Genomic DNA, 288358 nt, shown 5'->3' on the forward strand with positions numbered 1-288358 from the left:
CCACTAACCCTGGAAGTGAATTCCACAGCCTGACAACTCTCTATGTAAAGAAGTTTCTCCTGCCCTCTATTCGAAATCTCTTGCAATTAATCTCGTATCTATGGTTCCTCATTCTAGTCCCTAGAGTAGTGTTATCACTGACTTTATTTGTTGCCCCTTTTCCCCATACGTTACTATAACCACCTCCCCTTGACATCCACCCACCATCAACATCCTGGGGGTCACCATGGACCAGAAACTTAATTGGACAAGCCACATAAATACTGTGGCTATGAGAGCAGGTCAGAGGCTGGGTATTCTGTGGCGAGTGCCTCACCTCCTGACCAATGTTCCCTCTAAGCTGCGCAGCCGCCTGGCTCTCTGCGTGGGATCGGCTTTAGAGTCATAGAGTTTTACAGCACAGAAAGAGGCCCCTCGGCCCATCGTGTCTGCGCCGCCCATCCATCCCTGTCCAGTCTAATCCCATTTTCCAGCATTTGGTCCATAGCCTTGTATGCAATGGCATTTCAAGTGCTCATCCAAATGCTTCTTGAATGTTGTGAGGGTTCCTGCCTCTACCACCCTTTCAGGCAGAGAGTTCCAGATTCCAACCACCCTCTGGGTGAAAAAGTTCCTCCTCAAATCCCCTCTAAATCTCCTGCCCCTTACCCTGAATCTATGCCCCCTTGTTATTGACCCCCCTACTAAGGGGAAAAGTTCCTCTTTGTCTACCCTATCTATGCCCCTCATCATTTTGTACACCTCAATCAGGTCCCCCCTCAGCCTTCTTTGCTCCAAGGAAAACAACCCCAGCCTGTTTAGTCTTTCTTCATAGCTGAGGCGCTCCATCCCAGGTAACATCCTGGTGAATCTTCTCTGCACCCTCTCCAAAGCAATCACATCCTTCCTATAGTGAGGTGACCAGAACTGCACACAGTACTCCAGCTGTGGCCTCACCAGCGTTTTGTACAGCTCCATCATAACCTCCCTGCTCTTATATTCTATGCCTCGGCTAATGAAGGCAAGTATCCCATATGCCTTTTTAACCACCTTATCGACCTGTTCCGCTGCCTTCAGGGATCTATGTACATGTACACCAAGGTCCCTCTGACCCTCTGTACTTCCTAGGGTCCTACCACTCATTGTGTATTCCCTTGCCTTATTTGTCCGTCCAAAATGCATCACCTCGCACTTTTCAGGGTTAAATTCCATTTGCCACTTTTCCGCCCATCTGACCAACCCGTTTATATCGTCCTGTAGCCTGAGGCTTTCCTCCTCGCAATTTACCACCCCACCAATTTTCGTGTCATCTGCGAACTTACTGATCATACCTTTTACATTCTCATCCAAATCATTTATGTAGATCACAAACAACAAGGGACCCAGCACCGATCCCTAAGGTACCCCACTGGACACAGGCTTCCAGTCACAAAAGCAACCTTCGACCATCACCCTCTGCCTCCTGCCACTCAGCCAGTTTAGGGTCCAACACGCCAAGGCACCCTGGATCCCATGGGCTCTTACCTTCTTGACCAGTCTCCTATGCGGGACTTTGTCAAAAGCTTTACTGAAGTCCATGTAAACCACATCCACAGCATTTCCCTCATCCACCCCCCTAGTCACCCCCTCGAAAAATTCAATCAGATTTGTCAGACATGATTTACCCTTGACAAAGCCATGCTGACTATCCCCGATTAATCCTTGCCTCTGCAAGTGGAGACTAATTTTGTCCCTCAGAATTTTTTCCAATAATTTCCCTACCACAGATGTTAGGCTCACTGGCCTGTAATTCCCTGGTTTATCCCTGCTACCCTTCTTGTATAATGGTACTACATTAGCTGTTCTCCAGTCCTCTGGTACATCCCCTGTGGCCAGAGAGGTTCTGAAAATTTGTGTCAGAGCCCCTGCAATCTCCTCCTTTGCCTCCCACAGCAGCCTGGGATACATCTCGTCCGGGCCTGGGGATTTATCCACTTTTTGGCCTGCTAAAACCGCTAGCACCTCCTCCCTCTCGATGCTAATATGTTCAAGTATGTCACAGTCCCCTTGCCCGATTTCTATGTCCGCATCGTCTTTCTCCATAGTGAACACAGATGCAAAAAATTCATTTAAAACCCCGCCTACATCATCTGGCTCTACACACAGATTGCCACTTTGGTCCCTAATGGGCCCTACCCTTTCCCTGGTTATCCTCTTGCCCTTAATATACTTATAAAACATCTTAGGATTTTCCTTTATTTTGCTCGCCAGTGTTATTTCATGGCCCCTCCTCGCCCTCCTAATTTCTTTTTTAAGTATGCCCCTGCACTTTTTATACGCCTCTAGGGCTTCTTCCGTCTTTAGTCTTTTGTAACTGCCAAAAGCCCCCCTTTTATTTCTAATGCATTTTTGTATATCCCTTGTCATCCAAGGTTCCCTTTGCTTGTTGGTCCCACCCTTGACCTTTATAGGAACATGTTGGCGTTGTACTCTCTCTATTTCCCTTCTGAAAGTCTCCCACTGTTTTGATGTGGATTTTCCTATAAGTAGCTGCTCCCAGTCCACTTTGGCCAGATCCTGCCTTATCATATTAAAATCGGCCTTCCCCCAATTTAGAACCCTTATTTCCGGGCCGTCTTTGTCTTTTTCCATGACCACCTTAAATCTCACCGAATTATGGTCACTGTCGCCAAAATGCTCTCCTACTGATACTTCCACCACTTGCCCGGTTACATTCCCCAGAATTAGGTCCAGTACCGCCCCCTCTCTTGTAGGACTTTCTACATGTTGGCTCAAAAAGCTCTCCTGGATGCACTTTAAGAATTCTGCACCCTCTAAGCCTTTCACACTCTGACTATCCCAATTTATATTGGGGAAGTTGAAATCCCCCACTATTATTACCCTATTATTTTTGCACTTCTCTGAGATTTGCCTACATATCTGTTCCTCTATCTCCCCCTGACTGTTTGGGGGCCTATAGTACACTCCCAGCAAAGTGCTTGCCCCCTTTTTGTTTTTAAGTTCTACCCATAAGGCCTCATTAGAGGAACCCGCTAATATATCATCCCTCCTTACAGCAGTAATTGACTCCTTAATCAATATTGCAACACCCCCTCCCCTTTTACACCCCCCTCTGTCTCGCCTGAAGATTCTATACCCCGGAATATTGAGCTGCCAGTCCTGACCCTCCCTCAACCATGTCTCCGTGATAGCAACAATATCATACTCCCATGTGCTCAACAACAACTTCAGTTCATCCACCTTATTTGCAAGACTCCTTGCATTAAAATAAATGCCTTCCAGCCCTGCCATATTCCCTTTTGCCTTCACATATTTGCTCTGCCTTCCCAGCTGACTTGTTTTTTCCTCTGTATTTGGCTGTAAATCACCCCCTACTATAGCTCCACTCTGTACCCCATCCCCCTGCCAAGTTAGTTTAAACCCCCCCCCAGCAGTGCTAGCAAACCTCCCCGCAAGGATATTAGTTCCCCTCTGGTTCAGGTATAAACCGTCCGACTTGTACAAGTCCCACCTTTCCCAGAAGCAGACCCAGTGATCCAGGAAACTAAAGCCCTCCCCCCTGCACCATCCCTTTAGCCACGCATTCATCTGTTCTATCTTCCTATTCCTATACCCACTAGCACGTGGCACCGGGAGTAATCCAGAGATTACAACCTTTGAGGTCCTGCTCTTTAATGCTTCCCAATGCTAAACTGTGAATGGGCTGCGCAGTCTCTTAAATGGGCTGCACACCCAAAAATAAATTCGGTGGAACATTACTCCTAACTCCCCAAAGCCTTTCCAACATCTACAAGGCACAAGTCAAGAGCGTGATTGAATACTCTCCACTTGCCTTGATGAGTGCAGCTCCAACAACACTCACGAGGCTTGACCCCATCCAAGAGAAAGCAGCCCACTTGATTAGCACCCCATCCACCACCTTAAACATTCACTCCCTCCAGCATACTGTGTCTGCAATGTGTACCAGCTACAAGATGCACTGCAGCAACTCACCAAGGCCTCTTTGACAGCACCACCCAAACCCGCAACCTCTACCACCTAGAAGGACAAGGGCAGCAGGCCTATATTAACGATTTGGAGGAAGGGATCGAGTGCAACATATCCAAGTTTGCCGACGATACAAAGATGGGAGGGAAAGCAGTGAGTGAGGAGGACATTAAAAACCTGCAAAAGGACATAGACAGGCTAAGTGAGTGGGCAGAGATTTGGCAGATGCAATATAATGTTGGAAAGTGTGAGGTTATGCACTTTGGCAGAAAAAATCAAAGAGCAAGTTATTATCTAAATGGAGAGAAACTGCAAAGTGCTACCGTACAAAGGGATCTGGGGGTCCTGGTGCATGAAACACAAAAAGTTAGTATGCAGGTGCAGCAGGTGATCAGGAAGGCCAATGGAATCTTGGCTTTTATTGCGAGGGGGATGGAGTATAAAAACAGGGAAGTCTTGCTGCAGTTATACAGGGTATTGGTGAGGCCACACCTGGAATACTGCGTGCAGTTTTGGTTTCCATATTTAAGAAAAGATATACTTGCTCTTGAGGTGGTTCAGAGAAGGTTCACTCGGTTGATTCCGGAGATGAGGGGGTTGACGTATGAGGAAAGGTTGAGTAGGTTGGGACTCTACTCATTGGAGTTCAGAAGAATGAGAGGCGATCTTATCGAAACAAATAAGATTGTGAGGGGGCTTGATCGGGTGGATGCGGGGAGGATGTTTCCACTGATGGGTGAGACTAGAACTAGGGGGCATAATCTAAGAATAAGGGGCTGCCCTTTCAAAACTGAGATGAGGAGAAACTTCTTCACTCAGAAGGTAGTAAATCTATGGAATTTGCTACCCCAGAGAGCTGCAGAAGCTGCAACATTAAATAAATTTAAAATGGAGATTGACAGTTTCCTAGCAGATAAGGGAATTAGGGGTTATGGGGAGAGGGCAGGGAAGTGGACGTGAGTCTAGATTCGGATCAGCCATGATCCTATTGAATGGCGGAGCAGGCCTGAGGGGCCGTATGGCCTACTCCTGCTCCTACTTCTTATGTTCTTATACCACCATTTCCAAGTACCCCTCCAAGTCACACACCATCCTAATTTGGAAATATATCGCCGTTCCTTCATCATCGCTGGCTCAAAATCCTGGAACTCCCTAGCTAACAGCACTGTGGGATTACCTTCACCATACTGACTGCAGCGGTTCAAGAAGATGGCTCACCACCACCTTCTCAAGGGTAACTAGGGATGGGGAATTAGTGCTAGCATTGCCAATGATGCCCACATCCCGTGACTGAATAATAAAAAAAATATGAAATACTTGGTACTTTTTTCCAGATTCCTTGAATTGAGTTTCTAGGCACCACAGAGTTCCATCTAACCACTGTTGCATACAACTAAGTAGCTGAATCATGAAGCATGTTGAACTAGCCAATACATCCAATATTTATATGTGAGGCCTCAATCAAAAACAGCATCAAAAATATATTCAGGTCTTTCATACCTAGTTAATTCTTTGATGAGACACAATTGGATTACATCTGGAGGCTGCCAATCAACCTGAAGAACAAAACACCTGGCCTAAACACTACAGGACCCAAAGTTTCAGCATCATGTTGTAAACAATAAGTTGAGAAAAAATTCATCTGCTATAGATGAAAGGTATCTACAGATCCTCAGATAATAGTCAGCAGAGAAAAAACAATGTCCTTTCAAAAAGAATGCACCATTATGGTTCAAAGGCTGATGAGCACTTCAAACCAACTGACCTGGCTGCATTCCAAGCTACTGTATAAAGATCAGACCTTCCCCATGGGAATTGCTGATTGAAGTCCATTTTAGAACCCTAGAATATTGGATTAGCTCTAAATTTTAGAGGTCTCAAAATTCTTCCCCAGTGTTCCTCGGGAATGCTCAGTTCCCAGGCACGTAGGAAAGGGTAAAAGTGGTGGATATCCATGATGGCTGGTTTCTTCCCGCCCCCCCCGCTTTACATTGGCACCTACAATAGGCGCAAGCTATGGGCAGATGTGTAAATGATGTGCGACGGGGTGTTCCCGACCCACCGCTCTCCCCCCCCCCCCCGATTATCCTGAAGGTTCTCTGGAAGGGTGCCCAGATACAGGGGTTCCAGAAAAAGCTTCAACAAAACCCTTGCCTGGCCCCTCTCATAACGTGGGGTCTCAGAGGGACAGGCAACAAGATGAATGTGACCCAAACAGGTAAGTAACCCTTTTAAAAAAAGAAAAAAAAAAGGGATCTGTCAGATCCTTGGAGCTGGAGGACTTCAGGTTGCTGTTGTTGGGCAACGGCCAAAAAGCCCCACAGCCGACCCCAATCCCTACTGCTCCAGATCTATCGGGTCTGCTGCAATGGCAGGCTATTCACCCCTGATTCTGGATACAGGCCTCTGCTGGGGTTGGGAGGATGGCAGGGCTGTGCCAGGAGCACATAGAGGCGAGGTAAATGAACTGAACCCACCAATCGAGGTAGAGTCAGGTCAGATGCAGGACACTGTGCCTGATTACTGCCCAGGTGATTGGGGAAGGAAGAGGAATACTAGGGCCAGAATTTCTTATGAATTGAGATTGAATGGTCTGTCACATTCAAAGTGGCTCCCTGTTTTTGTTTCTTCTGCCTCTCTCACGCACACTCTCTTTTTATAAAAAATCTCCGTATAACCTTTACCCGAATAAAGCTTTTGAAATTTGCCTTGTAGCTTTCCTTCAAAAAATGTTGCAAAAGCAAAGTGTGCACTGCATACTACCAAGTCAAGAAGGTATAGCAGTCAGGATAGAAAATGTATTAATTCTGAAGTTCAACGTCTCTTATTGGAAGGAATCATTGAACCTAGTTGTTCGCCTTGGCGGGCACAGGTAGTTGTCACGACTAACGAGAGACATAAGAAACGAATGGTGATAGACTATTCCCAAACTATTAATAAGTATACTCAATTAGATGCGTACCCTTTGCCTAAGATTGATGAGCTTATCAATAAAGTATCTCAGTATAAGGTTTTTAGCACTATTGACCTAAAGAGTGCTTATCATCAGATTCCTATTGTTAAGAAGGATCAACCATATACGGCCTTTGAGGCTGGTGGAAAGCTGTATCAGTTTTGCCGAATACCATTTGGTGTTACTAATGGTGTTGCTTGTTTTCAACGGGCAATGGATGCTTTTATAAGTGATAACTCTCTCTCTGACACCTTTTCATACTTAGATGACATCACGGTGTGTGGCAAATCAAGGGTGGAGCATGATTCTAATTTAGAAAGATTCCTTCAAGCTGCGGAAAAAGTTGGTTTAACTTTCAATAAAGAGAAGTGTACCTTTTCGACTACTGAGGTAAATCTACTGGGGTACATTATCTCGGGAAACAAGATTAAACCAGACCCAGAACGTCTGCGACCATTGATTGATTTACCTTGTCCTACTAATTCTAAGGCTTTGCAACGAGTTGTTGGACTGTTTTCTTACTATTTTAATTGGATTGCAAATTTTTCACAGAAGATCCGGCCTCTTATTCGGGTTACGACATATCCTCTATCATGGGAGGCCAGGACGTGTTTTGATAATTTTAAAAAGGATATCCTTGGAGCAGTTGTGCATTCTATTGATGAGCAGGTTCCTTTTGTGATTGAGACGGACGCTTCTGATTTTGCAATTGGGGCTACTCTGAACCAAAATGGAAGACCTGTGGCCTTTTTCTCACGTACCTTGAACAATAGTGAAAAAAGGCATTCTTCAATAGAGAAAGAGGCGTATGCAATAGTAGAAGCGCTGCGTAAATGGAGACATTATTTATCGGGGCGACATTTTACGTTGGTAACTGATCAAAAGTCTGTGTCCTTTATGTTTGATGTCAAACATTTTGGAAAGATCAAGAATGATAAAATAATGAGGTGGAGGATTGAGTTGGCATGTTACCATTTTGATATAGTTTATCGTCCGGGGAAGGATAATGTTGCTGCTGATGCGCTGTCGAGGGCTTATTGTTCTGTGATTCACGGAGATACGCTTATTAATCTTCACAATGCCTTATGCCATCCTGGGGTTACGAGGATGATACACTTCGTACGCAGTAAGAATTTGCCCTTTTCAGTTGAAGACGTCAAGCGGATGACTTCATCATATTCTATCTGTGCTCGGTGTAAACCGAATTTCTTTAAGCCTCAACGAGCTCATCTTATAAAGGCTACTTCTCCTTTTGAACGTTTGAGCGTCGATTTTAAGGGGCCTCTTCCTTCAACTACTCAAAACCGATATATATTTACTGTTGTGGATGAGTTTTCAAGGTTCCCTTTTGCTTTTCCTTGCGCAGATGTATCAGCTGCTACAGTTATCAAATGTCTGACTCAACTTTTTGTCATCTTTGGGATGCCTGCGTATATCCATTCGGATCAGGGAAGTTCTTTTATGTCTTCCCAGTTGAAGGAATACCTTCAGAGTCGGGGAATTTCTACTAGCAGAACTACCCCATATAATCCCCAGGGTAATGGACAGTGCGAACGATACAATGGGGTGATCTGGAAGGCAGTTATGTTGGCTTTGACATCCCGGAACCTTAAGAATACACAGTGGGAAATGGTACTGCCTGATGCCCTGCATTCCATTAGATCATTGCTTTCAACGGCTACTAATGTGACCCCCCATGAAAGGCTCTTTAACTATCCGCGGAGATCTACTACGGGATATTCGGTACCTTCATGGCTTACTATGCAGGGACCTGTGCTGCTTCGACGCCATGTTAGATTGTCAAAATATGATCCTTTAGTGGAGGAGGTGGAGCTGTTGGAGGCAAATTCCCAATATGCTCATATTCGATTCCAAGATGGGAAAGAAAGTACCGTTTCAATTAAAGACTTGGCTCCTTGTGGTGGCCAGCCCTCTTCTGAGGATATTAACAATAGTCATGATTCAGATAATGTGGATGCTGTTACAGATACTACGAATATTTCCAATCCGACTGCAGATAATTATACTTCTATTAGTCAGCCCTCGATGGATGTTCATGACCGTCCCAGTTTACCTCCTGATGGGATTTCTAATCCGGAAACCGTTGAAAATCGGGATATGGATAGCCTTCCTGCAGAAGATACTTCTGTGTCTCCTGGTGTGGGAGGGCAAGGAATTTCACCAAGGTTAAGAAGGTCGACACGAACAAGATATCCGGTCGACCGATTGAAAATGGACTTTTAAATTGATAGTAATGTTTTAAAATTGTTGAAATATTATATTATATTGTTTTAGTTGAGAGATACTTAATACTTATGTGCAATGTTACTATTTGTTGTTGCTCACTTAGTATTGTGTCATGTTGAATAGTTTTATTTTGTCTGTGCATAGTTTTAGTTGTAAATAATTAATTATAAATTGTAAAGGTTATTTAGGTTGGAGTATATTTTAAAAGGAGGGGTGAATGTGGTGATTATTCTTTATGTTTAGTAAGAAGTATTGTGATTGGTTGTTTGTTTCCTGCCTTGGGATATATGCTGTAATCTCATTGGTAGTTGATGTCATGTGATTTGTGGTGGCCATCTTAAATTCAGTTCTTTCCTGCCTTTAGTTGGGACTGGGTGTTGAAAGATGTGCTACAGGATTTTTAAATTAATAAAGCCTAGATTAGAAAGGCAAATCTATTCTTTATTTCAGGGGCATAGTCTGAAAATTAGAGCCAGACCTTTCAGTGTAATTAGGAAACACTTCTACACACAAAGGGTGGTAGAATTTTGGAACTCTCTTCTGCAAATAGCAATTGATGCTAGATCAATTGTTAATTTAAAATCTGATAGATTTTTGTTAACCAAAGGAATTAAGGGATTATGGACCAAAGGCAGATATATGGAGTTAGGTTGTAGATCAGCCATGATCTCATTGAATGACAGAATAGGCTCAAGGGGCTGAAGGGCCTACTCCTGTTCATATGTTCTTATAAGTTCTGAGGATGGGTTAACCTTAGCTTGTATTCCCTTGAGTTTCTCATTGACAATGTTCTAGCTAATTTCTTCACTGCTAATTGGTACATCCCTGAGTGATCTGCACAGAGCGGGATTAAATGGAGTGGACTTGAACAGAGTGCTTTATTTGGGAATTTGGATAGAGTGGGAATTTGGAGAAGAAAGGGAAGGAGTTGTTGCTTTTCGCTTACACTACTTGTAGTGCTTTGTATTACAGATAGATATTTAATTTCAGTACCCTTAATTTAATCTAGATCAAGTAAGTAGTCAAGAAACTACACTGTAAACTAAGTGACCTACTTACAAATTGAATTAAATTTAATTAAATAAATCAAGGTCATATAGGGATGGCAGTGCAGGCGGTGTGCCACAGTGCAGCATATGGGAGTTTATGGAGAGCATTGTGATCCCGGACAACCACATTTTCAGTAAGTGCCTGCATCTTGAAGAAATTCAGCTCAGGAGTTTTTGAACTGGGGTCTGAGGTGAAGACATTGCGGGACATCAGGGACGGGGAGAGTTACCTGGACACCTTGACCCAGGAGGCAGTCACACCCCTTAGGTTAGGTAGTGCTACAGGTCTGGTTAGTGGTCAGGGACAGGAGGGTGTGACTGCAACTCGGGCAAGTAAGGAAACCCCAGGTGCAGTGCTGGAGGAGCCTCAGCCTTTGCCCTTGTCCAACAGGTACATAGAAACATAGAAGATAGGAGCAGGAGTAAGCTATTCGGCCCCTCGAGCCTGCTCCGCCATTCAATGCGATCATGGCTGATCATCCAAATTCAGTACCCTGTCCCTGCTTTCTCCCCATATCCCTTGATCCCTTTAGCCTTAAGAAATATATCCAACTCCTTCTTGAATATATTTAATGAATTGGCCTCTACTGCCTTCTGTGGTAGAGAATTCCATAGGTTCACCACTCTCTGGGTGAAGAAATTCCTCCTCATCTCTGTCCTAAATGGCTTACCCCTTATCCTTAGACTGTGACCCCTGGTTCTGGACTACCCGACCATCGGAAACATCCTTCCTGCATCTAGTCTGTCCAGTCCTGTCAGAATTTTATAAGTTTCAATGAGATCCCCTCTCATTCTTCTAAACTCCAGCGAGTATAAGCCCAATCGACCCAATCTCTCCTCATACATCATTCCTGCCATCCCAGGTATCAGCCTGGTGAATCTTCGTTGAACTCCCTCCATGGCAAGAACATCCTTCCTCAGATAAGGCGACCAAAACTGCACACAATACTCAAGATGTGGTCTCACCAAGGCCCTGTACAACTGCAGCAAGACATCCTTGTTCCTGTACTCAAACCCTCTTGCTACGAAGGCCAACATACCATTTGCCTTCTTAACCGCCTGCTGCACCTGCATACTTACCTTCAGCAACTGGTGCACAAGGACACCCAGGTCTCGTTGCACTTCCCCTTCTCCCAATCTATTGCCATTCAGATAATAATCTGCCTTCCTGTTTTTGACACCAAAGTGGATAACCTCACATTTATCCACGTTATATTGCATCTGCCATGCTTCTGCCCAATCACCCAACTTGTCCAAATCATCCTGGAGTTTCTCGGCATCCTCCTCACAGCACACACGCCCACCCAGCTTTGTGTTGTCTGCAAACTTGGAGATATTACATCTAGTTCCCTTGTCTAGATCATTAATATATATTGTGAATAGCTTGGGTCCAAGGACCGATCCCTGCGGTACCCCACTAGTCACTGTCTGCCACTCGGAAAAAGACCCATTTATTCCAACTCTTTGCTTTCTATCTGCCAACCAGTTCTCTATCCAAGTCAATACCTTGCCCCCAATCCCATGTGCCTTAACTTTACACGCTAATCTCTTATGCGGGACCTTATCGAAAGCCTTTTGAAAGTCCAAATACACCACATCCACTGGTACTCCCTTATATATTTTACCAGTTACATCCTCAAAAAGTTCCAGTAGATTAGTCAAGCACGATTTACCTTTTGTAAATCCATGTTGACTTTGTCCGATCCTGTCACTGTTTTCCAAGTGCTCTGCTATTACATCTTTTATAATGGACTCTAGCATTTTCCCCACTACCGATGTCAGGCTTACCGGTCTGTAATTCCCCGTTTTCTCTCTACCACCTTTTTTGAATAGTGGGGTAACATTAGCTACCCTCCAATCCATGGGTACTGTTCCAGATTCCATCGAATGTTGGCAGATGATCAGCAATGCATCTACTATTTCTAGGGCCACTTCCTTAAGTACCCTAGGATGTAGATTATCAGGCCCTGGGGATTTATCGGCCTTCAATCCCATCAATTTCCCTAACACCATTTCCCTACAAATACTGATTTCTTTCAGTTCCTCCCTTTCATCAGACCCTATGTTCCCCAACATCTCTGGGAGGTTATTTGTGTCCTCCTTTGTGAAGACAGAACCAAAATATGTATTTAATTGGCCTACCATTTCTTTGTTCCCCATTATAAATTCCCCTGATCCTGACTGCAATGAGGTTCTTGCTGCCTGTGTGGATGAGGGAAAAGGCTGTAGGGTGGATAAGCAAGCTGACCATGGCACCATTGTGCAGGGGGCCATTCAAGTGGGGGGAGTGAAAGGGAATGTAGTTGTGGTAGGGAACAGTATAGTCAGGGCGATAGATACTGTTCGCTACAGCCACAACTGAGAGTTCCGAAGGTTGTGTTGCCTGCCTGGTGCCAGGGTTAAAGACATCTCCTCGCAGCTGGAGAAAAACTTGGAGTGGGAGGGGGAGGCAGTTTTCATGGTCCACATAGGAACCAATGACATAGGTAGAACTAGGAATGAGGTTCTGCTGAGGGAGTTTGAGGAGCTAGGATCCAAATTAAAAAGCAGAACCTCAAAGGTAATAATCTCTGGATTGTTACCTGAGCCACACGCAAATTGGCATAGGGACAAACAGATTAGAGGTTTAAATGTGTGGCTTAAAGAGTGGTGTGGGAGGCAGGGGTTTCAATTAATGGGGCACTGGCACTAGTACTGGGGAAAGAGAGAGCTGTTCCGTTGGGACGGGCTCCACTTAAACCGGGCTGGGACCAGGGTCCTGGCAAACCAAATAACTAGGGCAGTAGACGGGGCTTTAAACTAATGAAGGGGGGGCAGGAGGATTCAGGAAAGAGTCAATTTAAAAGCAGTGAGAGAAATGTCAAGGCTCTAGGGCAGAGTAGAGTTTTGGGTAAAAATAAGCAGAGTGGGTCAGGAAGGGACAGAGAGAGTAACAAAGGTAATAAGGCATCAGTGACTAAAGTGACATCAGGGAAAAAGAGAAATAAGTCAAAGCTAAAGGCACTATATCTATGCGCGAAGTATTCGCAACAAAATAGATGAATTAATAGCACAGATAGAAACTAACAGGTTTGATCTAATAGCCATAACTTAGACGTGGTTGCAAAGTGGCCACAGTTGGGAATTAAATATTCCAGGATACATAACTTTTAGAAGGGATAGGCAAAATGGAAAAGGAGGAGGGGTAGCCCTGATAATAAAGGATGGGATAAAGACAGTCGAGAGAAATGATCTTAGCTCTGAAAATCAAGAAGTAGAATCAGTTTGGGTGGAGCTAAGAAACAGCAAGGGGCTGAAATCATTGGTGGGAGTTGTTTATAGGCCCCCAAAAAGTAGTTGTAATGTAGGGCAGGGTATAAATCAGGAAATTAGAGGCGCATGTAACAAGGGTAATACAGTAATCATGGGGGACTTTAATCTACATATAGACTGGACAAACCAAATTTGCAGTAATAGTGTGGAGGACGAATTCATGGAAAGTATGCAAGATAGTTTTCTAGATCAGTATGTTGAGGAGCCAACTAGGGAACAGGCTATTTTAGGTCGAGTATTGTGCAATGAGAAAGGGTTAATTAATAACTTAGTAGTAAAGGGGCCTTTAGGGAAGAGTGACCATAATATATTCGAATTTTATATTGAGTTTGAAAGTGACTTAGTTAAATCCGAAACTAGGGTCTTAAATCTAAACAAAGCAAACTACATAGGTATGAGGGGCGAGTTGGCTAAGGTAGATTGGGAAACTACATTAAAAGGTATGACAATGGACAAGCAATTGTTAGCATTTAAAGAATTAATACATAATTTACAACAAATATACATTACTTTAAGGCGCAAAAACCCCACAGGAAAAGTGGGCCAACCGTGGCTAACAAGAGAAGTTAAAGATAGTATTGGATCAAAGGAAGAGGCTTATAATGCTGCCAAAAAGATTAATAAACCTGAGGATTGGGAGGATTTTAGAATTCAGCAAAGGAAGACCAAGAAATTGATAAAGAAAGAGAAAATAGAAATTGAGAGTTGACATGAATCTTGCCATTCATGTAGAAATGACTTATGAAATAATAATGGGCGACCTGCTGGTGGCGATGTCCAGGGAGAGTATAAATACTCGGGCATGGGCCCAGCTTGCTCAGGACATTTTGTAAACAGGAACTAGTGAAGGACAACTAGACCTCCATGTTGTGAAACAGTTGATTAAAGCCTTGTTTAATACTCAGACCAAGTGCCTAGTAGTTTTCTTATGTCAATTTAATCAACTGGACCTGCTCCACGCTCTGAGTGGTTTTGGGAACAGACAGCTACGACTCAAATGGTAGAAGGGAACCAGAAGTAGTAATCAATCCATCATGGAGAAATGACTCCGACTCGCCCGTCTTGACCTGGACCCAAATTCACCTACAACTGCTAAGGTATGGAAACACTAGTATCGTACGTTCAGCAACTTCCTCAGGGTGTGTGGTGAGAATGTTCCTGATAAGTTAGAGATACTTGCCAATTATGTATCCCCTCATGTGTTTGACTATATCGAAGACTGTGTAGACTATGACTCCGCTATCCAAATACTACAGCAACTATATGTTAAGGCCCCAAACAAAATTTTTGCTCGGCATCTACTGGCCACAACTCGACAACAACCCAGGGTATCACTTGACGAATTCCTTCAAAAGCTTTGCAGGTTCAGCAAGGATTGTAATCTCAAAGCTGTCTCAGCTGAGCAGTACCAGGAGGAGTTAATTTGTGATTCTTTTATTAATGGAATTGCGTCTCCCTTCATACGCCAGTGTCTATTGGAGAATAAAACCCTCAAGTTACAAGCTGCCTATGACTAGGCATGTTCTCTGGTCCAATGGGCCACGGGCGGAAGCCCTCACTGATGATGACTCTATCCTAGCTGATGACGACCCTACCCTAGAAGCCCTCACTGATGACGACCCTGCCCTAGCGGCATCTTGGCAATCTGGAAGGAAGTGTTTCTTCTGTGGAGGCGCATTCCACTATAGGAAATTTTGTCCTGCTCGTAATGCAATCTGCAATCATTGCAGTAAGAAAGGTCACTTTTCTAAGGTATGCCAGTCAAGAGCCTCTGTTAGTAAGAAAGGTCACTTTTCTAAAGTATACCGGTCAAGAGCCCCCGTTAGTTTTGCAGCTGCTATCTATAAAATTGCTCCTCCCCCAAGAGCCACTACTAAGGTTAGAGCTATCAAGGGTAAAACTGCTCCTCCTCCCATCATAGCTGTTTTTCCCCAAAACCTGTCCCATGCAGCCACAAAGGTTTCGGTAAATGGACACATTTTGAGTGCACTAATCGACTCATGCAGCTCTGACAGCTTCATCAGTGAGCAGGCTGTCAGTAAGTTAAAACTGCGTATTTACCCCTCGGACAGGGAAATTGCAATGGCTCTGACGACACTGACCACCAACTCTTCCGGCTTTTGTCTTGTCGGCCTTATTCTCAATGGCCGCACTTATTTCTCCACCCGGCTCGGGGTACTCAAAAACCTATGCAGTGATGTGCTCCTGGGACAGGATTTCCAGAAACAACACAAAATACTCACTTTCGAGTTTGGAGGGCCAAAGCCGGAGCTTACTATTTCCAAAGTACCGTTTTGTGCGCTTTCGGCGGCTTCGCTCAACGAGCCCGCCTTGTTTGCCAATCTTTCCCCCCGATGCAAGCCCATAGTCACTAAATCATGACGTTTCAGCCAAGATGATCTATCCTTTATCGAGGCAGAGATCTCTCGCCTTCTAGCTGACGCTATCATTGAGCCATGTTCATCTTCCTGGTGGGCTCAAGTTGTTGTTGTTAAAAATCCTCTGAAGCAACACAAGAAACGTCTTTGTATCGATTACTCGCAAACTATTAACCAGTATACTGACCTGGATGCCTACCCACTACCACGCATCGATGACATGGTCAATTACCTTGCCAACTACAAGGTATTTTCAACTTTTGACTTAAAGAGCGCATACCATCAAGTACCATTAAAGGACTCTGACAAAAAGTATACAGCCTTTGAGGCCAATGGTCAGCTTTACCAGTTTTGTCACCTTCCATTTGGAGTCACCAATGGGGTGGCCGTCTTCCAACGGACAATGGACAGCCTAGTCAAACAGGAGAACTTAACGGGCACTTTTCCATATCTGGATAATATCACCATTGCTGGTCATGACCAGAAGGAGCATAATGCCAACCTCCAGAAATTTCTTGACGTTCTCCGTTGTCACAACTTAACCTTAAATGAGTCCAAATCTGTGAAATCAGTACCATCAGTCAACATCCTTGGCTACTGGGTGGGCAACGGTGTCATCAAACCAGATCTGGAGCGACTTTGTCCGCTTCAGGAGCTCCCTCCTCCTACAAATCTCGGCTCTCTTCGTCGGGCCCTCGGCATGTTCGCCTATTATGTGAAGTGGATACCCCACTTTTCCAACAAGATCCAGCCCCTGCTTCACGCAAAGTCATTTCCGTTGGAGGCAACGGCTATTTCGGCTTTCAACCTCCTCAAGCAACAACTGGAAAAAGCCACGCTTCGCTCCATCGATGAAAATCTCCCTTTCGTCGTCGAGTGCGGTGCATCGGAGGTGGCGATCTCGGCTACCTTGAATCAAGGTGGTCGACCCGTTGCATTTCTGTCCAGAACTTTGCAGGGTAGCGAGCTCCATTATCCTCCTGTCAAGAAGGAGGCCACGGCTATCATCGAAGCAGTACGTAAATGGAGTCATTTTCTCGCTTGTCACCATTTCACGCTTATAACCGATCAGCGCTCCGTGGCCTTTATGCTGAATAACCGGAAACACACTAAGATCATGAATAACAAAATATAGCTCTGGAGGATGGAATTGGCCACCGTTGGCTACACCATACATTACATATACATACATCGACCCGGCAAAGAGAATGTGGCCCCGGATACCCTCACGCGTGCATTCTGCTCTTCCATGTTAACTTCGACTCTTGCGGATCTTCATACTGACTTATGCCATCCTGGCATTACCCGTATGTTACACTTTGTGCGATCTAAAAATCTCCCATTTTCTATGGAAGACGTGAGAAGAACATCCTCCACTTGTAGAATTTGCGTGGAATTAAAACTGCAATTCTTCCGTCCGTCGGATGGCTCGCTCATACACGCTACACAGCCTATGCAGCGACTTTAAAAGGCCATTGCCTTCCTCAACGCGAAACACCTACTTGCTTACTATGGTGGATGAATATTTATGCTTTCCCTTTGCTTTCCCCTGTCCCAATATGCTTACTTCCACAGTGATCAAATGCCTCGATCAGGTCTTTTCCCTTTGCGGTACGGCCAATTTCATCCACTCTGATCGGGGTCCCTCCTTCGTGTCAAGCGAACTCAAAAGTTATCTTTCCCAACGGGGAATCACCACAAGTAGAACGACACCGTATCATCCTATTGGAAACGGACAGGTTGAGAGATACAATGCTATCATTTGGAACGCTGTTCGTCTTGCATTGAAGTCACACAACCTTCAGACCAGCAGTGGGAAACTATGCTCCCTGACGCATTGCATTCCATCAGGTCTCTTCTTTCTACGTCCACCAACGCTACTCCTCACGTACGATTCTTCGGGTTCCAGCATCGCTCCACTCAGGGGACGTCCCCACCATCATGGTTGGCAGCTCCTGGCCCCGTGCTGCTCCGAAGATTCGACCGATCCCCTAAGAGTGATCCCCTCGTCGACGAAGTGGAACTGACGGATGTCAATCCCACGTACGCATACGTGCGGTACCCTGATGGCCGGGAATCCGCTGTGTCACTTTGGGATCTGGCTCCCTGCCCAACCGGTCCCACAGACCCAATCGATGGTGGGATCCGTATTAATGACGCCGATACCCTGCGCTCCTCTGAGGATGATGCCCTACCCGGTTCATCAAGGGATCTGCCAGCTATTCCGCCGGATCAACCCGGGGAACAGAGCGCTCCCCGCGGGATGGCCACCTGAAGCCAGGGCGCCGGTCAATCACTGACTACTGGGCAGGGTGAAGCCAGCTCTGCGCCTGTGGGGGCCCGCACCCGGAGCCACGATCTCCCCAGTCCCCCTCAGGTCGATCAAGGCGACACAGACTCTGCCAGCCCGCCAGTACGAACTAAGCGACCCAGGGACCAAAACACGGTCCGAGGAGACGTGCCTTCTGGCCACCGACAGAGATCCAAACGCACCCGGAGCCATGATCTCCCCAGTCCCCCTCAGGTCGATCAAGGCGACACGGACTCTGCCAGCCTGCTGGTACGAACTAAGCAACCCAGGGACCAAAACACGGTCCAAGAAGACGTGCCTTCCGGCCACCGACGGAGATCCAAACCACTGCGTCTATTCTTAGTCCGATTAATTCGGTAGAAAGAAGCTGCCGGACTTCTAATCTTTCAGGCGGGAAGAATGACATGAATCTTGCCATTCATGTAGAAATGACTTATGAAATAATACTGGGCGGCCTGCTGGTGGCGCTGTCCAGGGAGAGTATAAATACTCGGGCACGGGCCCAGCTTGCTCAGGACATTTTGTAAACAGGAACTAGTGAAGGACAACTAGACCTCCATGTTGAAAAACAGTTGATTAAAGCCTTGTTTAATACCCAGACCAAGTGCCTAGTAGTTTTCTTATGTCAAGAGTAAACTAGCGAGAGACATAAAAACAGACTGTAAACGCTTCTATAGGTATGTAAAAAGGAAAAGATTATCGAAAGTAAATGTGGATCCCTTACAGGCTGAGACAGGAGAAATGATAATGGGGAATGAGGAAATGGCCGAGAAATTAAACAAATACTTTGGGCTGAATTTTATCAATGGAAAGCTTTTGGAGGTGGGACTGCTGCTTGCTGGCTTTCAATCCCGCCTCCATCAGCTTCTGGCCAACCAGCGGGATTTTCCCCTGATTGACCTTGTTAAGCTCGCCCAGCGGGCTCAGCAGGTCAATTAGGGGGAAGTCACTGACAGAACATGTCAACGTCTGACGTGCCATCTGTCAAGATTTCTTGAAAGAAGAAATGTCAGCGTTTGACAGCTCTGTGACATTCTGTGTAGATTGATGTTCAGGACTCATAAAACCTTTCAACTTTGCAGAAATCACCTGGCTGTTGGTTCGGAGGATCCAACAGCCAGTCTGTGAAATCTACAATGAAGATGTCGGGACTCCGAATCCACAGCGGCTGAAGGCTATAGGCAAAAACAAATGTAAGTGAACATTTTATAACACTTAACACTCACCTTACACTCCACACTTGCACCCATCACTCACCTCTACATCTCCCTTTCAGACCCCTCTGACCCCCGCAGACCTCCTTCCCATGGTGGGGGGCGGGGGGGGTGGGGGGTGGGTGGGGGGTGGGGGGTAGGTGGGGGGTGGGGGGGAGGGGAGGGCGGGGGGGAAGTTATGACTGAACAATCACTGGAACTCAGTAAGACACTTCTCAAGGTTCGCTCAGATCTGTCCAATAAAGGGAACTTTTTGTAAAAGAGATTTCACTGTATGACAACACATTAGCCAATGTCCATGTGAAGTTTCTAGTAAAGCTCTCAAGTACCTACCCTTGTGTGTTGTTAGTTGGTATGCTTGCAGTAGGGTGAGGGTGAGCGTGAGGGGTGTCTAGTGAGATGGGGAAGGGATAAAGTAGATAGAGAGGGTTGGGTGGAGGTGCAAGGTAAGTTGGTGTCCTGGGGAGATCTCTTCCGCCCATGGGAAGGGAAGAGAACCTCCCTGTGTTCTGTGACTCCCTCCATAAGGAGGGAGTCATTGGAGCACCTGGGTGCAAGCGTTCACCTTTGTGCAGTGATTGTCAGTGTTTGCAGCACCTCAATGCTGTCAAACACTGACAGAACAACTGTCAAACTCCATGTGGAAGTGGTCCCTTTAAGGAAACCAGCTGATGACGTGGCATCAAGTGACGTCATCAGGTCTGCTTCCTGTTAATTGACCTGGAAGCCCGCAGGGCGGGCTTAACAAGGCCAATCAAGGGAAAATTACATCTGCAGAGCTGGGGGCAGGACCGGAACCCGGAAAACAGCTGTCCCGTCCCCATCCCGCCTCCAGAATTAAATAAGCCTTTGTGTCTGTCTTCACAGAAGAAGATTAAAAAAACTTCCCGGAAATAGTGCAGTTCCAAGGGTCTAGCGAGAATGAGGAACTGAAAGAAATTAGTATTAGTAAAAAAGTAGTACTGGATAAATTAATGGGACTGAAAGCCAATAAATCCCTTAGACCTGATGGCCTACATTCTAGGGTTTTGAAAGAGTTGGCTATATAGATAGTGGATGCATTGGTTGTCATTTTTGAAAATTCCATAAATTCTAGAACGGTTCCCACGGATTGGAAGGTAGCAAATGTAACCCCACTATTTACGAAAGGAGGGAGAGAGAAAACGGGGAACTACAGACCAGTTAGCCTGACATCAGTAGTGGGGAAAATGCTAGAATCTATTACAGGAAACTTTGTGCTATCCGGCACCAACGGGACCGAGCTGCTGCCGTTCCCTCAAAACTGCCGGACACTCCAGAGCTAATGTTGAAACATAATTTTCATCTCCGTATGAATCAACAAACCCTATTGCTTAGCAACAGCCTCTAAACAGTCGGCAAGCGTCTCTGTAGCATCTCTAGCTGAAGCTGTTGCTTAGCTACAGACGTTGCAGAGCTTGACTGTTCAAAAAAAGCAAAGAAAAGAAACGAAAATAATAAAAAACGGCTCCTGATTTTTGCCGGTGGCTCGAGCTTGCCGGACGGTTCGCCTCCGGATAACACAAAGTTTCCTGTATTAAGGACGTGGTAACAGGGCACTTAGAAAATAATACAGTAATAGGATTGGGCAGAGTCAGCGCGGATTTATGAAAGGGAAATCGTGTTTGACGAATCTGTTAGAATTTTTTGAGGTTGTAACTAGGGTTGCAAAATTCCGGGAATTTTTAAAAGAGGAAACTTTCGATGGGAATTTTCAGGAATTTATGGGAATTTATGGGAATTTTGAGTTTTTTTGCACACTAATGGTTTTTGTCTCTGACCTTTATATTATCTTTGTCATCAAAATAGACATACTGTTCCATACAAATAAAAACAGGCTTTCAAAACTTTATTTAGGTTATCATTTTGAACTTTATTAAACCCCCACTCTGTTATACTCAACCTCCAGCAAATAAGTAGACAAAGCATGTCTGGTGGGAGGACAGTATGCAGGGTGAATAACATTGAAAAATCTCTTCCAGTACACATTGGCTGTGAGCATGAGGGGTGAGCCTGTCGCATATACAGCTCGAGCAAGGCACTCATCTGCATTTTTCTGGCTATGGTTATCTGCATTCTTCTGGCTATGGTTATCCATTGTATCAAAGAACCTTCCAAGTGGGCCAGGAGTTGCTGATGATAAGGAGCCTGATGCTGAATGTGAACCATCATCTTCTTGAATGGAAGCAGAGGAACTCTGGGCTGACTGCTGTGAGCTTTGAGTGAAGTTGTTGCATTTGGATAAATGCTGCTGCATCTTTGTGGCATTCTTTACATATGGCTTTGTACAGTGTTTGCACATGTACACAATCTTTCCATCTTTAATGCCTGGGGTAAAATGCTTCCACACATCTGACGGTAAACATGGCTTTGTTCTATGCAGAGAAATAAAGGGCATTCGTCTCTGTGTCGAACTGTGGTTGATCAGCACGATTGCAACAGGGTGAGTACATTTTTCCCGATGCTCCATGTGATGGAAGCATGACCTGTGCACGCACGACGCTGCATCACCAATAGAGGGAGCTAATCGCTCATCCACTCATCCAACCAATCAGGACACATTTGTTCACAGTCACACACAAAACTTGTAATTATTAAAACAAGCCAAGTAAGAAGATAAACATATATTGATTAAGAAATTCCTTAATAATTAAGATTCCATCTCTGTTAGTAATTTTAAGAGAGGACCTGTGAAAAAAAATGAAAGAAATACAAAAAAAAAACAATATTATGCTAGCATGTGCTTTTTTGGGCAAAATTCCCAAAATTCCCAAGCTAAACTTCCTGTGGAAAATTTCTGGAAATTTACCGGAAACTTTCCACCCCTTCACAACCCTAGTTGTAACTAGCAGAATAGATAAGGGGGAACCAGTGGATGTGGTGTATTTGAATTTTCAGAAGGCATTCGATAAGGTGCCATACAAGAGGTTATTAAACAAAATTAGGGTTCATGGGATTGTGGGTAATATACTAGCATGGATTGAGGATTGGTTAACGGACAGAAAACAGAGAGTAGGAATAAACAGGTCATTTTTGGGTTGGCAGGCTATAACTAGTGGGGTACCGCAAGGATCAGAGCTTGGGCCTCAGCTATTCACAATCTATATCAATGATTTGGATGAGGGGACCAAATGTAATATATCCAAGTTTGCTGATGATACAAAGCTGGGTGGGAATGTAAGTTGTGAAGAGGATGCAAGGAGGCTTCAAGGGGATATAGGCAGGCTAATTGAGTGGGCAAGAACATGGCAAATGGAATATAATGTGGAGAAATGTGAAGTAATCCACTTTGGTAGGAAAAATAGAAAAGCAGAGTATTTTTTAAAAGGTGAGAGATTGGGAAATGTTGGTGTTCAGAGGGATCTGGGTGTCCTTGTACACGAATCACTGGAAGTTAACATGCAGGTACAGCAAGCAATTAGGAAAGCAAATGGTATGTTGGCCTTTATTACAAGAGGATTTGTGTATAAGAGTAAAGATGTCTTACTGCAATTATATAGGGCCCTGGTGAGACCACACCTGGAGTATTGTGTACAGTTTTGGCCTCCTTACCTAAGGAAGGATATACTAGCCACAGAGGGAGTGCAATGAAGGTTCGCCAGAGTGATTCCTGGGATGGGGGGATTGTCCTATGAGGAGAGATTGTATTGACTAGGCCAATGTTCTCTAGAGTTTAGAAGAATGAGAGGTGATCTCATTGAAACATACAAAATTCTTACAGGGCTTGACAGGCTAGATGCAGGGAAGATGTTTCCCCTGGCTGGGGTGTCTCAAACCAGGGGTCACAGTCTCAGAATAAGGGTTCGGCCATTTAGGACTGAGATGAGGAGAAATTTCTTCACTCAGAGGGTGGTGAATCTTTGGAATTCTCTACCCCAGGGGGCTGTGGAGGCTCGGTCATTGAGTATATTCAAGACAGAGATCGATAGATTTTTGAACATTAAGAGAATCAAGGGATATGGGGATAGTTCAAGTGGAGATGAGGTAGAAGATCAGCCATGATCTTATTGAATGGCGGAGCAGGCTCGAGGGGCCAAATGACCTACTCCTGCTCCTATTTCTTATGTTCTTGTGTTCATTCAGTTCTGCTTTGCTCCTGTTTTACTTTGAGACAATGAACAACATGCTCTGATGAAATTATGACTGTGACTGAAAAAAGTCACCAAAAAACATGTTTCCAGCAAGTAAGTATTGCACAACAGGAAAATGCAAAACTTTTAATATATAACAAGTTTCAATTTTATAGCAATCTTAAGGTAGATCTGCTTCATAATGGAAATAGATGGGGATACAGATGCTGAGATAAGGAAAAAGACATTAAGAAAAGTGACTGAAAGCTAGGTTGAAAAGAAGGGTGTTGAGTTGTTTTTTGAAGATGGAGAGAGATATGGAGGGGTTTAAAAAGAGGGAGTTACAGAGAATATGGCCAAAGCGCCTGAAAGCTCTACCACCAACGGCAACAACAACAACAACTTGTATTTATATAGCGCCTTTAACGTAGTAAAACATTCCAAGGAGCGGCACAGGAGCGGAGTAAAAGGAGAAGGGATGCACAAAAAGCCAGAGGCAGAGGATATAAGGCCAAAGAGTAGGGTGAGGCCATGGAGAGATTTGAAGATAAGGGCAAGGATTTAAAATTTAATGTATTGAGGGACATGGGCCGAAATTTTCCCCTAAAAAAAATGGGTGGGTTTGGAGAGTGGGAGCTGTTAAATTGTTAAAAATGGGATTCCCAACCTGATCCCGCCTCCAACCCGTCCACTTCCAGTTTTAACAGAGGCGGGACGGCGGGCAGGCGACCAACTCGCTCTCAGGGAGCAGTACGTCAATTTAAATATTCTTCTTCTTCTTAGGCAGTCCCTCGGAACCGAGGATGACTTGCTTCCACATTAAAAATTAGTTCTCAGGTGACTGATGAGTCCAATGCGGGACCTACAGTCTCTGTCACAAGTGGGGCAGGTGGTGGTTGAAGGGACGGGTGGGTGGGGTGCTTGGGTTGACGTGCGCTCCTTGCGCTGCTTGCACTTGGCTTCCGCTTGCTCCCGGCGAAAAGACTCGAGGGGCTGGATTTTCATTCAGAAGTCGGGAAGGAGGCGGGACTACAACTTTCGGGTTTTAGTCCCGCCTCCATTGAGATGCGGCAAATCCACGCGATTTTCCCTTGATTGACGTGTTGACAGATGAAATATCAGTGTTTCACAGCTGTTTGAAGCTGTCAAACACTGACAGTCTTACTTCTAACCTGAGTCCTTCTACACAGACTCAGTTAGAAATCACGCCGGCACTGAAAGCTGCAGGCTGTCACTTTTGACAGATCACGTTCATTCTGCTTTCTGTGCCGGCTGAATGATGGACTCCCGAAGCCTAGAGGAAGGAAGGCTGTTAAGGTAAGTACAGGTAATTTAAACTTCTTTACACACTTTAGACACACCAAACACCTTACCTTTGCACTCATGCACACATCACTCACCTGAACACCGACATCGCGACCCCTCCAAGTCCTTCAACCCGACGGCCCGCCTCCTCTAACCTGGCGTGGTTTGGAGCAATCGGGAATCCCACACGACACACTTCAAAATAGGGATTAGGCTAAAAACTGCCAGTTAACTACCTGTTAACAGGCAGTTAATTGGCAGTAATCCCTTCCCGCCTCGGGTCGGCATGTCCCAGTGCGGGGCGGGTATCCACCTCCTTTGAAACTTAAGTGGAGGTGGGTTTTGGGCAGGATGGTGTCGGGACCCCCGAATTCGGGATTTTTGCCCCCTGCACGCCTAAAAGCCCGCCTCACGGCACACTGAAAATCGACCCCGAGGTGTTTGGCGCCTTCCCGGATGCTTCTCCTCCACTTTGTGCAGCCTTGGGCTAGGGATTCCCAGGTGTCGGTGGGGATGTTACACTTTTTCAAGCAGGCTTTGAGGGTGTCCTTGAAGCATTTCCTCTGCCCACCTGGGGCTCTCTTGCCATGTCGGAGCTCCGAATAGCGCGCTTGTTTTGGGAGTCTCGTATCGGGCATGCGGACGATGTGACCCGTCCATTGGAGCTGATCGAGTGTGGTCAAAGCTTCGATGCTGGGGATGTTGGCCTGAGCGAGAACACTGAGGTTGGTGCGCCTATCCTGCCAACGGATTTGCAGGATCTTGCGGAGGCAGCGTTGGTGGTACCTCTCCAGTGCTTTGAGGTGCCTGCTGTACATGCTCCACGTCTCTGAAGCATACAGGAGGGCGGGTATCACTACTACTCTGTAGACCATGAGCTTGGTGCCGGGTTTGAGGTCCTGGTCTTCAAACACTCTCTTCCTCAGGTGACCGAAGGCTGCACTGGCATACTGAAGGCGGTGTTGGACTTCGTCATCGACGTCTGCCCTTGTTGACAGTAGGCTCCCGAGGTATGGAAAGTGGTCCATGTTGTCCAAGGCCTTGTCGTGGATTTTGATAATCAGGGAGCAGTACTGTGTGGCGGGGGCAGGTTGGTAGAGGACCTTTGTCTTATGGATGTTTAGTGTAAGGCCCATATTTAGTGTAAGGCCCATATAATTTAAATATTATAATGAAGCTGGAAGACTCTTTTTTAACCTCCATTTTGAATTTAACTGCATGTGGATGGGTTTCATACAATTCGTGAAACCCGGCAGTTAAACCGAGGTGGAAACTGCTGCATCCAGGAGGTAAATGGCTTTATATCTACCTCCTGGATCCCGGGACCCCCTCACGAGGCCTCCCCTCCACCCCACCGATGATGTTGAGGCCGGCCACAATCATCCGGAGGCTGGCCCAATCCTCTCACACCCCTACTGATCCCCGGCAAATCTGCCCTGCCGATCCTCCAGTCGACTCCCCCGCACCCCCCCCCACCGATCCCTGATCCCCGGCCGACGCCCCACTGCCCATCCCCGATCCCCGGCTGACCCTGCCGATTCCCACCCTGCCATCCCCGATCCTCCCATGCCAATCCCCGACCACTTCCCCCCCCCCGCCGATCTCCAAGCCAGCCAATCCCCGACTCCCCCCGCGATCCCCGACGGAGCCAGCCAATCCCTGAACCCCCTGCCCTCCCCCGCCCTGCACGATCCATCCCCTGGACCGACCCCTCGCTCCCTCTCCACATCTGCAGGTCTACCCACCCGCAACCAGCCAGTCTCTCAATCTGGCTGGCTGCAGGCGGGAATCTGAGGCCTCACATGCAAATTAGGCCCTGCTATTAAAGCTGGCCTCCAGGGTTTCCCGCCTGCCTCGGAGGACCCCCACCCCCAACCCCCCATCTGGAGAAAGTTCTGGCCATGGAGTTAATGTAGGGGTTAGCAAAGATAGGGGTTTTGAGTGAGCAGTACTTGGTATGGTGCAGGTTAAAGGCAACTGACTTTTGGACAAATTGGAGTTGATGGATGGTGGAGGATGGATGGCTGGCAAGAGAGCATTGGAATGATCACATCTTGAGATAGCAAAAGTGTGGATAAGGATTTTCGAGGCTGCAATGAATCTGAAGTGGAGTATTGGTTGAGGCGGAAATAAAGTCCTATTGATGGATAAGATGTGGGGTTTAAGGCTCAACTGTGGGCCAAACAGGATGCCAAGGCCTTGCACAGCTTGGTTCAATCTGAACATGTGGCTCGGGAGAGAGATGGAATCGATAGCAAGGAATAAGAGTTTATGGCGGAAACCAAAGATGCAGGCTTCACTCTTCCTGATGTTGAAGGAAGTTGCGACTCATTCAAAGAAAAAAATATTACTCCCAATGCAAAGTGCAGCTGAATATTACCAATGCAGAATTAAGCAGCAGCAATACCTATGTCATTTAGCAGCAACATCAGCAAAGTCATTTGAAATGAATGAATTACCAACTGGAAAAAGTCTCCACTTTCAGGATCCAGATAAAAAGCACTTTCAGCCACACATTTCCTATTTATATACAGCAGACATCTTGGAACAACCAAACTATTGCTGAAGCATAGATTATATCCTCGATGTAAAACGGGACACATTTTACAAGTATCCTGACTCGAGCACACACGGCACACTCCATTATAAATCCCAGCTTCCTCCTGTCACACGGCTGAGCTTTTTGTAGAGTTAAATGTAATTTAATACATATTTGTCCATGGCAACTGTTCATAGAATCGTGCAATATGAAACAGTGCTATGGTGCAATATGAGATATTGGATAAAAAGATAGGTGTAAAGTTTTTAGCTTATTTCTATTTCACAGAAATGTGTCAGGAGATGTCAAATTGCAAATATTATGAATAGGCAATGTTAACTAATGGTTGTGTATAATAAATGTTACATTGTTTTTTTTAAAACCTTATATCCGTTTCTTATTTAACTAATTATATTCTCTTTTATACCTGTGTGTGCAAATGGGCTGCTGTGTTTCCCTACATTACAACAGTGACTACACTTCAAAAGTACTTCATTAGCTGTAAAGCGCTTTAGGACGCCCCAAGGTTGTGAAAGTCGCTATATAAATGCCAGTCTTTCGTTCTTCTTTCTTTTAAGTTCATCTATGCCAACTGGTGCAGGGTAAGCTGCCTCCTGATTCCACCTCCCCCTCACTCAGCCCCCCTCAGCCCCCCACCCCACCTTACCTTAGGAGAAGTGACTTTTCTCTTTTTGGTGCCTTTCCCAGATACCCAGCAGGACAGAGAGACTAAAGGGTTGGGACAATCACAAGAAGAATTAAAAGGGAGGCCTCTGCATTGCTAGACCAGTAACATAACCACTACACTACTGTACCCTGTCATTTCCTGGCTTCTCCCTGTCTACTCTTTTTCAAGAGAGGAGTCATATTTGCTCTCCTCCAATCCTCTGGCGCAATTTTCATTTCCAAAGTTATGGTCAGAGTCTCCATTAGTTCTTCGTTATCATCTTTCAGGATTTTCAGATGTAAACCATCATGTCCTTTTTAGCAGCCTGACCCTGACCTTGACCATCCTTTTTCTACTAATGTGTCTCTTATGAAGCTAAAAAACACTTTGTTGTTTGTTAAGTTCCTTCATACTCCCTCTTATACTTTTTAATATCTCTCCTTTGTAGTTTTCATATATTCTTTATATTTGTCCTATCTTTCTTTTAAATATCTGACCTGTAAGTGCTAAATGCTTTTTTTTAGTTTCAGTTTGATCTGATCTCCCTATTTGGGTAGTGTAGTGGTTATGTTACTGGGCTATTAACCTAGAGGCCTTGGCTAATAATTTAGATGAACGTGAGTTCAAACCCCACCATATGAGTTTCAGAATTTCAATTCAGTTTCCAAAATCTAGAAATAAAATGCTGCTATCAGTAAAAGTGACCATGAAGCTGTCAGTTTGTCGTAAAAACCCAAATGGTTTGCTAATGCCCTGTTGGGAAGGAAACCTGCCATCCTTACTCAGTCTGGTCTATATGTCCCACACCAATGTGATTGGCTGTTAGTTGATCTCTAGCAAGCCTCTCAGTTGTATCAAACCTCTACCAACGGTTCTAGAAGAAGACACACCATGACCTTCTCAAGGACAACTAGAGATGGCTGTTTGTTGGATTGGAGAAGGGTTGGAAATGGTATCCCCAGGGGTTGGTGCTGGGTTCAGTTTTGTTCTTTGTATAAAGATATTTTGGACTTGGGGAGCATGATATCAAAATTTGCGGAAGACACAAATGTAGGGGGTTTGGCAAACAGCAAAGAAGACTAGGAGATTTTAAGAAGATGTAGACAGGTTAGTGGAACAGGTAGAGCAATATAATGAAGAAAATTGCGAGGTGACACATTTCAGGAGGAGAAACAACGAGTGTACACTCAATGGAATTGATGAAGCATATGGATGAACAGGGAGTGCAGGAAAATAAACCCTTTAAAAAGACCAACAGCATTTTGGATTTTATAAAAAGGGGCATAGAGTACAATAGCAAAGATATTGTCATAAACATGTACAACAAAATGGTTGGGCCACAGTTAGATTACTGTCCAGTTTTGGGACACCATTATAAAAAAATACATTCAAATCATTGGCAGTTTGCAACATAGATTCAATAGGATGATATCAAGAATGCCAAAATATAGTTATGATGAGAAACTTGAGATACAAGGACTATTTCCACTGGAGCAGAGAAGGCTAGAGCAGATTTAATAGAGGTTTTTAATATTATGAAGGTTTTTGATAGGGTAAATAGAGAAAGTCTATTTCCTCTGGTTGAGGAGTCAGTTACAAGGAGTCAACAACTTAAAATTGTTAAAAGTGAGGAAAGATTAGGAAAAATGTCTTTATGCAGAAAGTTGTTAAATCATGGAATGCTTTGGTACAGGGAGTAGTTGAGACATAGAACACTGCATCTTTTAATAGAAAATAGATCAGCACTTGAAACAGAGGAAAATACTGAGCTATAGGGAGAGATTGGGATGAGTTTTGGATTGCTGTAGCAAAGTGCCGACACAGAGACGGTGGACTGAATGGCCTCTTTCTGTGCTGTAAAAATCAATTATGATAAATGATTGAATAAATTAGCTGTATTACAGAGATGGACGAACCACTGTCACAGAGGAACTATCTTCCAGATCCCACATGGGCAACTTGATGAGAGATCTACTAAGTACAGTATAATTATACATTACATTATCTATATTGTGGAGTTGTGGTTTACTGAGTGCTGCACACACAAAGTGTAAACAACCCAGCCAATGCCTGAGCTCTACATCTGACGATGCTGCCCCAAGTATTGGCCCACCTGCAGCAACAAGGGTAGGTAAGAACCCAACCAAAATGAACTCATGATCACTGCCACAGCTTAGTTGGTTACACCATGTGTGAATTGGAGCAATCTGGAGTAATGCAGTAAGATCCCATAGTTGTTACATTTGGTACTGCTTGTGCTGGTTCTCAGTTGCTCGCACTCTGGCCTCAGAGTCAGAGGTTGTGGGTTCAAGCCCCACTCCAGAGACTTGGCCACATAATCCAGGCTGACACTCCTAGTGCTGTACTGAGGGAGAGCTGCACAGTTGAAGGTGCCGTCTTTCAGATGAAACGCTAAACCGAGGCCCCATCTGTCCTCTCAGGCAGAAGTAAAAGATCCCATGGTACTATTCAAAGAAGAGCTGGGGATATCTCCCCGGTTTCCTGGTCAATATTTATCCCTCAAACAACATCTAAAAAAACTGATGATCTGGCCATTATCTTATCGCTGTTTGTGGGATCTGCTGTGTGCAAAGTTGCTGCCTACATTGCAACAGTGGCTACACTTCAAAAATACTCCACTGGCTGTGAAGGGCTTTGGGACGTCCTGAAGTCGTGAAAGGCGCTAGATACATGCAAGTTGGATCGGTTGCCTTCTGACCTGTTGACTCAGGGTCGCCACATCGGTGTGCACCTCCATTCAGGTGTGCAACCAGGTGAGCATTAGGACCCGGAGCGGTGTCTGGTGCTGTGTTGAGGAGCAGCTGACAGCTTCCATAGTGGCTGTGTTCAGTTCAACAGCTTCAAGAACCAGCGGCAGTTCAGAAGCAGAGAGAGGGAGCCGCTTGCGTCCCATCTTAAACCATCCAGGGGGCAAAGCTGCTGAGGTGGCCGAATAAACAGGATAGTGTTTGCCATTTCACTTTATTTTGTGTGTGTGTGAGAAACCCTGCTTTTTTCTCTCTCCTGCTGATAAGTTTGTGAAGACGCTGGGATCTGGTTCTATTTATTGGAAATGTACGTAACCTAGGAACAGAATGGCAGAGTGAAGCCCGAAACACCAGTACAAAAGGGACTGAGGTGAGCAACAACACACTAACCGAGAGTGTATTTGTTTGTTAAATATACTTAAAGTGCTATATTTTTAATTTGTTTAATAGTTGAATCAGTTCCTCCCAGCAGTTATTAAGTTGAAATGCCCTGTTACTTTTTTTGTTGCTTTCTCATTAAACTCTCAATCACTTTTGAAGTTATCAGCAGTAAGTATTTATTGTCGTTTTCAGGAAGCAACTATTTACAAGAGCCCACCAATACGAGGGATTTGATAGTCCAGTGCATCTTTCGAACTTCACGCACTGAATATCAGTTTATAGCCTACCTGTGATTGTTAATATTTGTGCCTAATAGTTTATATTTTGTGCTTGTTAGAGGAATTTTATGGGAACTGAGAGGGAAGTGGTCAGTTCGATCTGGGTAAAATGTGTACAGGACTCTCAGTCGCCCTGTACCCTAGCTTCCAGAGAGGAACCTTTACAGCCCATTAATGCGAGTCACCTGATCGGGTTTTGCGGTAGAAGGGACTCGGGATGAGTAACTAACTGATTTGAAGTTTGAATTGTTTGTTTCAAGAGTTGCATTGCACCGATTTACAAGCTTGCTGCTTTTAATTACAGTTAACTAAAGTCCAGGCTTAACCCTTCTCGGCCAACTGGTTATCAATATTGAACTATACTACATGATGATGTAACCCATTGGGAGGGGGTCATGTTTCCACAAGGCCTCTTCATTATACAAAAATTCTAAATGAAGTTAAAATTAAGCTGACGCAAATTTGAAACTCGCCATTAAAATTGTGAAAGGGATTACTCCTGATTTAATATGAAAGTTTTTTTCTTTCTATGATCAGAACACTGTCCTCACCTCTAGGTTGGCCTGACATCAACTTTCCTGATTAGGGCAGCACGGTGGCATAGTGGTTAGCACTGTTGCCTCACAGCGCCTCAAATCCGGCCTCGGGTGGCTGTCTGTGTGGAGTTTGCACATTCTCCCCGTGTTTGCGTGGGTTTCCTCCGGGTGCTCCGGTTTCCTTCCACAGTCCAAAGATGTGCAGGTTAGGTTGATTGGCCATGATAAAAATTGGCCTTTAGTGTTAGGGGGGATTAAATACGTGGGGTTACGGGGATAGGGCTTGGGTGGGATGGCTGTCGGTGTAGGGACTGGGTGCTAGGGTTTGGATGATCAGCCATGATCTCATTGAATGGCGGAGCAGGCTCGAAGGGCCGAATGGCCTACTCCTGCAATGTTCTAATTATAGATAAATTGTGGTGAACATATCATGTCCTTCATGAATCTCAGAGTTAAAGAAAGAACTATCATTTATATAGAGGTCCCAAAGTGCTTTACAGCCAATTAAATAAATTTGAAGTGTAGTCGCTGTTGTAATGCAGGGAAATGTGGCAGCCAATTTGTGCAAACAAGGTGCCACAGATAGCAATGAGATAAATGACCAGATAATCTGTTTTTAAGTGCTGTTGACTGAGGGATAAATAATGGCCATGGAACCAGGGAGAAATCCCCTGCTCCTCTTCGAAATAGTGCTGTGGGGTCTTGTATGCCCACCTGAGAGGGCAGACAGGGCCTCGGTTTAATATCCCATCTGAAAGACGACACCTCTGACAGTGCAGGATTCCTCTCAGTACTGTAATGATGTGTCAGTCTAGATTATATGGTCAAGTCTCCTGGAGTGGGATTTGAACCCACAACCTTCTGACTCAAGGCACTGAGCCTAGGATGACATGTTTAACTTTTAAGAGTTGCTCTTCCCACTTTTTAAAAACGGCGGTTACCATAATCATCATCAATTATATCTTATTTCAATGCATCACAATTTTTGCTTATACTGCGAATGCTGATGATCAAAGCCCATTGGTTTATTGTGACTGAATAAGTCCTTCATTATCGGGGTTTTTGCTGGCATTGGGAGGATTAAATTTCATGATTTAGTCCATTTTCAGTAACTGGACCTGCTGATTGTAACCACTCCCAGCCAGTATATTCAAAGTGCAGTGTCATGCAAATGAGTCAACCTTTTATTTTATTCATTACTGGGATGTGGGCGTCGTTGGCAAGGCCAGCATTTATTGCCCATCCCTAATTGCCCTTGAGAAGGTGGTGGTGAGCTGCCTTCTTGAACCGCTGCAGTCCGTGTGGTGAAGGTACTCCCACAGTGCTGTTAGGGAGGGAGTTCCAGGATTTTGACCCAGCAACTATGAAGGAACGGCAATATATTTCCAAGTCAGGATGGTGTGTGACTTGAAGGGAAACTTGGAGGTGATTGTGTTCCTATGCGCCTACTGGCCTTGTCCTTCTTTGTGGCAGAGGTCATGGGTTTGGGAGGTGCTGTTGAAGAAGCCTTGGTGAGTTGCTGCAGTGCATCTTGTAGAGGTACATACCGCAGCCATAGTACACCAGTGGTGGATGGGGTGCCAATCAAGCGGGCTGCTTTGTCCTGGATGGTGTCGAGCTTCTTGAGTGTTGTTGGAGCTGCACTCATCAAGGCAAGTGGAGAGTATTCCATCACACTCCTTACTTGTGCCCTGTAGATGGTGGAAAGGCTTTGGGGAGTCAGGAGTGAGACACTCACCACAGAATACCCAGCCTCTGACATGATTTTGTAGCCACATTATTTATGTGGCTGGTCCAGTTAAGTTTCTGGTCAGTGGTGACCCCCCAGGATGTTGATGGTGGGGGATTCGGCAATGGTAATTCTGTTGAATATCAAGGGGCAGTGGTTAGATGCTCTCTTGTTGGAGATAGTCCTTGTGTGGTGCAAATGTTACTTGCCACTTATCAGCCCAAGCCTGAATGTTGTCCAGGTCTTGCTGTATGCGGGCATAGTCTGCTTCATTATCTGAAAACTGTGCCATCATCAGCGAACATCCCCACTTCTGACCTTTTATGATGGAGGGAAGGTCACTGATGAAGCAGCTGAAGATGGGTGGGCCTAGGACACTGCCCTGAGGAGCTCCTGCAGCGATGTCCTGGGGCTGAAATGATTGGCCTCCAACAACCACAACCATCTTTCTTTGTACTAGGTATGAATGACTCCAGCCAGTGGGGAGTCTTTCCCCTGATTCCCATTGATTTCAGTTTTACTAGGGCTCCTTGATGTCAAGGGCAGTCACTCTCGCCTCACCTCTGGAATTCAGCTCTTGTCCATGTTTGGACCAAGGCTGTAATGAGGTCCTCAATGATGGCAGAGCCCAGCATGCGAGTGCAAAAGACAAGGCTGAAGTGTTTGCAACCATCTTCAGCCAGAAGTGCTGCGTGGATGATCCATCTCAGCCTCCTCCTGAGGTCCCCACCATCACAGAGGCCAGTCTTCAGCCAATTCGATTCACTCTACGTGATATCAAGAAACGGCTGAGTGCACTAGTTACAGCAAAAGCTATGGGCCCCAACAATATCCCAGCTGTCGTGCTGAAGACTTGTGCTCCAGAACCGGCCACACCTCTAGCCAAACTGTTCAAGGGGTTGCTCTTTAATTAGTAAAATCATTGTTATGCTGAAATGGATTTTACACAGGAATGTTGAACCTAATGAGGTGTATTTTTTTACATGTAGTTCAAGATAAAAGTATTTTGTTTCAGTAAGGTTGACCAGCATTATAATATGTCCCACTTCTCCTATTCAAAGGTACACCCTTCACGATGAAACTTAGGTTTCAGAGGTGAGCAATGAGTGACTCCAAGCGTCAGGATTTTGTTCTGAGGAAAGATTAGGAAATTGTTCTTGTTTCCTTTGGGTGAATTGAAATATTCTTGATTTTTTTTGTGAAGGGAACTGCTCAAGGCAAATAGTTCACTATGGTGAAGGGTTCAAATATCAAAGAGCACAATAGGAAGACAGGAGTACAAAGAAAAGTTGGGCAGAAATAGTTCACCCTAAAGGATAACGGAGTTGTGGAATAAGTTAGTGGGGATGGTCACTGGAACAAACAGTACTAGTGGATTCAAGAGGCCGTTAGATGTGTTTCTACAGAGAGTGGATTGAGGGTTATGGGAAGAAGGTGGGTAGATGGGTTTGATCTATTTATATTACAATATAAAAGGAACATACAACACAAATTTGCTGGATTGGAAGCAAGTGTCAAAGAAAAAGTGAATGTAAAAAAATAACAGGGATTTGGCTAAAAGTAAGAGATTGATTGAAGACTAAAATACTAAATGTACAGTCTATAGAAGGGACAAATACAAAAAACGGGGAAGAGCGGCATTGTAGGTACCAAGGGACTCTGTTTCCATAGAAATAAATGATATAAGTGCCTTGGCTGAGATGGCTGAAACATTACAGACTGAGGTAGAAAAAGAAAGGTCATTCCTGATTGTTATGGACCTTCTGTAGAGGAGGAAAGGAGATTTAGGAAAATGTTTTTACAGATCGGGGAGGCTTGAATAGAACACTGATCAAAGAAGATTTTACTTACCCAGTTATAAACTGGGAAGACAGCTGGGCAATAACTAATGAGAATAGGAGAACATGTTTCTTGAGGTGGTGTAGGATTGCTTCCTGACTCATTTAATCAGATAACTAATGTGATCAGAGGCTATTCTGGACCCAAGACTTGGGGGAATTTTCCCAGCCCTGAGGAGGCAGGTTTGGAGGCGGGACTGCCGGGAAAATTACAGAAACTGGGAGCGGGAACCGACCCCACTCCTAACCTGCCTCCATGCCATCTTCCCGGGAGGCGGGTCCCTGAGTCACGCAGGGACCCATCTCCTCAAGGCGGGAAGGGGATTAGAGCCAATTAACTACCTGTTAACAGGCAGTTTTGATGCTTTTCCCCAGTTTACGCCTGCAATCGCGGGCTTCCCGACGGTTGCGAACCTTGCCAGGGTCAGTGAGGCGAGCAATGGGTCTGCGGGGGTGAGAGGGGTCGAAATGTCAGCTGTAGAGGTGAGTGATGGGTGCAAGTGTGGACAGGTAAGTATGAGAGGTGCTTGTAAAGTGTTGGAAAAAGTTTCCTTACCTTTGCTTCTTTCTGCAGGCTTCAACCTTAAAGGATCCGGAGGTTCCTCATCTCAACGGCAGAGATGACAGAATGGCTGCTGCATTCTCAGATGCAGCAGCCATCTGCTTTCTGCTGAGGAGAGAGTTCTTGGTGAGCCTTTGTGCAAGGGCTCACCTTAGAACAGAGATTGTCAGTGTTTGACAGCTTCTCAAAGCTGTCAAACGCTGACAATTCATCAGTCAAAAATTTTTCGACAGATGAAGTGTCATACGCTGATGCCATCTGTCACCGGCTTTCCCTTAATTGGCCAGTAAGCTTAACAAGACCAATCAAGGGAAAATAGCGTGGGTTCTTCAGACATCGCTGGGAGCGGGACTGAAACCCGGAAGGCAGCAGTCCCGCCCCCAACTCGTCTCGGCTGGCGAAATCCAGCCCATAGATTCAGGTATGGAACAACAGGTAGAAGAAGGGAAGCAGGTAGAATCCAGTGGTCATAACATTTAGAACTTCAAATACACAGAAGAACAATAACACAAAAATATTGACATTAACAGAACAAAAGGATATGAAATGTACTAAGATGGTTATTTGGGCACAATACTTGGGAGAACTACAGGAGGAAAGTGGGAAGTATTTAATGATATGTTGGCGAAACTATAGTTGAAATTCATTCCAACCACATCAAAGCAGTTTAAAGGGCAATGGAGACCAAATGATTAAGTAATATGTAAAGAATAGTATTAGGAGTCATAGGAACATAGGGATTGCTAGACAAAGAAAGGCTAAGGTCCATCTAGTTCAACTTTACATAGGATTACATAGGATATACAGCACAGAAACAGGCCATTCAGCCCAACCAGTCCATGCCAGTGTTTATATTCCACTCGAGCCCCCTCCTGTCTTTCCTCATCTAACTCTATCAGCATAACCCTCTATTCCCTTCCCCCTCATATGCTTATCTAGCCTCCCCTTAAATGCATCTATACTATTTGTCTCAACTAGTCCCTGCGGTAGCGAGTTCCACATTCTCGCCACCCTCCAGGTAAAGAAGTTTCTTCTGAATTCCTTATTTGATTTCTTGGTGACTACCTTATATTGATGGCCTCTAGTTTTGCTCTTCTCTCTGTGTCTAGTCTAACAAAACCTTTCATAATTTTAAAGACCTCTTGGGTCACCCCTCAGCCTTCTCTTTTCAAGACAAAAGAGACCCAGCCTGTTCATCCTTTCCTGATGGGTATAACCTCAAATTTCAGGTAACATCCTTGTAAATCTTTTTTGTCCCCTCTCCAGTGCCTCTGTATCTTTTTTTATAATTTGGCAACCAGAATTGTACACAGTACTCCAAGTGTAGTCTAACCAAGGTTTGATACAAGTTTAGCATAACTTCCCTACTTTTCAATTCTATCCCTCTAAAAATAAACCCTATTGCTTGGTTTGCTTTTTTTTAATGGCCTTACTAACCTGCGTCGCTACTTTTAGTGATATTTGTACTCCGCGATCCCTTTGCTCTTCTACCCCATTTAGATTCTTATTGTTCAAGTAATATGTGACCTCCTTATTTTTCTTACCAAAATGTAATAGCCCCCATTTATCTGTTGAAATTCATTTGCCAATTATAAGCCCATTCTGCAAGTTTATTAATGTCGTCTTGTAATTTGTTGCAGTCCTCCTATTCCTCCCCCTCCCCCCAAACTTTGGTGTCATCTGCAAATTTAGAAATTATGTTTTTTGATTCTAAAGTCTAAATCATTAATATAAATTGTGAATAACATTGGTCCCAGCACTGTGGGACCCCACTTTCCACTTTCTGCCACTCTGAATAGCTGCCCTTTACCCCTACTCTCAGCTTTCTTTCTTAAAGCCAGCCAACTATCCATTCCGCTACTTGTCACCTGACTCCACATTCCCTGTCTCTGCATTTTCTCACCTTAATCATTAGTCTATTATCGAAGGCCTTTTGAAAATCTAGATAAATTACATCTACTGCATTACCCTTATCTACTCTCTCTGTTACCTCTTCAAAGAATTCAGTGAGGTTGGTCAAGCAAGACTTTCTTTTCTGAAATCCATGCTGACTATTCATTATTTTTTTGGTTTCTAGATATTCTTCAATTTTTTCCTTTAGAAGGGATTCCATTATCTTTCCTACCACCGATGTTAAGCTGACTGGTCTATAGTTCCCTGGACATGTTCTATCTCTTTTCTCAAATATAGGTATTACATTAGCTATCTGCCAGTCCTCTGGCACAATACCTTTTTCTAACATTATTAAATATGTGTAATAGTGCCTCTGCTATCTCTTCCCTAGATTCTTTTAAAATGCATGGATGTAATCTGTCCGGTCCAGCAGTTTTATTTGGAGTTTGATTAGTTTATTTAATATTTCTCTTTATTTAAAATGCAATTATATAATTTCTAATCTCATCTTCTGATGTCATGTCTACCTGATCTGTCCACCTGATAAATACTGAAGCAAAGTAATTATTTAATATTTCTGCCATTTCGCTATCGCTGCCTGTGATTTTTATCCTGACCATCCCCAAGTGGCCCTATTCCCATCCCAGCTTTCCTTTTTTATTTGTGTCTGCAGAATATTTTACTATTTTTGTTTTATGTTCCTTGATAATTTAATTTCATAGCCCCTCTTTGCCTTCCTAATTGTTTTATTGACGTCTCTTCTCTTCTAATCTCTTTGTATTCTCCCTTGTCATGCTCTCCCCTGCTGTCCATGTACTTGGCGTATGCCTCTTTCCTTGCCCTCAATTTTTCCCTAATGTCTTTATTCATCCATGGTGTCTCATTTAGTGTTTAGCTTGTTCATGTTTTTTTAGCGGAATATATTATCCTGGACTCTGTTGAACACTGTTTGAAATGTTTCCCATTGCTATTCTGCATCATTGTTTGTATCCTGGTAGTCACACGATACAATGATGATGGAATCAATAATGAGGATCATCAGATGGGTTTTGAATGCTGTTGGAAGGATAATTGTCCTTTTAACATTTTACTTGAAAGCCTCAAGTTCTCCCAAAAGCCAGGTGTTCCTAATTTTCACGTTTTGCAGTAGATATTATTCTTGGGTTCAGCATCACCCATCGCTCCCATAAGGGTACCTCACATCCTTGTATTGCTCAATATGATGTTGTGGTGATAACGGAGACCTGGCTCAAAAAAGGGCAGGATTGGGTATTAAATATTCCTGGATATAAGGTGTTTAGGAAAGATAGGGAAGGAAAGAAAGGAGGTGGGCTGGCAGTATTGATTAAGGCGAATATTACAGTGCTGGAAAGAGAGGGGTAAAGGACAGAATCTATTTGGTTAGAGTTGAGAAACAATAGAGGTGCCATTATACTACTAGATGTATTCTATAGGCTGCCAACTAGTGGGAAGGATATAGAAGAGCAAATTTGCAGGGAAATTACAGAGAGGTGCAAGAGCTACAGAGTAATGATAATGGGGGACTTCAACTTATCCTAATATAGACTGGGATGGCAGTAGTGCAAAGGGCAGAGAGGGCGAAGAATTTCTGGAGTGTGTTCAGGAGAACTTTCTTGATCAGTATGTTTCCAGCCCAGCGAGGAAGGAGGCATTGCTGGATCTGGTTCTGGGGAATGAGGTGGGTCAGGTGGATCAAGTGTCAGTAGGGGAGTATTTAGGGAACAGTGATCACAGTATCATAAGGTTTAGATTAGCTATGGAAAAGGACAGGGCACAATCTAGAGTAAAAATACTTAATTGGAGGAAAGCCAATCTCAGTGGATTGAGAATGGATCTGGCCCGGGTAAATTGGAATCCAAGATTGGCAGGCAACGCTGTAATTGAAAAATGGGCTACCTTTTAAAGAGGAGATGGTTCAGGTATAGTCGAGGTACATTCCCATGAGGGGGGAAAGGTAGGGCAACCAATGCTGGAGCTCCCTGGATGATGAAACAGAGAGAGAGTAAGATGAAGCAGCAAAAGGGGGCGCATGACAGATGTCAGGTTGAGAGTACAAGTGAGAACCAGGCTGAATGTAGAAAGTTCAGAGGAGAAGTGAGAAAGGAAATAAGAGGGGCAAAGAGAGAGTATGAGAATAGATTGGCAGCTAGCATAAAAGGGAATCCAAAAATCTTCTATAGGCATATAAATAGTAAACGGGTAGTAGGAGGATGGGTGGGGCCGATTAGGGACCAAAATGGAGACCTACGCATGGAGGCTGAGGTAATAAATGAATACTTTGCATCTGTCTTTACCAAGGAAGAAGATGCTGCCAAAGCCATAGTGAAAGAGGGGGTAGTTGAGATACTGGATGGGATAAAAATTGATGAGGAGGTACTAGAAAGGCTGGCTGTTCTTAAAGTAGATAAGTCACCAGGACCGGATGGCATGCATCCTAGGATGTTGAGGGAAGTAAAGGTGGAAATTGCGGAGGTACTGGCCATATTCTTCCAATTCTCCTTGGATACGGGGCTGGTGCCAGAGGACTGGAGAATTGCAAATGTTACACCCTTGTTCAAAAAAGGGGGTGTCAAGATAAACCCAGCAACTACAGGCCAGTCAGTTTAACCTCTAGTGGGGAAACTTTTAAAAACAATAATCCAGGACAAAATTAACAGTCACTTGGACAAGTATGGATTAATTAAGAAAAGCCAGCATGGAATTGTTAAAGGCAAATAGTGTTTAACTAACTTGATTGAGTTTTTTGATAAGCTAACTCAGAGGGTTGATGAGGGTAATGCGTTGATGTGGTATACATGGACTTCCAAAAGGCGTTTGATAAAGTGCCACATAATAGGCTTGCCAGCAAAGTTGAAGCCCATGGAATAAAAGGGATAGTGGCAGCATGGATATGAAATTGATTAAGTGACAGGAAACAGAGGGCTGGATTTTGTCGTTGGGGGTGGGACTGCTGGTTTTTGGGTTTTAGTCCTGCCCCCAGTGATGTCCAACCAACCCACGCTATTTTCCCTTGATTAACCTTGTTAAGCCCGCCCTGCGGGCTCAGCTGGCCAATTAAGGGAAAGCCGGTGACAGATGAATTGTTAGCATCTCTGTTCTAAGGTGAGCCTTTGTACTGAAGACTCACCAAATCTCTTTCCTCAGCAGATATCGGATGGCTGCTGCATCTGAGAATGCAGCAGCCATTCTGTCATCTCTGCCATTGAGATGAGGCACCTCCGGATCCCCAAGGGTTGAAGCCTACAGGAAGAAACAAAGGTAAGTAAACTTTTTCTAACACTTTACACTCCCCTCTCATACTTACCTCTCCACACTTGCACCCATCACTCGCCTCCACAGCACATTTTTCGATCCCTTTCGCCCCCTGCAGACCCACTGCTCACCTTGCTGACCCTAGCAAGGTTCGCAGCTGTCGGGAAGCCCGCACTTGCAGGGGTAAAATGGGATAAGCCTCTTAACTACCTGTTAACAGGCAGTTAAATGGCTGTAATCCCCTTCCCGCCTCGAGGAGACGGGTCTCTGCGCGACTCGGGGATCCGCCTCCCGGGAAGATGGCATGGAGGCGGGTTGGGAGCGGGTTCGGTACCTGCTCCCAGTTTCTGCCATTTTCCTGGCAGAGTCTCCTCCATACCCACCTCCCCAGGGCTGGCAAATTTCCCCCAGAGAGTAGTGGTGAATGGTTGTTTTTCGGACTGGAGGAAGGTATACAGTGGTGTTCCCCAGGGATCAGTACTAGGACCACTGCTTTTCTTGATATATATAATGACTTGGACTTGGATGTACAGGGCACAATTTCAAAATTTGCAGATGACACAAAACTTGGAAGGATAGTGATAGACTTCAAGAGGACATAGACAGGCTGGTGGAATGGGCGGACACGTGGCAGATGAAATTTAATGCAGAAAAGTGCAAAGTGATACATTTTGGTAGGAAGAACAAGGAGAGGCAATATAAAGTAAAGCAGGTGCATGAACAGAGAGACCTGGGGGTATATGTGCACAAATCGTTGAAGGTGGCAGGGCAGGTTGAGAAAGCAGTTAAAGTATATGGGATCCTGGGCTTCATAAATAGAGGCATAGAGTACAAAAGCAAGGAAGTTATGATGAACCTTTATAAAACACTGGTTCGGTCTCAACTGGAGTAGTGTGTCTAATTCTGGGCACTGCACTTTAGGAAGGATGTGAAGGCCTTAGTGAGGGTGCAGAAAAGATTTACGAGAATGGTTCCAGGGATGAGGGACTTCAGTTAAGTGGACAGACTGGAGAAGCTGGGGTTGTTCTCCTTAAAGCAGTGAAGATTGAGAGGAGATTTGATAGAGGTGTTCAAAATCATGAGGGGTCTGGACAGAGTAGATGGAGAGAAAGTGTTCCCATTGACGGAAGGGTCAAGAACCAGAGGACACAGATTTAAGGTGATTGGCAAACGATCCGAAGGCGACATGAGGAAATACTTTTTTATGCAACGAGTGGTTATGATCTGGATTGCACTGCCAATAACACTCTTGTGCCAACAATCCCTCTTTAGGGCAAGATTTTCATTTGAAGTTTTTCGAAGGGTAGGTGTTGGTGGGTGGTTTCTGGATCCTTTGTGTGGTGCTGGAGGGCAGAAGTGTCGGTGATACTGTTGCCACTGTGATCTTCATGTGCGAGTACTGTTCCCTTGGTAGTGTATGAAGGAAGTGCTTTGTGTGACTCATTAGGCCAAAAATTCACAACATACGCTGTTAATGTGTGAAGTGGCCAGGAAATTCAGGGGATTAAGAGATATGTTGTGAATCTCCAGAACTTTCTGGTCAATTTATACTCCTAAGGAACAGCATAATTACCCTTTTAATCTGATAATTGCTAATGCAATGCCAAACTAACCTCTCCAACCCAGAAAGGGAACAATTTAAACTGTGGAATCTCATTCCTGCATGTAGAATATTGTTCTTAGCAGTGTTCCCTGTAAGGTGTGCAGCTGTGGACTGCTACAGGGAAACCGCGCAACCGGCTTGCTGGCATGTCAATGTAATAACTGTGCATGCACGGTATTTTGAATGGCCCGTGCAGCCCCTTAAAGGGGCCATGCAGAGCCCAAAAAAATTACAGGGAACATAGGTTCATAGAGATTTTAAAACATTTTAAATTTAAAATTGTTGCATTTTTTTTTTCCCTTTTTCCCTCAATTTAATCTATCTTTCCCTCTCTCTTTATTTCTCTTTCTGTACTGGATTTGTCTCCAATTCACCCTCCTTCTCAGTTGTTCCTCTGTTTCTTTCTCGATCCTTAAATCTCATTGATTAGGGAGATAGACTGTTGGTCCTGCCATTCACTAAGGTCCCAGATGCCCCATTGCGCTCGTCGCACCGCTATCAGCTCACACTTCCAACATTTTACGGTACAAATCACATGTGAGCTAAAGGGTACAGGAAAATGTCTAACTAATGGGGCACACTGAGATGCCCCGCTTCAGCAAAGATTTGGTCCAACGTTAATGCTTCTGTCAAGAATATTCCAGGACTGAGTCTTATAATGACATCACCTGAGACTTATCCTGGCACTTGACTGATTGAATGGAAGGTCCTGAAATCACTTTGTGTGGCACCTGGCAAAACCTCCTTATTCAAATTCCCTTTATCCCCCTGCTGCTAGGCACTGGAATAGAACATAAAGCAGTTGGAGCGCAGGTGGTAAATTGGGCCTGTTATCTTTGGGCAATGGGTTCAAATCCAGCGCATGCTGATGAGATGAAAGTCTCCTCTGTCTGCTGGCTGTAAAGGGTGAAATGAGTTTGGCTAGTGAAGGAAGCTATTTGGCCTAATGTGCCTCTTTGAAAGTGCTGTCCAATTAGTCCCACTCCCCAGGTCTTTCCTCACAGCCCTGCAGATTTTTCCTTTTCAAGTATAAATCCAATTCCCTTTTCAAAGTTACTATTGAATCTGCTTCCACTACCCTTTCAGGCAGTGCATTCCAGATCATCATACTTGCTGCGTTTATATAAAAAAAGAACATTCCTCTCCTTCTTTTGGTTCTTTTGTCAATTACCTTAAATCTGTGACCTCTGGTTACCAACCCTCGTGCCAGTAGAAACAGTTTCTTATTAACTCTACCAAAACCCTTCATAATTTTGAACACCTCTATGATCTCCCCTTAACCTTCTCTGTTCTAGGGAGAACAATCCCAGCTTTTCTAGTCTCTCCACATAACTGAAGTCCAACATCCAATTACAATTTAGTTCCCAGTGGGTGAACTGGCAATTTATTCAGCATTAATTGACACTCCCAGAAGTCACAGGATGGCTAGTGTGGGAAAATATTTGCACTCACTCGATCTAGAATACTTTTCTGATGCTGGAGCCAAGTTGCATTGTTGCAACAAATCCGAGAGAGCTATACTCTACATCAAACCATGTTGTATGTATGTCTCCTGGGAGTGCTTGATGGTAACACTAGGTGCCTGAAATGTCCATTCTCCAGGACTAACATCCTAATCTTGATGAGCATTAAAATACAACAAAAGATATCATTAACCATTCACTTCATCAAACTCGCCTGAATATTTTTTTGAGGTAGATTTTTATAAATTGAATTGTCATATCCGGAGTCTTTTCTAAGTGCCTTGGGGTGTATTACTACATTAAAGGCGCTATATAAATGCAAGTTGTTACCACCCCCAGACTGAGTATTAAAGTATATTTAAAATAAATTAAAGGTAGACCGTTCATCATGTTTCCTCATTGCTTAGGAAAATATTGTGTAGAACTTAGAGAAAAAAATGAGAAGCAGATGCATTGTACTGGAACTGAGGCAGACTGCTAGAGTAGAGGATATTAGGGCATGGCTTGGAACATATTGCAAGGCATCGCTGATTTTAAAATTCACTAGCTGAGTACGTAACAGTATTTTGTTGGATCTGAGTCTTAAAATCGTTGACTCCTCTTGATCAGAACCCAGGACTGAAAAGGATCCTGGTTGGCTGCCCTAGTGGGAACTTCTCATGGTAGACCTGCCATTGACCTGTGTCTCTCTTTACTGTTGACCAGACCCGGAATGTCAGGTCTCTGTAGTTCCCTGGAGCAGGGATTAGCAGGCAAAGGAAGAACATGCATTTATATAGCGTCTTTCACATCCTCTGGACATCCCAAAGCACTTTACAGCCAAATAAGTATGTTTTGAAATGTAGTCGCTTTTGTAATGTAGGAAATGTAGCAGCCAATTTGCGCACAGCAAGCTCTTAAAACAGCAATGAGATAATGACCAGATCAGTTTTTTCAGGTGTTGATTGAGGGATAAATAGTGAACAGAACACTTGGAAGAACTCCCCTGCTATTCTTCAAATAGGATCTTTTATGCCCACCTGAGAGGTTAGGCGAAGGCCACAGTTTAACTATTCATCCGAAAGATGGCACCTCCAAGATCTCCTCCTCGGTTGGAAGGTCTTAAATTTGTGAATGGGGGTGACATACTCTACATTAAGCGTAGTCTTCACCTTAAATCTAATCAACAATAGAAGTTTATAGGGGGTCATTTCTGTCCCAAAAGGGTTCTATCTAGCAGCACGACTGAGCGCTAACAGATGAGTAGTCATCTGCTTGAGGAAGCTTCTGGTGTAGTTTTCAGGTTGCTGATAAAATATTAAAATCCATTAAAAGAAATGAATTAGTAGAAAAAAGGGAAGTTTCTTTTTGAATTATCTAACTGCTAAAATGTACCAGAAAATCTCCTCTTTACTAAATTTAATGAAATTCATTACCCCTTCTTATTTGGGCTCCATTTATATTGATAGAACCAATTAAAGACAATTTAGAAATGGAGCAATTGAAGAGTAGAAGTCTACATGTTCAGAAAAGTTGTAAGGAAGCGCACCTAGCCCTTACAGTATTTAGTTTCCTAAAGAATAACTTAAACCATCTCTTAAAATACCAAACAGTGGTTCTGTAGCCTGTAGTATAGATGTTTGGCTATGGGTCAAAGCTGATTGTTCAACTTCAGACTGACTTCCAAAGGAAAACTTGAGAATTTGGAAAAGTTAATGTTTTGGGTGTGACTATTAAGACATTTATTTAATCCTTTCTATCTCGGCATCTGTTCTTGTGTACACTATCTTATCCATTTAACAAATTCAAAAAGGCGTCAACAAATTCAAATCCCTGATCTCTCCACAAGGCAGGTTCCTGATCTCGTCCTTTTCAAAAGGAGGGTTAGGACTGCCAGCAATTGTCTCCTCCAGATGGATTTGAGAGGCTTAAAGGTTGCATCCCTGAAGAGCCATGAAACGAGCAACTGTGCACCCAATTATGGATGCATCATGGGTTATTTGCGGGGAAATACTACCCTTCAACATCTACTTTGCGTTTTTGTTGATGGTGGTTTGGGTTTCTGTTCACGGTTGGTGATTGGGGGGCAGTAAAACACTTCTTTGTTTTAGCTCTGCTATTGGTTCCTCTTGATGCTCATTGGTTGCAGGGGAATGATATTATTTGCATAGTTCCTTTAACCTTCCCATGCAGGCAAGATGCCAAAACTGTAAATACAAAGATCATAATGTCGCTTGAAAAATTGTGTGCGAGTCTGTATTTCTTTTAAATTATTTTAGTTCTTCTGCAGTTACTTTTAGATGTAGAGTCTGCACGTGTCGCACAGATTTGATACCAGTACTGTACTTGAGTGTGATGCTGGATTAAGAGACTTGAGTTATGCTGCAAGTCCTGTGCCACTTGGAGGCCAGGGAAACTAGAGATTGCTACCTCGGGGTGGTCTGACACCTCTTGTGTAAATTTGATTAGGGCGACTTCAAACCTCAATTATAGTACAGTTTGTTTGCATCAATATGAAGCTGAGATCATTCTGTATCAATCCAAGCTGTGTAGTGTAACTGTTATTGTACAAGTACTGCTTACTCACTGCTTACTCATTTACTATTCTAGCATGTTCGGAGAACGTGCGGGTTTAGAATTGTGAAACACACACACCAACCTAGAAAAGTAGCAAAATATGACCCAGCCCAAAAACAACTGATCACTAAATAAAATGGCCCTAGATACAGTCTTAAAACATGTAGTTACACTGTAAATGCAGTGGGACATGAGCTTGTCATGACATAATATGCAGGTAGATGCAACATTTCATCACTTGTATGGTGAGTGAGTGTAGCAAAAGATGGAGGTATTTTCCTCACTTTCCATCCCGCTAGTTCACTGCAACATTCTTCTTTACCCCAGCTCAGACCGACTGACTTCAATAAAGGTGGGTGCAAGAGATTTTACTTGTGTTGGCATTTGCACGTGGCGATAGTGCTTGATATTAAACATTTTAATGCAGTGGAGAAAGTAACAATTATTTAATCAGGTAATTAGTTAATTTTATTAAATATAAGACAATGAATCACTTCTCCAGATGTCTATCTCAGATTATGTAGTTTTTCACTGGCCTTTCAATGTGAATCAGTGGAATTTACTGAAAACTGCTCTAAGATGGGAGGGCCCAATGGTCAAGTGTCTCATTGCAAGTTTCTTGATTAGACATGGTTGAAGATGGTATAGCCTTTAAACCGCCTCATGTCACAGTATGAGTATCATTTGAATTCTAATTAGATATTTACCTTGTATTGAAGTACCTGCAGACCTGAATCTCTTTTTGTAAATACTGGGATGTCTCCTATGATATTCTCGAGAGTTCTGTGAAACAGGAGAGCTTTAACACCTTCCTCTGATCATCTCCAAGATTCTCCCACCATTAACTCTGTAACTCAGAGTCACTGCATTTGCTCCACTTGCTTTGGAAGGAACCTCATTGCATCCCAGCTCCATGTCCACACTCTAACCATTTGTCTGACTGCAGAACATCACTCCCATCTGTCCCTCCTGGTACATCCAGCAACAACTTATATTATATAGCATCTTTAATGTAGTAAAATGTCCCAAGGAGCTTAACAGGAGTGCTATCAGATTGAATTTGGCACCGAGCCATATGAGATATTAGGACAGGTTACCAAAAGCTTGGCCAAAGAGGTATGTTTTAAGGAGTGTTTGAAAGGAGGAAAGAGAGGTGGAGAGGCAGAGTTTTGGGGAGGGGATTTCAGAGCTTTGAGCCTAGGCAGCTGAAGGCATAGCTGCCAATGGTGGAGCGATGCAAATCTATGGCTTTATCTCCAAAGCTGTCTGAATCCATTCTTCACACTAATGAGTCCGACTGATATAGCAACATGGTTAAAACATTGGCCAATAAAGGGAGTGAGAAAGATTTAATATATATAGCTGTGTGATGCACTGAATAAGAAATGGGTTCTAGAAAAGGACATTGTAACTCCTTGTGGACTTTCTATTTTTGTTTTCTAAGTATCTGTACCATCAGTATTTTGCTTTGCTGTACTGATTCTGTGTAATGTCTTAGTTTAAAAAAAATCTGATTATTAGTTTTAACCTGAACATAATGATGGTGTTGTGGCGACACGCCACCATTGGACATAATCCGCTCACGGCAGCACGGACAGTTTACGCAGGCGCACTGCCGGCAGCAGCCGCCCCCAGCCGTGGGCCCTTTCCTCCGGCAACTTGTTTCCCGCAGGGACAGGCTGCCGGGAGCACTTCCTGTCTGGGGAGTATTTAAGTGGTTGCGCGGGCTTTTTAACTTCTCTTGTTTTGCCATGATGTAAATTAAAGCAGTTGTGTTCCATCAACTCTGGTCTCAACTCCCACGTTTGCCGCGGTATCTCAACAGTGTGATATTTATCACCTTTCAGAGTAGATAGGAGAATCTGGTGGGAATCCTGAGGATTACTGTTGTAATATATCCTAGTTAAGAGATGATTGTTAGTCCTGTAGCATGTTATCCCAAAAATTTGACACTCCGCCACATGAGTTATTAGGACAAGTTAGTCAAACAGGTAGATTTTTAAGGAGCGTCTTGGAGAAGGGGAGAGAGATAGAGAGACGGATAGGTTTAGGGAGGACATTCCAGAGCTTAGGGCCTAGGCAGCTGGAGGCATGACCGCCAATGGTGGAGCGAAGGAAATCAGGAATGCGCAAGAGACCGGAAGTGGAGGAGTATAGAGATCCCTTGAGGGTTGTAAGGTGGGGCGAGGGGCGCGATTTGAACATCAGGATGAGTATTTTACAATCGATGTGTTGCCGGATTGGGAGCCAATGTAGGCCAGCAAGCACGTGGGTGATTGGTGAGTGGGACTTGATATGAGTTAGGATACGGGCAGTAGAGTTTTGGATGAGCTCAAGTTTAGTATAGCAGACTCGATGGAAACTACCTTTCCATTGTGAATGCATATTAAACTGTTGGTGGAAAGCCTGAGCGATAATGAGGGGGATTCCTTTTCTAAGGTATTGAAGCCAAAATGAGCCAACCCTTTTGAATATAAGTTACCAAACCGAGGCAAAGGCAACTTGACTTGCCATGACTTGAAACTTCTCAATTACAATGCACAAGTATAAATTTAACGAACCTAAAGCAAGGTTCAAGATTTAATTTTGATGGAATTTAACTCCTAATAGTAAGTAGGTGGCATAAGCTCCAGCCAAAACAGCTACTGTATTACTCCGTTAGTTAACATCTTGACAACATGGAGATGAATATCTGCTTGGGAATATGACTGGACTGACGGGGCGTCTGGAAGTGTCCCGCCAAGAAGGTAGTTGGTTAGGGATATTTAATGTTGAGTTCAAGACTAGAACGATAGTCTGGAGCTTTGCTTGATTTATCTTTGGGAGACGTGTAGAAATTGTAGGATCTTTCCTCACGAGATGAAATGGGTAAAGTCCATGACTGATTTGGAATGTACATGATCCATCAAAGAGTGGACTTGGTGGCTTTAATGGCTCTTTCTCATTCTATACCTTTTGCTTTTGTTCCATGCTCCTTGGTGCACCATCAAATGTGCATGCCCTAAAACCTTGTAAAAATAGAAGTTAGGCAGTGGATATTGCAGTGAATTAAGATGGATTAATTCTCAACCCTTAAATGAAAGACACTTATAAACCCTAAAGTAGATGCTAAATTATTTTTTGAAGTGATGCAGTGTCAGTTTTTGTGTCTCTCTATTCTGGGGAGTGAATCATAGGATGGTTACAGCACAGAAGAAGGCCATTTGCCCGTCGAGCCCGTGCCAGCTCTCTGCAGAGCATCTCCGCTAGACCCACTCCCCCCGCCCTTTCCCCGTAGCCCTGCAAATGTTTTTCTTTCAGATACTTATCCAACTCCATTTTGAAAGCTGTGATTGAGTCTGCCTCCATCACCCTTTCAGGCAGTGCATTCCAGATCCTAATCATTCGCTGCATAAAAAAGCTTTTTCTTATGTCGTCTTTGGTTCTTTTGCCAATCACCTTAAATTTGTGTCCTCTGGTTCTTGACCCTTCTGTCAATGGGAAGAGTTTCTCTCTCTCTATTCTGTCCACACCCCTCATGATTTTGAACACCTCTATCAAATCTCTCCTCAATCTTCTCTGCTCCAAGTAGAACAACCCCAGCTTCTCCAGTCTATCCACGTAATTAAAGTCCTTCATCCCTGGAATCATTCTCGTAAATCTTTTCTGCACCCTCTCTCTAAGGCCTTCACATTCTTCCTAAAGCGTGGTACCCAGAATTGGACATAATACTCCAGTTGAGGCCAAACCAGTGTTTTATACAGGTTCATCATAATTTGCACGCTTTTATATTCTATACCTCTATTCATGAAGCCCAGGATCCCGTATGCTTTTTTAACTGCTTTCTCAACTTGCCCTGCCACCTTCACCGATTTGTGCGCTTATACCCCTAGGTCTCTCTGTTCATGCACCCCCTTTAGGATTGTACCCTTTAGTTTATATTTCCTCTCCTCATTCATTCTTTCTACCAAAATGTATGCCTTCACACTTTTCTGCATTAAATTTCATCTGCCACGTGTCCGCCCATTCCACCAGTCTGCCTATATCCTCTTCAAGTCTATCACTATCCTCCTTACTGTTGACTATACTTCCAAGTTTTGTGTCTTCTGCAAATTTTGAAATTGTGCCCTGTACACCCACATCCAAGTCATTAATATAGTATATCAAGAAAAGCAGTGGTCCTAGTACCGACCCCTGGGGAACACCACTGTATACCTTCCTCCAGTCCAAAAAACAACCATTCACCACTACTCTCTATTTCCTGTCACTTAGCCAATTTCATATCAATGCTGCCACTGTCCCTTTTATTCCATGGGCTTCAACTTTGCTGGCAAGCCTATTATGTGGCACTTTGCCGAAAGCCTTTTAGAAATCCACGTACACCACGTCAACTGCATTGCCCTCATTAACCCTCTGTGTTAGCTCATCAAAAAACTTGATCAGGTTGGTTAAACATGATTTACCTTTAACAAATCCGTGCTAGCTTTCTTTAACTAATTTTGTCCCTGATCATTGTTTCTAAAAGCTTCCCCACTACCGAGGTTAAACTGACTGGTCTGTAGTTGCTGGGTTTATCTTTGCACCCTTTTTTGAACAAGGGTGTAACATTTGCAATTCTCCAGTCCTCTGGCATCACCCCCATTTCTAAGGAGGATTGGAAGATTATGGCCAGTACCTCCATGATTTCTGCCTTCACATCCCTCAGCATCCTAGGATGCACCCCATCCGGTCCTGGTGACTTATCTACTTGTAAGTACAGACAGCCTTTCTAGTACCTCATTTTTTATCAATTCTTATCCCATCCAGTATCTCCTACCTCCTCCTTTACTATGTCTATGACAGCATCCTCTTCCTTGGTGAAGACAGATGCAAAGTACTCATTTAGTACCTCAGCCATGCCCTCTGCCTCCATGGGTAGGTCTCCTTTTTGGTCCGTAATCAGCCCCCCCCACTCTTGCTACCCATTTACTATTTATATGCCTATAGAAGACTTTTGGATTCCCTTTGATGTTAGCTGCCATTCTATTCTCATACCCTCTCTTTGCCCCTCTTATTTTTATTTTTCACTTCTCTGAACTTTCTATATTTAATCTGATTCTCCGATATATTCTCAACCTGACATCTGTCATTCATGCTCTTTTTTGGCTTCATCTTACTCTCTATCTCTTTTGTCATCCAGGAAGCTCTGACTTTAGTTGCCCTACCTTTCCCCCTAGTGGGAATGTACCTCGACTGTACCCGAACTATTTCCTCTTTAAAGGCAGCCCATTGTTCCACTACAGTTTGGCCTGCCAATCTTTGATTCCAATTTACCCGGGCCAGATCCGTTCTCATCCCACTGAAATTTGCCTTCCTCCAATTAAGTATTTTTACTCTAGATTGCTCCCTGTCCTTTTCCATAGCTAATCTAAACCTTATGATACTATGATCACTGTTCCCTAAATGTTCACCTACTGACACTTGCTCCACTTGACCTACTTCATTCCCCGGAACCAGATCCAGCAATGCTTCTTTCCTCGGTAGGCCGGAAAAGTACTGATCAAGCAAGTTCTCCTGAACACACTTCAGAAATTCTTTCCCCTCTCTGCCCTTTACACTATTACTACCCCAGTCTATATTAGGATAGTTGAAGTCCCCCATGATCACTACACTCTAGTTCTTGCATCTCTCTGTAATTTTCCTGCAAATTTGCTCCTCCATATTTTTCCCACTAGTTGGTGGCCTATAGAATACACCTAGTAGTGTAATGGCACCTCTATTATTTCTTAACTCTAGCCATATAGATTCTGTCCTTGACCCCTCCAGGACTTCCCCTCTCTCCAGCACTGTAACATTCTCCTTAACCAATACTGCCACACCACCTCCTATCTTTCCTGAACACCTTATATCCAGGAATATTTAATACCCAATCCTGCCCTTTTTTTGAGCCAGGCATCTGTTATTGCCATGACATCATATTCCCATGTGGCTATTTGCTCCTGCAGCTCACCAACCTTGTTTACTATGCTTCTTAGGTTTACAGTGCTGTAAACCTATCTTAGACCATCCTGTGTTCTTAGTCTGACCCCACCTAATACCTTACTATTTCTTGCTTTAGTGCTATTCGTCTCTCCCAACCCTTTGTGCCCTTTGTTTCTCCTTTCTAATGCCTCATCCTGGTGCCCACACCCCTGCCAACTTAGTTTAAACCCTCCCCAACAGCACTCGAGCGTGGCACTGTGAGTAATCCAGATATTACTACCTTTTGAGGTCCTGCTTTTTAATCTCTTTCCTAGCTCCCTAAAATCTGCCTGCAGGACCTCATCCCTCTTTCTACCTATGTCTACCTATATAAAACTGAAGACCGTTTGAGAATGGAAAAATTGTTTGAGGAATTGTTTGTCGGGATAGATATCAAATTAATTTAATGGCCTAGTAATGATACAATATAGGTCATCTTGGGTCTATTTTTAAAAACCAGAGTTGTCCAAATTTGGACTAGTTTTGAACCAGGTGTGGACTTGTTTGGATGACATGTAGAGAGGAAAATATTTCTCATCCACTTGAATGTTTTTTCTCTCAGATGGTCTCCCATCAACTTGGGACAACCATTACTGGCTGGCTGAAAGTAGGTGTTGTATACCATTGCAAAAGAATAAAATTAGTGGTCTAATTGAAGGAGCGCCACATTCTCTCCCCGTCCCCATTCTGTCTCAATCTGAGTTGTGCCTTTAATTATGCCCTGCCATTGACAGTAGATCTCCTGCAAAAGGAGAAGTTCCATTTGCTGTCCACATGAACTTTTTGTCCCAAGTTCTCTTTCTGTTTAGCATTGGCAATTCAAACCAGGATCAGAAGGTATTTGTTCCTTTCCAAGTTCTACCAACTCAAACATCCACTTCCTCAACCTCTGAAGCATCATGGTTGCCGTGTGTACTATCCACAGGATGCACTGCAATAATTCGCCAAGACTTCTTCAACAGCACCTCCCAATTCCATGGCCGCCTCCACCTAGAAGGACAAGGGCATCAGGTGCATGGGACCACCATCGCCTCCAAGTCGTACACCACCCTGACTTTTTTATGGCATGCTGTCATCAATATGTATTCGACAAGTGGTTCAAAGATTCTCTAATGCCACAGGAAGATGCTGTGGACTCTTTGGGTTGTAAGCTTGACCTGAATTGGCTGCGTAACTCGATCACTGTGGTCCTGAGATTGTTTCCCATAGCTAAACTGTGTGCAACAATTGAACATATTTAAGGTGTAACTAGACTTAGTTGGGCGATGGGCAATTATGTGCTTTGGAACTGGAAGCAGAAGTTTTCATTTTGTCAGTCCCTGCTTTGTACAGTTAGAAAATTGAAGCACTGAGTGCAGTTTTATTACTGCGGCATCACTGTTCCATTTGAGTTTTATAAGTGATCTGCAGAATCAGGATCTGTATATAGCATTGTGAATGGAGCGTCATTTTATTTTACATTGATCGCGGTGAACTCCATCAAACAGAAATACATAAAATGCTCGAGGTTTCATTTTTACCATTCTGGTCATCTCTTGATCTCGCATGCACTGCTTTGTTACTCCAGTTTAGTTAATTAGCTATTTACTACTCTGTGTAGTGTAATGTAATATAGTGACAGGTGCAGCGAGTTAATTAGATCAAGGGGGACACAAGCAAAGGAAAACTGAATCGCCATAAAATTAATTATTTAAACTTATTAACTACTGGTTTTAAAATATATTGTACTTGTGTTGCAATTTCCTTCATTTTAATATTTGGGAGTCTCTCCCGAATTGGCTTCTATTGTATATGTAGCAGTGATGTGCTGCTTTACTACAATAGAATAGGTACGCTGCAATAATTGAGCTATGTCCAGGGCAATGACTCATTCCTCTCTTGTACATACTGCATCATCAGTGTACTGTACAACAGGATCATGCCATGAGACTTGTAGTTCAGTAAAAATGTAGTTGTTGATGGGGAATACTGTAAATTTCTGTATATAGTGTGCACTTGCCTATAAGGTGCATTTAGGGGGAATGGTTATGAAAATGAACTGCATAGAATATACTCACTTACAATATGCAGTTGGTTTGGGACCTAAATCCTAAAATGTGTCCACTATAAATGAATCTTTTTTTTGTACAGTGCTAAAATCTGCCCAAAAGAATGGTACATTGATGAGTCATAAACTAGTTGAAGCTTTAATGATGCAAGTACCACTAATCATTTCCTGTTTTCACCCATACTTACTGCATCAGTATACAGTTTACATGGTATGAGAAAATGCTCTATAGAGGTCTTTGTGCAATTTATTTCTTCTTCCGTTGGCCATTATCAAGGGTCAAGATTTATCATAGATCGAATGTGGAGAAATGTGATGGTGCAACTGTGGGGTGAAACTTTATGTTGTGACAGTCTTTTTGTTGTGACATGTCTTGGAGCAAACAATGTGGGCTGGAACTTGCTGGACAAATAATAGCGTGATAACGATACACGCCATTATTAATGTGCAAACTGGCCAGCAAATTCAGGGGATTGAGAGATTCGCTGTGAGTTGCGAATCTTCAGAACTTCCTGGTTGATTTACACCGCTCCACTGTTTGCTTCGCAAAAATGACATCTCGCCCTTCGCCTCCCCGTTATTTTTAACAACTTGTTGGATTTGCACATTAATTGCCCATTAAACTCGTTCCAGAAAGTTAGGGCACATAACTAACAGCATAAGTACTGTTTCCTTTTTTTTCTCTCTGTCCAATATTTCTTTCCCTCTTTATTTCCCCCTCTTTCTGTACCTGATTTGACTGTAATCCTCCATCATTCCTCTGATTCTTTCTCAAACCTTAAATCTCATTGGTTAAGGAGATACACTGTTGGTCCCATCATTTACTGAGGTCCCAGATGCCCTGTTGCCCTCGCCACATCATTATCAGCTCGCAGTCCCAGCAAGTTACGGCGCAAAAATATTTTGAGCTGCAGGGTACAGAAAAAAAGTCTTAACTGGGCATACCCCGCTCCATCAAGATCTGGCCTAATGATTCTTTTTCTTTGTGTAGTTTATTTACACTTTTTTCATTTACCTACTTTCCTTTTGTACATTTTTTTGCTGTCTGTATAGACTATTGGGTCATGAGTTAGTAAATGTATTGATAGTTCTGGCTGTGCTACAGCAATATGTCAACAAAATGCAAAGATTTCTATTTTTTTTTCCATAATTCATTCTCTGGACGGGAGAGTCGCTGGCAAGGCCAGCATTTATTGCCCACCCTAGCCGTCCATCCCTAGTTGCCCTTGAGAAGGTGGTGATGGGCCGCCTTCTTGAACTGCTGCAGTCCATGTGGTGAAGGTGCTCCCATAATGCCCAACATTTTTTAATGTTAAAGTTCCTAATGGAGTTCTGGCTACAAAATGGAGCCCTGAGATTCTGATGTGGACTAAGGCGGAATCCCGATGAAACTCTTGGAGAGTGGGCTGGAAAATGAGGATAAACCCGCCCCCCCTGTATTTTCGAGAGATCAATTTTCTGATTGGAAGCTTGGATGAATCCTTCACCCAATCCTGAAGGGGATTGACTCTTTGAAAAAATCATAACCACTGCCTCTTATCAGAGCTGAACATTTCTTTGTAGTTTTTTTATTTGGTCTTGAAGGGCCTCTAGGGACCTAGGGGGGTGTGGGTCGCCTGGACTTACAGAAGTGGATCGGTCACATGCTGCAGACAATGGGGACTTGTCCCAACCATTGCAAAAGACCCCTCAACACGCACACGCACCAATTGATTCTTAACTTCAGTTCTTCAATTGGTGGGAGCTCACCTACAAAATGATGGCCAACTTCCAGCTGTTCTCAGTAGGATAATGCTCCTTGTGGAAGAGCTATTCTGGGGCGAGGGGAAGGGAAGGGAAAGACAGAGAGAACTTGCATTCCTATTGCATATTCCATGACCTCCATGTCCCATGGCGCTTCACAGCCAATTAAGTACTTTTGAAGTGTAGTCACTGTTGTAACATAAGGAAACTTGGCAGCTAATTTTTCCACAGCAAGGTCTCACAAACGGCAATGACCATATAATCTGTTTTTTAGGTGTTGGTTGAGGGATAAATATTGACCACGACATTGGGGAGAACTCCTCTGCTCCTCTTCACACAGTGCCAAGGGATTTTTTATGGGGCCTCAGTTTAATGTCTTTACTTTGGCTCCCGGTCATCCAACTCCTCCATTTTAAAAATTCTTATCTTGGTGTTCAAATACCTCCATGACCACGCCCCCTCCCAATCTCTGTAAGCTCCTCCAGCCCCACAACCTTCCGAGATTTCTACGTTCCTCCGACTCTAGCTTCTTGTGCACCTGCCACTTCCTTCACCCTGCCATTGTCAGCCGTGCTTTCAGCCGTCTAGGCTGTAAGCTCTGGAATACGCTTCTACACCTCTCTCCTCCTTTTAAGGCACTGTTTAAAACCTACCTCTTCGGCCAAGCATTTGGTCACCTGTCCTAATATCTCTGTGGCTCGGTGTCAAATTTTGCCCAGTTACGCAACTGTGAAGTGCCTGGAGATGTTTTGCTATGTTAAAGGTGCTATATAAATGCAAGTTGTTGTTGTATTGTGCTTACTGATCTGAATCCCGAGATGTACTGCCGCACTCACTTGGTTGCACATTACAGCACACTTTGATAAGCTGCAGTAGGAAAGTTCCAGGTTACGGTAGGAGGGGGCGCTGTTCTGAGAAATGGGGTATTGTCGAGGTAGCTTTCCTCCACAGCTTGCTGTCATCAATGTGTGCTTGATGCTAACACTGGGTTCTTGAAAGGGGGAATGTGCTACAATTCCCAGCACAAACGTCCTTCACCCAGATTTGCTTGTTCCAACCATGAATACGATTTGCAGTTTGTTTGCTACTGTACAAGTAGATGCTTATATAGCATCATGACCTTGTGCGTTATACAAGATAGTGTGTTGTTACATAGTATGGAAGTTTTAAGTTGATTCAGTTCAATTGTGAACAGTTGGTGAGGCTGGCCACTTCCTTTCGCAGTTTCCTCTTTCCCCAGCTCCAAGGGAGGAGGGTTGTCAGGTAGTTGTGACAGAGCAGAACTACACCAACTGAAGGAAGTCACTGCTCCACAAGCACGGAGACATTGGACTCGGCTGCTGAGCACAGCACATGGTTGAAATGCTGAGAGAAGATGTAGATTTGTGCAGAGGCCGACTTATTTCTGAGCGTGCTGTTAAGAACTTTCAAGGGGTTATTTTTTTTGCCTTGAGCTCAAAATGTCGGTAATCCATTCGGCGTTACACTATCCTTGCTTGTGTGGCGCTCAAAGCTGCACTTCTTTCAAGGGATACAGCACCGTAGTCAGGAACCATTATGGACAAGTGGGATTTTTTAACCATTATTTTCAATGCTGCTGTGTAATCTGGCACTGGGTATGTATGATCATTCTTCCTAATATCCCTAGCTGTAATGTCACAGATTAAGTAATTATAGTGGTGTCTTAAAATTGTTCATTTGAAATAAATTAGATTATTCATTGTGCATTTGTTTAAAAAAAAGTTACATTTTCGCTGCATGTCCTAGCTTGCCAGTACAGACTGACATTGCAGATGCCACTCACCCTTTAATTACTGCAGCATGCTTCCTGTATCATGTCAGAAAATAATGCAGGACAATTTTAGTTGCCTTATTCTGTTTTCAAGCTGTGTTATACATATAGACTGTTCAACGTATTTGGTTCACTAATATCCAACCTTTTTTTCTGAATAATAGATTTAAAATATATGCAGCAATGCTTGAGTTCCAGCAACACAATGTTCTACAAAGTTTAAAAAAAAAGTAGATCACAACTGAAAGCACTCCACCTTTAGATTTTATCTACATTTTCGATCAGTGTCTGATGTTAAATAGAAGGTCACATTTCTATGACTGGAGATTTTGAGAGATCCTAATAATTTACAGACTTTAAAAGAGACACGAGAGTAAATCAATATCTGGTTTAATTAATTTAGTTACACTTTTAACAAAATAGCAGTGAGAATCATAAACGTTCAAATTTTTATGTGTCACAGACATCTGAGCTGAAATTTGTGGCCGGGGTTGGGGATTTTTTTTAAGTCTATTTCATTGTGGTCAACAGTATCTCATGCAACATTTGCTTTTCAACCAGCAACATTATATCAGGCTGTTTTCTAAACATTAAAATGGACACAAGTGTGTTAAGATGGTAATTCTGTTTTGTGTTTATCTCCCTACTATCCAAATTGGGAAGATATGTTCAGAGAAAAGATTTTTGCAGCTGACAGACCAAGCACGTAACCTTTAAGAATGCAAGGTTTAAGAGCTGGTTTATGATTGGATTTTATCTGGGCAAGAAATAGAACCATGTTTGACAAATTTGCTCGAATTCTTTGAGGATGTAACATACAGGGTGGATAAAGGGGAACCAGTGGATGTAGTGTATTTAGACTTCCAAAAGGCATTTGACAAGGTGCCACACAAAAGATTACTGATCAAGATAAAAAATCACAGGATTGGGGGTAATATACTGGCATGGGTGGAAGATTGGCTATCTAACAGAAAACAAAGAGTTGGGATAAATGGTTCGTTCTCGGGCTGGCAATCAGTAACTAGTGGTGTTCCGCAGGGGTCAGTGCTGGGACCCCAACTCTTTACAATCTATATTAATGATTTGGAGGAAGGGACCGAGTGCAACATACCCAAGTTTGCCGACGATACAAAGATGGGAGGGAAAGCAGTGAGTGAGGAGGACATAAAAAACCTGCAAAAGGACATAGACAGGCTAAGTGAGTGGGCAGAGATTTGGCAGATGCAATATAATGTTGGAAAGTGTGAGGTTATGCACTTTGGCAGAAAAAATCAAAGAGCAAGTTATTATCTAAATGGAGAGAAACTGCAAAGTGCTACAGTACAAAGGGATCTGGGGGTCCTGGTGCATGAAACACAAAAAGTTAGTATGCAGGTGCAGCAGGTGATCAGGAAGGCCAATGGAATCTTGGCTTTTATTGCAAGGGGGATGGAGCATAAAAACAGGGAAGTCTTGCTGCAGTTATACAGGGTATTGGTGAGGCCACACCTGGAATACTGCGTGCAGTTTTGGTTTCCATATTTAAGAAAAGATATACTTGCTCTCGAGGCAGTTCAGAGAAGGTTCACTCGGTTGATTCCAGAGATGAGGGGGTTGACGTATGAGGAAAGGTTGAGTAGGTTGGGTCTCTACTCATTGGAGTTCAGAAGAATGAGTGGCGATCTTATCAAAACATATAAGATTGTGAGGGGGCTTGATCGGGTGGATGTGGTGAGGATGTTTCCACTGATGGGTGAGACTAGAACTAGGGGGCATAATCTTAGAATAAGGGGCTGCCCTTTTAAAACTGAGATGAGGAGAAACTTCTTTACTCAGGGTAGTAAATCTATGGAATTTGCTACCCCAGAGAGCTGTGGAAGCTGCAACATTAAATAGATTTAAAACGGAGATAGACAGTTTCCTAGCAGATGAGGGAATTAGGGGTTACGGGGAGAGGGCAGGGAAGTGGACGTGAGTCTAGGTTCGGATCAGCTATGATCCTATTGAATGGCGGAGCAGGCCCGAGGGGCCGTATGGCCTACTCCTGCTCCTACTTCTTATGTAACCAGATATCAGGCAGGAATACATGACTGAGGCTGGTAGGTTTAATTTGCTAAGAATGTGTAGAAAACAGTGTTTACATTCATTCAAATGCATTTTGGGGGGAGAAGAAAACACTTGAGAGTGAGCAATTTTTCTCTGCAGCTACTATATTGACTGGGTTGGTCATTGTTCCAAAGGCCTTTTTGAGATTTTTGCAGCCTTGGCCAGAGACAATAATTATTCTTTCTCATTTGGTATACATGATGCTTTACCCAATTTTTATGAGGGGGAGTTTCATCACAATGTACCCTTTTTGTAGCTGGCAGAGTGTGAAGAAAAAAGGACCTTCTCAACCTCAGTACATCCCAACGCCCTTTACAGTTCATGAAGTACTTTTGAATTGTGTTCACTGTTGTAGTGTAAGAAACGTGGCAGCCAATTTGTGCACAGCAAGCTCTCGGAAAACAGCAATGAGGTAATGACCAGATAATCTGTGATTTAAAAAAAAAAAAAGTTCCTGGGATGTGGTGTCGCTGGTAAGGCCAGCATTTACTGCCCATCCCTAATTGCCCTTGAGAAGGTGGTGGTGAACTGCTGCACTCTGTGGTAGAGGTACTCCCACAGTGCTGTTAGGGAGGGAGTTCCAGGATTTTGACCCAATGAAGGAACGGCGCTATATTTCCAAGTCTGAATGGTGTGTGACTTGGGGAACTTGGAGGTGGTGGTTGGTCCCATGCGCCTGCTGCTCTTGTCCTTCTAGGTGGTAGAGGTCGCGAGACTGTGAGGTGCTGTCGGAGAAGCCTTGGCGAGTTGCTGCAGTGCATCTTGTAGATGGTACACACTGCAGCATGGTACACCGGTGGTGGAGAGAGTGAATGTTTAAGGTGGTGGATGGGGTGCCAAACAAGTGGGCTGCTTTGTCCTGGATGGTGTCGAGCTTCTTGTGTTATTGGAGCTGCACTCATCCAGGCCAGTGGAGAGTATTCCATCTCTCTCCTGACTTGTGCTTTGTCGATGGTGGAAAGGCTTTGGGGAGTCAGGAGGTGTGACACTTGCTGCAAAATACCCAGCCTCTGACCTGCTCTTGTAGCCACAGTATTTATGTGGCTGGTCCAGCTAAGGTTCTGGTCAATGGTGACCCCCCTGGATATTGATGGTGGGGAATTTGGTGATGGTAATTCCATTGAATTTCAAGGGGTGGTGGTTAGACTCTCATTGACTGGTGCTTCTGTGGAGGGAATGTTACTTGCCACTTATCAACCCAAGGCTGAATGTCGTCCAGGTCTTGGTGCATGCGGGCACAGAATACTTCATTATCTGAGGAGCTGCGAATGGAACTGAACACTCTGCAATCATCAGTGAACATCCTCACTTCTGACCTTCTGATGGAGGGAAGATCATTAATGAAGCAGCTGAAGATGGTTGGGCCTAGGACACTGCCCTGAGAAACTCCTGCAGCAATGTCCTGGGGCTGAGATGATTGACCTCCAACAACCACAACCATCTTCTTTTGTGATAGGTATGACTCCAGCCAGTGGAGAGTTTCCCCTCCGATTCCCATTGACTTCAATTTTACTCAGGCTCCTTGATGCCACACTCTGTCAAATGCTGCCTTGATGTCAAGGGCAGTCACTCTCTCTCCTCACCCCTGGAATTCAACTCTCTTGTCCATGTTTGGACCAAGGCTGTAATGAGGTCTGGAGCTGAGTGGTCTTGGCAAAACGCAAACTGAGCATCAGTGAGCAGGTTATTGCGGAGTAAGTGCCACTTGATAGCACTGTCGATGACGACTTCCATCACTTTGCTGCTGATTGAGAGTAGACTGATGGGGCGGTAATTGGACAGATTGGATTTGTCCTGCTTTTTGTGGACAGGACATACCTGGACAGTGTTTCACATTTTCTGGTAGATGCCAGTATTGTAGCTGTACTGGAACAGCTTAGCCAGAGGCACGGCTAGTTCTGGAGCACAAGTCTTCAGCACGACAGCCGGGATATTGTCGGGGTCCATAGCCTTTGCTGTATCCAGTGCACTCAGCAGTTTCTTGATAATATGTGGATTGGATTGCATTGAATTGGCTGAAGACTGACTTCTGTGATTGGGGGGCACCTCTGGAGGAGACAGATGGATCATCCACTCGGCACTTTTGGCTGAAGATGGTTGCAAATGCTTCAGCCTTGTCTTTTGCACTCGTGTGCTGGGCTTCGCCATCACTGAGGATGGGGATATTCATGGAGCCTCTGGTGGAAAAGTGCAAATGAAGAAAAATGTCCCAAGGCCCTTCACTGAGGCCTAATCAGATGGTGAAACAAAGGAGGAGATATTAGAAAAGGTGACTAAAAGCTTGGTCAAAGAGGTGGGTTTTAAGGAGAGCATTAAAGGAGTTGAAGGAAGGTGGAGGGGTGGGAGGGAATTTCAGAACATGGATCCCAGATAGCTGAAGGCACGGCTGTCAAATGTTGGTGCTCATTAAAGGCACAATTTAAATGCAAGTTGCTGTTTTTTCTCAGACGCTGGGATAGATAAATTAGATCAGGAATTCTGCTAGTCTAATCGGTAAGTTTGTCATTCTAAAGAGCTCAGACCATCTGGATACCTTGCCACTTGAGAGAGGTTCCTTTTAAAGACAATAGTGTGACCCCGTGGTTAGAGGAATTCGTTAAATTTAAGAGAGAACCTGGAATCTTCCATATCTGCCAGATCACTTGCCTCCTTCCTCTCTTTCTTCTCCCCCGCCCCCCCCCCCCCACCAATCTGCAACGCAGTTGCACTGATGGGGGAGGGGCACCAGGGCGTTGAAGGACCATGACTTCGATCCAGTGATTGGAACCTTGAGTTGAAGGATGGCGAAGACTGTGAACAAATGGCCACATTTGGCCAGCACTGGTATATCCGTGCATAAACGTCATTTGACAGGTGCACAGTACATACTTAGTTGTCTGGGTTTGGGGTGATGGGGGGCGGGGGTGAGATTGGCAGGGGGGGGAGATTGTGTTTGACATGTACTTTAGGGAGTTGAGGGAAGGAATGTCTGACAAGAAGCAGACTTGCCACTTCAGAGGTTGTCATTATGCTTTCAATTCAGCTTCCACTTGTTTCACTTTGTGAAATAACTTTTTGAATGCTCCTGCATCTAATCTTATGCCCCCGTATTCCTCGGTGGCGAATCCGTCTACCTTTACATTTTGTCTTTCTCCCCTCTTTTGAGACTGCTGCCCTCTGGTTTTTAGCAAATTAGTTCATGAACAAAAGGAGGGACTGACTTCCCAGAGAACACTGAAGGGCTGGATTTCAGCAGGAGAAGCTCCGTGTTAATCTAACTCGTCGATGGAGATTTTTTTCATGATCATGGCCTATTTTTTTGAATGAGGCCCCTCAAACTCTGAGGACACCAACGGACTTCTTTGTCACTAAATTGGCCAATTTTAAATAGGTGTCCCTGCTCTGCTCTCTTTTTGTCTATGGAGCCAGTGGGCTCCTGTCTTACGTTTGTGGTATGCTGTACAGATCTGGACTGCATACATTCCGATGGGTGGAAGAATGTTTGCACTTTCTGCCTAACAGTTGTACAAGAGAAAATCTGAGGTATGTAAAATAAAATGTTAATTGTAATTCTGTAATCAGGGATGTGGAGAGAGGTTTACTGATTTTGTGCAGATCCTTCCTAATGTGGGTTCCCGATCGGGCCATATGGCCCGACGAAGGGTCCATATTCGAAATGTCAACTTGGTTCTCTCCAATGACACCTACTTTAGTTGACCAATTGGTTGCCCCAGTGTCATCAACAGGAAAACAAATCACGATGATCAAATAATTCAAACAAAGTCTAATTTAAACAAAAGGTAGAACTTGTACATCTAAATAGTAATATTGTTATTTGTGTCTACCAGTTGCAGTAGGCCCCAAGTGTCTGATTAACCCGCTGTGTGCTTTCAGCATTTTCTGTTTTTAGAGTCATAGTCATAGAGTTATACAGCACAGAAAGAGGCCCTTCGGCCCATCATGTCCACACCAGCCATCAAGCCCTGTCTATTCTAATCCCATTTTCCAGCACTTGGTCCATAGCCTTGTATGCTATGGCGTTTCTAGTGCTCATCTAAATGCTTCTTGAATGTTGTGAAGGTTTCTCTACCACCCTTTCAGGCAGTGAGTTCCAGAATCCAACCACCCTCTGGGTGAAAAAGTTTTTCCTCAAATCCCCTCTAAACCTCCTTCCCCTTACCTTGAAACTATGCCCCCTGGTTATTGACCCCTCTACTAAGGGGAAAAGTTCCTTTCTATCCACCCTATCTATGCCCCTCATAATTTTGTACACCTCAATCAGGTCCCCCCTCAGTCTTCTCTGCTCTTAGGAAAACAACCCCAGCCTGTCCAGTCTCTCTTCATAGCTGAAGCGCTCCAGCCCAGTAACATCCTGGTGAATCTCCTCTGCACCCTCTCCAATGCAATCACATCCTTCCTATAGTGTGGCGACCAGAACGGCACACAGTATTCCAGCTGTGGCCTAACTAGTGTTTTGTACAGCTCCATCATAACCTCCCTGCTCTTGCCTTCATTAGCCGAGGCATAGAATATAAGTATCCCATATGCCTTTTTAACCACCTTTTATCTACCTGTCCTGCTGCCTTTAGGGATCTATGTACATGCACACCAAGGTCCCTCTGATCCTATGTCCTTCCTAGGGTCCTACCATTCATTGCGTATTCCCTTGCCTTGTTAGTCCTCCCAAAAGCATCACCTCACACTTTTCAGGGTTAAATTCCATTTGCCACTGTTCTGTCCATCTAACCAATCCGTCTATCGTCCTGTAGCCTGAGGCTTCCCTCCTCGCTATTTACCACTCCACCAATTTTCGTGTCATCTGCGAACTTACTGATCATACCTCCTACATTCATATCTAAATCATTAATGTACACTACAAACAGCAAAGGACCCAGCACCGATCCCTGCAGTACACCACTGGACACAGGCTTCCAGTCACAAAACCAACTTTTGACCATCACCCTCTGCCTCCTGCCACTAAGCCAATTTTAGATCCAATGTGCCAAATTGCCCTGGATCCCATGGGCTCTTACCTTCTTGACCAGTCTCCCATGTGGGACTTTGTCAAAAGCCTTACTGAAGTCCATGTAGACTACATCAACTGCACTACCCTCATCCACACACCTAGTCACCCCCTCGAAAAATTCAATCAAATTGATTAGATATGATCTCCCCCTGACGCAGCCACGCTGACTATCCTTGATTAATCCTTGTTTTTGCCTGAGCCCATTGCTGGAGTTTAGTCTGCAGATCAGGATGCACGAGGCAGCTGTTTATTTTTCATTTGAAGCTAAGCAACCAAAGTGCCCCAGCTCCCCAACAGACAGAATCTCCAATTAGTGCCTGTAATTTAACACAACTGAGATGTAGGTAGAGAAAGGAGAGATGTCATCTTGATAGCTATCCTAAGACTGGCATCTCCATCAAAAGATAGAAATGACAGTGGAAAGCAACAAGCCTTTTTCTGTTAGTTCTTAGGATATGGGTGTCGCTGGCTCGACCAGCATTTATTGTCCCTCCCCTAGTTGCCCTTGAGAAGGTGGTGGACCACCTTCTTGAACTGCTGCAGTCCGTGTGGTGAAGGTACTCCCACGGTGCTGTTAGGTAGGGATTTTGACCCAACGATGATGAAGGAATGGCGATATATACCAAAGTTGGGATGGTGTGACTCGGAGGGGCGCTTGGAGGCGTTGGTGTTCCCCTGCAGCTGCTGCCCTTATCTTCCTAGTTGGTGGAGGTCAGAAGTTTGGGAGATGTTGTCGAAGAATCCATGGCGAGTTGCTACAGTGCATCCTGCCGACACATCGAGTTACATAGGCCTAGAAATTCAGTTGGTAGCGCCAGCGATTAGCGCCTAAAGAGCCCGAGAATTGGGGCGTTACCCAATTTTCGGGCGGGCGCAGTGAATATAGCGCCACCTCCCATATTGAGTATCCTTTTAGCGCCGACGCTAACTCTTTGCGCGCGCTCGCGGGCGCAGGCAGATCATGACGTCATTTCAGTGTGCAACGCCTTTTTGGCACCCCGGACCAGATATTCGGTGGCACCCGCAACCTTTCCGCCTGGCGCTATTAGTAACAGTTGGATGGAGCGTTCCCAGGCCCTTCTCTGACTCGGGGGGCGCTATTTAAAGGGGACAGCGCTAGTGTAAAAGCTGCAGCCATTTGGGCTGGCCATTCTGATCGTTGCTGGAGAGAGTTGCTGACCTTCTGTTGGACAGTACTTTTCTCATTGAGCCTTCGGAGGCACTGGCACTGGCAGCTTGAGGGCCTGGCTCCCGAGCTGGTGATGCAGCATCTGAAAGCAGGGAGGTGGAAGAGTGGCTTTAGCAAAAGGACAGCTTGGCAGCAAAGGATGCCAGATTGTGGCAAGGCTATGACATGGGTCCACAGTGAGAAAGCATGCTGGCGGGGGGAACAAGTGGAAGGAGACATTGTAAAAGGTGAGAACCTTACCATCGCTGTCGACAATGGGGTCGGCAGCTGCAGTGGTTACAGGACCACTTAGACGTCCTCCAAGAAGCTGGTGGACTCTCTCCTCGAGATCCGTGAGAGTGACCACTTGTGGAGGTCCACCACCGGTGCGAAGCTGGTCTTTGCCAATCCTCGCCAGCTTGGACTGAAGGGGAAAGGAGGGGAAGTTATGTTACCTGATGCCCTGAGTGATCATCTCATGCCCACCATGGTGGAAGAGCCCTTACATGATGCCCTGAGTGATCATCTCATATCCCCCCCCATGGTGGAAGAGCCCTTACATAATGCCCTGAGTGATCATCTCATGCCCCCCATGGTGCAAGAGCCCTTACATGACGCCCTTGAGTCAAATGTGCATGTGTGTGCCCAGAAAGGGCCATGGGTGCTTGCTGGCAGATGGCCAATGGGGCACAGGCCACCCTGTAGCCATAAAGTCAGGTGCAAATGAAGGGATGCAGAAGTTTGCAGAAACAACACCCACCCTCACGACCCGAGTGAGGTCGTTGAATTTCTTTCTGCATTGGTCAGGGCTCCTGGTCACCATGCTGCTGGAGTTGACCCTCTGGCATACATACCTCCAAGCTCGTCTGTAGTCCTTATGATTCGGCCTCCTGCCATTGTCTGGGTAGAGAACATCTCGCCGGCGCTCCACTGCGGCCACCAATTGCTCCAGGGCCTCATTGGTGAAGCGCTCTGCTCTCTGTCTCACCTTCTCCATCTGGTCCAAGTTTTTAGCGCCAGAGAAGGGCCTGCGCCGATTCTGAGGCCTGCAAGGCACAGAGTGTGGATGCTGAAGCTGACTGACCCACCCCTTTAAGAGCTGGCCGGCGCCTGGAAGTCTCGTGGTCATCGGTAATTGAGAGCACCTGCACTGCGCCCGTCCGCTCCGATATTGGGTTGCGCCGGAAGTTTAGCGCCTTAGGAGTCCCGTGTAATGCCTGAATTCGCGCCTCAATCACCTTTAGGGGCGATGCAACCCAATACACGCCAGGTGGCAATAAGTTGCGACTGGCTATAAACTTTGCGCTGCGCCAATTCTAACGCCCCAAGCGGGGCTATACCCAATTTCTAGGCCATAGAGTCTACAGCTCTGAAATGAGTCTACAACTCTGAAATGGGCCATTCAGCTCAACTGGTCTATGCCGGCATTTATGATCCACACGAGCCTCCTTCATCTAATGCTATCCTTATGTACATGCCCTTCTATTCCTTTCTCCATCATGGTTATCAAGCTTCTCTTTAAATGTATCTATTGTTGAGATACCGCGGCAAACATGGGAGTCGAGACCAGGGCTAGTAAAACACAACTGCTTTATTCAACCTCATGGCAAAGAGGAACCGGAAAAGCCCGCGCATCCACTTAAATACTCCCCAGACAGGAAGTGCTCCCGGCAGCCTGTCCCTGCGGGAAACAAGTTGCTGGAGGAAAGGGCCCCCGGCTGGGGGCGTCTGCTTAAACTGTCCGTGCCGCCGTGAGCGGATTAAGTCCAGTGGTGGCGTGTCGCCACAGAGCTCCCCCCAGAATCCGCTTAGGAGGAGTGGACGAGTCGCGACGGTGGTCTGATGGTTCTGCCGCAGCGGCTCTGAGTGGTCGCCGGTCTAGTTGGTGGGGCCGGGCGGTTCGCCGCCGGCTGTGCTGGCTTGCTGGCGGGACGGCCTCTAGTTGGAGGTCGGGCCACGGGGACCTGTTCCCCTGGTTCTGTGTGTGCTGGTTTGAGCCGGTCGATGGAGACTGTGTCGACCCTGTCGCTGAGTCACAGCTTGAAGACCTTGTCCCCGGTTTGTAGTACCTCGTACGGTCCGTCGTACGGGGGTCGCAGGGGCCCACGGTGCGTGTCGTGTGGCACGAAGACGAAGCACGCCTGCTGTAAATTTGGCGGGACGTGAGGTGCGAGTTCACTGTGTCGGTTGACCGGAAGTGGGGCGAACTGCTGAGGGGAAGAGAAAGAGTTGAGCCGCTGCTGTTTGGCCGACCAAGGCGTGGTAGCCTCCGGAAGGAATTCGCCTGGGACGCGCAGCGGTTGTCCGTAGACTAACTCCGCTGCCGAGGACTGGAGGTCTTCCTTGACCGCGGTGCATAGGCCTAGTAGCACCCACTGTAGGCGGTCAGTCCAGGTACTGTCCTGCAGGCCGGCGCGGAGTGAGGCCTTGAGTGACCTGTGGAAGCGTTCACACAGCCCATTGGCCTGCGGGTGGTACGCCATGGTTCGGTGGAGCATCACCCCGAGGTTGCGTGCTGTGGCCGTCCAGAGTTCGGAGGTGAACTGGGCGCCTCTGTCGGAGGTTATGTCGGCTGGTACGCCGAACCTTGCGACCCAGGTGTTAACGAACGCCCTGGCGATGTCGGCTGTAGTGGTGGAGGGCAGCGGCACTGCCTCAGGCCAGCGTGTGTAGCAGTCGACCATCGTGAGGAGATAAGTTTGGCCTTGCGATGGCAGCAGAGGACCAACGATGTCGACGTGTACGTGGTCGAAGCGGCGGCTGGGTACCTCGAAGTCTCCCAGGGGTGCTTTTGTGTGTAGCTGTACCTTAGCCCGTTGGCAGGCGAGGCAGGAGGTGGCCCAAGTCCGAACATCTTTGCTGAGGCCGCGCCAGACGAAACGCTGGGAGAGGAGTTTGACGGATGCGCAGGCACCCGGATGGGAGAGCGCGTGTAGCGCGTCGAAGATGCAGCGGCACCAGGTTGCAGGGACGACCGGCCTGGGTTGGCAGAGTGAGACGTCGCAAGTGACTGCCGTGGCTTCGGGCCCGTGCACGACCTTGGCTAGGCGTAGCCCTGGCAGGCTGGTAGCCGCCGAGAGGAGGTCTGGGTCCGTGAGCTGGGCCGCTGCTAGTTGCGCGTAGTCGACCGCGAGGTGATTCGCGCAGATGGCGGGACGGGAAAGGCAGTCGGTGACAACGTTGTCTCTACCGGAGACGTGCTGGATGTCCGTAGTAAACTCGGACACGGCCGCGAGCTGGCGTTGCTGCCTAGCGGACCAGGGTTCGGTGTGCTTGGCCATCGCGTATGTGAGCGGCTTGTGGTCCACGTACGCGGTGAAGGGGCGGCCTTCCAGGAGGAACCTGAAATGGCGGACCGACAGGTGGAGCGCGAGAAGCTCGCGGTCGAAAGTGGAGTATTTGACCTCCGGGGGGCGCAGTTGGCGGCTGTAGAAGGCAAGTGGCTGCCACGCGCCATTGACCCACTGCTTGAACACGGCTCCGACCGCGTGGTCGGAGGCGTCGGTGGTGAGCGATACCCGAGCATCGGCCCTCGGGTGCGCGAGCAGGGTGGCGTTGGCGAGCGCGTTTTTGGTGGCGTCGAAGGCGGCTGACGTGTCAGTGGTCCAGGCTACGTCCATCTTGCCGGATTTACCTCGGAGGGAGTCGTATAGGGGCTTCATGAGGGCTGCAGCTCTGGGGATGAGCCTGTTGTAGAAGTTCACCATCCCGAGGAACTCCTGGAGGCCCTTGATGGTTTTGGGGCGGGGGAATTGCTGGACGGCCTGCACCTTGTTGGGCAGGGGGACGGCCCCAGCAGGGGTGATGTGGTGACCGAGAAAATCGATCTCGGTTAGGCCGAATTGGCACTTCGCCGGGCTGAGGATGAGCCCGTGTTGGGCTAGGTGCCCGAACAGGATGCGAAGGTGTTCGAGGTGTTCCTGTTTGGAGGAGCTGGCCACGAGAATGTCGTCTAGATAGACGAATAGGAAGTTCAGGTCCCGGAGGACTGAGTCTATAAGGCGCTGGAAGGCCTGGGCTGCATTCTTGAGGCTGAAGGGCATCCTCAGGAACTCGAACAGGCCGAATGGGGTGATGACGGCCGTTTTGGGGATGTCCGCGGGGTGTACGGGGACTTGGTGGTAACCGCGCACCAGGTCGACCTTGGAAAAGACGGTTCATCTGGCCAGTCGGGCTGAGAAGTCCTGGATGTGTGGCACCGGGTATCGGTCGGGGGTGGTGGCATCGTTGAGGCGGCGGTAGTCCCCGCAAGGGCGCCAGCCTCCGCCGGGCTTGGGGGCGATGTGGAGGGGCGAGGCCCAAGGGCTGCTGGAGCGGCGGATGATGCCGAGTTGTTCCATGGTGGTGAACTCGGCCTGCGCGATTTCCAACTTGGCCGGGTTGAGTCTGTGGACGTGGGCAGAAACTGGGGGGCCGGTGGTGGGGATATAGTGCTCCACACCGTGTTTGACGGCTTTGGCCGAAAAGGTCGGGTTAGTGAGGGCGGGAAACTCGGCTATGAGTGCCGAGTAGTCGTCCGTGGCTCTGGCGAGGCAGTAGGTCGTCAGGCCGGCCGAACGGGCCGGGGTGAATATGGCCCCCATCCCCGGCGCAGTGTTGATGTCGACAAGGCGGTGCCTCGGAATGTCGACAAGGAGGCCGTGGGCGCGTAGGAAGTCGGCGCCGATGAGTGGGCGGAGGACCTTGGCTGTGAGGAACTCCCAGCGGTAGCGGCGGCCTGCGAGGTCGAGCGTGACCATGCGGGTGCCATATGTGCGGATGTCAGAGCCATTGGCTGCGGCCAGCGTGATACCCCGTGTGCCGCATTGGATTTCGAGGGCGGAGGCGGGGGTGATGTTGTGCTGGGCCCCTGTGTCGCACAGAAATCGGCGGTTGGTTCTGTCGTCGGTGATGTACAGTAGAGGCCCCTTTTGCACGGGGGCCGGTGCCGGGGGGGGTTTGAAAGTGCATGGTGGCATGCAGCGTTGGGCCCTAGTGCCAAAATGGGTGTGGTAGTAGTAGTGACCCGGAGTGGTAGGGCGGTCGAGCCTAGTGGGCCGGGAAGACCGCGTGGTCGTTGCCGTGAGGTCGGGCGCGACGTCGCGAGTGGACTGCGCAGAGAGCAGCCGGTCGGCCTTTTCGGCTATGTCATTCAGGTCCGTGGAGCCAGACTCCACAATGAGCGGGCGGATGCTGGCGGGGAGCAGCCGAATGAAAAGCGTGCGAAAGAGGGCGCCGGTGTTTTTGTCGTCCGAGAGGGACAGCATGTGGGAAAGCAGATCCGAGGGTGAAGCGTCACCAAGGCTGGGGAGGTCAAGGAGTTGGCGGTTGTGCCGGTAAGAGGACGTTTGAAATTTTTTAAGGAGCGCAGCCTTCAGATGTTCGTACTTGCCTTCCACTGGTGGATCCTGCAGCGCTGCCCAAACCTTGGGGACTGTGGCGTAGGTGAGAGAGGAGACGAGGTAGTCGTACTTTGTGGCGTCGACTGTAATGTGTTTCAGCCGGAATCTGGACTCAGCTTGAACAAACCAGGCTTCGGCCAGGTTCTCCCAAAAGTCCGGTAGTTTAACAGTGACTGCGTTTGTATCCGCCATGCTAGCTTAGGATTCGTCCTGAGCGTCTGGGTCACCAGTGTTGAGATACCGCGGCAAACGTGGGAGTCGAGACCAGAGCTAGTAAAACACAACTGCTTTATTCAACCTCATGGCAAAGAGGAACTGGGAAAGCCCGCGCATCCACTTAAATACTCCCCAGACAGGAAGTGCTCCCGGCAGCCTGTCCCTGCGGGAAACAAGTTGCTGGGGGAAAGGGCTCCCGGCTGGGGGCGTCTGCTTAAACTGTCCGTGCCGCCGTGAGCGGATTATGTCCAGTGGTGGCGTGTCGCCACACTATGCTATTTGCCTCAACTACTCCTGCAGATAGTACACACTGCAGCCACAATGCATAAGTGGACAGAGTGAATGTTAGGTGGTAGATGAGGTGCTGATCAAGTGAACTGCTTTGTCCTGGATGGTGTCCAGGTTCTTGGGTGCTTTTGGAACTGCACTCATCCAGGCAAGTGGAGAGTATTCTATCACACTCCTGACTTGTAGGTGGTGGAAAGGCTTTGGGGATTCAGGAGGTGAGTCACTCACCACAAAATAGCCAGCCTCTGACCTGCTTTAGTAGCCACGACATTTATGTGGCTGGTCCAGTTGCATTTCTGAGCTGAACTGTGAATGGATAAATGAGATTTTGCATTGTTACATTTAGGGGTTGAGGAGTTTTTTTTTAACAAAGCTTTCTTCAGCTCTTTGAGTGGATTAGAGTCCATGATATGGCAGATTGATTGGGGCCCTTTGAAGGTGGGACTGGCTGCCCCTTTCTCATTCTCGTGTCTCGTGTCTAACCGCAGCACCAGATCAACAGCGTGTGGAGGAAATGACTCTATTCATTGTGAGTAGTTTTCTCCCTTGTGCTAGACTTCTTTTTACATATTACAAGTGTGATGTGAAGGGAGACTGTCTTCACACTTCCTGGTGGATTTTAAAAATAATTTGCTCTGTTTACCCACACTGGATTTCCTCCAGTGATTTATCACATTGGAAGCAAATTTAAAGCTGTGCGACATTTGCGTGATTTTATTTTTAATTTTGCCATGCTTTTTGTAGGCAATTGCAGGCAACGGGGGGAAAAAAAAAGTTTCTTTTAAATAACTCTTTGAAGCCGAGTATTTAGATTTAGGAGCAACCATACCCTTTCAATCGCACTTCAATTGCGATCATTTTAAAGTGTCGAGGAAGTCGTGTTAAACGACGTGGGCACTCATGAAAAGTCCAGCTCTGAGGAACGATTTGTAAACGCATGGGTCTAGAAATTAAGGCATGCCATTTTTGGACACATGGGGGTGGGGGCATAGGATATGGTTCCTACGCCTGAATGGTGAGGCCTGAGGTGCCCCCAATATTAGTAGCGGTGGCCAGGGGAGGGGTGGGGGCGGGCAATGAGGCTGGGGGGAGTTGGAGGAAACTCCCCGCTTTATTTAATGAGAGGTCGGGGGTCATTGTCCTGCTCCTCCCACGTTGAGGTAAGTATGGGGCCCTTCCTGCCGGCTAGCACTACGTGGGAGTTCAGTACGTGGCGAGTGAAATGCTGGGGCATTCAAAAATCTACAACGGGTCCTGCAAAACACGCTGGACCCTAAATTTACATAAATTGTGTCCTGTAAATGTTCCTGCTGTGCACACCTGCCGCCAGTGGTTCTACCTTTATCCAATATGACGAGCGGCACTTCCGGCCGAAAATGCTCCTGGCCCGTCATACTTGGAGCGTAGTAGGCTGTGTGGTGCCTGAAAAACTGGCACTGCATGACTGAATTTCTAGGCCCCGATTGTAATTCCATGTTATGGAGGGAGTCACCCACCCAGTCACTCTCTTACATCACTAAGCAGTAGGATACCAGCTTTTGACCTGTTGGTAAAAGGGATAGGGTGAGGCATGCTTTGAGTTGCAGTACTGCTTTACTGCTGGCAAAACTTCACTGAAAACCTCAACATTAATGTCTTCATATCATATGGCAACCAAGATTATTTCAAATGCAGTCTTTGGTGTCAGGTTTTGCATTTTCTGAAATTTCCAGCGAACCCATTTAAACTCTACCTGGCTTTAGAGTAGCATTGATCGAGGTCTATAAAGAGGTAAGCCACACACTCGTAGGTATGGTCAATCCACCCGTTACTCCACCTCAAACCAAAAGCCTTGAAAGTACACTTGCCTTCACCAAAAAAATAAGAATTTAACCTTCCTGATGGATAAGGCAAGTGATTTGTCAATACATGAACTACCATCACAAACTCCACGATTTTCTGTACTGACTCTGGGTAACGTGAGTTTCTCCCCTAATAGTGTGATGATTTTTAAAAAAATAAATAATTTCGATATGATATTCAATACGAGACTCCCAAAACAAGCGCTATACTCGGAGCTCCGGCATGGCAAGAGAGCCCCAGGTGGGCAGAGGAAACACTTCAAGGACACCCTCAAAGCCTCCTTGAAAAAGTGTAACATCCCCATCGACACCTGGGAATCCCTGGCCCAAGACCGCACAAAGTGGAGGAGAAGCATCCAGGAAGGCGCCGAACACCTCGAGTCTCTTCGCCGGGAGCAAGCGGAAGCCAAGCACAAACAGTGGAAGGAGCACACGTCAACACAAGCACCCGCCCTTTCAACCAACGTCTGCCCCACCTGTGACAGAGACTGTAGGTCCCGCATTGGACTTATCAGTCACCTGCAAACTCATTTTTAAATGTGGAAGCAAGTCATCCTCGGTTCTGAGGGATTGCCGAAGAAGGGTGCGAATTTAAAAAAAAAAAAAAAAAAAAAAAATAATAATAATTTCTGGCTCCCATTGTCCCCACTGTGGCTGCTGGTTTCTGGTTATCTCCATTCTGCCATTTATCTTGATCTAGGGGTTTTTGATGCATGAACATGGGCTCAGTCCCTGAACGGGTGTGCCGAAACTGTCGCACCGATGTATATGCTCTCAGTTCTGGTATCATTCTTGTGAATCTTTTTTGCACCACCTTTAGTGCCTCTACATCCTTTTTATAATATGGAGACCAGAACTGTGCACCGTACTCCAAGTGTGATCTTAACCAAGGTTCTATACAAGTTTAACATAACTTCTCTGCTTTTCAATTCTATCCGTTTAGAAATCTTGCCTCGCAACCCCCCCCCCCCCCCACCCCCAAAAAAAAAAAGCAGTTGAAGTTGAGAGAATTGAAAATGTCGAAACAGAGATTGATAGATTTTTGTTAAGCAAGGGTATGAAATGTTATGGAACCAAAGCGGGTAGATGGAGTTAAAATACAAATCAGCCATGATCTGATTGAACAATGGAACCGGCTCGAGGGGCTGAATGACCTACTTCTATTCCTGTGTCCCAAGGTGCACTTGATACCGTTTGTCATTGTCTCATGTGCCTCATTTGTTTCCAGACATTTTTTGTGTGTGCCTTTAAAACTTCCACTGACTGAACTATAGCATTTCACAAGTTCTGTAAATATAAAGCACTGAAATTTCAGTGATGTTGGTCACAGGAAACAAGCTGGTTTTAAGTTCTAGGAAGAAGCCTTTTAGTTACTCTAAACTATTTCAAAAATAACCACAAGGCCGAGATTACTGCAGTTGCACTGTACACATTTTCACTTTTGTATCCGGGCTATGGTTTGTTGCGCCATTATTCCTCAATTCTTGTACACGATTAAAATAATTGAAGCAAGTTCATGGGAGACCCTTTCTCTGCTGTATGTTGCTTGTTACTTATTTTAAAGAGGTTTTATCATTCGAGTACAAGCTGTCGCAACATAGTATTCAACATTTATCAGCGCGATGCACTAATGACCTTGTTGAGTGTGTATCAACACTGTTGTGACACTCCAGGATGTGTGCAGCAAACATTTTGAAAGCACAAAATAATCACTGAATGTGAACTTCAACTGTGCAGATTGTCCTGCCAATTTTTATTACCCACTGCTGGATTGGGACGAAGCTGAGCTAACATTTTATTTTGCCCTTACTGGCTAGCCAGGACAATTGTAGCCCTCCTAACTGCAGCCCCCAGCTGAGACCTGTTAAGTCGGCACAAAACAGGGATGCGATCAAGTTGGTCTGAATGGGTCGGTTGCACACCAGACAGTGCCTTCACATAGCGAACTTTTACGAGATGTGATTGGAGCCTAAATTGACTACCTATTTAGAACTGTTTGGCTTAAATATCCACATTCTCCACCACTGGCGCACCGTGGCTGCAGTGTCTACTATCTACAGGATGCACTGCAACAACTCACCAAGGCCTCTTTGGCAGCACCTCCCAAATGCCTGTGTTCCACCACCCTGGAAGGTCAAGGACAGCATGTACATGGAACCGCTATCCCCTTCAAGTTCCCCCTCCAAGTCTCTCACCATCCCGACTTGGTCATATATCAGCTGTTCCTACATCATCGCTGGGCCAAATTCTTGGAACTCCCTACCTAACAGCACTGTGGGAACACTTTCACCACACGGACTGCAGCGGTTCCAGAAGGCAGCCCACCACCATCTTCTCGAGGGCAACTAGGGATGGGCAATAAATGCCAGCGATGCCCACATCCCCAGAATGAACAAAAGAAAATCACTGTAGTTGAATTATCATTTCCGGTGGACTTCAACTCTAATTACAGATGCAAGTATTACGGTGTGGTGTGCAAAGGAAAGAATTCCCATTATATGATTGAAGACCCCATCATTAAAATCACGGCTGGCAAAGACTTGATGGGATAATTGGGAAGACTTGGCCATTGGATGTCTTGGGGAGACGAGAAGGAAAGAAAGACTTGCATTTATATAACGCCTTTCACAACCTCGGTGTCCCAAAGTACTTTTGAAGTGTTGTCACTGTTGTAATGTAGGAAATGCGGCAGCCAATTTGCGCACAGCAAGATCCTACAAACCGCAATGTGATAATATAATGGCCCAGAAATTCGGGTTGGGGGCCTCCCGCGGGTGTAAGCCCCCAACCTGCACGTACCTTGCGCACCGGCCTTTGAGCTGTGGGCCCGCGTGGAATTCCGATCCTGGGCCTTCTCCAACTGCCGGCGCGCAGTGCTTGCGTATCCCAGGGGTGCAGTTAGTTCGATGTGGGCCATGGGGAGCCAATCGGAGCAGGGAATGCTCCATTCATAAGATTGACAGGAAGAGCTGTCAAAACTTATAAATACTACGGCCCCAAAACAGCACTAAATCTTCAAATAACTGTTTTAAAAAAAAAAATCACATTTTTTAAATAAACTATAAATTACATGAAATAACTTTTAAACAATAAATTAAATTTTTGAAAAATAATTATTTTCTAACGGGGCTAAAAATAAACTTACCTTGCTTTAATATATTTAAAAATAATAAACCTGTGGGAATTTTTTTTTTTTTTAATTTTTAATTAATTCACCACTTACCTTGTAAAAAGCAGGCCTTATGCCTTTTTACATGTCTAACTTCTGGAGACTTACCCTCTCGGGAACCACCTGCAAAAAAAAAAAAACCTAAGTTCGATGCGCACGCGCAGCCTCTCCTGCGCACGTGTTCGAACTCTGAACCCCTTTCAGGGGATCGGAAGTGCCGGTTTCCCGCGCATGCGCAGTGCATGCAGGAAACCGGCACTTCCATTGGGCTTACGGGTGAGTACCCCGTGCGTACTCACCCGTGGAGACCCGAATTTCTGGGCCATTATGTTTTTTATTGTGATACTGGTTGAGGGATAAACATTGGCCAGGACTCTGCTACTTTTCTTCCAATGGTGCCATTGGATCTTTATTGTCCACGTGAGAGGGCAGATGGGGCCTCAGTTTATCATCTCCTCCAAAAGAGAGCACCTCTGACAATGCAGCACTCCCTCAGTCCTAGACTTAAGTGTCAGCCTAGATTTTTGTGCTTCCATCTCTGGAGTGAGACTTGAACCCATAACCTTCTGATTCAGAGGTGAGAGTGCTACCCACTGAGCCACAGCTAACAATATGAAGGCTGATCAGCAAAGGGAGAGCCCTGTTCTTTAGGGCGAATATGCTCATACCTTGGCTCAGGTTAAACATTTTGAATTCTTCATGACAGTTGGCACACAAGACCGTAGTTTACAGTGCGTGCCCAGGTACAGACTGCATGCTACAGTGAAAAGGAACACACTCAGCACCATACTGACATTGCAAATACTATGTTCACCTCATTAAAAAAATCCCCAGTTCGGATGATCCATAAACAATTAATTTAAACAGATCTTAAACTGTGTTTTGGTTAAATCATTATAATGTATGCTTGGATGTGTTGCTACACAATTAATCAGCTGTGGATCAGCACTGAGAAACTTCCTGTAATTATGCAGCAATCTTCAATCCTTCATTGCAGATGCCCTTGTCTGTTAATTATATAGAAGGTATCGGGCAAAATAAACTGACCCAAATATAAAATAAAACTATAAAATAAAACTGCTCCACAGGCTCTCCAGGACATGCTACAGAAATAAGGAATATTATAGCAAATCGGAATGATTTCAAGCTTGTAATCTCATCTTGAAGGACAAAATAGAGTTAAATGACGCATAAAAATCGCTTACTTTATTTGTAAAATTATCCCTCCAGTTTGCTGCATTGTAATTAATCCTGCGCCCCTTATTCTTGAATACTCTTGGTATGAAAAAGCAAGTCTTGCATTTATATAGCGTCTTTTCATGACCTTGGGACGTCTCCGCGCTTCACAGCCAATGAAATACTTTCTTCAAATGTAGTCACTGTTGTAGGAAACGTGACTGCCAATTTGTGCACAAGGAGTGTAGAAGAGCATGCCAGGAGCAGCACCAGGCGTACCTAAAAATGTGGTGCCAACCTGGGGGAACTGCAACACAGGACTACATGCATGGTAAACAATGGAAGCAGCATGCTATAGACAGTGCTAAGCGATCCCACAATCATCAAATCCGATCAAAGCTCTGCAGTCCTGCCGCATCCAGTCGTGAATGGTGGTGGACCATTAAACAACTAACGGGAGGAGGAGGCTCCATGAATATCCCCATCCTCAATGATTGTGGAGCCCAGCACACGAGCGCAAAAGACAAGGCTGAAGAGTTTGCAACCATCTTCAGCCAGAAGAGCCAAGTGGATGATCCATATTGGCCTACACCTAAGGTCCCCGCCATCACAGAAGCCAGTCTTCAGCCATTTCGATTCACTCCACGTGATAGCAAGAAATGGCTGAGCACACTGGATACAGCAAAGGCTATTGGCCCTGACAACATCCCAGCTGTCGTGCTGAAGACTTGTGCTCCAGAACGAGCCACACATCTAGCCAAGCTGTTCTAGTACAGCTACAACACTGACATCTATCTGACAATGTGGAAAACTGCCCAGGTATGTCCTGTCCACAAAAAGCAGGACAAATCCAATCTGTCCAATTGGTGCCCCATCAGTCTACTCTCAATCATCAGCAAAGTGATGGAAGGTGTTATCAACAGTGCTATCAAGCGGCACTTACCAATAACCTGCTCACTGATGTCCAGTTTGGGTTCTGCCAGCACCACTCGGCCCCAGACCTCATTACAGCCTTGGTCCATACATGGACAAAGGAGCTGAATTCGTGAGGTGAGGTGAGAGTGACTGCCCTTGACATCAAGGCAGCATTTGACCGAGTCTGGCATCAAAGAGCCCTAGTTGAACTGAAGTCAATGGGAATTTGGGGAGTGGGGGTGAACTCTCCACTGGCTGGAATTATACCTAGCATGAAGGAAGATGGTTGCGGTTGTTGGAGGTCAATCATCACAGCCCCAGGACATAGTTGCAGGAGTTTCTCAGGGCAGTGTCCTAGGCCTGAACATCTTCAGCTGCTTCATCAATGACCTTCCCTCCCAACATAAGGTCAGAAATGGGAATGTTCGCTGATGACTGCACAATGTTCAGTGCCATTCACAACTCCTCAGATAATGAAGCAGTCTATGCCCGCATGCAACAAGACCTGGACGACATTCAGGCTTGGGCTGATAAGTGGCAGATAACATTCGCGCACACGTGTGCCAGGCAATGACTATCTCCAGCAAGCGAGAGTCTAACCACTGCCCCTTGCCATTCAACGACATTACCATGGCCGAATCCCCCACCATCAACCTCCTGAGGGTTGCCATTAACCAGAAACATAACTGGACCAGCCACATAAATACTGTGGCAACAAGAGCAGGTCAGAGGCTAGGGATTCTGCGGCGAGTGTCTCACCTCCTGACTCCCCAAAGCCTTTCCACCATCTACAAGGCACAAGTAAGGAGTGTGATGGAATACTCTCCACTTGCCTGGATGAGTGCAGCTGCAACAACACTCAAGAAGCTCAACCATTCGGAACAAAGCAGCCTGCTTGATTGTAACCCATCCACCACCTTAAACATTCACTCCCTCCACCACCGGCGTACCGTGGCTGCTGTGTTTACCATCTACAAGATGCACTGCAGCAACTCGCCAAGGCTTCTTCGGCAGCAACTCCCAAACCCGCAACCTCTACCACCTAGAAGGACAAGGGCAGCAGGCGCATGGGAACACCACCATCTCCAAGTTCCCCTCCAAGTCGCACACCATCCTGACTTGGAAGTATATCGCCGATCCTTCATCGTCGCTGGGTCAAAATCCTGGAGCTCCCTCCCTAACAGCACTGTGGGAGTACCTTCACCACACGGTCTGCAGTGGTTCAAGAAGGCGGCTCACCACCACCTTCTCGAGGGCAACTAGGGATGGGCAATAAATGCTGGCCTTGCCAGCAACACCTACATTCCATGAACGAATATTTTTTTTAAAAACTCCTACAAACAGCAATGAAATAATGACCAGATAATCTTCATTGGTAATGTTAGTTGTGGGATAAATATAGGCCAGGCCAAAGTATTAATGGGATTTATCATTGAATTCCCTTTTATAAGGAAAGATTTTTTTTTTGTTTGGCCCTGAACATTTTTGTTAATCACATGTTTAATGTCTTCAGTAGATTAGATTAAAAGGTATGATGGAAGAAATATTCCAAAATTTACAATGAATATACATTCACCGAGAGGTTAAAAACTCCGCGGGTAAAGTGATCCATCCGTGGCTAACTAAAGTAGTTAAGGATGGTATTAGATTAAAAGAAGAGGTTTATAATGTTGCGAAAAGTAATAGTAAGCCTGAGGTTTGGGAGAGTTTAGAAACCAGCAAAGGATGTCCAAAAATTTGATTTGATTTAAAAAGGGAGACAATAGCATATGAGTAGACTAGCAAGAAATATAAGAACAGATTGTAAGAGCTTCTACCAGTATATAAAAAGGAAGAGTAGCAGCAAAAGTAAGTGTTGGTCACTTAGAGGCTAGGATAGGAGAAATTATAATGGGGATAAGGAAATGGCAGAGACTTTAAACAAATATTTTATATCTGTCTACATAAAAAGCATACCAAAAATAGTGGGGAACCAAGGAGCTAATGAGAGTGAGGAATGTAAAGTAATTAAGAACAGTAGAGGGAAAAGTACTTGAGAAACTAATGGGACTAAAAACTGACAAATCCCCTGGACCTGATGGCCTACACCCTAGGGTTCTAAAGGAGGTGGCTGCGGAGATGCTGGATGGTTTGGTTGTGATTTTCCAAAATTCCCTAGATTCTAGAACGGTCCCATTGACTTGGAAGGGAGCAAATGTAACCCCGCTATTCAAGAAAGTAGGGAGAGAAAACAGGAACTACAGGCCAGTTAGCCTGACATCAGTTGTCGGGAAAAATGCTGGAATCCATTATTAAGGAAGTGGTAACCGGGCACTTAGAAAATCATAACATGATTAGGCAGAGTCAACATGGTGTTGTGAAAGGGAAATCATGTTTAGCTAATTTATTAAGAGTTTTTTGAGGATGTAACTAGCAGGGTAGATAAAGGGGAACCAGTGGACGTAGTATATTTGGATTTTCAAAAGGGATTCAATAAGGTGCCACATAAAAGATTATGTAAGATTATGGGGTTGGGGGTAATATATTAGCATGGATAGAGGATTGGTTAACGGACAGAAAATGGAGAGTAGGGATAAATGGGTCACCTTCAGGTTGGCAGGCTGTAACTAGTGGGATGCTGCAAGGATCAGTGCTTGGGTCTCAGCTATTTACAATCTATATCAATGATTTAGATTAAGGGACCAAGGATAATGTATCCAAGTTTGCTGATGGTACAAAGGTAGGTGGGAAAGTAAGCTGTGAAGAAGACACCACCTACAATGGGATACAAGTCAAGTTAAGTGAATGGGCACTAAGGTGGCATATGGTGTATAACGTGAGGAATTTAAAAAAAAAAAAAAATTTTATTCATTGATGGGATGTGGGTGTCGCTGGCTGGCTAGGCCTGCATTTAGTGCCCATCCCTAATTGCCCTTGAGAAGATGGTGGTGAGCCACCTTCTTGAACCGCTGCAGTCCATATGGTGTAGGTACACCCACAATGCTGTTAGGAAGGGAGTTCCAGGATTTTGGCCCAGCAACAGTGAAGGAACGGCGATACAGGCCCAAGTCAGGATGGTGTGTGGCTTGGAGGGGAACTTGTAGGTGGTGATGTTCCCATGCGTCTGCTGCCCTTGTCCTTCTAAGTGGTAGAGGTTGCGGGTTTGGAAGGTGCTGTTGAAGGAGCTTTGGCGAGTTGCTGCAGTGCATCTTGTAGATGGTACACACTGCAGCCACAGTGCGCCGGTGGTGGAGGGAGTGCTAATCAAGCGGGCTGCTTTATCCTGAATGGTGTCGAGCTCCTTGAGTGTTGTTGGAGCTGCACTCATCCAGGCAAGTGGAGAGTATTCCATCACACTCCTGACTTGTGCCTTGTAGATGGTGGAAAGGCTTTGGGGAGTCAGGAGGTGAGACACTCACCGCAGAATTCCCAGCCTCTGGCCTGCTCTTGTAGCCACAGTATTTATATGGCTGGTCCAGTTCAGTTTCTGATCAATGGTAACCCCCAGGATGTTGATAGTGGGGGATTCAGCGATGGTAATGCCACTGAATGTCAAGGGGAGATGGTTAGAGTCTCGCTTGTTGGAGATGGTCATTGCCTGGCACTTGTGTGGTGCGAATGTTACTTGCCACTTGTCAGCCCAAGTCTTGAGTGTTGTCCAGATCTTGCTGCATATGGACACGGACTGCGCCAGTTATTCACTTTGGTAGGAAGAATAGCAAAACAATGGCCTAGAAATTGCGGTTGGAGGCGTACCCCCAGAGTACGCCAATGATCGCGAAAGTACCTCCTGGCACCCAGGCTGCGAAGAGTTGCAGTCCCTGGCCTCGAGGCAGAGGGCAGCGTAATGGCCCACGGATGCAGGCGGTTCGGCAGCGTCCCTGGGATCACGTGGGCCCAATGACAAAGGAGAATGCCATTGCAATCATTTACGAAGGGAATCCCCTAATGATGTGCAGTGGAATTCCAGAAGGTAAAAATGATGCAATGTACAGAATTGCAATTTTATTCATAAGTTCCTTCATTGCACCAACCTCAAAAATGTAATTTCTTGATAATGTTAAACATTAAGACTGTAATCTGGGCCAATATTTGCATAAACTCATTCAATAGTGTGTGCATAATTTAGGATGTAAAAATTTAAGGCTTAGAGACTCCCTTACACTGATGCAAGCAGGCCCTATGCCTGCTTGCATCAACCGTAAGATTTACGTGGGCAATTGCTGGCCCATCACTGGACAAATAGCCCAACTCTGCGTCAGCAACACTCAGTTTTCAGGCGGTTCAGATGATCTGTCAAGGCGTACCTTGACAGATGCAAATTCTGGATTTCGAGCATACGCAAGTGCTTGTGGAAATCTAGAACTTTCAGGGCATTGTAAAGGGAATATGACTGCGTACTCTGAGTGCACCGTCGCAGACACCGCAATTTGAGGGCCAACATTTTTTTAAATGTTGAGAAACTATTAAATGTTGGTTCAGAGAGATTTAGGTGTCCTCGTACAGGAAGCACAAACTTGGCAGGCAGGTACAGCAAGCAATTAGGAAAGCAAATGGTATGTTGTTTTTTTTTTGCAAGGGGGTTGGAGTACAAGAGTAAGGAAGACTTGCTGCAATTATACAGGGTCATGGTGAGACCACACCTGGAGTACTGTGCACGGTTTTGGTCTCCTTAGCTGAGGAAGGATACACTCGCCTTAGAGGCGGTTCAACGAAGGTTCACTGGATTGATTCCTGGGATGAGAGGGTTTTTCTATGAGGAGAGATTGAGTAGATTGGGCCTATACTCTCTGAAGTTTAGAAGAATGAGAGATGATCTCATTGAAACATACAAGATTCTGAGGGAGATTGACTGGGTAGATGCGGAGAGGCTGTTTCTCCTGGCTGGAGTGTCTAGAACTAGGGGGCATAGTCTCAGGATAAGGGGTTGGCCATTTAAGACTGAGATGAGGAGGAATTTCTTCACTCGGAGGGTTGTGAATCTTTGGAATTCTCTGCCCCAAAGGGCTGAGAGTATATTCAAGGCTGAGGTAGATAGATTTTTGGACTCTCGGGGAATCGAGGGATATGGGGATTGTAATGTATGTAGTGTGTATATATACCTTAAGGGAGAGAACTACTTTTTACACCTCCTGTATACTGTAGTACCGGCAGTGACCACACCTGTATATAAACCCTGAGTAGTGATCTGTACAGATAGTTCTAGAGTAACCCTCATTCAGTAAACACCTGTTGATCATTCCCTGCAGACTGTTGTCTGATTATTGAAGGACACAACATTAAGATACACGGATATAACAGTGGCGACGACGCAGATTCGAACCTACCTGCAACTCTGCATCACCTCCCAGGGATTCGCTCCTGGAGAACAGTGGAAGGAGGTCGAGTCCAGAAGCACGGGCGTCGACCACGGGCAACCGCCCAGTCATCCAGCAGAGATTTGAGCATCGCAGGGGAGGCTATCGAGAGCCAGGCTTGGCTTTCCAGTCACGGTGGTCCAGCGAAACGGGCTGGCAACAGGTACTGCACAGACTCTTCCCGGACAGCGGCGGCTAGAGCCAACCGGGCGGCACAGAAAAAGGCCGAGCAGTGTCGATGGGGGGGAGAGAGAGGGCAGAGCGCACAGGGCGCAGCCGGTGTTCAGGACCGAGCGGCGTCAATGGGGAGAGAGACGAGAGAGAGCAGAGCGCAGCCGGTGTTCAAGGGCCGAGCAGCGTCAACGGGGGAAGAGAGGCGCGCAGGAAAACGCGAGGCGCTGCCATTGCCACGAGGACCGCAGAGAGCGGCATTGGCAGCAGCGCAGGAGCAGCGCATGAAACCCACAGGGCGTCGCCATTTGCCACAAGGACCGCCAAGAGTGGCGTTGGCAGCAGCGTGGGAGACGCCATTTTAAGCCGCATCGGGGAAGAAAGGAAAGCGCGGGAGACGCCATTTTAAGCCAGTCTACCCACACCCAAAAATGCCGAAGAGTGGCAGTATCACAGCGTTCGACAATGAAGTCGAAGATTGGACGACATATGTCGAACGGATAGAAGTATACTGCAAGGCGAATGAAGTGCCAGATGACAAGAAAGCGCTGGTATTGTTGAATTCAATGGGTGCAAAAACATATGGCTTACTACGAAACCTAGTAACCCCAGAGAAGCCAGTAGAAAAGGATTTTGAAAACATAGTGTCAATCCTACAGGACCACTTAAACCCCACACCGCTGCTGATAGCAGAAAGATTTAAATTTCACAAAAGGAACCAGCATAAAGATGAAAGTAATGCTGAGTATTTAACGGAACTGCGCAAGCTATCGAAACACTGCCAGTTTGGAACGGGACTAGCAGATACTTTGAGGGACAAGTTTGTGTGTGGGCTTCAAAGTGAAAGAAGCCATTTCTGGGTTCCATCAGAAAAGGATCTTACGCTGGACAAGGCTTTCAGCATGGCAGTATCACACAAAGCAGCAGCACGGGGCGCTGCAGAGATACAACGGAGACCGCAAGAATATGGCAAAAATGAAATGTCATACGGAACAGTGAAGTGCTATCGCTGCGGCAGAACAACACACGACCATAATGATTGCTGGCTCAAGGACAAAGTGTGTAGACAGTGTGAAAAAGTAGGACACATAGCAAGAGTCTGCAGGTCGGGAAAGAAAACCAGCAGCAAGAAATCTCCACAGGAGAAGTACAAGAAGGTACATAAGGTGACGGAGAGTAGTTCAGACGAACAGAAGAGTGATACAGACTCCGGAAGCAAGGAGCTGGGTTGTCTGAAACTACATAATATGATCAAAACGGAGGATCACCAAACTATCTGGGTCACGCTCAAGATAGCAGGAGTCCAAGTGAAAATGGAATTGGATACAGGATCAGCCCTAACAGTCATAAACCAAAGGGACTACAAGCGACTATTCTCACATATACCCATGAGAGATACAAAGATTGATCTGGCCCAGGCGTACCTGCAAATGGAGGTAGAAGAAGCCGCGAAACAGTACCTCACGATCAACACTCATAAAGGTCTCTCCCAATACAACTGGCTGGTGTTCGGGGTAGCATCAGCTCCGGCTATTTGGCAAAGGGCAATGGAACAAGTCCTGCAAGGGATTCCAGGGACCCAGTGTTATTTGGACGACATCCTGGTCACGGGCGAAAATGACAGTGATCACCTCGCCAACTTGGAGCAGGTGCTCACTAGATTGAAGGAATATGGGCTCCGAGCTAATCGCCACAAATGCGAGTTTTTCCAGAAGCAGATCTCGTATTGTGGCCACGTTATAGATAAAGAGGGGTTACATAAGTCCCCTGAAAAGATTGAAGCAGTAGTCAAGGCTCCAGCACCGGAAAATGTGTCACCACTGAGGTCGTTCCTCGGGCTGGTGAACTACTACCATAAGTTCTTGCCGAATTTGTCTACCGTACTACACCCACTGAACACCCTACTGCAAACGGGGGTACCATGGAAGTGGAGTGACTAAAGTAAACGAGCTTTCCAGAAGAGCAAAGCATTAATCACATCAAAAGAGGTGTTGGCTCATTTCAACCCAGCACTACCAATTCGGTTGGCATGTGATGCATCACCCTATGGCATTGGAGCGGTGCTGTCGCACAAATTCCCGGACGGCTCGGAGAGGCCAGTAGCCTTTGCGTCTCGGTCACTAACCTCAGCCGAGCGTAACTACGCCCAGATTGACAGGGAGGCCCTCAGCCTAGTGTGGGGAGTGAAAAAGTTCAATCACTATCTGCACGGGCAGAAGTTCACCTTGCTGACTGACCACCAACCACTTGTCTCCATCTTTAATCCAAAGAAGGGCGTTCCGGTGATGACTGCGCAACGGCTACAAAGATGGTCCCTTTTTCTAGGGGTGCACCAATATGAAATCGAGTATAAGGGCACGAAACAACATGGAAACGCTGATGGGCTATCACGCCTGCCACTGCCTACTGCGGAGGAAGCACCAGCAGTGGATCCTGTCGAAATATTTCATTCGACTATAATTGAATGCTTGCCTGTAACTAACGCTGGTACAGAGAAGGAAACCCAAAATGACCCGACACTGTCTCGGGTATATGATTTGACGGTGAAGGGATGGCCAGCACATGGCGACTCACTGTTGCCAGCATTCTCATCCAGAAGAGAACAGCTGTCAGTATGCCAGGGGATCTTGATGTGAGGATCCCGAGTGGTAATTCCACCCAAGTTAAGGGAGAGAGTGCTCAATGAGCTTCACGAAGGTCATCTGGGAGGGGTGAAAATGAAAAGCCTTGCTGGGGCTTATGTGTGGTGGCCGGGGATCAATCAGCAAATCGAGGACCTGACAAAGAGCTGCTCAGGATGCCAGAAAGTCCAAAATGCCCCTCTACACCCATGGGAGTGGCCCTCATCTCCATGGCAACGGGTGCATATTGATTTTGCTGGTCCCTTCATGGACTCAATGTTTTTAATAGCCGTGGATGCATACTCGAAATGGCCTGAGGTGATCAAAATGTCCTCCACCACCACGGAGAAAACTATTGCAGTCCTACGGACCATTTTTGCCAGGAACGGCTTGCCAGAGCAGATTTGCTCTGATAACGGACCACAGTTTGTGTCCGAAGAGTTTCGAAGATTTATGAAAAGGAATGGGGTAAGGCATTACACATCCGCCCCGTATCATCCAGCCACAAATGGATTGGCTGAGAGGTTCGTACAAACCTTTAAAAAAGCAGTAAAGGCCATGTGCGATGACGACATTCCACTGCAGCATAAGGTGGACAATTTCCTGTTAGCCTACAGAAATGCGACACATGCAGTCACCAACCAGGCCCCGGCCATGATGTTCTTTAACCGAAGGTTGAGATCTCGTCTGGATTTTCTCAGACCAAATGTACGAAGAGATGTTGAGAGTAAGCAATTCCAGCACATCAATGAGAAGCCGACAAGGAGCTTCAATGTAGGGCAACCAGTCTTGACCCGCGACTACCGAACAGAGAAATGGCAACCAGGAACGATATGCACACAGCAGGGGCCACTAATGTACACAGTGGACGTTGGGGAGAGCATCGTGAGACGCCATGCTGACCAGATCCTAGAGTCTCAGGAACGAGTGAACCCCATGTCTCGGCCATACGTACCTGGTGAGGAACCCGACGTACAGGTCGCATCTACCTCAGAAACAATAGCATTGGAAGCTGATGAATCAACTGACAGGGTGCTAGAATCGCCGCCGCACCAAGAGCGAGACACTCGGGAAAGGCGTTATCCAGAAAGAATCAGGAAGCCTCCCCAGAGACTGAATATATGAATGGACTATTTTCATGTAACATTGTATATTAAAAATGTTAATTGTTAAATGAGTATTATGGTACTGTTAATCTAAAAGGGGAGGAATTGTAATGTATATATGCCTTAAGGGAGAGAACTACTTTTTACAGCTCCTGTATACTGTAGTACCGGCAGTGACCACACCTGTATATAAACCCTGAGTAGTGATCTGTATAGTTAGTTCTAGAGTAACCCTCATTCAGTAAACACCTGTTGATCGTTCCCTGCAGTCTGTTGTCTGATTATTGAAGGACACTACATTAAGATACACGGATATAACAGGGATCAGGTGGGAAAGTGGAGTTGAGGTCAAGATCAGATCAGCCATGATCTTCTTGAATAGCGGAGCAGGCTCGAGGGGCCGTATGGCCTACTCCTGCTCCTAATTCTTATGTTCTTATGTTCTTCATTATAAATAGCGAATAGTTCCCATAGCATCTTGGTCTTCCTTATGCCATGAAATAAGATTCTTGTTTAATGTTCTGCATTTCTAATCATATCGTTCTGTGTAAACTATTTATGTATTGGGAAACGTTGGTTTGTTAAACCCCCCCCTCGCCTCCGGCCCCCCTGTGCTGTTTCTAAATCCAATTTTTTTTAAATTTGGTCACACTACACATAGGAAACATAGGTACAGGAGTAGGCCATTTAGCCCCTTGAGTCTGTTCCATCATTCGATTAGATCATGGCTGATCTGTACCTCGACTCCATTTAGCGACCTTGGTTCCATATCCCATGATACCTTTGCTGAACAAAAATCTATCGTCCTCAACAGCTTTTTCAGTGAGTTCCAGATTTCCACTACCCTTTGTGTGAAGAACTACTCCCTTATCGCCCCTGAACGGCCTAGCTCTAAAGTTAAGATTATGCCCCCTTATTCTGAACTCGTCCGCCAGAGGATATAGTTTCTCTCTATCTACCCTTTCAACTCCTTTGATCATCTTAACACCTCAATTAGATCACCCCTTAATCTTCTATACACAATGGAATACAAACCTAGTCTATTCTTCATGAAGCACCACATTGGCAGTGGCGCCCATGTTATGTGGAGTTTATTTGAATAAGCATGTTGTGGCTCCAACTATTGAATAAAGGTTAGACTTTGTCTATAAACGTTCCCTCATCTATGAACTGGATGTCATTGTGTCCTAGCTCCAGCTGTCTTTGCAAGCCATTGTGCTAGATGATGATTGGGAATAATATAATTTCACTATGCCTATACATCATTGATTATAGTCTTGTGATTAGAGTCTGTTTCCCTTTCAGGCAGCACATTCAGATCATAATGACTCGCTGCTTTAAAAAAAAAAAAAAAAAAAAATTCTCATCTCCCCTCTGGTTTTTTTGCCAATTATCTTGACTTTGTGTCCTCTGGTTATCGACCAGCCAGCCAGTGGCAAAAGTCTCTCCCTATCTACTCTATCAAAATCCTTCATAATTTAAACCTTTATTAAATTTTCCCTTGGCCTTCTCTGCTCTAAGGAGAACAATTTCAGCTTCTCTAGTCTCTCCCACATAACTGAAGATCCTAATAACGCATTAAAATCAAAATCCTTGTCCTCATCTTCTAAATCCCTCCATGGTCTTTTCTCCACCCTATCTCTCTCTCTCTCTCTCTCTCTCTGCAATCTCCTCCAGCCTTGTAACTCCTCCAGAATGCTCCATTCCTCTGACTCTGCAGCACCATTAGCCTCCCATTACCCCACCCCACTCTCTGGAACTCTATCCCTAAACTTCTCCACCTCTCTAGCTCTCTCCAATTTTGGAAAACTTCTCAACAGTACTCCTCAGTCTTTTGGCCATCCTGCTTCAACATGCATTTCCTTGCACCTGATGTGAAGCACCCTGGGGCATTTCTTCCCATATAAATGCAAGTTTTTAAAACTTTAAGCAACAAAAAACAGTAACACTTGCCACGTGCATTATAAGACTTAATAACCTAGAGTAATAAAATGATATAATTGCTGAATAACTTGATTTTGTTGCTTGTAGGCAAAAAGAAGCAAGTCTTTCTAACAGTGGTCTCCATTTGACGAAAGGTCTGTTCTTGGACACTGTTTTTCTTCCTTTGTTTTCTAGGACCATCCTGGAATGTAAAGATAACTTCCGGCTTTTTTTCTCTACTACAAACCGCCGCCTTAAACCCCTCTTCCCCTGCCTCCTCCACCCTCTCCTCCAACAAGTGCAAGGCGCTCATGGATTTCTTTGTCACTGAGATTGAGACCATCCATTCAGCTGCTTCTGCCGCTTCCTTCCTAGCCCCTAAATCGCTAGGCCAAACTTCCTCTAAGGTTCACTGCTGCCCTAGCTCTAAACTCGCATCTTTCTCTCCTATCTCTCTCGTATCTCCCCTCATGCCCTCTCTGAGCTCATGATGTCCCTGAAACACACCACCTGCCCCCTTGACCCTATTCCCACTAAATTGCTGACCACCCAACTGCCCTTCCTACCCCACATGTTAGCTGATATTGTTAATGGTTCTCTTTCCTCGAGTATTTTCCCCTTCCCTTTCAAATTTGCCGTCATCACCCCCCTCAAAAAAAAACAAAAAAAAAAACCCTTGACCACTCTGTCCTTGCAAACTACCGCCCCATCTCCAAACTCCTTTTCCTCTCAGTCCTTGAACGTGTTGTCGCCTCCCAAATCTGTGCCCATCTTTCCTGAAACTCTATGAATCCTTCCAATCGGGTTTCCGCCCCGCCACCGTACTGAAACGGCTCTTATCAAAGTCACAAATGACATCCTATGTGACTGTGACCATGGTAAACTATCCCTTCTCCTCCTCCTCCTCGACCTGTTTGCAGCCTTTGACACAGTTGACCACTCCATCTTCCACCAACCTGTCTCTGCTGTTGTCTAGCTGGGTGGGACTGCACTCACCTGGTTCCATGCTTATCTATCCAGTCATTGCCAGAGAATCACCTGCAATGGCTTCTCTTCCCACTCCCGCACAGTTACCTCTGATGTCTCCCAAGGATCTATCCTGGGCCCCTCCCATTTATTATCTACATGCTGCCCCTCGGCGACATCATCTGAAAACACATCAGGTTCCACACGTATGTTGATGACACCCAGCTCTACCTCACCACCTCTCTCGATCCCTCCACTGGCTTTAAATTGTCAGACTGCTTGTCTGACATCCAGTACTGGATGAGCAGAAATTTCCTCCAGTTAAATATTGAGACGACCAAACCATCATCTTTGGTCCCCGCCATGAACTCCATTCACTTGCCACCGACTCCAGCCCTCTCCCTGGCAACTGCCTGAGGCTGAACGAGACTGTTCTCAACCTTAGTGTCGAATTTGATGAGCTTCTGACCACTTATCCGCGTCATCAGTAAAACCGCCTACTTCCACCTCCGTAACATCGCCTGACTCTGTCCCTGCCTCAGCCCATCTGCTGCTGAAACCCTCATCCATGCCTTTGTTACCTCTAGGCTTGACTTTTCCAATGCCCTCCTGGCTGGCCTCCCATCTCGCACCCTCCATAAACTTAAGCTCATCCAAAACTCTGCTGCACCAAGTCCCGTTCACCCATCACTCCTGTGCTCACTGACCTACATTGGCTCCCGGTTGAGCAATGCTTCGATTTTAAAATTCTCATCTTGTTTTTCAAATCCCTCCATGGCCTCGCCCCTCCCTATCTCCGCAACCAACTCCAGCCCTACAACCCTCCGTGAACTCTGAACTCCTCCAATTCCAATCTCTTGCGCATCCCCGATTTTAGTCTCTCCACCATTGGCAGCCATGCCTTCAGCCAGCCCTAAGCTCTGGAATTCTCTCCCTGAACCTCTCCGCCTCTCTTTCCTCCTCTTAAGACCCTCCTTAAAACCTACCTCAACGTCTCTAATATCTCTATGTGGCTCGGTGTTAAAAACATTTTGTTTGCTAACGCTCCTGTGAAGCGCCTTGGGACATTTTACTATGTTAAAGGGGCTATATAAATGCAAGTTGTTTTTGTTCAGAATCCGAACAATGAATGTTGAAATTCTTTGCCAGAAGCGGATGTATTGAATAATGTGCAGTAGTTGTGACAAGTTAATTTTTGATGAGTTTTAATTGCAGCTTGCTGCATAGTTAACTCTTCATTTGTACAGCTAGAAACATGTTTTAACTTGCCATCTGGGAAGGACAAAACAAATTGTATATTGGGTAGTGAAACTAAGAATTTCCATTTCAATCTGTTTTGTCCCATACTCCAGTAAACCCTTTCAAAGTTCATTGTTAAAGTACATTACATACTAAATCTTCTTTATCTAACATCTTTTGAGTTATTTTTCCAAATGTCGCAGCAGCCATAATTAATGCAATGGCAGCATTATTGATCATGTGATTTTCATCAACTTTGCAATAGTACCTGACTTGGTAAAGGAAATGTGTTTGAATCACAGTATAAAGAACTTTAAATGATCAAGTTTAGAAGTGGATGTGCAGTAATCCTCATTAAATATTTTGCTATGCCTAGACATGACCTACATTCTTAACCGCGCTCTCCCTCATTGAGGAACTTCCCCTCTCTGCTGCGGATGGAGTGTTTTTCAGTGATGAAGCAATCCCATCTCTCGGAGGAAGTGAAACTATTGATCAGTCAGCAGAGGACCAGTAATTAGCAGTAGTTGTAGAAAGATCTAATCCTCATCCCTAACCCATCTCTCCTGACTGGTTGAGGGAGAACTATCTGACATCAGTGAGAAGCTACTAGAGAGGAGGGAGGCTTCTGTAATTTTAAAGGGTAAATAAAGAGATTGGTCCAATACTGTGATGATGTATCTTGGAACACCCGACTCTTGGGGTTGGATTTTGCCAGCGCTCAGAGGGCAGGTTTGGAGGCGGGTCCGCTGTCAAAATAGCAAAGATTGACAGTGGGTAGGAAACCCGCTGTCAACCCACGTCCACGTGAGTCTCCCAGGTGTCAGGGCTGTCTGCGCAGAACTGACCTGACACCAAGCAGCAGGAGAGACAATTTATATCGTTAAATTGCTTGTTAACAGTCAATTTAATGCTATTTCGAGCCTACCTTGTAATTTTACGTGCTTCCCCCACAGGTTGCCCGCTGCTCGGGGAACACGCCAGCTCACCCTGTTGTGAGTTGAGTCTGCTTGGATTTATCTGATGACCTGAAAGCTGCAGAAGTGGTATAAAGGATACCATGTTGCAGCTGTTCAGTTTCCGAGCTCAAACTGTTGATTACTGCATCTGTAAGACATAGAGATTTATTTAGCTTGCAAGTGTTTAGAGCCAACTGTATATCCAGTGGCACCTCACTGGAACAACCTCTCACCATTGACAGATTGCTTCTGTCATCTCAACTGCAGCTGCCATCTATTGCAGCAACATCGGTGGCCTTGAAAAAATCAGACCTTGGTCCTCTAAATCCTTCCGCGATCAGCCCCAACACCAACATCACCAACCTTCTCCGCCATCACCTGATGCTACACAGGTCATCAGCAGCTGACAACATTGCTGCCCGGGAGGCCAGCGATGGCATGACCATGGCCAGATTAACTTCACTTGATGCTGTACACCCTGGCTGCCACATGATGCATCAGGTTGACACCATCCCACACCAGCACCATAAAGCATCCCTTTAATGTCCAAGCCATTCCTTTCACACTCATCACGATAGCAGGGTGGGGGGTAGTTATGTCTCAACATTCACTGGAATGACACTTCTCTAGGTGCACGCAGATCTGTCCAATAAAGTGAAGTGTTGAAAATATAGATTTCAATGGATGACAACACATGAACAGAAACTTCACATGAACATTGGCTAAACCTCTCAAGTGCCTACCCTTGTGTGTTGTTAGTTGGTATGCTTGCAGTAGGATGAGTGTGAGGGGTGGCTAGTGAGATGGGGAAGTGATGATGTAGATAGAGAGGGATGGGTGGAGGTGCAAGGTAAATTGGTTTGAGTAAGGATGTGCAGGAGTAGGGTAGGGAAGGCGATGTGATGAGTGGCACAGCAGGGTGAGTTTGAGTGTGGCTTTGCAGTAATGTTTCGTGATCTACTGAGATCATTGAAAGGTTTGCGCCACTGCAGCCTGGTCCTCCTGACGACATCCCTGCTTGTACCCTCCTGTGCAATGTGCAACCTGGCTGTGTTGATCTCCTGGGGAGGTCTCTTCCGCCCATGGGAAGGGAAGAGAACCTCCCTGCATGCTGTGACTCCCTCCATAAGCATACACCTCAATGCTGCAGAACACTGACCGCACAACTGTCAAAATCAATGTGGCCGTGGTCCCTTTAAGGAAACCGGCTGATGACGCATCATCAAATGACGTCATCACACCCGCTTCTTGTTAATTGGCCAGGAACCCTGCAGGGCGGGCTTAACTAGGCCAATCTACGGAAAATCTTTTTGAAAGAGCAGCTGCAGACAGGGGCGGGACTGGAAATCGTCAACCACCTATCTCGCCTCCGCAGGGAAAATCCAGCCCTTAGCATCAGAGTGCAGAAGCACAGTTTTGACTTCACTTTGCCCTCTCTGCCTCTGCACTAAATTCCTGATCTCAAATGTATTGGTGTGCAGAGGAATAAGCAGCCATGTCATGTGCTGGCTGCCAACCCTCCTGGATTGTCCTGGAGTCTCCAGGGATTAAAAAATTAATTTCCCGGACACTGCAGCAAGCAACCTGTGGGGAAAAATCATAGGGTGGATTAAAAAAAATTGAAGATGGGGGTTAGCGGGGTAAAAGGATGTTTGACTAACAATCATCTAATTGGATAACAGAGTTCGCTTTGCAATTGATGTAGGAAGGTGGTGGGCTGCGAGGATGGACGTGTCTGGTAACCAATGGTGGGGGCGGGGCGGTTGGCGGCAAGAGGTCATGTGATGAAACCTCTTGGAATACAACCAACTAGAAGTTGGCTATTCTAAATGGCAGAGAGTAACTGCTGGAGAGGAAGGCAGCATGATGCTGTCAGAATTAAATCTAGACACTGCATGGAAAGACTCAAGAATTTACAACAGCATTTTGCATTTATTTGGCTTTTTAACACAAAAAGACACTTCAAAGAGAAGTAATCAAAAGTTTTAAAGGTTGGTTGGTGGGGGGTGCAGGGGTGGCTTGGAATGTTGGTTACTGACTGACGCTATGTTTGATATTATGCTTGTTATTAATTGGCGGATCTTTCTTTACAGCCTGTTAAAGCACTCCTGGTGGGATTTGGTTTGCTGGGTTTACTGTTGCTAGGTGTTGTGGAATTATGGATAGACCTGTCATCATTGTCACAGTCTCTCGGTCTTTATCTGAATGATGATGCCATGTGGAAGCTGAAGGCAAACAGTGAGTCACTGCCTTCCTGAGAGGGGGAATTAGGGAAGGTTTGAAGGAAATGAGAAGAAAAAGTGCTTATCAATTACAGGATTTATTTAACTAACAGCTTAATGTTTTGATTATATATGTATATAGTCTGGCTCACGCTCTGGCTCTTTGTTTAAGTATGGAGTTGATATCCGTATTTTAGGGGGCTGTAGTGTAACTTGGGGGCAGTGGTGAACCTGTGGGATGACCAGAGTTTTACTTCCTAATGGGTGTTCTGATTGAATTGTGTATTGACGCAGCAGCAAGTAGATATTTATGTAAGTAAGAGGCCAAGAGAGAGCATTTCACCAATGTGCAATCATTCTCATGTGCAATTTCCTTCCTCCTGATTAAAAATCCAAAAGCCTGCTCCCAGTTTCACTTGGAGTTATTTATGTTGCATTGCGCATCTTCTAAAATGAATATTGAAATATGAAATACATTTATAAATACAATTTGGGGCCCATAATTAGTCAGGGAAACTTTTTTTTTATGCAGCTTGGTCTGGTTGTGTCATAGAAAAAGCTGCCTTGACTGCATTACTGAGCCCAACAGTGTGAGCTGGGTGAACACACAACGACAACAGCTTGTGTTTATATAGCGCTTTTAATGTAATAAAACATCCCAAGGCACTTCATGGGGCGTTATCAAACAAAATTTGACACCGAGCTACGTAAGGAGATATTGGGACAAGTGGCCAGAGGCTTGGTCAAAGAGGTAGGTTTTAAGGAGTGTCTTAAAGGAGCTGCGAGGTGTTGAGAGGGAATTCCAGAGCTTGGGGCCTTGGCAGCTGAAAGCACAGCTGCCAGTGATGGTGCAAGAGGCCAGAATTGGAGGGGCACAGCGATCTTGGACGGTTGGAGGAGGTTCCATAGACGGAGGGGAGAGGAGAGGAGAGGCCATGGCAACTCCACTGAAGATCATTCAGTGATTCAGCCATGACATCACTGTGGTTGTGCTTCCCTTGAAACATGGCCTCAGTAAATCTTTCAAGGTCTCAGCATTCACCATTGAAACACATTAAAAGATGTTTAAGCTGTAATTTTATTTTAATATTTTATTGATAAAGCTCCCTTGATTTAATATGATCAGATCACACACTTCAGTGCACAATGCTGTGCATTGGTCCCTCATTACACGGGGTCATGGGACAGACGGAGGAGGGCTTCATCCCCATTCTACTGATTTGCTAATTTCATCTGCCCCATCTGGATGGCAGTGAGGAGAAGCTGGGTGTCTCCCTGCAACCCTCCCAGAACTCTGCACTCCTCCAATTCTGGCCTCTTGTCCATCCCCCAATTCCTTTACCCTACCATTGGTGACCGTGCCTTCAGCCATAGACCCTAAGCTCTGCAATTCCCTCCATAAGCCTCTCCACATCTCTTTCCTCCTTTATGACTGTCTTCTCGCCTCCTGAGCCAGAAGGTTGTGGGTTCAAGTCCCACTCCAGAGAGTGAGACTGCGCTGCACTGTTGGAGGTGCCGTCTTTCAGATGAGATGCTAAACAGAGACCCGGCCTGCCCTCTCGGTTGGATATAAAATATCCCATGGCACTATTTCGAAGGAGAGCAGGGGAGATATCACTGGTGTCCTGGCCAATATTTATCCCTCAATCAACATCATTAAAAAACAGATTATTTGGTTATACCACAGTGCTGTTTGTGGGAGCTTGCCGTGCGCAAATTGGCTGCCACATTTTTTACACTACAACAGCGACTACACTCCAAAGTACTTAATTGGCTGTAAAGTACTTTGGGATGTCCGGTGGTCATGAAAGGCGCTATATAAATGCAAGTCTTTTTCTTTTTTTTCTCTTTCCTTTTTCTTTTCCTTTTGCATTTTTGACCACATAACCTCATTTTATATTGGGGGAAAAACAATGCAGCAGTGTCTTACTGACTTCTGAGGGTTGGTAGCTGTCGACAACTAAGCTAGTTAACATCAACCTTAACAAACCCTCTTGCTGCGGGAGCGGAGGGGAGCAAAGTGGGACTGGTTGGCACCACATCAAGAGTCATCAGAGCCGAAAATAAAGTTCAAAAATCGTGCCAACTAGGAAAGGAAATTCAATATTGAAGGTCAGTGATTGGTTTCAGCGCAAATTGTATTCGGGTGGCTGGTGTTATTTTGGAGGTGGTCTGTTTTGTGTGCTGTGAATTCCATGATTAATCATAATAACTCCACTACAAGGCCTGTGTCGAAGTCATTCTCCTGAAATTCAAATCAAATTGTATTCACTGGAATAGGTTTCAACCCGAGAGATTTTTTGCTTTTGAAGCTATTTTTAAGATCCACGGATAATGAGAGGATTCTGTATGGGGTGTAATTTGAGCTTTATAAAATATATAAAGCCTACGCACTAATGTGAAGTTTTTTTCCCCAGTTAAAAAGCAAAAGGAGTTGCCATTGACCACCATATGTTTTATGTGTTCTGTTCAGTGTAATATAGAAACATAGAAACATAGAAGATAGGAGCAGGAGTAGGCCATTCGGCCCTTCGAGCCTGCTCCGCCATTCAACGAGATCATGGCTGATCATCCAAACCCTAGCACCCAGGCCCTACACCGACAGCCATCACACCCAAGCCCTATCCCTGTAACCCCACGTATTTAATCCCCCCTAACACTAAGGGCCAATTTTTTATTATGGCCAATCAACCTAACCCGCACATCTTTGGACTGTGGGAGGAAACCGGAGCACCCGGAGAAAACCCACGCAAACACGGGGAGAATGTGCAAACTCCACACAGACAGTCACCCGAGGCCGGATTTGAACCCGGGTCCCTGGCGCTGTGAGCGCTCCTCTCCTACGTTGACGATCCTTAAAACCTACCTCTTTGACCAAGCTTTTGGTCACCTGACCTAATATCGCCTTATGTGGCTCGGTGTCAAATTTTGTCTGATAATCAATCCTGTGAAGCATCTTCAGATGTTTTACTATGTTAAAGGTGGTATATAAATGCAGGGACTCTTGCCTCTGAGTCAGAAGGTCATGGGTTCAATCCCCATTTCAGAGACTTGAGCACATAATCCATCTTGACACTCCAGTGCTGCACTGTTGGAGCTGCCGTCTTTCGGATAAGACATTCAACTGAGGCTCCACCTGCCCTTTGAGGTAGATGTAAAAGATTCTGAGGCAATATTTGAAGAAGAGCAGGGTAGTTATCCCAATGTCCCAGCCCCTATTTTTCCTTCAACCAATCTCACTAAAACAGATTAAATGCTCATTATCATATTGCTGTTTGTGGGAGCTTGCTATGTGCAAATTGGTTGCCGTGTTTCCTATTTAACACAGTGATTACACTTAAAAAGTACTCCATTGACTGTAATGTGCTTTGGGACATCCTGAGGTTGTAAAAGGCGCTATATAAATGTAAGTATGACTTACTGTAAATTAATTTACACAAGACGGCAGAGATGAAATAGGCCTTTAACAAGGTACTACAAACCAAAGGGAGGGTCCAGGGTAAGGCCTGGATGTGGATTAGGAATTGGCTAAAGGGAAGGAAGCAGAGGATAGATTTAAGTGAAGCTAGGTCACAACAATGGTACGTATTGGGTGGGGTGTCTCGGAGGGATCCGTGCTAGGACACTTATTCCTAGCATGCCCAAATAACTTGGATTTTTTTGTTTCAATGCAAGGTACTTAAATTGACCGATGACACCAAGCTGAGAGAGCTGTAGATTAAGGGGAGACAGCCAAGATCGTATAAAAGAGTGCTTGATGATGTATTCGCCTGAGCAGGGTATGGACAAGTTATGTTCATTATGGGCAAGGTATGGCATCTAGAAATCAGATGTGAATATATTCTATGGGTGAGTTGGAACTACATTACAACAGTGACGACACTTCAAAAGTACTTCATTGACTGTAAAGCATTTTGGGACGTCCTGAGATCGTGAAAAGTGCTACATAAATGCAAGTCTCTTTTTTTTTAAACTTGACAGGGAGCCAATTGAAATGTAGGGTATCTGTTGACTCATTGCTCACTCTGTCCAAATAGCATGAGGCCTGAATAAACAAAAATAAAGTGGGTTCTGGGTGTATCATAGCATTAGGAACAGGAGTAGGCCATTTAGCCTCTCAAGCCTGTTCCACCATTCAATTAGATCATGGCTGATCTGTACCTCAACTCCATTGACCTGCTTTATCCCTTGGTGCTTTTTGAGAGCTAAATTATCAATTAATTCAAGTTAAACACTTCAATTAAAGAGTGGACAGTATTTCAGAACATGCAACTGGAATTTTTAAAATAAGTAATGCATCTATTTTTATAAGTATATTCGAGAGATACATTTTTTACCATTAGTTGTGTACTTGAAAAAAAATTTGAAAGATGTACATAAATTCCTTGGAAGCGGTGACCACAATATTCTTAAGTTTCAATTGACTGACGGATCCAAAAGTACTGAAAATGTTCAGTTAATTTTAATTTTTTAACTTTAATAAAATAGTAGAGAATTTGGAACAGGTTAACCCGATTGGGTGGGAATACAACTGATGCTGATTATAAATGGCAGGTTTTTAAAAGCAAATTAAAACACATCGAAGACATGTACTTCCCTAAAGCCAACAGAAGGGAGTGTGGTCAGAAGAAGGCAAGGTAGCTGACTGGTCACGTGCAAAGACAAATGAGACGTAAACAACATTATTTTTTTGTGGATTGAGAGTACATAATGCTCACAGAATTACATAGAAATTACAGCACAGAAACAGGCCATTCGGCCTGACTAGTCTATGCTGGTGTTTATGTTCTGCATGAGCCTCCTCCCACCTTCCTTCATCTCACGCTATCAGCATATCCTTCTATTCCCTTCTCCCTCATGTGGTTATCAAACTTCCCTTTAAATACATCTATGCTCTTCACCTCAACTACTCCATGTGGTAGCAAGTTCCACATTTTCTCCTGAATTCCTCATCAGCAAAACAGAGACAAGTACTCTGAATAGTTAAAGAAAACTAAGGCCGCTATTAGATCAGCTTAAAGGTTAATGGAAAAGAGGATAGTGGGCAACTGGTAGTAATGGGAAAAGCATTTTCAGCTATATTAAGAGTTCAAAGATAATCAAAGCCATATTGGGCCACTGAAAGATGTTCAAGGACTTTAGTGGTATGGTGGAAATGCTATCTGAATACGTTGCATGATTTTTACTCTTGAAGATGACAGCATTGAATGGTGCTATTAACAGTAAAATTGTGAATATTAAAATTGATAATGTCTTCTTGGATAGAATAAGGAACCATAGAATAGAATGAGCTTCCAGCCCAGGTGATATCCACTCGGGGATCCTTTAAATAAATAAAAAATGGGAGAGGGGCTGTGCAAGCCCCTTGCCCATATCTTTAATAGCTTGCTGGAGTCGGGGACTATTCCCCCTGGACTGGAAGGCTGCTAACATGGTTCCAATTTTTAAAAAGGATGATAAGGCAGAGCTGGGTAACTATATAGGCCCATTAGCTTGATGTCAGTAGAAGGTAAGATGCTTGAAGGAAGGTAAAGCTAGATAAGTAAATAAGGGACAAAGGACTAGAAGGATATATTGATAGGATTAGATGAAGTAGGGTGGGAGGAGGCTGGTGTAGAGCATAAACACCAGCATAGACTAGTTGGACTGAATGGCCTGTTCCTGTGCTACAAATTCTAAGTAATTGGGGATGCCCAATATGACCACTTGGATAGAGAAGGTCATCTCGGGGACACCCAAGAAGGCTTCTGGAAAGATTGTGCCTTACTAATTTGATTGAATTTTTTTGAACAAGTCACCAGGTTGGTGGATGAGGGTAATCTGGTAGACATTGTCTACCTGGACTTTCAGAAGACCTTTGATAAGCTACCTCACTTAGGCTTCTATACACAATAGAATCCTGTGGAATTAGTGGTAATTTGCTGCATTGATTTTGAGGATTGGTTGAATGCCCCACAAAGGAAATAAGTTGACTTACCTGGAGGGGCATCTTCTCCTGCTGATCCTCCGCCTGCTAGCTTCAGCCACTTCTCAAAGTTAAAATGGCAGTTGGGTCCCGATGACGATGACCCAGCTTTGGGCTAGTGTCTGAGGCCAGTGGGAACATTTTCTGCTCCCATTTTAACCGACATCCTGCTTGCACTCTGACAAGCAGGGGAGGCGGGTTAAAATTCCCTGCTGAGTGTCAGTGGACTGCTCAACTGTTGCGGCATCACAGCTTAGCCCAACTGTTCCTACTGTATGAAAGACCCTACTAGGTGTGGATGGTGGGTTGTCCAACAAATATGAAGCCTGTAGATCCTTCCTGGAATCCGCTCAATCAAGAAATTTCAATATAGATGTCAACAAAAATTTAAATCGGGAAAAACTTGCATTTATATAGCACCTTTCACGACCTCAGTGTGTCCCAATGCTCGTTACATCCAATTAAGTACTTCTGAAGTGTTGTCTCTGTTGTAATGTAGGAAACACGGCAGTCAATTTGTGTACAGCAAGATCCCACAAACAGCAATGCGATAATGATCAGATTTTTTTTAGTGACTTTGGTTGGGGGATAAATATTGGCGAAGATACTGGGGGAGAACTCCCCTGCTCCTCTTCGAATAGTACTGTGGGATCTTTTACAGGAGATTCCCTCTATTATGACTGATTTTGGAGGTTTCACCCGAGTGTAATTGTTTAAACTAAAAACTGACAACTGGGGTACGGTAGTGTTACTGGCCTAATAATCCAGAGAATGAGAGAGCAAATCTCACCATGGCCGTTTGAGAATGTGAATTCTGTTTAAAAATATCTGGACATATATAAAAACTAGTATTAGTAAAAGTGACCATGAAGCTGTTTGATTGTCGTAAAGCCCAACTGGCTCACTGATCTCTTTTAGGGAAGGAAACCGGTCTGGCCTATGTGACTCCAGTCCTACAAAAGCATGGTTCACTCGATGAAGTGGCCAACTCCGTTGTATCAAACCACTACAAAGAATACCCACATGGACTGCAGAGGATAAAGAAGGCCCACCACCACCTTTTTATGGGGCAACCAGGGAGGGTCAATAAATGCTGGCCTTGCCTGTGATGCCCACATCCCATCAATATAAGATGGTGACTGACGTAAGAAAACTCACTAAGCACTTGGTTGAGTATAAAACAAGGCTTTAATCAACTGTTTCACAACCATGAGATTCTAGTTACATCACTAGTTCCTGGTTGCAAAAACATCCTGGGCAAGCTGGGCCCACGCCCGAGTATGCTCCTTGGACGGCGCCACCAGCTGGCCGCCCAGTGTTATTTCATGAGTCATTTCTTCATGAATGATAAGTTTCATGACGGTGACCAAGAAATCAAATGGGGGATTCAGAAGAAACTTCTTTACTGAAAGAGTGGTGAGAATGTGGAACTCACTACCACAGGGAGAGGTTGAAGCGAATAGTATAGATGCATTTAAGGGGAGGCTGGACAAACATATATAGATATATGTAGATATATAGAGGGTTATGCTGATAAAGTTAGATGAGGAAAGACTGGAGGAGGCTCGAGTGGAGCATAAATGCCAGCATGGACTGGTTGGGCTGAATGGCCTGTTTCTGTGCCATATATCCTATGTAATCCCGGGAATGAATTTTAAGAGAACTTCCCAGAAACTGATTGGATTTTTCAGAAACAAAAGCTTATACACATTGGGGGGAAAAAATCACTAGAGGGGGAAAAAAATATTAATTTTTATCTTTCTTTTCTGCCCTCAGATGAATTGCTATGACCGGAGATTACGGAAAACTGGACCCGAACAGGAGAACAGCAGAAATGATCTAGTTGCTCCTCCAGCACGTTCAAGAGTCAACGGCTGGACCTTACCTCTCCATTCCTTCCAGTTGATTGCCTGGGTGCTATACTTCTACCTAGCTATTGTTGCCTTTGGGATTTACATACCAATGTTGCCATATGCTTGGAAATATGTTGGTTATACTGTATCCTTTACAGAATACGACTGGGTCAACTCACTTTAATATACAACTAGCTTGTGTGCATTCCATGATGTATGTGTTCATTGGACTGGGATGCTCTTTAAATTAATTTGATTAATTTTCCCCCCTCGCCAAATAAAATAACACTACTATCAAATAAGTAGCGGGTATATAACAGGTACAAGTTTCTGAGTGCACAATAATGGTTATGTTGTGTAGTTTCACTCGGCAAAGTTTATCTTCCCCGTGAAATGGGGTCAAGAGTTAATAAATACACACTCTTGAGATCGTTATTGGTATTGCCATACTTAACATGTTTTAAATGCATTTTCCATTTGCTGTACTTGTTTTCTGAGTTCACAGTAACATGTGGGTGGCTAGGGGGCTGGCTGGAGGTTGCCAACCCTCCCGGATTGCTCTGGAGTCTCCAGGATTTGAAGGCTAATCTCCAGGTCGCTGCTGCAAGCAACCCAGGAAAAAAATCATAGGGGCAATAAAAAATGATTAAAAAAAAACTTTTGTTTGCTAGTTATAAAAATATTGGACATGGTTGGGGGGTGGTAGGGGAGAAGGCTGTTTGACTGACAGTCAAAACTCATCCAATTAGGAAATGAAGAGTCTATTTGCTTTCCAGTTAGTGTGCGAAGGCAGTGCGCCGTGAGCATGGACATGTTGGGCGACTAACGGCAGGAGTATGGGGGCGGGGTGGTTGGAGTCAGGGGGTCATGTGATGAAATTGCCTGGGATATGTCCGGCCAGAGTTGGCAACCCTAGGCTGGGTGGAGCTGATTGTATGACTGATAAGCTCAAGAGATTAGGCCACTTGGTTTATGCATAGATGGAAAGTTCAGCATCGTGGATAATTTAAAACTGAGCACATGGCCACGTGAACGGTTCCATATTTATGATGGTCATCGCACAGGGTTACTTCAAAAATGACCGAGTCACAAAACCCCGGATTTTGTGTTTGGGACACCTTGGTGTTGAGATAATGGTGCAGGAAACCCAAGGTCACAATGATATCTCAGGACATTGTGGAGATTGAGATCCTAATGGTGTATTTCACCATCTGGATCATAATCGAGCCTTTAGTGAATGGATCTACATGAGGCTGGCCTCCTCAGGCAGTGCTCCAATCTGACCTGTTGTTCTCAGCAAGAACAATAAGCTGCACCAATCCTCTTGAACACAGGCTCCCACATAGGACTTCTTGTGTCCTGGCCTAGGTTCAAGAAGTTGCAGCTGTTCAAGAAGGAGGGCAACTGGGGATGTGCAATAAATGCCGGCCTTGTCAACGATGCCAAGAGAATGAATTTTTTAAAATCCTAGTTGAAAACTTGTTCCGTGTGTTTAATAACTGGAATATATATCCTGGCCAGCAGTAATGCTAGCAATCACCAATACTGAAGCTCTTCATAATCCGTATGATGATTTCACACGGTTATCTAGTCAGTCTCTAATATTGGCACAAGCTCTCTGTACTTTGTAGCTGGTGCTAAGATTCTGCCATGTGCATATAGTTTTTTTAACACTACTGCAAAGTATAGCAATTTTCAACAATTACAATTTTTATTTGCAGACTATATAATATGATTAGAAATATGCCTGGATATTGCAGTGCTGCTAATTACTGTAACAATGATGAAATGATCCTTTAAAATGCCAGCCTTATTCAGTGTCTGTGATATTGTATTGCTAACCCAGTCACACCATTAATTCTAAATGTAGCAAGCACTCAGCAATGCAATTTTGTGGCTGGAACTCAGTCGAGTGGCAATATTTACATAATCTTGGCATGCATTTCAAGGTATAAGGGTGATTTATTGATGTATGGTTTGGATTTGCTTTCCATGGTGAAGTGAAGGATGCATACGGATAGTCATTAGTAACAGTAGAAAATATCAGGTGAAAGCCAGTCGATTCATATTTTTTTTAAAAAGCTATTTTGTTCCACAATCTAATATCACCCATCAGGTAAATGTAATTTATGCCTTTTATACAAAGGTTTTTAATATTTGCACGATGCAGGCTATGGGGAAAGAACAGGTGTCTGGAACTAATTGGATAGCCCTAGGATATCGCTGCAGGAGTTCCTCAAGGCAGTGTCCTAGGCCCAACCATCTTCAGCTGCTTCATCAATGACCTTCCCTCCGTCAGAAGGTCATAAGTGGGGATGTTTGCTGCTGATTGCACAGTGTTCAGTTCCATTCACATCTCCTCAGATAATGAAGCAGTCCATGCCCGCATGCGGCAAAACCAGGACAACATTCAGGCTTGGGCAGATAAGTGGCAAGTGACATTCGTGCCACACAAGTGGCAGGCAATAACTATCTCCAACAAGCGAGAGTCTAACCATTGCCCCTTGACATTCAACGGCAATACCATCACTGAATCCCTAACCATCAACATCCTGGGGGTCACCATTGACCAGAAACTTAACTGGACCAGCCAGATAAATACTGTGGCTACAAGAGCAGGTTAGAGACTGGGTATTCTGCGGCGAGTGTCTCACCTCCTGACTCCCCAAAACCTTTCCACCATCGACAAGACACAAGTCAGGAGTGTGATGAAGTACTCTCCACGTGCCTGGATGAGTGCAGCTCCAACAACACTCGCAGCTCAATACTATCCAGGACAAAGCAGCCCACTTGATTGGCACCCCATCCACCACCTTAAACATTCAGTCCCTCCACCATTGGCACACCGTGGCTGCAGTGTGTACCATCTACAAGATGCACTGCAGCAACTCGCCAAGGCTTCTTCAGTAGCACCTCCCAAACCCACGACCTCTTCCACCTAAAAGGACAAAGTCAGCGGGTGCATGGGAACACCACCACCTCCAAGTTCCCCTCCAAGTCACACACCATCCTGACTTAGAAATATATCGCCGTTCCTTCATCATCGCTGGGTCAAACTCCTGGATCTCTCTCCCTAACAGCAATGTGGGAGTACCTTCACCCCACGGACTGCAGCGGTTCAAGGCGGCGGCTTGCCACCACCTCGAGGGCAATTAGGGATGGGCAATAAATGCTGGCCTTGCCAACGACGCCCACATTCCGTAAACTAATTTTAAAATAAAAACCTGCTCAGGCACAATGGGCTGAATGGTCTCTCTCTGTGCTGTCTCTTTCTGAGCTGCAAGATTCTATGATTCTATCTATGTTCTGAGGATAGTAATTTGATTTGTACTGTTTCCTAGTAACCATACAAGCAGGCTTCAGGTGAACTTTTACCAAAGCCCTTGGTGAGTAAGCATAACTCATAAGCAGGACAGTCATTAGTAACAGTAGAAAATAGCCAGTGAAAGCCAGTCAATCTAAAATAAAGACAGACTGAAGCTATTATATGCAGCAATTAGTTTTGAGTAATAACCAAGTCTCGTGCACCATTAACTAACCTATGTGTGCATTTTACTATGTTAAAGACACTATATCGAGACCCATTTTACATAAATCTACAGCACCGAAATAAGCCATTCGGCCCAACTAGTCTATGCCAGTGTTTATACTCCACATGAGCCTCCTCCCACTCTAATTACCTCTTTCCACCCTGCCCTGCCTCTCTCTTTCCCCCCCCACCCCCCTCCCTCTATTCCCTTCTCCCTCATGTATACATCAAGTCGTCCCTTAAATGCATCTGTGCACTCTGATTCAACCACTCCATGTGGCAGCGAGTTCCACATCCTTTCCCCTCTCTCTGTGTAAAGAAATCGCTCCGCAATCCTTTACTTGATCTGTTAGTGACTATATCTTATATTTGTGCTTAAAATCATTCAGGCTTCAAAGCACAATAGCCAAAGGGGCCTGGAGAAGAATATTTAAATGGAAAATCAACTATTCCCAGGAACTGGGCTAATTCCTATTAATATAACATGAATTACTATTTACTATGTATGAAAGGAATAAAAACAAATTGCTAGACATTTCTTTTAACAAAATTTTAATTTTATGTTTTTATTAATCCCATAGGCTTAATAATAAAAGCGGTTTACCTGGCTGGATTGTGAATAGTTGTCATTGTAGTTTAGAAAGAAAGACTTGCATTTATATAGCACCTTTCATGACCACCAGACATGCCAAACTGCTTTACAGCCAATAAAGTCCTTTTTTGAAGTGAAATGAGTTTGTGGAAATGTCAAATAAGTTCCTACCTGGACATTTATGAAGGTTGAGAGGTGATCTAATCGAGGTCTTTAAAATAATATAGGGATTTGACAGGGTAGACACAGAGAATCCAGAACAAAGGGGGGCACAATCTTAAAGTAAGAGCTAGGCCGTTGAGTGAAATCAGGAAGTACATTTTCACACAAAGGGTACTGGAAATCTGAAACTCTCGACCCCAAAATGCTGGGGGACAATTGGACCTTTCAAGGTTGAGATCGAATGATTTTTGTTAGGCAAGGGTATCAAGGGATATGGATCAAATGGAGTTGAGGTACAGATCAGCCATAATCTAATTGAATGGCCTACTCCTGTTCCTATGTCCCTAAGAGACAAAATTAGAAATCTTAAGTCAAACACCAAAAAGTGACTGGGGTGGGAAATGGAACTGTCCTAGCAGGGGAGACTTTCCTGAGGCTGGGAGAAAGGTACATCGTGCATATATCTATATCTAACCCATTCTATACTTCTGCCAAATAGAGGCAAACATTTGAGTTTTAAAAAAAAATGAGAGTGTTGTTTGATTATAGGCTCAGGCAGCTAGAAGGAGAGGGCCAAGACGAACACTGTCCGAAGATCAACTTGTAATTTGGTGTTAAAGACAGGAAGTGATGGTAAAGGAAGAGCAACATGTCTGAGTCAGAAGGTCATGGGTTCAAATCCCACTCCAGAGATTTGAGTACATAATCCAGGCTGACACTCCAGTGGAGTGCTGCGCTGTCAGAGGTGCCGTCTTTTGGATGAGACATTAAACCGACGTTAAAGCCTCTATCACAGCCAATGACGTACTTTTTGAAGCCCAGTCACTGTTGTAATGTAGGAAAGACGGCAGCCAATTCATGCACAGCAAGGTCCCACAAACAGTGATATGCTAACAGGTTAATTAATCTGTTCTTAGTGATGTTTGTTAAGGGATAAATGTTAGCCAGGACATCAGGTAGAGCTCCCCTGCTCGTCTTCAAAATAGTGCCATGGGATCTTTTATGTCCACTCGAGAGGGCAGGCGCAGCCTGGTTTAACATAGAAACATAGAAGATAGGAGCAGGAGTAGGCCATTCGGCCCCTCGAGCCTGCTCCGCCATTCAGTTCGATCATGGCTGATCATCCAAATTCAGTACCTGGTCCCTGCTTTCTCCCCATATCCCTTGATCCCTTTAGCCTTAAGAAATATATCCAACTCCTTCTTGAATATATTTAATGTATTGGCCTCTACTGCCTTCTGTGGTAGAGAATTCCACAGGCTCACCACTCTCTGGGTGAAGAAATTCCTCCTCATTTCTGCCTACCCTTTATCCTTAGACTGTGACCCCTGGTTCTGGATTCCCCGACCATTGGGAACATCCTTCCTGCATCTAGTCTGTCCAGTCCTGTCAGAATTTTATAAGTTTCAATGAGATCACCTCTCATTCTTCTAAACTCCAGCGAGTACAAGCCCAATCGACCCAATCTCTCCTCATACGTCATTCCTGCCATCCCAGGTATCAGCCTGGTGAATCTTCGCTGAACTCTTTCCATGGCAAGAACATCCTTCCTCAGATAAGGTGACCAAAACTGCACACAATACTCAAGGTGTGGTCTCACCAAGGCCCTGTACACCTGCAGCAAGACATCCTTGTTCCTGTACTCAAACCCTCTCGCTACGAAGGCCAACATACCATTTGCCTTCTTAACTGCCTGCTGCACCTGCATGCTTACCTTCAGCAACTGGTGCACAAGGACACCCAGGTCTCATTGAACTTCCCCTTCTCCCAATCTATTGCCATTCAGGTAATAATCTGCCTTCCTGTTTTTGCCACCAAAGTGGACAACCTCACATTTATCCACGTTATTGCATCTGCCATGCTTCTGCCCAATCACCCAACATGTCCAAATCATCCTGGAGTTTCTCGACATCCTCCTCACAGCACACACGCCCACCCAGCTTTGTGTCGTCTGCAAATTTGGAGATATTACATCTAGTTCCCTTGTCTAGATCATTAATATATATTGCGAATAGCTGGGGTCCAAGGACCGATCCCTGCAGTACCCCACTAGTCACTGCCTGCCACTCGGAAAAGGACCCATTTATTCCAACTCTTTGCTTTCTGTCTGCCAACCAGTTCTCTATCCAAGTCAATACTTTGCCCCCAATCCCATGTGCTTTAACTTTACATGCTAATCTCTTATGCGGAACCTTATTGAAGGCCTTCTGAAAGTCCAGATACACCACATTCACTGGTTCTCCCTTATCTATTTTACCAGTTATTTTACTTTCTGAAAGACGGCACTTGCCTCAGTACTGCAATGGACTGTCAGAGAACGTGCTCAGGTCCCTGTAGTGGGACTTGAACCCATGACCGTCTGGCTCAGAGGTGCGAGTGCTACCACTGAGCCACATATATGTCAACTTTCCAGTATTGGTCCCAGTAGACTAACTGAGGAAGGAGTTAAAGCATGAGGCATGTGTTCGATATACAACAGGTCTGTCTTCTGGTAAAATAAATAGGCTTTTGGAATTCAGTTGCCTCACAATGCAAGTGCGTACTGTGGCTTTAATAATAGTGAGGTAGAAGGAAAAAATATCTCCATAGCAACCAGTGGTAAACCCAGTTCCAGATGCTGCAACCTCAGCTACTCATCGAATACAAGGGATATTCTGAAAGAAAAATCATTTACGAGCCGGGCATCTACCTTCAGAACATCTGCAAATCTTAAAATACAAGCACGGTTTATCTTCGTGTGAAAATCTGTCACTGTTCTTTGTCAGACTGCAGCGACGAGGTCAAGATAATCTTCTGACTCACAATGGAAAATGAAGTGAAGTATTTTATTCAAGAAAGAACTTGCACTTGTATAGCGCCTTTCCCGACCTCAGGATATCCCAAAGTGTTTCAAAGTACTGTTGTAGTGTAGTCAATGTTGTAATGTAGGAAACGCGGCAGCCAATTTGCGCACAGCAAGCACCCACAAACAGCAATGTGATAATAACCAGATAATCTGTTTTAGTGATGGTGATTGAGGAATACATATCAGCCAGAGCACAGGGATTGAGTTAAAGAGCCAGCACTCCCCTGTTCTTCTTTGAGATAATGATCTTGTGCGTCCACGTGAGAGGGCAGACAAGATTAATCCAAAAGACAGCACCTCTGACAGTGTAGCACTCAGCACTTTATTGAAGTGTCAGCCTAGATTTCTGGGCTCAAGTCTCGTGGAAGTGGGATTTGAACCCACAATCTTCTGACTCAGAAGACAAGGGTGCTACCCACTGAGCCACAGCTGATTTCTAACAAAGCTGTAATATATTGGCAATAATGAACAAGGTGTGTGTCTCGCGTGGCATTTTACTGCACCAGGGTCTGAATTATCTTGCGATAAAGACACAGCTGCTTTCATTCTTATACGAATATGTGAAAATGTCGGACAGGAAGAGATCAGACGGTCTGTCTAGCCTGTCCCATGATGCCTTATACATTGGGGTCAAGCTGGACAGTAAGGTTGAGTTTGCAGCTATTAGCGTGGGACTCCATCGGAACATTGCTGATTTCCAGCCATATTCCTTTCAACCAGTGAAGTGATTGTTCGATGGCTTGGGGCACCGTGTACAGTCCTGTACCAAAGCTGCGAGTAGAGCGGACTTGTTTTTAATTTCCTTCACTCCCTAAGTCTAGTTTTGGTCCTTAACACCAGGGGATTCAGATAATTGGCCTGCTGTTTGTGTATCATTTCATTGTTCATCTGGTTGCTGTTTCCACTGACCCAGCAGACAACAGCGTGCGTACCAGGAAAAACTACAATACTCCCATGCCAACACTTGACCGAGCCAAGCATCCCCATGTCATTCAGAACCAGCACTGCTACCTGTGTGAGGTGGACGTGTATGTATCTGCCTGGTTAAGCACTTTAAAGGGTTCATGAGCTGACGCACTCTATTCTATTTGGGTCTCTGCAATTTTAGTGCTGAATGACTAAGGGGGCTGGGATTATTCCAACACCCATAGTAAATCAAATTGAGAATCAGCAGATCCCAACAATAGCTCAGGTGGTCTGTACACTGCCCAGTGAGCCATACAGACAAGAAGGGCCCAAGGCTTGATCCATGGTCTTTGAGTCAGGTCAACTTAGCCCAAGGTGGTTGCTGGAGCCTGAGAATTGGCCACAGCAACTTGGGGCGAGGGGAGGGAGGGGGTGGTGGGGAAATCAGCCTCGTTTCTCATTTATGGGTTCACTTGATTGCTATCCAGTGCACCCCTTCTCCACCCCCCCCCCCCCCACTGGAAGTTTGCATGTGTGGATGCAAGGTGTGGACAGAACAGACTCATCTGTGATGCCGTCCATGGTCAAATAGACTGCTGATACTGTTCAGGTTCACACAACATTAAAAGCTGGCTTTTATTTTGCATCATTGGTTAAAATCATGTTAGTCTTGTATGTCCTGTATAATTAATGGTGTGCCCATCACATCAAAAGACAAACACAGCGGTCCCGTACAGTAAAATTATATTTTGTGAGGAATGTTGAAACGTTTTTATTTTGATACATTATAAAGTGAAATTTCCAATAATTTTAAATGTTAAATCATTTGAGAGCAACAACTAATAATTATATGAGATTTGATTGAGAACAGTTTCTGTTTGAGTATTTCAGCATGTATTGTGCAGTTTATTATCAGAATTTTGCAGCACAGAAGAGGGCTATTCGGCCCATCATGCCTATGCTGGCTCCTGATTCAATCCAATTAGTCCCAGTCCCCAGCTCTTCCCCACAGCCCTGCACATTTCTCCATTTCAAGTATTTCTCCAATTCAGGCAATGCATTCCAAATGATGATTAACTCGCTCCATTAAAAAGTTATCTCCATCTCCACTCTGGCTCTTTTGCCAATCACTTTAAATCTGTGTCCTCTGGTTACCGAAAGTCAAAAGTCTTTGGCCTAGAAATTGGGTTTTGGCTTAGCCAGGGCTTTAGCGCTGGAAGTTAGTGCCGGCGCTAAGTCCCCCTGCGCGCGCCAAAAATTCAGCAGGGCCGCGCCCAAACGGCTGCCGGCGCTACTGAAGGGTCTTTGCGGCGGTAAATCGGCGCTAACTGCCGTTTCGCGCCGCAATTCCGGCGCTGCGGCACCCAATGCGGTGCGGCAGGCTCGGGAAGTGCAGGCCTCCTCCTTCCGTTAAGGAGGAGCTGCCTGCACCCGGCCGCGGCCCGCGCAAATCTGTCTAAAAATGAGCCCGGCACCTCGGACAAGTGCCGGGCTTGCATCTGTTCCGGGGGGTGGGGGGGAGAAGTCCGGGGAGGGAGCTGCGGGCAGGCGGCCGGCGGGAAAGCGGCCGGCCGCTGCGGGGCCTTTAATGCGCCGGCGCAAACTCATGCAAGACTCTGTTGCCAGAGTCTTAGTTGCGGCTGCCACGGGCGAGGCGGCCGCAACTGAATTTCGGCGCTAGGGCCCGTCGGCATGGCAACCGGGACGCTGCGCACACCGATGACGTCATCGGTGCCGGCGCAGCGCTACCGGTGCAACGCCGATTTAGGGCCCCAGGGAATTTTTAAACTGGCCATAACTCTGGCGCTAGTCCCTCTAGCGCCTCAAAAGCGGTGCTAAGGCAACTGAATTTCTAGGCCTTTCTGTTTCGAGTACAGGTAATCCTTTAAATGCAGACACATTGTTCTATGAGCCCTCTCACCAGTGAAGGGCTCCTGGAACTGTTGTCTAGTTTTCACCTGCCTCAGCACACTTGTAAAAGATTCCCACTAAATGTCATGAATCTTATCATGACTCATGAAATAACACTGGGCGGCCAGCTGGTGGTGCCGTCCAAGGAGTATAAATACTCGGGCGTGGGCCCAGCTTGCTCAGGATGTTTCTGTAACCAGGAACTAGTGATTGTAACTAGAAATCTCATGGTTTTGAAACAGTTGACTGAAACCAAGCACTCAGTAGTATTTTTACATCACTGAATATCTCCTTTAATTTTTTGTACTCTCCTAACACCGTGCATTTTTTTTGGGGGGCGAAATATGAGCACGAAATTCTAATTTTCTTCCCTTCATCCCTGAAGGTCAATGTGGGGCGCGACGGATTGTTTCACTAGCACCTGTAAGTCCCAGTACCAGGCCTAAGTGGTCATTCTTTAAGTGTGAGCCTTAACGGTAAGCATTGACAGACTATTTGACCATGGAGCACATAAAAATGCAAACAAAGCACTGGGGTTGATTTCTAGATGAATAGAATTGAAAAGCAGCAAATTAAACTTGTATAGAACCTTGGTTAGACCACACTTAGACTACTGTGCACAGTTCTGGTCTCCATATTATAAAAGGGTTATAGAGGCACTGAAGAACAGTGGGAATTTTTTTTTTACAAGGATGATGTCAGAACTGAGAGATTATAACTATCAGGAAAGACTAAACAGGCTGAAGCTCTTTTCTCCAGAAAAGAGAAGGCTGAGGGGTGACCTGATAGAGGTTTTTTTAATTATGAAGGGGTTTGATAGGGTAGACTAAGGGAAGATGTTTCCACTTGTTGGAGACCAAAACTAGGGGACATAAATAAAACCTAGTCACTAACAAATCCAATAAGGAATTCAGGAGAAGCTTGTTTACCCAGAGAGTGGTTAGAATGTGGAACTCGCTACCACAAGGAGTGGTTGTGGCGAACAGCATAGATGCATTTAAGGGGAAGCTAGATAAGTATGTGAGGGAAAAAGGAATAGAAGATTATGTTGATAAGGTTAGATGAAGTAGAGTGGGAGGAGGCTCATGTGGAGTATAAACACCAACATAAACTAGTTGGGACAAATGGCCTGTGTCTCTGCTGTTTTATGTAATCCACAACCAGATTTGAGTCGGTTTTTACTAGCACCCATGCACCTCCACTTTCCAGAACGAATCACGAGGCAGTGATTGAGAGTTTAAAAACCCTGTTTGCTTTATTTTTTTTTCTCCCTCCTAGGACTGGGAGCACTGAGGCTGCCACTGGTAAATCAGTTATAAGTGTAGTTAAAACATGTTAAAAGATGTCACAAGGCCTGAAGGTTTGCAATTAATGCAGTTTTGGAGATTGCCATCACAAACAGTGCGGTACATAAAGAAAATCAAGGCTGAGATAAGGCCATTCAGCCCCTCAAACCTCATCCCACTAGACCGCAACTCTTAAAATAAAGTTTAAGAAATCATAAAATTTTACAGCACAGAAGGAGGCCATTCAGCCCATTGTGTCTATTGATAGCTCTATGAAAGTACTATCCAGACTCCCATTCCTCGGCCCTTTCCCTTTTTAAATTTATCTTTTTTTCAAAATATTAATGCACTTTCCTTTTAAAAGCTATTTGTTGATTCTGCATCCACCGCCACCTCTAGTACGGCAATCCAGTTCTGAAATTTCTCCTAACCTCTCCCTGTGTTCTTCTGGTGATGATTTTAAACTTGAGCCCTCTAGTTACTGACTCACCAAATAGTTTGTCCTTATTTAACTCAAAACCCTTCGTAATTCTAACGTCTCTATCAGATATTCTCTTAGCCTTGCTTGTTCTAGTTGAAAGAGCCCTGGTTTCTGATGTAAAAACAGAAAATGCTGGAAAAACTCAGCAGGCCAGGCAACATCCGTGGAGAGAAAATAGAGTCAACGTTTCGGATCAAACCCTTTGTCAAGACTGAAAAAGCACAGGAAATAAAATAGATTAAAAGGCCAGGCTGGGAGAGAACAAAAGAGAAGTGTAGAGACATTAAGAGGTATTCAAAACGAGACGAGATGGTGATAGGACTAGTGGAGACAAAAGATGGCTCTAGATTAGGTGTGAAATGCGCTGGCAGAATGGGAGACAGCTCCCACATATTCCGAACGGCCGTGTGCTGACCTAAATGAATCTTTTTGCTTTTTCTCTTCAGGGGTATGAAAGCCAAACACTGCAGCACTTGTAACAAATGCATTTCCGGTTTTGATCATCATTGCAAGTGGCTGAACAACTGTGTAGGAGGACGGAACTACTGGTCAGTTGCGTGGCGATTAAGAAATTTACTTCCAACTCCACAGATGTTTTAAAAATGATTAATTAACCAGTTGAAAGAGTCAACGGATAGGCTTGATTAACCAGTAAAAGTATTTCAATCATCATTAAATTTTTGAAGAGAATTGGTAAATTAAAGAAAACAAAGACTTGCTTTTATATAACGCCTTTCATGACCTCGGGACATTCCAAAGCGCTTTACAGCCAATGAAGCACTTTTGTAGTGTAGTCACTGTTGTAATGTAGGGAAACATGGCAGCCAATTTCCGCACAGCATGCTCCCACAAACAGCAATGAAATAAATGACCAGATAATCTCTCTTTGGTGTTGGTTGAGGGATAAATGTTTGCCGGGATAGTAGAAGCTCCTTGCTCTTCTTCGATTGGTGGCCATGGGATTTTTTACATCCACCTGAGAGGGCAGGCGGGGCCTCGTGTTTAATGTCTTATCCGAAAGACACTACCCCCAACAGTGCAGCACTCCCTCAGCGCTGCACTGACGAGTAGCCAGGACTATGTGCTCAAGTCTTGCAGTAAAGCTTGAACTCGCAACCTTCTGACTCCGAGGCGATGTGCTACCAATGAGCCAAGCTGGTACGTGTTTGAATTATTAAACTGCTCTAGAGAGTTTTTATTTAGGTAGTAAGACTATAATTAAAATTCTATTGCATATCTCATTCAATTAATGCAGCATTTTAGCTACTAAAGCCAGTTTTCTTCATCCGACTCGGTCTATATAGCCAAGTTATTACAATATGACAGCAATGTTTTCTGCATCTGAGGTTTGCTAATTATATTAAATAGTTTTTAAAAAGGCAACAAAAAAACTGTAAATGCTGGAAATCTGAAATAAAAATGAAAAATGCTGGAAATATACAGCAGTGCAATCAGTACAGTATCTATAAAGAAAGAAAGGCAAATTAATGTCTCTAGTATAAAATGGTACTCGGAAGTAGATAATAATTAACCAGCCTGTTGGAGCATGACTGTTTATTCTGAGCCATTTACCATCAAAATTTATGTATGCAAATACAAAACTATTTTACTGGAACTTTATGTATTTTATAGACAAACTGGGCTGTACATAGAATTTACAGCACAGAAACAGGCCATTTGGCCCACCTGGTGTGTGCCAGCGTTTATGCTCCACATTAGCCTCCTCTCACCCTACGTCATCTCATCCTATCAACATATCTTTCTATTCCTTTCTGCCTCATGTACTTATCTAGCTTCTCCTTAAATCTCTGTTATTCGCCGCAACTGCTCCTTGTGGTAGCGAGTTCCACTCTCTGGGTAAAGATGTTTCTCCTGGATTCCTTATTGGAATTATTAGTGACTATCTTATATTTATGGCCCCTAGATTTGGTCTCCTCAAGATGGAAACATCTTCCCTATGTCTATACCCTGTCATAATTTTAAAGACCTCTATCAGGTGACCCCTCAGCCTTCTCTTCTCTAGAGAAATGAGCCCCAGCCTGTTCAGCCTTTCCTGATGGTCATAACTGTAAGTCTTGTGCACTGCCTGGTGATCTGTCCTTAAAGGATCTCGATGAAAAGAATATAGCAATTCTTGCCCATCTCTTGGAGAATGCTTGCCGCGCTGTGGAGTTTGTGTGGGTTTTTTTTCAGGGGAGGGAAGGGGCTTGTAAAAAAAAATTAAATGTTATCTCGAGGGATGCCATGGCGAGAGGGATTTACATGGATCCGTAGTAGTGAGGGGACAACAAACAATGAAGATTCTGAGAAATCGTGGTATGTTTAGGACTCTTCAGTTTAATAGGAGGCTGCTGTATTTAGAATATATTTTAAAGGTTAATCTCGCGCCCCAACTGCTTAATCTTTTACTTTGCAGTGAATTTAATCTGGATAATCTTGAAAACCACGTTTATAAAAAAAAGGTTTCCTTCTGATTGGGTAGTAGTTATTTATTACTGATCTAAAAATAAATGGTTCTCTAATTACACTTTTGGCATGTAACCTAATAACTAAGGGTACAGTTTCAGAGCGGCGCTGTAAGTATTGTCATAGAGCCAGGTGTAGTTAATCATTAACTGCATAGCAGGGCCAGGGTAAAGAAGGTACAAACAATCCAATTTATATGTAACAGTTGCCAAGGTAGCAATAAAATGCTTATTTACAGGTCAGATTGTGTTTACTGAGGCTTGGTGGATAGCAACTGTTTTCTTTGAGTCACTTAAAAACCACTTGGATAATTGTTTAAAGTTGCTTTTCTTCAACAATTGTCAAGATAAGTGACTTTAATCTCTGATGTGTTCATTTTATCCTAAATATAAACAAGCGTTCAAGTGACTGTATCCATCACCAAAACCACCTGTTCCCACATCTGTAATATCATCTGTCCCCGCCCCTGCCTCAGCTCACCTGCTGCTGAAACCCTCATCCATACTATTGTTACCTCTAGACTCGACTATTCCAAAGATCATCTGGCCATCCTTCTATCTTCCACCCTCCGTAAACTTCAGCTCATCAAAAACTCTGTTGCCTGTATCCTAACTCGCGCCAAATCCCGTGCACCCATCACCCATGTGCTCGTTGACTTGCATTGGGTCCCAGTCTGGCAATGCCTTAATTTTAAAATTCTCATCCTTGTATTCAAATCCCACATGGCCTTGCCGAGGGTTGCCGACCCTCCAGAATTGCCCTCGAGTCCCCAGGAATTAAAGACTAATCTCCAGGAACCTGCAGTGAACAACACAGGAGGAAAATCATATGGGCAATAAAAAATGGTGTTTTTTTAAAAATTCTTTGAACACTTTTCTCTATTAGTTATAAAAATATTGGACATGGGGGGAGAAAGGGCTGTTTGACGGATAAGAATCATCCAATTGGGTCATGAAGAGTCTGCTCGCTTTCCAATTGGTGTGGCAAGGCGGTGCACTGCGAGTATGGATACGTTGAGCAAGAGTGGAGGGAGGGGGTTGCAGGGCAGGTGGAGGCAGGAGCTCATGTGATGAAACCTCTGGGAATATGTCTAACCAGAGTTGGCAACCCTGCTCTTGCCTAGTATCTCTAACCTCCTCCAGCGCTACAACCCTTCGAGATCTCTGCACTCCTCTAATTCCGGCCTCTTGCGCAGTCCTGAATCTCATCGCTCCAACATTGGCGGCCGTACCTTCAGCTGCCTAGGCCCTAAGCTCTGGAATTCCCTCACTATACCTCTCCGCCACTCTACTGTTCTCTCCTCCTTAAAACCTACCTGTTTTAGCGAGCTTTTGGTCACCTGTCCAAATATCCATATAGGGGGCTCAGTGTCAAATTTTGTCTGAGCGCTCTTATGAAGCGCCTTGGGATGTTTTTACTGTGTTAAAGGCTCTATATGCAAGTTGCTCTTGTAATTAAAGGGAACTTTTAGTTGATTTGTTTTCCACCCAAATTTGAAAACGTGTTAAAAAAATGTTTTAAACCTTTGCACATTGCCCTTTTGTATCGTAAAGACCATGGGGCCGGATCTTGCTGTAAAAATAACGCGCATTAGCGATGCAGGTCGTTGTTAATGTCCAAATCGGCCAGCAAATTCAGGGGATTAAGAGATACGCCAGGAGTTGTGAATATCAGAACTTGCTGGTCAAGTCGCACAAACGACATCTTGCCCTTAGCCTCCCCGTTATTCTTAAGTACTAGCGGGATTTGCATATTAATCTCACTGCAGACAGTTAAGTCTAGTAATTAACGATGTAAGTACCTTTTTTAACGATTTGATAATTGTTAATGCAATGTCAATCGACCTCTCTGGCCTAGACATTGAACAATTTAAACTGTGGAGTCTCATTCCTTCAGGTGGTAAATTGTTCTTGGAGATTTTAAAAAATGTAAATGTTAAAAGTTTATATTTTTCTCTTTCTTTTCCTTTGTCTCTTTTCATTCTCTTAATCCAATTTTTTTCCCCCTCTATTTCTCTTTCTGTACCTGATTTGACTAATTCACCCTGCTTCTCTGTCGTTCCTCTGGTTCTTTCTCAATCCTTCAATCTCATTGGTTAATAAGATAGACTGTTAGTCCCTTTGTTCGCTGAGGTACCAGATGCTTTGTTGCCCTCACCATGCAGCCCAGTTCAGGGCTGTTCTCTTGCGATCTTTGCTGTTGGCACTTCCAGCAAGTTACACATTTTTGAGGTGAAGGGTGCAGAAAAAAGTCAAACTAATGGTGCACACCACGAGATTCTCCACTTCAGCAAGGGTTGTAGGTTATAGTGTGCGTGCTCACATTAAAGTGTTTTATTTCTTAAAAATATGAATCCCCAGACAGGCCCATGGCACTCCAAGAACCGGGTCGGGAGTAAGGAGTAACTCCGAAAGGGAATGGATGTGTTGTTTGTAAGACAATATCCTTTCAGAGACTGTTTTGTTTCTTCGTTCCAAATTAGGGTAAATATTTAAGCTTTAATTGTATAGCCTATTCTTTGAAGTAAGGTAGCAATTACCGTACCAGTATTCTCTATCTTTTTTTTTGTTTTATTGACATCCTGTTTTTCACATCATTTTTTAAAAAAGATTGAGCTGAGTGGGATTGATGTTTCACATTATAAAGTATAATTTGGTTCTCTGAATGTCGAGGTGTCAGCCTTTGCTCCGTGGTAATACTCTCGCCTCGGAGTCAGAAGGTTGTGGGTTCAAGCACCACTCCAGAGACTTGAGCTCATAATCCAGGAAGACACTCCCAGTGCAGTACTGAAGGAGTGCTGCACTGTTGGAGGTGCTGTCTTTTGGATGAGTCATTAAACCGAGGGCCTGTTTGCCCCCTCGGGTGAAGATAAGAGATCCCACGACACTATTTGAAGAAGAGCAGGGGAGCTCTTCCCGATGTCCTGGCCAACATTTACCCCTCAACCACCATCATTGGGGGAAAAAACCCAGATTATCTGGTCATTTATTTCCTTGTGTCTGTGTGTAAATTGGCTGCTGTATTTCCCTACATTACAACAGTGACTACACTTCACAATTACTTCACTGGTTATAAAGAGCTTTGGGACATCCTGAGGTCATGAAAGATGCTGTATAAATGCAAGTTCTTTCTATGTACAATATTCTGACAAAGAACTGCAAGCTTGCTGGCCTCAGAGGGTTAAGCAACATAAGCATGTTTTAATACTTAAATTCATCACATCTAATATTCCTTTTTTTTCAAATCTCTTTAGGTTTTTCTTCCACACTGTGGTGTCAGCCGTCCTCGGTATCCTGCTGATTGTACTCGTTATCCTTTATGTTTTCATCCAGCAGTTTGTAAATCCTGCAGAACTTCGCACGGCTCCTCAGTTTGAAAGTACGTGTCTTGAGGCTTAAGTTGAGGCCCATGTTAGTCGTAACATTATGGCCTTACAAAGGGAGAAATTGTTTCTGCCATTGTTGCTGTGCTTTTCCATCGCTCCACCATTGGCGGCCATGTCCTCAGCTGTTTAGGCCTTAAGCTCTGGAATTCCCTCCATAAACCACTCTGCGTCTCTACCCCTCTCTCCTCCTTTTAAGTCGCTCCTTAAAACCTAGCTCCAAGCTTTGGTCACCTGTCCCAATATCTCTTTATGTAGCTCGGTGTCGAATTTTGTCTGATAACACTACTGTGAAGCGCCTTGGGTCATTTTATGATGTTAAAGGCAATGTTGTTAGCAGAGGCATTGGGCAGGATTTTCATTGGGCCGTGGAGGTGGGATTGGCAGCGTGTGGGGGGTTAAAATCTCGAAATTGGGGGGCACGAACCCATCCCGCCCCCAACCCGCCTCCATGCCAGTTTCAAAGGAGGCGGGTACCCGACCCGCACTGGGACCCGCCTCCCTGAGGCGGGAAGGGGATTAGTGCCAATTAACTGCCTGTTAACAGGTAATTAGCAGGCAGTTTTTAGCCTAATCCCTATTTTTATTCCTGAAGTGTGGGATTCCCGATGGCTCCAACCCACACCAAGTTAGCGAGGTGGACCGTCGGGCTGAAGGGCTTGGAGGGTTCGAGATGTCCGGTGTTCAGGTGAGTGATGGGTGCGTGAGTGCAGAGGTAAGTGTGTTTGGTGTGTGTAAAGTGTTTAAAGAAGTTTTACTTCCCTTTACTTACCTTTACAGCCTTCCTTCCTTCAGGTCTCAGGAGTCCCTCATCTCACCGGCACAGAAAGCAGAATGGCCGTGAGCTGTCAAAAGTTGCAGCATTCAGCTTTCTGTTCTGGAGAGATCTCTAAATCAGCCTGAGAGGAAGGAATTAACTTAGAGTACAGATTGTCAGCGTTTGACAGCTTCAAAGAGCTCTTGACAGATGAAATGTCAATCTGTGACATCACCTGTTGCCAGGTGGCTCTTAATTGGCCTGCTGAGCCCACTGGGTGGGCTCAACAAGGTCAATCAAGTGAAAATCGCGTGGGTTGGCCACAACTCAATGGAGGCGGGACTACAACCCCGAAAGTTGTAGTCCCGCCTCCTACACACCTCCTCAATGAAAATCCAGCCCATTGTATTCTGATGTCCAGTTCAGGGCTCTTGCGACCTTTGCTGGTGGAACTTTACACAGGTGACATTGGGGCGGGGCCTAAGATCAGAGCTCAATTGCCATGCCCTGTATTTTTGGGGCTCTTGCTCTCTGTGGTCCATTAGACATGTTAGCATTCAGTTTAAAAAATCTGGAAATAAAAAGCTGGCAACAGTAAAAGTGTTTCCACTTATAATCAAATGGATGAGTCCCTAAGGCTAATTGCAAGACCAAGGAGAGCAATCAAATTGTCTCTGTTCAATAGTGAAACATAATTACACAGCTCCTTCGTCATAGGGTTCTGATTTATAAAGCTGGTGGGTCTGATTTTCTCATGCTATATTTAAAGCTGTGTGTACCATCTTTCAAATGAGACATTAAACTAAGGCCCTGTCTGCTCCCTCAGGTGGACATAAAAGATCTCATGGCACTATTTCAAAGAAGAGCAGGGGAGTTCTTTCCTTCCTTCCTTCCTTCCTGCCGTCCATCCGTCTTTTTTTTCTTTCTTTCTTTGGATTCACATTTTAACACTTTAACTAACCCCACGCTCCCAACCCACCCATTTTTTTTAAAGTTAAAATTCACCCCAAAGGACTATGATGTAAGGAAATTGGAGTGTACCACATTTAAAAGCAGAGTTGTATTACTTGGTGCTGCCAATTGTAACACTTACTTTACTTGGGCTAAACAAAATGATGCTCTATCCACTAAAAGAGCTGTACTCCTTAGGGACCCCTGGAGGCTGCACTAACCCAGTGATAAACAGTGGGGGTGGTGGTGGTTTCTTCTCATGGGGCCTACTCTTCACTAAGTGGAGCAGACCCAGCAGCAAGGAGATTGGATGTCCGACATTTGGTTCTGGAAAGATAATCTACCAATAAACAGCTTCTGGAGCAGCACCTCACTCATGTATGAACAGTGACTGATTGATTGATTGTAAAAGACCCTCTGGTCCATCCACCTTGTCCCACACAATTGCAATGCCTTGTGCATCACAATATATACACTATCCACCACAACCAAAACCATGTGATCTCCTGAGAGGTGAAAAACCAGACTTTAAAAAAAAAACACAGGCCAATTTGGGGGGGATATCTGTGAAATTCCTCTCTGACCATCCTTATGTGATTGAAACTAGTCCAGGGGATCACTCGGGCCCTGGTAATGCGATGCAGTACCTACCTTTAGTACAAGGTCATCTCCGCCCCAGACAGAAACAGAGTCAGCTCTTGCTCGAAGAAATTCAGTGAATCAGCGTCCACCGCACGAGCTGACAATCTATTCCAGAGGTCTACTCTTCTCTGGGAAAAGAACCACCTCCTGACATTTAATCTAGCTCTGGCCTTACACAACTTAAAATTGTGACCCCCGGTCCAATGTTCCCTCTCATATTTTTTCCATGTGCGGTCCCTTTAAATTTGCGGCCATGCATGCAGCAGCAGCTGGTGAGCAGCCTGCACAGGACCTCCCAATTGGTGTGCGGCCACGTATCTTAAGGGGAACATTACCCTGGTCCCCTTATACCTATTTAGTTGAGAAAAACTATCTACACAATCTGTTCCATTCATCTTGTAAACCTCGATTAAATCGCCTCTAAGTCTACGCTTCTCTAAAGTGTAGAGTCCCAGCTCTTTGAGCCTATCTCGATAACTAAGATGCTTCAAACTGGGAATTAATCTTGTGGCCCTCCTCTGCACCCTTTCCAAAGCCTCAATATCTCCCACCTGGTTGGTGGCTTCCGTTCAAGCTCACTTATCATGACCGTGGTGATTTCAGGTGACTTGTAAGGTGGCTTGAACAGAGTAAAGATAGACTCCTGCTGGTTTTGTTCTTCTTTACAGCTTTAATTTAAAAGCTTACTGATTACGTGGGGCACTCACACCCATGAAGTACTGAACTGAATAGGCTCATTAGCATCGCCAACTCTGCTTGGACGTATTGCTGGAGGTTTCATCACATGACCTCCGACCTCCCGCCTCCGACCTCCAACCTCCAACCGCCCCGCCTGCTCAAACGGCCTTTATTTTCCCCTCTCCAATTTTTTTTATAACTAATAAACAAAAGCATTCAATGAAAATGGGGGGGGGGGGGGGGAACCACAAACTTGATTTTTTAATGTCCCTATGGCTTTTCTCCCATGTTGCTCAAAACAGTTCCTGGAGGCTCCAAGTCCATCCTGGAGGGTTAGCAGCCCTAATGTTCTTTTTCAGTGAGAACCCCACAGATGCTCAATATTATGTTCAATATTCCGAAGGGGCTTATGCTTTCCACCTGCTTGTTTCTTGAGTCATGCATTCAGATATTTCTAAAATATAATCCAGACACCTAGGACCCGAAATTCTAATCTGAGCAAGGGTGGGAATCCGGGCAATCTCCGGATCAAAGTTTTCAAAACAGAACAGGGATTCCACTCCATTTTTCTTCTGGTGCAATCATTTTCGGTTAAGAGGGTGGGGAATCTTCCACCCATCCTCCCTGCATCTAGAGGGGGTAGCCTGGGAAGTGTTTCCGGCCTACCGTGGGAGTTGCACCATCTACTTGTTTTAAAGGCCTCACTGGAACTCTTGCCGGCCAGGAGCTGGCATGAGTGGCACTGAGGCCATTGTTGCGGGCCCCAGAAAATCCCTCAAGAAAGGTAATCAATTCTAGAGGGGATGGAATGGGATCATTTACCTTAAGGTAGCAGCTAGCTCTGGGCCGATCCACTTCAGAAGGATAGATTGGTGCGAGCGTCACTAAACTACCTTGATTGGTACAGTGGCCCCGCTTCCTTTATTTGGGATGGCACTGGGCCTGTCCACTCTCCTCTTTCATTGGCGGAATGTCCCTATAGGAATTTCATGGTTCAAACATCCAGCTTTAGCAAGAAAGAGCACACTTGCATTTATATAGTGCCTTTCATGAAATCAGGACATTCCAAAGCGCTTTACAGCCAATTAAGTGCTATTGAAGTGTAGTCACTGGTGTAAGGAAATGCGGAAGCTAATTTGCGCACCGCAAGATCCCACAAACCGCAATGAGATAGTGACCAGATAATCTGTTTTAGTGATGTTGATTGAGAGATAAATATTGGCCAGGACACTGGGGAGAGCTCCCCTGCTCTTCAAACAGTGCCGTGGGATCTCTTACGTTCATCTGAGAGGGCAGATGGGGCCTTGGGTTAATGTCTCATCCAAAAGACGGCACCTCAGACAGTGCAGCACTCCCTCAGCACTGCAATGAAGTGTCAGCCTAGATTATGTGCTCAAGTCTCTGGAGTGGGACTTGAACCCACAACCTTCTGACTCTGAGACGAGAGTGCTACCCACTGAGACACAGAAATCTGTGTTTTTTCCACCATTTCTTCTGTGTCTTGGAGTCATTAATTAAATCCCCTAGCCAGCTTGTGCCCCACACCATGCTTTACTCCAGCTTACCCTGGCTGCTACATTGGTACTAGCTGAAATCTTTTGCTTGCAAAATACTGTTGGTTTGTACCATTGTGCCACTATTTCGAAGAAGAGCAGGGGAGTTATCCCCGGTGTCCTGACTAATATTTAATCCCCCAACCAACATAACAAAAACAGATTATCTGGTCATTATCACATTGCTGTTTGAGGGAGCTTGCTGTGTGCAAATTGGCTGCCGCGTTTCCCACATTACAACAGTGACTCCACTTCAAAAGTACTTTATTGGCTGTAAAGCGCTTTGAGACTTCTGGTGGTCATGAAAGTCGCTATATAAATGCAAGTCTTTTTCTTTTCTTTGTGAACAGAGCATTCTTGCGTGCGTTTTCTTAAAATGTCAGGTTTTTTCAGGCAACCTAAGTGGAAGAAATAAACCCAACATCTCATCTGTCTCCCCCAGGAGGCTACATGATTGCTGGTGGGATGGAACCCTAAGGGGTCATGATGTGTAGTTACTCTGTGACTGATTGAGACAAGCTCGTTGGACCAGCCAGTCTTTTCCTGTCTATTATTCTGGCCTCTTGCGCTTCCCTGATTTTTTTTGCTTCAACATTAAGCTCTAGAATTCCCTCCCGAAACCTCTCTGCCTCTCCAAGAATCATAGAAATTTACGGCACAGAAGGAGGCCATTCTCCAGTCCTGTCATCGTGTCTGTGCCGGCCGAAAAAAGAGCTAACCAGCCTAATCCCACTTTCCAGCTCTTGGTCCGTAGCCTTGTAGGTTACGGCACTTCACCAAGTACTTTTTAAATGTGATGAGGGTTTCTGCCTCTACCACCCTTTCAGGCAGTGAGTTCCAGACCCCCACCACCCTCTGGGTGAAAATAGTTCTCCTCACCTCCCCTCTAATCCTTCTACCAATTACTTTAAATCTATGCCCTCTGGTTATTGACCTCTGCTAGGGGAAATAGGTCCTTCCAATCCACTCTATCTAGACCCCTCATAATTTATACACCTCAATCAAATCACCCCTCAGCCTCCTCTGTTCCAAAGAAAACAATCCCAGTCTATCCAGTCTTTCCTCATAGCTAAAATTCCCCAGCCCAGGCAACATCTTCGTAAATCTCCTCTGTACCCTCTCTAGTGCAATCATATATCTTTCCTGTAATGTGGTGACCAGAACTGCATGCAGTACGCTAGCTGTGGCCTAACTAGTGTTTTATACAATTCAAGCATAACCTCCTGGCTCTTATATTCTATGCCTCAGCTAATAAAGGAAAGTATCCTGTACGCCTTCTTAACCACCTTATCTACCTGTCCTGCTACCTTCAGGGATCTGTTGACATGCACTCTAAGGTCCCTTTGTTCCTCTGCACTTCTCAGTATCCTACCATTTATTGTGTATTCCCTTGTCTTGTTAGCCCTCCCCAAATGCATTACCTCACACTTCTCCGAATTGAATTCCATTTGCCACTTTTCTGCTCACCTGACCAGTCCATTGATATCTTCCCCCACTCTACAGCTTTCTCCCTCACTATCAACCACACAGACGATTTTTGTATCATCTGCAAACTTCTTAATCATGCACCCTACATTGAAGTCTAACTCATTGATGTATACCACAAAAAGCAAGAGGCCTTGCTCCTCAAAAACCTATTTCTTTGACCAAGCTTTTGGTCACCTGTCCTAATATCTCCTTATGTGGCTCAGTGTCAAATTTTGTTTGATAAGGCTGCTGTGAAGCACCTTGAGAGATTTTAATATGTTAAAGGCACTATATAAATGCAAGTTGTTGTTGCTAGGTTCAAAAAAACTCAGTGTATTGTTAACCAGGTGAGCTCGCGAGTCAAAGGATGATGGACTCGAAAGCGAATCCAATGCCGTTTCGAATGCTAAACGGAACAAAAGCAAGGATACCCTTGAAGAAAATCCTACTGCTTGGCTCCTGCTATGGAGCAGAGATGCAAGGACAGAATTATACAAGTCCAGCATCCAGTTGTCACCCAGTAACTTCCTCTTGATGCTGGCCATAGGCTGCCTTGTCTGAGGATTTATTCATGTAGATGTTGCGGATTTGGAGTGGCTGGTGTGATATTGGGGTGTTATCCTTCAGTTGATTGTGCCACGCTTAAATGATTGCATTTTTGTTTATCTGCACAGATGTTCAAGGAAACAACACTTGGTTAGCATTTCTGCCCATTGCTCCCGTGGAGACAACGCAGGCTGGAATTCTAGTCATAGCGGGAATCACTATTATCCTCGGACTCGCTTCACTGATGTTACTTGGTCATCTGCTGGGGTTTCACATTTATCTATGTGAGTGTGAAGGGAACCAAGACCTTTTCATTTGTCATTCCAAATTATGAATATAATTGTCGAGTTTCTTTTGGTGGGGCGGTTGGTGGGGAAGGGACTGTGATTTAAATTTCGGGCTGCTGAATTGCTGGCAACGACCTTCGCGTAGGTCTTGGGAGGGGTTGGAGGAGGCGATCGAGAGGGAGAGAGTGGAGTGATTGGGCAGGGGGCTTGCCTTTTTGATGGCGGACTGCCGCAGTCCCTTTAAAGAACACTGGTTAGGCTGCATGTAGTCCATGTTTTCCTGAACGCAGCAGGCCTGGCGCCAGCTGAATACAGAGCAGCCCAATTTTGGGAAGGGTTTCCTGACTCCGATATTAGGCCCTTTATTTGCACATGCAGAAGAACTAATGGCTGTTTCAGGCGTGGGCCCTGGGCACCTACACCTCAGCCTTTACCAATATGGTGGTCAGCGCACTTTCAGTGCGGAATGTACGCGCTCACACCACCTGCCATATTGGACGATTAGGCGCCCGTTTTATGCCTGTAAAATGGGTGCGGTGTCGACCAATTTCTAGGCCTAAGAGTCCTGTTTGAGCCTGTTCTGAACTTCAAACCTCACATCCTATCCCTCAGCAAAGGGTTTTGAAGGAGAGTGAAAGTTGATGAGATGGAGGGGTTTAGTGAGGGTGTTCCAGTAAGTAGGGATAGGTGGCTGTAAAGGACTTGCAGCTCTGCAATATTGCCCACCTCCATCCTTACCTCATCTCCCTCCGGCACTAAAACCATGACCTCACTTTTGTCACCTCTGGACTCAACTCCTCCCATTCTCCACCCTCTATAAACACCAATTTGTACAAAACTCTGCTGCCCCTAACCTGCCCTGCACTCATCATCCCTTCCTCAAAGATTTACATTGGTTTCCTGTTTTCTAACATAGTAAATTTAAAATCCTCATCCTCATCTTCAAATACCTCTATGGGCTCTCCCTACTTGATCTCCGTAACTTCCTCCTGTCTCCGTCGGCACTCTTCCATCTTACCGCTGCAATCTTCTTCAGCCATTTGCCCCAGCTCATGCCCTCTGACTCTGTGCTTTAGTGCATTCCCCCTCCCCTTTGCCTCACCATTGGTGATAAAGCCTTCAACTGCCTTGGCCCTACTCTCTACAACTCCCTCCTTAAACCCCTCCATCTCTCCCCTTCTCTCTCCTCCTTTAAAACCCTCTGAAAACTAAGCTTTCGGTGTCCCTCTTAAACTCTCCCTCCATGACTCAGTATCCATTTCCCCATCTAATTTCTATTGGGGAAGCACCTTGGGATTCTATTTTTATGTGCGTTTTAAAAGAATTTGATAGGGTGGATAAGGGAAACTATTTCTTCTGGTGGGGAATCAAGAACAAGGGGACATAATCTTGAAATTAGAGCCAGGTCATTCAGGAGTGAATCAGGAAGCACTTTTCCACACAAAGGGAAGTAGAAATTTGGAATTCTCTCTCCTAAAAGGCTGTGGGTGTGGGGACAATTGGAATGAGATCGATAGATTTTTGTTAGGTAAGGGTATCGAGAGATATGGAGCAAAGGAAGGATAATGGAGTTGAGGTGCAGATCAGCCATGATCTAATTGAATGGCAGAGCAAACTCGAGGGGCTGAATGGCCAACTCCTGTTCCTATCTTAAAGGACCTTTTATGTATTCAAATTGTTTAAAGTTTAGTACCAAATCTTCTATCTGGTGCAATCTTTTTTTTATAGCATCATATTGTATCTAACTGCACAGGCTGTGGAAATGGGTGTGGTGCTGGTCTTTTGAGGGTAGATGAGCTGAACATCATTCCTGTACTTTTCTAGTGTTCAAGAAGTTAAGTACGTACGAGTACGTCATACGGGAGCGTCACAACCAGGATATGCGAGATCATGGGAACGATCCCGAGTCTGCACAGACTGCGTCTGCTAGGATGACCGCTCTTCAGGTAGAGTGCAATAGAGGCAGTCAGAAGGTCGTGAGTTCAAGCCCCACTCCAAACCTGATAATCTAGGCTCTCGCTCCGGTGCAGTACTGCGGGAGTGCTGCACTGTCAGTGTTGCCGTCTTTCGGATGAACCGTTAAACCGGGACCCCATCTGGCCTCTCAGGTGGACGTGAAAGATCTTATGGCACTATTCGGGGAGAACTCCCCCTGCTCTTCATCGGTGTCCTGGCCAATATTTATCCCGCAATCAGTGTCACTAAAGCAGATGATCTGGTCACTTATCTCATTGCTGTTTGTGGGATTTTGCTGCGTGCAAATTGGCTGCCACGTTTCTTACAACAGTGACTACACTTCAAAAATAATTCATTGGCTGTAAAGCACTTTGGGACGTCCTGAGGTTGTGAAAGGCGCTATATAAATTAAAGTTCGTTCTTTTGTTTTTATAATTAGTCTCGGTGCCTTTGGTTGGGGGAAGAAGCAGCGAGGATTCGTGCTCCTGATTGCAAACCATTCCTGCTGGGGAGTGCAAATTTGGTTGCTTTGCGAGAGCAGGATTGGGCTCAATGGTAATGCACTCCATGGTCAAATAACTTGACGCGAAGAGTGGCCACTGGGGCAAGATAATGGAGCTAGAGACTGTGATAAACTGCTGATTGGGTGAAATGCTGATACTCGTTTCTATTCCAGTCAACCAGGAGACACTGCAACATTAGGCAAGCACTGCCCAGTCCTTGCAGTGTTCCTACGTTACAAGTGTGGGCCGGGAAATCCCTCGGCGCTGCTGCCGCTCCATCGGTGTTGCTTCGCCGAAAGTGTAGTGGAAACTCCGGGCGTTTACATGCATAAACGAGGTTTCTGCTGAAATAACGTTGGGAGAGTGGAAGCAACTCCGCTGGATTTCCTGGCCGTGGTATTCAATTTACCCACCTCAGGCATGAAATACTGAGGAAACCCTGAGACAATTGGAACAAAGAAATTGCTAGACGAGAAAAGTCCAAGGTCCATCTAGTCCGTCTTCTATCATCCTGGTAGTCGCTGATACAGCAATAATGGAGTTGTTGACTAATCGTAGTAATCAATCTCTTATCAGTTAGTCTACAACAGACCCAGAAACTAGACGAGGCAAACCATCAGTGATGGAGAGCTTTAGGAACCATAGGTCCAAAGTCACCTATTCCTCCTAAACATACAACAGTGTTTAAAAATGAACCACTATTTAATGAAAAACACACTTGTGCAGTTGTTCACATCAATGATACTTAATTTCCCATTGAATCAAGGATGTTCAGAAAGTCAATGTGCACGCAAATGGGATCTTGCTGTCCCTCCAGTGTAGCTCAAGGGTCAACTTGTGCTGTATTAACATTGCAACATTGCCACAGACGCAGGTCTGATGCTGGTGGCAGTGCTGTAACTGAAGGAAGATGGCAGTAGTCCCTCCTGCAGCATGGGGTACCAGTTTAAGCACTACCTTTTCCCCATGTTTGCAGAGTGCAGGCTCCCAGGTGGCAAATGCATGTTTGCAGACATGGGTAGAAAAGGGTTAAATGATTTTTAAAGAACGGCAGAGGTTGAACACAGAATCTCATGCAATTAACTTCTTTCCTGGAATACTAAAGCGGCACCTCTGCTTTTCATCCTTGCGACTCGGGAAACCACACACTGTTCCACTAGACACGAGCCTGTTGATAATTAATTGAAGGCTTTGGGAAGAGAAAGAGGGTTGAGAAAAACTGTTAAGTCTGTGTGTTATAGTGCAAATTACTACACAGACCACAAGAGTAAATTTTAACAGGTCTTTACTAGTCGAAGGTCAGGCTGAACTGCCCAATAAATCATTACACAGCACTTATATACCGGTGTGGTCACCACCGGTATTACAGTATACAGCAGCCAAGATAAAGTAGTGCAACTCTTAAAATAGTTCTCTTAAAGGTGGAACGGTTACATACACCACAATCCTCCCTTTTTAGCTTAACAGTATATATTCCCCATTAAACATAACATAATAACATATATACACAACTTCATGTAAAAACAGTTCACAGATTCAGTCTCTGAGGAGGCCTCCTGACTCGGTCCGGATAACGCCTCGGTGGTGTAGTAGTTTTCGGTGGTGTAGTAGGTTCTTTTGGCAAGGTCGATTCGGCTTGAATGCCAGTGTCGGGTTCATCTGGTTCCAGTATCACCGGATCGGACGTAGATACTATGGGTATCTCCGCTTCTTCATTAGGCGTATAGAGTTGTGGTGTAGGTTGTCCCTTTTCGGATGACTCTATGATCTGGTCAGCATGGCGCCTTATTATGCTTTCACCAATGTCCACGGTATACATCAGCGGTCCTAGTCGTGTGCAAATAGTTCCAGGCTGCCATTTCTCGGTACGGTAGTCTCGGGCCAAAACTTGTTGACCTATCTGGAAGGTTCTAGTTGGCCTTTCATTCATGCCTTGAAATTGCCGGTTCTCTACGTCCCTTCTGATGTTTGGCTTGATCAAATCCAGCCGGCATCTTAGTCTTCTATTGAAAAACATCATGGCGGGAGTTTGGTTTGTAACCACGTGTTGCATTCCTGTACGCAAACAAGAAGTTATCTACCTTATGTTGTAGATTTATGTCTTCATTACCCATGGCCTTTATGGCCTTCTTGAAGGTCTGGACAAACCTTTCAGCTAATCCATTGGTGGCGGGATGGTATGGGGCGGACGTGTAGTGCTTAACCCCATTGTTTTTTAAGAACTTCCTGAATTCTTCGGACACAAATTGCGGTCCATTATCAGAACAGATCTGTTCCGGCAGCCCATTCCTGGCAAATATGGTCCTTAATACTGTGATGGTTTTTTCCGTGGTGGTGGAGGACATCTTTATTACCTCCGGCCACTTGGAGTGTGCATCCACCGTGATTAAGAACATTGAGTCCATAAATGGACCAGCAAAGTCGATATGTACCCTTTGCCATGGAGATGAGGGCCACTCCCATGGATGTAGAGGGGCTTGTGGTGGGGCGTTTTGGACCTTCTGGCATCCTAGACAGCTCTTGGTCATTTCTTCGATGTCTCCGTCGATACCTGGCCACCACACAAATGCTCTGGCTAGGTTCTTCATTTTCACTCCACCCAGATGCCCCTCGTGAAGCTCCTTTAGCACTTTATGCTGGAGTTTGGGTGGAATCACCACTCTGGATCCACACATCAAGGTTCCTCGGCACACTGACAGCTGTTCTCTTCTTTGCGAGAATGCTGGCAACAGTGGTTCGCCATGTGCTGGCCATCCCTTCACCGTTAAATCGTAGACTCATGAGAGAGTCGGGTCATTTCTCATTTCCTTTTCAATGGTAGAATTTGTTACTGGTAGACATTCCACTATGGTTGAGTGGAACATCTCCACTGTGTCCACTGTAGGCGCCTCTTCTACCGTTGGCAACGGTAGGCGCGATAAACCGTCAGCATTCCCATGCTGTTTTGATCCTTTGTATTCTATGTCATATTGGTGTGCCCCTAGGAAAAAGGACCACCTCTGTAGCCTTTGCGCTGTCATAATGGGAACGCCCTTTTTAGGGTTGAATATGGATACCAACGGCTGGTGGTCTGTCAGCAGTGTAAACTTCTGGCCCTGCAGGTAATGATTAAACTTCTTTACTCCCCACACCAGGCTGAGAGCCTCCCTATCTATCTGAGCATAGTTGCACTCAGCGGAGGTCAATGATCTGGATGCAAATGCGACTGGCCTTTCCAAGCCATTTGGCAACTTGTGTGAGAGTACTGCTCCAATACCATAAGGAGAAGCATCACAAGCTAAACGAATAGGTAGCGTTGGGTTGAAATGAGCCAACACTTCCTCTGAGGTGATCAATGCCTTGCTTTTGCGAAAGGCCTTCTTACAGTCCTCGCTCCACTTCCATGGTACTTCTTTCTGCAAAAGAGCATTCAGCGGGTGCAGCACCGTGGATAGATTTGGCAGAAACTTATGGTAATAGTTAATCAACCCTAGGAACGACCTCAACTGGGATACATTTTCCGGAGCGGGAGCCTTCACAACAGCTTCGATCTTGTCAGGTGACTTGTGCAGCCCCTCCTGGTCAATGACATGACCGCAGTACGAGATCCGTTTCTGGAAGAACTCACATTTCTGGCGATTAACTCAAAGTCCATATTCCTTCAACCTGGTGAGCACCAGTTTCAAATTTGCAAGGTGTTCCTCATCGTCATTTCCTGTAATCAGGATATCGTCCAAGTAACATTGAGTGTTTGGAATTCCCTGTAATACCTGCTCCATGGCCCTCTGCCAAATTGCTGGAGCCGAAGCCACTCCAAAAACCAGTCTATTATATCGATACAAGCCTCTGTGCGTGTTGATTGTGAGATACTGGCGCGACTCTTCCTCAACTTCCATCTGTAAGTACGCTTGCGCCAGGTCTATCTTGGTGAAGTGTTTCCCGCCAGACAATGAAGCAAAGATATCGTCAATCCGCGGAAGCGGATATTGCACCGTGTGAAGCACCGGATTGACTGTGATCTTGAAGTCTCCACAGATGCGGACCTTCCCCGGTTCCCCTGGCTTGTTACTCGATGAACGCTTCATGACAGGAACAATGGGCATGGCCCACTCACTCCAGTCCACCTTAGACAGTACTCCTGAACGTTCTAGCCCTTCCAGCTCAGCTTCCACAGCAGGTCGTATCGCATAAGGTACCGGTCTGGCTTTGAAAAATTTTGGGTTTGCATGTTCTGCAATCTTGATTTTTGCCTTAATTCCTCTCAGTGTTCCCAGTCCCTGTTGGAACACCTCTTTAGCCTCATCCAATATTCTGGACAATCGTTCAGGTTTGACATCTTTTTTTCCGGAATCTACCGTTATTGCTTTTAGGGAGTGCCAGTCCATATTTATTTTCCTGATCCACTCCCGTCCCAGAAGTGGTGGACCTCCCTCAGGTAGTACATATATGTCCATTCCTTGGTGTTCTTTGCCCTTGTGTACCACCTTGACTTTTATCTTTCCGATGGGGTATACTCTTTGCCCCGTGTATGTCTGCAATACTATCTCCGTATCCCGTAGGGGAATATGTGTGAATAACCTTTTGTAATCTTGCTTATTCATGACCGTCAACGCCGATCCGGTGTCCAATTCCATCTTCACTTGGACTCCTGCTATCTGCAGTGTGACCCAGATAGTTTGTAGGTCAGCTTCCTTACTCACATTGTGAATTCTCAGACTATCCAGTTCCTTGCTGTTGGAGTCTGAATCCGAATTCTGTTCATCCGAACTCTTCTCAGCCACCTTATGTACCTTTCTGCACTTTTCCTGCGGTGACTTTTTGTTGCTGGTCTTCTTTCCTGACCGGCATACTTTAGCTATGTGACCAAGCTTGCCACATTTTCTACATTCCTGGTTTTTAAACCAGCATTGGTTCTGATCGTGTGTTGTCTTTCCACAACGATAACATTTCGTTGTACCCAAAGCCATTTGATCTACGCTGAGTACCGCTGCCTTCAGCTGCATTTCCGCAGTGCCTCTCACTGCAGCTTCGTGCGATGCTGCAATAGTGACAGCCTTATCAAGTGTAAGATCATTCTCTTCAAACAGCCGCTTTTGTGTTCCTTCTTTCGACAATCCACACACAAATTTGTCTCTCAGTGCCTCTGTCAGTCCTTCCCCAAACTAACAGTATTTCGCTAGCTTACGCAGTTCAATTAAATACTCCGCGTTGCTTTCCTCTTTCAGTTGCGTTCTCGCATAAAATTTAAATCGTTCCGCTAACATCAGCGGTGTGGGGTTCAAATGATTTCTCAGGACAGCAACAATTTTAGCGAAAGCCTGATCCGCCGGTTTAGCTGGTGATAGAAGATGCTTCAATAGCCCGTATGTCTTCGCACCCATTGAGTTTAGTAAGGTTAGTATAATAATATCTTCATCTGATATTTTATTTGCCTTACAATAAATCTCTATGCGTTCTACATACGTGGCCCAATCTTCAACATCGAGATCGAAATCATTGATGTTACCACGCTTAGGCATCCTCGCAATCTTCTTGAGAAACAAAAAGAAATTTTTCTTTTATTTTTTTTTTTCAAAATGGCGGTTTCCCGCGCTTGTCTTCTTCCCCCGCCTACGAAAATGGCGGCTTCCCGCATTTGCCTTTCTCCCCCCCCGCTGGCTGTGATGGCGATTGCCGTATTGCTGCGTTCGCCCTCCCCAGCGGTTCTCAATCGTGCCTCCCAGCCCCTCTTGCAGTCCGGTCCTTTCCCCCGGCTGCGGCTGAGTTCTCCGCGGTTTTTTAAAATTTTCTCCCGCGCCTTACGCTGTCCCGGTCGCTGCGCCTCGCGGCCTCGGTAGCTGCCCGGCCTTTTTCACCGGTCGCGGTCGAGCTCTCTCTCGATGCTGTTGCGTCTCCCAGCCCGCTTGCAGCCCGGTCTTTTACACCGGCTGCGTTTGCATTCACCGCGGCTCCCGTGCCTTACGCTGCCCCAGTCTCAGCGCCTCTGGCCCCGACTTCTGTCCGGCTCTTTTCCCCGGCCGTGGTCGAGTTCTCCGCCCTTATATCCTCCGTTTTTCCCTCCCCTACTTCACAGCCAACGTGGCCGACTTGCTGCTCGTCGCTGATCGGCTTACCCACCACCGTGATAGAAGGGATGATCACTGCCTGTTGCTGATGGAAGGCTTCGTGTCAGAATTCTTCCTTTACTCTTCAGACCCGCGTCTTTTCTCAGCAGGATGATGAGGGCGGATGCCTCCTCTCAACGCCCGTTAAACTGCCTTGGATGTATCTCTGCCGCAGGGTAAGATCGTACTCGTCGCCACTGTTAAGTCTGTGTGTTATAGTGCGAATTACTACACAGACCACAAGAGTAAATTTTAACAGGTCTTTACTAGTAGAAGGTCAGGGCTGAACTGCCCAATAAATCATTACACAGCACTTATATACCGGTGTGGTCACCACTGGTATTACAGTATACAGCAGCCAAGATAAAGTAGTGCAACTCTTAAAATAGTTCTCTTAAAGGTGGAACGGTTACATACACCACAAAAACAGCATAGTGGATGGCATGCGAGATTATCCTCAACCATTTAATCAATAGACATACTGTAGATAACCCACTGGTTAACACATGTAGTTTGACATCTGTGTATTGACCGTACATGGATATTTTGATGAGGAACGTGTAGCTCAAAGATATAAAAAAGTGGCAAATTGTAATGGGGAAATTGGATTTGGCCCGGGAGGTTTGAACTCCAAGAACTATACTCGTTTTCAAATCCCTCCATGGCCTCGCCCCTCCCTATCTCTCTATCCTCCTCTAGCCCTACAACCTTCTGTGGTCTCTGCGCTCATCCAATTCTGGCCTCTTGTGCATCTCCCACACCCTTTGCCCCACCATTGGTGGCTGTGCCTTCAGCCATCTAGGCCCTAAGCTCTGGATTTCTCTCTCTACCTCTCTCCTCCTTTAAGGCGCTCCTTAAAACCTACCTCTTTGACCAAGCTTTTAGTCACCTATCCTAATATCATCTTATGTGGCTCGGTGTCAAATTTTGCTTGATGCTCCTGTGAAGAGCCTTGGGACGTTTTACTATGTTAAAGGCGCTATATAAATACAAGTTATTATATGAGGGAGTAAACTTTGAGTTAGCAAGACTTTGCTTGTGAACGTATTGCCCTACCATGATGGAATGAACCTGCCTAAAGCTAGCAAACGTGTATATATAGCCACTTCTAGCAGCTGCAGGGGACCAGGTTTTGTGTCTGCAGATGGATTGAATGCTCCACAGCTGTTGCGTTGCTGGCCATCATGGACCTTCCCCGATGTCCATGAATACCTACGGCCAGAAATTGTGACTGCAGCTTTTAAGCGTGTGCTCATATGTGTGCAGTTGGATTTTGTGTTGCCACCACTAGTGCTCTGGAATTTCCAGAGTATATGGAGTTGGGTCACAGATCAGTCATGATCTCATTGAATGGTGGAGGGGCTACATGGCCTGCTCCTGTTTCTATGTTCCATTGCAGTGTAACTAGAAAGAAGAAAGAACTTGCATTTATGTAGAGCCTTGAACATCAGGATTTCCCAATACCACTGAATTATTTTTGAAGTGTAGTCACTGTTGTTTTGTAGGCAAATGCACCAATTTTGCACACAGCAAGACCCCATAAATAGCAATGAGATAAGTGACCAGATCATCTGTTTTTGGTGATGTCAGTGGAGGGATATATGTTGGTTAGGACACTGGGGAGAACTCCCTTGCTCTTCTTCGAATAGGGATCTATTATGTTCATCTGAGAGGCCAGACCGGGCCTCCATTTAACGTCTCATCCAAAGGACGGCACTTCTGGCAGAGCAGCACTTGCTCAGTATTGCACTGGGAGTGTCAGAAAAACAAGACAGACTTGCATTTATATAGCACCTTTCACAACCTCAGGCCATCTCAAAGCACTTTACAGCCAATGAAGTACTTCTGAATTATAGTCACTGTTGTAATGCAGGAAACGTGGCAGCCAATTGCGCACAGCAAGGCCCCACAAACAGCACCGTGATAATGACCAGATAATCTGTTTTTGTGATGTTGATTGAGGGATAAATATTGGCCAGGATACCGGGGATAACTCCCCTGCTCTGGATTATAGACTTGCATGGGCAAATTCCTGGGCACTGGGAGCCTTGTTTACACTAAAGAACTGCCTCTACTGGAAGTGGTTCTGCAATGTAAACTGCCCATCTCTTTACCACTCTAAAGATATAGAGGAGGCCTACATATGGAGTGATGAAGTCTCCTGTTGAGTCCATGGATGAGGCTCGGTTGTTGTGGGCGCGTTGATGGGGGAGGAGCCCGATCTTGGACGCACATACACAGCCGCACAAATCACATTGAAAGCCAGATGAGGTGGGTAGATAAGTTGCCTTGTGTGCCAGGTGTTTGGCAGCCAGACCTTGCAACCTCGCAGCCTCAAATCCATTCAAACCGACCCGGCAGGCGTGACGCCATCGTGGCCTGTCGGTGGTCGTGTCTTCCCAGGTGTCGGCAAGATTTCATGGTGGCCTTTAGTGTGCTTTGGTGGTGTTTCATCTGCTCAACAACACGTGTCGTGAACGGCCCAAGGCACTTCAATAGGGTAGGGACGGGTGCCAAGGCAACAACAGGAGAAGAATTAAGTGAGGTTATCAAAGGCGTGGGCAAAGAGATAGATGGGTTCTGAGGTGGCTTTGGAAGGCTGGGAGAGAAGGGGTGAGGCAGTGAGAGAGCTTCAGAGTGTAGGGCTGAGATGAATCAAGACTCTGCCGCCAATAATGGCGAAGAGGGCAGGGAATGTACTGGGGACTGGAGCATGGGGCATCAGGCTAGACAAGATTACAGAAGTAGGGTGGGAGGAGACTACGGGGGATTCTGAATTCAATGGGTTGGGGAGGGGAATGGGGTTGTAAATAATTTTGCATACATTGCTGTAAGACTCTGATAACCTCATTGGCTATAATTGGGTATTTGTTATCTCTCTGTTGCTGTCATTTCTCTAACTCCTGTTTGTCTTTGCAGGGTCTGCCTATAGTAAAGTCTCAGCCAGAAATGGAACTTGCCACATCCTCCAGGTTAAGGTAAGGTGTAAAATACTTTTTTTTTAGGTAGCACCGCAAAACAAATGTAGCATCGGGAGTGAAATCGTGACTGTTTAATTATCGCATAAAAAGCTTGCTGCTCTTGCCCTTTTGAGTTTAGGGCCCTCCCATTTGTGAGGCATGATGGGATTCCACCGCTCACCATGTGTTGTCCTCGGATTGATTTGTACCGAACACTGGAAAAACGTCTCGGAAGTTATCAGCTGCTTAACGTGATGAATTGTTCTTGTATTTGTCTGAATTAGATTTGGCAAAGCCTTAAACTCTCACACTTAAGCCAAGGAAAGTTGATTTGAAAAGTGCAGTAAAATATCACGTGCAGTATGGCCAAGGAGCGAGTTAGTGGGGGCAAAGAAAAGCTGTAACAGCCAACAGAGGATGAGACGAGTATGGTAAAATAAACTTAAACAGTGAGAGGATCAGAATCCAGGGCTAAATGCACAAGAGAGTCTAACCATCTCCCCTTGACATTCAATGGCATTACCATTGTCGAACCCCTATGATCAACATCCTGGGGGTCGCCATTGACCAGAAACTTAACTGGACCAGCCATATAAATACTGTGGCTACTAGAGCAGGCCAGAGGCTGGGAATTCTATGGTGAGTGACTCACCTCCTGACTCCCCAACGCCTTTCCACCACCATAAGGCACAAGTAAGGGGTGTGATGGAATTCTCTCCACTTGCCTGGATGAGTGCAGCTCCAACAACACTCAAGAAGCTCGTCATCATCCAGGACAAAGCAGCCCGCTTGATCGGCAGCCCATCCACCACCTTAAACATTCACTCCCTCCACCACCGGTGTACCGTGGCTGCAGTGTGTACCATCTACAAGATTCACTGCAGCAACTCGCCAAGGCTTCTTCGACAGCACCTCCCAAACCCGCGACCTCTTCCACCTAGAAGGTCAAGGGCAGCAGGTGCATGGGAACACCATCACCTCCAGGTTCCCCTCCAAGTGACACACCATCCTGACTTGGACATATATCGCCGATCCTTCATCGTCGCTGGGTCAAAATCCTGGAACTCCCTACCTAACAGCACTGTGGGACTACCTTCACCACACGGACTGCAGTGGTTTAAGGTGGCTCACCACCACCTTCTCGAGGGCAATTAGGGATGGGCAATAAATACTGGCCTTGCCAACGACGCCCACATCCCACGAATTAATTTTAAAAAAAGTTGTCACCAGGACGAGCTGTTTTTGTTTTTCAGCTCACTTGACCCTGAAAGCAATTCACTCAGTGACCAGTTGGTGAGTGAAAGCTTTGAGGGCTGATTTTACCTCTACTTTCTCCTGTTTTGGATCCAATTGTGCTTTCACTTCTCACACATAACCAATTCAGCCTGTGCCACTCTGGTCAGTGTGTGTACCCACGCCTGTTTCAATGCAAATATGCAGGAAATACATGAGTTGTGGGGTATGGTAGTGTAGTGATTGTTGCTGGACTAATAATCCAGAGACCGTGAGTTCAAATCCCACCACGGCTGCTTGAGAATTTGAACTCGGTTTTAAAAATCTGGAAATAAAAAGTTGGTATCAAAGTGACCATGAAGCTGTTGGATTGGTGCAAAAATCTATTTGGTTTACTAATGTCCTTTTAGAGAAGGAAATCTGCCATCCTTACCCAGTCTGGGCCTATATGGGTGAGTGGAGCTCCAACAACGCTCAAGGAGCTCCAGGATAAAGCAGTCCACTTGATCGGCACCCCATCCACCGCATTAAACAATCACTGCCTCCACCAGCAGTGCAACGTGGCTGGAGTACGTACCACCTACAAGATGCACTCCACTCCCACACCAACACGGTCGATTCTTAACAGCCCTCTGAAGTGGTCTGGCAAGACTCTCGGTTGTATCAAACCACATGGGGATGGGCAATAAATGCCAGCCTTGCCAGCAACGCCCACATTCCAGGAATGAATTTTTAAAAATTTTGATAGATTTATACCTCCGATTTGCAAAGTCTACAAGGCAGTAAGTGGCTCCAATGAGTGGACGACTAGGCTCAGGTTGTTATAATTTCCCGTGGGAGCGGTTTTACTCAATAACTGGAGGAACTCAGCATATAAAGATCTAGAATTCCTTGGGCTCCTTCACTGCCGTGCAGTCACTGTCCTTGCGCCCTCTCGGGTACAGTCGGGCCAATGGGGCAGCTTTCTGAAACTCTAATGTGCCGTTTGCATGAGGTGATGGGACACAAGTTTAATCCTTCTGATTCCCAGAAACCATGAGATCCCAGTCTGCCTTGTACCATCATGAGCTGGCCTGGAATCTGGTGTAGAAAGTAATGTTGACAATGGTGCTGAGGCTAGGTTGACTCTCCTTCGCCTTGACTGCTGCAGGGAGAGCACAGAATTGAGGGGGAGATTTTTTTAAAATGGAGTCCTTGCCAGCTTCTAAGTTTGTTTTACCTCCTACACAAACATGTTCCATTTATGTACTTTGGGTGTGAAATTGGACTTTGCCAGTAGCACGGAACAGGTTGATAGTGATATCGGCTGCTCATTCGCTGTGAGTCACTTTCTGCTACTGGCGAAGACCAATTTCACCCCCTTATTCCTATTTTCATGATCCAGTTTTTCGTAACTACTTTATAATGTTCTACCATTTGCTGTGACCTAGCAATATCCGGTTTTGATTCTCATTTGTACTATTTTGTCAATCAATATAAAAGCAACCACTGCACCATTTGAGTCTCTAGATTTATGGCAGTATTACTGTGTAACTGGCTATCGGGAAGGATGCAGTCTAGATTGTTCCCTCTGACTTTCTCCTTCTCCCTTATCGCCGCAACTCCGTACCTCTCTGTGATGACCCAGCAGCTGAGAAATAAGTGTGCAGAATAGCGGGTGCCAAATTGGTGGCTCTGGACTGGGATTTGTTTTAAAGCAAAAAACAACCTGTCCATTAACTTAGAGACTTTCGTAGCAAGCAAGGATTATGATCCATCAATGGATGCAACATTTAGATTGCCCGTAAATATTTGTACCTGGTTTCCTCCTGCATAAACTGTGACAGATAATTTTCTTGGTGTATTAGTGCCCCCTAATGTAAGAAAGCTGAACTACATTTAAGAGATGGTAAGGTGTAGTTGCTGTAGATGTTTTTTGTGGTACTCTTTTGTTGCTGTGTTTTGCCAGTCAGGGAACGACTATAAAATCCCATGTTTTTTTCAATGGGAGCATTATTTTAACTTCTTTCTTTCTGACCTTTCTTTCTTTCTTTCCTTCTGACCTTTCTTTTTCTTTCTGACCTTCCTTTTTCTTTCTGACCTTCCTTCCTTTCTGACCTTCCTTCCTTTCTGACCTTTCTTTCTTTCTGACCTTTTCTTTCTTTCTACCCTTTCTCATCTCTTGGATAGGGGGTAGGAGTGGAATTATCACTTTGTGGAACCTTAGCTTTCTGTATAAACCGACCAATGACATCCACCGATCTGGGTAGCTATTGGTTGCACTTGGTGCTAAAACATAATGTAAACCAAATACCAAGCAACAGCTGGCTAACTGGCTGGTAGGATGTATGCCGATTGTGTTATCTGCTATCTAGCTGGGAGAGTTCTCTGGTAAGGGTTCATTCTACTTGTGTGTTGGCCACAAGGGTGTGTTCCTAATGAGCGGGGGGCTCCGGGTATAATTTCACCAGGTATGATCTCCCCGTTTAAAGTTCATCGATCAACGGGGAATGTTGACCGACTAAAAATAATCCGAAGACAAGATTTGTTTTTAATTTTAAGTTAACTGTACCAATATTGTCCCCACTCTTGAGATATCTCCTTCCTTCCACTAGTGCTTTAAAATACCAAGACCAAGGTTCAGTTACCAACAGACTGTCCAACGGTATCTGTTTGGAGACTTCGAGTGTTTCTACGGCAACAAACTCCTCTCACAGTGGGCAGGTAACTTTAAGGCTCGGTTGCAACAAATTTCAATTGGTTTTTAGCTGTGATTTTACCAGTGTCAGAAAAATACAATGATATTATTAAGTGCATCATTTTAAGGTTGTTTAATAGTTTGCTATTTAAATGCTACTGTATGTGGATATTTACTCTTACTGTACAACATTGGGTTGGCCCACAGTCATCTCTCCTGTGCACTTAGTTTGATGGCGTACTGAGGCTTACCGACTTAGAAGGTCCTGAGATCAATCTCTGACCTCTGCTGCATCAACTGATCTCACCTGGGGCTGCAGATGGCTTTTCTGCCCATGGACCACAGGAGGGGAAAGTTCAGCTAGGATTCTCATTTACTACCTGGCTATTGTGCATGTTGTACTTGGGTGAGGGCAGGATTGGACTTGGATGTGATGCTTCTCATGGTTCAATAGGTTGTGATGCTTCCCGTGCTCGAATAGCCCCATTCCCACTCACTGTCTAGACCCGCACATGAGAAGGAGCTACTCTGGGCAAGGGTTGTGGAGCCTTACCCCAGCCAGAGTCACCGGGGGGGGGGGAATTTTAATCCCAAAAAACGGGTGGGTTGGGGTCAGGTGGGAAGTTAGTGTTAAAAATCTGAATCCTGACGCCAACCCACCCACTTCCGGTTTTAAGAGGCGGGATGGGGGGCGGGCAGCCAACCCGCTCGCAGGAGGCGGGTCGCCCATTTAAATATTATAATGAGGCAGGCGCGCCTCAGATTTGACCACCATTTTAAATTTAACAGTAGCTGGTCAGGTTTTGTAGGTCTCGTGAAACCCGACATCTAAAGTAAGGCGAGGACTGCTGGTTCCAGGCGGTAAGTGCTTTTACAGCGTCCCAGCCTAACCCACCCCCTGCGATCGGAGACCCCCGCCCACCCGCCCCCTCCCCCAACTAGGCCTCCGATTGGCTTCCTAGCCTCCCACCACCGCCCTCTTCTCCCACCGATGCTCTTAAGGCTGCCCCCCCCCCCCCCCGATGTTTTCTGCCCTTCCCTCCCCGCCCCCCCCATGCTCCTGTAGCCTCCACTCCATCAGCCCCCAGACCCCCGACCATCCTCCGGTCCCCACTCGATTCCTCCCTCCCTCCTCTCTGTAGCCTAGTGCCACAGACCTACAGCCCCGCAGCCAGCCAGCCTCTCTGTCTGGCTGCGGGTGGGAAACAGAGGTTTCAAATGCAAATCAGGCCCTGCCATTAAATTCGGCAGGGCCTGCGGGAAACCCATTCTCCTGGGTTTCCCGACTACTTCTGAGGCACCCGCCCTCCCCCACCCCACTCCCAGCCTGCCAAAGGATTAAAATTCAGACCACCATCTCTAGCAGGGAAGGAGACATTATAAATGTGGAAATACGAATTTATAATGAAAGAAAATTGATCGGAGTGTGCAGCGACCTTAGTTTGGTTTAATATATAGTGTAGCTTTGTACAGTCCATTTAACTAAATCCTTTTTCTCGTGTCCATTTTTAATGCTAGACACTGAATAAGAGGCCCAAAAGTGGATTCAAAGGAGACGGTCACATTGATGAGAATAAATTCACTTCTGAGAGAACATCAACTGGTAAGAAATACATTTTAAAAAATTGAATTACATGAGTGCAATTTATGATTTATCCTGCAAATCATAGTGTTATTTTCTTTAAGCAGTCCCATAAGCTTTCCACTGGTGGGAGGATATAATTATAGCGTGACATGTTTACATAGGAAGTTTCCATTAAGTATGAGTTTACCTTGCAAATTTTCCTTTTCAAGTATATTTCCAATTCCCTTTTGAAAGTTACTATTGAATCTGCTTCCACTACCCTTTCAGGCAGTGCATTCCAGATAGTAACAAATTGCTGCGTTTAAAAAAAATTCTCCTTGTCTCCCCTCTGGTTCTTTTACCAATTATCTTCAATCTGTATCCTCTGGTTACTGGCCCTCCTGCCAGTGGAAACAGTTTCTCCTTATTTACTCCATCAAAACCCCTCATAGTCTTGAACGCCTCTTAAATCTCCCTTCAACCTTCTCTGCTCGAAGGAGAACAATCCCAGCTGCTCCAGTCTCTCCACATAACCTAAGTCCCTCATCCCTGGTACCATTCTGGTAAATCTCTGCACCGTCTCCAAGGCCTTGACAAACGTGGATGTACGAATTTATGATTGAAAATTTGACAGGAAGCGCTCTCATACACACAGTTTTTTAAAATAGTATTATTGGTAGATAGACAGCTGCAGATCCCCAACTTCAGAATTACACTAGTTCTTAAAAAAAAATCCTTTTATTCAGGGAAAAATGTTAGGGGAGATTTTCCTCTTTCCCGCACTTGGGTAATCGGCATTCCCCAGGGGCAAGGAAGAAAGAAAAGTGGGCGGAGACTCGTTACATCAGGTCTTCGCTCCCATGACACTGACCCAGGATTTCCTGTGGCCTTTCCATCCAGTGTTCCTGGGCCTGGTAGCTAACCTCCCCCCACCCCCAAGATGACTTAAAGCCCTTGGGATCTCCAGCAGTGGCCAGAAGACCCTGCTTCTGACACAGCTGTAGGGGGCACTTGCGTTTCCTCGCAGTTTTTAAGTGCACGGTCCAATTGGGAATGGGCATGGTTCTGGCGCTACCTTCCACAATTTGGGAAAACAAGAGCCAGCTGCTTCCTCTCCAACCCCTCAAGCACACAGTGGGCGTCCACGGAGAAAAATGTATTCACAAGTCATTGTTTTTGAACTTTTGATCTCTTTCCTGAAATGACATGTATTCAGTGCTTTGTTCTCTATGCAGCACCTCTGATTGTATCGGCAGATTTAAATACAGCATCACTGCAAAAGAGAAACAAGTTCCGTGGTTATTGTCTCTTTTTGTATAAAGGCCCTTTGATCATCTTCAGTCTTTGAAGGGGGTCAGAAATAGACATCGATGAGCAGCACTTACTGACCAAGCAGATATGCATCTTAGCCAGTCTGTAGTTACACAGGGATCAGACAATCAAAACCCTTCTACAGGCTCTTTCAATTCACTGTCCTTTGGATAAACATAGAATATAGAAGATAGGAGGTGGAGTAGGCCATTTGGCCCCTCAAGCCTGCTCCGCCATTCAATGCGATCATGGCTGATCATCCAAATTCAGTACCCTGTCCCTGCTTTCTCCCCATACCCCTTGATCCCTTTAGCCTTAAGAAATATATCTAACTCCTCCTTGAATATATGTAATGAATTGGCCTCTACTGCCTTCTGTGGTAGAGAATTCCACAGGTTCACCACTCGCTGGGTGAAGAAATTCCTCCTCATCTCTGTCCTAAATGGCTTACCCCTTATCCTTAGACTGTGACCCCTGGTTCTGGACTCCCCAGCCATTGGGAACATCCTTCCTGCATCTAGTCTGTCTAGTCCTGTTAGAATTTTATAAGTTTCAATGAGATCCCCTCTCATTCTTCTAAACTCCAGCGAGTATAAGTCCAATCGACCCAATCTCTCCTCATACGTCATTCCTGCCATCCCAGGTATCAGCCTGGTGAATCTTCACTGCACTCCCTCCATGGCAAGAACATCCTTCCTCAGATAAGGCGACCAAAACTGCACACAATACTCAAGATGTGGTCTCACCAAGGCCCTGTACAACTGCAGCAAGACATCCTTGTTCCTGTACTCGAACCCTCTTGCTACGAAGGCCAACATACCATTTACCTTCTTAACCGCCTGCTGCACCTGCATGCTTACCTTCAGCGACTGGTGCACAAGGACACCCAGGTCTTGTTGCACTTCCCCTTCTCCCAATCTATTGCCATTCAGATAATAATCTGCCTTCCTGTTTTTGACACCAAAGTGGATAACCTCGCATTTATCCACGTTATATTGCATCTGCCATGCTTCTGCCCAATCACCCAACCTGTCCAAATCATACTGGAGTTTCTCGGTATCCTCCTCACAGCACACACGCCCACCCAGCTTTGTGTCATCTGCAAACTTGGAGATATTACATCTAGTTCCCTCGTCCAGATCATTAATGTATATTGTGAATAGCTGGGGTCCAAGGACCGATCCCTGCGGTATCCCACTAGTCACTGCCTGCCACTCAGAAAAAGACCCGTTTATTCCAACTCTTTGCTTTCTGTCTGCCAACCAGTTCTCTATCCAAGTCAGTACCTTGCCCCCAATCCCATGTGCCTTAACTTTACGCGCTAATCTCTTATGCGGGACCTTATCGAAAGCCTTCTGAAAGTCCAAATACACCACATCCACTGGTTCTCCCTTATCTATTTTACCAGTTACATACAGATAAGACATTAAACTGAGGCCCCATCTCCCCTCTCAGGTGGACATAGAATAATGCTATGACACTATTTCGAAGAAGAGCAGGTTAATTCTCGCCGGTGTCTTGGCCAATATTTATCCCTCAACCAAACAGGTTATCTTGTCATTTATCTCATCGCTGTTTGTGGGATCTTGCTGTGTGGAAATTGGCAGCTGCATTTCCTACATTATAACAGTGATGACACTTCAAAGTATTGAATTGGCTGTGAAGTGCTTTGGGATGTCCTGAGGTCATGAAAGGTGCTATATAAATGCAAGGTCTTGCTTTAATTAATATATATAAAATTACATTCAAAGTAAAACCTTTTAGTATTGAAATTATTAATATTGCACAAGAATAATTCGTGCTTCATCTCAGAACTATTTTAAAATCTATAAATCAAATTAATACTCCTTGGATTTGTTGTACTGTTGTCCCATGGACAAGCATTGGAGTTCAATAAAGCCTTGCCAATTCCCAATAAGGAGTAAGGTACATGTTATTGAAAGGATGAAGATGACTGACCTCTTAAATTATTGCTCCCATCACAGTTCTAGTTCAATCAGGGACAAGAGAATGTGAGCAAGCACACACACATTACCAAAAAGCTCCGAGCTGTGCCAGGTCAAAGAGAACCAAGGAGTGGGTTGGGAGGCGGATCTTGGCACATGGAGGGTGAACAACATTAAAGGCACAAAAATCCCAGACCCGTAGTAGAAAATCTAATGTCACTATTGCAGTTGGGACAATGCTATAACGACCTCCTTGCACTGCTTTCCCTGACTTCATGATGCAATCTGCCACCACTACTAACTAGGGCCGGTTCCCAAGCTGGATTCCTGATTAATTGCACCCGCATGATCTGATTGGCCTCACTGTTTCCCAATGTCCTGACTTAGGGTGGGAACGGGCGGGGAGGCGGTTTTGTATGCCCGTGTGCTTGCATCATGACGCACACCAGCGTCAAGCCGTGAGCATGCAGACATGGGAGCCAACTCTGTGCATTTAGTAGGATATCACAGGAGGTGCTGAACCCAGCGACTGCCTGCAAGACCCACAAAAAAAAAAGTTGCCTTCAGAACTTCAATGAAATTTCCTCCAATTAAGCATTGGGAATACCGAAGCCACTGTCTATGCTCCCTGCCACAAGCTCCCTTCCCTAGCCACCGATTCCATCCCACTCTCTGACCACTGTCTCAGGCTGAACCAAACAGTTCGCAACCTCGCCATCCTATTTGACCCTAAGCTGAGCTTCCAACCCCATATCCTCTTCATCACCAAGACCCCTTACTCCCACCATTGTAATATTACCCGTCTCCGCCCCTGCCTCAGCCCACCTACGGCTGAAAACCCTCATCCATGCTTTTTTTTACCTCCAGACATGACGATTCCACTGCTCTCCAGGCCGGCCTCCCATTCTCCACCCACCATAAACTTGAACTTATCCAAAACTCTGATGCCCCCATATCCTCACTCGCAACAAGTCCCGTTCACACATCACCCCTGTGCTTGCTGACCTACATTGGTTCCCAATCCACTAAAACCTCGATTTTAAAATTCTGTGAAGAAATGAGAAACTACGTTAAGGTAAGTTTGCCTTCGGAGAGTACTGTTGATGGGCAGCCCATAGTCCTCATGCCATTGACGGCTCTCGCAATTGTTATGGATAACAACAACTTGCATTTATATAGCGCCTTTAATGTAGTAAAACATCCCAAGGTGCTTCACAGGAGCGTTATCAGAATAAAATTGACACCGAGCCAAGAATTAGAGACATTAGGACAGGTGGTCACACAAGTGGCTTTTAAGCAGCATCTTAAAGGAGGAGAGAGAGGTGGAGAGTCCGAGAGGATTAGGGACAGAATTCCAGAGCATAGGGCCTAGACGGCTGAAGGCACGGCTGCCAATGGTGGGGCGAAGGGAGTGGGGGATGCACAAGAGGCCAGTGTTGGAGGAGCGCAGAAATCTCAGTGAGTTGCAGGGCTGGGGGAGTTTAGAGATAGGAAGAGGCTGTTCATGTTAATGCCCTGCTGGATTTTACACTTCACTGATTGTAATGGACAGTAAAATTGGGCGGGGTGTTAAACGGGCGGCCGATCCAATCATGTCAGTTTCCCAGCAGACGGATTAGGTTAAAATGACCCCCTAGCATCAGCGCCAAGCGCACCCACATCAAGCATTGCGCAGTCCGGTTACAGCTTCATGTTTTCTCCACCTTCTCCTGAATAACTTTCTCCTGAATAGTTGCCCCCAAAGCAGTAGCTCGGAAGAGTACCATTTGTAGAACCAGCTTGACGTTTCATGCACAAGCTACTTTATCATTTCATGCAAATTGTGAATGGTTTCTATGGACTCACGCCCACTGGGATCTGAATGAGATTGTCCAAACTTGCAGGATTCAAAATGAGCAGACAAAAGGCTTGAATCCAAGAGTTCCGGCTGAACGCAAACACGGATCCCAGAGTTTTAACACAATGCAGCAACCAGTGACTTTTTAAAATGGATTGGTTAACTGTTTTGATATGCAAGGATTATGATAACCATGCAATCCTGCTTTGAGTTAAACAGAAGTAAAGCTGAAATTTATTTTCTCCATTATAGACAGGATGCTCGTGAATGGTGCAATCAGTTTGATGTACAGTAGCTTAAACTATTTGTAAACCATCTGTAAAGATATCTAAAAAGAAATTTGATTTGACAACGGGATAATTTTTTCACAAACAAGCCATTTTGGGGTTATCCTGGTGCTACAGTAGCCCACAGTTATGCAAGTGCTCTAATGTCACAGAAATAGCCATGAGCAACACTGAAAAACAGTTTTATACTTAGTCACTAAACAAAGAAGGCAATTGCACTTTGTATGAGCAGTTTTTCGATTATTCATACATTGTTTACTATTTTTATCTTCATTCACCAGTTGTTCAATCACAAAAATATAGTCAATGAAGAGGGAGTGCTGCCCTGTCGGAGGTGCAGTCTTTCAGAAGAGATGTTAAGCCGAAGCCCCGCCTGCCCTCTCGGCTGGATGTAAAAGATCCCATTCACCGCCCCCCCCCCACCCCCCACTACCTTTCCCCAAAACACAGATTGCTTCATTGAGCTCGAGTGAGTCACATACTCATAAGTTAACCATTAAAAACCCAAGCGCAGACTAATCTGACCCTCCAATCAATCTGACATCATGGGAAATATTGAAGCACCCTTCATGTTGAAGATTACTGTAATGTCTAACTCTTTCTAGATAAGTTACTTGTAGAGCATGTGCCCTCTGTCTCTACAGTATTGGGGATTTATAGAATACGATAGGTCTGAATGCAGTTTAAAAAAAAACAATCTTTATAACTTACCCAACTCACTAATGAGTCAAGTACCTTTCTCATTATGGAATAAGTGATATATTTCACCATTCTGTGTTGCTTATAGAGATGAATGTAATGTGTATATTTTACCTTCATTTGCACTTTTGATACTCTTGCTCCAGTATTTAAAGGAAAAAATTACTCTCAAAATAAAATTTAATTTGCTTAAAAAGGTTTGCTGTGCTTGCTAAAGGAAAATGTTTTATGCAACAACATCTTGCATTTACAAAACGCCTTTACCGTAGTGAAACGTCCTAAGGTGCTTCACAGGAGCGTTATCAGACAAAATGTGACACGGAGCCACATAAGGAGATATTAGGACAGGTGACCAAAAGCTTGGTCAAAGAGGTAGGTTTTAAGGAGTAGGTGGAGAGACGGAGTGGTTTAGGGAGGGAATTCAAGAGTTTAGGCCCTAGACGGCTGAAGGCACGGCCGCCAATGGTGGGGTGAAGGAATTGGAGAAATGCAGAGTTCTTGGAGGGTTGAAGGGCTGGAGGAGGTTACAGAGATAAGGAGGGGCGAAGCCATGGAGGGATTTGAACACGAGGATGAGAGTTTTAAACTTGAGGCGTTGGTAGACCGAGAGCCAATGGAGGCCAATGTATTCGAATGAAGTGTTGATGTGCAGCATGTCATTTTTTTCCCCCTTAGGATAGGAATGGATTTGTATTTTGTTATTTGATCCCTTGTTACTCTTCTCAACAGTTAGCTCCATCCCTGAACCACTGGAGAACTCTGAAGGAATGCTACAGACGGATCATAAGAACTTTCAGGGGTCTCGCCGACGAAGTTTGGAGTCCGTAGAAGAGATCCCAATGGTGCAAAACCCTCTCGGTAGTGCTACTATGGGCAGTGGATGCAGGGACGGGCCAGGTAATACAGAGAAGTGTTTTGATGCATCCAATCAAAATGCGCTTCTGGACAACACTCCGAGCTTGCTGGTAAATCCAAGAGACGCCGCACGGTTGTCTGCAGAAGGTGCGAGCCAGCAACCGATGAGGACTTCGATGGTCAAACAGGACGTAGAAACAGCTCACCTGAGGCACAGCCAACTAGCACAGCAGTCCAGCATTGCTGAGCAGAGTACAATCTCTGGGTAAATTGAAGACCTTTGCTGAACCCCACTAAAACTTTTGAGATGTAAAAATGGATCTAAACCACTGAGTTTACTGGGGCCTTCACATGATTGGCCAGCAATCGACAGTATCATCAACCGGTTGTGTTTTGGACAGATGTAGAATTTGTGGGAGTGGAATTATTTGTGTTACGTGTCCCATTCACTCTGTATCCTGGGCCTCATCCAACAACAACGGTGAAGAGAGCGATCTAGCTAACGTAAACCACTCAGACCCTGAAAATCCTTGGAGGCCCCCTCCATTGACACAAGTGGAGCCTAACTATGCCCCCCCTTCCCCCCCCAACCCCCCAAACCCCCCCCCCCGCCAATCAGTCCTCCCAACACCAAACTAGAGACACTGTGCCAAATCCTGGGGACAAAGTCAATTACATGACTGGAGTGGGTACTTCGCATCTGAAGGGGCACTTCAGTGCTGCCCAACCCGAACCATCTGCTGGAAAATGGAATGGCCCAAACCTGCTCAACGAGAAGCCCATCCTGATTCTGAAGAAAAAAGGTAGGAATGTCTTCAGCTCCAAAGGGAGGTGTGCACCATAGAAAGAAAGGCAGCTGATCCTCTCTGGGATCGATTACCTTTCTCTTGGGAGCTTCCAGGGTGTCTCAGTGGAGCTCATCTGTCAGCTGGCATAAGTTCCACTGAGGCCAATGGATAGCATAAGAGGGCAAAATTTCCCGGGGAAGCCTGGGAACTTCGCCCAATCGAGTTTTTTGCCTTTCCAATCCCACGAATTGTGGGCCTCAATTCCTGTCAAAGGCTTAGGTTAAAACTAACTGCTTTGCTTTCCTGGGTGTTATTTGTTTCACCTAATGATATTAAAAACGTGATTTTGAACAGAAATTAAACTGATACTCAACTCTGCTTGCGACAGCAAACATGGTAACAGGGGATTGGTAACCTGCTGAAAGCCCCCTCCCCAATTTGAAGTGGTTAAAGTAAACCCACTGACATACGCCCACCTTTATTACCACAAGGTTGAGGAGACTGTCAGTGACCCCCTAGCCCGAGCCAGTGCAATTTCCACACAACGCCATACGCACCTTGAGATGTTTCACTACGTTAAAGGCGCTACATAAATGGAAGTTGTTGTTGTAATAATTCCTTAGCAAAACGGCTCAAAAGAAAAGTATATTTGACTTCTCCGTGGCAAAAATTCCTATGAAAACCTCTTCAGTACACACGCATTGGCCATCTTCACGATCCAGAGATATGTACTTCATACTGAACTGTTAGCCAGCACAAAGCACAACTTTAGAATGTGATCTGTTCTCTCAAAGTACACCCTTAATTTTTCACTTTGTACAAACTCATGAAACTATGAGCTGCTTTTGCCAGACTTGGTGTAAATGGAATACCATGATGCATTTGCATATAACATGCCCATTTTTATTGTAAAATAAAGAATGTTACAGATGAAAGAAATTATGGAATGCACACTAATAATGGGAATATAAAAACATTATTTTGTTAACGATCAACACAATTCACTCACTTGCGTTGAGATCTTTGTGAAGTATTTTCCATTTTTTGTAAATTCTTGCATTAAGTAAAATGAAACATGAGACAAACAAGTGTTACATAAACAAATTTCTTCTATTAACATCCACACTAATCCATGGAATGTCCTTTAACAGTAAATACAAAGCAGTAGCTCCACAGTGAATTTAAATATTTTTGATTTATGACACCATCTATAATATATGAACATTTTTCATCTGTGCGCACTTCCTGTCAACATTTTTCCTTTACAGCTTCCTATGTTTAATATTTATAATGGAAACTGTCTATGTAAACAGTCATGCTGTAATTACTCCCTCCATCCAGTGGTGGTGCTGTACCGCTTCCACTGGCAGGAGGGTATAATTACAGCACGATAAGTTAAAACAGGCAGTTTCCATTATAAATGTTGACATAGGAAGTTATAACCGAAATATAAAAATAAGGACAGAATGTATGACTTTAAAATGGGGACTAAATTATGTCTTCACGCCCTGATCCAATTATCCTGCACCCTCTAACCCTACTTTGTCTGACGACTACAGTTGGTCTTAACTCCCTGTGTGTATTGCCACAGGAGATTAACTAGTAAAAAAAAAATGTAAATCAATGGGAAATAATTTATCATAAACAGCAGTCTTCAAAGAACCATAGGAACAGGAGTAGGCCATTCAGCCCCACGAGCCTGCTCCGCCATTCAATGAGATCATGGCTGAACTGCGACCTAACTCCATATACCCACCTTTGGCCCATATCCCTTCATACCTTTGGTTAACAGAAAGCTATCAATCAATCCATCACTTCACAGTTGATTATCAGGATGCCCAGATAAAAATCAGCAGTGGAAGATGAAACATTTCAGTGTTTTATCATCTTAAAACTTCAGTGTAGGCTAAAAGCTAGGTCTGAACAAGTCCCAGGGTAGAAGGGTTTGAAGAACTATTGAGATGAAACAAAGTAGTGTTCACTGGTGTTGTACCAAACAACTACTGTATAGCAAGACACTGATGTGCAGCATGGTCTAGACATGCCGTTTTCTATCCGTACAGTGAATGGATCATGCATGTGAATTTAGATTTTAATCGTCATTTTAACTCACTATTGATGAATATATACTGTGCTAAACATGGCACTTTTTAACATTTGTAGCCATATATCGAATTGTGTTTTAGTGCCGATTTATGTGAAACTTGAAAAGGTTTTTAAATGTGTAAATGTGTGTAAAGCTGGTTTTCACTAGTTTTGAAACCTGTTCAGACTGTTTCACTGTGTTTCTGCAGTACAATCTGCCATGTTTTAAGTCACTCGCAAATTTAGTGCCGAATTTGGTATAAAACAGTGTTGTCCAATACACGAGCCACATGTGGCCAATTGGGGATCCAGATGTGGCTAATTGCATTTCTGATTAGTAAATAAAAAATGGGTAATGGAAACCGTCATTGGGCATGTGGTCTCCATACTCATTTGCACGGCGTATGCATGTGAACTTTAACCTTTTTGTGAAATGGTCAAATGAAAAGCAGAGTGTGTGAGTGTGTTTTGATCGTTGTGAGTGTATTATTTACTTGGCTACTGAATGATGGTAGATTTTTGTTAAGTAATATGGCTCAATGGTAGCACTTGCACCCCGAATCAGATTTTGAGGGTACAAACCCCATTCCAAAGACTTGAGCGCGTAAGGCAGGTTAACACTCCAGTGCAGTACTGAAGGAGTGCTGCACTGTCAGAGATGCCGTCTTTCGGATGAGACGTTAAACTGAAGCCCTGTCTGCCCTCACAGCTGGATGTAAAAGATCCCACGGAACTATTTGAAGAACAGGGAAGTTCTCCTGGGCCAATATTTATCCCTCCACCAATATCACTAAATCACATTATCTGGTCACTATCCCATTGTTGTTGGTGGGATCTTGCTGTGCACAAATTGGCTGCTGCATTTCCCTACCTATATTACAACAGTGACTATACTTTAAAGGTACTTCATTGGCTGTAAAGCACTTTGGGACGTCCTGAGGTTGTGAAAGGTGCAACATAAACGCAAGTTCTCTCTTTTTCTTTCACGTGACGTACACTTACTTGTATTGTGTGTAAGGTGTTTTCTACTGAAATTAGTGCCTGTGGTTAAAATGGTGTCACTGTAGACACATCCGTGACTAGTCAGCGATTTCTATTGCACAACACTGCTATATAACTTAAGTCGTGTGCAACAGCGCTGGTATCAGAAACGTGTGCACAGCAGAGCGTCGGCAACATAGCACTAGAAAAAAATTAACCAAAAACCTGCAATAAATTGCTTATTGCACCTCAGTGGTGTTGGATAAACCATAACGATTGATAATTTCAGCCTGAATTTCCTCACCACTTCTCTCACACTTTTCCTCCTCTTCCCCCTCCCCACCCCCACCCGCGTAATTTTGGTGGGGGTTCGGAGCTGGGGAAGCCTCTGAAGAAATTCCTGGCGTAAGAGTTTGCTGTCCCTACAATTCCCGACTGCACATAAAGCATGAATGGGCCCTTTAGGCAGTTGTTTAAATGTGTAGAAATATTATTTAATCTTGTATTTTTATGATTGGAATAATAAAATACTCTATCGCCCAATTCTTTCTTTGTTTCTTAAATATTTTAATAAGTGCAGTCTGTATAGCCAATGAAATTGTCCTAAATATAATGGGCATTTCACTTGGGGAAAAAGTAAGAAAAATTGCATGAAATGAGAATTGAATATAATGGCTCCACAGTCAGGATCAAACTGGGAGTCATTTGCTCACATCTTCAATCTCTTTGTTACACTGTAAGGGTTTTGTTAACTAAACTCTAATTTACTTCTGATACAGTTAACACTAGTGAAACAAGCCCTGTTACACACACTTCATGTATAAATGTTCTTTATCTTGTCTGCCCTGAATCCACTGTCTTTTGTGGGAGTGAAAATGTGGAGCATCAAAAATAAAAATAAAATGTGGATTGAGTGTCCGCTGTGGCTCAGTGGGTAGCGCTCTCACCTCTGAATCAGAAGGTTGTGGATACAACTTCCACTCCGGAGACTTGAACTCAAAAATCTCGGCTGACACTCCAGTGCAGTGCTGAGGGAGTGCTGCACTGTCGGAGGTGCCGTCTTTCGGATGAGATGTTAAACCGAGGCCCCGTCTGCTCTCTCAGATGAACATAAAAGATCCCAAGAAGAGCAGGGGAGTTATCCCCGGTGTCCTGGCCAATATTTATCCCTCACTCAACATCATAAAAACAGATTATCTGGTCATTATCACAGTGCTGTTTGTGGGAGCTTGTGAAGGGATGATTACTAGTCCTAGCCCTTTTTGGGCTACCCCAGATCAGGCGTATTCCCCAGACGTTCACCTTAAACTAAAGTTAGAGATAGCCGAATTCTATAAGATGCTTAATTGGGTCTAAAGGTCCAGACTATCTCTCCCTAAAGGAAAGGAATGACCTGAAGATATTACCGTCCTCCAGATAGCACTTTTAATAAGTTTAACTAGACTGTAACCTTCCGGATATTGTGAGGGTCCGGAATACTCCCCCAGAATTCTGCAACTCCTTACAAAAGAGTGTACAGAAATTGAGTTCGCGAGTTTGATACAGAAATACTACTTGAGACGATTCTAAAAATATATAGATTTATTTAAGAGCCGACATACAGTTAACAGCTGTTGAGTCAATCGCAACTTTAACAGTTCAAAATACAAATAGCTTGCATTTCTTATTCTCAGAGATCCTTATTCTCAAATCTTAACTTTGTACATTTTTACATTTCTATTATTCTTAATCCAGAATATCCACCAAAATCAAATTAAAGGTATCTTTTTGATCCCCGAGACTCAAAGAATTAAAAACTTACAGAGCATGCCTCTGAAGTTGAGAATCGCTTGCCCTTTCCAGCGACTTCTGACTTTCCATCTGAAAAGCTCTATTTTTATACCTTTTTTTTAGTGGTTTAGCCTTTGAAGTTTTCTGCTGATGTAAGCTAATTATCTCTAGTCATCTTCTGTTGAATTCTTTCTAGTCTTACTGTCAATTCAACTGTTAGCTTGCAGACTTCTGTCTGTCGTTTAGGTGTTTCAAAATGTATCATAAAATGGCTACAACAGATTTATCTCTGATGTCATTTTTATCGAAGGGCTTCCATTCAATTCTAAATCACCTCTGCTGTTCGAAAGCAGACGTCGCGTCTACTAACTATTCCATTTTCAATACAAAAACCATGTGATTGGTGTCATCTATTGATGTAATATTTTCAAAGTGTTCTGTTGGTATCTTTTACAACATGTAAATCAAAACCACTGGAGGGAGTGCAGCGAAGATTCACCAGGCTGATACCTGGGATGGCAGGAATGACGTATGAGGAGAGATTGTGTCGATTGGGCTTATACTCACTGGAGTTTAGAAGATTGAGAGGGGATCTCATTGAAACCTATAAAATTCTGTCAGGCCTGGACAGACTAGATGTTGGAAGGATGTTCCCGATGGTCGGGGAGTCCAGAACCAGGGGTCATAGTCTAAGGATAAGGGGTAGGACATTTAGGACTGAAATGGAGGAATTTCTTCACCCAGAGAGTGATGAACCTGTGGAACTCTCTGCCACAGAGGACAGTGGAGGCCAGTTCATTAAATATATTCAAGAAAGAGTTGGATATATTTCTTGAGGCTAAAGGGATCAAGGGATATGGGGAGAAGGCAGGGACAGGGTACTGAATTTGAATGATCAGCCATGATCTCATTGAATGGCGGAGCAGGCTCGAAGGGCTGAATGGCCTACTCCTGCTCCTATCTTCTATGTTTCTATGTTTCAACCAGGGTGTTTGTTTTCCTAGCCATCTTAGTTGGTTATATTACTGACTTATGTTTCCTGGCTTTCATTTGATGTTACTTTTATCAAAGGCACATGTTTTTTTAATATTCTGTGTTTCTGTTCAAAGTGTTAGTTTTTAACACTTTACTTGGGCATTTCTATTGTGTTGGTTCCAAACTGCAGACATTCTGGAAGCACCAATGGTTTGCTTCAATAGGACCATTGTCTCAGTATTAACAATTAATTCCCATTTCAAAAGCTTGTGTGGTGTTTACAACTTTTGTGTTAACATTTCATTTTATCTCAGAAGCCTGTATTGACACAGCCTGTGTCGCCGAGGCTTTCCAGACTTTTAAACCCAGTATGTCATGTATTAATAAAGTCAAAATTCCATTCATAGGATGGTGTCTCTCTTGGAATATGGCTATTTCCTTTACACTTGCTATGTGCAAATTGGCTGCCGTGTTTCCTACATTACAACAGTGACTACACTTCAAAAGTACTTCGTTGGCTGTAAAGTGCTTTGGGACCTCCAGTGGTCGTGAAGGCACTATATAAATGCAAGTCTTTTTTTTGAAAAAAGTTCATCCAGGCTATTCCTTTTCTTCTTAGGCAGTCCCTCGGAACCGAGGATGACTTGCTTCCAAACTAAAAATGAGTTCTCCAGTGACTGATGAGTCCAATGCGGGACCTACAGTCTCTGTCACAGGTGGGGCAGACAGAGGTTGTAGTGGCGGGTGGGTGGGGTGCTTGGGTTGACGTGCGCTCCTTCTGCTGTTTGCGCTTGGCTTCCGCTTGCTCCCGGCGAAGAAACTCGAGGTGTTCGGCGCTTTCCCGGCTGCTTCTCCTCTACTTTGTACGGTCTTGGGCCAGCGATTCCCAGGTGTCGGTGGGGATGTTGCACTTTTTCAAGGAGGCTTTGAGGGTGTCCTTGAAGTGTTTCCTCTGCCCACCTGAGGTTCTCTTGCTGTGTTGGAGCTCCGAGTAGAGCGCTTGTTTTGGGAGTCTCGTATCGGGCATGCGGACGATGTGGCCCATCCATCGGAGCTGATGGAGCGTGGTCAAAGCTTCGATGCTGGCCTGAGCGAGAACACTGACGTTTGTGCACCTATCCTGCCAATGGATTTACAGGATCTTGCAGAGGCAGCATTGGTGGTACCTATCCAGTGCTTTGAGGTGCCTGCTGTACATGGTCCATGTCTCTGAAGCATACAGGAGGGCGGGTATCACTACTGTTCTGTAAACCATGAGCTTGGTACTGCGTTTGAGGTCCTGGTTTTCAAACATGCTCTTCCTCAGGCGACCGAAGGCTGCACTGGCACACTGAAGGCGGTGTTGGACTTCGTCATCGACATCTGCCCCTGTTGACAATAGTCTCCCGAGGTATAGAAACATAGAAACATAGAAGATAGGAGCAGGAGTAGGCCATTTGGCCCTTCGAGCCTGCTCCACCATTCAACGAGATCATGGCTGATCATCCAAACCCTAGCACCCGGTCCCTACACCGACAGCCATCCCACCCAAGCCCTATCCCCGTAACCCTGTAACCCCACATATTTAATCCCCCCTAACACTAAGGGCCAATTTTTATCATGGCCAATCAACCTAACCCGCACATCTTTGGACTGTGGGAGGAAACCGGAGCACCCGGAGGAAACCCACGCAAACACGGGGAGAATGTGCAAACTCCACACAGACAGTCACCCGAGGCCGGATTTGAACCCGGGTCCCTGGCGCTGTGAGGCAACAGTGCTAACCACTATGCCACCGTGCTGCCCTTGGTCCACGTTGTCCAAGGCCTCGTCATCGATTTTGATAATCAGGGAGCAGTACTGTGTGGCGGGGACAGGTTGGTAGAGGACATTTGTCTTATGGATGTTTAGTGTAAGGCCCATGCCCTCGTACGCTTCGGTGAAGGAGTTGACGATGGTTTGGAGTTCGATCTCCGAGTGAGCGCAGACGCAAGCATCATCTGCATACTGTAATTCGACGACAGAGGATGGGACGACCTTGGATCTGGACTGGAGGCGACGGAGGTTGAACAGTTTCCCGTTTGTTCTGTAGATTAGCTCCACTCCAGCGGGGAGCTTACTGAGGGTGAGATGGAGTATTGCAGCAAGGAAGATCGAGAAGAGCGTTGGTGCGATGTGACAGCCGTGCTTGATCCCGGTCCATACGTGAATTGGGTCTATGCTGGATCCATTAGTCAGGATCACGGCTTGCATGTCATCATGAAGCAGGCGGAGGATGGTAACAAACTTTTGAGGGCAGCCGAATTTGAGGAGGACACTCCATAATCCCTCATGATTGATGGTGTCGAAGGCCTTTGTGAGGTCAAAGAAGACCATGTACAGCGATTGGTGCTGTTCCCTGCATTTCTCTTGTAGTTGTCGCGTGGTGAAGATCTCGTCCATTGTGCCCCTTAGTGGGCGGAATCCACATTGCGACTCTGAGAGGAGCTCGTCAGTGTAGTGTATGTACCCGTCTACCTTTAAGAGAACTATTGTATGTAACCGTCCACCTTTAAGAGAACTACTTTAGGTGTTGCACTACTTTGTTGGCTTCTGTATACTGTAATACCGACGGTGACCACACCGGTATATAAGTGTTGTGTCAGGAAGTATTGGGCAGATTCGCCCTGACCTTCGAATAGTAAAGTCCTGTTTTAAGTTACTCTTGGAGTCTGTGTATTAATTAACTAAACAACCCACAGACTTTACAGTGGCGACGAGTCCAATCGTACCCTGCGGCAACAATACTTCCGAAGCACTTAACGAGCGTCGAGAAGAGGCAACCGCCCTCGTCATTCTGCTGGGAGAAAACTCGAGTCTGCAGAGCTGGAAAGGAGGAAGAATTCAGAGACAAAGACTTCCATCAGCAACAGACACTGACTGTCCCTTCTGCCACGGTGAGGAGTGAGCCGATCAGCACGAGAAGCAAGGCGGCCATGGTGACTGTGAGTAAGGGAAAAGTAAAAAGAATAACCGGAGGATAAGGGCGGTGCACTCGACCACGGTCGAGGGGGAAAGGAGCCGGACAGAAGTCGGGCCCAGAGGCGCTGAGACTGGGGCAGCGTGGAGCAAGGAAGCCGCGGTACTAATAGGCTGGGGGACACAACGGCGTCGTGAGACAGCTAGACCGCGACCGGCGGGAAAAGCCAGGCAGCGACCGAAGCCACGAAGCGCTGCGACCGTGAGCGTAGGCGCGGGAAGAGATAAACTCAGCCGCAGCCGGGGAGGGAAGCACCGGACTGCGAGGCGGCTGGGAGAGGCGTTTGGGAGCCGAGCGAGCGGGAGAGGCAGAGCCGACCAAGGGAGACTGCGCGAGAGCCAGTCCAGCGGCTGAAACTGTTCTCCGTCAACGGGGTGTACCCAGCGCCGGTAGAGCCGAGCGAGCGGGAGAGGCAGAGCCGACCAAGGGAGACTGCGCGAGAGCCAGTCCAGCGGCTGAAACTGTTCTCCGTCAACGGGGTGCACCCAGCGCCGGTAGAGCCGAGAGAGCGGGAGAGAGACCGAGCCCGAGCAAGGGGAACTGAGCGAGAGCCAGCCCAGCGGCTGAACCTGTTCGCCGTCAGCGGGGTGTACCCAGCGCCGGTTGCCCTGCCGAGAAAAGGGAAAGCCCTGAAGCCGACGCGCAGGCTGTGAACCTGAAAGCCAGCGGCCGTCGCCTGTGGGGGAAAGTGTACCCCTCCCGCTAGGGAAGAAACGCGGGAAGCCGCCATTAGGCGGGGAAGAAGACAGAAGTGGGAAACCGCCATTGAAGTGGGCGGGGAGAGAAGATAAGCGCGGGAAACCGCCATCTTAGAGAAAAAAAAAATAAGTTAAAGAAATAATTCGGGGTGTTATCAGAAAGAGAGGAAGATGCCTAAGCGTGGTAACATCAACGATTTTAATTCCGAGGTAGAAGACTGGGCCACGTATGTGGAACGCATTGAGATCTATTGTGAGGCCAATAAAATAGAAGAAGATGACAAAGCTATAACCTTGCTAAACTCGATGGGCGCGAAGACATACGAGCTCTTGAAGCATCTACTAGCACCAGCTAAACCGGCGGGTCAGACTTTCGATGATATTGTGACTGTTCTGAAGGATCACTTGAACCCCACACCGTTGATGTTGGCGGAACGATTCAAATTCTATGCGAGAACGCAAAGGAAAGACGAAAGCAACGCAGAATACTTGGTCGAACTGTGTAGACTAGCGAAACACTGCCAGTTTGGAGGGAATCTGACAGAGGCGTTGTGAGACAAATTCGTGTGCGGAATGTCGAAGGAAGAAACACAAAAACGACTGCTCGAAGAGAACGATCTTACACTTGAGAAGGCTGTCCTTATTGCTGCATTGAACGAAGCCGCAGCGAAAGGAACGGCGGAAATGCAGCTAAAGGCAGCGGCACTCAGGGTGCAGCAAATTACTTCGGGTACAACGAAATGCTATCGTTGTGGGAAGACAACACACGACCAGAACCAATGCTGGTTTAAAAACCAGGAATGTAGGAAATGTGGCAAGCTCGGTCACATAGCTAAGGTATGCCGGTCAGGAAAGAAGACCAACAATAATGAGTCACCACAAAAGAGGTACAGGAAGGTACATGAGGTGACTAGGAAGAGTCCGGAAGACCAGAATTCGGACTCACACTCCAACTGCAAGGAACTGGATAGTCTGAGAATTCACAATGTGAGTAATGAAGCTGACCGACAAGCTATCTGGATCACACTACAGATTGCAAAAGTCCAAGTGAAAATGGAAGTGGACACCGGATCGGCGTTGACGGTCATGAATAAGCATGATTATAAAAAGTTATTCAAGCATATTCCCCTACGGGATACGGAACTAGTATTGAAGACATACACGGGGCACAAAGTATACCCCATCGGAAAGATAGAAGTCAAGGTGAGATACAAGGACAAAGAGCACCAAAGGATGGACCTGTATGTGTTGCCTGAGGGAGGTCCACCACTTCTGGGACGGGAGTGGATCAGGAAAATAAAGATAGACTGGCATTCACTAAACACCATGACGGTAGATTCCGGAAAGGAAGATGTCAAACCTGAACGGTTGTCCAGAATATTAGACGAAGCTAAAGAGGTATTCCAGCAAGGACTGGGAACACTGCGAGGAATTAAAGCAAAGGTTAAGATTGCAGAACATGCAAGCCCAAAATTTTTCAAAGCCAGATCGGTACCTTACGCGATACGACCTGCTGTGGAGGCAGAACTGGAAGAACTTGAACGATCAGGGGTACTGTCAAAAGTGGACTGGAGTGAGTGGGCCACGCCCATTGTTCCCGTCATGAAGTCTTCACCAAGTAACAAGCCAGGGGGACCGGGGAAGGTCAGCATCTGCGGAGACTTCAAGATCACAGTGAATCCGATGCTTCACACGGTACAATACCCGCTTCCGCGGATTGAAGATATCTTTGCTTCGTTGGCTGGAGGGAAACACTTCACCAAGATAGACCTGGCACAGGCATACTTACAAATGGAAGTCGAGGAAGAGTCGCGTCAGTACCTCACCATCAACACACACACAGGCTTGTATCGTTATAATAGACTGGTTTTTGGGGTAGCTTCGGCTCCAGCAATTTGGCAGAGGGCCATGGAGCAGGTATTACAAGGAATTCCAAGCACGCAGTGTTACTTAGACGATATCCTGATTACGGGAGAAGACGAGGAAGAACACCTCACAAATTTGAAACTGGTGCTCACTAGGTTGAAGGAATATGGCCTTCGAGTTAATCGCAAGAAATGTGAGTTCTTCCAAAAACGGATCTCGTACTGCGGTCATGTCATTGACCGAGAGGGGCTGCACAAGTCACCTGACAAGATAGAAGCTGTCGTGAAGGCCCCCGCTCCGGAAAACGTATCACAGTTAAGATCATTCTTGGGGTTGATTAATTATTATCACAAGTTTCTGCCGAATCTATCCACGGTGCTGCATCCGCTGAATGCTCTGTTGCGGAAAGAAGTACCATGGAAGTGGAGTGAGGAATGTAAAAAGGCCTTTCGCAGAAGCAAGGCATTGATTACCTCTGAAGAAGTGTTGGCTCATTTCAACCCAACGTTACCTCTTCATCTAGCTTGTGATACTTCCCCCTATGGAATTGGAGCAGTACTTTCACACAAGTTACCAAATGGCTCGGAAAGGCCAGTGGCATTCGCGTCCCGATCATTGACCTCCGCGGAGCGAAATTATGCTCAAATATATAGGGAGGCCCTCAGCCTTGTGTGGGGCGTAAAGAAATTCAATCATTATCTGCAGGGCAAGAAGTTCACATTACTGACAGACCACCAGCCGTTGGTGTCCATATTCAACCCTAACAAGGCCGTTTCCACCATGACAGCGCAAAGGTTACAGAGGTGGTCCGTGTTACTTGGGGCACACCAATATGACATCGAATACAAAAGGTCCAAACAGCATGGAAATGCTGATGGGTTATCGCGCTTGCCATTGCCGATAGTAGAAGAAGCGACTACAGTGGACCCGGTAGAGATGTTCCACTCATCCATAGTGGAATGTCTACCAGTAACAAATTCGATGATCGAAAACGAAACAAGAAATGACCCGACTCTCTCACGAGTCTATGATTTAACGGTGGAGGGATGGCCAGCACAGGGCGAACCAACGCTGCCAGCATTTTCGCAGAGAAAAGAACAGCTGTCAGTGTGTCGAGGAACCCTGATGTGTGGATCTAGAGTGGTGATTCCACCCAAACGTCAACAGAAGGTGTTAAAGGAGCTGCACGAGGGACATCTGGGTGGAGTGAAAATGAAGAACCTAGCAAGAGCGTTTGTGTGGTGGCCAGGCATTGATGGGGACATCGAAGAAATCACTAAGAGCTGTCTAGGATGCCAGAAGGTCCAAAACGCGCCACCACAGGCTCCTCTGCATCCATGGGAGTGGCCCTCATCTCCTTGGCAAAGGGTACACATCGACTTTGCTGGTCCATTTATGGACTCAATGTTTCTAATAGCGGTGGATGCACACTCCAAGTGGCCGGAGGTAATAAAGATGTCCACCACCACCACGGAAAAAACCATTACAGTGTTAAGGACCATGTTTGCTAGGAATGGGCTGCCGGAACAGATCTGTTCTGATAATGGACCGCAATTTGTGTCCGAAGAATTCAAGAAATTCTTAAAGAGCAATGGGGTTAAGCACTACACGTCAGCCCCATACCATCCCGCCTCCAATGGATTGGCTGAAAGGTTTGTCCAGACCTTCAAGAAGGCCATAAAGGCCATGGGTAATGAAGCCATTAACTTACAACATAAGGTGGATAGCTTCTTGTTGGCGTACAGGAATGCAACACATGCGGTCACAAATCAAACTCCCGCCATGATGTTTTTTAATAGACAACTAAGATGCCGGCTGGATTTGCTTAAGCCAAACGTCAGAAGGGACGTAGAGAATTGGCAATTCCAGGGCATGAATGAAAGGCCAACTAGATCTTTTCAGATAGGTCAACAAGTTTTGGCCCGGGACTACCGTACCGAGAAATGGCAGCCTGGAACTATTGGAAAAAGGCTAGGGCCGTTGATGTATATGGTGGACATTGGGGACAGTATAATAAGGTGCCATGTTGACCAGATCATAGGGTCAGCCACAAATGGCCAACCTACTCCACCACGGTGCACGGTTAATGTTGAGACAGAGATACCCAGAACACCTACCTCCGATCTGGTAATACTGGAATCAGATGAACCTGACACTGTCCTTCAAGCCGAATCGACCTTGCCAGAAGCACCTACTACCCCGCCGGAAGTTACGACACCACCGAGGCGTTATCCGGACAGAGTCCGGAAACCTCCAGAGAGACTGAATCTGTGAACTGTCTTGCATAAAGTTGTATATATGTTATAATGTATGTTTAATGGGGAATCAGTATGTTGTAAGCTAAAAAGGGAGGATTGTAGTGTATGTACCCGTCTACCTTTAAGAGAACTATTGTATGTAACCGTCCACCTTTAAGAGAACTACTTTAGGTGTTGCACTACTTTGTTGGCTTCTGTATACTGTAATACCGACGGTGACCACACCGGTATATAAGTGCTGTGTCAGGAAGTATTGGGTAGATTCGCCCTGACCTTCGAATAGTAAAGTCCTGTTTTAAGTTACTCTTGGAGTCTGTGTATTAATTAACTAAACAACCCACAGACTTTACAGTCAGCCACTGGGAGAAGGCGATTGAGGAGGATTCTTGCGATGACTTTCCCTGTGGCAGACAGCAGGGAGACACTTCTGTAATGATCACAATCGGACGTCACCTTTCTTGAAGATGGTCAGGTTTACAGTGTCTCTGAGATCCCCTGGCATGCTCTCCTCCTTCCAAATAAGAGAAATTAGTTAATGTATTCGCACCAATAGTGCTTCTCTGCCATGTTTTAGTGCCTCGGCGGGGATTCCATCTGCTCCTGAGGCCTTGTTGTTCTTCAGTTGTTGGATGGCCTTTTCAACCTCATGACGGGCTGGGGTTGTGCAGAGGTGGTGGCGGGTGGCATGCTGCGGGATGGAGTTGACGACACTCGCGTCGAAGACAGAGTCTCTGTTAAGGAGATCTTTAAAGTTCTCCTTCCAGTGGGCACTGACTGCCTCTCTGTCCTTGATGAGTACCTCTCCATTCTTGGCCCGCAGTGGGGTAGGACCTTGGGTGCTTGGGCCGTAGGTGGTCTTGACTGCGCTAAAGAATCCATGCACATCATGGTTGTCGGCTAGCTGCTGGATCTCCTGCGCTTTCTCCACCCACCATCTGTTCTTTAGGTCGCGAGTTTTTTGTTGGACCTCGGCCTTCAGGCATCTGTAGAGCTGCTTTCTTGTTCTCGAGGAGTAGGAGTATGTTTGTGTGTGTGTGCTAGGCCGATGTAGCAGAGCCTGGTCTCCAATCGTCTTGGATCCCCTTGCCATTGGACCAAGACCTTGCACTGTCAAGCCCGTGTGGTAGCTGGTGTGCAACGACCACCCCACGTTAAAAGAATTCACGCACAGGCATCTTCCACCCTTTAAAATGAAGTTTGGGACCTGGAACGTCCGGACCCTCATGGACAACCCCAACAGCGACAGACCGGAATGCCGTACTGCTATCGTTGCCCAGGAGCTCAGACATTTCAACATAGACATCGCCGCCCTAAGCGAGAACCGGTGGGCAGGGGAAGGCCAGCTCAAGGAGCAAGGTGGTGGTTACACCACCTTCTGGAAAGGCAAACTTGAAGAAGAACGCCGCCTCCATGGGGTAGGCTTCGCCATAAAAAATGAGCTGGTTGAACGTCTCAGAGACTCCCCTTGTGGAATAAACGAACGCCTCATCACTCTACGGCTCACCTAGCCTGGAACCAGCGTGCTATGGTCATCAGTGCGCATGCCCCAACACTGGAAGCCACAGGTGAAACCAAAGAGGAATTCTTCTCCAGCCTCGAACAATCCCTGTCCCGAGTCCCAACGGGTGACAAGCTGATCCTCCTTGGCGACTTCAACGCCAGAGTTGGAAAGGACACAGACCTCTGGGGAGGTGCGATCGGCAGAGAGGGGGTAGGGAAAGCCAACTCCAACGGTACCCTCCTCCTGATGAAATGCTTAAAACATGGCCTTGTCATAACCAACACCTTGTTCCGTCAGAGAGGCAAGTACAAGGCTTCATGGCAACATCCTCGCTCCAAGCACTGGCATTGACATTCCATATCCCTTCTACTCATTGAGTCAGAGGGGGAGAAATTCATTATAGCCCAGGAATGAGCGTTAACTTTAGAAAAGCTTGAGAATTAACGACAGACACTAATAATTCAGACTGTACGCAAAATTCAATCTCATTGCACAAAGCAAGGATTAGAGCGCTAAATCAAGCACTAATGGTCTAGCTCAGTGGCGTTAAACTCGAAGCGCTGACCAATATCAGGTGCAGTCTAATCACAAGTCAACATTGCCACAGGCTCTTTCCAGTTCTTAAAGGGGAGGTTCATTGATGCTGCAGAACCTCATTCTCAGCATTGCTGGCTGTGCAGCTGCCTCAGCAAGCACAAGCAGGCCAAGTAGAAGGAGCCGGACGACTCAAGAAGCTGCACTGATGGAACACCCACATCCCAGGGACAGAGCCTGCAGATTCAGTGATGAGGCATTGGTCTTCACTGTGGAGAGACAGAGGGCAGTGCTGTACCCAGCAAGTGGCAGGAGGCCCTCGCTGCATGTCTTCCACACCATGTGGAGGGAGGTAGCCCAGCACATCTTGGGCAGCACTGTGGTCCCCAGGATCTCCACACAGTGCAGGGAGAAATTTAATGACCTTACTTGGGTGGTCAGGGTGAGGTCAATGCTTCAACAAATGCTACATACCACCATCTGTGCCACAATCTTCACACAGTGCCCAAAGTACCACACCCCCAGCACTCGCCCACTAACAATCTCTACCTACCAACACTCTCACCCACATCTTACACCTTGCACACTGACAGCTATTCAACTATGGCAGGCACACCACTCAAACACATTGCTCCACACTCACTCGCACACTTTCCTTTCTCTTGCAGGCCAAGGTGGCGCACAACAGGAGGGTGCAGGCGCGCACAAGTGGGGGACAAGCCAACACCCACCCACTGTCTGAGCTGGAGACTCGAGTGCTGAAGATTATTGGACCTCAGGTGGTGGGCGCCATGGCCATCAGTGAAGTTGGCCCCCTTGGGGACAACAATGGTATGTTCATCCCTACTCTTTCTTCTCGCATCCCACTTCCCCCTCACCCCACAAGCGTTTCACGCTTTCCAGCTAATCATGCTGTCTCCATGCATTTCTCCCTTCCTGCCCCCCTCCCCTCACCTTAACCCGAATCTTGTGCCTTTATGCTTTCAGATAATGAGCAAGCACCTGAGCAGCATGTCCCTGAGGGCACCATAGAGAGCGAGGCGGGAGAAGAGGAGGAGGAAGAAGACACCGCGTCACTGCATGTCTCACCTGCAGACACCAGCTTAGATACTGGCACTATGTGTCCTTTAGAGGCTAGTATAGTAGCAGGATCTGCACAGCATGATGCACTGGGGACGAGTGGGCTGCAGCAAGGCCAGGGAGAAAGGGTAGCTCGGGGGCCAGCTCTCTGCAGGGTGAGTTTGTGCGCGAGTTCTGCTGCACAGGACTCAGATGAGGACCTCGATGGGGAGGCGTTTAGAAGAAGGGTGATAGCATGCACACGGAGATAATAGGTACAATGGCAAAGGTGCCCGAGATTCTCTTGGCAATGGTAAGAAGCGTGGAGGAGTCTGACTCCAACATTGCACAGAGCTCTGCGCACACCACGGAGCCCATCATTTCCAGTTTGCAAAGGATGGTAGACTCCCAGAAAGACCGTGGCGACCCAGACCTGATGCCGCGTGTGATGGACGATCTGGCAGCTTCGGTTGCAGCACAGGTGGAAGCGATACAACGTCTTAGTGCTGTATTGCAGTCTATGCTTGCTGGCATCCAATCTCAGACTGCTCTCATGCAGTCTCAGCTTGATGCCATGCAAGCTCTGACTGCTGCCATCATGGCTGGGTCTACCACCGTCGACCGGGACTTTCATGGTGTCGCAGCAGGCCAGCAATATGTGCTCCAACAGATTGCTAGGGATGCTGAGGTGCTGCCCCGGGGAGTGGCAGTGGATCAGTGGAGCAGGATGACAGCATTCCTGCCATTGCCCTTGCCGCTGCCTGTCATCCAGCCAGCCCAGACTGCTGCCGCCCATGCTGAGGTGGTACTGTCTACAGCCATCCCTTCCAGGCCCAAAGCTGGTCGAGAGCGTCCTGTAAGGCCATCTGAAGTCTCCCCTCACAGACACTCAGCAGCCTTCCACCAGCCATGCTGCAGCAACAGGGAGCTTCTAATAGGAGCACTAGAGTAGGCAAAGGCACAGTAACAAGATTGCACAAGGGTTAACATTTTTGGTGTAAATATGTGTTCACTGATTATTGATAAATTTATTCATTCAGTTTGGATTATTTTGTGGTGTCTGTCATTTCAGCTTAAGGCTATGATATGGCCTACGACAGGGATGGAATGATGGGGATGTGGTGAGCAACGGGGATCTGGGGTTTCATTTATCCGAACCGCTGTCTGATGAGGCGATCACGGACCGACCTTCCGGAAGGTCAATTGAGTGGCTGCTTCCTTCCTTGCTCCTCCTCCTCCTCCTCTCCCTTTTCCTGAGGTGGTCCTGCAATCCCTGGTGGCAAGGGCTGGGCCCTCAAGTTGTGGAGCATGCAGCAGACCACCACAAAATAGGACACCCACTCCGCCAAGTACTGCAGGGCTCCTCCCGAGTGGTCAAGGCAGTGGAACCGTTGCTCGAGTACCCCGATGGTCTGCTCGATGATGTTCCTGGTGGCGGCATGGCTCTCATTATATGAGTGCTGGGCAGGAGTGTTGGGGTTGCGGAGGGGAGTCATGAGGCAGGTGGAGAGTGGATAGCCCTTGTCTGCAAGCGGCAGCCGCAAGCTTGACATGGTGGCTGGAAGAGTGCTGGCACACCAGTCTGGCGCAGGATGAAGGCATTGTGGCTGCTACCAGGATAGTGGGCATTGATGGTGAGGATTCATTGTGTGTGGTCGCACACCAACTGCACATTAAGTGAGTGGTAGTCTTTGTGGTTATGGAAGATCTCAGGATTGTTATGCAGTGCCTGCAAAGCCACATGGGTGCAGTTAGTGGCGCCCTGCACCATGGGGAAGCCCGCTATCCTGGCAAAGCCACATGCATGTTCGTCCTGCTTTTCTCTGGTGATGGGGAAGGAAATATAGTCCCTTCTCCTACTGTGGAGAGCCTCTGTGACTTCCCGGATGCAGTGATGGACGGCAAACTGCAAGATGTTAGCCATATCTCCTGTTGCAGACTGGAAGGATCTGCTGGAGAAGAATTTGAGAGCGACGGTGACCTTGACTGCCACTGAGAGCTGTGGTTGCCCTGATCTGAGACTCAAGGTCTGGTTGCAGGAGGTGGCAGAGTTTTGTGACCACCTCCTTGCTGAAGCAGAGCCTTCTAATACACTGCTCCTCACTTAATTGGAGGTAGGAGAAGTGCTCTTAGAATACCCTCGGAGAGTAAGACCTCCTGTTGAGAGCCCTCATGGCCCTTCTTTTCCCTCTAGCTACATGTTCCAATCTTTCTCGCTGCCTCCGCCGTAGATCCTGGAGGGAAAGGTCGACTGCCAGTACAGCCCCCATTAATGCAACCAAGTGTAGCATTTTGATATGTTGTAAGAATAAATGTAACAAATTGTTAGTAGCCACAACACTCCTGATACTAAACAACCTTTAAATGACTGAATTAAACTGTTGCACAATGTCAAACTGATAAGGAAGCAGAGAAACAGCACTAACCTGACAGCTGCGACTCATTACTGAGGATGCCTTTAAATACCACCCCTGGAGCCAGCATCCGCCTACTTGATGCCTCCTGTCCCTGTCGCTGTCGGGGCGAGGCGCTAAGGCAGGGGTCGAAAATGAATTTGGCAGATCGGGCACCCAGTGAGTGTTGCACACTCACTGACATCACGAAGTGCCTGGCGGTGAGGTCCCTGGCAGTAACAGATAGCAGTGGCACAATGGGGGGGGGGCGGCACTGGATTCGCCTTGCCCAGGTGCTACTGCATCAGCGCCCCATTAACGCCCCCACCAAGTGCTAATGGGAGGTGCTAACCAACTTAATTTTCCCCCCATAGAATCTTACAGTATAGAAGGAGACCACTATGCCCATCGTACCTGTGCCAGCTCTTTGAAAGAGCTATCCAATTAGTCCCACTCCATAAGGCCTCAATAGTGCGGTATAACTTTAGAATCGCTCGTTTCATTGACAATTGCTTGCCCTCGAGATGGGCCCTAGTATCTGATTACGTTTAACAGCTTTGCATTGAGGGGAACATTTCAGCGACTGATCAATACTCTCACATGTGCATCCTTTTCTTTTTTTCTAGTTTTGTTAGTGGATGTCTAGACATTTCCTTTTTCCAATTTGCCAGATTAAAATCAAATATTGTTTAACCCTATTTCTCTTGGATATTTTTGATTGCTGTTTATCTCCCTTTTATTTATCAACTGGGAGAAGATTTCTTCTAATTGTAACTGATTCTTTGAAGACTTGTTTATACTTTTTCTACACCGAGGACATCCTTCTTCCTAATCTCGTACCTTGATATCATCAGCAAATTTTACGATATTACAAGGAGTCGCCTTCCAATTTATTTGTGAATAGGAGATTCAGAAAAAAGACCTGTAGAACTCTGCTCTTAACTGTCTATCCTTGGGAAATAGAACCTTTTCCATTTATCTTTTACAAAGGATGGTGTCTTTGTTAAACTTGTGTTGGCCAAAAGAAATAAAGATGGCTGTCTATGTTGTACATTCATTGGCTGTGACAGTGGAAGGTTGAAATGTTTTGTAATAGTAATGGGAGTCAAACACTCTTTCCAGGTGAAACAGCAATTTACTTGTACTTCTTTCAATTTAGTATACTGTATTCGCTGCTCACAATGCAGTCTCCTCTACATTGGGGAGACCAAACGTAGATTGGGCGATCATTTTGCTGAATACCTCCATCCAGTCTGCAAGCGTGACCCTGAGCTTCCTGTTCCTTGTCATTTTAATTCTTTGCCCCACTTCCACTCTGACCTCGCTGTCCTTGGCCTCCTACACTGTTCTAATGAAGCTTTCAATTGGGCACTTTACAGACTTCCGGACTCCACATTGAGTTCAACAATTTCAGATCATAACCAGTGTTCCCATTTTTTCGGACAGCAGCTGTTGATAATGATTCTGCTATTCCCATTTACATCTCCTCTAGACCCATATTTTGTTCCTTTACTTTTCCCATTACCAACCCTTTTGACTTGCACCATCATCCTGTTTGTCATTTAATCTCTCCTGCCTTCCACCCTATCACAGACCTTCCCTTTTGTTCTTTCCTCCCCGCCCCCCTTTCCCTGCTCCCACACTTGCTTAAACTCAGTTATAGCTCTAACATTTTCCAGTTCTGACAAAAGGTCATCGACCTGAAACGTTAACTCTGTTTCTCTCTCCACAGATGCTGCCTGACCTGCTGAGTATCTCCAGCATTTTCTGCTTTTATTTCAAATCTCCAGAATCCGCAGTATTTTGCTTTTGTATTAGCGTCTATGCTGGAACTTTGTTAGAGCAATCCAAAACTAATCCCACTGCCCTGAGCTCACCCTATCGCCCTGGATTTTCCCCTGCTTCATATAATAACCTGATTTCCCCTTACAGGCGTTAGCCATGGTTCAGTGGTAGCACGCCCACCTCTGAATCAAAAGGTTGTATGTTCAAGTCCCACTCCAGAGACTTGAGCACATAATCTAGGCTGACACATCCAGTGCAGGACTGATGGAGTGCTGTATTGTTGAAGGTGCCATCTTTAAATCGCTCCAGCATTGGTGGCTGTGCCTTCAGCTGCCTAGGCCCTAAGATCTGGAATTCCCTCCCTAAACCTTTTTGCCTCTATACCTCGCTCTCCTTCTTTAAGACGCTCTTTAAAACCTACCTCTTTGTCCAAGCTTTTGGTGGCCTGTCCAAATATCTCCTTACGCAGGTCGGTGTTACTTTTCGTCTGATGATCGCTCCTGTGAAGCTCCTTGGAATGTTTTGCTACTTTAAAGGTGCTATATAAATGCAAGTTGTTGTCTTTCAGATGAGACATTAAATCGTGGCCCCGTCTGCCCTCTCAGATGTACGTAAAATATCCCGCAACACTATTTTGAAGAAAAGCAGGCAAGCTCTCCTGTTTACAATTTATATTAACAATTTAGACTTTGGAATCAAAAACACAATTTCTAAATTTGCGGACGACACCAAATTGGGAAGGATAGTCAACATTGTGGAGGACTGAAACAAATTACAAGAAGACATTAATGAACTTGCAGAATGGGCATCTAATTGGCAAATGAATTTCAATGTAGATAAGTGTGAGGTGTTATGTTTTGGTAAGAAAAATAAGGAAGTCACATATTACTTGGAAAATAAGAATCTAAGAGGAGCAAAGGGATCTGGAAGTACAAATACATCAATCACAAAGTTGCGACGCAGGTCAATAAGGCCATAACAAAAGCAAACCAGGCACTAAGGTTTATTTCTAGAGGGATAGAAGTGAAAACTAGAGAAGTTATGCTACACTTGTATCGCATCTTGGTTAGACTACACTTGGAGTACTGTGTACAGTTCTGGTCGCCATATTATAAAAAGGATATAGAGGCACTGGAAAGGGTGCAAAAAAGATTTACAAGGGTGATACCAGGACTGCGAGGTTATAGCTATCAAGAAAGGATGAACAGGCTGGGTCTCTTTTCTCTTGAAAAAAGAAGGCTGAGGGGTGACCTAATATGAAAGGTTTTGATACAGTAGACACAGAGTGTTTCCACTTGTGGGGAAGAGCAAAACTAGAGGCCATCAGTATAAGACAGTTACCCAGAAATCAAATAGAGAATTCAGAGGAAACTAGAGAGTGGTGAGAATGTGGAACTCGCTACCACAAGGAGTGGTTGTGGCGAATAGTATAGATGCATTTAAGGGGAACGCTAGATCAGCATATGAGGGAGAAGGGAATAGAGGGTTATGCTGATAGTTAGATGAGGAAGAAAGGCAGGAGGCTTGTGTTCAGCATAAATACCAGCATTGACTGGTTGGGCCAAATTGCCTGTTTCTCTGCTGTATATTCTATGTAATTCTACTTAATATTTATCCCTCAACCAACCTCACTAAAACTGTTATCTGGTTATTATCACTTTGCTGTGCGCAAATTGGCTACCCTGTTTCCTATATTGCAACAGTGACTACACTTCAAAAGTACTTAATTGGCTGTAAAGTGCTTTGGGATGTCCTGAGGTTGTGAAAAGTGCTATATCAATACAAGTTCTTTCTTACTTTTATATCAGCCATGGTGTTGTTGTTTTATTTTTGAGGATATTTTCCCTTTGGAAGTTTCGACTGTATTTTGTCACAATATTTACCGTGTTGACAGTGAGTGACACAAATAGAAATTGTACTACAGGTACTGACGTAGCTTATCTTGATGGCTACAAAAAAAATCAGTCTGCTCCCAAAATTATCAATTTAAAAGTTGGTGCAAACCAGTTTAACTATCAAAGATTCTTTCAAATGTTTAATAAGTTGGTTACAGAGATCTGGCAAAGAGGACGCATGACACCAGCTTCATTCACAATTTAACACTAAAAACCGAAAGGGTATCTTATCGAATGTCTATTTTTCCCCACTTATATTAATTTCCACAGTTTTCCCTGTTCTCTGAATGAGATGGTTGTTTCCAAATATGCATTAGAAATTGTTGTTCTCGGTGTGTTAATACTGCAGCACATCACTGAGAATAGCCACAATGTGAATGCTTGGCACTTTACCACAAGCTGAGCAGATGAATTAGACATCTCGTTCAAAAACAAAAGCAGAAAGTTCTGGGCACACACAGCAGGCTGATCGGAGTCTGAAAGAGGAAGGCATGATAACATTCTGCCTGTGATCATTCACTAGAACTCTGAGTCCCACCTGTCTTTCAGATGATGATGAACCTGCTGTGTATATCCAGAATTTTGTGCTTTTATTTAAGATTTCTGGCATTTCTATCTTTTTTTATAAAGCTTTTTTATTCTGGTTGTTTGCAGCCCAGGACAGCTCAATACAGTTTGAATTTATCTTCTAGTCTTGTGCAATAGGAAGCTGCAGAAACAGGGACTGGCTGATGCAGTGGGTTAAAACACTATCCTTCCAGCTCTGTGACCTGGGTTTGAATCCAGTCCAAACTGATGGGACAAAAAGCTTCTTTCTTGGAGAGCTGCAGAGTTCTAGTGCCAGCCTGCAACTCGAGAACCTTTGGGTAACCTTATTGCTTATTGCTGCTGCAGTTCAAGAGGACACGATGTCTAATAGTCCGAGAAAATAACTAGTGCAAGCCAGCTCCAAGCAACAGAGCAAGCCTGTTGTGAAGTGGAAATAAGGAACCCACAGGTTGGAAGCTACAGAAAGTCTCAATCCAGCATTTACTGAATATGGATGCAATGCACAAAATTGGCACCAGATTAGCAGTCTTAGAAAGAATACAGAGTTCACAGAATCATACAGCACAGAAGGAGGCCATTCGGCCTGTGAAGGAATAAGCCATATAACCTATTCAGAAAAATACACTATCTTATGAAAGAATTCTGACCTTATTAAAACATGACAAACTGGGTTTGGAAATCTAGAAACCGAACTATGAAATAGCTATGAAAGCATTCTGGCTATTGAGATAAGGTAGTTGTTGACCCTGAATAAAAAACCTTATTGAAACAGAAGGTAAGGGCTCCGACAGGCTGAACTTTTTGGAACGAAACAGTGGTTCACCCTGGATAAGGTGTTCTAATTTACACTTCATAAAGAAGCACATAAAGTAAGGAACATCTGCCCTCATAAAGATGACATCAAGTAAGGAACACTTGCTGTCACATCTTTTTTTATATGGTAAACTTAGAACACCTTGAGATGAGACATGAGTCTGGCTGAGCTGGCAGTAAGAGTTGCAGAGGTCAGCAGAAAAATGACTAGAGATAATTAGCTTGCATCCTTAAAGGAAATACCACTGGAAAAGGGTATAAATATTGAACTCTCAAATGGGATAGTAGACTCGCTTTAATCGGGCAAAGCGATTCTCTGCTTCAGAGGCAGTTCTGTAGTTTACCACTCTTTGTACATCGGGGATCAAAGGTATTTGATTTTGGTGGATATGCTGTAGACTTTAAGAACTGTAAAACTGTAGCAAAGTTAAGATTTGAAAGTAAGTTTCTCTGATAAGATTGTAAGTTTTCTCTTTTTGGAACTGTTAATGTTGCGATTGACTCACCAACTGTAAATTGCATGTTGGTTCTTTAATAAATCTATATATTTTTAGAATAGTCTCACAAGACTTCTGTATCAAAAACTCGCAAACTCAATCTCTCTACACTCTTTGGTGAGGAGTTGCAGAATTCTGGGGGAGTTTTCCAGACCCTTATAATATCCGGAACGTTACAGTCTAGCTAAGCTTATTAAAAGTACTATCTGGAGGATGGTAACATTTTCAGGTTGTTCCTTTCCTTTAGGGAGAGATAGTCCGGACCTTTAGACACAATTAAGCGTCTTTAGGATTTGGCTACCTCAAACTTTAGTTGAAGGTGAACGTCTGAGAAATACGCCTGATCCGGAGTAGCCCTAAAGGGACTAGGACTAGTAATTATCCCTTCAGGCCCACTGTACCTGTGCCGGCTCTTTGAGCTTTCCAATTAGTCCCACTCCCCCGCTCTTTCCCCATAGTCATGCAATGGAAATTGTGAGAAATGGGATCAAACCACAATGTTGCAGAAAAGGGTGCACTGCTAAGGCCTGACTAAAATTGGGACAGTCTAAGTGAGAGAGATGTCACCACACTTGACTTGTGTCTTACTTTTCCTGTAAGTATTTAATACTGAAATTAGGTGACATAAGTTGAAAAGCATTCCTTCCTCAGTCCCATTCATTTTTTTTTTTTTTTTAAATATTTTTGCCTCTGGTGTCCCCCAGGGATCTATCCTTGGCCCCCTCCTATTTCTCATCTACATGCTGCCCCTTGGTGACATCATCTGAAAACACAGCGTCATCCAGCTCTACCTCATCACCACCTCTCTTGACCCCACCACAGTCTCTAAATTGTCAGACTGTTTGTGTGATGAGCAGAAATTTCCTCCGATTAAATATTGGGAAGACCGAAGCCATTGTTTTCGGACCCTGCCACAAACTCTGTTTCCTAGCCATCGGCTCCATCCCTCTCCCCGGCAGCTGTCTGATGCTGAACCAGACTGGTGTCATATTTGACCCCGAAATGAGCTTCCAACCACATATCCACACCATCACCAAGACCGCCTATTTCCACCTCCCGGAATATCACCTGACTCTACCCCTGCCTCAGCTCAGCTGCTGCTGAAACCCTCATCCATGCCCTTGTTACCTCTACACTTGACTATTCCAATGCACTGCTCCCACGTTCTACCCTACATAAACTTGATGTCATCCAAAACTCGGCTGCCCATGTCCTAACTCGCACCAAGTCCTGTTCACCCATCACCCCTGTGCTCGCAGACCTACATTGGCTCCCGGTTAAGCAACGCCTTGATTTCAAAATTCTCATTCTTGTTTTCAAATCCCTCCATTGCCTCGCCCCTCCCTATCCCTGTAATTTCCTCCAACCCCACAACCCAGAGATATCTGCGCTCCTCTAATTCTGGCCTCTTGAGCATCCCCGATTTTAAATGCTCCACCATTGGTGGCTGTGCCTTCAACTGCCAAGGCCCTCCGCTCTGGAATTTCTTCCCTAAACCTCTTGTCCTTTCTACCTCTCTCTCTTCCTTTAAGATGCTCCTTAAAACCTACCTCTTTGACCAAACTTGTGGTCATCTGCCCTAATGTCTTGTAGGTCAGTATCAAATTTTGTGAAGTGCCTTGGGCCTTTTTACAATGATAAAGGCGCTATATAAATACAAGTTGTTTTGTCAAATTCTTTTCATATTTGTTTTGGTTATTTTATTGGATTTGAGTCTCTGCTTAGTAAGGGTCTGTCGTTGAGGGGAATTGTTTAAGTTTACATAGGAGCATAGGAATTGCTAGATGAAGACCAAAGACCATCTAGTTAGCCATCTACCATCCTGGTAGTCACATGGTGCAATGAATAATAGAGTTGTTGCCTAATCATAGCAATCAATCAGTCTCCAACAGACCCAGATTGCAAAACAAATGCTGGTTTTATGTTTTTTTTTATTGTAATGATTTGAATATTGGGATTCCCACACAACTCCACCTCTTCATGAATTTTTCTGAACGTGTTTAATCTTTGGAACAGAAGCTTAATAAACCCAGCTGATTCTTGCTTCTGTTATGAAATCGGGTCTGTCAGAGTTATTTTTGTAGGGTCAGTGGCATCACTCACTCCCGTGTCTGCTCGTGCAGCTTACATTTATGGGTGTTCAGTCAAACTATCATGTATCTACTAGTATGATAGTGTGATGTGGGGCTGTAACAATGGAAGCTCCTTTGTGACCTGAACTGGATATCCATGTCTTTTACATGTGCATTTTTTCAATTTCTCTGATGGCAGACCATGCTGGCACTAGGTGAGGCAAGGTTTGGTTTGAATTGTTATGCTGCTTTATTCCACACTAAGATGCACGTACAGGCCAATAGATATGATCAGATTCACTTGGTTCAATTGAATAAAACTTATCTCTGTGTAATGAAATAAAAATAATAAATATGCTATGCTACCCTACTGGCCAGTGAGTTGGTAACTGGAGGAATTACATGTATTATTGCAGAGGGTTATTAGGCCATTCCCTGTCCTAACATAACATGGTGGAAACTGAATTTGAAATAGTTTTTCAAAGGATAATTGATAAATATTTCTAAAAGAAAAACAAAACTGAAATGGGATTGGGTGCCAAGCTCTTTTAGAGAACCAGAATAGGTACAATGGGCTAAGCTGTGGTGTAAAATTGTATGATTCTGGGAATGTAATGGTAAAATAAATGATCCACCATGCTCCAGTTTGGTGGTTTACGAATCGCTCTACAATTTGGTATGAGAACACACCTGACAGGCTGTTCAGAATCACCTACCTTTACCTTGGATTTGTCCACTGTTCAATGTTGTCGACTCCCAACAGGAAACCTTATTGAATTTCAACATGAAAAGCACCATCAAAGCAACGGCTCAAACGACACCTGCAGTTGGCAAATGTATTCATGTAAGAATATTTCAAATTTTAATCTGAAATAAAACTCCTAGTCCACCACTGACCGCGCTGGGGTCGAAATCTGAAAAGGATTCGAATCTCGGACTCGGGCTTAGGGTTGGGAAATAAACTCTCATCAAGCCAACGGTAAATCATCTGTGTGAGCTGCACCGAGAGTTTTGTGGGCGTGTGTCTCCGACACAAACAACGTTCTTGGACCCAAGTCAAACGGATTTATTTTTATTGAACGTTATTACATTAACAACAAATGCAGAACTGAGGGGCAGGTCACAATCCGGTCAACCCCCTTTCACTTTTGTTGTTTATAACCAGAGTGAGACACATAACGGGAAATCTTCCACAGGGAATTCATCCAAAACCCATTTTTACACTTGAATCGCTGCCACCAACTCATGTGAGTTATGCGATTCAAATAACGTGTGAAAAGGACAGAGACAGTGACAGACACACATACGCACAGAAAGAGACACACTACACACATAGACACAGACACACACTACACACATAGACAGAGACACATAGACAGAAAGCCACACACATACCACAGAGAGACACAGACGCACGTACTACACAGACTCAGTCACAGACAGCCACACCCACACGCAGACATAAAAACACACTGCCCCGGGTTCGAGAGAAAGATTGCAGTAAATGTGCGAGGGGCGGGTGTGGAAATCCCCATACCCCCCGGGAGACTCCCATTTAAGGGCAAAGGCAGCTGCGCGTCCCCGCCTTGTAACAGTGACATCAGTGCGAGCCCTGCCGGGATGAATTGTGTCAATTACCGAGTCTGGTTGACGGCCGCCTCCGCCAATGGGCGGCCGAGTTCCGGGACCGGGTGCAAAGGGACGGGCCAATGGGCGCCCGCGGGGTTCTGCACTGCGCCGCCCGCCCCCTCTGCCCAGGACCAGCGCTGGGTCTGGGTCTGGGTTTACCTGCTTGTGCGGAGACGGCGAGGAGCGGCTGTGAGTATCGGGCGGGCTGATCTGATCACTGACCATTCACAAAAAAAAGGGGAGGGGGGAAGAAAACTATCTTTGTATCTTAAGGGGTGACGCGCAATGTTGCAGTCTTTACATATTTGCGCTATTGACTGATGATAACCTTCCCTTGTATTTTTATTTGCATTGGTGTCTGTGCAAAGGTTTGCTGTATTTTTCTTTAACTTTTCAACATTGTTTTCGTTGTCTATATATCATCGTGACACAAAACAGGATGTGGCATCAGGAGCCTGACTTTGAACTCTTAACTACAAGGTGTTCAGTCAGCTGTCTGTCTGAGGCTGGGGTGTGGGAGGTTAGAGTAGGACCTCGGCGTTGTCTGTGCTGTGAGGGGTCCTTTTGCGGTCTGTTACTCGTCTGTAAAGTCACTTTTGGTCTTGCTGTTCTACATCACTGTAACTTACAATATACACGAGTGAAAATGCAACCGCTGCGGTACACAGCATGCACAAGTAGAGTGTGGGAATGGCTACCAATCATAACTGCCATTATTTCCTGTGTTAAACATTAATCTGGGCCAATAAAAATATTGCAGAGGTCAAATACAGCGGTTGCGGGAAATCTGAAATATAAACAGAAAATGCTGGAAATACTCAGCAGCCCAGACAGCATCGGTGGCGAGAGAAATAGAGCGAACGTTTCAGGTCGATGACCTTTCGTCAGAACTGAATATTGCAGGTTCCTTAGTGCTGCAATTGGCCGCATACAGAGTAATACAGACTATGAAAATCCTGGGTTTGATTCCTGGTCTGTATGGAGTTGGTTCATCGGGCCTGGGGCAGTTGCTGCAATTGGCTTTGAGGTTCCCAGGCGCTAGAGGGGGAGAAATCGGCCAGGGCTTTAGCTTCTGATCCACTGCCCCCGGCCCGGCCCGGCCCGAAAGGACGCAGGTGGACTTTGGATTAGCCCTCTCTCTGAAATCAAAGCGTGAATAAACTCGGGCTGCTTTCGTGCACTGCTTGTTGTATAGTGATGCTGAATGGGGAGGAGCTTCACCTCTTGCTGGTAACTTCCTCTTACAGGCCAGAGGTCAAAAACTCTCCATTGGGGGAGTAAATGCACTAATCGTATAGCTCTCTACGTACAACAACCACAGCGTGTAGTTATATAACTCCTTTTTAAAGTAGAAAATCATCCCCAGGCGGTAGGAGCAGCGAAATTGCTTCCCATGTGGAGGGGATCAATTTATCCACCTGAAATTAAAACTAGGCCATTCAGGGGTGATGTCAGGAAGCATTTCTTCACACAAGGAGTAGTAAAAGTCTAGGATGCTCTTCTCCCCCCCCCCCCCCCCCCCAAAAGGCTGTGGCTGCTGAGGGTCAAATGAAACTTTCAAGACTAAGATTGACAGAGTTTTGTTAGGCAAGGGTATAAAGGTATATGGAACTATGGTGGGTAAATGAAGTTGAGGAACAGATCAGCCATGATCTAATTGAATGTTGGAACAGGCTCGAGGGGCTGAATGGCCCTCAAATTATTCTGTAATTCCAAGCTGGAACCGAAGCCAAATTGGCAAAGCATTTGATCACCCCTGAATGGCCTAGTTTTAATTTTAGGTGGATTGGAATGAGTCAGATATGATTTCATTGCTCTTGCTTTGACATGACATTTAAGAAAAAGTGCAGCACCAGCAGAAACAACTGGTTTAGATTCAAATTGGGAGATGCAACTCTTTTTATTCATTCTTGAGATATGGGTGTCACTGGTAAAGCTGGTATTTACTGCCCAGCCCTAGATTTTTCTTAACATCTTTCTCTAGTTTCTCTCCTATTTCCCATCACACCCTCTCCGAGCTCATCATGTCCATGATGCACACCACCTGCTCCTTACATCTTATTCCTGCCCGTTTGCAGATGACCCAACATCATTTCCTGGCCCCCATGTTAGCTGGTGTTGTTAATGGTTCCCTCTCCTCAGGTACGGCCCTCCTTCTGTTCAAATCTGCCATCATCACCCGTCTCCTCAAAAAAAAAACAACCCTTGACCCCTCTGTCTTTGCAAACTACTGCGCCATCTCCAACCTCCCTTTCCTCTCCAAAGTGCTCGACCGTGTTGTTGCCTATCAATTCCATGCCCACCTTACCGCAATTCCATGTTTGAATCCCTCTAATTATAGTTCCACCCCGCCACAGTACTGAAACGGCCCTAATCAAAGTCACAAATGATGTCCTGTGTGACTGTGACCGAGGTAAACTATCCCTTCTCATGCTTCTCGACCTGTCTGCAGCCTTTAAAATGGTTGACCACACGATCCTCCTCCAGTGCCTCTCCTCCGTCATCCAGCTGGGTGGGACTGCCCTCGCCTGGTTCAATTCTTATCTATCCAGTCGTAGCCAGAGAATCACCTGCATTGGCTTCTTTTCCTACTCTCGCACTGTTACCTCTGGAGTCCCCCAAGGATCTATCCTTGGCCCCCTCCTATTCCTCATCTACATGCTACCCCTTGGCGATATCATCCGAAAACACGACTTCAGGTTCCACATGTACGCTGATGACACTGAGTGTCACCTCACTACCACCTCTTTCGATGCCTCCACTGTCTCTGATTTGTCACACTGCTTGTCCAACATCCATTACTGGATGAGCAGAAATTTCCTCCAATTAAATATTGCCATTGTCTTCGGTCCCCGCCACAAACTCCGTTCTCTAGCCACCGACTCCATCCATCTCGCTGGCAGCTGTCTGAGGTTGAACCAGACTGTTCGCAACCTTAGTGTAGTATTTGACCCCGAGATGAGCTTCCGATCACATATCCACTTCATCACTAGGACAGCCTACTTCCACCTCCGTAACATCACCCAACTCCGCCCCTGCCTCAGCTCATCTGCTGCTGAAACCCTCATCCATGCCTTTTTTTATTCCTCTAGTCATGACTATTCCGATGCTGTCCTGGCTGGCCTCCCACATTCCACCCTCCATAAATTGGAGCTCATCCAAAACTCTGCTGCCCGTGTCCTAACTTGCACCACGTCTCGTTCATCCATCAGCTCTGTGCTCACTGACCTACATTGGTTCCCAGTCCATCAATGCCTCAACTCTCATTCTTGTTTTCAAATCAATCCATGGCCTCGGCCCTTCCTATCTATGTAACCACCTCCAGCCCTACAAGCCTTCAAGATCTCTGTGCTACTCCAATTCTGGCCTCTTGCGCATCCCCAATTTTAATTGCTTCACCATTGGTGTCATGCCTTCAGCTGCCTAGGCCCTAAGCTCTTTAATTCCTTCCCTAAATCTCTCCACCTCTCTCTCTCCTCCTTCAAGATGCTTCTTAAAAGCTACCTGTTTGACCAAGCTTTTGGTCACCTCTCCTGCTGTCTCTTTATGTGGCTCAGTGTCAAAATTTTGTTTCGATAACGCTCTTGTGAAGTGCTTTGGAATGTTTTACTTTGTTAAAGATGCTATATAAATGCACGTTGTTGTTGCCCTTGAGAAGATGGTGGTGGGCCTTGTTCTTGAACTGCTGCAGTCCGTGTGGTGAAGGTACTTCAACAGTGCTGTTAGGTAAGGAGTTCCAGGATTTTGACCTAGTGACGCTGAAGGAACAGGTCCAAGTCAGGATGGCTTGTGAGCTGGAAGGGAACTTGGAGGTGGTGATGTTCCCATACACCTGCTGCCCTCCCTTGTTCTTCTAGGTGCTGGAGGTCGTGGGCTGGGGTGGGGGGGGTGCGGGTGGTGACTGGGTCAGAAGAAAGAACATGGCCAATTTTTCCCCTCTCTAGCCTGAGGACCTCAAAGCTAAGTGTAGCAACTGCCCCACCACCCCATCCCAGATTAACCATTTCTGTATAGACTAATTAAGAAAAGAAAGGACTTGCATGCATATAGCACCTTTCATGACCTTAGGACATCCCAAAGTGCTTTACAGCCAATGAAACACTTTTGAAGTGTAGTTACTGTTGTAATGTAGAAAACACAACAACCAATTTGCGCACAGCAAGGGCCCACAAACAGCAACGTGCTAATGACCAGATCATCTGGTTTTTTAGCGATGTTGCTCGAGGACTAAATGTGGGCCAGGACAGAGGAGAATTCCCCTGCCCTCCTTCGAAATAATGTCAGGGGATCTTTTACGTCCACCTGAGAGGGCAGACTCGGTTTAACGTTTCATCTGAAAGTGCATCTGAAGTGTCAGCCTAGATTTTGTGACCTAGGAATCAAACCCAGGACTTTCCTAGTCTGTATTGCTCTGTATGGTCTATTTTACCACTGAGAAACCTGCAACATTTTTATTGCCCCAAAGTTTAAAACAGAAAATGTTCAATCTGTACTGAGTTTTTAATCCACATGAATGGAGACTAAACAGAATTATCAAGTGCATCCTTCAACATTTTTTCATTTAAAATCCTATGTTCACACTTACAATGGAAACTACCTATGTAAATGTGCCAGGCTGTAATTGAAACATCCTATGCTGTCTGCTTTCTTGAATCAAAGTTTCAGTTCATGCGTGGCATCGGATGGAGCACATTGTGGTGGTGTGGTGCAGGGGGGATTGGGTCACAGAGTGACACTGATGGCAGTAGAGTTATTTTTGCTGGTGATGCAGAGGTTGTCCATGTTAGAGGTTTAAGTGCTCCCTTCCCCTCCTTCCCCTTTATTTCAAGGTCCCGTGTCTGGCATATTCTCTGCATTTGAGTTGATGGTGATTACAAGACATGGTGCAGTCTGCAATCAGCAATGGGTGGAATTAGTAAAGCCTTGTGATATTTTGGCATACCCATTCATGCATGATGCATCATTACTTGTTGCAATGGAAGGGCAAGTTACACTGATTAGTGATGTGTAAATGTTCAAATTCAGCAGCAAAAAAGTATGAAAAAGTCAAACTTTTTTTTTTGTGGCTTTTTATTTCATCCAGAAACTAGCAGTATGAAATAAAGTATTAATGCATGATAGCACAGACAAGGTGGCTAAGGTTTTTTGTTGAATACTGTAATGATTTATCAAAGGATTCTCCCATACATGGGAGCATTTAACTGCAATTGCATTGAACCATGATTAATATTGTTATTCAGTTAAAGATCATGCTTGCTGGAGCAAAATGGAAAAAAAATGATGCTAGTAATGTGCAAGTGGAAATGGAGATACATTCACTACTGTGACTACAGCACGGTGGATGAGGGGGATCCAGGAAATTACCAGGCCCCGAGGATTTCAGTGCCTCCACCTAGCACCTCAATGTGGCTTCACTCAACAGATCAACAGTCCCCATCCACCGCCACCCTCTTCCGCCTGGCTGAACCTGTTCTCACATTGAACAATTTCTCCTTTGACTCCACTCACTTCCTCCAAATGAAAGCTGTTGCTATGGGAACCTGCATGGGCCCTAGCTATGCCTGCCTTTTCATGGGATATGTGGAACATTTTGTTCCAGTCCTACTCGGGTGCCCTCCCTCACCTCTTTTTCCGGTACATCGATGACTGTATCGGTGCCGATTCCTGCTCTTGCCCTGAACTAGAAAAGCTCATTCACTTTACTTCCAATTTCCACCCTTCCCTCACCTTCACATGGTCCATCTCCGACTCTTCCCTTCCTTGACTTCTCTGTCTCCATTTCTGGTGATAGGCTATTAACAAACATCCACTACAAGCCCACTGACTCCCACAGCTACCTGGACTACACTTCCTCCCACCCCGCTTCCTGTAAGGACTCTATTCCATTCTCCGAGTTTCTCCGTCTCCGCCGCATCTGTTCTGACGATGTCACCTTCCATACCAGTGCTTCCGATATGTCTTCCTTTTTCCTCAACCGAGGATTCCTCTCTACGGTGATTGACACGGCCCTTGACCGTGTCCGTTCCATTTCCCGCACTTCTGCTCTCGCTCCTTCCCGTCCCTCCCAGAACCACGATAGGGTTCCCCTTGTCCTCACCTTTCACCCCACCAGCCTCATTCAACGGATCATCCTCCACCATTTCCACCACCTCCAACGTGATCCCACCACCAAACGCATCTTCCCCTCACCTCCCCTTTCAGCATTCCGAAGGGACCGCTCCCTCCGCGACACCCTGGTCCACTCCTCAACCACCCCCAACACCCCTTCCCCTTCGCCTGGCACCTTCATGTGCAAGCGCAGGAGATGCAACACCTGCCCTTATACCTCCACCCTTCCCACTGTCCAGGGCCCCAAACACCCCTTCCAGGTGAAACAGCAATTTACTTGTACTTCTTGCAATTTAGTATACTGTATTTGCTGCTTACGATGCGGTCTCCTTTACATTGGGGAGACCAAACGCAGATTGGGCGACCGCTTTGCGGAACACCTCCGTTCAGTCCGTAAGGGTGACCCCGAGCTTTCGGTCGCCTGTCGCTTTAATTCTCCGCTTCACTCCCACTCTGATCTCTCTGTCCTCGGCCTCTTCCACTGTTCCAATGAAGCTCAACGTAAGCTCGGGGAACAGCACCTCATCTTTCGATTAGGCACTTTACAGCCTTCTGGGCTCAACATTGAGTTCAACAATTTCAGACTATAACCCCTCAGGCTGTATGATTCTGCTATCCCCATTTGCAACATTTAACCAACCACTCCTGCCTTGCATTCTAGCACAGATTCTCCTTCAGATCTTCCCCCTCCCCTCCCTCTCCCCACCCCGCTCTCCCTGCCTCTGCACCTGCTTAAAATCTGTTACATCTGTAGCTTTTTCCAGTTCTGAAGAAGGGTCCCAGACCTGAAACGTTAACTCTTATTTCTCTCTCCACGGATGCTGCCTGGCCTGCTGAGTATTTCCAGCATTTTCTGTTGTTATTTCAGATTTCCAGCATCTGCAATATTTTGCTGTTGTAGATGGCTGGACTTTGTTTACTAGGAGAGCACTCTACCAGGTATCATCGTGCACTCCTTTGGAACATAATCTGTTTTAATTAGAGACTGTACAGTTCTCTTTGACTGGATTATTCCCCCATACATCTGCATCCAGGTAGACCAGGTTGGGAGACTCGCCTACTCCAGACTCATTGTTGTGCAACTTGTAAAAGGAGGCTGATGAATTGCTTTTCCAAGGAAGTTTCCATTAAGAATCCCAGAACGCAACCTCCTTTAGAAGTTAACCTTCGTCAATGTCAGATTCTAGAATGATTGGATCTGCAGTCTAGCATATAATGTATAGAAGAGTCAGTGCTTTGTCACACTTCTCCGATATCTGTTAGATACTGTGGAATTCCAGCAGTTCTACTACAGGAATGTGTACTCGTTGGGTTTCAGGAAAGGTTAATTGAGTAAATATAAACCAGGAGGAAATGGGCAGAGAGCTTGTGATACACTGAATAAAAAAAGGTGGAGCTTTCATTCTAGGCTCAATATTTTCCCGAACAAGAGCATCAAACACAACATAACCAAACGAAAAAAGACTTGGAAAAATCAGGGCTGTTTTCATTAGAACAGAGCAGATTAAGGGATGATGTGATGGAGGTGTTAAAAATTATAACGGGATGGAATACAGTAGGTAGAAACAGACTTTCAGTGATTTAAGCGGTCTAGAACATGGGGACATAGCTGTAAGATTAAATGCAAGAGATTTAGGGCTGAGTGCAGGTGAAACTTTTTTTTTACAGAGGTTTGTGAGGTTGTGGAATATACTATTGGAATTAATGATTGAAGCAGAGGAAAGAAAAGAAAGACTTGTATTTGTATAGCGCCTTTCATGACCTCGGGACATCCCAATGTGCTTTACAGCCAATGAAGTACTTTTGAAGTGTAGTCACTGTTGTAATGTAGGAAACATAGCAGCCAATATGTGCACAGTAAGATCCCACAAACAGCAATGTGATAATGACCAGATCATCTGTCATTATGTCAATGTTTAAGAATAGGTTAGATAGGTGGTTGAAGGAAAGAGGAATAAAGGAACATGGGAACAACAACAACAATTTACATTTATATAGCGCCTTTAATGTTGTAAAACATCCCAAGGCACTTCATAGGAGTATTATAAGATTAAAAAAAAACAGGTTTGGCCTATGGGATTAGAATACTGCTCATGTGGAGGATAAACGCCAACACGGACTGGTTGGGTCAAACAGCCTGTTTCTGTGTGGTATAATTTCCATGTAATGAAAGGCACACCTGAAAAAGTACAAGATAACCTCTGATATCACTGTGCCAGAGTCCTCTTCCTCATTCTTTCATTCTTCTAATCCCACTTCATTGTGGCTTGTTTGAAAGAGAGCCAACTCCTGCTGCATTGTTAGAAAGGCCACTACCCTTTTCAATTAATAATTACATTTATAAATTCACAATCAGATTGTGGGAAGAGCTGGTTTTGTTTGTCCCAGATTTAGCCTCTTCGACACAGTTGTACAAAGATTATTTTTTCAGCTCCCTGAGACGGGAATGGACTAATTTGATCAAGAACATGATCCCGATCGGTTTTCCTTTTCACTTTCACTATTTAGTAGTTATTTCTGGCAGTTAAGTGTGATGCTGTTTAGTCACAGTACAATTCTTCACAGCTGTCACTGGCCAGGATGCCATTAAGGACCGAGGTGAGAGGAAAAGAAGTAAAGATCCAGAACCCTGTTGCAATGTGACTGAGCGATGCTCCTGTGTAAATGGTTGTGGCCTTGCAATGTAACACAGCCTTAATCATGTCTTAACTTTGACCGTAGTAAATTAAGATTCCCCTGGTTCGAACCCAAATGTTTTGATAGATTCTGTTGGCCTTTTTCTTTTGCTTTCTTTAGTTGATTAAAAGAGCACCATCAAACCACTGCAAAGAATTACTTTTAACTTTTAATATGTGTGTTTATTTTCCATCTATCTTTGTTTGCTATAATATTTTTTATTTAAATGGTGAGTGTTGGCAGTGATGGTGAAATCTGCCTTTTGAGATGTTGCTGTGCTTGCTAACTAACATCTGTAGATGGTCATGTTGTTCGTTGGTGATGTGCTGTTTATACTGATGGCTCAGTAACTCCTCCAACCCCACTGCCCCCTGTCATTGGCACTTGCTGCTCAGAGAAATATTCAGAAATGGCCAGAAGCTGATAATTCTTTGTAATGGTTTGATGTTGCAAAGGAGTCCAGATGGCAACATTCCTTCTAAATATTATGTTTTTAAAATAAACCAACTCCTACCTCCCTCCTTCTCTGCGAGCTAGAAGTCGTGAACTATGGTAATTCACTTCATGCAGCCAGAAGGGATGTTTGACTGCGTTTGTAATAAGAAATTGGACTCATGAAAATGTGCAGAATGTACACCCATTACCTTCACCTTGTCATTGAACTTTCACTCTAATTCAGTCACATATTGCTTTAGTAAAAGAGCTGGATATTTCTGGTTCCTTTCTGTGCTGTGACTTCTAATTCAACCTTCTTCTTTGGGATGTGAAATGTCCAACCTGCACCTTTTTTCTTTCATTCCCAATTTTCTGCCCTCTTCTGAGGCACTGACTCCTGAGATATGGTTTCACAGGCTCCGGGCAACCCTTGCCCAAGTACCCGCTCTGAATGAGTCAGCCAAGACAGTGGGCCAAGCTCGATCCTTTTCTAACCCGACACTTTCTAGCAGAGATCACTGGATTAGCAATCGGAAATCCTGGCTGATTTGTCCCCCGTCCTCCTTCATAGCTGAAACACATTGAGGTCAATTGCAGGGCCCTACTACTGCCTTGCATGATATCAGATCAGAAGATAGATACTAACGAGGAAGACCATCAGCTCATCTTAGTTCATCCATCGAGAAAGACCCGACAGTTTCCCACACGATGAAATCCAACTTTTTTTTGTAAATGGCTGCAGGACTTTCACCCACTTCTCTATACAAAAGGGGCATGAGAGGAAAAGACCATCAGGCCCATTAAGCCTGCCCCACGCAGAAATGGTGCAGCCACATAGACCCCTGGCCCAACTCCTAACCACACAATCTCCTGGGAGAGCCAAACAAACCAGGGGGTGGCGGGGGTGGAAACCAGCAACCAATTCGGAAAAACAACTCTGGGAAATTCCTTCCTGCTTCCTCAGGCAATCAACCAAGCACCAGGAGATGGTGATAGGCTATAATTATGACTGACTTAATAATTTACCCTCTGTAACTGGGTTCCCTTTTTAAAGGACTGTAGGGAATCCATTCCCACCGCGTGTTTCAATAATTTGTTCCAAAGGGGACAGTATAAACATAAGTTAGCCCTCTTCCTTGAACCCTAAATGTAAGTTTGTGCCGAATAAGGATTATTGGATATTGCAGGTAAAACTCGGTGTAGTGAAAGTGAAAGCATTTTTAAAATCTGCTGCTAATTGGCTGGGAGTCTCATAATGCTGTGTCATTCTGTTTGTGGCTAAGTGTAAGATACCGCCTGCCTTCCAGCGACGTGCACATGTGACTCTCACCCAGTGTTGTCCAATACATTAAACAGTAGCCACATGTAGCTTACTGGGAATCTAGGTGTGGCTAATTGCATTTCTGATTAGTAAATAAAAGCTTGAGTACTAGACACCGCCCTTGGTCATGTGATCTCAATACTCATAATCGCACGGTATATGTGTTGGACATCTCTCCTGATTTTCATGTCCATTGAAGTCGATGGGATTTCAAGATTCCTTGCAGGCGGTTGTTTTTTGCGTCGCTCCGTAAACTTGAGCTCATCCAAAACTCTGCTGCCCGCGTCCTAACTTACACCAAGTCCCGTTCACCCATCACCATTGGCTCCCGGTCCAGCAACGCCTCAATTTTCAAATTCTCATCCTTATTTTCAAATCCCTCCATGGCCTCGACCCTCCCTATCATTATAGCCTCCTCCAGCCCTACAAGCCTCAGATCTCTGCTCTCCTCCAATCCCGGCCTCTTGCACATCCCCGATTTCCATCGCCCCACCATTGGCGGCCGTGCTTTCAGCTGCCTAGGCCCTAAGCTCTGAATTCCCTCCCTAAACCTCTCCGCATCTCCACCTCTCCTCCTTTAAGAAGCTCTTTAAAACCTACCTCTTTGGCCAAGCTTTTTGTCACCTGTCCTAATATCTCCTGATGTGGCTCAGTTAAAGGCGCTAAATAAATGCAAGTTGTTGCTGCATGCACCCAGTGCGTCTATCTGAAAATGGCAAGAAATGTAGAAAAATAAATTGAAACCACCTTGAATGTTTTTGAACGAGCTGTGTAACCGAACTCTCAGTAGGCCACCGTTTTCCACATTCTGGCCTCCACATAGATTCCCTCAACCAATGGGGAAGGACCAGTGGCCAAATACAATGCCACATCTGTTGTTTTTCTTCTGTTTTGCTGCTGTGGAATCCACCCCATAATTTAAACAGCAGCAAGCAGCTCGAGCAAAAGATCTTCCTGAGGCAATTCTGTACTACAGACAGGCCACAAAATGGCACATTAGAGAAGAGATAATGGGTGTAAATTGTGACTTTGTGCTATAGTGTAAAATGGGTGATAGCGAATCGGCAGCTCATTTTACAACTCTCCTGATTGGAAATAAAAATCGGGAGAGGTGTCGAACGGGCTGCCAACTCGGTATCATCTGTTTTACACTATCGCACAAGGGCAAGATCTACCCCAAAGAGCCTTCACGGTATGGCAATACGGTTATGTTACTGGTCCAAGTGTCAGCTGTGGCTCAGTGGGTAGCACACTCGCCTCTGAGTCAGAAGGTTGTGGGTTCAAGTCCCACTCCAGGGACTTGAGCACATAAAGATAGGCTGACATTCCCAGTGCGGTGCAGAGCAACTAGGTATGAGTAATAAATGCTGGCTTTGCCAGGATGCCCACATCTCGAGAATTAATGGGAGGGGAGAAAAAGGATATTCAGCTATTGGTGGGGGTACAGCGAAGGAACTTAAGGGGATGACTTACGAGGAACGATCTTGAAGACTGTGAGGGGCTATGATAGAAGTGTTTAAAATTATGAAAGGTGTGGACAAATTGGATCCAAATAAGTTTTCCTGCTGTGTACAGAATTTAAGAACAAGGGGTAATTTTTACAAATAAAGGACAACAAAAGAAAATAGTAAATTCAGGAGGATTTTTTTTTTAACTAAAAGAGTGGTGAGTATGTGAAACAGATTACTGGGTTGGGACAAGAAACCTTAATGGATTTCAAGAAGGAACTAGATAAGTTCTTGTCAACAAATGGGATTTAGGGTTATTCGAAATGCACCAAGGGAATACTGTGGATTGGTGGGCTAGATGGAGCAACGGTCTTCTCCTGCCTAAAACTGTTACAGGTAGACTATCCTTTATCCGAACTTCCGAAAACCTCTAAAAACCGAAAGTTTTTTCATTCAGCGTTAAGTCGTGCGCACGACGCCAGCCCCCGACCCCCACCCCCGACCCCCCGCCGACCCCCACCCCCCGACGACCCCCCCGCCAACGCCGACCCCCACCCCCGACCCCCCGCCGACCCCCACCCCCGACAAATTTCCCAGTCTTATAAAATACCTTCTGAAATCCGAAATTTTCTGAAAACCGAAACACGGCTGGTCCCGAGGTTTTCGGATAAAGGATAGTCTACCTGTACTATGTAAAACTTTGATTCAATGAAAGTCTCACCTAAAGATGCTGAATTTGGAGCAATAAAAATTGGTAAAAAGAAACCTTATACATACTTTGTATATAATCTTAAGTACTAATGATAAACATCGCACAGCATTGGTTGGGCCACAGTTGGAGTATTGTGGGCAGTTTTGGACAGCCCATTATAGAAAAGACGTTAAAGTCATAGAGAGCGTATAGCATAGATTCATCAGGATGATATCAGGAATGGAAAACTATAGCTATGAGGAGAAATTTGAGATACTGGAGCTATTTCCACTGGAGCAGAGAAGGCTAAGAGGAAATTTAATGGGGGTTTTTGAAATTACAAAGGGTTTTGATGAAGTGAATAGGGAAAGGTTATTATGTCTGGTTGAGGAGTCAGTGACGAGAGGTCATCAGTAAGAAAATGAGAGAGGTTAGAAGAAATTTTTTTAGGCAAGAGAGTTATTGGGGAATGGAATGCTTTGTCACTAGGACTGGTTGCAACAGACACCATTGCACCTAAGGGTAAATTGGATAAATATTTGAAGCAGAGGCTTTGGAGACAGCGAGGCAGTGGAATTAATTTTGGATTGCTCTCTTAAAGAGCCAGCACAGGCATGATGGGCTGAGTGGCCTCTACTGTAAACTTTGATGGGAACTGTACATGATGAGTACTAAAGTATACTGCTGTATAAATATTTACAGGACACTGTACAGTGCCTATCTTAAATGTTGTAGAACTTGCCAATACAATCTAATTTAGGGTACTTTCTAAATGGTGAAAAGTTTAAAAACAGTGGAGGTCCAAAGAGACTTGGGTGTCCAGGTACATAGATCATTAAAATGTCATGAACAGGTACAGAAAATAATCAAAAAGGCTAATGGGATACTGGCCTTTATATCTAGAGGACTAGAATACAAGGGGGTAGAAGTTATGCTGCAGCTGTACAAAACCCTGGTTAGACTACACCTGGAGTACTGTGAGCAGTTCTGGGCACCACACCTTAGGAAGGATATATTGGCTTTGGAGGGAGTGCAGCGTAGGTTTACCAGAATGATACCCGAACTTCAAGGGTTAAGTTATGAGGAGAGATTACACAAATTAGGGTTGTATTCTCTAGAATTTAGAAGGTTAAGGCGTGATCTGTTTGAAGTTTTCAAGATATTAATGGGAACAGATAGGGTAGATAGAGAGAAACTATTTCTGCTGGTTGGGAATTCTAGGACTAGGGGGCATAGTCTAAAAATTTAGAGCCAGACCTTTCGGGAGTGAAATTAGGAAACACTTCTACACACAAAGGGTGATAGAAGTTTGGAACTCTCTTCCGCAAATGGCAATTGATGTTAACCAAAGGTATGAAGGGATATGGGCCAAAGGCGGGTATATGGAGTTAGGTTGCAGATCAGCCATGATCTCATTGAATGGCGGAACAGACTCACGGGGCTGAATGGCCTCCTCCCGTTCCTATGTAATTGTGAATTCTATTTATTCAGCCACCTTTCTAAAGCCTCTCCACTCTAGGGTTGGCAACGTTGCCGGATTGTTCTGGAGTCTCCAGAAATTAAAGATTGATCTCCCGAAGCCCATTATATGCAAGCAAACTAGAAGAAAAATCAGAGGGGCATTGTGTGTTTCTTCAAACAGTTTTGTTTATTGGTATTAAAATATTGGAGATGGGGATAAAAGGCTGCTTTGGGTAATGAAGAATCTGTTCATTTACTAATTGGCGTGGGAAGGGGCTGCACCTTGAGGAAGGACGTGTTGGGCAGGAGCAGTTGGCTTCAGGAGGTCATGTGATGAAACCACCTGGAATGTGTCCAGCCAGAGTTGGCAACCTTACTCCTCTTGTGCAGTTAGCTGTTTTTATTGAAAATGAGGCTGCCAGGCAATTAAGCATTGCCGTCATTTCAGACTGAGAATGTCTGTTTAGGCCTCAACATAACTTTATGTCTCTTCCTCTGGGATGGGGCCATTGTAGGTGGTCTGTCTGTCTATACCAAAAGTAAAGAACAAAATAACTCCACAGCTTCCGGGCTCCTCCCCAGATTTTACAAGTGAGTGTAACTTTGTTGGGTTTGAGCTCTGGGAGAAAAACTAAACCAGCATATAATTTTTTTTTAATTTGTTCTCCAGATGTGAGCATCACTGGCAAGGCTGCATTAATTTTTTTGTTTATGGGATCAGGGCGTCACTGGCAATGCCAGCATTTATTGCCCATCCCTAGTTGCCCTTGAGAAGATGGTGGTGAGCCGTCTTCTTGAACCGCTGCAGTCCGTGTGGTGAAGGTACTCCCACACTGCTATTAATTCAATACAATTCAATTCAATTTGCCATATGTAACCAGTACAAGTACAATTACAATGGAATGCTTACTCCCTGTAGGGACACGTCAGCTATTCTTACAGCGCCGTGTTCAGAAAGTCAATTCAATGGCATCCAGTGGCAGTGGGAGCACGATGTCCCTCAGCCGCTCCGTCCTCCTCGTCACCGCGGCCAACTCCTCACTGTTGCCGGCTCCACGTGTGGTGGCCTGCTTCTCCCGCTCACGATCCGACCTCTGGCCACCATGCCCGGCTCCCCCCCTCCCAGTCGGACTGCGAGCTCGGGATGTAAATGCTCCGGTCGCGCGGCCTCCTCCTCACCATCGCCGGCTCCACAGTCCGATGGCCCGGGGCCTGCTTCTCCCGCTCATGATCCGACCTCTGGCCACCATGCCCGGCTCCCCTCCTCCCAGTCGGACTGCGAGCTCGGGATGTAAATGCTCCGGTCGCCGCGGCCTCCTCCTCACCATCGCCGGCTCCACGGTCCGATGGCCCGGGGCCTGCTTCTCCCGCTCACGGTCCGGCCTCTGGCCGCCATGCTCGGCTCCCCTCCTCCCAGTCGGAATGCCTTCCCGCCGAGGAGCTGCCGGCGGAGGGAGTTCCAGGATTTTGACCCAGCGACGGTGAAGAATCGACGATATACTTCTAAGTCAAGATGGTGTGTGACTTGGAGGGGAACTTGGAGGTGGTGGTGTTCCCATGCGCTTGCTGACCTTGTCCTTCTAGGTGGAAGAGGTCGCGGGTATGGGAGGTGCTGCCGAAGAAGCCTTGGCGAGTTGCTGCAGTGCATCTTGTAGAGGGTACACACTGCAGCTACGGTAGGCCGGTGGTGGAGGGAGTGAATGTTTAAGGTGGTGGATGGGGTGCCAATCAAGCGGGCTGCTTTGTCCCGGATGGTGTCTAGCTTCTTGAGTGTTGTTGGAGCTGCACTCATCCAGGCAAGTGGAGAGTATTCCATCACACTCCTTACTTGTGCCTTGTAGATGGTGGAAAGGCTTTGGGGAGTCAGGAGGTGAGACACTCACTGCAGAATACCCAGCCTCTGACCTGCTCTTGTTGCCACAGTATTTATGTGGCTGGTCCAGTTAAGTTTCTGGTTAATGGTGACCCCCAGGATGTTGATAGTGAGGGATTCGGCGATGGTAATGCCATTGAATGAGTTTAGAAGAATGAGAGGGGATCTCATTGAAACTTATAAAATTCTGACAGGACTGGACAGACTAGATGCAGGAAGGATGTTCCCGATGGTCGGGGAGTCCAGAACCAGGGGTCACAGTCTAAGGATAAGGGGTAAGCCATTTAGGACAGAAATGAGGAGAAATTTCTTCACCCAGAGAGTGGTGAACCTGTGGAATTCTCTACCACAGAAGGCAGTAGAGGCCAATTCATTAAATATATTCAAGAAGGAGTTGGATATATTTCTTAAGGCTAAAGGGATATGGGGAGAAAGCAGGGACATGGTACTGAATTTAGATGATCAGCCATGATCGCATTGAATGGCGGAGCAGGCTCGAGGGGCCGAATGGCCTACTCCTGCTCCTATCTTCTATGTTTCTATGAATGTCAAGGGGAGGTGGTTAGACTCTCGCTTGTTGGAGATAGTCATTACCTGGCACTTCTGTGGCGCGAATGTTACCTGCCACTTATCAGCCCAAGCCTGAACGTTGTCCAGGCCTTGTTGCATGCGGGCATGGACTGCTTCATTATCTGTGGAGTTGCGAATGGCGCTGAACACTGTGCAGTCATCAGCAAACATCCCCATTTCTGACCTTATGTTGGAGGGAAGGTCATTGATGAAGCAGCTGAAGATGGTTGGGCCTGGGACACTGCCCTGAGGAACTCCTGCAGTGATGTCCTCGGGCTGTGATGATTGACCTTCAACCACCGCAACCATCTTCCTTTGTGCTAGGTATGACTCCAGCCAGTGGAGCATTTTCCCCCTGATTCCCATTGACTTCAGTTTTACTAGGGCTCCTTGATGCCAGACTCGGTCAAATGCTGCCTTGATGTCAAGGGCAGTCACTCTCACCTCTGGAATTCAGCTCCTTTGTCCATGTTTGGACCAAGGCTGTAATGAGGTCGGGAGCCGAGTGGTCTTGGCGGAACTCAAACTGGGCATTAGTGAGAAAGTTATTGGTGAGTAAGTGCTGCTTGATAGCATTGTCGATGACACCTTCCATCACTTTGCTGATGATTGAGAGTAGACTGATGGGGCGGTAATTGGCCGGGTTGGATTTATCCTGCCTATCTATAGTTGCCCTGAGAAGGAGATGGTGGGTTTTCTTCTTTGTAGCAGTTTGATACAACTGAGTGGCTTGCTAGGCTACTTCAGAGGACAGTTGCGAGTCAACCACATTTGCATGGGACTGGAGTCACATACAGGCCAGACCGAGTAAGGACGTCAGGTTGCCTACCCTAAAGGACGTTAGAGAACCAGTTGGGTTTTTACAACAGTCCGACAGCTTCATGGTCACTTTTACTGATGCCAGCTTTTTATGTCCAGATTATATAAACTGAATTTAGATTCTCAAACCGTTGGGATTTGAACTCTCGTTCTCTGGATTGCTACTCCAGTAACAGAACCACGACACTGCATTACCCTCAATAGTACGTTTGTTTTTATTGTGAAAACTTGGATGAAGGTCCGAGGCTCGTTCGTTTCTGCCACGAGTCAGGGTTTACAAAGCACTGTCGATGTTTGTTGACAAAAAGCGTAGGGTGCTGGTGGTTTACGTTCAGAGTAGACCGGTACGGTGTAACTCGCACTTCATGTAGCCTGGCTCAATTCTCCTCTCGGTCAGAATGTTTGAACCCCATATCAGGTCTGTATGAGTGACATTGGCCCAGAAATTCGGGTCGGGGGCTTCCCGCGGGTGCAAGCCCCCAACCTGCACTTACCTTGCGCGCCGGCAGTTGAGGTGTAGGGCCCCATGGAATTCCGATCTGGGGCCTGGCCCAGCTGCTGGCACGCAGCGCTTGCGTATCCCAGGGGCGCAGTTAGTTCGATGCGTCCCCTGGGATCACGTGGGCCATGGGCAGCCAATCAGAGGAGGGAAAAGCCCATTCATAAGTTTTGACAGGAAGAGCTGTCAAGACTTATAAATACTGTGGCCCCAAAATAGCACTGAACCTTCAAATAAATTTTTTTTTTTTAATCAAATTTTTTAAATAAACTACAAATTACATTAAATAACTATTTTAAACAATTTAAATTTTTGAAAAAAATAATTTTATTTCCTAACAGAGCTAAAAATAAACTTACCTTGCTTTAAACTATTTAAAAATAATAAACCTGTGGAAAAAATGTTTTAATTTTAATTAATTGACCACTTACCTTGTAAAAAGCAGGCCTTGCGCCTGCTTTTTAAATTTCTAACTTCTGCAGACTTACCCTCATGGAAAAACCTGTTTAAAAAAAAAACGTAAGTTCAAAGCGCATGCGCAGACTCCCCTGCGCACGCGTTCGACCTCTGAACCCCTTTGTTCAGAGGAACGGAAGTGCAGTTTTCATGTGCAGTGCCTGCACGAAACCGGCACTTCCATCGGGCTTACAGGTGAGTACCCAGCGCGTACTCGCCCGCGGAGAGCCGAATTTCTGGGCCTATATGTTCTCACTGGACAAGAGAAGGTTGAGATGTGATATGATCGCTGTTTTTAGGCTGCTAACGGGACGAGATAATGTTGACCATGACAAGCTGTTTCACCTCATCCAGAATAGTAGAACCAGAGGGCACGGCCTCGAAGGGGCTAAATTCAAAACGAATCTGCAAAATCAACATTTCAGCAAGTGAGTGGTCAATCTATGAAAAAAGACTCCCTAGGGAGATGATGGAAGCAGTTAGTATTGATTCATTCAAATGCAAATTAGATAGATTTCTTTCAGAAAAAAAACATTTTGGGATACAGTATATGAGTAATTTGAGACATGACGTGGTAAGTGTAGCATGTTTGGGAGGAATAGGTGACTTTGGATCTATGGTTCCCAAAGCTCTCCACCACTGGGGTTTTCCCATGTCTGGGTCTGTCATAGACTAATTGATAGAGATTGATTGCTATGATTAGTCAACAACTCCATTACCGTTGTTTCATGTGACTACCAGCTTAGTAGACGGCGAACTAGTTGGCCGTCTTTTGTCCAGCAAGTCTCATGTTCCTAATCTCGCCCCACGCTCTTTTAGCCGTACTGAGGGAGTGCATTCGGAGGAGACATTAAATAAGGCTCTGCCTGCCTTCTCCTGTGGTTCAGGTGAACGTTAAAGATTCAGTGGTGCTATTTGAAGAAAACCAGAGAGTTTTCTTGGTGGGCCCACAAACAATACCACTCATCCCACCCCTCTCCTTGGGTAACTGATCATTCATCTTGTTGCCTTTTTGTGGGACAATACTGGATTATAAAATGTCTGTTAAATATTAATTAATTGATAGCAAGGTGTTATATAAAATATTATTTGATTGTTTATTAACTATATGGGTGGAAAGGAATTTTTGGTGTGTTGACTGTGTTTCAGTTTAAAAATAAAAGAACTGCATATGCATTGTCAGCTGTGGCTCACTCAGCTCTGAGCGAGAAGGCCATGGGCTCAAGCCCTCCTCCAGAGACTTGAGCACATAATCTAGGCTGAAACTCCAGTGCGGTGCTGAGGGAGTGCTCCACTGTCAGAGGTGCCGTCTTTCAGATGAGACGTTAAACCGTGGCCCCGTCTGCCATCTGAGGTGGATGTAAAAGAAGCCTTGGCACTTTTCAAAGCAGAATGGAGGAGTTCTCCCAGAGTCCTGGCCAATATTTATCTCTCACTCAATAAAGATAAATTATCTGGTCATTTATCTCATTGCTGTTTGTGGGATCTTGCTATTCTCAAACTGGCTGCTGTGTTTCCATACATTACTACAGTGACTACACTTCATAAATACTTATTTGGCTGTAAAGCGCTTTGGAATGTCCTGAGGTCGTGAAAGGTGATTTATAAATGCAAGATCTTTCTTTCTATTGAAAATTCAATAGTGACTGATGGATTTTGAGAGCTACTGGGAGGATTCTATTGGCCATGTATGGCGGTAGTCATCAATGACATTGTAGTTGCTGCAGCATATCAGTCAATAGGGCTTCATCTGGGAATGGACTTTATTGCTCCACTGTGAGCTGGACTGCTATTCCCAGTTTCCCTACAACTCGCCTCTCCAGTTTTTACCCTGGAACCCTAGCGGTTCAAGGTGTTAATTTAAGGTCAGCTGCATTTTGACTGGTTTTAGCTGCAGGATGACTTTGTGTCTCCGATACTAAAAACATCAAACCAAAGAAGTAGTGTTATGAACAGTTGAGTCAAATACTGCATGCTTATAACAACATAATTGTAACTTCGCTCACTGTAAAAGCACAAGGCTTTATAGAGGTCTAGGGTGATGTTCTGACAGTGCATTGTAACCCCCTGTATGCAGTATCTTTTATATTGTACAGTGATCGACTTTTTTTAAGAGTTGTAATGTGGTATAAAAATATCGAGTAATCCACATGTAGCTTTATCAGTCATGGTTTATGTGGCTGGTTGGCTTTCTAAACTCTATCTAAACTGTGAGCAATAAACATCTATCTTCTCAAGTGGTCTGCGCAGTGTTACAACTCATAGGGTTGCTTGTCAATGGCTCAGCACCAACAGGTGTGGGACTGAGGAATGTAGGCCAGGAAGATCGCAGGTTTAATCCCTGGCCTGTATTGAGTTGGCTGTTATCAGGCGAAATGACTGTTGGACTATCCGCGTAGCTAGGCTAGAGAGGGGGAAATTGATTAGGGTCCCTGCGCCTGATCGGAAAGCATGCATGTGTGGATGAGGAAAGGATCAAGCTTGCTGTGGTGCCCCCTCCCCACAGGCGAATAGCCTGCCAATATTCACTGGGCTCATACGTGAGGAGAAACCCATTGGTCAAGGCACCAGAGCGCAGCACAAGTCAGCGCCTTCAGGAGAGATTGGAGTGGGGGGTGCGAGGAAGTTTTAATGCATCATGGTACGCTGCTTGACATCATCTTTCACTGTGGAAGTGGTTAAGGCTTCATATTATGTTGATACTGGCAGAGGACCCACTCATCTGAACCGTGTTCTTTGGTTGTTTGAATTATGAAAGCAATTCTGTTTGCTGTCTAAACTCCTTCCTGTATTTACTTACAAGTTGTATTGCTCCTTGAATGTATGGATTGTTATTTTTAAACTTTCACTTGCTGGTTTCATTAATATAGTCTACTCTTAACAACCTTTTTATCCCTCCAGTCATATGCAGATAGGAAAATTGCATAGACTGGGGTCCAACACACACCAATGTGCAATTTCAATTGGTGCGTCCTCCTTCTATAACTGAAGTGATAGTTTACTAGTGCTTGGTTATGAAGAAGAAGTTTCAACATTTTTAAAGGAAAGGACCTGCATTTACATAGTGCCTTTCACAACCTCAGGAGGTCCCTAAGTGCTTTACAGCCAATGAAATACTTTTTTTTTTTTTTTTTAAAGTGTAGTCACTGTTGTAATGTAGGAAACACGGCAGTCAATTTGCACACCGCAAGCTCCCACAAACAGCAATGAGATAAATGACCAGATAATCTGATTTAGTGATGTTGGTTGAGGGATAAATATTGGCCCAGGACAGCTTACCCAGAGCACAAACACTATCTGCCACTGTGTAAACAGTACAAACAGATTCTTGTACTGAACCACTCTACATATTATATAAAAGGTTATCAGTGACTTGCTTCCTCATTTTTAATGTGGAAACAAGTCATCCTCGGTTCCGAGGGACTGCCTAAGTAGAAGCAGAGTGTATGAAAAAGTGGCAAAGTTAGAAGCTATCGTAATGCAGCAATGCAATAAAAAGCGTTGTACAGGAAACTTTTTTTTATCCGGCACCGACGGGACCGATGTGGTGCCGGTTCGTCAAAAATTCCGGATAACCGAGAGCTATAGTAAAAGATACGGAGCTGAGAGCTCCGTATAAAGCAACAAACCCTGTTGCTTAGCAACAGGTGCAGAACAATGGCCACAAGTTCCAAGCGTCTCTGTAGCTTAGCAACAGCTGCAGCCACACCCTTGCACAGCAACAGATCGAGGAAGGCAAGTACAATATGAAATAAAACTTACCTGAACCTACTCCTGAATTTTGCCGGTTAACCGAGATTTCCGGTTATTTAGGTGCCGGTAAATCGAAAGTTTCCTGTACATCAGAAAAAGCTCAAGACTCATTTCAAACTGATGCACTTGGTTTAGTATCTTGTGTGCCTTTTAAAAGAATATTTTCTCACAGTAATAATGCTCATTGGCGTTATCGCCACAATAGTGCAAATGCCTCTTATGATGTTTTGATGTGTGATCTGCTTTAATACATAAAACTTTATCCTTTCTTCCAATAGTGGAGCAAAATGGCTGACTGCAATGCCAAACCGGCAAGAGGAGCGACGGGCCAACTCTCCACAAAGGCTCAGAGTGACCGGGCAAAGGAGAAAGTAGCCAAACGGCACATGTCCGATTCAAACGGCACTGATGGGGAAGCCACTGCACTCGATGAGCTCAGTGCCCTCGAAGTGGCCTTTAGGAAATTTGCCATTCACGGAGACACGAGAGCCACAGGAAGAGATTTGCACGGCAAAAATTGGTCAAAATTATGTAAAGACTGCGACGTCATAGACGGGAAGAATGTGACGGGCACGGATGTTGACATTGTGTTTTCCAAAGTCAAGTATGTCCTTCACCTGCTGTTCAGCCAATGGGCAGTCACCTTTTCTTTGAATTGTCATTTTCACCTCCAAACGTTCTCGCCACTTCCTTTTTGTTAAGCAAAGTATTTTAATGTTATGATTTAATTTAACGCAGGACAGAGATGGACCCTGTCTCAGGAGCTACTCAAGTTACAATGATCTGCTACAGAGGTTCTTGTATGACCTGCCAAAGGAAACCTATGGGACAGAGAACCATATATGTGATGGTTTATGCTGTCCTTTAGGATCTGGTAGGACCTTGTACAGAAATTGCTGGACTCGGCTGTATCACCTTGGCATTGATCCTCTTCCGTTCAGAAATTACAAGAATTGCACCATCTTGGGCAGAAGTGAACCACCATTCTTGGTCACGTTGGGCGAAAGAGGATTAAAGTTACAGCAGAGCCGAAGTTCCCCAGCTGACGATCTTTTGGTTTATATAGGCTTGAGAGTACTGCTGGCAACAGCAGCAGACGAATCCTTTGTGACATTGGTACAGGTCTTAACAGGTTTCTTTCAAATAGGTCAAAGTCTCCATTAAATAGCGGACAGAGAAATATTGCCTTAGGTGTTCAGCTGCTAATGTTAACAACGGCAATTTCTAGGCTTATATTTCTTGACTGTGTGAACCCTGTACTGTGTGAACCTATTAAAATTATATTGGAGAAATTAATGGGGAATAAGGAAATGGTAGATACAAATATTTTGCATCTGTCTTCACAGTAGAAGACACAAAAAGCAGACCAAAAATAGTGGGGAACCGAGGGGCTAATAAGAGTGAGGAACTTAAAGTAATTATCAGTAGAGAAAAAGTACTTGAGAAACTAAAAGCTGACAAATCCCCTGGACCTGATGGCCTACATCCGAGGGTTCTAAAAAAGGTGGCTGCAGAGATAGTGGATGCATTGGTTGTGATCTTCCAAAATTCCCTAGATTCTAGAATGGTCCCAGCAGATTGGAAGGTAGCAAATGTAACCCTGCCATTCAAGAAAGGAGGGAAAGAGAAAACGGGGAACTACAGGCCAGTTAGCCTGACATCAGTCATCAGGAAAATGCTGGAATCCATTATTAAGGCAGTGGTATCAGGGCACTTAGAAAATCATAATATGATTAGGCAGTCAACATGGTTTTAGGAAAGGGAAACCATGATTGACAAATTTATTAGAGTTTTTTAGGATGTAACTAACAGGGTAGATAAAGGGGAACCAGTGGATGTAGTATATTTAGATTTCCAAAAGGCATTTGATCAGATGCCACATGAAATGTTGTTATGCAAGATTAAGGGCTCATGGGGTTGGGGGTAATTTATTAGCATGAATAGAGGATTGGTTAATGGATAGAAAACAGGGAGTAGGGATAAACGGGTCATTTTCCCGTTGGCAGGCTGTAACTAGTGGGGTGCCACAAGGAGTGCTTAGGCCTCAGCTATTTACAATCTATATTAATGACTTCAATGAAGGGACCGAGTGCAATGTATCCAAGTTTGCTGACTATACAAAGCTAAGTGGGAAAGTAAGCTGTGAGGAGGACACAAAGAGCCTGCAAAGGGATATAGACAGGTTAAGTGAGTGGGCAATAAGGTGGCAGATGGAGTATAATGTGGGGAAATGTGAGATTATTCACTTTGGTAGTTAGAATAGAAAAACAGAATTTTTTTAAATGATGAGAAACTATTAAATGTTGGTGTTCAGAGAGATTTAGGTGTCCTCGTACAAGAAACACAGAAAGTTAGCATGCTGGTGCAGCAAGCAATTAGGAAGGCAAATGGCATGTTGTCCTTTATTGCAAGGGGGTTGGAATACAAGAGTAAGGAAGTCTTGTGGAGTGAAGAGGAATGTTGAAAATGAACTGGGATGAGGCATTTTGGATAGCGGAAGTGATTTTTTTTTTCCTCGTCTGTGTTTTACAATGGATGCCAGTTGTGTCCTTTTTGAATGGTCCTGGTGGCCCAGTGACCACTCACTTTTAATTTTAATGAAATTATTTTTTAAATTCATTTTTAGGATGTGGGCGTTGCAAATAGGCCTTTATTGCCCATCCTTGGATGTGTCTGTCAGAACGATGGCAGCACGGTGGCATAGTGGTTAGCACTGTTGCCTCACAGCGCCAGGGACCCGGGTTCAAATCCGGCCTCGGGTGACTGTGTGGAGTTTGCACATTCTCCCCGTGTTTGCGTGGGTTTCCTCCGGGTGCTCCGGTTTCCTCCCACAGTCCAAAGATGTGCGGGTTAGGTTGATTGGCCATGATAAAAATTGGCCCTTAGTGTTAGGGGGGATTAAATACGTGGGGTTACGGGGTTACGGGGATAGGGCTTGGGTGGGATGGCTGTCAGTATAGGGACCGGGTGCTAGGGTTTGGATGATCAGCCATGATCTCGTTGAATGGCGGAGCAGGCTCGAAGGGCCGAATGGCCTACTCCTGCTCCTATCTTCTGTTTCTATGTTTCTACATCAAATTTACCCTATTATGTTTTTACACCATTGGTTCACTTTAGGGAAGGAAACCTGCCGTCCTTACCCAGTCTGGCCTACATGTGACTCCAGTCCCACACCCAACGTGGTTGACTCTTGACTGCCCTCTGAAGTGGCCTAGCCAAGCCACTCCATTGTATCAAACCGTTACACAGAATTACCACTGATTGCAATGGTTCAAGAAGGTCCACCATCACCACCTTCTCAAGACAACTAGGGATGGGCAATAAATGCCGGCCTTGCCATCGCCACCCACATCCTGCCAATGAATAAAAAGAATAGTACAGGAAACTTCGCGATATCCGGCACCGACGGGACCGAGCTGCTGCCGATCTATCAAAACTTCCGGATAGACCAGCGCTAATGTTGAAGGATACGGAGGTTTTCATCTCCGTATCTGACAACAAACATTGTTGCTTAGCAACAGCTTGTAAACACTCGGCCCGTACCTTGGAAGCGTCTCTGAAGCTTTTGCTAAGCTACAGAGATGCTTTCCAGAGCCTAACTTTTTATATTAAAAAAAAAAAAATGCTAGGAGAAGAAAAAAACCTAACCAAAACGGCTGCTGATTTCTGCCATTAGATCGAGGTTTCCGGACATACAACCTCCGGATAAACCAAAGTTTCCTGTACATATCATGACTGGATTTGAACTGGAACAACTCAGACTGGCCTGAGCTGCAGGAAGATCGGGGGAAATATTAGAGATTACACCCTGCTACCTATGTTCTTTTTCAATATTATTTTAATGCGAATGACTAATTGGCCATTGCTTTCCAGGCAACCATTTTTTGTAGCTTGTGTCCAGGTGCCATTCAGGTTTGTCTTTTATTTCACTCTTTTTACTGGTAGATTCTTTTTTGTCTGTGCTCATTTTAACCTTTGGTGGATTTGAGTCCTGAAGTGGAGGAGAAAATTGTGACAAGCAAAATAATGCGGATGCTGGAAATCTGAAATAAAAACAGAAAATGCTGGAAACACTCAGCAGGTCAGGCATCATCTGTGGAGCGAGAAACAGGGTTAACGTTTCGGGTCAATGACCTTTCATCAGAACTGGAAGAAGTTAGAGATTTAACAATTTTTAACCAAGTGCAGAGCCAGGGAAAGGGGGTGGGGGGAGGGAGGAAGGAAAGGAAGGAAGAAAGAAAGAAGAAAGGGAAAAGGTCTTTGCTAGGGTGGAAGTCAGGAGTGATTAAATGACAAGAGATGATGGTGCAAGGCAAAAAGGGGTGGTAATGGGCCAAGTATCGAAACAAAAGATGGGATGGCATGTTGGCCTTTATTGCAAGGGGGTTGGAGTATAAGAGTAGGGAAGTCCTGCTACAATTGTATCGGGTCTTGGTGAGACCACACCTGGAGTATTGTGCACAGTTTTGGTCTCCTTATCTGAGGAAGGATATACTTGCCTTGGAGGCGGTGCAACGAAGGTTCACTAGATTGATTCCTGGGATGAGAGGGCTGTCCTATGATGAGAGATTGTGTAGAATGGGCCTATACTCTCTGAAGTTTAGAAGAATGAGAGGTGATTTCATTGAAACATACAAGATTCTGAAGGGGATTGACAGGGTAGATGCTGAGAGGTTGTTTCCCCTGGCTGGAGTGTTTAGAACTAGGGGGCATAGTTTCAGGATAAGGGTTCAGCCATTTAAGACCGAGATGAGGAGGAATTTCTTCACTCACAGGGTTGTGAATCTTTGGCATTGCCTGCCCCAGAGGGCTGTGAATGCTGAGTCTTTGAGTATATTCAAGGCTGAGATAGATTTTTGGATTCTAGGGGAATCGAGGGATATGGAGATCAGGCAGAAAAGTGTTGAGATCGATGATCAGCCATGATCTTATTAAATGGCAGAGCAGGCTCGAGGGGCTGTATGGCCTACTCCTGCTCCTATTTCTTATGTTCTTATGTCCAGAGGAGGTGTAAATAGCACCAGCAGAACCATTAATGGCACCTGCTGTCCGAGAAAATGGGAGCAGTGGTTATGATTTAAAGTTGTTAAACTCAATGTTGTTGAGGCCTGAAGGCTGTAAAGTGCCTAATTGAAAAATGAGGTGCTGTTCCTCGAGTTTCCGTTCAGCTTCATTGGAACAGTGTAGGAGGCCGAGGACAGAAAGGTCAGAGTGGGAGTGGGATGGAGAAAATTGGGCACCTGTCCCGTGTTTGAAGGCATATAGTTTCTGCGTCCATGGTAAGATTGGGTGAGTAGGTGGAATTCTTGTTTTACTGAGTGGAATACTAGGAAAGTCAGTAATATGGTGCGTTGCTTTTAGTTTTATATGATAAAATACCATAGAATTCTAGCTGGGATATTCTACAGGGATTTCCTTTTTTTGGAACCGGGCCTACTACAGAAAGGCTGTCGATGAAAGGTCGCTACTTTAGAAATAGTCTACACACTTGTGGTCATTCAACACATGATTTTGAACAAACGTCTGAGTTTGATCCTCTACCAAACCCACAAAACCTTTACTGACAGCAGTGATTCACCTTGGTTTAGATTCAGTCACTTTATGTGAATGGAACACTTATTAAGGAATTTGTATTATGGCAGTACATTTTTATAGAGGTATGAATCTAACTGGAAACCTTGGCCGGAATGTTACCCTGATTTTTATATACATAAACATTTTTTTTAAATCACTTTGTGAACCACTGAATTTGATTTTTTGAAAATGTTACAAGGAGGCAATCCAGCAACCGTGAGTGCTGACCTCTGCCCTGGGTTGTGCTCACACTAAAGATGTATGTACTGAATTGTGATCGTATTTACTATGTTCTGTGGGTTGCTGTAACGATTGATCTCGTCTCCATGCTCCTGACGCCGCTCCATCTCATGATGCACTTTATCTGGTCGTTTTGCGAAGGTATGCAGTGGAGTTGGGTTTTTTTTATCAGATGTTTTTTGAGCATTCCTATTGGTGTTACTAATTCCAGTTAAAGCTGGTGCCTCGTGAATAATAGAAAGAAATACTAGTCCCTCCTTTTTATAATTTTCCTTTAATGGAGCCTGACAACTTGTCACCTGCTCCTGTTGCAGAGAAGTGAGGACAGTTCTGTTTTACGGTCTATTGGTCTTCAAGTGGAAGATTATGCCAATTGCTAGCCAATTGCTGAATTTAAGAAGTCCGAATATTGGAGATGATATTGTATGTTGTTGTATCATGGTACGAGGTGGTGCTGTGTGTTCCTCGTCATAACTGAAGCTGGCTGGTTAGTGTCATGTCTGTTCATCTAGGGCTTTGAATGACAGCTGCTGGACTGTCAGACATATGCTTGCAACACTATTCCACCAGTCTGTAGGGACAAGCACTGAAATGAATTCCAAGTCTGGAAGGACTCTGATATAGTCATTTTGAAATTATTCACAAATCAGATTTAATGCAAATCATGGAGAACTTAATGACGTATTGGGTTACAACACTGGATTTTCACATGACCTCATCCTCACCAATCTACCTGTCGCAGATGCATCTGTCCATGACAGTATTGGTAACAGTGATCACCGCGCAGTCATTGTGGAGGCGAAGTCCCGTCTTCACACTGAGGACACCCTCCATCGTGTTGTGTGGCACTACCACCGTGCTAAATGGGATAGATTCAGAACAGATCTAGCAGCTCAAAACTGGGCATCCATGAGGTGCTGTGGGCCATCAGCGGCAGTAGAATTGTATTCCAACACAATCTGTAACCTCATGGCCCGGCATATCCCTCACTCTATCATTACCATCAAGCCAGGGGACCAACCCTGGTTCAATGAGGAGTGTAGAAGAGCATGCCAGGAGCAGCACCAGGCGTACCTAAAAATGAGGTGCCAACCTGAGGAAGCTGTAACACAGGACTATGCGCATGCTAAACAGTGGAAGCAGTATGCTTTCGACAGAGCTAAGCAATTCCCACAATCAATGGATCAGATCAAAGCTCTGCAGTCCTGCCACATCCAGTCGTGAATGGTGGTGGACCATTAAACAACTAACAGGAGGAGGAGGCTCCATGAATATCCCCATCCTCAATGATTGCAGAGCCCAGCACGTGAGTGCAAAAGACAAGGCTGAAGCATTTGCAACCATCTTCAGCTAGAAGTTCTGAGTGGATGATCCATATCGGCCTCCTCCTGAGGTCCCCACCATCACAGAAGCCAATTTGATTCACTCCACGTGATATCAAGAAATGGCTGAGCGCACTGGATACAGCAAAGGCGGTGGGCCCCGACAATATCCCGGCTGTCGTGCTGAAGACTTGTGCTCCAGAACTAGCCGCGCCTCTAGCCAAGCTGTTCCAGTACAGCTACAACACTGGCATCTAACTGACAATGTGGAAAACCATCCAGGTATGTCTTGTCTGCAAAAAGCAGGACAAATCCAATCTATCCAATTACCACCCCATCAGTCTACTCTCAATCATCAGCAAAGTGATGGAAGGTGTCCTCGACAGTGCTATCAAGCGGCACTTATTCACCAATAACCTGCTCGCTGATGCTCAGTTTGGGTTCCTCCAGGACCACTTGTCTCCAGACCTCATTACAAATATGGAAAAAAGAGCTGAATTCCAGAGGTGAGGTGAGAGTGACTGCCCTTGACATCAAGGCAACATTTGACCGAGTGTGGCATCAAGGAGCCCTAGTAAAACTGAAGTCAGTGGGAATTGGGGGAAAACTCTCCACTGGCTGGAGTCATACCTAGCACAAAGAAGATGGTTGTGGTTGTTGGAGGTCAATCATCACAGCCCCAGGACATCGCTGCAGGAGTTCCTCAGGGCAGTGTCCTAGGCCCAACCATCTTCAGCTGCTTCATCAATGACCTTCCCTCCATCATCAGGTCAGAAGTGGGGATGTTCGCTGATAACTGCACAGTGTTCAGTGCCATTCGCAACTCCTCAGATAATGAAGCAGTTCATGCCTGCATGCAGCAAGACCTGGACAACATTCAGGCTTGGGCTGATAAGTGGCAAGTAACATTCGCACCACACAAGTGTCAGGCAATGACTATCTCCAACAAGCGAGAGTTTAACCACCGCCCCTTGATAATCAACGGCATTACCATCGCCGAATCCCCCACCATCAACATCCTGGAGGTTACAATTGACCAGAAACTTAACTGGACCAGCCACATATTATACTGTGGCAACAAGAGCAGGTCAGAGGCTGGGTATTCTGTGGCAGGTGTCTCACCTTATGACTTCCCAAAGCCTTTCCACCTTCTACAAGGCACAAGTCAGGAGTGCGATGGAATACTCTCCACTTGCCTGGATGAGTGCAGCTCCAACAACACTCAAGAAGCTTGACACCATCCATAACATAGAAACATAGAGATAGGAACAGGAGTAGGCCATTCGGCCCTTCGAGCCTGCTCCGCCATTCAATGAGATCATGGCTGATCTTCATCTGAGATCTTAGCTGATCTTACCAGTTCAGTACCCCGTCCCCGCCTTTTCTCCGTAACCCTTAATCCCCTTAGCCTTCAGAAATATATCCAATTCTCTCTTGAAAATATTTATTGAATTAGCCTTCACAGCCCTCTGTGGCAGGGAATTCCACAGGCTCACCACTCTTTGAGTGAAGAAATTCTTCCTCATCTCTGTTTTAAATGATTTGCCCGCTATTTTTAGACTGTGGCCCCTGGTTCTGTGCTCCCCTGCCATTGGAAACATTCTCTCTGAATTCAGCCTGTCCAGGCCTGCCATAATTTTATATGTTTCGATGAGATCCCCTCTCAATCTTCTAAACTCCAGTGAGTACAAGCCCAAACTATTCAATCTCTCCTCGTAGGTCATTCCCGCCATTCCAGGTATCAGCCTGGTGAATCGCCGCTGCACTCTTTCCATGGCAAGAACATCCTTCCGCAGATGGGGCGACCAAAACTGTACACAATACTCCAGATGCGGTCTCACCAGCACCTTGTACAGCTGTAGTAAGGTATCCCTATTCCTATACTCGAACCCCCTTGATATGAAGGCCAACATACCATTTGCCTTCTTAATCGCCTGTTGCACCTGCATGCTCTCCTTCAGTGACTGGTGCACAAGAACACCCAGGTCCCTCTGCACTTCCCCATCTCCCAATCTATTGCCATTTAGATAATAATCTACCCTCCTGTTTTTACCCCCAAAGTGGATAACCTCGCATTTATCCACATTATAGTGCATCTGCCACGTATCCGCCCATTCCCCCAACCTGTCCAAATCGCACTGTAGCCTCCTGACATCCTCATCAGAGCCCACCCCTCCTCCTAGTTTAGTGTCGTCAGCGAATTTGGAAATATTGCATCCAATTCCCTGATCCAGATCATTTATATATATTGTGAACAGCTGGGGTCCCAGGACAGATCCTTGCGGCACCCCGCTGGTCACTGCCTGCCACTCCGAAAACGAGCCGTTTATTCCAACTCTCTGTTTTCTATCCGCCAGCCAGTTCTCTATCCACGTTAATACTTTGCCCCCAATCCCATGAGCCTTAATTTTGCATGATAGTCTTTTGTGTGGAACCTTATCGAAGGCTTTCTGGAAGTCAAGGTACACCACATCCACTGGCTCTCCCCCATCTATTTTACCAGTTACTTCCTCAAAAAATTCCAGCAGATTAGTCAAACACGATTTACCCTTTGTAAATCCATGTTGACTCTGTCCGATCCTTTCCCCATTTGTCAAGTGCTCCGCTATTTTATCCTTAATAATGGACTCTAGCATTTTGCCCACAACCGATGTAAGGCTTACTGGTCTATAATTCCCTGCTTTCTCTCTACCCCCCTTTTTAAATATTGGGGTAACATTAGCTACCCTCCAATCCACGGGTACTGTTCCCGAGTCAATGGAGTTCCGGAAGATGATCCTTAGAGCATCTGCTATCTCCAGGGCCACCTCCTTAAGTACCCTAGGATGTAGTTTATCAGGCCCCGGGGATTTGTCGGCCTTCAGTCCCCTCAACTTACCCAACACCATATCCCTAGAGATACTAATTTCTGTCAGCTCCTCCCTCTCATTAGTCCCTATGTTTGCCGATATTCCTGGGAGGTTATTTGTGTCCTCCTTTGTGAATACAGAACCAAAGTATGAGTTTAATTGGTCTGCCATTTCCTTATTCTCCATTATATATTCTCCCGAATCGGACTGCAAGGGACCGACTTGGGATTTTACCAGTCTTTTCCTCCTGATATACCGATAAAAGCTTTTGCAGTCTGTCTTTATGTTTGCTGCAAGTTTACTTTCGTATTCTATTTTCCCCTTCCTGATTAATCCCTTTGTCCTCTTTTGCTGTATCCTGTACTGCCCCCAATCTTCCGGTCTGGTGCTTTTTTTTGCCAGTTGATATGCCCTTTTTTTTAATTTTATGCTGTCCCTAATTTCCCTCGTTATCCACGGTTGAGCCACCTTTTTAGGTTTATTTTTATGCCAAACCGGTATAAACATGTTCTGGAATTCTTCCATTCTATCTTTGAATGCTTGCCATTGTCTATCCACTGTCAATCCCCCCAGAAACACCACCCAATCAATCTTACCCAATTCCCGTCTCATACCCTCGTAATTCCCTTTATTTAAGTTCTGGACCTTAGTCTCTGATGCAATTTCCTCACTCTCCATCTCGACTGAGAGCTCGATCATATTATGATCGCTCTGACCCAAGGGGCCTCGTACAAGAAGATTGTTGATAAGTCCCTTCTCATTGCACAATACCCAGTCTAAAATGGCCTGATCTCGAGTCGGCTCCTCGACATATTGGTCCAGATAACCGTCCCGAAAACATTCCAGGAATTCCTCCTCCTCAGAATTTTTACTAATTTGGGTAGTCCAATCAATATGTAAATTAAAGTCACCCATGATGACAGCTGTGCTCTTATCGCATGCTTCTCTAATTTCCCTTTTTATGCCTTCCCTCACCTCCATATTACTATTTGGAGGCCTATATATCACACCCACTAACGTTTTCCTCCCCTTGCTATTTCTCATTTCTACCCATACAGATTCCGTTTCATCCGAGTTAATATCCTTCCTTTCCATTGCATTAATCCCCTCCTTTACCAGCAATGCTACCCCACCTCCCCTACCTTTTTGCCGATCCTTCCTAAATATTGTATATCCCTGGATGTTAAGTTCCCAGCCTTGCCCACCCTGCAGCCACGTTTCTGTAATCCCAATCAAATCATACTTGTTTACCTCTATTTCCACAACTAATTCATCCACCTTGTTCCTAATGCTTCTAGCATTAAGATACAAAGCCTTCAGGCTTGCTTTTTTCACACTCTCATTATGAATTAGTTTGGCCCTTTGTGTTTCTCTCCTTTGCTTATTGCTTCTCACCTTTCTACCATCTATTTCTGACTTCATATGACTTCCCTCTTTTCCACTATCTAGGTTCCCATCCCCCTGCCAAATTAGTTTAAATCCTCCCGAACCGCCCTAGAAAATATTACCCCGAGGACATCGGCTCCCTCACAGCTCAGGTGTAGACCGTCCCCTTGGTACAGGTCACTCCTGTACCAAGGGGAGCCTGCTTGATTGGCACCCCATCCACCACCTTCACTCCTGGTGCACTGTGGCTGCAGTGTGTACCATCTACAAGATGCACTGCAGCAGCTCGCCAAGGCTTCTTCGGTAGCACCTCTCAAACCCACGACCTCTACCACCTAGAAGGATAAGGGTGGCAGGCACATGGGAACACCATCACCTGCAAGTTTCCCTCCAAGTCACACACCATCCTGACTTGGAAATATATCACTGTTCCTTCATCGTCGCTGGGTCAAAATCCTGGAACTCCCTCCATAACAGCATGTGGGAGTACCTTCGCTGCATGGACGGCAGCGGTTCAAGAAGGTGGCTCACCACCACCTTCTCAAGGGCAATTGGGGATGGGCAATAAATGCTGGCCTTGCCAGCGACACCCACAGCCCATGAATGAATATTTTTAAAAAAGTGCAGGACAGGCTTTCAAATCCAACGCAGGCTGAAAAGGTGAAAGTCTCTTCTGAATGTTGGCCATAACGGTACTTTTCATAGAATTGTACTGCACAGAAGGAGGCCATTCGGCCCATTGTGCCAGTGCCAGCTCTTTGAAAGAGCTATCCAATTAGTCCCACACTCCCACTCTTACCCCATAGCCCTGCAATCTTCTCCATTTCAAGTATTTATCTGATTCAATTTTGAAAGTTACTATTGAATCTGCTTCCACCACCCTTTCAATGCATTCCACATTTCAACCCGCAAACTTGAAAATCAGAGTTGAAAGTCCTAAAACTCGGGCAATAGCATTTTATTTACTGTACATAGGCTACTTGAACTCCTAGTACTAATATTTTAAGTATTTGTATTATGTGTGTGCTGCATGATATGTTAGAGCAGAGAAGGTTGAAGGGAGATTTAATAGAGGTGTTCAGAATTATGAAGGGTTTTGATAGATTAAATAAGGAGAAACTGTTTCCACTGGCAAGAGGGTCCTAAACTAGAGGACACAGATTTAAGATATTGGCAAATGAACCAGAGGGGAGATGAGGAGAAACCTTTTTACGCAGCGAGTCATGATGATCTAGAATGCACTGCCTGAAAGGGTGGTGGAAGCAGATTCAATAGTAACCTTCAAAAGAGAATTGGATAAATACTTGAAAAGAAGAAAATTGCAGGGCTATAGGGGAAAGAGCAGGGGAGTGGAACCAAATGGATGTGAAAAGGGATGAGGGGTTACAGTTCTGAGCAGAAAACTTGAGAAGCTAGGACATGCTTCACCAGAGCTGAGATGGCTAAGTTGTGACTTGATGGCTCTTCATAATCTTGAGGACCTCTATGATAGGGTAAATAGTGAAAGATTGTTGCTACTGGTCAGTTAGATGCTAAGGAGTGGGCATAAATTTAAGACACTCACAAAAAGAAAGGGAAGGTTAGAAAAAATGTCTTTACACAAAATTGTAGAATTTCTGCCACAAACCATTGTTAAAATGTATATTTTTTTTAAAGGGGAATTGGTTGTTTGAAAAGGAGGAATATTAAAGGATATACGGGGGGAGTGTGCAGGCGAGTAGGATTGGATGAGGTGTTTATATGAGAAAAGATAGCAACATAGACTTGTCAAGCTGAATGCTCTGCTTAGTGCTGTAATGTTCTATAATTCTATGGTGCTGGGGCAGAGTAGAGGGTGCTTGCCTCTGAATCCAGTACTGCTGTACATGAGGTGGACTGCTCGATGCACATTGTGGCTGCCTGAAATGGAAAGTGTTGCATGTCGTACCACTAAGTCATTTGATGAGCACAAGTAAGATTTTAAAAAATCTTATCGCTGTCTGATAAATATCACAATGCCCAGTGGGCAATGTTTGGACCTGTGAATGCAGCCCTCCTTTAAAAGGTAAATGTCTTACTTTAAAACATTTTTGCATTAAAATTTACATTAAAGTAAATTTTGCATTTAAGTTCATACCATTTTTATTTTATGGGGTATGGGGAAGGATAAGAAAAAGAAAGACTTGCCTTTATAGAGTACCTTTCACAATCTCGGTGTCCAGTTGCGCTTTACACCCAATTAAGTAATTTTTTGAAGTGTAGTCACTGTTGTAATGTGGGAAACGTGGCAGCTAATTTGCGCACAGCAAGCTCCCACAAACAGCAAAGCGATGATGACCAGATAATCTGTTTTTAGGTTTTGGTTGAGGGAGAAATATTGGTTTGGGCTGAGTGGGTGTGTGTTTGATTCCATGCGATACTGTCTGAAGTACCACAGCCTTCCCCTGATCGCTGCCAGATACTATTACTGTTTCTGGTTATTACTGGTATGTATTTGAAGATAGTTTGCACTAGTTGACGTGAGCAGGCTACGCTAATCTCTGGCTGTTGACAGTTGGCAACGGAACTGAAGCAACTGTTCACTGAGGTCACAAAACTCAAGCCATTGGCCTCTACAAAATGGATCCAAACTCTTCTCATGGCTGTAGTTGCTACTCCAGGTATATCATAAAACAAATATTGTCAGCATCTCTTGGGCTATTGCCATTGAGGTTACTGAAGCTTTATTTGGATCTTGCTGCTGGTACAGGACACGGGGATTACACTTTAGAATTGCAAAACTCACTTCCAAATGCAGCCATGGCTGGCCAGTGCCCACTGGTCATGCATTAAAGAAATTCTGCATTCTGGTTAGTTTTGTATGTTTTTTTTTTTTTAAGTTCACAGTGAATATACTGTTAATCATTTAAAAATTATAGGAAAATTAACTGATGTTTGGATTAATCTACAGTCGGCAGACCAACCATCACTTCCCCAAAAACTACCTGTACAATTGCTCATCGTACCCATGCCCTCTTCACATGGGATATTCTATCCTGATTTACCCCTTTTTCCTTCCCTGCCCCAGTTCAGAACATAGGAATGGGAGTAGGCCATGCAACCCCTTGAGCCTGTTCTACCATTCAATTAGATCATGGCTGATTTAGGTCAACCCCATTTGCTTCCTATCCCTTGATACCCTTATCTAACAAAAATCTATCGATCTCGGTCTTGAAAGCTCCAATTGTCCCAGCAGCCACAGCCTTTTGGGGGAGAGAGTTCCAGATTTCCACTACCCTTTGTGTGATGAAGTGCTTCCTGATTTCGCTCTTCAATGGCCTAGCTCTAATTTTAAGATTACGCTCCCTTGCTCTGGATTTCCCCCACCAGAGGAAACCGTTTCTCCGTATCTACCCTATCAAATCCCTCCATCTTCTAAACTCAAGGGAATACAAACCAAGTTTATGCAACCTGTCCTCATAATTTACGATGGGAGGTTTGGTAGGGATGGAGTTGAACCAATGGACTACTCCTACTTAACATTAACACATAACTGTGAAAGGATCAGAGGGTCATTGTCGCGTTGCCCATTTCTAGGGTCCAGTGTGTCTTCCAGGGCTCATATTGATGGGCTTGTATGTTAGAAGGCTTCCTTAGATGCCTGTTTGATATTTCACACTGAAGCTACATGACCTAAATGAGCCCAAAAAAGAAACTCTGCTGTCTTGTAACTCTACCTTAGTTCAGCTGTTACACGAGTGGAATTCAAATATTGCTTTGTTTATAACATTCGTACTCTCTTCTCCATGGGTGAATATTGGAGCCAAAATTCTGAAAGGAAAGTTAGCAGATCAGGCTGTGTCTGATGGATTACTGTTTCCAGAGAGATGCTTCCTGAGTACATTGAAAGGAATACTTTCCATTAACTTCAATAGCTGTTGACATGGGGGGTATTGGGTGCCAGTTCTCCGACTGCCTTCTGTTTCACACAGGAGTTAAAAATGGTGCTTTCCATGACTCTGAAATAACTGTGATGTGAGCTTCTTCACACCTTACTTTAGCATAGATCGGAATAATCTCATTTCTAAGTGATGGTACATCCCGTAACAAAGACATCTTTGCTTTATTTGCTGTATCCTGATAATACCCATGTGGGTCTTAAGACACCACATGAAAGCAGATTAGTGTCCTATACAGTGGGTTCTTTGGTTATGAATTGCTGGTGTTTTGACTTATTGCATTTACATAGAAAGAATGAAAGGAAGAGCTTGCATTTATATAGCACCTTTCATGACCTCGGCATCCCAAAGTGCTTCGCAGCCAATGAAATACTTTTGAAGTGTAGTCACTGTTGTAATGTGGAAACGTGGTAGCCAATTTTTGCACAGCAAGGTGCCACAAATAGTGATGAGATAAATGTGTTTTTTAGTGATGTGGGTCGAGGGATAAATATTGGCCATGGTGCCAGGAGAACTCCCTTGCTCTTCTTCGAATAGTGCCATGGAATTTTTTACATCCACCTGAAAGGGCAGGTAGCGAGCTGATACGTACCTTAACCAGTCTGTAGTTACATAAGGATTCGACAGTTGCACCCTCCTACAGCTCTTTTAATCCACTGTCTTTTGGGTGAGACATTAAACCAAGGCCCCATCTTCCTGCTTAGGTGGACGTAAAAGACCCCATGGCCCTACTTGAAGAAGAGCGGGGAGTTCTCCCGGTGTCCTGGCCAATATATATCCCTCAACCGACATCACTAAAAAACAGATTATCTGGTCATTATCTCATTGCTGTTTGTGGGAGCTTGCTGTGCGTAAACTGGCTGCCGTGTTTCCTTACATTACAATAGTAATTGCACTTCACAAGTACTTTATTGGCTATAAAGTGCTTTGGGACATCCTGAGGTAGTGAAAGATGTGATATAAATGCAAGTCTTTTTCATTAGAAGGCTCAAAGAAAGCAAATGTTCACATTTTTGCACTAATGCTGTATAATATTCTGTGGCTTTGTGCCTGGGGAGTCGCGATCAAGTGTAGTAATCGGATGAAGTGAGGTTAGATAGTGGGAGATAATTGGACCAGGGTGTCATACATTCTGTTTGTATAGTTGTATTTACATTATATACATGTGGACATAGAGATTTCTAAGAAAACGTGTCATGTTGTAATCACACCCTCGTCAGTGGTGGTGTTGCAGGACCTCCACTGATGGGAGGGTGCAATTACGGCGTGACAAGTTTACATAGCATTGTTACTGTACAATTGCAAATTGAACATCAACATTGATTTTTCACAAATATTACAATGAATGCCCAATGAATGTGGAAATATAATAAAAACTTGCATTTATATAGCGCCTTTGATGTAGCAAAACGTCCCAAGGTGCTTCACAGGAGCATTATCAGACAAAATTTGACACCAAGAGGTACATCAGAGGCTATTAGGACAGATGACCAAAAGCTTGGTCAAAGAGAACAGTTTTAAGGAATGTCTTAAAAGAGGAGAGGCACAGAGGTTTAGGGAGGGAATTCCAGCGCTTAGGACCTAGACAGCTGAAGGCACAGCCGCCAATGGTGGAGCGATGAAAATTGGGGATCCGCAAGAGGCCAAAATTGGAGGAGCGCAGAGATCTCAGAGGGCTGGAGGAGGTTACAGAGATAGGGAGGGGCGAGACCATAGATGAAATTGAAAACAAGGATGAGAATTTAAAAATAGAGGCGCTGCTGAACCAGGACCCAATGTAGGTCAGCGGGAACAGTGGTATTGGGTGAACGGGACTTGGTACAAGTCAGGATACGGGCAGCAGAACTTTGGATGAGCTGAAGCATAATTCAAGTCTTGCTCACCAGGTGTAGTTGAGTGTGTCTCCAGTTGATGCAAGGCCTGGTAGAATTTTAGAACTTTTGCTATTTTCTAAATCTTGGAACCTTTAACTTCTGTATATGTAATCTGACTTCTTATTTAAAGAGAATATTCCAGCATGAGGCTGTGCAGTACATTAACCTCAAATATTTATCTGTGAAGACAGCTTTGTGAATAATTTATGTTTTGAAGTGACACACTGAGCTAGAACTCTGCCCACTCTCCTGTTGAACTTGGGTTTCAGTCCAGCTCAAAACCTTCCTGTGACGAACAGTGAGGATTAAGTAAAACATAATTTTTGGTCCATAATTTATTTTTTCCCATGCTTCCCCTCCCGTTTTCCCTCTGCTGATTATTGGCTAAAGAACCAGTGAGGAGATGAGGAGGACCTTTTTTATGCAGCGAGTTGTTACGATCTGGAATGCACTGCCTGAAAGGGTGGAGGAAGCGGATTCAATAGCAACTTTCTAAAGGGAAGTGGATAAATACTTGAAAAGGAAAATAATGCACCAGGAAAGAGCAGGGAAATGGGACTAATGGGATAGCTCTTTCAATGAGCAGGCACGATTGGCCAAATGGCCTCCTTCTGTACTGTAAGACTCTATGAAACTCAAATGGCTCAACAAAACCATCTCAGCCTCAAGATGTGTCACTGTCTCACAGCACAATCTCGGTTATGTTACTCTTCGCCTTGTATAGAAATAGGGATGGTATCTCATTTTTTACCATGATTGGTTTGCTGTTTTTTGGCATTACTTTTCTTCCCTACTGAGGTTTCATGGTGAACAATGTAAGTTGTTGATCAGCCATGGCTCAGTGGCCCCACTCCAGAGACTTGAGCATATAATCTAGGTCCGACACTCAAGTGCAGTACTGAGGGTGTGCTGCACTGTCACAGGTGACGTCTTTCAGATGAGACGTAAAACCGAGGCCCCGTTTGCCCCCTAAGGTGGATGTAAAGGATTCCACAGCACTATTTCGAAGAAGTTCTCCCAGGTGTCCAACCAATATTTATCCATCAACCAACATCACGGTGGCATAGTGGTTAGCACTGTTGCCTCACAGTGCCAGGGACCCGGGTTCAAATCCGGACTCGGGCGACTGTCTGTGTGGAGTTTGCACATTCTCCCTGTGTCTGCGTGGGTTTGCTCCGGGTGCTCCGGTTTCCTCCCACAGTCCAAAGATGTGCGGGTTAGGTTGATTTGGCTATGATAAATTGACCCTTAGTGTTAGGGGATTAAATACGTGGGGTTACGGGGATAGGGTGGGATATGTGTTGGTGCAGGCGCGATGGGCCGAAATGGCCTCTATCTGCACTGTGGGGATTCTGTGATCACTAAAGCAGATTATCTGGTTATTTATCACATTGCTATTTGTGGGACTTTGCTGTGTGCAAATTGGCTTCTGCATTTCCTATATTACAACAGTGACTACGATTCAAAAATACTTCATTGGCTGTAAAGCGCTTTGGGACGTCCCGAGGTCATGAAAGGCGCTATAGAAATACAAGTTCTTTCATTATGCACCACTTGATCAGGCCAGAAAGGATATTGAAAATTTATCTTGCAGGAGAATATGACATACTGTCATATGATGTAATACACAGGGACTGCTATTCCCAGGAATATATGCTGAAATAAAACCCGAGATCACTAAAGGTCAAACCAGTTGCCAGAAAAAGCGGTCAGCTTGAGGATTGGGATATTTTTAGAAATCAGCAAAGGGGGACCAAGAAATTGATAAAGAAAGGGAAAATGGAATATAAGCACAAACTAGTGAAAAATATAAAAACGGATTGTAAAAGCTTCAATGATAACAACAGAACATGCTGGAAATACTCAGCAGGCCAGGCAGCATCTGTAGAGAGAGACTCCACGGGTGCTGCCTGGCCTGCTGTGGAGAGAGACTCCACGGACGCTGCCTGGCCTGCTGTGGAGAGAGACTCCACAGACGCTGCCTGGCCTGCTGTAGAGACTCCACGGGTGCTGCCTGGCCTGCTGTGGAGAGAGACTCCACGGACGCTGCCTGGCCTGCTGTGGAGAGACTCCACAGACGCTGCCTGGCCTGCTGTGGAGAGACTCCACGGACGCTGCCTGGCCTGCTGTGGAGAGACTCCACGGACGCTGCCTGGCCTGCTGTGGAGAGAGACTCCACGGATGCTGCCTGGCCTGCTGTAGAGAGACTCCACGGATGCTGCCTGGCCTGCTGTGGAGAGACTTCACGGACGCTGCCTGGCCTGCTGTGGAGAGAGACTCCACGGATGCTGCCTGGCCTGCTGTAGAGAGACTCCACGGATGCTGCCTGGCCTGCTGTGGAGAGACTCCACGGGCGCTGCCTGGCCTGCTGTGGAGAGACTCCACGGACGCTGCCTGGCCTGCTGTGGAGAGAGACTCCACGGACGCTGCCTGGCCTGCTGTGGAGAGACTCCACGGATGCTGCCTGGCCTGCTGTGGAGAGACTTCACGGACGCTGCCTGGCCTGCTGTGGAGAGACTCCACGGATGCTGCCTGGCCTGCTGTGGAGAGAGACTCCACGGACGCTGCCTGGCCTGCTGTGGAGAGACTCCACGGACGCTGCCTGGCCTGCTGTGGAGAGACTCCACAGACGCTGCCTGGCCTGCTGTGGAGAGACTCCACGGACGCTGCCTGGCCTGCTGTGGAGAGAGACTCCACGGATGCTGCCTGGCCTGCTGTAGAGAGAAACTCCACGGATGCTGCCTGGCCTGCTGTGGAGAGAGACTCCACGGACGCTGCCTGGCCTGCTGTGGAGAGACTCCACGGACGCTGCCTGGCCTGCTGTGGAGAGACTCCACAGATGCTGCCTGGCCTGCTGTGGAGAGACTCCACAGATGCTGCCTGGCCTGCTGTGGAGAGACTCCACGGATGCTGCCTGGCCTGCTGTGGAGAGACTCCACAGATGCTGCCTGGCCTGCTGTGGAGAGACTCCACGGATGCTGCCTGGCCTGCTGTAGAGAGAGACTCCACGGACGCTGCCTGGCCTGCTGTGGAGAGACTCCACAGATGCTGCCTGGCCTGCTGTAGAGAGAGACTCCACGGATGCTGCCTGGCCTGCTGTGGAGAGACTCCACAGATGCTGCCTGGCCTGCTGTGGAGAGACTCCACAGATGCTGCCTGGCCTGCTGTGGAGAGACTCCACAGATGCTGCCTGGCCTGCTGTGGAGAGACTCCACGGATGCTGCCTGGCCTGCTGTAGAGAGAGACTCCACAGACGCTGCCTGGCCTGCTGTGGAGAGAGACTCCACAGATGCTGCCTGGCCTGCTGAGTATTTCCAGCATTTTCTGTTGTTATTTCAGATTTCCAGCATCCGCAGTATTTTGCTATTGTAAAAGCTTCTATAGGTATGAGAAAAGGAAAAGACTGGCGAAGGTAAATGTAGGTTCTTTACAGTCAGAGATGGGAGAATTTATTATGGGGAATGAGGAAATGGCAGAGAAATTAAATAAATACTTTGTTTCTGTCTTCACGGAGGAAGACACAAAAAACCTCCCAGAAATAAGAGAAAACCAAGGGTGTGACAAGAATGAGGAACTTAAAGAAATACTATTAGTGAAAAAAACAGTACTAGCAAAATGAATGGGACTAAAAGCCGATAAATCCCAAGGACCGGATGATTTGCATCCTAGGGTTTTGAAAGAGGTGGCCATTGGAATAGTGGACGCATTGGTTGTCATCTTCCAAAATTCTATAGATTCTGGAACGGTTCCTGCAGATTGGAGGATAGCAAATGTAACCCCGCTATTTAAGAAAGGAGGGAGAGAGAAAACGGAGAACTACAGACCTGTTAGCCTCACATCAGTAGTTGAGAAAATGCTGGAATCTATTATAAAGGATGCAATAACTGGGCACTTAGAAACTAATAGTAAGATTGGGTAGAGTCAATATTGATTTATGGAAGGGAAATCCTGTTTGACAAACCTATTGGAGTTCTTTGAGGATGTAACTAGTGGAGTAGACAAAGGGGAACTGGTAGATGGGAACTGGTAGATGTGGTGTATCTGGATTTTCAGAAGGCCTTTGATAAGGTCCCACACAAGAGGTTGGTGAACAAAATTAGGGCACGTGGAATTGGGGGTAATATACTAGCATGGATTGAGAATTGGTTAACAGACAGAAAACAAAGAGTAGGGATAAACTGGTCTTTTTCAGGATGGCAGGCTGTGACTAGTGGGGTACCGCAAGGATCGGTGCTTGGGCCCCAGCTATTCACAATCTATATCAATGATTTGGATGAGGGGACTAAATGTAACATTTCCAAATTTGCTGATGACACAAAGCTAGGTGGCAGTGTCAGTTGCAAAGAGGATGTGAAGAGGCTTCAAGGGGATCTCGACAGGCTCAGTGAGTGGGCGAGAACATGGCAGATGGATTATTAAATGTGAAGTTATCCACTTTGGTAGAAAAAACAGAAAGGCAGAGTATTTCCTAAATGGTGAAAGATTGGGGAATGCAGATGTTCAAAGGGAATAGGGTGTCCTTATACATGAGTCACTGAAAGTGAATGTGCAGGTGCAGCAAGCCATTAGGAAGGCAAATGGTATGCTGGCCTTCATTACAAGAGGATTTGAGTACAGGAGTAAAGAAGTCTTACTCCAATTATATAGGGCCTTGGTGAGACCACACCTGGAGTACTGTGTACAATTTTGGTCTCCTTACCTAAGGAAGGATATTCTTGCCATAGAGGGAGTGCAATGAAGGTTCACGAGATTGATTCCTGGGATGGTGGGACTGTCGTATGAGAAGAGATTGAGTAAACTAGGCCTGTACTCTCTTGAATTAAGAAGAATGAGAGGGGGTCTCATTGAAGCATACAAAATGATTACAGGGCTTAATAGGATGGATGCTGGGAGAATGTTTCCCTTGGCTGGGGAGTCTAGAACCAGGGGCCACAGCCTCAAGATAAAGGGTAGGCCATTCAGGACTGAGATGAGAAAAAATTTCTTCAGAGGGTGGTGAATCTTTGGAATTCTCTACCCCAGAGGGCTGTGGAGGCTCAGTCATTGGGTATATTCAAAACAGAAGTCGATAGATTTCTGACTAGTAAGGGCATCAAGTGATCGGGCCGGTGAATGGAGTTGAGGCAGAAGATCAGCCATGATCTCATTGAATGGCGGAGCAGGCTCGAAGGGCCGAATGGCCGACTCCTGCTCCTATTTCTTATGTTCTTATGTTCTAATAGCGCTCGAGTTCAAAGCATGTGATTAAATTGTGGAAGGCTGACACTTGTTGCTTTCTACTAGGGTTAAGGGAGGGAGGAGATGCCAACAAAAATGGAATTAAATTGAGCTTGTCAACTCAAAATATATATCACAGGATGTGCTGCATATTTCTGGTTAGATTGTCAGCTGACTCCTCCACCTCTTGTTGCTTGTAACTTACTCCAGTGTATTTATCCCTCAACCAACATCACTAAATCAGATTATCTTGTCATTATCTCAATGCTGTTTGTGGGATCTTGCTGTGTGCAAATTGGCTGCCACGTTTCCTTACATAAGTGACTAAAGTACTTAATTGGCTGTAAAGGGCTTTGGGACATCCTGAGGTCATGAAAGGTGCGATATAAATGCAAGTCTTTCTATATATCCAGGAACATTGAAGACTATGGGGTAAATTTTGTGAGAGATCACACGTAGCCAGTGCATGTTGGAAAATCGCAGGAACTGGTTTAAAAAAAATAATTCCCTAGAGTGTCTTTCTAATGTCTGAGGATCTGTGTTCCAGGGCGAAATCTTATAGGACTATCACCTTTGACCAATTTAAGGATGCTCTTGAAGAGCTTGCAGAGAAGAGGTTTAAAGGGAAGATCAAGGAGGAAGCAATCCAGGAGATTCACAAGTTAATTGAAGGAAATTCCCCCCTCATTTCAGGGGTAACGGTACGTCAAGCGCTTGTTTTGTTTTCTCACAACTACATTACTTAACCTTTCTTCTAAAAACAGAGTGTCCCATTTTAAGAGGAAGTACTGTACCCAGCTGTTGAATAAAGACTTGCCTGTGGTCTCCTTGTACAGGGGAAGCTTACCAGCAATTGTTGTCCCACAGAAGTTATTTAAATTGCAGATCAATGTGTGATGATGGGATTTCACTGTTTGTTTATTTTGGTTGAATGTGTTTGATCAAATGTATTAAAAACTCTTCCACTTTCAGGTTTAGCACAAGAGATTTCATCCCAACAGGATGCAGTTTTCACAAAAAAAATGAAGTCAGTCACTTCTTGGCTGAATATTTTTTCCCATTAATCATTCTCGGGATATTGGTGTCGCTGGCAAGGCTGGGATTTATTGCCCATCCCTAGTTGCCCTGAGAAAGTGATGGTGGGCCTCCTTGAACAGTGTGATACAACTGAGTGACTTGTTAGATTACTTCAGAGGGCAGATAAAAGTCAACCACATTAGTGTGGGACTGGAGTCACATATATGTCAGAATGGGTAAGGATGGCAGGTTTCTTTCCCTAAAGGATTTTAATGAACCAGTTTGGATATCCCAAAACACTTTAAAACCAATTAAGTACTTTTGAAGTATAGTCAGTGTTGTAATGTAGGAAATGCAGCAGCCAATTTGCGTACAGCAAGCTCCCACAAACAGCAATGAGATAAATGACCAGATAATCTGGGTTTTTTTTTCCTAAGAGATGTTGGTTGGTTGAAGGATCAATATTGGCCAGGACACTGGGGAGAACTCGCCTGCTTCTCTTCAAAATAGTGCCATGGGATCTTTTACATCCACCTGAGAGGGCAGAAGGGGCTTCAGTTTAATGTCTCATCTGAAAGACGGCACCTCCAACAGTGCAGCACTCCTTCAATACTGCACTGGAGCGTCAGCCTAGATTATGTGCTCAAGTCCCTGGAATAGGACTAGAACCCACAACCTTCTGACTCGGAGGCAAGAGAGTGCTACCCACTGAGCCATGGCTGACACCCTGGTACAATCCTGCAATATCCTACATTTGCTTCCTTAAAAACTTTGCACAAAAATGTTCTTTTAAAAAAAATATATAATGTTGCTTTTATTGCTTTCTCTGCAGAAAACTGTGCTGTCTCCCACATTGACACGACTTACAGACAGCTCAAAATTCACCGGTACCCACAGGGAAAGGTTTGATCGGAGCGGGAAAGGCAGAGGAAGAGCAGGCAGAGAGTATCTGGTTCACGATACTGGCTACGTAGAGGGATACAAACACGCTGGCACATACGACCAGAAAGTAAAAGGAACTAAACACAATTAAGTTTTTTTTTCCAAACATACACACCACCTCCATCAGGAATGTATCTGCTCCCAAGGCGGTCTTGGCTGAAAGAATCAAAAGTAGGAACCCAAATCATTGTTGTCCATTTCAAAGTATTTCAAGTTGGTTAGAAAAATCATTGGCACTTATTTTAGACAATTCGCAAGTTATTTATGCCTCCAACTGTAAATATAGAAAGCCCCCTCCCCCCAATCCTTGGCCAGTTGTGAAAATCTTTCTCGCTTTTGAATGACTCTTGCTGCTTAAGTATAGGCACCACTGATGGGCATTAATACCCCTGATCAAAGGGCCAAGCTTCTAATGGTCACCTCCAGATAGTTCAGTATCGCAAGCATTTGGACTGTTTCATCTTGGTGAATTATGGCCATCCCTTTGGATGGATTCCAACTAGTTGCATGTTAAGAACCGGAACTTCTGCTCGGTGCAAGAACAGTGCTTTTGCCCCACATGACCAAGGTAACCATTCCAACAGAAATTGATGAGAGAAAAATGGCCAAGTACTCTGATCTTTCACAAAATAGTCATTGAAAGGTGCTCAAGAACCATGAAACTATATCACGTGAGAATGGGCTCTCGCTCAAAACTCTGATCGGCGAAGTAGACATAGGAAAGATGTCAGCATGGACGAGGCACAGAAGTGTTGGTCTCAACCTGTCAGGCGCAGTAGTGTTTCATCTTTGGCTGCCTTGTCATACAAAATGTCTTTCAAACCTAGGTGTTCAGAAAGGAGAGATTTCACCACAGCCAAATTTTCTCACTGGGGGAAAATGCATTATTGCAAAGAGGCTGTTGGTGAGAAGGTATCTGCAGACGTCATGTTGGCAACACATAGTTCTCCAATACCGATTTAACAATTGTGCCCCTTAAAGATGTGCTCGGCATAAATGAGACAGGACTGTTTGACCGAGCTGCCCCAAATGGCATTTTGCCTGACAAAAAAAAACTTCGGTAAGATCTAAAGTGACGACGACAATAGTCACCATCAGCCATTTGAAGAAAGCAGGATTGGAACCGGCGATGGTAACAAGTGAGCTTGAGGAAGGTCACTCGCAGATGCCAGAGAAAAGAACTGCAGCTGACTGAAGAATTCATGGCCAGCAGCAGTAACCGTCAGTCTTAAGCTGAAGCTATGGATGAGGTACATTGGACAATCTGAAGATGAGGATCAGTCCAGTGGCGGGAGATAACAATGAGGGTGGTACAGATGATTCACACCCTCCATAGCATCACGTGCCTGCCGATATCCTGATACCTTTCTGCTGCTGGGAATGGGAATGTGAGGAAAGAATTCCAACAGTTTTAATGATTCTCAGTCAGATGTTGGAAGGCTTACGTTGAAAGAAAATAAAAGCTGGAGACTGATGATTCTGCCGCCTTGCACAAGTGAACATGGCCAAGCCCATGTAAACATATAAAGGGTCTGTGGAAAATGGGTGTTCATCGTGTTTCAAAACAACGAATGTTCTATTGTGCAACCTAAATTTGCAAGTAAAATACAGGAACGACAATTCTCCTTTTCTCCAGGCCCAGTTCGGTTCTGGTTATAACGATGTAGAGTCTGTAAAATGGTTATACTGAACTTGATTATAATTCTGCTTCTAAAAATGCATGGTTGGCACAAGTTCTACGGGCCTCAGATAGCCATCCATCAATCAGTGGTTCTCTTAAAGGGAGTAGAATGTATTAGAGCCATTGTGTATGTGATAGCGATGGACCTTGTACCACACATCCTTGCCTCACCTGTCTTAAAATGAGGAATTGGAATCTGACACATGGTCAGCCCCTTTGTTCCTGGCAGACCGCTACTTCATTTCATTCCACTTTTAATGCATTCAGGTAAACCTACCTTCTATTCTTAAGTTGAGAGCTGTTTCATCTTACCTTGGAGTTTCTCTGTGAATTATTCTCTCTGCACGCTTCAGAAGATTGATTCTGCACTTTATGGAATGGCCCTGCTGCAGTTGCAAAGACAATGATTGAATGAATGAAAGCTTTAGCTCTTTAGCTGACCCCCTTCCGAACACTTTACTTCTGATTGTCTCTCGGGCAGATCCCAGCTTGTAAATGAAGTATTGAGAGGAACAATGCGTGAAGACTTATGGATGTGAAGATTTTAATTGACATTGTAAAGAGAAAACATGGCAATAATTTCAATGTTTTATAGAACACAAGTTGCTTAAAGCCTAAACAGCAGACCAGTTGGCTTCCGTGCTTTGTGAACTGCTCGTGATACGAGACAAATGGCATTCTTCAGCAGCTGGAATGAGTGTCATCATGACAGAGTTCAGAGGAGCTGACTACACATTCCATCACTGACATCATGGGAACACTCTTCATTTAACCTCTCTTAATTGACATATTAATACTCCAAAGAATAAGGTTACGCTTTCTGGTGCAAGTCCCAAAAGTTTGAGTATTTGTTAAAATGAAGTGCAATGTTTTTCTGCAAAAATATGCTTGATATTTTCTTCCAGTCTTCTGCTTCCCGTTTATATTTTGGCCCATGTTTTGTTTTTCCTTTTCCCCCCCCCCCCCCCCCCATTTGACCTCGATCTTCTATGAAGGAGAGGTTCAATCAGTGGACTTCTCCACAACTGGTACTTATTCCTCCAACAATTGTCTGATAGGAGTCAAATGCCTCGTGGTGTAAGGGCAGGTTTACACTGCCTTGGAGGCATGACAGTCTTAAGAACTGGTTAAACTTGTCCCCACTGTGGCAGGCGGGCCTGGACCACCATTTGATTGAGCGATGGCGGGTCTATGGTACTAACATTATAATAAATATCACTGCAATTTTTGTGGTACTCAAAGAAAATTCAGCGCGCAAAGGGAAAAGAATGACGTGCAACAGAAATATATAGCTCCAGATGTGTTGTTGTGACACATTGTAAAAGGCCTCAAGCATTGTTCTGTGGTGGTAGTTTATGTTGAAACTAAATACCTCATTCTATGTAAATAGCCAATCTAAGCATGTACAGACCTGCTGTGGGCTGTAACTGCATCAAAATATCCAAACTGCGATAATCCACAACACTGATTATTGCTGCGTTAAAATTGACTTGTTTATCATTAATTGTATCATACTCTAAATATACAATTATAATGCTTTGTCATTGTTTAATCTTACAAATCCTAACTTGATCCTGTATATAAATAGACAGTTCCCATTGTGCGCTTTACTCTAAGGTACAGTTTCCACTTCACAGCATGGCTAATTGCTGCTTCTTCGATACCAGCGAAGGTAAATAGGACATACTCGGTGAGCTGAGATTGCCGTTCTGCTGAATTTGGGGCAGGTTCTGCTATTGGCCGAATTTGCATTGTGGAGACGCCCAGCTTTAAGTTTTGGTTTTATTACAATTCAACAATCTGAAACTCTAATCATGACTAATTCTTGATACAAATCAAGACTTGTAATTGTAGCCAAACTGCCTTTCATTGCACGCAATGCCTGAATGCATTAGTTCTAATCTCGCTTGAAGCCAAGCACTTTAATCAGTATTCTATCCCTCCTTCACTGAACTGTAATGGAAAGGACGCATGGCCGGAAGGTCGAGAGGGTTAGAAGCAAGCTACGGGTGTCGTGAATAGTTCTTTCTCCATAGATTTACACTCTTTTATTTTTCTATATTGCTAGCTCCTTCTGTATATCGGAGGCTGCCAAATATTGTCACTGAGAAGTACATCGTAAACTCTGACTGACTAAATTTTGTAAGGGTAATGAAATAAAATTCTATTTGCAAAACTATTCGGGTGCTATGTAATTTATTTTCATGAATCCGAACGGTGATATCACTATGATACTTCGAAAGCAGATAATTATTAATACTTGTAATATTTGTATGGCTTTGCTTGCTCTCTTCAATTTTACTAGCTTTAAAAAAAAAAGTCTTATTGCTGTTCTTATAAGAAAATATAGGCAAAATCCCCATTGTAATTTTAACCTGTTGTGTGGTAACATTTGTTCAGTAGGGTCCCTCATGTTATGCTGGAGACTGGGTAGTTGAATTCATCTTGGTATAAATCTGTGAGCATCTTTTACATTTTAGGATGCCATTTGCACACTGCTAGATCCATAAACCCTCAGAGAACATTTAAACTTCTTGCTACAAATGAATGTTGGTGTTGAACTCATGCATTCAGACTGTAGTTATAATCACAGGCATCTGTGTGCAGAAAATTCAGATTTTAAATTCATGCTTAATATTGCCAGATATTCATGCACGCCATATTTAGAAAGTTTTCTCCAAACTACCGTCTCTCCATGTGACTGTGCGTGACATAACCCCACCATTATGATGTCACAGGGAAGCCAACAATCAAGAATTCCTGCCAACAAATCAGAGCTCAGTATTGAGATGAATTTATTTACTTAAAGGGGTTGTAATGTCAGGGTGGGGATACCCTTCACTCATGGTACACGCCATTGTTAGAACATTATACTGTCACCTGAAATTTCTTTGGCATCCATATTCAAATCCTGGTGCCTTTGCGCACTTCCTGTTGTCATGACTTACTTCCTGTGTTACGTCTTGTGACGCATAGTAACATCTGCTTACGTGACTTAGTTAGCCACCTCCTTCATCATTATATGTACCTTTTGAATCCTCCAATTGCTAGTGGCGCTAATACCCCAGTCACCGTGCAGTCCCAGTTGCCTTCACAGGCTTCGAGCGTCCTGCAAATAGTGCAAGATTATTTTGTAATGCTGGTCAGCAATATTTCCAATCAGTCTGTGGCAAAGTTTGTTATATTTAAAGTTGTGTTCTCCATTTAATTCCAAGCTGCAAACTCTTCTATCGAATACCAGCAATGGATTTTCTCCCCGGCAGTGTTCTCTCTTCCCCCCCTCTCATTTTGACCCTTGGTTTTTCTCCTCGTTTATGGGACCCGCTGCCCCATCTGGTCCTGCTCCCCACGTGTTGTCCTACTGACGATCTGGCCATTTATCTCATTTATGTTGTTTGTGGGATCTTGCTGAGCACACATTTAGCTGCCATGTTTCCTACATTACAACAGTGACCACACCTCAAAAAAGTACTTCAGTGCCTGTAAAGCGGTTTGGGACATCCTGAGGCCATGAAAGGTGCTGTATATAAGTGCAAGTCTTTCTTTTACTGATATTTATATCATCCACCATCCCATGTTGCATGGTACGGACTGGTTGGATGATGCTACCTGTCCCGATGGTCACTCACTCACCTTCACTGTTCTCAACGACACTTTACTGTTCTAAGCATTCCTATCTAAAGCAGCGTCTGATGGGCTCCAGATGTGGGAGAACCGTCAGTGAGGCACGACATGGGATGGCAGCAGTAGAAAAGGGGTGCAGTTCAGCAGTAGCAGTTGAACATTTTAAAATTCATATTGATTACATAGAATCTACAGCAAAGAAACCGGCCACTCAACCCAAGTGGCCTATTAAAAGTTTCAATTAAGTTGTGCACAGGGAAGAGGCTGATTGGATTCCTGACCCTTCTCCCAAGGCCTAGAAAATCAGAACCACTAGTCACTATGGGGCTGCTCGCATGCACTTTCTAGCAGGCAACTATACCTTGATCATGGAGTGGTCTTAAAGCAGATCTCCTATCTGTCGTCGCAGCTAGGGAGGATACACAGCAGAGCGGAGGGAAACCCAGGAACGGAATTAGAGGGAAAATAACTAAATACAGAATTCTGGCCAAAGCATAAAACGGTGCCCAATCTTAATAAATTTTGTTTTGAAGGCTCAGTGGGAGGTAATACTCCTTCTACTGCTAAGTCCCTTCTGGTAACAGCAGAACAGTTTAGAAACTTCATCACTTTTTGTAAAACCTTTTTGCTCCGAGTGGACCGGTGAATAGTTACATAGAAATGCTGAACAAAGCTCTGCAAAAACGGCTATTTTGAGCTACAGTTTATAGAAATTCTGTTGCCGCACATCTTGGCAAACTTGTTCGTTGGGTGTTTATTACCATTAAATTGCACTCTGGATTATGGACAACATTTAGTTACTGTAGTGTATGTGCCTTTAAGTCAGAACTACTTTTACAGCTCCTGTATACTGTAGCACCGGCAGTGACCACACCTGTATATAAGCTTTGCGCATGCCTCTGTACCCCCAGTCTTGAGACTACCCTCCTCCAGTAAAGACCTGTTTATTGTTAATGTACAGCATCCATGTGATTATTTAATAACAGCATATCCACTGAACCACGGATCCAACAGTGGCGACGAGTGTCGATTCGAATCTACCTGCAACATAAAAAAAATATATATAGTCGAGGCCAGGAACACTGGCGTCGACCACGAGCAACCGCCCAGCAGTCAGGCAGAGATTGAACTTCGCAGGGGAGGCTGTGGAGAGCCGGGCTTGGTTCCCCAGCCACGACGAGCAGCAAGAGACCGAGGGACGACAGGTCCAGCGCAGACCCTTCCCGAGCAGCGGCTGGAGCCGACCGACGGCGGAGAGAAAGCCGAGCAGCGTCGACGGGGTAAGACAGAGGGTGAACAGCGCAGGGCGCAGCTGGGGATTGAACACCGAGCGGCGTCGAGAAAAAGAAAACAAACTGGAGAGAGGGTAGAGAAACAGCCGGATTCTAGACTGAGCGGCGTCGAAAAATATAAAAAGAATGCGCAGAGCACAGCCAGGGCTCACGGGCTGAACAGGGTCCACGGGGCGAAGAAAGGGGAGCGCGGGAGACGCCATTGAGCCGCGGAGAAGAGCGCGGGAGACGCCGTTTTTAGCAGCCACAGCGGAGAAGAAGGGTGAGCGCGGGAAGGAAGGAAAGCGCGGGAGACGCCATTTTGTGCCAGCGGAGAAGAAGGGGAAGCGCGGGAGGCGCCATTTTTGACAGTTAACTCACACCCAAGGATGCTGAAGAGTGGCAGTATCTCTACGTTCGACAATTAAGTCGAAGATTGGGCGACGTATGTGGAACGTATTGAGGTGTACTGCAGGGCGAATGAACTGCCAAATGCTAATAAAGCACTGGTTCTGTTAAATTCCATGGGTGCAAAAACTTATGGGTTACTGCGAAATCTAATAACCCCAGAGAAGCCGGTAAACAAGAATTTTGAAAGCATAGTAGAAATCCTACAGGACCACTTAAACCCCACACCGCTGCTGATAGCAGAACGATTTAAGTTCCATAAAAGGAACCAACACAAAGACAAAAGCAATGCTGAGTACCTAACGGAACTGCGCAAGCGATCGAAACACTGCCAGTTTGGAGCGGGACTAGCAGATACGTTAAGGGACAAGTTTGTGTGTGGGCTACATAAAGTGAAGGAACCCAGAAACGGCTTCTATCAGAAAAGGATCTTACGCTGGACAAAGCTTTCAGTATGGCAGTATCACACGAAGCAGCCGCAAGGGGCGCTGCAGAGATACAACGGAGACCGCAAGAATATGGCACCAATGAAATGTCCTATGGAATAGGGAAGTGCTATCGCTGCGGCAGAACAACACATGACCAGAAAGATTGTTGGTTCAAGGACCAAGTGTGCAGACAGTGTGGGAAAGCAGGACACATAGCAAGAGTCTGCAGGTCTGGGAAGAAAACCAACAGTAAGAAATCTCCACAGGAGAAGTACAAAAAGGTACACCAGGTGATGGACAGTGGTTCAGACGAACAGAAAAGTGACACAGACTCCGGAATCAGGTAGCTGGGTTGTCTGAAACTACATAAGGTAACAGAAATGGAGGATCACCAGACTATCTGGGTTACACTCAAGATAGACGGAGTCCAAGTGAAAATGGAATTGGACACAGGGTCAGCGCTAACGGTCATAAATCAAAGAGACTACAAGCGGCTAGTTTCACACATACCCTTGAAAGCTACAGAGATTGTCTTGAAGACGTATACGGGGCAAAAAGTCTACCCCAAAGGAAAAATAAGGGTGAAAGTGATATATAAAGGCCAGGAAATACCTAAAATGGATATATATGTATTGCCAGATGGAGGACCACCACTGCTAGGACGCGAATGGATCCGGAAGATACAATTAGATTGGCATTCCATACAGGCACTGAAGGTTGAGGCCAAAAAGGATGACGACGTCACACCTGGACGACTGTCAAAAATGCTAACTGACGCAAAAGAAGTGTTCCAGGAGGGACTAGGAACACTAAAAGGCATAACAGCAACGATTAAAATAGAGGAAAATGCAAGCCCAAAGTTTCTGAAGGCCAGACCAGTGCCTTATGCAATCAGACCAGCTGTTGAAGCAGAGCTGGAAGGGTTGGAATGTTCAGGAGTACTGTCCAAAGTGGACTGGAGCGAGTGGGCTACACCCATCGTTCCTGTAATGAAGAGGTCGTTGAGTAATACGCCTGGGGAACCAAAGAAGGTCCGCATCTGTGGGGATTTTAAGGTGACAGTGAACCCAGTCCTTCACACGGTACAATATCCGCTTCCACGAATTGAGGATATTTTCGCCTCGTTATCTGGAGGTAAACGCTTCACCAAAATTGATCTAGCCCAGGCGTACTTGCAAATGGAGGTAGATGAAGCTTCGAAACAATACCTTACGATCAACACTCATAAAGGTCTCTATCAATACAACCGGCTGGTGTTTGGAGTAGCCTCGGCTCCGGCTATCTGGCAAAGGGCGATGGATCAGGTCCTGCAAGGGATTCCAGGGACCCAGTGTTATTTGGACGACATCTTGGTCACGGGCAAAAATGACGGTGATCACCTCGCAAACTTGGAGAAGGTGCTCACCAGATTAAAGGAGTATAGGCTACGAGCTAATCGCCACAAGTGCGAGTTTTTCCAGAAACAGATCTCGTATTGTGGCCACGTCATCGATGAAGAGGGGTTACATAAGTCCCCTGACAAGATTGAGGCAGTAGTCAAGGCTCCAGCACCGGAAAATGTGTCACAACTGAGGTCGTTCCTCGGGCTGGTAAACTACTACCACAAGTTCTTACCAAATTTGTCTACGGTATTACACCCACTGAACACCCTACTGCAAACAGGGGTACCATGGAAGTGGGATGACGAGCTTTCCAGAAGTGTAAAGAATTGATCACATCAAAAGAGGTATTGGCCCATTTCAACCCAGCACTACCAATTCGTTCGGCATGTGATGCATCACCCTATGGTATTGGAGCGGTGCTGTCGCACAAATTCCCTGACAGGTTGGAGAGGCCAGTAGCCTTTGCGTCTCAGTCACTAACCTCAGCCGAGCGCAACTACGCCCAGATTGACAGGGAGGCCCTCAGCCTAGTATGGGGAGTAAAAAAATTCAACCACTATCTGCATAGGCAGAAGTTCACCTTGCTGACTGACCAACAACCACTTGTCTCCATCTTTAATCCTAAGAAGGGCGTTCCACTGATGACTGCACAGCGGTTACAAAGATGGTCCCTGTTTCTAGGGGCGACTCAATATGAAATAGAATATAAAGGCACGAAACAGCATGGGAACGCTGATGGGCTATCGCGCCTGCCACTGCCTACTGTGGAGGAAGCACCAGCAGTGGACCTTAGAGATATTTTATTCGTCAATAATTGAACGATTGCCAGTAACGAACGCGGATGTAGAGAAGGAGACCCGCAATGATCCGACGCTGTCTCGGGTATATGAATTGACGGTGAGGGGATGGCCAACTCATGGCGACTCACTGTTGCCAGCATTCTCATCCAGAAGAGAACAGCTGTCAGTATGCCAGGGGACAGTGATGTGTGGGTCCAGAGTGGTGATTCCACCCAAGTTAAGGGAGAGAGTGCTAAATGAGCTACATGAAGGTCATCTGGGGGGAGTGAAAATGAAAAGCCTTGCTAGGGCTTATGTGTGGTGGCCGGGAATCGATCAACAAATCGAAGACCTAACTAAGAGCTGCTTAGGATGCCAGAAGGTCCAAAATGCACCACCACATGCCCCTCTACACCCATGGGAGTGGCCCGCCTCTCCATGGCAACGGGTGCATATTGATTTCGCTGGTCCATTCATGGACTCAATGTTCTTAATAGCAGTGGATGCTCATTCAAAGTGGCCTGAGGTGATAAAAATGTCTTCAACCCCTACGGACCATATTTGCCAGAAACGGTTTGCCAGAGCAGATTTGCTCTGATAATGGACCACAGTTTGTGTCCGACGAGTTCCAAAAATTTATGAGAAGGAATGGGGTAAAGCATTACACATCCGCCCCGTATCATCCAGCCACAAATGGATTGGCTGAGAGGTTCGTACAGACCTTTAAGAAGGCGATAAAGGCCATGTGCGACGATGAAATTCCACTACAGCATAAGATGGACAATTTCTTATTAGCCTACCGAAACACGACACATGCAGTTACCAACCAGACCCCGGCCATGATGTTCTTTAACCGAAGGTTGAGATCTCGTCTGGACTTGCTCAGACCAAATGTGCGAAGAAATGTTGAGGATAAACAATTCCAGCACATCAATGAGAAACCGACAAGGAGCTTCAATGTAGGGCAACCAGTCTTGGCCCGTGACTATCGAACAGAGAAATGGCAACCCGGAACGATATGTACAAGGCAGGGGCCATTAATGTACACAGTGGATGTCGGGGAGAACATTTGTGAGATGCCACGTCGATCAGATCTTAGCATCACAGGAACGCGTCAACCCCATGTCTCGAGTACCGGGGGATGAACCCGACATACCGGTAGCATCTACCTCAGACCCAGTAGCAGTGGAACCCGATGAACTACCCGATGAAAAGGGGTCAGAATCGCCTCTGCACCAAGAACAAGAACCTCCGGAAAGGCGCTATCCCGAAAGGGTCAGGAAGCCGCCCCAAAGACTGAATCTATAAATGGGCTTTTGTTGTTTAATGTACATGTTGAAATGTTCATTGTTATTTGAATATTAGGGGTACTACTAATCTAAAAGGGGAGGAATTGTAGTGTATGTGCCTTTAAGTCAGAACTACTTTTACAGCTCCTGTATACTGTAGTACCGGCAGTGACCACACCTCTATATAAGCTTTGCGCATGCCTCTGTACCCCCAGTCTTGAGACTACCCTCCTCCAGTAAAGACCTGTTTATTGTTAATGTACAGCATCCATGTGATTATTTAATAACAGCATATCCACTGAACCACGGATCCAACAGTTACTACTTCACTCACACGAAAGGTTTTTCTTTCGAAGTTACAAAGTCCTAATTTGCAACTATTTATCATTACAAAGTACAATTGAAAGATAAAAGGTTTATTTAAAGTCACTTTTTGTAATACCTTCCATCACCAATATTGCAGCTTTTGATTCCACTTTGTGGTACTGCTCCCTCTTAAAAAATAGTGAAGCCGTTTGTGAAGAAAGCTTTTTCAGGCACGGAGGCAGTTTTGTGATTTATTGAGGTGTGGGTAACTTACTTTCAGCTGTTTCCGAGACCTCTACGTTCCTCCAATTCTGGCCTCTTGTGCATCCGTGATTTCCTTCGCCTCTCCATTGGCTGCACCTTCAGCTGTCTGGGTCCTAAGCTCTGGAATTCCCTCCCTAAACCTCTCCGCCTTCCTACCTCTTTTACCAAGCTTTTGGTCACCTGTCCTAATAGCTCCTTTTGTGGCTTGGTGTTAAATTTTGTCTGCTAACGCTCCAGTGAAACTCCTGGGGATGTTTTACTACATTAAAGGTGCTAAAAAAAGTAAGTTGTTGGTGAACATGGGCTCACGCCTGTGTTCCTGTGTACTGTTGAGCTCCCAGGATCAGCTGCACAAGTGGGGGGGGAGGTGTCGAACAAAGGCTTTCATCACCAGACCACTTCCATTTGCATCACAGCGTTCAGCTGAAGGGCAGAACGGGCAGAAGACTGGGATTGAATTGTCTACTTGTCCAGTGTCAGCAGATATCTGGAGTGGGGCACCTGAAAAGTGGAACAAAGTCACTTGAAAACTTAAGAGTGGTTCGTAGCTTCACCAAAACAAAGGCTGGAGCAATCTGTTGTGCTACGGCTAGGTCAGTCAAAATTTATAACTAGTTCCCTCCCCCTCCACGCAGCAGCCCAATCTCTCCACTGGGATTTGATTCCAGGCTGTTAATGACACTATGGGTCGACTTGGGATGAATTAAATACTCAACATGAAGACCATTTCAAAAGAACATTTTATTTAGATTATAAAAACATACACATCTCACAATCCAAATACAGTAGTCATACTGAATGTACAAAATTAATAAATATTTCTATAAATATAAATATTTAGCAATGAAATCTTTCTGGTTTTATTATAAAAATGGAAACAACTTAATGAACAGTTTAGAGATTTCCCCCCCATGTTTGTACATAGCTGTGTGTGACATGCAATGGTTTAATGGCGACATTAAACCACTCAACAGTCCCAGTGGCCAATCTGTTATGGGAAGTATCAGGAAGCTCTGATAGATCCCAGATCAAGACAGGCATTCCTGTTGTGCTTATATTGCGGCAATCATCTCCATGACATGTCAATGCAGCCAGTACTCAATTTGCCACTCTTGTACTGAGGTCAGAGGATCAGCGACAATGCCAATCAATTTCCCCAGTTATTCAAATAGCCACGTTCATCATTTTTTTGGGGGCCGGGGGCATAGACCTTTCCCAATAGAGACAGGAGAAACTTCATACAGACCCTCTGTCCATCTGTACCGCCAACAAGATGGTGATTGCACTAAGAGCACAACCCCACCGCGGGGCCAAATCAAAATGACCACGGACGTTTTTACTGGAGGACTGCCCATGGCCCAGTGCTGCAACCAAGAAACCGACCACACTGCCCTAAAAGTGGTGCATGCGAGCTTCTGATGAATGGGGACATCATAAGCCGCTTAATTGTCTTGATACTTTCAGGGGAGTGTAGATTAAGGGGTAAGAGTCTGATGTGATTCAATATGAAATCAACAATTGAGCTTCATGGCACTAAAGTTCTTGCAAATGGGATTTAAAACAGAAGGAAAAAAGTAAAATCCCTTGAACCCCACTTTGTAACATTCTAGAAACAGCTCCAGTAATAAGCCACTTTCAAAAAAAAACCTGGGGCAGGTGCACTAGTTTATGAATACATTTTATATACTTGTGTCATCATTTTAAACCCCATTATTGTACCAGCAACTCTAAGCTAGTAGTAACAACAGGACTTAACAGGGGAAAGGGAAATACTATAGGTTTTAGATATTACAAATCAATAATATGATGCACATTTTAATTACCACCACCAGGTTTGATGCTGTTATTTTAATACGGTAGGACAGACCACTTCTGGGTTTAAATTTCATAGTATTCCAATATAGATAAGACAAAGAATGAATGACATAGCTGACCAGACTGACCGTGTAACCCACAATCTTCAGAGTACAGAGGCTGAATCGCAAAACAATTGCACCGCTTGTTTGGAACTTGATACAAATAGAGGCGCAGATTAGCACAGGGCCGTCAAGTGAATCCGCTCTGCATCAATGGGGGGCTACGTGAGCTTCTGTTTATCGTTTGAGAGAGATGAGAGATGGATGGAAAGGGAATGGGAAATGGAGGCGAGAGACGAGACCTCTTAAAGTTGGCTTTGAAGACTCAGGACACTGTTGATGAGTAGGGAGAAATAGAGAAGCGGTACAGAAAATACTTAGGGAGGAAAGCAGATCTCTGGAGAAAACAAAGGACTTTAACCTTAGAGACTTGTGTTGAGATAATAAATATAGTCCTCAAGGAGAAATAACCCATAATACAACAATGTAAAGACAAGTCAAATAGTCTCAAACAACAGTAGTGCACAGATCAAATTACTAAGATTTATAATTAGGTCTGCCTTTTAGGCCCGTGGGCTATTCCATTCATTAGTAAAACAGGTCTGTATGGACAACAGTCAGGCCACTGGAGTTTTACCCTGGGATAGAAACAGTTAATCTGTTAACTATGATTCAACACTTTAAAATTCCACACTGTTTAAGTTATGAAAAAGGCTTTTAAAAACTACTGCACTACAAATTCCTTGAAACCGGAATCTGCTCTCCCACAGATTCTTCATGCAGAAACCCACATTATTTTCATAACATTGAAAAGCAAACATCACAGATCCTTCACCCCGGCACAAACTTTACGCCAATAGCCTTACATTATTACAGCTTTTGACAAATTAACCAACGGATGAAATCATTAAATAAACAAACTTAAAATAGCTACTTCCAAAGTCCTTTGGTCAGATGGAAGCTTGCTGGGGGGAAAAACTGAGGCATTTCATAATTTAGTGAAATTGTAGCTAATCCAGGACTAGGCATATAGCACCAGCAACGTGTAAACAACAGCAATGATTTATCTGTAACACTCGGTCAGGGTGTTTCACAGTATGTCCAAAGGCAGCTCCAAGACATTGGCTCAGAATTTGTGGTCCCGATGATGGCAAACTGGCAGCGTGCGCCGTCATTTCGCCTTTGAAACTGACCGCAACTTCAGGATTTAGTGCATGTGCAACCTAATACGGGAATCCCGAAGTTGCGGTCTGTCATTCACACTTTTTTTTTAATCTTGGGGGAAATAATGTTCTCAATATTTTAAAATGCCCCCCAAACATGAAAGGGGAATAAAGGGATAAGGGGCATGGTGGCCATGCCTTTAGCTACCTAGGCTCCAAGCTCTGGAATTTCTTCCCTCAACCTCTTTGCATCTCTCTCTCTCCTTTAAGACGCTCCTGAAAACATACCTCTTTGATTCTATCCTAATATTTCATTATGTGGCTCAACATTTTGTTTGATAACGCTCCTGTGAAGCGCCTTGGGAAGTTTCACTACGTTAAAGGCGTTATATGAATGCAAGTTGTTGTTAATATAGGAACAGGGTGGGCACATGGGATTAGGACTACTGCTCGTGTGGAGGATCAACACCAACATGGACTGGTTGGGTCAAATGGTCCGCTTCCGTGTTGTAATTTCTACGCAATTCTCCTTTCATCGACTAGAATATTTTTCGATTGTTTTTAGATGTGTAAAAGCTGAACAGAAACGGCAAAGTCGTCTAGGTTTTTTTGCAAAGGGAAAATTGAGCATATAATAGAAGCTTTCCCCTCATTATCATTTCCTTCCCTGGAAAAAGAGGCATTTGCAGTTTTGAAAATTTTGAGAGCACTGCAGCAATGTTCGGAGTTGGCATCAGATACATGCATGGGAATAGTGAGGCTTTTAGCATTTGTAGGTCATCCTTTGACCAGGGTTACTGGCACTAGTTTTTTTTTTCTGAAAGCTATTTTATTCTTCCCTACACTGTACATCATACCCACGTGTGAGCTCGGTAAATGCACTGGCTTCTGTCGAAGGCTCATTATAACTGGTCACTAATAATTGGATGAGAACAGCACAGGACCAACTCTCAGTTTCTCCCTACCTCTCGAGCATTCCTTGGCTTCTGTTCAAGTCATCTCATTACGGATCAGGAATTCGCTGGGCATGAACCATGAGCAAATGACAGCTGTGGCCCATCATTCTGTGCTGCCACTGCCCTGGTCTCCCTCACATTGAAGTCAGCTCACTTGTACCCAGAAAGGATGAAAGAAAATAAAACATAAGTTAAGATCAACAATGCAGGCCGAACTTGACTGGTGGGACGCGGGTTAATTTCCTCCTGACCTTTGACTTGCTGTCATAGGAAGGTGATGAGAGTTAGCTAGAGTTCCTATAGGAAGGTGATGAGAGTTAGCTAGAGGCTCCTGTAAGAAGGTGATGAGTTAGCTAGAGTTCCTATAGAAAGATGATGAGTTAGCTAGAGTTCCTATAGGAAGGTGATGAGTTAGCCAGAAGCTCCTATAGGAAGGTGATGAGTTGGCTAGAAGCTCCTATAGGAAGGTGATGAGTTAGCTAGAAGTTCCTATAGGATGGCGATGAGTTGGCTAGAAGCTCCTATAGGAAGGTGATGAGTTAGCCAGAAGCTCCTATAGGAAGGTGATGAGTTGGCTAGAAGCTCCTATAGGAAGGTGATGAGTTGGCTAGCAGCTCCTATAGGAAGGTGATGAGTTAGCCAGAAGCTCCTATAGGAAGGTGATGAGTTGGCTAGAAGCTCCTATAGGAAGGTGATGAGTTAGCTAGAAGCTCCTATAGGAAGGTGATGAGTTGGCTAGAAGCTCCTATAGGAAGGTGATGAGAGTTAGCTAGAGGCTCCTGTAAGAAGGTGATGAGTTAGCTAGAGTTCCTATAGAAAGATGATGAGTTAGCTAGAGTTCCTATAGGAAGGTGATGAGTTAGCCAGAAGCTCCTATAGGAAGGTGATGAGTTGGCTAGAAGCTCCTATAGGAAGGTGATGAGTTAGCTAGAAGTTCCTATAGGATGGCGATGAGTTGGCTAGAAGCTCCTTATAGGAAGGTGATGAGTTAGCTGGAAGCTCCTATAGGAAGGTGATGAGTTAGCCAGAAGCTCCTATAGGAAGGTGGTGAGTTGGCTAGAGTTCCTATGGGAAGGTGATGAGTTGGCTAGAGTTCCTATGGGAAGGTGATGAGTTAGCCAGAAGCTCCTATAGGAAGGTGATGAGTTGGCTAGAAGCTCCTATAGGAAGGTGATGAGTTGGCTAGCAGCTCCTATAGGAAGGTGATGAGTTAGCCAGAAGCTCCTATAGGAAGGTGATGAGTTAGCCAGAAGCTCCTATAGGAAGGTGATGAGTTGGCTAGAAGCTCCTATAGGAAGGTGATGAGTTAGCTAGAAGTTCCTATAGGATGGCGATGAGTTGGCTAGAGTTCCTATGGGAAGGTGATGAGTTAGCCAGAAGCTCCTATAGGAAGGTGGTGAGTTGGCTAGAGTTCCTATGGGAAGGTGATGAGTTGGCTAGAGTTCCTATGGGAAGGTGATGAGTTAGCCAGAAGCTCCTATAGGAAGGTGATGAGTTGGCTAGAAGCTCCTATAGGAAGGTGATGAGTTGGCTAGCAGCTCCTATAGGAAGGTGATGAGTTAGCCAGAAGCTCCTATAGGAAGGTGATGAGTTGGCTAGAAGCTCCTATAGGAAGGTGATGAGTTAGCTAGAAGCTCCTATAGGAAGGTGATGAGTTGGCTAGAAGCTCCTATAGGAAGGTGATGAGTTAGCTAGAAGCTCCTATAGGAAGGTGATGAGTTAGCTAGAAACTCCTATAGGAAGGTGATGAGTTGGCTAGAAGCTCCTATAGGAAGGTGATGAGTTGGCTAGAAACTCCTATAGGAAGGTGATGAGTTGGCTAGAAGCTCCTATAGGAAGGTTAGATAAGTTAGCTAGACAGCTCATATAGGAAGGTTAGATGAGTTAGCAGGACAGCTCCTATAGGAAAGTGATGTTTATGTTTCTATTATATTCAAGAAGGAGTTAGATATATTTCTTAAGGCTAAAGGGATCAAGGGATACGGGGAGAAAGCAGGGACAGGGTACTGAATTTGGATGATCAGCCAGGATCTCATTAAATGGCGGAACATGCTCGAGGGGCCGAATGGCCTACTGCTCCTATCTTCTGTGTTTCTATGATATGGATTAGGTAGAAGCTCCTTTAGGAAGGTTATATGGTTAGCTGGAGAGCTCCTATAGGAAGGGAGAGTCATTTATCTGTGTGTTTTCGTACTTAAACCCCCAGTGTTTAGTTTCCGAGTGGCGGTGGCAGAGGCCTGGAAGCAGAGGCTGAGCCGCCTGCCATTGACTGTGGATGGCACAAGGAACAGCGAGGCCACCTTGAGGAGGGAAATAAAAGTTTTACAAAGAGGGAGTCTACATCTCAAAGGTACAAGAACGGTGGGCATTTGCTTTATAGTTTGAATGTACAACAAAGAATTCTAAAACTGCCTGCTCCCCTCAGTCCTGTTGTAATATTAACACAAATCACTGTTTCCTCTCTTTTTTAAAAAAAGGAAATCTCCATATAGTTGCATAATTACAGGAGGCATACTGACATTTTTATGTGGATAAAAATATAGGAGTGAACTTTCAACCCATTTCTGCAAACCAGCAACCTATCTAACCAACATGAATACCCACATGTACATTATATATACATTAAAAACATTAATTGAATTGTAAAGTAAAAACATTTTATCTTGCACTTCAAGACCTAGAAGGGTTCACTGCACACTGTGCAATATTAATAGCAAACACTTCATGCTCATTTCTTTTAAAAGGGTTAACACCTTTTGTTAAAATAGCAAAGTAATTTCAAACAAGTGTTTTATGTTACTAATGCCACACTCCAATAAATAGCTCGAGTGAAATATGCAAGCTGCACAGGATGAAAGCAATGTAACAAAGTATGTAGGGTGAAACCAAATATATAGAGAGCTGCTTGATATGATTTCAAACTATTTGTACATTTAGTGAAACCTTAGAAGGCCAGATTGAAGTTTTGAGAACTTGCTTACACAAGGAAGAGACAAGTAAAAGTCTCTCTAAGCATTCAAAATGATCGTAGCTGTAATATAACCTGCTTCCGGAGGACTGGGCTTTGAAACTTTGGGGCATTTGGACCCAAGTGGAGGGGAAACTAGTAGCAGGAACAAGAAGTAAGAAATTACAAGCTCTGAACCAGACAAGAAGCCTTGTTAAATTAATTAAATATTGTTAAATCTCTATCGTTGGTACACGTACTGTAGACACGTTTGACACATCTCTGGCTATGAGTTATTGAGCTTTGTATTGATGGAAGGGGAGGTGCTTTCGGTAAACAGCATGGTGTCACACAGGACTCCTTGTAATTTGTTTCCTCTAGGTCATTTCACAGTTCTTTGGGGGTTTCCTTCAGCGTCTCTGATCTTCTATCTCTACGTGGCTTTTCATCTCTCTGCCCGAGGGCGTGCCGCCAGGTGCTGTCACAGTCGTGCTGCGAGAGGACGGCTCCATGGTTCTCTTGAGCTGAATATAGCTCCAGTGCAACTGGTCCACTTCTGCCTTGTGTCGGGCTCGTGTTTCATTCAGCTCCCTCAGCAAGTGTTCATTTGTGCTTACCAGCGCCCTGAAATTAAGACAGCAATTGGTGTCTTGCCTTTGTTTTAATATTAAAAAATGAATCCCGACAAGTGTCGCCAAACAACAGCTCAAAGGCCGCAAACGCTACAGATCCCTCAGCACTGCTTTAACCTACAATTTTATAATAGCCTTCCACATGTTTTGTTTTGAAATAAAGATCAGTGGCAGGATACTAAGCATTGCACATCCGCTTATTACTGCACTGAATTTCAAGTCTCAAAAATAACTCTGGAACTGAAAAGTTGGCAGTAGAAGAATAAAACAAAGAGCATGTAGGACACCACTCCACACTACCATTTACAGTGAGATTGTGTGATAATATGCCAGGTTGCTTGGAGACAGCCAAACAATAACAGATTTTTATAATCCTGTTGAACCCACATCTATGCAATCCCGATACCAGCAAATTCCTAGCAATGCAAAATGTTACCAAGCCCCTGATTTGTTCCTTACATAGTAAGTAATGGTGCAGTCTGTCTTGTTATACACAAACCTGGATATCTCATTTTGTCCATTCTGAGTTATTGCCTATAACAGACCTTCACAGTTTATTCAATATAATTTACACAGTCACCCTTAGCTCACGTGAAGGCAATTCAGTTTAACATTTATATGGCGCAATATTCCTCAGCATTTAGGGTAAACAAAAAGTATCTAATATACTAATTGATCTGCAGACAACAAAAAGTGTGCCTTTATTCCTGGAACTGTTTCTCTGCTTTCTTTCCCCACTCATCCTTTTTCTGTCTATTTCTCTCTCTTTCAGTTTATCTTCCACTTTTTTCCCCTCTTTATATGACTCACTGTCGTCTCTCTCTCTCTGGCTCACCCGCTCATTCTTTCTGACTCTTATTCCCTGTCTCCCCCTTCTTCAGCATCTCCCCCAATAACTCTCTGCTTCTTTGCTGATGTACTCAATTTCGATCTTTAATTTTCAAGCACAATTGTTTAAAGATAGGAGCCAAAGTATTGGAAGTGGGTACTAGTATTAGGAGGAAGGAGGTGGTGTGGAAGGTGTTGTAACATGTGCAGGTGAGAAAGAAACTTGGGGGTGGAAATCAGTTGGGGGGGGGAAAGTAGGCAATTGGGGTCTTTTGAGTTGGAACAAACAGAAGGAGCCACAGCCTCAGAGGGTGGGATGGGAGGCAGGGGTGCTGGGCCTTGGGAACACTGTGGCTAGGGCAGTGTTGTCCAATAAGTTAGCCACTAGCCACATGTGGCAAATTGAGAATCTAGATGGTGGCGAACTGCATGTCTGATTAGCAGGGGCACATCAACACACGAGCCTATGGGCACACGCCAGCACTGTCGCTAAATTTGCCACCAAACTGGGGCATGTCCACACACTCCACCGACTGTTCCAAAAGGGAAACAAGTAATAGTTTGCAGCAAGCTACAAGACTAACAACACAGGCTCCGCTGCATACCTGAGTGTAACTACTGTTGTGTATGTACCTTTAAGAGAAGAACTGATTCTATACTGCAGTACCGGCAGTGACCACCCCTGTATATAAAGCCATAGCAGGCTTCTGTATTTCAGTCTTAAGTTACCCTCTGTTTAGTAAATACCTGTTATTATTGTTCTCCTGCAGTCCGTGTATTATTTATACTCGGACACTACATTGGCGACGAACAGGTTCGAACTCACCTGCAGTACTGCATCACCTCACGGGGATCTTTCCCTGAGAAGAAGCTTCTTGGAGGTCGAAGTCAGAACAACAGGCGTCGACCGCGGGCAACCGCCCAAGGATCCATCGGAGTTCGGAGAGTTGCAGGAGAGGCTGTGGAGAGCTGGGCTTGGCTCCCCAGTCAAGGTGTTCCAGCAAATCGTGCTGGTAGCAGGTAGTGCGCTGACCCTTCCGGACTGCGGTGGGCTGGAGCTCGATCGAGCGGCTCTGCAAAAGGGGCCGTGCAGCGTCGTCGGGAGGAAAAGAGAGAGAGGGTGGAGCACACAGGGCGCGGTCGGTGCTCAAGAACCAGGCAGCGTAGCGAAAATAAAACAAGGGGAAGGAAAAGTGAGACGCACCGAAGCCGCGGGTTGCCGCCATTACCCTGCAGAACGCTAGGAGCAGCGTGGCAGCAAGGGGAAGAAGGAAAAGCACGGGAGGCGCCATTTTATTCCATTGGGGAAGAAGGAAAAGCGCAGGAGGCGCCATTTTAATCCATTGGTGAAGAAGAAAAAGCGCGGGAGGCGCCATTTTAAATCACCCAAGATGCCGAAAAGTGGCAGTATCACAGCTTTCGACAACGAGTTAGAAGACTGGACCACGTATGTGGAAAGAATTGAAGTGTACTGCAAGGCAAATGAGGTGGCCGATGGAAAGAAGGCGTCGGTATTATTAAATTTGATGGGCGCGAGAACGTATGGCCTATTGCGGAATTTAATTACCCCAGCTAAACCAATGGAGAAAAGTTTTGAAGAGACTTACAGGAACACCTAAACCCTACACCGCTGCTGATAGCAGAAAGATTCAAGTTCCATAAAAGAAACCAGCACAAAGATGAGAGCAATGCTGACTATCTTACGGAACTGCGCAAGTTATCGAAGCACTGCCAGTTCGGAGCAGGACTGGCAGACACCTTACGGGATAAGTTTGTCTGCGGGCTCCAGAGTGAAGGAACCCAGAAACGACTACTTTCGGAAAAGGACCTGACGCTAGAACAGGCTTTCAGTGTGGCAGTATCCTACGAAGCAGCACGGGGAGCTGCGGAAATACAACAGAAACCACAAGAATACAGCGCTAATGAAATGGCGTATGGAGCAGAAAAGTGCTATCGCTGCGGCAGAACAACCCATGATCAGAAGGACTGCTGGTTTAAGGACAAAGTATGCAGGCAATGTGGGAAAATGGGACACATAGCAAGAGTCTGCAGGTCGGGAAAGAAAACCAACACTACAAGAACTACTAAGGAAAAGTACAAGAAAGTAAAGAAATTGACAGACAGTAGTTCGGAAGATCAGGAGAGTGATAAGGACTCCGGGAGCAGGAGACTAAGTTGTCTAAAGTTACACAACGTGATCGCAAAGGAGGATCACCGAACCATTTGGGTCACCCTCATGATAGCAGGGTCCCCAGTAAAGATGGAATTGGACACAGGATCAGCCCTAACTGTCATGAATTGACGAGACTATGAGCGGCTATTCTCACACATACCCTTGAAGGACACGTCCATTGTACTGAAGACATACACGGGGCAAAAAGTCTACCCCAGAGGAAAAATAAGGGTGCCAGTTGAATACAACGGCAAGGAAACACAGAAACTGTACCTATATATACTACAAGATGGAGGACCACCATTATTGGGACGTGAATGGATCCGAAAAATACAATTGGATTGGCATTCCATTCCGGCGCTAACTGTGACTGATAAAAAGGATGATGACGTCACACCTGGACGACTGTCAAAAATTCTAGCTGGCGCGAAAGAGGTGTTCCAACAAAGACTTGGGACTCTAAAAGGAGTAACGGCAACGATAAAAATCGAAGATAACGCAAACCCAAAAATTTTTAAGGCCAGACCGGTGCCTTACGCGACCCACCCAGCCGTTGAAGCAGAGCTGGAGAGTCTGGAGCATTCGGGTGTGCTGTCCAAGGTGGACTGGAGCGAGTGGGCCACACCCATCGTTCCTGTAATGAAGAAATCATTGAGCAGCACGCCTGGGGAACCGAAGAAGGTTCGCATCTGTGGGGACTTCAAGGTAATAGGGGCAGCACGGTGGCATAGTGGTTAGCACTGTTGCCTCACAGCGCCAGAGACCCGGGTTCGAATCCGGCCTCGGGCGACTGTCTGTGTGGAGTTTGCACATTCTCCCCGTGTTTGCGTGGGTTTTCTCCGGGTGCTCCGGTTTCCTCCCACAGTCCAAAGATGTGCGGGTTAGGTTGATTGGCTATGATAAATTGACCCTTAGTGTTAGGGGGATTAAATACATGGGGTTACAGGGATAGGGTGGGATACGTGTTGGTGTAGGGGTTACGGGGATCGGGTGGGATATGTGTCGGTGCAGGCTCGATGGGCCGAAATGGCTTCTATCTGCACTGTGGGGTTTCTGTGATTCTGTAACTGTGAACCCAGTTCTGCACACAGTACAATATCCACTTCCACGGATAGAAGATATTTTCGCCTCACTATCTGGAGGGAAACGCTTTACAAAGATTGATCTGGCACAAGCGTATCTACAAATGGAGGTGGAAGAAGCATCTAGGAAATACCTCACGATAAACACTCACAAAGGCCTTTACCAGTACAATCGACTGGTATTCGGGGTAGCATCAGCCCCGGCTATTTGGCAGAGGGCGATGGAACAAGTCCTGCAAGGGATCCCGGGGACCCAGTGTTATTTGGACGACATCCTGGTTACAGGCGAAAATGACAGTGAACACCTTGCCAACCTGGAGCAGGTGCTCACTAGATTACAGGAATATGGGCTGCGAGCCAACCGCCCCAAATGCGAGTTCTTCAGGAGACAAATCTCGTATTGTGGCCACATGATTGATGAGGAAGGGTTGCATAAGTCGCCGGACAAGATTGAGGCTGTAGTCAAGGCTCCGGCACCGGAAAATGTGTCGCAACTGAGGTCGTTCCTCGGGTTGGTGAACTATTACCATAAGTTCTTGCCGAATTTATCTACAATTCTGCACCCATTGAATGCCCTACTGCAAACTGGAGTAACATGGAAATGGAGCGATGAGTGTAAGCGTGCCTTTCAGAAATGTAAATGCCTAATCACTTCAAAAGAAGTATTGGCCCACTACAATCCAACACTACCGATTCGGTTAGCATGTGATGCGTCTCCCTACGGCATCGGAGCGGTGCTGTCACACAAATTCCTTGACGGTTCAGAGAGGCCAATAGCCTTTGCGTCGCGCTCGTTAACCTCAGCCGAGCGTAACTACACCCAGATTGACAGGGAGGCCCTCAGCCTGGTGTGGGGGGTGAAGAAGTTCAATCACTATCTGCACGGGCAGAAATTCACCCTACTGACTGATCATCAGCCCCTGGTCTCCATTTTTAACCCAAAGAAGGGCGTTCCGGTGATGACGGCGCAACGGCTGCAAAGATGGTCACTTTTTCTAGGGGCACATCAGTACGACATAGAGTACAAGGGTACGAAACAGCATGGAAACGCTGATGGGCTGTCGCGCCTACCGTTGCCTACGGTAAAGGAAGCACCTGCAGTGGACCCTGTTGAGATATTCCATGCGACCATAGTCGAATGTCTACCTGTTACAAACTCAAGTATAGAGAAGGAAACCCGAAATGACCCGACACTCTCTCGGGTCTATGATTTGACGGTGAAGGGATGGCCAGCACATGACGACTCACTGTTGCCAGCATTCCCGCCAAGGAGAGAACAGCTGTCAGTGTGCCGGGGGACCTTGATGTGTGGATCCCGAGTGGTAATTCCACCCAAGTTGAGAGATAGAGTGCTCAATGAGCTTCATGAGGGTCATCTGGGAGGGGTAAAAATGAAGAACCTAGCCAGGGCGTTTGTGTGGTGGCCGGGAATCGATAAAGAAATCGAGGATATGACCAAGAGATGCACAGGATGCCAGAAGGTCCAAAACGCTCCACCACAGGCCCCGCTACATCCATGGGAGTGGCCCTCATCTCTATGGCAACGGGTACACATTGATTTTGCTGGTCCATTTATGGACTCAATGTTCCTAATCGCTGTGGACGCCCATTCGAAATGGCCAGAGGTCATCAAAATGTCCTCCACCACCACGGAGAAAACTATTGCAGTCCTACGGACCATCTTCGCCAGGAATGGCTTGCCAGAACAGATTTGCTCCGACAATGGGCCACAGTTTGTGTCAGAGGATTTCCGGAGGTTTCTGAGGAATAATGGGGTGAAGCATTACACATCTGCCCCATATCATCCAGCCACAAATGGATTGGCTGAGAGGTTTGTTCAGACCTTTAAAAAGGCCATAAAGGCAATGCATAATGACGACATACCACTACAACACAAGGTGGATAATTTCTTGTTTGCTTACCGGAATGCGACACATGCAGTCACCAACCAAGCTCCAGCCATAATGTTCTTCAACCGAAGGCTAAGATGTCGCCTGGATTTGCTCAAACCAAACATAAGACGAGATGTTGAGGATAAGCAATTCCAGCACATAAACGAGAAGCCAACCAGGAGCTTCAAGATAGGGCAACCAGTCTTGGCCCGCGACTACCGAACAGAAAAATGGCAGCCAGGAACGATATGCACACAGCAGGGACCACTAATGTACACAGTGGACGTTGGAGAGAGCATCGTGAGACGCCATGCTGACCAGATTCTAGAGTCACAGGAACAAGCCAAACCCATACCACGAGCAGGTGCACCTGGTAATCAACCCGAAGTACAGATTGCGTCTACCTCAGAAGCAGTGGTATTGGAAGCTGACGAACCAACCAATGACAATGAGCCAGAATCAACTCCGCCGCAAGAACAGGATACTCGAGAAAGGCGCTATCCAGTCAGGATCAGGAAGCCTCCTCAAAGACTGAACTTATAAATGATTATTTCAGTTGATGTATATAGTACAGAGAAAATTGTAATTAGTTATTATTTAGTTGTTAAATGAGTGTTATGTACTGTTTATCTAAAAGGGGAGGAATTGTTGTGTATGTACCTTTAAGAGAAGAACTGATTCTATACTGCAGTACCGGCAGTGACCACCCCTGTATATAAAGCCATAGCAGGCTTCTGTATTTCAGTCTTAAGTTACCCTCTGTTTAGTAAATACCTGTTATTATTGTTCTCCTGCAGTCCGTGTATTATTTATACTCGGACACTACAACTACCCAGGTAAGAAGTCTGGGCAAAACCTGCACCATGCAGCCAATGGGTAGTCCCAACAACAGGGAGATGCTCTCCAGGTCTCGGAGCAGAAGGGGGAAGTCCGAAAGAAGTGTTTGTCTTGTAGTGTAGCACCTCACACCCTTGCAGCCCAACAGCTCCACATTAAGAATGTTTACCCTGTGCATGTGAACTTTAACCTTTTTGTGCGCTTGTTGAGATAAAATGGAAAGACAAAAAGCAGAGTGCGCGAGTGTTTTTTGAGCATTGTGGCTGCTTTACTTCCTTGGTTGCTGCTTATTGGTTGTCTGCTAAAATTGTGTGCTGTTTGGAGAGGGGTGCTGTCATCATGGCCAGCTCGACCAATCCAGGCCAGCAGAAGAAAGCAAGCACAGCCAATAATGAGCAGCCCCAACAGGGCATATCATGGCAAAGGGAAAGCAGTGCCCAACCTCATTCTGGATGAAGACCTGGGTGGGTCTGCAGGAAGGGGAGGAGGGGGGCGGAGGGAGGAGGTCTGGAGGGAGAGGAAGGGGGGAGTCTGGAGGGAGGGGGTCTGGAGGGAGAGCAGGGGCGGGTCTGGAAGGAGGGGGTGGGTCTGGAGGGAGAGCAGGGGCGGGTCTGGAGGGAGGGGGCGAGTCCGGAGGGAGGGAGCAGGTCTGGAGGGAGGGCAGGGGCGGATCTGGAGGGAGAGCAGGGGCGGGTCTGGAAGGAGGGGGTGGGTCTGGAGGGAGAGCAGGGGCGGGTCTGGAGGGAGGGGGTGGGTCTGGAGGGAGAGCAGGGGCGGGTCTGGAGGGAGGGGGTGGGTCCGGAGGGAGGGAGTGGGTCTGGAGGGAGGGGGTGGGTCCGGAGGGAGGGAGTGGGTCTGGAGGGAGGGGGCGGGTCCGGAGGGAGAGCAGGGGCGGGTCTGGAGGGAGGGGGCGGATCTGGAGGGAGGGGGCGGGTCTGGAGGGAGAGCAGGGGCGGGTCTGGAGGGAGGGGGCGGGTTTGGAGGGAGAGCAGGGGTGTGTCTGACCCTCCAGTCAAAAAGGGTTACAATCAGGTGATGAATGGATAATTCTGTTTGGCGTTGGAGAAAGTGACCAAAAGCCATTTTGCACAAGGTCGTTCACTGAAAATAAGGTGCATAATTTGAAGAGACATTTTCGAACATGAGCATTCCGAATTTGACAGAACATTTCCAGTGGAGTATCTTGACTGAAATCAACTCTAATTCATCAGAAAGCGGTTCTGAAACAATTTCTCTCATCTTCAGAAGTAAAATTAGTACCTGTGGCTCAAAGGTGTAGTCGTAGCCACACCTGTGGCTAATCAGCGATTTCTACTGAACAACACTGGGAATTTTTAGGAGGAGGTGCACGCACAAACTTAGTCTGAACCTGGGAAAACTTGTGGGTTGGGGTGTGCAATACTCCAGATTCTAGACTGTTGTAGCATGAGTGGGGCTAAAGTAACCTATACATACACGCACACGATCAAAAACTGAATACACGTCACCACTGTGTTTGTAGTAGATGAGCCGAATATAAACACATAGCAGTTTAGTGATGATTTATTCAAATCCTTCCCAACTTTTTTCTTATTTTAGGTTTTTTTTGTAGATAGATGGGACACTTGTATTGTCTTTTAAAAGTCGTTTGAGCAGATTTGTTTGCTATTAATGCTGCTCATTAAGCAGCCAGGCCCGGCTAGAGAGTACAAGTGGCAGCTGGAAGCAGAGTAAAAAGAAAGACTTGCATTTTTAACCTCAGGACATGCTAAAACGTTTTACAGCCAATGAAGTACTTTTTGAGGTAGTCACTGTTGTAATGTAGGAAACACAGCAGCCAATTTGTACACAGCAAGGTCTCACAAAGGGCAATGAGATAATAACCAGATCATCTGTTTGTGATGTTGGTTAAGAGATAAATATTGGCCAGGACACTGGGGAGAACTCCCCTGCTCTTCTTCGAAATAGTGCCGTGGGATCCTATACGTCCGCTTAACTTCTCATTTGAAAGACGGATCTCACCTGTTTGGCTCCTTCCTTCACCCTAAGGTTGCATTATAGTTCTTTATCACTTCCTTTCTGTCTAGATAAGGTTAATGATTCAAAAAATTGTACTTTTAAATTGTACAAAGAGTAATGAGTGGAGGAGTTTTATTACATTCGCCTTGGCAACATATGTTTTGTCCAAAGTTTGTGCCAATTGCTATTAATATCTGGATGAGTGCCTGTAATAGTCTAATGTGAGAAGTCACACAACACCAGGTTATAGTCCAACAGCTTTATTTGAGATCACAAGCTTTCGGAGCGCTGCTCCTTCGTCAGGTGAAGTGAAGAGATGCATATAGGCACAGCATATATAGTCAGAGAACACTGCCAGATGATTACAGGTAATCTTTCTAACTGCCCTTTATCACACCTCGGCAGAGAGATAATCACAGCAATCAAAGGTATGAAAGGTGTCCAAACAGGTCAGTCAGGAAAACATTACATCAAAGAACAATGAGGTGGGGTTACAAGGGGTCAAATGTTGCAGATGCTGGGGTCTGTGAGTCTAGTGAGTGAAGGCACTACCTTGTGCAGGAATAAACCCTGCAGACCAGTACAGTCCCAGGTTCAAGCTCAGCGAGGCCAGCTGGGATACTATAACTTGTCTCAGCATCCCTAGGAGAAGGGGAAAAAAACCACGGTTTAAACTGGCAATGTCTTTACTTTAGAGTAGCGTAGACTTGGAGGTGACCTGATAGAGGTATATAAAATAACACAAGGGCTACTGATAGATTATTTTAGTTTGACAGATTGGGGAGGACCAGGGGACATGCATTTAAACTACACAAGAGTAGGAAGAGGCTAGATGTTAGGTGGTTCTTCTTTTTCCAGAGAGTAGTGAACCTCTGGAATGCACTGACGGCTTGTGCGGTGAGTGCTGACTCTCTGCACGCCTTCAAAAGGGAACTGGACCGGTCTTGGCTAGGGCAGAGATAGCAAAACTGGTTTAAAGATTAATATACATGTGGTCAATGTGGTCTTCTGGATTGGTTTCGATCGTCTGAAGGGGTTGGAGAGGAATTTTCCAGATCCCACCTCACTTTTTGGTCCTGTTTTTCCCCCCTGGATTTTTGCCTCTCCCAGGAGATTACATGGCTGCCGGGAGTGGGGAGAAAGAAGTGTCTAGTCAATGCTCCAGGCATCATGAGTGTGGGGCAGGCTTGATGGACCAGCTGGTCTTTTACTGCCCGTCATTTTCGTATGATTGCAGCAGTTCAAGGAGTAGGCCCACCACCACCTGCTCATTGTAACACTCTGCATCATTGTACAGTGATTCCTGCTGGAAAGTGCATGTGCATGGGCATCAACTGAAGTAGAATGGGGCTCAGCAATGATGCCCTCCATGACCAAATGGCCCACTAACACACAATGTCTTGGGTCACATGCAAGGCATAGCTATTTGGGTGAGGTACTGAAGGGCTGCCAACACCTACAGAAACTTTCCCCAGCAACAGTCAATGTCTTCAGGGGAGGAAGGTAAGTGGCGGGGGTAGAAAGGAGCTGGGTGAGGGGTGAAATAGGGGAAGGGAAAGAGAGAAATGGGATGGGGAGTAGTTTTTAGGCCATCTGACTTTGGAGAAAGGTAGGAAAGGCAATAGAGAAATATGGAGTAGATGAGAGTATAATATAAAAAAGTGCATTCGATGTAGATAGTATAAAGAACAGAAAAACAGTCCAAGCATTTGTCTATTTGATAATAACCTTTTTAATACTAAAGTGACATTTTGTCCCAATAATGTACTATACAGAATGTGTCCAGGTGACAAGGTGTCAAGAAAAGAATTATGGGAGGTTTGGTATTAACATGCTGTGTTAAAGGCTGGCAGGATACAGACTGGTGGCCACAATTTCCCAGAAGATAACATTTCTGATCTGAAGTCAGCCTTTCTGCAATACAAGTGGCTGACAGCTTTTAAAGGTTTTACATTCTCTGTATTGCATGGTATCATGACACGGGGTAGGAGTTTTGTTTGCCCCTATAGTAATATTACATTGAATTGTCCAGAACTATTTTAATTTCCAAGAAAAGGACAGAAGAAACATTAAAACAAAGTTTAAAAAGGGGGTCAAGCCTTAGCTCAGTGGTTGCACTCTCACCTCTGAATCAGAAGGACATAGATTCAAGCCCCATTCCAGAGTCTAGAGCACATCATTTAGACCAACACTCAGTGCAGCACTCCCTCAATACTGCACTGTCAGAAGTGTCGTCTTTTGGATGAGACGTTAAACCGAGGACCCATCTGCTCTCTTAGGTGGATGTAAAAGATCCCATGGCACTATTCAAAGAGCAGAATAGTTCTAGTCAAAATTTATCCCTCAACCAACATCACTGAAACAAAAGATTATCTTGTTGAGATACCACGGCAAACGTGGGAGTCGAGACCAGAGTTGGTGAAACACAACTGCTTTAATCTACATCATGGCAAAGAGAGAGCTTGAAAAGCCCGCGCAACCACTTAAATACTCCCCAGACAGGAAGTGCTCCCGGCAGCCTGTCCCCGTGGGAAACAAGTTGCCGGAGGAAAGGGCCCCCGGCTGGGGGCGGCTGCTGCCGGCAGTGCGCCTGCGTAAACTGTCCGTGCCGCCGTGAGCGGATTATGTCCAATGGTAGCGTGTCGCCACAGAGCTCCCCCCAGAATCCGCTTAGGAGGAGTGGACGAGTCGTGACGGTGGTCTAATGGTTCTGCCGGAGCGGCTCTGAGTGGTCGCCGGTCTAGTTGGTGGGGCCGGGCGGTTCGCCGCCGGCTGTGCTGGCGGGACGGCCTCTAGTTGGAAGTCGGGCCACGGGGACCTGTTCCCCTGGTTGTGTGTGTGCTGGTTTGAGCCGGTCGATGGAGACTGTTTCGAACCTGTCGCCGAGTCGCAGCTTGAAGACCTTGTCCCCGGTTTGTAGTACCTCGTACGGTCCGTCGTACGGGGGTCGCAGGGGTCCGCGGTGCGCGTCGTGTCGCACGAAGACGAAGCGTGCCTGCTGTAAGTTTGGCGGGACGTGAGGTGCGAGTTCGCCGTGTCGGTTGACCGGAAGTGGGGCGAACTGTTGAGCGGAAGAGAAAGAGTTGAGCCGCTGCTGTTCGGCCGACCAAGGCGTGGTAGCCTCCGGGAGGAATTCGCCTGGTACGCGCAGCGGTTGTCCATAGACTAACTCCGCTGCTGAAGACTGGAGGTCTTCCTTGACCGCGGTGCGTAGGCCTAGTAGCACCCACGGTAGGCGGTCAGTCCAGGTACTGTCCTGGAGGCCGGCGCGGAGTGAGGCCTTGAGTGACCTGTGGAAGCGTTCACAAAGCCCGTTGGTCTGCGGGTGGTACGCCGTGGTTCGGTGGAGCGTCACCCCGAGGTTGTGTGCTGTGGCCGTCCAGAGTTCGGAGGTGAACTGGGCGCCTCTGTCGGAGGTTATGTCGGCCGGTACGCCGAACCTCGCGACCCAGGTGTTGACGAACACCCTGGCGATGTCGGCTGTGGTGGTGGAGGTCAGCGGCACTGCCTCAGGCCAGCGTGTGTAGCGGTCCACCATCGTGAGGAGATAAGTTTGGCCTTGCGATGGCGGCAGAGGACCGACGATGTCGACGTGTACGTGGTCGAAGTGGCGGCTGGGTACCTCGAAGTCTCCCAGGGGTGCTTTTGTGTGCAGCTGTACCTTAGCCCGTTGGCAGGCGAGGCAGGAGGTGGCCCAAGTCCGAACATCTTTGCTGAGGCCGCACCAGACGAAGCGCTGGGAGAGGAGTTTGACGGATGCGCGGGAACCCGGATGGGAGAGCCCGTGGAGCGCGTCGAAGATGCGGCGGCGCCAGGTTGCAGGGACGACCGGCCTGGGTTGGCCGAGTGAGACGTCGCAAGTGACTGCCGTGGCTTCAGGCCCGTGCGCGACCTTGGCTAGGCGTAGCCCTGGCAGGCTGGTGGCCGCCGAGAGGAGGTCTGGGTCCGTGAGCTGGGCCGCTGCTAGTTGCGCGTAGTCGACCGCGAGGTGATTCGCGCAGATGGCGGGACGGGAAAGGCAGTCGGCGACAACGTTGTCTCTACTGGAGACGTGCTGGATGTCCGTGGTAAACTCGGACACGGCCGCGAGCTGGCATTGCTGCCTAGCGGACCAGGGTTCGGTGTGCTTGGCCATCGCGTATGTGAGCGGCTTGTGGTCCACGTACGCGGTAAAGGGACGGCCCTCCAGGAGGAACCTGAAATGGCGGACCGACAGGTGGAGCGCGAGGAGCTCGCGGTCGAAAGTAGAGTATTTGACCTCCAGGGGGCGCAGTTGGCGGCTGTAGAAGGCAAGTGGCTGCCACGCGCCATTGACCCACTGCTCGAACACGGCTCCGACCGCGTGGTCGGAGGCGTCGGTGGTGAGCGCGACCCGGGCATCGGCCCTCGGGTGCGCGAGCAGGGTGGCGTCGGCGAGCGCGTTTTTGGTGGCGTCGAAGGCGGCTGACGTGTCAGTGGTCCAGGCTATGGCCATCTTGCCGGATTTACCTCGGAGGGAGTCGTATAGGGGCTTCATGAGGGCTGCAGCTCTGGGGATAAACCTGTTGTAGAAGTTCACCATCCCGAGGAACTCCTGGAGGCCCTTGATGGTTTTGGGGCGGGGGAATTGTTGGACGGCCTGCACCTTGTTGGGCAGGGGGATGGCCCCAGCAGGGGTGATGTGGTGGCCGAGAAAATCGATCTCGGCTAGGCCGAATTGGCACTTCGCCGGGCTGAGGATGAGCCCGTGTTGGGCTAGGCGCCCGAACAGGATGCGAAGGTGTTCGAGGTGTTCCTGTTGGGAGGAGCTGGCCACGAGAATGTCGTCTAGATAGACGAATAGGAAGTTCAGGTCCCGGAGGACTGAGTCCATAAGGCGCTGGAAAGCCTGGGCTGCATTCTTGAGGCCGAAGGGCATTCTCAGGAACTCGAACAGGCCGAATGGGGTGATGACGGCCGTTTTGGGGATGTCCGCGGGGTGTACGGGGACTTGGTGGTAACCGCGCACCAGGTCGACCTTGGAACAGACGGTTCGTCCGGCCAGTCGGGCCGAGAAGTCCTGGATGTGCGGCACCGGGTATCGGTCGGGGATGGTGGCGTCGTTGAGGCGGCGGTAGTCCCCGCAGGGGCGCCAGCCTCCGCCGGGCTTGGGGGCGATGTGGAGGGGCGAGGCCCAAGGGCTGCTGGAGCGGCGGATGATGCCGAGTTGCTCCATGGTGGTGAACTTGGCCCGCGCGATTTCCAGCTTGGCCGGGTTGAGTCTGCGGGCGTGGGCAGAGACCGGGGGGCCGGTGGTGGGGATATAGTGCTCCACACCGTGTTTGGCGGCTTTGGCCGAAAAGGTCGGGTTGGTGAGGGCGGGAAACTCGGCTAGAAGTGCCGAGTAGTCGTCCGTGGCTCTGGCGAGGCAGTAGGTCGTCAGGCCGGCCGAACGGGCCGGGGTGAATGCGCCAGGGATGGGGGCCATAGTGTTGATGTCGACGAGGCGGTGCCTCGGAATGTCGACAAGGAGGCCGTGGGCGCGTAGGAAGTCGGCGCCGAGGAGTGGGCAGAGGACCTTGGCTGTGAGGAACTCCCAGCGGTAGCGGCGGCCTGCGAGGTCGAGCGTGACCATGCAGGTGCCGGATGTCAGAGCCATTGGCTGCAGCCAGCGTGATACCCCGTGCGCCGCATTGGATTTCGAGGGTGGAGGCGGGGGTGATGCTGTGCTGGGCTCCTGTGTCGCACAGAAATCGGCGGTTGGTGCTGTCGTCGGTGACATACAGTAGGGGCCCCTTTTGCCCCGCGGCCATCGTGGGGGCCGGTGCGGGGGGGGGGGGGGGGGGTTTGAAAGTGCACGGTGGCGTGCAGCGTTGGGCCCTGGTGCCAAAACGGGTGTGGTAGCAGTAGTGACCCGGAGTGGAAGGGTGGTCGGGCCTAGTGGGCCGGGGAGACCACGTGGTCGTTGCCGTGAGGTCGGGCACGACGTCGCGGGCGGTCTGCGCGGAGAGCAGCCAGTCAGCCTTTTCGGCTATCTCATTCAGGTCCGTGGAGCCAGGCTCCACAATGAGCGGGCGGATGCTGGCGGGGAGCTGCCGAATGAAAAGCGTGCGAAAGAGGGCGCCGGGGTTTTTGTCGTCCGAGAGGGACAGCATGTGGGAAAGCAGGTCCGACGGTGAAGCGTCACCAAGGTCTGGGAGGTCGAGGAGTTGGCAATTGCGCTGGTAAGAGGGCGCCTGAAATTTTTTAAGAAGCGCGGCCTTCAGATGTTCGTACTTGCCTTCCAGTGGTGGATCCTGCAGCGCTGCCCAAACCTTGGGAACTGTGGCGTAGGTGAGAGAGGCGACGAGGTAGTCGTACTTCGTGGCGTCGACTGTAATGCTTCTCAGCCGGAATCTGGACTCGGCTTGAACGAACCAGGCCTCGGCCAGGTTCTCCCAAAAGTCCGGTAGTTTAACCGTAACTGCGTTTGTATCCGCCATGCTAGCTTAGGATTCGTCCTGAGCATCGGGGTCACCAGCGTAGAGATACCGCGGCAAACGTGGGAGTCGAGACCAGAGTTGGTGAAACACAACTGCTTTAATCTACATCATGGCAAAGAGAGAGCTTGAAAAGCCCGCGCAACCACTTAAATATTCCCCAGACAGGAAGTGCTCCCGGCAGCCTGTCCCTGTGGGAAACAAGTTGCCGGAGGAAAGGGCCCCCGGCTGGGGGCGGCTGCTGCCGGCAGTGCGCCTGCGTAAACTGTCCGTGCCGCCGTGAGCGGATTATGTCCAATGGTGGCGTGTCGCCACAATCTGGTCATTTAGCTCATTGCTTTTTGTGGGTCCTTTTGTGCAAATTGGCTGCCACATTTCCCTACATTACAACTGTGACTACACTTCAAAAGTACTTCATTGGCTTTGAAATGCTTTGGGATGTCCTGAGATTATTAAAGTACCTGTTCTTTCTTTCCATTAGGAAGAGGGCTGAGAATTACTGGCAGCTAAATTCAAAGCAGAGGGTTGGCTGGAAGTAGATTGCTTGTCTATTTTCTTGGTTAAGAATGGAGTGCAGTGGTAGTTGGGAGAAGAGGATGAAAGAAAAATTATAGCTGTTGTTCCTTCAATACAAAAAATTTAAAGGAAATATGATCAGAATTAGTAAGTCAAAAACAGGTCAACTAGAAAATGGCTGTTCTGATGGTAGAGGTTTGCATAAATTATCATAATCAGGTGGTTCTTACATACTGTACATGAATCTTACTAATAATCATATATATTGCCTATTACCGAGTTAATCTATTCAGGGTACAGAATTGGCCTACCACAAATGGTAATGAGTAAGCTGGCCAAAATGCGTGCATCAATGGCATTGCAAGCATTAAGAATCGTTAGCAATAGAATATTGAGCTAGCACACTGAAAGGTATTTCAGCATTCTTTGGAACTGACTCTCCCAGGCACATAGAAATTCCTGTTATAAAATGTTATGAGAGAAGCCCTGGATACTGCAAACAATTTGTTGAGCGTTCATAACAGTGGGGCGTTACTTGTCTTGTTCTGCACTCTTCAAAATCATTGGAATTGTTTGAACAATTAGGAGCACTGCCACATGAATACCTTAACTTCTGTGTGCAAGTACCAACAATTCAAAGGGAACTTGCTGTGTTCAACACCTTCAGATCCATGAATGTAGAACTCGCTGGCAATCAATTTACTGGCAAACTGCTCATTTATATACTCTATATTAACAATGCAAAATCTATGCTCAAAATACTCAATGTTCTACCTGAAGTTACACATTTACTACGGATTTGACTTTCCCTAGGACTGACCAAATTTTCAGTGCAAGAGGAGGTAACTGCAAGGGGAACCATTTAATTATGTACAGCATTTGCTCTGAACACATTTTTATGGACCTAGATTTCATTTTTCTAATCTGCTATTTTTTGATGTCTGTATTTTAAAGATTTCTCTGCACTACATACTTTTCCTTTATGTAAAATGGATAGGCGTGGTCTGTGGAGTGGGTCCTGTGGAATGTGCTTGCTACTTGGCGTTGGTTTTAGTGTTTTTGATATGTTGTGGGTTCTAGCTCCAGTTCAAGACTTGAGCCCATAATCTAGGCTGACACTTCGGTGCAGTACTGAGCGAGTGCTGCTCTGTCGAATGTGCTGTCTGCGCTTGAGCCACTGAACCGAGGCCCTATCTGTGCGTTCTGGTGGATGTTAAAGAAGAGACTTGCATTTATATAGCGTCTTTCACGACCGCAGCATGTCCCAAAGTGCTTTACCAGCCAATGACGTACTTTTGAAGTGTAGATACTGTTGTAATGTAGGAAACGTGGCAGCCAATTAGTGCACAGCAAGCTCCCACAAACAGCAAGTGATAATGACAAGATAATCTGTTTTTGTGATGTTGATTGAGAGATAAATTTTGGCCAGGACACCAGGGATAACTCCCCTGCTCTTCTTCGAAATAGTATCACCTAAGAGAGCAGATGGGGCCTCTGTTTAATGTCTCATCCGAAAGACGGCACTTCCGACAGTGCAGCACTCCCTCAGTACTGCACTGGAGTGTCAGCCTAGATTTTTGTGTTCAAGTCTCTGGAGTGGGACTTGAACCCACAACCTTCTAACTCAGAGGCAAATGTGCTACCAACCGAGCCATGGCCGACACCAGGAAGATCCCATGGCACTATTATGAAGACTTAGATAACACAATAGAGAGCCGTATATCCAAGTTTGCCAATGACACAAAGATTGGTGGTATAGTAAGTAGTGTAGACGGGAGCATAAAATTACAAAGAGACATTGATAGATTAAGTGAGTGGGCAAAACTGTGGCAGATGGATTTCAATGCAGGTAAATGTGAGGTCATCCATTTCGGACCAAAAAAAAGGATAGATTTGAGTATTTTTTAAATGGTGAAAAGCTAGGAACAGTGGAGGTCCAAAGTGATTTAGGGGTCCATGTACGTAGATCACTAAAATGTAGTGGCCAGGTACAAAAAATAATCAAAATGGCGAATGGAATGTTCTAGAGGGCTAGAATATTAAGGAGGAGGAAGCTTTGCTACAGTTATACAAAGCCCTGATTAGACCACATTTGGAGTACTGTTCTGGGCACCACACCTTAGAAAGGATTCACCAGAATGTTACCAGGGCTCAAAGGGTTAAATTATGAGGAGAAATTACATAAACTAGGCTTGTATTCCCTGAAATATAGAAGGTTAAAGGGATGAATTGATTGAGGTTCTTAGAATTTTGAAAGGAATTGATAGGTTAGATAAGGAAAAACTTTTTCTGCTGGTGGGGGAATCTAAGACAAGGGGACACAACCTTAACATCAAAGCTAGGCCATTCAGGAGAGAAGTTAGGAAACATTTCTTCACACAAAGGGTGGTAGAAGTGTGGCACTCTCCCACAAAAAGCAGTAGACGCTAGCTCAATTAATAGTTTAAAATTTGAAATCGATAGGATTTTTGCTAGCCAAGGGTATTAAGGGATATATAGCCAAGGCAGGTGGAAGGAGTTAGGATACAGATCAGCCATGATCTCATTGAATGGCGGAACAGGCTCAAGGGCTCAATGGCCTACTCCCTGTTCCTATACGAGCAAGGGACTTCTCCCCGGTGTCCTGACTAACATTCATCAACCAACACATTAAAAAAAAAGATTCATTAGCCATTTGCGGGATCTTGCTGTGAACAAATTGGTAACCGTGTTTGCCAACTTTACTTCACAGAAACCCCACAGTGCAGATAGAGGCCATTTCGGCCCATCGAGCCTGCACCGACACATATCCCACCCGATCCCCGTAACCCCTACACCAACACATATCCCACCCTATCCCCGTAACCCCACGTATTTAATCCCCCTAACACTAAGGGTCAATTTATCATAGCCAATCAACCTAACCCGCACATCTTTGGACTGTGGGAGGAAACTGGAGCACCCGGAGGAAACCCACGCAAACACGGGGAGAATGTGCAAACTCCACACAGTCACCCGAGGCCGGATTCGAACCCGGGTCCCTGGCGCTGTGAGGCAACAGTGCTAACCACTATGCCACCGTGCTGCCCTTCAAAACAATTCATCGTATCTGATAATGCTGAGAGGGCTAATGGTATTTTTAAAGGTAAAATCTTTCTGACTAATTGGGAATCTTTATGGGAAAAAACAATAACCTGGTCTCTGCCGATTGTATTTCTTTGCTGAGCGCTTTTAGTTAAATGACTACTGTACAAGTGTGAATGTAGAATTCTAAAATTGTTTATAGAAAATTAATACAGGAACGACTGGGTCTTCAAGGGCCTTTAGTAGTGTCCTACACCAAATTGCAGGAGTAGGTGTCCCCTGAATAATACACTGGACTGCAATGCAACCAAGTCTCCTTGACTCTCCACTCTATTCATATTAAAGAGACCGAGTTCCCCCAAACCACTGTTATTTCAGGAAGAAGCATCCCAAACTCCTGGTGCCAAAGAAGGAGAAGGAAAGCCCTTTACAAAAGCAGCATACAGAGATAAAACAGAGACACCCTATTGTGGGAAGAGAATCAGGGGTGAGGGAGGAAAGAGCAAGAGATTCTATTGTACAAAGGAGGGGGGAGAATGTAGGGGGTGGAAGAGATACCAACCCAATTGCTGAGGTGGGAAATGTATTTTTATTTTTGAAAATGTTTCTTCTTTCAGAGCTCCCATGACCAGTAATCAGGACAATGCAATGGGACTGGGTTCAAGATGTGAGCGGGGGCAGGGGAGAAAGGGAAACTGGGGAAGGCCTGAACGGAACCACACAGTGCGTGTGGCAACTCCAGAGCCATCAGCAGGAGAGCCAGTGCGGACAGAGGTCCTAAGCCCAGAGGCAGTTGTCCTCACGGGACTGGGGGGCTGGATTGAGAGATCCTTGATGGCAGACTTCAGACTCTCAATGGTACCCACGGGTCTGTTATAGAATCATACAGCACAGAGACGGCCATTTGGCCCATCATGGCTCTGCCAGCTCTTTGAAGCAGCTATCCAATTAGTCCCACTCCTCCTGCTCTTACCCCATAGCCCTGCAAATTTTTCCTTTGCAGGTATTTATCCCTTTTGAAAGTTACTATTGAATCTGCTTCCATCACTCTTTCAGGCAGTGCATTCCAGATCATAACAACGCGCTGTGTAAAAAAATTCTCATTTCCCCCCTGGTTCTTTTGCCAATTACCTTAAATCTGTGTCTTCTGGTCACCGGCTCTCCTGCCAGTAGAAACAGTTTCTCCCAATTTACTCCATCAAAACTCCTCATAATTTTGAACAAATGCTGTTCCTATGCAGATCCCTGCGTGTGTTAAAGAAGCCAGCAGCCAGACCAGGGCAGGAGGAGGCAGCTACCTCTCAAGCAGCACCACATTGATCATCGGTAGTGGGGAAAATGCTAGAGTCCATTATAAAAGATGTAATAGCAGAGCACTTGGAAAACAGTGACAGGATCGGACAAAGTCAACATGGATTTACAAAAGGTAAATCGTGCTTGACTAATCTACTGGAATTTTGTGAGGATGTAACTGGTAGAATAGATAAGGGAGAACCGGTGGATGTGGTGTATTTGGACTTTCAGAAGGCTTTCGATAAGGTCCCACATAAGAGATTAGCATGCAAAATTAAGGCACATGGGATTGGGGGCAAGGTATTGACTTGGATAGAGAACTGGTTGGCGGACAGAAAGCAAAGAGTTGGAATAAACGGGTCGTTTTCCGAGTGGCAGGCAGTGACTAGTGGGGTACCGCAAGGATCGGTCCTAGGACCCCAGCTGTTCACAATATATATTAATGATCTGGACGAGGGAATTGGATGTAGTATCTCCAAATTTGCAGACGACACAAATCTGGGTGGGAGGGTATGCTGTGAGGTGGATGTTGTGAAACTCCAGTACGATTTGGACAGGTTGGGTGATTGGGCAGAAACATGGCAAATGCAATATAATGTGGATAAATGTGAGGTTATTCACTTTGGTGGCAAAAACAGGAAGGCAGATTATTATTTGAATGGCAATAGATTGGGAGAAGGGGAAGTGCAAAGAGACCTGGGTGTTCTTGTGCACCAGTCACTGAAGGTAAGCATGCAGGTGCAGCAGGCGGTTAAGAAGGCAAATGGTATGTTGGCCTTCGTAGCAAGAGGGTTCGAGTACAGGAACAAGGATGTCTTGCTGCAGTTGTACAGGGCCTTGGTGAGACCGCACCTTGAGTATTGTGTGCAGTTTTGGTCGCCTTATCTGAGGAAGGACGTTCTTGCCATGGAAGGAGTGCAGCGAATATTCACCAGGCTAATACCTGGGATGGCAGGAATGACGTATGAGGAGAGATTGGGTCGATTGGGCTTGTACTCACTGGAGTTTAAAAGATTGAGAGGGGATCTCATCGAAACCTATAAAATTCTGTCAGGCCTGGACAGACTAGATGCAGGAAGGATGTTCCCGATGGCCGGGGAGTCCAGAACTAGGGCTCATAGTCTAAGGATAAGGGGTAAGCCATTTAGGACTGAGATGAGGAGGAATTTCTTCACCCAGAGAGTGGTGAACCTGTGGAATTCTCTACCACAGAAGGCAGTGGAGGCCAATTCATTAAATATATTCAAGAAGGAGTTGGATATATTTCTTAAGGCTAAAGGGATCAAGGGATATGGGGAGAAGGCAGGAACGGGGTACTGAGTTTGGATGATCAGCCATAATCTCGTTGAATGGCGGAGCAGGCTCGAGGGGCCGAATGGCCTAGTCCTGCTCCTATCTTCTATGTTTCTATACCCAGTCAGACCCCTGCATGAACCAAAGTGGCTGTAGTGGGCAGGAGCAGGAAGCCAGCCAACGAATTTTTTGAGGATGTCACTGGTAAAATAGATAAGGGAGAACCAGTGGATGTGCTGTATTTGGACTTTCAAAAGGCTTCCGATAAGGTCCCGCATAAGAGATTAGCGTGTAAAGTTAAGGCACATGGGATTGGGGGCAAGGTATTGACTTGGATAGAGAACTGGTTGGCAGACAGAAAGCAAAGAGTTGGAATAAACAGGTCTTTTTCCGAGTGGCAGGCAGTGTGACTAGTGGGGTACCGCAGGGATCAGTCCTTGGACCCCAGCTAGTCACAATATGTATTAATGATCTAGACAAGGGAACTAGATGTAATATCTCCAAGTTTGCAGACGACACAAAGCTGGGTGGGCGTGTGTGCTGTGAAGAGGATGCCGAGAAACTCCAGTATGATTTGGACAGGTTGGGTGATTGGGCAGAAGCATGGCAGATGCAATATAACGTGGATAAATGCGAGGTTATCCACTTTGGTGTCAAAAACAGGAAGGCAGATTATTATCTGAATGGCAATAGATTGGGAGAAGGGGACGTGCAACGAGACCTGGGTGTCCTGTGCACCAGTCGCTGAAAGTAAGCATGCAGGTGCAGCAGGCGGTTAAGGCGGCAAATGGTATGTTGGCCTTCGTAGCGAGAGGGTTTGAGTACAGGAACAAGGATGTCTTGCTGCAGTTGTACAGGGCCTTGGTGAGACCACATCTTGAGTATTGTGTGCAGTTTTGGTCGCCTTATCTGAGGAAGGATGTTCTTGCCATGGAGGGAGTGCAGCGAAGATTCACCAGACTGATACCTGGGATGGCAGGAATGACGTATGAGGAAAGATTGGGTCGATTGGGCTTATACTCGTTGGAGTTTAGAAGAATGAGAGGGGCTCTCATTGAAACTTATAAAATTCTGACAGGACTGGACAGACTAGATGCAGGAAGGATGTTCCTGATGGTCGGGGAGTCCAGAACCAGGGGTCACAGTCTAAGGATAAGGGGTAAGCCATTTAGGACAGAGGAGGAATTTCTTCACCCAGAAAGTGGTGAACCTGGGGAATTCTCTACCACAGAAGGCAGTAGAGGCCAATTCATTCAAGAAGGAGTTGGATATATTTCTTAAGGCTAAAGGGATCAAGGGATATGGGGAGAAAGCAGGGACAGGGTACTGAATTTGGATGATCAGCCATGATCTCATTGAATGGCGGAGCAGGCTCGAGAAGCCGAATGGCCTACTCCTGCTCCTATCTTCTATATTTCTATGAGTGCAACCAGCGGCTCCAGGACCATCTAATGTCTCAGTGCTAACAGGTAGGAGCGCACAAGCGTCCCAAGAGATCCCCTTGATGAACAGCAGCCTGCAACCAACACTCAGTCCTCCATAAGAAAGACAACAAGATCAGGCTTTGGTAGACACGGACCATACACCGTCAGTAAGGCGAAGCCAAACAATAGACACGCATATACAAATCAGTACTAGGGAAATAAAATGATGGGATATAACCCAGAACAGATAGACATGCAAGGTAGTTGAGGTAGTATATAGTGGTGCTCATATCCCCATTGGGTTGTGTAGGGGGGCAGCTTAGTCAGGTATAGAAAGAACTAACATTTATTTTGTGCTTCATCGCAGTCTCCATAAGATTATAAAGTGCTTCATAATAAATTAATTACATTTTGAAGCGCAGTCAACCGTTACACTGACACACACACAGCCGTCAAGTTACACTCAGCAAGGTACCATAAACAGCAAATGAGATGGATGACCAATTTATCTGTTATTGGCTGTGTTGACACAGAGAGGAATGTTGGCCAGGACATCGGGAGAACTCCCAGCTCTTCTTTGACAATCTCACGTGATCTTTTATACCCATCTGAACAGGCAGATGGGGCCTCTCACCAAAAGATTTGCAGAGCAGGAGAGGGTCCTGGGGGTCATAGTGGATGAAACACTGAAGGTCCACAAGCAATGATGTGAGGCCACAGGGAAAGCAAATAGAGTGTTAGAGTCTATTACTGGGCTAGTACAATATAAAACTAGGAATACTATACTTAGATTTTACAAGACCTTAGAGTCATAGAATTATACAGCACAGAAAGAGGCCCTTCGGCCCATCGTGTCTGCGCCGTCCATCAAGCCCTGTCCAATCTAATCCCATTTTCCAGCATTTGGTCCATAGCCTTGTATGCAATGGCATTTCAAGTGCTCATCCAAATGCTTCTTGAATGTTGTGAGGGTTCCTGCCTCTACCACCCTTTCAGGCAGTGAGTTCCAGACTCCAACCACCCTCTGGGTGAAAAAGTTCCTCCTCAAATCCCCTCTAAACCTCCTGCCCCTTACCTTGAATCTATGCCCCCTTGTTATTGACCCCCCTACTAAGGGGAAAAGTTCCTCTTTATCTACCCTATCTATGCCCCTCATCATTTTGTACACCTCAATCAGGTCCCCCCTCAGCCTTCTTTGCTCCAAGGAAAACAACCCCAGCCTGTTCAGTCTTTCTTCATAGCTGAGGCGCTCCAGCCCAGGTAACATCCTGGTAAATCTCCTCTGCACCCTCTCCAATGCAATCACATCCTTCCTATAGTGAGGCGACCAGAACTGCACACAGTACTCCAGCTGTGGCCTTACCAGCGTTTTGTACAGCTCCATCATAACCTCCCTGCTCTTATACTCTATGCCTCTGCTAATGAAGGCAAGTATCCCATATGCCTTTTTAACCACCTTATCTACCTGTTCCGCTGCCTTCAGGGATCTATGTACATGTACACCAAGGTCCCTCTGACCCTCTGTACTTCCTAGGGTCCTACCACTCATTGTGTATTTCCTTGCCTTATTTGTCCGTCCAAAATGCATCACCTCGCACTTTTCAGGGTTAAATTCCATTTGCCACTTTTCCGCCCATCTGACCAACCTGTTTATATCGTCCTGTAGCCTGAGGCTTTCCTCCTCGCAATTTACCACCCCACCAATTTTCGTGTCATCTGCGAACTTACTGATCATACCTTTTACATTCTCCTCCAAATCATTTATGTAGATCACAAACAGCAAGGGACCCAGCACCGATCCCTGAGGTACCCCACTGGACACAGGCTTCCAGTCACAAAAGCAACCTTCGACCATCACCCTCTGCCTCCTGCCACTCAGCCAGTTTAGGATCCAACGTGCCAAGGCACCCTGGATCCCATGGGCTCTTACCTTCTTGACCAGTCTCCTATGCGGGACTGTGTCAAAAGCCTTACTGAAGTCCATGTATACCACATCCACAGCATTTCCTTCACCCACACACCTAGTCACCCCCTCGAAAAATTCAATCAGATTGGTCAGACATGATTTACCCTTGACAAAGCCATGCTGACTATCCCCGATTAATCCTTGCCTCTCCAAGTGGAGACTAATTTTGTCCCTCACAATCTTTTCCAATAATTTCCCTACCACAGATGTTAGGCTCACTGGCCTGTAATTTCCTGGTTTATCCCTGCTACCCTTCTTGAATAATGGTACTACATTAGCTGTTCTCCAGTCCTCTGGTACATCCCCTGTGGCCAGAGAGGTTCTGAAAATTTGTGTCAGAGCCCCTGCAATCTCCTCCTTTGCCTCACACAGCAGCCTGGGATACATCTCGTCCGGGCCTGGGGATTTATCCACTTTTTGGCCTGCTAAAACCTCTAGTACCTCTTCCCTCTCGATGCTAATATGTTCAAGTATATCACAGTCCCCTTGCCCGATTTCTATGTCTACATCGTCTTTCTCCATAGTGAACACAGATGCAAAAAATTCATTTAAAACCCCGCCTACATCATCTGGCTCTACACACAGATTGCCACTTTGGTCCCTAATGGGCCCTACCCTTTCCCTGGTTATCCTCTTGCCCGTAATATACTTATAAAACATCTTAGGATTTTCCTTTATTTTGCTCGCCAGTGTTATTTCATGGCCCCTCCTCGCTCTCCTAATTTCTTTTTTAAGTATGCCCCTGCACTTTTTATACTCCTCTAGGGCTTCCTCCGTCTTAAGTCTTTTGTAACTGCCAAAAGCCCCCCTTTTTTTCCTAATGCATTTTTGTATATCCCTTGTCATCCAAGGTTCCCTTTGCTTGTTGGTCCCACCCTTGACCTTTACGGGAACATGTTGGCGTTGTACTCTCTCTATTTCCCTTCTGAAAGTCTCCCACTGCTTTGATGTGGATTTTCCTATAAGTATCTGCTCCCAGTCCACTTTTGCCAGATCCTGCCTTATCATATTAAAATCGGCCTTCCCCCAATTTAGAACCCTTATTTCCGGGCCGTCTTTGTCTTTTTCCATGACCACCTTAAATCTCACCGAATTATGGTCACTGTCGCCAAAATGCTCTCCTACTGACACTTCCACCACTTGCCCGGCTACATTCCCTAGAATTAGGTCCAGTACCGCCCCCTCTCTTGTAGGACTTTCTACATGTTGGCTCAAAAAGCTCTCCTGGATGTACTTTAAGAATTTTGCACCCTCTAAGCCTTTCACACTCTGACTATCCCAATTAATATTGGGGAAGTTGAAATCCCCCACTATTATTACCCTATTATTTTCGCACTTCTCTGAGATTTGCCTACATATCTGTTCCTCTATCTCCCCCTGACTATTTGGGGGCCTATAGTACACTCAGTGCTTGCCCCCTTTTTGTTTTTAAGTTCTACCCATATGGCCTCATTAGAGGAACCCGCTAATATATAATCCCTCCTTACAGCAGTAATTGACTCCTTAATTAATATTGCAACACCCCCTCCCCTTTTACACCCCCCTCTGTCTCGCCTGAAGATTCTATACCCCGGAATATTGAGCTGCCAGTCCTGACCCTCCCTCAACCATGTCTCCATGATAGCAACAATATCGTACTCCCATGTGTTCAACAACAACTTCAGTTCATCCACCTTATTTGCAAGACTCCTTGCATTAAAATAAATGCCTTCCAGCCTTCCCATATTGCCTTTTGCCTTCACATATTTGCTCTGCCTTCCCAGCTGACTTGTTTTTTCCTCCGTATTTGGCTGTAAATCACCCCCTACTATAGCTCCACTCTGTATCCCATCCCCCTGCCAAGTTAGTTTAAACCCCCCCCAACAGTGCTAGCAAACCTCCCCGCAAGGATATTGGTCCCCCTCTGGTTCAGGTGTAAACCGTCCGACTTTTACAAGTCCCACCTTTCCCAGCAGACCCAGTGATCCAGGAAACTAAAGCTCTCCCTCCTGCACCATCCCTTTAGCCACGCATTCATCTGTTCTATCTTCCTATTCCTATACTCACTAGCACGTGGCACCAGGAGTAATCCAGAGATTACAACCTTTGAGGTCCTGCTCTTTAATCTTCTACCCAGCTCCCTAAATTCTTGCTGCAGAACCTCATCCCTCTTTTTACCTATGTCGTTGGTACCAATGTGGACCACGACCTCTGGCTGTTCGCCCTCCCCCTCCAGAATGCCCTGCAGCCGCTCAGTGACATCCTTGACCCTGGCACCAGGGAGGCAACAAACCATCCTGGATTCACGTCTACGGCCACAGAAACGCCTATCTGTTCCCCTAACTATAGAATCCCCTACCACTATTGCTCTCCCACTCTTTTTCCTCCCTTTTTGGGCAGCAGGAGCACCCCCAGTGCCAGGAAGTTGGCTGCTGCCGCCTTCCCCTGATAAGTCATCCCCCCCAACAGTATCCAAAGCGGTAAACCTGGTTGAAAGGGAGATGACCACAGGGGTCCCCTGCAGTACCTGCCTGCTTATATTGTTCCGCCTGCTGGTCACCCATTTCCTCTCTGCCTCTGCAGCCCTACCCTGCGGCGTGACCAACTCACTGTACGAGTAATTCGCGACCCTCTCAGCATCGCGAATGCTCCACAACCCATCCACCCGCAGCTCCAGCGTCCCAAGACGGTCCGTTAGTAGCTGCAGCTGGATGCATTTCTGGCACACGTGTTGGTCAGGGACACTGGCAACGTCCCTGAATTCCCACATAGAGCAAGAGGAGCACATCACGGGGCTGGGCTCTCCTGGCATGACCTATCCTTTTAATCAATCCAAATTAAAATAATTCAATACCACCATCAAAGTAAGCCCTACCTGGTCTCTGGAGCCCTTTGTAGGCCCGCTCTACCGCTGAAGCACCCGCCGAAGCTCTGAGGCCTTGCCTCACCTAACTCACCCAACTCTCAGCACTCTGCTGAAATCGCACTCAGTGCAAAATCGCACTTCAAAGCCTGCTTTTATAGGCCCTGAAACAAAGACTTGCTGAGCCCAGGTTAACCAGATTACTCCAGCCTCTTTTCAAACTGTTCTCCTCTCCGGCTCTCGCTCTTTTCAAACTGTTCTCCCGCTCTCGCTCTTTTCAAACTGCTCTCCTCTCCGGCTCGCGCTCTTTTCAAACCTTAGTACAGCTGCATCTACATAAGAACATAAGAAATAGGAGCAGGACTAGGCCACTTGGCCCCTCGAGCCTGCTCTGCCATTCAATAAGATCATGGCTGCTCCCCATAACCTTTCACTCCCTTATCTTGCAAAAGTAGAGTACTATATACTGCATTTAGAGCAAGCTTGACAAAAAGCACCTCATCTTTCGATAAGGCACTTTACAGCCATCCGGCCTCAATATTGAGTTCAACAACTTTAGATTATAACTACCGCTCCCAATTTTTCCAGACAGCAGGTACTGGTGATGGTTCTGCTGTAACCATTTACACTCCCTCTGGACCCATCTTTTGTTTCTTTATTGTCCCATTACCATCTCCTTTTGCCTTGCACCATCATCCCTTTTATCATTTAATAATCACTCCTGCCTTCCACCCTATCACAGACCATCCCCCTTTGTTCTTTGCTCCCCCCACCTCCACGCCCTTTCCCAGGCTCTGTGCTTGCTTAGAAACTGTTTAAATCTCTAACTTCTTCCAGTTCTAACGAAAGGTCATCGACCTGAAACATTAACTCTGTTTCTCTCTCCACAGATGCTGCTTGACCTGCTGAGTGTTTCCAGCATTTTCTGTTTTTATTTCAGATTTCCAGCACCTGCAGTATTTTGCTTTTGTTTTAGAGTACTGTGTCCAGTTTTGGTCCCCTCGCATGACAGGGGAATATTAAGACCTGGTGAAGGTTCAAAGGAGGACAACACAGCAATTTCTCAGTATCAGCCTAGATTATGGGGTAGATTTTCCCGAACCTGTCGGGAAGAAGGCGGGAGTTCCCCTTTTGGGTTTTTGACCCGCCTACTTCGACGTCCGGCCAATCCGCGCGATTTTCCCGTGATTGACCTTGTTGTGCCCGCCCAGCGGGCTCAGCAGGCCAATTAAGGGCCACCCGGCAACAGGTGATGTCACAGACTGCAATTTCATCTGTCAAGAGTTCTTGACAGATGAAATATCAGTGTTTCACAGCTGTTTGAAGCTGTGAAACACTGACACTCTGAGTTCTACCATGAGTCATTCTGCACAGACTCAGTTAGAACTCACATCGGCACTCAAAGCTGAAGGCTGTCACTTTTCACAGATCGCAGCTGTTCAGCTTTCAGTTCCGGCTGAGTGATGTGCTCCTGACGGCTACAGGAGGAAAGGCTGTGAAGGTAAGTACAGGTAAATAAAAGTTCTTTACACACTTTAGACACACCAAACACACTTACCTTTACACTCATGCACCCATCACTCACCTGAGCACCAACATCGCGACCCCTCCAACTCCTTCAATCCGACGGCCCGCCTGCTCTAACCTGGCGTGGTTTGGAGCCGTCAGGAAACCCACACGAAACCCCTCAAAATAGGGATTAGGCTAAAAACTGCCTGTTAACAGGCAGTTAATTGGCACTAATCCCTTCCCGCCTGGTTTCGGTGGGTCCCAGTGCGGGGCGGGTACCCGCCGCCCCTGAAACTTACGTGGGGCGGGGTTTTGGGCGGGATGGTGTCGGGATCCCCAAATTCGGGATATCCCCCCCCCCCCACACGCCTGAAACCCCGCCTGACGGCTCCACGAAAATCTAGCCCATGTGTTTAATCCTATTTGAACCCACAAATATCAGAGGTGAGAGCCCCACCTATGAGACAAGCTGATCGTGTGTAAAGGTCCTTTCAATTAATGATTGGAACGCACGTCTTCCAGACTGCAGGTCTGTATCCCTCTACTTCTTCCTCATCCAGTCAGGATAGCAGAGCCAAATGTAAATACAAAAGCAAAAATACTGCGGATGCTGGAAATCTGAAATAAGAACAATGCTGGAAATACTCAGCAGGTCAGGCAGCATCTGTGGAGAGAGAAACAGGGTTAACGTTTCAGGTCGATGACCTTTAGATAGAGTTGAGGTTAGCTATACCTGCTATTATAAAGGCCAAAAGAGCGGTGGAAAATAGCACTGTGGATAGGTGCAGTAACGACACAAAGGGGGTGAAATTCAAAACGGGCACGGGCACCGCGAAGCAAACACAGGCACATGTCAATTTGGTGCTGCCTACTAATTTAAATGATTGTAGTGCACAGCCTAGCGACTAACATGCTGCTGACAGGCTGTGCGCTCAGCAGGGGCCCAAGTTAGAGTTGCTGGAGCGAGGCTGCCTTTACTTAAAGCTAGCCTGTTCCTTTTCAAGGCAGTCTCTAGCCCTTAAAGTTGAACTGACTTCTGGAAAAAAAAAAAATCCTTTAGAACTAGGCAGTCTGCAGCTCTGAAAGCTGAACTGCCTTCTGCACATAAAAAATGCTAAAAGTGCTTCAGCGCTAACACAAATGGCTCAATAGGCCAGGGAAAGGGCACCTAGAGTCTCACACGCAGCACTCGAGCTTTGTGCAGGGGATCAACACTGGAAGGGAGGTCCTCTACAGGGGGCTAGGAGTACCTCCAGAAAGAAGGATGTGGGACCAGCTTGCCGAGGCCGTCACTGCCAGCCGCGTCGCCCCCAGGACCTGGCTCCAGTGCCCAAAGAAGTTTCATGACTTCAGACGAGTGGTCAAGGTCAGTGAATGCATCTTCAAAACCCATCTCCTACCAACTGTACGACTAGTCTCACACACACTGCTCAATGCACGACCCCCCTCCTCTATCACTCACTTACCAACAATCTCTACCAAACATGAGGCACATCTCACATTCCTAGCTTCACCTTAGAGAAGCCGGTGCTGGCTATTTTTGACAGGGGCATGGCTGAGCACATGGCCAGCAGTGGGGCTGAAAGAATACAAGATACTGGTATCCTCAAACGTTATTCCCCCTTCTCACATCCCACTTCCCCCTCATTCCACAATATCTTCTGATGTACAAGCTGCACATGCACCTCTTGCTTTCCCGCCCTCCCCTCAAAACTCTACCCTTGTGCCTTTCTCGATTCAGACACCCAAGAAATCCAGCCTGCCCAGCTAGTGGTTGACCAAAAAGAGGAAGAAGGAAGTGAAGTAGAAGAAGAAGAAACGTCACTCGATTTCACACTCCCAGCCACCAGCTCCTCAAGTCGTCCTGCAAGGCCATCTGCAGTCTTCCTCACTGAAAGTCAGCAGTCTTCCATCAGCCATGCTGCAGCCACTGGGGTAGCACTAGGATAGGCAAAGGCACACGCAAGACACTCACTAAGGGAATACACAAGGGTGATTCGTTGATTTTTTGATGTAATATTGGATGCATATATGGATAAAGTTGGATTGAAAAGTTTGCTTTGTGGTGGCATTTATTTCAGCATTGTGGCCAAGAGGACGCTGTGATGGTCAGTAACAGAAGGTAAGGTGTGAGACAAATGTTGAAAGGGGAATTGGGGTTGTGTTCACTGGTACCACAGGTGGATGATTCAATCTGGGATATCCCGGCCAGAAAAGGGCTGTCCGGGTTGCCTCCTTCTTTCCACTTCCTCCTCTTCTGGCACCTTCCCGTGCAAGCACTGGAGATGCAACACCTGCCCTTTCACCTAATCCCTTCCCACCGTCCGGGGCCCCAAACACTCCTTCCAGGTGAAACAGTGATTTACTTGTACAGGGTACTTCTTTCAATTCAGTATACTGTATTCGCTGCTCATGATGCGGTCTCCTCTACGTTGGGGAGACCAAACACAGATTGGGTGACCGATTTGCTGAACACCTCCATTCAGTCTGCAAGCATGGCATTAAGCTTCTGGTCGCTTGCCATTTTAATTCTCTGTCCCACTCCCACGCTGACTTCGGCCTCCTACACTGTTCTAACGAAGCACAACGGAAGTTCAAGGAACAGCACTTCATCTTTCGATTAGGCACTTTACAGCCTTCCGGACTCACAATTGAGTTCAACAATTTCAGACCATAACCACTGCTCCCATTTTTTTTGGACGGCAGTTGTTGGTAACGATTCTGCTGTTGCCATTTACAGCTCCTCTAGGCGCATCTTTTGTTTCCTTTGTTATTTAATCTCTCCTGCCTTCCACCCTATCACAGACTTTCTCTTTAGTTCATTCCACCCCTCCCCACTTTCCCTGCCTCTGCACTTGCTTGAAACCTGTTGCACCTCTAACTTTTTCCACTTCTGACAAAAGGTCATCGACCTGAAATGTTAACCTTATTCCTCTCTTCACAGGTGCTGCCTGACCTGCTGAGTATTTCCAGCATTTTCTGTTCTTATTTCAGATTTCCAGCATCCACAGTATTTTGCTTGTCTTTTGTTTCTTTACTTGTCCCATTACCATTCCCTTCTGCTTGTACCATCATCCCTTTTGTCATTTAATCACTCCTGCCTTCCACCCTGTCAAACCTTCCCTTTTGTTCTTTCCTCCCCTTTCCCTGCCTCTGTACTTACTTAAAACCTGTTACACCTCTAACTTTTGCCAGGTCTTACAAAAGGTCAATGACCTGAAACGTTAACATCCACAGATGCTGCCTGACCTGCTGAGTAGTTCCAGCATTTTCTTATTTTTATTACACCTTTAAGATTCTTGTATTCAAATGTCACAATGTGCCTTTTTTACATGAAAGCATTCATATAGTGCCTTTCACAACCTCAGGACATCCCAGATCGCTTTACAGCCGACCTTGGGTGCACAGCAAGGTTCCACAAACAGCAATGTGATGATGACCAGATAATCTGTTTCTTTTAGTGATGTTGGGTGAGGGATAAATATGGGCCAGGACACAAGGGAGAACTCCCCTGCTCTTCATCGAAATAGTGTCATGGGATCTTTTACGTCCACCTGAGAGGGAAGACGTCAGTTTAGCGTCTCATCAAGACGACACCCCACGACAGTTGAGCACTTCCCTCAGTATTGCACTGGAAATGTCAAACTGGATTAGGTGCTCAAGTCTTTGAAGTTGAGCTTGAACTCACAAACTTCTGATTCAGATGCTATCACTGAGCCTTGGCTGACACCTATATGAGCAAGCAGTGCTGGGGACAAAAGACCTGCCCAAACTTCTGAAACTGAACATGCACTTACGACGACATTTGCATTTAATGAGGCACTCTTTGCGAGGCTTCCAAGCACATATATTTTTTGGCACTTTGGGAGTCAAGACCAGTGCCCCATTCTCCGATCCACACTCCCACTGAATGGGACACTACCGGTACATTTATGGAGTACTTTGATGGATGCTGCTGGTGGGAAACCTGCAAAACTTGTTCAGAAGCAGAACTGGATTGATGTGGAGAGTCCCTCAGCTGACATCCTTGGAGTGTGGCATCTTGACTGAAATGGATACAAACACTGATCGTGAGAGCAGTCCTTCAACTACTGAGCTATCCGAAAATGGACACTGTGGGTCGATTTTAACTCAGGTGCGGGGAATTGTCAGGTTCCCCGAATTTGGTGTTTCCCACACGAATCTAAATGGGTGCGTGAGATTGATGCAATTTTAACTCAATTGGCCAATTGATTTCCAACGTGTGGGAACCCTTGGCAATTGAGTATTTCCAGTCAGAAAGTCGCAGAATACGACGTCATTATTGCTGCTGCTTTTAGGGTCTGCAACAAGCCTTGCTTCTTCTGCAGGCTGCCAACCTTTTACCCTTTCATGCTAGAGGGACCTGGAGGCAGAATGACCAGCAAGAGACCTAGGTCTGCTCCCAGATTTGACGACGTTGCCTTGCAAGCTTTAGTTGAGGGAGCAAGAGCTCATAAAGAGGTGCTCTTCCCTTCTTTAGGGAGGAAGATGCCTCCCCAGCAGACAAAGGCTGCGTGGCTGCAAGTGGCAGAGGAGATCAACTCCTTATCGGCCAACCGCAGAACCTGGAGACAGTGCAGGAAGAGATTTCATGACCTTCAGCACACTGGAAAAGTGAGTATGAATTTCCCATCACCCACAATCTGATCCCCATTGCCTTTCCTCACCAGCACTCAGCTTTAGCAATCTCTTCCTCCACATCCCACTTGACACTGACATCCATGCACCCTTACCCATTCCCTCTCTCTCTATGCTCACATTCACCTAACTATTCGACTATGCAGCCCTCACACTCCCTATCACTCTGATGCTATGAAAACAACTGACAACACACAGGGAGGGCCCTTGGTCTTGCCACCTCACTCCATCTTTGTCTCCTTCTAAGCATCTATGCTATGGATTCTCTACACTCACTCCTTCATTCTCACTCAAACTCCACTTGTCTCCCTCATTGCAGGAAAAGAGAGCTCACAATAAAAGAGAACGAGCGAGGACAGGAGGAGGGCCACCATCAGTAGCCCACCTCACCCCCTGGGAGGAGGCGGCCCTGGAGATCGTGGGAGTGGAGGAAGATTCCCAAGTGGGGGACGGACAGACGGGCGCATCACAGCAAGCTGGTGACAGAATAGTTTTCCATCTCTCTCATTGACATTGCATGAGTCGCTGATAATGATTCTGAAGCTATAACAGATGGACCTATGATCATCTGCAATATGCAATGTGCATGTAACCTTGACCTCACATCTCTAACTCTTTCCTTCACTCCCCCACAGGACCGAGAGCCCCCGTCCCCACTGTCCAGGAGGAAGAGACTGAGCTTCCAGACTCCTCAGAGGAATCTGCAGCCTCTGAGGGCGCAGCGTCAGCAGAATTCAGCGCACCCAGCACCAGCGCAGACACTCACACATCGGTGGGACCTTCAGGACATAGTGTTGTCACCTGGTGTATCGCAGCTCACAAGTGAGCGTCAGCAGATTATGGAGACAGGAACAGCAGTGGAGAGTGCTAGTTGGAGGGCGCAGGATTCTGCCAGCTCAGCTCAGCTGCATGTCGACACTCTGCCTCTGGGTCCATCCATAAGATCAGCAGGGCTGGAACTCCAGGAACAGATGCAGGAGTCTCTGGCAGGTTTTGTCTCCAGGGTCGATGTGTGTGGAGCGAATGGAGGAGTCCATAGCGAACATGAGCAGAGCCTTTGTGGAGTCATTGGCGCATGAACGCATCACCATGGAAAGGATGGCACCCTCCATGGAGGAGATAAGTCGCCAGGGTATGGAAAACATGGTGAGTGCTCATAATAGAATGACATCTCTTGAGGAGCGATGGGCATCTATTCAACAGAGAAACCAGACCTTCATGGAAGTCCTCTGAGTAGGACTGCCAGTGCAGATACGGGTCCCCATGGCCCCCTGATGTGCAGCAAGGTGCTCTCCAGCCACTTCCAAGCGCTGGCCCCTTCTGGCCTGTGCAGCTTCAGGTGGGTGAGCAGCAGCCTGGTGCTCCTGCTGATGTTCTGGTTCTGCTGGTGCCGCAGCTGGTGTTCGAGCTCATCTAATGCCCAGAAGGGAAGGAAATAAATGGCTCCTATGCTTCTGGTATATGCCTCCGCTGAGGAAGCGCTGAGTGAAGGTGGCGAGCAGGGTTTCCCAGGAGGTCACACTGGAGAAGTGTGTGAGGCTCCAACCTTCCACAGGTGTGGCTAAGCCTTGTAAAAGTTGCCCCAGGCCTGAAACAACAAAGTCCTGCCACCTGCAAATGATGACTGATCAAATCTCCTCTTTAATGGTTGACCTGCAGCTGATTGTCAGCAAGCCAATAGTGCTCATGCCAGGTTTCATAGGCGTGATCCCCACCAGGCGTGTTTTACGTGGGAAAAGGGTTAAACAGGCAAGGGCCTGTTAAAATGGGATTATAAAGGCCAATTAGCGCTGTTTAAGGGCCCTAAAGACCAGTCCCGCCTGTTGCAGGTGGGACTGATTCAGGACCATCAGACACGCCTGGGTTAAAATGGCTAGGTGTCGGGAACCAGGCAGGGGGAGTCCCGACCCCCAGGTTTTGCGATTTTAACCCCCCACACACCTGAAAGCCCGCCTGACGGCCGAGTTAAAATTAACCCGTGATTGTAAAAATAATTTGGAATAAACAAGTGATGAAGTAATCCAAGCTAAAAGTATTTCCTCCGATCATTAACTTTCTCCTTTAGGAGCTCCTTTTGGTACAGCACAGCCTGCAGTGTCCTTGAAACACTAGAAAAATATTTTTCCACTGGGTAACCAGATCCAACTGTACACCACAAAATGCATAAAGAAAGACTATCTCCCTTGTAGGGTCTTCATTCTTCTAATGAGCATCCTTCAGAGAGCTTTAGAGTTGATAGCACTGGCCCACGTTTACTGGGGAAAAATTCATAAAGGGACAACCTCCCTTAAGATGTTGAAATGTTTTGTGACATTACAACACTGGAGGTATCCCTCTGTCCCCATACAGTAGATAAAATCCTGTTTTGCCCCAAGTTATTTCCTGAAAAAAGACAGCAAATTAATTATTTGCACTCCCTGCAAGGCTTGAGGAGGTTATATGGGTGTGTGGTGGACACTCATTAAGACGACTCTACATGGTTGCTAACCTTTCTTCCACAGATTGCATCCTCCACAGACCACTGCGGACTGACCAAGTCATGAGGAGGGAGGGAAGGAGGGTGGTCCTTGCAGGGGAAGAGACCTGGATGACGCACTGACACTCAAGGGCACTGCGAGGGTGGAAACATTAACGTGAGGTGACAATGCCGCACAACACCTTTAAAGGGCAGTCATCCTGTAATGTAATTTTCCCCAGGGAATTGGTGCAATACCAGCTCATTCCAGCAGAGTGTGAAGGATGCAACCTGTTCCTCACTTTTGGAAAAATTCTGCAAAAGGATTGTGTGAGTCACTTTTTTTTTTGTACAGTGACGTGACAGGATTCAAAAGTGCGTGGGTTTAAGAACCGATGCCCCGGTCGAGTCGCTGTTACCTGTGACTTTCCTGGAGCTTATCAGTCAGTTCTTGGATTTTTGTGTAACACTGGACCTGGTGCTTCAGATTGTCAATCTCGTATCGCAGCTGCTGGTTGTGGCTCTGCAACTCTAAGTATGTAAAAAGAGAAATGAGTTTCGAAAATGTAACATAAGCCTATGCCACAACAGAACCTAGAAATCCATTAGCTGTGCAGCTGCTGCTATAGAAAGAACTTGCATTTATATAGTGCTTTTCATATCCTCAGAGTGTCCCAAGGTGCTTTACAGCCAATGTATTACTTTTAAAGTGACGTCACTATCGTTATGTAGGGAAACACGGCAGCTAATTTGTGCACAGCAAGGTCCCATGAACAGCGATGAGATAAATGACCAGTCAACCTGTTGTAGTGATGTTGGTTGAAGGACAAATATTGGCCAGGACACCAGGTAGAACTCCCCTGCTCTTCTTCGAATAGTGCCATGGGATCTTTTACGTCCACCTGAGAGGGCAGACGGGGTCTCATCCGAAAGTTGGCTAGCGGGAGAACTCTCCTGCTCTCCTTCGAATAGTGTCACCACAACAAGCCAACGAGTTGTCAGTTTAACGTCTCATCTGGAAGACGGCACCTCCGACAGTGCAGCTCTGGATTAGGTGCTAAAGTCTTGGAGTGGAGCTTGAACCCAAGACCTACTGACTCAGAAACAAGAGTACAATCAATTGATTGCGGAAGCAGCCAGAATGCGCCCAGGTCGGGAAAGTGTAACTATTACAATTGGTTTTCCTGGTTCTTGAAAAACCTCCAGTATAGCCAACTGAGGCCACTTGAACCCTCCGATAGGAAGAATTAGTTACCTAGTCCCCACAAACTTGTGTTAATAAATTGGCTGCATTGGACAAATTCCTGTCCTAACCTATTGGTGCTGCAGGTCAAGGTTTAGGCACTGTACAGTTTACAAACTGGTTAGTATTTAATCATAAAACAAGCTTTCTCTTTCAAAATACACATAATTTCACAAAGTCTACACAATGAGAGTGCACTGTAAGGAACTGAATTCATAAAAGGTCCATTCAAAAGAACTTACCTTCAACTTTTTGGTTTGTGGAGTTGGAACCATTAAGTGCTTTTTGTTCCAGTTTTATCAGCAGGTCCTGTAAATGATTTTTCTCATCCACAGTTTGACCTAAATGATCCTTCAACATTTCCTATTAAAGGAGAATCAGAGTTAATCAGAACCCATGGAAAAGTTACAGTTACATCAAAGGGTAAAACACAATCAACATTTACAACTCCCCAGAATGTTGTTGTACTGTATTTGCAAGTAGTTATGTGCTGATAAATTGCACTGTGTGGAACACATAAGAGACAGAGACAGGCTGGCATTGTGCACTACCCGACCATAAGAAATTTCAAAACTGTTTGCCAATACAAGGCTACGGGACAAGCCCAAGTATTCTGCCCAATCCTGCTACTATTGAGGTCAGTTCTGCTTCTCATTCGCTGCCTTGGGGCCTACTCTTCACTCTCTTATAAGTTAAAAATAACCCACAAAGAATTCTCAAGTATTTTGTTACACTTCTTTTGCCAATAATACACCCAATGCATTTCCACACACACCTGGGCACCCCTCCCCCCCCCCCCCCCCCCCCTCCCCGCCCACCTGTTCTAGCTTCTGAAAGACGGTGTCAGCTACCCCAAGGAAAACAGTGCTATCATTGTTGAACATTTTTATTAGTTATACTGCAACAACAACTTACATTTATATAGTGCCTTTAACATACTAAAACGTCACAAGTGGCTTCACAGGAGCATAGTCAGACAAAAACTGACAGTCAAAGAAGGAGACATTAGGACAGGTGGCTAAAAGCTTGGTTAAAGAGGTAGGTTTTAAGGAGCATCTTAAAGGAGAGAGAGGCTGAAAGGTTTAGGAATGGAATTCCAGATCTTAGGGCCTAGGTGATGGCACAGCAACCACTGGAGGAGCGAAGGGAGTTGGGGGATGCACTAGAAACCAGAATTGGAGGAACGCAGAGTTCGTGGAGGGTTGTAGAGATAGGGAGGTGCGAGACCATGTAGGGATTTAAACACGAGTATGAGAATGATAAAATCAAGGCGTTGGTGGACCGGGCACCAATGTAGTTTAGAGAGTACAGGGGCGTTGGGTGAACGGGACTTGGTGCGAGTTAGGACACGGGCTGCACAGTTTTGGATGAGTTCAAGTTTATTGAGGGTGGAAGATGGGAGGCCGTCCAGGAGAGCGTTGGAATAGTCGAGTCTGGAGGTAACAAAAGCACAGATGAGGGTTTCAGCAGCAGACGGGCTGAGGCAGGGGTGGAGACGGGCGATGTTAAGTAGGTGGTCTTTGTGATGGTGAGAATATGGGAGTGGAAGCTCAGCTCAGGGTCAAATAGGATGCCAAGGTTGCGAACAGTCTAGTTCAGCCTGAGACAGTGGTCAGGGAGGAGGGTGGAACGCTGGCGAGGGAACAGAGTTCTTGGCAGGGGCTGAAGACGATGGCTTTGGTCTTCCCAATGTTTAATTTGTGAGAGATACTATTTTTATTAATACATTTCCTTCCTGTTGTTATCCACTGTTTCAGATCTCTTCTTGGACCTGGTTGCTTCTCACTGGCGATAAATCTAGTGACTGCTCCACAGAATGATCTGGGAATTGTGCTGCAGGCAATGATTGCCTGAGCCACAAACGGTTAGTACCAGTTGGGTATTTACGTGCAACTTTCTTTCAGTTTGGGCTCCTGTGGATCAACATCCAGGCCGTCCAACTGCTAATGCCCGTCAGCGGCCCCTGAATGCAACTGTAATGCATGTCTTTGAAGTGGCTCCCCGTGTGAGGAGCTAAAAAGATTAAATTATGAGAACAGGTTGCATAGACTAGGCTTGAATTCCCTTGAATATAGAAGATTATGCGGTGATCTAACTGAGGCGTTTAAGATGATTAAAGAAATTGATAGGGTAGATAGAGAATCCAGAACAAGGGGGCATAACCTTAAAATTAGAGCTAGGTCGTTCAGGGGTGATGTCAGGAAGCACTTCATCACACAAAGGGTAGTGGAAATCTAGAACTCTCTTCCCCCCCAAAAAAGCTGTTGAGCCTGGGGGGGTGGGGGGGGGTCAATTGAAAATTCAAAACTGAGATTGATAGATTTTTGTTAGACAACAACAACTTGTATTTATATAGCGCCTTTAACATAGTAAAACATCCCAAGGTGTTGCACAGGAGTATTATAAGACAAAAAATTTGACACCGAGCCACATAAGAAGAAATTAGGGCAGGTGACCAAAAGCTTGGTCAAAGAGGTAGGTTTTGAGGAAAGAGAGGGAGCGAGGTGGAGAGGTTTAGGCAGGGAATTCCAGAGCTTAGGGCCTAGGCAACAGAAGGCATGGCCACCAATGGTTGAGCGATTATAATCAGGGGTGCTCAAGAGGGCAGAATTAGAGGAGCGCAGATATCTTGGGTGGGGGGGGGGGGGGGGGGGAGAGGGTTCTGGGGCTGAAGGAGATTACAGAGATAGGGAGGGGCAAGGCCATGGAGGGATTTGAAAACAAGGATGAGAATTTTGAAATCAAGGCACTGCTTAACAGGGAGCCACCCCTGTGCTTGCTGACCTACATTGGCTCCTGGTTAAGCAGCGCCTCGATTTCAAAATTCTCATCCTTGTTTTCAAATCCCTCCATGGCCTCGCCCCTCCCTATCTCTGTAATCTCCCAGCAAGGGTATTAAGGGTTACGGAACAAGGTAGATAGATGGAGTTAAGATACAAATCAGACATGACCTAATCGAATGGCAGAACATGCTCGATGGGCTGAATGGCCTACTCCTGTTCCCATGAACCCCCCCCCCCCTCCAAAATGGACCATCTCAATGGGAAGGAAATTCAATAATAAAAACAGTGTTGTCTAAATGCTAGAGATCTTAATCTCAATTTTTTTAAATGACATCGCTGGAAGAGTAGATCCTGGTGAAATGACTCTCCTCTACATGATCTGTCTTTCACAGATGTTTTGAGGGGAGAATTAATGTGTGACCAGTTCTTACCATGTCTCTTTGAGCTTCAGTTAGCTGCACCGACAGCCTTTGGAGTTCCTCGGTATACTGCTGCTTCTGGTGGCAAAGACAGGTTTCCAAAGACTCATTCTTCGCTTTTAAATTGTTTATTCCTTCTTGAAGCTTCTTGGTTTCTTTTGGCTGGTTTTCGAGTATCACTTCCTCCTGAATGGTACACATAATTTTTCTCGCCTGATCTATTTAAACAAAAACAAAAGTGAATGGCGACAGTAATTCACATTACTAAGTACCCTGTTTTCCATCTGTTATAGAGCACAATTCTTGCTAATCCTGTGTAAAAAATAAAAGAACCTCTGACAAACACAACCTGCAATAATGTCGTACTTAGGACAATTTAAAACCTCTACCATGTTAAATTTCTTGCTGGAAACGAGAGCCATTCATTTTTAAAGCAGTATGACTCTTAACAGAAGGATCCCATTAGAACTATGAAGATGTAAGTAGGGTCTTTGAGTTGGACGATTAGGGCAGAATTAGATGACACGTGCATATGATCAAATGCTACATGGGACGCTATGATTCATGTACTGCTGGGCCATGAGGGGGAGAAAGAGAGGAGAGGAAGGGGTGAAAGAGGGAGAAGGGGTGAAAGGAGAG

The 288358-nt window shown here is 45.7% G+C and overlaps 3 protein-coding genes across 14 annotated transcripts in view; 2 read left to right on the plus strand and 1 right to left on the minus strand.

Moving 5' to 3' along the window:
- Positions 1-30681: 30681 nt before the first annotated feature.
- On the plus strand, positions 30682-156826 carry zdhhc11 (zDHHC palmitoyltransferase 11). Of its 4 annotated transcripts, XM_085989092.1 has the most exons (12): positions 30682-31167; positions 41183-41293; positions 103999-104220; positions 112053-112231; positions 116234-116335; positions 121507-121631; positions 128358-128513; positions 130341-130462; positions 139978-140036; positions 143846-143954; positions 145447-145531; positions 152302-156826. In XM_085989092.1, the coding sequence occupies exons 3-12, from the start codon at positions 103999-104001 to the stop codon at positions 152694-152696; spliced, it is 1554 nt and encodes a 517-aa protein (XP_085845218.1). In that variant the 5' UTR covers positions 30682-31167; positions 41183-41293; the 3' UTR covers positions 152697-156826. The 4 variants fall into 4 exon arrangements, with proteins under 4 accessions (XP_085845218.1, XP_085845217.1, XP_085845216.1 ...); XM_085989091.1 differs by lacking the exon at positions 41183-41293; XM_085989090.1 differs by lacking the exons at positions 30682-31167; positions 41183-41293 and adding an exon at positions 57861-58294.
- On the plus strand, positions 153078-231881 carry tppp (tubulin polymerization promoting protein). Of its 2 annotated transcripts, none has more exons than XM_085989095.1 (4): positions 153078-153230; positions 203962-204287; positions 226610-226763; positions 227912-231881. In XM_085989095.1, the coding sequence occupies exons 2-4, from the start codon at positions 203971-203973 to the stop codon at positions 228110-228112; spliced, it is 672 nt and encodes a 223-aa protein (XP_085845221.1). In that variant the 5' UTR covers positions 153078-153230; positions 203962-203970; the 3' UTR covers positions 228113-231881. The 2 variants fall into 2 exon arrangements, with proteins under 2 accessions (XP_085845221.1, XP_085845220.1); XM_085989094.1 differs by lacking the exon at positions 153078-153230 and adding an exon at positions 181493-181762.
- An 8294-nt stretch (positions 231882-240175) lies between these two features.
- The window catches only part of cep72 (centrosomal protein 72), a 208521-nt gene continuing 160338 nt past the window's right edge, over positions 240176-288358 (minus strand). For 2 of the 8 annotated variants that reach the window (XM_085989102.1, XM_085989099.1), the window contains 4 exons: positions 287732-287937; positions 284760-284880; positions 283694-283805; positions 240176-246999 (listed from right to left, as the gene is read on the minus strand). In XM_085989102.1, the coding sequence (XP_085845228.1) occupies positions 246786-246999; positions 283694-283805; positions 284760-284880; positions 287732-287937 (653 nt within the window). In that variant the 3' untranslated portion in view covers positions 240176-246785. Of the gene's footprint in view, positions 247000-255596; positions 256460-277894; positions 280207-283693; positions 283806-284759; positions 284881-287731; positions 287938-288358 lie in introns of those variants that run through there. The other 6 variants (XM_085989101.1, XM_085989104.1, XM_085989098.1 and 3 more) reach the window with 4 other exon arrangements.

The sequence above is a fragment of the Somniosus microcephalus genome, chromosome 5 (assembly GCF_052327205.1).
Source record: "Somniosus microcephalus isolate GS21.2 chromosome 5, FLI_Smic_1.0, whole genome shotgun sequence".
Taxonomy (NCBI): domain Eukaryota; kingdom Metazoa; phylum Chordata; class Chondrichthyes; order Squaliformes; family Somniosidae; genus Somniosus; species Somniosus microcephalus.

What these genes read in the sequence shown, in the direction of transcription:
- tppp (XM_085989094.1), top strand. Translation starts at nt 181,565, where the DNA reads ATGAATTGTGTCAATTACCGAGTCTGGTTGACGGCCGCCTCCGCCAAT. An exon ending in GGAGACGGCGAGGAGCGGCT is followed by an intron (nt 181,763 to 203,961) that starts GTGAGTATCGGG and finishes TTCTTCCAATAG; the next exon opens with TGGAGCAAAATGGCTGACTG. An exon ending in CCCTCATTTCAGGGGTAACG is followed by an intron (nt 226,764 to 227,911) that starts GTACGTCAAGCG and finishes CTTTCTCTGCAG; the next exon opens with AAAACTGTGCTGTCTCCCAC.
- zdhhc11 (XM_085989090.1), top strand. Translation starts at nt 58,139, where the DNA reads ATGTCGGTAATCCATTCGGCGTTACACTATCCTTGCTTGTGTGGCGCT. An exon ending in GCTGTGTAATCTGGCACTGG is followed by an intron (nt 58,295 to 103,998) that starts GTATGTATGATC and finishes TTCTGCCCTCAG; the next exon opens with ATGAATTGCTATGACCGGAG. An exon ending in TACCTGTGTGAGGTGGACGT is followed by an intron (nt 112,232 to 116,233) that starts GTATGTATCTGC and finishes TTTTCTCTTCAG; the next exon opens with GGGTATGAAAGCCAAACACT.